We start from the raw sequence: 288,358 nt of genomic DNA, 5'->3' as shown, positions 1-288,358 counted from the left end.
TAAAATTAACTAGGCGTGCGTGATGGCCCACGCCTGCAGTTCCAGCTACTCAGGAGGCTGAGGTGGGAGGATTCCTTGAGCCCCGGAGGTCAAGGCTGCAGTAAGCAGTAATCACACCACTGCACTCTAGCCAGGAGACAGAGGGAGACCTTGTCTTTCAAAAAACAAATAAATAAATAAATCCCTAAACATACATTGACAAAAAACAAGCAAGTCTCTTAAGAAATACAAATAACTGAAAAAAATACAGTCTTGCAAATAAATGCAAATTAAAATCGAAGTACAAGGAATAGCGTTTTTACTCATAATATTAGCAAAAAAATTTTTAAAAAGCTTTTCATTATTAAGGGTTCTAATGTGTAGTGTTTGGCATAGCAGGACTGTACACTAGTGAAAAAGATTTTGTAACCATTATTTGACATGGAGACATAACTTCATACAGTAAAGCACACAGATTTTAAGTATACAGCTTGCAGAAAAGCAGATATTTGTTTGTATAACTACCACAAAGATCAAAACATAGACCATTTCATAGCCCTGAAGCTTCCCTCAAATGCCTCCCTAGGCATAACCTTCTTCTAAAGCTAATCACTATTTTGACTACTGTCATGGATGACTTATCTGTGCTTGGCTGTCATGTCAGTATAACTATACCACATGTATTCTTTAATGTCTAGCTTTAGCTCACCATGATGTTTGAAAATTCATCTGTATTGGTATATGTGCCAATAGTTTGTTCTTTTTTTATTACTATGTAATATTCAATTTCCCCTGTAAAGTTAAAAAAATCTCATATGGATTAACCGGAAGCAACATGAATCTTAATATTTAGGCATATTCACTGTGTTTTGCTATATCTTACAATTTCATATATGGCACTTCTGTTTGTAATTTTTTCAGGGGAGAAATTGAATAATTTAAGTGACTGACTCTTTTAGGTATGAAAGAAGGCTGGGAGAGGAGATCAACGGGTTTGACAACCCACAGCTTTTCTCATCCTATCCACAGCTTGTCCCACCCTACCCAATTATAACCATCTTGATTTTAACATCTAGTGCCAAGCCCACTTAAAAAGCTACACCTGGGTCTTTAGTAGCCTTCAACAATAAAAGTTTTTGTTTGTTTGTTTGAGACAGAGTCTTGCTCTGTGGCCCAGGCTGGAGTGTGGTGGCGTGATCTCGGCTCACTGTAACCTCCACCTCCCGGGTTCAAGCGATTCTTCTGCCTCGGTCTCCTGAGCAGCTGGGACTACAGGCGTGCACCACCATGCCTGGCTAATTTTTGGATTTTTAGTAGAGACGGGATTTCACCATGTTAGCCAGGATGGTCTCGATCTCCTGACCTCATGATTCACCCGCCTCGGACTCCCAAAGACAGGTGTGAGCCACCATGCCTGGCCTCAACAACAAACTTTGAATGTACTATTTCCTGGCCCAATTCTTGGTTCTAGGTAAAGAGATTTGCTAGTATAATCTAGTTGGAGGAAACTGATAGAAATCGTTTTTTGAAGGTCAGATCAAACAGTGGGTATTAAACCTGCATGTACATCTGAATTACTAGGGAAATTTTTTACAACACAGATTCTAGAGCCCACTGAATTAAGACTCTCAGGGATGGGGTTGGAGCTTGGGTTCTATATATTTTAAAAGCTTCTTGAGTAATTTAGCCTAGCTAACCCAGCACCAGTTTGAAGGAGGCATTTGGGAGCTATTGAAATAGAGAGTAAGTTGCAGAAAACCACATATTGATTAGTGCATTTATCAAATATGTAACTCTAATCCTGATTTTCCTCTTTAGATGTCAAAATACAGCTCTGTCTTTTATATTTGGCCTCTTAATTTAAGAGGCTAAGACCCAACTCATAGTGCCCTTTGAAAAATCTCTACATTCTAAGTTAGGAAGCATGGGTAACATTACTGGAATTTATATTTATTTTCACATTACCTACAGCTTGGGAGTCTTTGGCCTCATATTTCAAAGGAGAAACAGATCTAAGATAGTCCCGTATAAAATAGAGGATGTCACATTTTCTTCCACGTAAGAGTCATTGTAAAGTCTGCTTCTGGAGGAACTGTTTTTGACATCTCATTTGCCAGTACCCTCTGCTGATTCAAGGTTGTGTACTTTTATCAGAGCCGAGAGTGTGTGGAGCAGTTACAGCTGGAAGACCGGGTCCTCTGCCTGCACAGTAGGTGGCGAATCCTCTATGCGGGACTGGCAAATGGCACTGTGGTCACCTTCAACATAAAGGTTAGTGGTTGGGGAGAAAAGGCTTGCTTCCCATGCTACTTGAAAATAGTGTGAGCCTGTGTGGGAAGAAGTAGCAGGCAGGGATTTTCCTGTTTTCTTCTGTGGGGAAGCAGCAGAATCAGCTGCTACTCAAACACAGTTATCTTCTGATGTAAGTGAAACAAGATCCTCCATTCTCTCTGTTTCTACTCAAATGTGCCAGGACCAAAATGTAACTCCACTAAATTAAACCAAGCCTGAAGATTTGGGGCCAAATAATGAGTCATGGATTAAACTAGTCTGTCTCTACTTAAGAATGACATCATAAAAAATGAACTTAAGTGCTCACTTCGACAGCACATACACTAAATTTGGAATGATACAGAGAAGATTAGCATGGCCCCTGCGCAAGGATGACACGCAAATTCATGAAGCATTCCATATTAAAAAACAAATGAAGAAAAAGGAACTTAAATTCCATTGAGTATGACATTGGTGTGGTTTGGCACTGGTTTAGGGTTTCATGAGGGCGGTCCATCTGTGAGGTGAACTGAGAGGTTTGCTGTAATGTCCGAATGGCTTCATTCTTTCCTAACCCAGAGATAAATTCATTTGTTGACCTAGCCTTTATTGAGCATCTGTTATGTGCTAGGCCCCAGGATAAGGTTTAGTTTTTGATGGCCCTGTGTACTTTGATAAGGTAGTTGGACTTCATCTTACAGGCTTTAAAGTATGAGAAACATGATCCCATTATGTTTCAGGAAAAGTCACTGGAGTTGATAAGATTGGGAAAGATTGGTATTAGCGAAGGCAGGGAGACCATTTAGGAGGCTTTGTAGTGGAAGCTGACATGAAAAAGGTTAAACAGGATAAAGAGAAGGGAATGGAGGAAAGATATAATCTAAGAGGTAGAATTGATAGGTTTGATTGCTAATTAATTGTGGCAGCATATCCCCTGGTCATCTTGTAACCATGTGTTAGAATGGTACTATTACAGTGTCATTCATAGGCTACATGCTAGCTGGAACTAACAGAAGATGTGCATTAAAATATGTCATGGTTTCTGCCTACAGGAAACTTAAAAATCAAGTTAGAAGAATCTAGTGTGTATATAATCAAGTGCCAAGTGATTTGGTCTATTTGATATGATACATCACAGAAGGGCAATTAGTGAAGATTTTTGCATTCTAGATGCAGACAAGTTCTAAGTCTGATTAAATTGGATTAGGGCAATAGAAATGTAGAGGAAAGTAAATTTAAAATATTTTAAAGGCTAAAATGTGATAATTACCTGATTATCTTCTCTTTTGTGAGATTATCAGAAGTAGACAGAAGTGGCTGGATATGGTGGCTTATGCATATAATCCCAGCACTTTGGGAGACTGAGGTAGGAGGATTGCTTGAGCCCAGAAGTTCGAGACCAGCCTGAGCAACAAAGCAAGACTCCTGTTTCTCAAAAAAAAAAAAAAAAAAAAAAAAAAAAAAAAATTTTTTAACTATTAAAAAAAAAAAAGCTAAGTATGGTGGCACACGCCTGTATTCCCAGCTACTCAGGAAGCTGAGGCAGGAGGATTGCTTGGGCCAGGACTTCAAGGCTGCAGTGAGCTATAATCACACCACTATACTCAAGCCTGGGTGACAGAGTGAGACCCTGTCTCTCTCTCTTTTTTTTTTAAGTAGTAGACAGAAGTAAGGAGCAAGACAATCTTGAGGCTAAATGATGAGATGATGACAAGAAATTCAAATGGAGAAGTTCTTTGAAGGATTGAAAAGCCCTGGAGAAAGATGGTCCTAGAGACAGACATTTGAGAATCTCTGCATAGATGCGAATTTTGAAAATGAGGGCTGGGCTTTTTCCTAGTTTGTCCATACTCTTAGAATGTAGTACTTCTGGAGTCACAACAGAAAACCAGGACTGTTTACCAGGGCCGGTCCACCTTTGGGTCCTGAGCTCCATTCAGTCTGTCTCCCTAGCACTTCAAGATGGCTGAAATCATTGCTCAGCAATATAGGCTCCCAGCCTTTATTGAGCCTATCTGAGCAATGATCAGCTGCTTAGTTTTTAGAAGCCTTATTCCAGGCATGCACCTAAAGAACTTTTGTGGAATTGGGAGGCTTAATGAACAGGGTTGGTTGGGGGATGAAGGAAAGAATTGTAAAATCTGAGATAAAAGAATGTTTTGGGATTCAGGATGTGACCCTGCCACTCTGGTATAATTAGGCTTCTATAGTCTACTAAATGATGACAGAGATGACATGGAGCCAGGTGCCAGAAGAACATCATAATAAGGAGAATTTAGGCCAGGCATGATGGCTCACGCCTGTAATCCCATCACTTTGGGAGGCTGAGGCGGGCGGATCACCTGAGGTTAGGAATTCAAGACCATCCTGTCCAACATGGTGAAACCCTGTCTTTACAAAAATATAAAAGCTAGCCAGGTGTGGTGGCAGGCACCTGTAATCCTAGCTACTCGGGAGGCTGAGGCAGGAGAATCGCTTGAACCCAGGAGGCGGAGGTTGCAGTGAGCTGAGCTGGCGCCACCGCACTCCAGCCTGGGCGACAGAGCGAGACTCTGTCTCAAAAAAAAAAAAAAAAAAAAAAAAAAGTGGAGAATTTGAGACTTACTGAAATTGCCTAGGAAGGGAATTCTAAGTAGAGATTTTTGGAAACAGCATGACACATAGATTGCCTAAATTTTGGATGACAGAAATAGTTCCTGGGTCCGTGTCAGGGAAAATGCACTAGAGTTTGGAAAAAAAAAAAAAAAAGGTTCACCTTTCATTATTATTAACTCACAGGTGGTGAAAGAGAACCAGTTTCTAATTAGGATGGGGATGGTGTGGGTTGAAATTATAAGTGAGTTTATAATGTAAGGGTTTGCCCTCCTCAGATCAGGGGATAGGGGAGGTTCAGCAAAGAGGGTTGGAGTGGGAAATAGCAGAGATGGATACATGAAGGCTGCAGAGTAGGTATGAAAATTTGAGTACAGGTGACAGAAATGAGAGTTTGTACCAAAGTAATGATTTTGGTTAATTGGTTTTGAAGTTTTCCAGCTAAGTTGTTTTTAGCTGTAATCTTGGCTTATTTTCCAGAACAACAAACGACTTGAGATCTTTGAATGCCATGGCCCCCGGGCAGTCAGCTGTCTTGCCACAGCTCAGGAAGGTGCCCGAAAACTGCTGGTCGTGGGGTCTTATGACTGCACCATTAGTGTACGTGACGCCCGGAATGGACTGCTCCTCAGAACTCTGGAGGGCCATAGCAAAACCATTCTTTGCATGAAGGCAAGTACAGTGCAAGAGAATAGGAGTTGTCTGGCACAAATAGAAGGGTTTTGAGGCCAGGCGGGGTGACTCTCGTCTGTAGTCCCAGCACTTTGGGAGGGCGAGGCAGGGAGATTGCTTGAGCTCAGAAGTTCGAGACCAGCCAGGGCAGCATGGCAAAACTCCATCTCTCCAAAAAAATACAAAAGTTAGTGGGATGTTGTGGTGTGCACCTGTACTACTCACGAGGCTGAGGTGGGAGGATCACTTGAGCACAGAAGATCGAGGCTGCAGTGAGCCATGATTGTGCCACTGTACTCCAGCGCGGGCAACAGAGTGAGACCTTGACTCAAGCAAAGCAAAACAAAACAGAGAAAGGTTTTAAATGGCATTTCCCGTGTTGTCTCACGCATCATTTAGAAACACCACCTCAGAAAGAGCGAGGAGATTGCAAACCTTTTCTTCACACCAACATCACCAAGTGATGCACTTTCCTTTGAGAAGCAATGAGTGTATTTTGTTATAGAGTGGGTATACTCGAATGCCTTTCTAGGCTGCTTCATAGTCATTCTGGAAAGGTAACAAACCTAATAATACATTATCAGTTAATTAGCATGCTTGGTAGGGGGGCATAGGTTTCAGCTAAGAAAATTTGTCTGAGAAACTTTTATACCTAGTTCATCGTGCTCATCTCAAAATAGGATGGAAATTAGAATTTACCAATGTGTTTTACAAGTTGTAGAGAAAATTGAGAACCGTGTACAGAATCTGACATGTTGAATTTTTTTCTTTAAGGTGGTGAATGATCTCGTGTTCAGTGGCTCCAGTGATCAGTCAGTCCATGCCCACAACATTCATGTAAGCTATGTTGGTGTTGTGTAAAGAAACCTTGAATAAAATAATGGTTAAAGCTTGATGGTTTTCTTAAACGTCTTGCAATTTAAATTAAGCCCTTTATCCACCGAAGGGATTTGTCATCATCCCTATGCATGTGCTCTTGGATAATATTGTGTAACCTAGAAATTCTGCCTCATCAACGTTTTTAATGGTGGACAGACAGACTCAAAGTTTATGTAAGGTTTAGTTTGAATGCCCCATTTAAAATTGAAATAAACGGAACAGCTGAGGCTTTCAGAAAGTGGGTATGATATGTAGTTAAAATAGAACTAGTAAAAACAGCTGAGAGCTGGGCCCAATGGCTGTCACCGGTAATGCCAGCTACTCAGAAGGCTGAGGCGGGAGGATCACTTGAGGCCAGGAGTTTGAGATTAGCCTAGGCAAAATAGTGGCCCTGTCTCTTAAAAAAATTTTTTTTAATAAGCTGGGCATGGCAGTGTGTCCTGTAATTCTAGCTACTCAGGAGGCCGAGGTGGGAGGATTGTTTGGGCCCAGGAGTTCAAGGCTGCAGTGAGGTATGATCGCACCACCACACTCCAGCCTGGGTGACCAAGTGAGACCCCATTTCTTTTTCTTTTTATCTTTTTTTTTTTTTTTTTTTTTGAGATGGGGATCTCACTTTGTCACCCAGGCTGGAGTGCAGTGGTGCGTTCTTGACTCACTGCAGCCTCAACCTCCTAAGCTCAAGGGATCCTCCCACCTCAGCCCCCCAGGTAGCTGGGACTAAGGGTGTGAGCCTCCATGCCTGGCTAATTTTTTCATATTTTTTTGTAGAGATGGGGTCTTTTGCCCAGGCTGGTCTTGAACTCCTGAGCTCAAGTGATCTGCCCACCTCGGCCTCCCAAAGTGTTGGAATTATAGGCGTGAGCCACTGCACCCAGCCTGTGAGACCCTGTCTCTTAAAAAAATGAACAACAGAAATAGCTGAGAGAGTGTTCTCAGGTCATAGAGGCAGCTACGTTCCTGGTCTATAACCTCAGAATAATAATTTGAAGCTCAGTTCCTGGTCTGTAACCTCAGAATAATAATTCCCAACTGATAGACTTGCGGTCTAGATCCAGTGAAATGAAAAAAGTAAAAGTACTTGGAAGGCTGTAAATACAGGTAGAGTTTTGGCCGCTTTCTTTCCATGACATTAGAGTCTTTCCATCAGGATACAATCCATATATTTTGTATATGTAATAAATGATTGTGGAATACTTCTGCTGTTAAAGTTAATACTATTAATACTATTTGTACAGTTAATGCTATTAATTGTATTAATTGTACGTGTACAGTATTCTCAGAATTATGCCTCTTAGAATTACAGAATTATAACCAGGAAGGAGTCTCGAAAGTCAGTCTGGTGACGCTTACTTCTCTTCTGACAGACTGGTGAGCTCGTGCGGATCTATAAAGGTCACAATCACGCAGTGACTGTGGTGAATATCCTAGGAAAAGTGATGGTGACTGCTTGCCTGGATAAATTTGTTCGTGTCTATGAATTACAGGTAGAATTTAGATTGAGTATTTTGCTTGAATGATTTGGGGAGATTGTCTATTTGAGTTTAGTGTTGATTTTTGATACAGTAAGGTGGGATGGAACCCAGGAATCTGCGTTTTCATGAGCTTTCTAGATAATTATAAAGAAGCTGGCCTGTGGACTGCAACTTTCAGAAACTGCTCTGAGACACTTGATCTGGCTCATGGGTGTCAAAACTTAATTTCTAGTTCTAGTTAATTTATAGTTCTCCTTGTGTGCAATTTCAAGTTTGAAACTCTGATTCTAACAAAATTGATTTTATTACTTCTAATTACCAGCTCCCTCCTTGTATAGTAGAACGTAAAAGAAAAATTGTCATTAGGTTATATTTCTGTTAGAATGCTACTAGTGCTTCCACTTAGCACCTCAGGTGTGGTTTTAAACCTGCCAAAGGCCTTTAGGGACTGTACTTATTAAACGCAAGGTATAAATAACTTTAATTCTTTCTTTTTTTTTTTTCTTCTGCCTAAGTCTCATGATCGATTACAAGTTTATGGAGGACACAAAGACATGATTATGTGTATGACCATCCATAAAAGCATGGTAAGTGTTATTTGTCATGTCAGATATTTGCTTTTGAACGTGTTTGCTAAAAAATTCTTGTCACTTCCAAAAGTGACATCTGCTTCTGATATGCCTCATTGTTAAGTACCTTCCCATCTCTTGGCATAATAGGGAAGTAACCAGGGGACAGTGTTGAACATTCCATTGTCTATTAACAGCCAAAATTATTACAATAAAAATGGTAGTATCAACTACAGTTAAATAGAAGGTAAATTCAAGATGCTTCAAAAAACTGAGTGGTGCCTTTTCCAGAGACGTGATCTGAATAGAACACTGGAATGGAGTCAGGAGATTTGGCCAGTGTGGTATGGCTACAGCAGATCTAAAAGTAGAAACCAACTCACATAACCCTGCTAAGCCTTTTTTTTTTTTTACTTTTAAGTTATGGATGTTTTTCAGACTCTGAGTGGTAGAATCCTTTCTTTTCCAGTGAAATGCAGGTGCCTAACAGAGCACCCAATAGAAACCAGGGCTACCCCAGTTAAAGTAGAAAGGCCAAGTGGGTGCCTCTGAGGCCTGCCACTCCTCTCTGCCCTCGTCCCGAGTGGCTTTCTAAGGAGCACAGCTGCAAAATACCTAGACTGGAAGATCTGGAAACTACTTTCCCATTCTACTACTCTGGAGCTGGTTTTGATTTAGGTTTTTGTTTTCTTGTAGCTGCTTCAAGGAGCTTGTGACTTGTTTTGAGGGTGTTTTGTAGTTTGTATGTATTTTGGTCTGACACTATAAACCTGTCTTTCTCCAGATTTACACTGGCTGTTATGATGGCAGTATTCAGGCCGTGAGGCTTAATCTGATGCAGAATTACCGCTGTTGGGTAAGGAGTGAAACTCTTCTTGTCACTGGACTTGGAGAGGTTGCTTCACCCTAGACTAATTGATGTTCATTAGCATCAGTGTAGCATTTTATATTTTAGCATCTACTTTATGCCTTACACTGTAGATCACAGGCTGTCTCCTAGGTGGTGGTTTTGTTTATCATAAAATCAATACATGCTTAGAAAGCAACAGTACAGCAATATATGAAATAAAAAGTGGAAGTGCTTATTTTGGTAATGGTACTATCCCTTCTACTCCCGCTCATCAGAGATTACTAGTATTAACGGTTTGGTTTGTGTCCTCATTGGTTTTTGAGGAATAGGCAAAAAAAAACAGTTTAAGGTCTTGTAAGTTCCAAACCTTAGTTCATCAGGCTGAATTGTGTGATTTTTATTTTGGAGTGAGGGCTGATGATTAACCCTTAAAATTTTCACACTATTTCTTATAAGCCTTAATTTTTTTTGGTCAGTTCTAACAATGGTAGCTTTTCCCTAAAACCCTAAGATCCTTTTCAGCATTGATGGCATGAACTTGACACTCTCCATTTTAAAATTCGACTTTACACTTGTCCACAGCCTAGTGACTTTTCAGCTCTCTACACATTACTATCTTTGCTTTTTAATTTTCTCAGTGAAGGCAAGCAAAATCTAGTACAGTTCCTCTTAATCCAAGGGGGATATGGTCAATGTTTTTTTGATGTGGTAATCAAGAGGGCTAAGTGACTAACAGGCAGTAGCCAATATAGTGTAGATATGTTGGACAAAGGGACAATTCACAGCGTAGATATGTTGGACAAAGGGACAATTCACAGTGTAGATATGTTGGACAAAGGGGTGAGATGCAGTGGGATGGCGGGAGATTTCATCACACTGCTCAGAATAGTGTGTAATTTAAAACTCAAGAATCGTTTATTTTGGAAATTTTCCAATTAATATTTTTGAAGATCAGTTAACCACAGGTAACTAAAACCTCAGAAAGTAAAACCATGGATAAGGAGGCACTACTGAACGACAGGATGCAGAGTACACAAATAGAGTTAATCTATAGAGAGAAATGGGAAAGATACCTCTGACTTTATAGAGAGAAGGATGGAGTAGTACTGACAGAGGAGAAACTTAACTTTGCATTCCCCCTTTTTTTTTTTTTTTTTTTTTTTTTGAGACAGAATCTTCTGTTGCCAAGCTGGAATGCAGTGGCATGATCTCAGCTCACTGCAACCTCCACCTCCGGAGTTCAAGCGATTCTCCTGCCTCAGCCTCCCAAGTAGCTGGGAACACAGGCGCCCGCCACCACACCCAGCTAATTTTTGTATTTTTAGTACAGACAGGGTTTCACCATGTTGGCCAGGCTGGTCTTGAACTCGCGTCCAGCCCGTATTTTTTCTTTTTTTTTTCTGTAGGGACAGGGTCTCACTGTGTTGCCCAGGCTGGTCTTGAACTCCTGGGCTGAAGTAAACCACCCACCTCGGCCTCTCAAAGTGCCACCTCTCACTGAGCCACCACTTGGGAAGCATAAGACACTGGCTTGTGCTTTCTAATACATGAAATTAAGCTACATTTATAAGTAAAATTATAGCTTAAAAAAATAAGTAGGTAATCGTAAGATTGAGATTCAAGTGATAAAGGCTGTGAGTAAAGTCAGGCTTCCATGGCAAACACAGTATTCTGCAATAAATATTTCCACAAATGTAGTTTTCTTTATCAGACATTTTTATTTTCACGTTTACATTCAGTAGTTCTTAGAATTGTTAAAAATAGCCCTTTCGGGCCGGGCGTAGTGGCTCACGCCTATAATCCCAGCACTTTGGGAGGCCAAGGTGGGCAGATCACTTGAGGTTGGGAGTTTGAGACCAGCCTGACCAACATGGTGAAACCCTGTCTTTACTAAAAAAAAAAAAAAATACAAAATTAACTGGGTGTGGTGGTGCACACCTGTAATCCCAGCTACTTGGGAGGCTGAGGCAGGAGAACTGCTTGAACCTGGGGGGCAGAGGTTGCAGTGAGCCGAGATCGCGCCACCGCACTCTAGCCTGGGTGACAAGAGTGAAACTGCATCTCAAGAAAAAAAAAAAAAAGAAAAGCCCTTTTGGTACAATAGGAAAGGTATTTGTCTTTTGTGTTGAATAAACTAAGAAAGAAACTCAATTTTATGATGGCAACATAAAAAATACAGTTTCAACAGAATTTTATGGTAATTTATCCATAAATATTTGCTGACCTTTTTCTGATTTAAGAAGTTGTAATTGCTATGTTAGTGCTTTGCCCTCTCAAAATATCAAAATAGCAAAAGATTTTTCCAGTCTTTTCAAGGTTCCTCATTATGCTGATATTTTGGTCGCCTTGGCTTTGTTGTCTTTTCTAGCCAAGAATAAATTTAAAATAAGGGGCTGGCTTTTTGCTTCCATAGTGCCTATGGGATCCAGGTGGGGGCTGTTCTGATTCACGTTCACTGCACCCTTTTTCACCGAGTCCCCTCATTTTCTTTCTCTCCAGTGGCATGGCTGCTCTCTGATATTCGGCGTTGTAGATCATTTAAAACAACACTTGCTGACCGACCACACTAATCCCAACTTCCAGACTCTGAAATGTCGCTGGAAGAACTGCGATGCTTTTTTCACTGCTAGGAAAGGATCCAAACAGGTACATTAGTGGGACTTGAGGTTCGCCTGGGATTCAGTAGACTGCTCAGAGCAGGGGCTAGAAAACCTTTTTTGTTTTATTATTGAGAATTGCCATATATAGGGAGGGCCTATGGTTTTTCTTTTTATGATTCAGAGATTTGGGGGGTAGCTTAGTGAAGTTTCAAATGAAGAATTAGGTCATTTTTGAGAAAGGGCCTAGAGAACATTTTCAAATGTTTCAAATCCAGTAACTGAACCTGGAGATTTATTACAGTGCTCTTGTGCTGAGACAACAGCTCACCTTTAAGTACACGCTTTCATGTAAGTTAGCCAAGTGCTGGCTCCTGACTGCCTTTCCCGTCTGGATCCTAGGTGGAATGGACCCACGCGGCTTTCCTTGGCTTTGACTTTCTCCTGTCTTACTCTCAACTTCTCTCTCATGGGTCCTTTTCCCTTCATTCCTAGGATGCTGCAGGACATATTGAACGACATGCTGAAGATGACAGCAAAATTGATTCATGAAGTTGTTTGCCTCCCACGTTGGGAAGTTATTAGTTGAACTGTTTTCACATCAGCCCCCCACACAGGCCACTCTCTTCCCTTCCTTGGTGAAGCAAGGAAGGAGAAAGCGGTTACTAGCCAGGCCTCTAGCATAAGTCTGGGCAGCTCTTTGGGATGATAGATTACTCTTTAAGTTCGTGCTGGAGGTTTTAAATAGATTTAGACAGATGTTAGGGAACCACACTCCTCTGGGACAGCATGGCATATAGTGATTTATGCTACTTGCGTTCTCCAGGTGTTTATTAAAGATACAGATCCTAATTGGTTACCCAGTTTGACCCTAATCATATGTATATTTTATTGACTTCAGTTTGCAATGTTTAGTTTATGTTCTTATGATGGTTTAAACCTATAGTCAGGCTTTTAAGTACAAATTTGTTTAAGTGCTAGACGTTCGGGATCAGTTTTAATTTCTCTATTTGTAATAGCTGGGTATTCAAATTGGAAGCAAATAGTTTTCTTTCTTAACAATTATGTGCAGTGTGTGTCCCTGTTTTCTTGCTTCATAGATGGACAGAGCTGGCTTTAAGTGCTAAAGGACACAGTAGATTTTTGACAAACAGTGGCTGCTCTGCTGACCATATTTTAGGAATTCAGAAAGCAAATCACATGGTGACAAGTCCTTACAACACCACTTCCTAGCAAACCTCTGTAAATGTGGATAGAAAGCTCAGTGTGAGGCAGTGCGTAGACCTAATGTCTACCTTTACGTTTGCTGTTGAACTGGGCACTACCTGCCACAGATCCTGTCAGGCTGTTGCAGCTGGAGGTGTACCTTTATCTTCCTTTCTAGCGTCTGATCCTGCAAGCCTAATGTCGGTTTGAACCCTTTTTGGTTTGTTCAGTTGCCAGCCTCCATCTCTCCCACTATATGGCTGTGCCTAGACTGATGGCAGCCATCCAGTATTCCTCTGGGCTCATGGGTGTTTTCCACCCCTCTGCAGCACCCAAGATGGTGGGGGAGAAGGGGTTAGAATAAAGCATCTGAATACGGTTTTTAGGACCTCAAGCAGACTTCCTAGAGACTTGTTTCTGAGACAGTTCTTTGCCTTCACTTCCCTGCTAGGTGGGAAAGAAGAGTGGAGCAGAGACTCTGCCTGGCCACTGAGAACAGCCAAATTCACAAACCCTCAGTGGGGCTTTGTTTTTGGATTTTCTCCAGACTCATCAGTAAACCTGTAGAAGTGTTGCTTTCCAGCCTTTTGTTTCTGGATCCTCAAAACTCAGAAAGTGGCCAGGCGTGGTGGCTCATGCCTGTAATCCCAGCACTTTGGGAGGCTGAGGCAGGCAGATCACCTGAGGTTAGGAGTTGGAGACCAGCCTGGCCAACATGGCAAAACCCCATTTCTACTAAAAATACAAAAATAAGCTGGGCGTGGTGGTGTGTGCTTGTAATCCCAGCTGCTCAGGAGGCTGAGGCAGGAGAATCGCTTGAACCCGGGAGGCGGAGATTGTAGTGAGCCGAGATTGCGCTACTGCACTCCAGCCTGGGTGACAGAGTGAGACTCCATCTCAAAAAAAAAAAAAAAACAAAAAACCTCAGAAAGCTTCTTCAGAGAGAGAAAATAAGGGGGAGGAGCCCAGGGCCACATACCAAGCTTTGGGACATGCTCTCTGGGATTGCAGAGCATCCAGGTCTGTCTTCGCCCCTATTAGTGCACACACATCTACTCACATGTGTTCCCTCAGGCTATCGGGCAGGGGGACTTCACCAGGGGGTTCATGGATAGGCTTCAAGAGGGTCTGTGAACCCCCAGAAATTGTGTGTGAGACTGAGTATGTGTTCTTTTTTCCAGAAAAGGCTCCAGTGGTTCTTAGTTGATCCAAAAAATGTTAAGAATTAATCTAGAAGGCTGGGCTTGGTGGTTCATGCCTGTAATCCTAGCACTTTGGGAGGCCGAGGTGGGTGGATCACTCAAGGTCAGGCGTTTGAGACCAGCCTGGCCAACATGGTGAAACCCAGTCTCTACTAAAAATACAAAAGTTAGCTGGGTGTGGTGGCGTGTGCCTGTAGTCTCAGCTACTTGGGAGGCTGAGACAGGAGAATCACTTGAACCTGGGAGGTAGAAGTTGCAGTGAGCCAAGATCCTACCACTGCACTCCAGCCTGGGCAACAGAGTGAAACTCCACCTCAAAAAAGAAAAAAAGGTTAATCTAGGAGATAATGAATGGCCTAGTACTAGATAATAAATGCCCCCACAAGCTCTTGACTTCTGTCCTTGGGGAAAGCCATTTTGTTAACCACACTAGTGAAATTTATGTGATGCTTAATGGAGAACAGAGAAGATCTTGTTGCAAAAAATGTGTTAAATATTCGTGCTGTTTCTGTGTGAGATTAAGAAGCTTTTCCCACCTCTCACCCCTGTTTCCTATAAGGATATCCAGAGAAGCCAAGCTGTTCTGTGTGTTTGGGAATGGTCGTTTCCCGGGAAGATGCATTTGGATCGATGACTAAACCTGGCCCTTTTCTCTGGGCTGTAGTGAAGCCGCATTTTCATGCTGGCTGGCTGTGTGCTGAGAGAGCCTCGAATGCTCTGCGGCATAGTGCCCTTCTGCCCTGCCTGAGGATGTGTCGAAAAGATGAGAGTGGAGGAGCCTTTGTGCAGCAGGAAGAGGCTAGGTGAGGTGTCGGGCAGTTGTGGGGAACTTCTGAGAGTATTACAGACTGGTAGAATCAGTAAGAACTCCGATTTGGATTTCGCTTTGGTGGAACTGTGTGTCTGTATCTGCCTGTGTATGTGCAAGTGTGCAGGTTCCTTTGTGTGCATGTGTACGCGTGGGAACCTGTACTTGTCATATTTTTCTTCATTTCACGAAGGCTTTTTTTGAAGCAGTGGCAGTAATAATGATGTTTCAAGAACACATGAAATTCTTTTAACACCAGATTAGCATGTTACCCAAAATGAACCGTTCTAGCCCTCTGTTAAGAAATAAAGGGACCATAAGCATTTTGGCTGCTTATGGTTGTGTGTTACTACTTACAAGTGTCTTGAAAATTATGCAGAACTTTGCCTTCTTTTTTTAATGTCTTCCACAATGTCGTGACTTATTATAACCCTGTTTCCCCTCAGAGAAGAGCTGTGGCTCAGGGATCTTTGTTGACTCTGGCATTTAGTAGCTTTGTGAAGGAAGGAAACCATTAAGTGACCTGACAAAAACTGATTGATGTCTTTAAAGTAGTTGGAACCACTTTTAGAATGTTATTCTTGGTTGCTTTTGCCTACTTCTAATGGCTTAAAGCCAAGAAAACCATAGTATAAATCCTTTTGTGTACCTATGCTAGTGTTAAAATGGCAGTTTGTTCTGATGAAATATGTCACTTCAAGTTTTATGTGAGAGTTTTTAATTAGGTTAAAAATAATTTTGGCATACCTCTCTACTCAGTTTATAAAGCAATTCCACACAATGCAAACAAAACTCTTAACAGCAAAGGTTATCTTGACCTGATGTTACTTGAATTTGAGAGCAAGTCATTACTTACTACTGCACTCTTGCTTTTGTGGGAAAAACTTTTTTCTTCCCCAGAAGAGTTAACAGTTGAGTGTTCAGCTCCTGACTTACCTTTAATTTAGAGGCAATATTATTACTGTTTAAGTGATTATTTGCTTGCCACAGGTTTTATTTTGTCTTTTTTCTGGTAGATTATACAATGGACAACTTTAGTGATGAGGCATGTGAATGATTTGGTGGGAGTAGGTATATACTTAGTGGAATGGTGTATTTTATGGAAGAGAATTCATTGGAGGTGAGATTGAAGTATATTGTAAAGTGGGATTTGAACAGCACATATGCTCTGGTTTGCTCAAATAACTGCAGTTTATGCTTGCTTCTCAATTTTGTTTCTGTTACCTAAACGGGAGCTTCTAGAATTATGAAGGCCATACCTGCCACATTTATAAAATAATGGTTTTATTCCTGCCCCCAAATCATCAGGTTCCTCGGGTTTAAGAGAAGCGGTCTCACAGACGGGAATAGAAGTTGTGGTGGAGATGATTTGGGATAGACTGAGTTCCCTATGCAAGTGGATGTGAGCTCCTCATAGAAACCAGACCTACTGTGTTAGACAGTAACCTCTAACCTCACCTCCTCCAAGCCCAAGTGTACAGCCCTGCTGGGTTACCTGGTGACTAAATTTCCCAGATTCACTCTAAACTCAAGGTAGTGACCCAAATAAACTGGGAGAGGAGCGTGTCAAGGAGGAAAAGCTGTTGAAAATCTTTCTCCTATTTAAGAGAAATATATGCCCTAGAGCTGCTCCAGCACCCTTGGTTTCTGATTTTTTTAATATTGAATATGGATTACAAGAATGAAATCAGATGACTGCAAAAATGTTTATAAGCAAATAGCCTTCTTACATTTTGGTATAAAGCTGTGAACTTCATAACTTTGTAAAGCAAGATATAAAGCAAATACAAGAGGAAAATAAAGTACTTTTACTAACTGACAGTTTACTTTCGTTACCTTGTCTGCATATTCATGGTCAGCCCTTTCCACGTTGGCTTAGCGAGGAAGAAGGAAACTGGGTGGAAAACACAGGATGCCTGTAGATATGCCACAGGCCATGGTCCAGGTAAGTTTAGCAAACTGCTGCGTTCAGGGTTTTGTCCACGGTCACACGACAGGCCAGTTAGTGAACAGAGGAGCTAGGATAGCTCAATCTCCACTCCATTACATTCAGGTAACTGGCCCCTCCTGTTGTACATAACCCATTTATTCTTGATATCTTTTACAGTAACAACTATTCCTCTGCCTTCCTTTTATGTCTTGGAAAGTATCTGAGCAATTCCTATGCTCAAGAAATAGCAATAGGCATGATTAAAGGGGGGGTTCAAGATTTTTTGTGTATGTTTTTCATTGTTCTCTTCTAGGTCATAGGTGAGTGTAGAATTGGAAGCCATTCAGTCATGCTATGGCTGATATCTAAATGTGAGACAACAAAACACAAGGGGACCAGCCATACACATGCCTTTATTTAGATCAGCTTTTTTTAAAATGCAGCCAAACTTACGAGTCGGACAGCCCAAAGTAACCAGCCCTATTCCACTGAGTGAGTTTACCCCACAGCAGGCCTCTCCTGAAATAACCAGGCAGAACCCAGTGCTGGTTTGGTTCCTGGTCCATGGTGGGAGAGCGTGAAGATGATGGAGGGCTCTAGCACAAGGGGGTGCTGAGTGCCACCAGCAGGTGCTTCTGCAGACAGCCTGGAGCAAGGTTAGCAGGAGCACTCGCTTCAGAACCAAGGCGGCTCGGACCAGAGGCAGGCACTTTCCTCCACACGGCAGAGAGACAAGGGCTTGTTCTTCCTACCTCACTGCTTTACTAAAGGGCCAGGCTAGGCATGACTGGTCAGGGATGAGGAGGGGGTAAAATGGAGGAGGAACAGGACTGATGAGGTGCCTGGAGGACTGCAGGGGTGCAGCTGCTGGGTCCTTTGAGGTACGTGGCTTTGGAAATAGAGGGCGAGACAGAAATCCTGAGTGATCCTGCGTGGCTTTGGATGAGGCCAGCCTGGTTCAGGCATACATGGTGAGCTGCAGCCACTGAAAGAAGTCCCAAGATCAGAACATAGATCAGAAAAGAGTGACCCCGCGCCCCAGGAATCTTACGGGCAAGAGGAAAGGGAACAGTCCCAGTAGGTCAGACCTCTGGAAGATTTTCCAAGAAGCAGTGGCTTACTGTTTCCTTTCTCCTAGATCTTCCCTAAGAAGGTGCATGTTTTCCAGCATCGAGTGACTGGGGGGGCAGAGGTCCCTTTAGGCCTCAAGTGCATGTGTCCTGTGAGCCCGCTGAGCCTCCCTCCACGTTCTGTTCCTATCCCCTCCCTCCACCACTGTGTGGAAATGAGCACACCGTGGGTCCAGTCTGCCTTGCTGACCCTCACCTTGCGTTTTAATGTGCAGGGGGAATATGCTGTACCTATGCTTTACCTCCAGAACGTTGAGTTTGATGATACCGTCTCCATCCTTGTCAAATGCATGAAAAGCTCCTGTGAAAGAAGGCACAGGCCAGAGGCCAGTTACAGGTGCACTCTACCTGTACTACTGTAACTTCCCAAAGAGGACCATGTGCCCAGTGCTGTCCCTCATCAGCACAAAGATCTGCAGGCAGAGAATCACCAGCTTTGCCATCCCATTCTGGGCCTAAAGAGGGCCTTGGCCCTTGTTGCGCCTGGATGGGGCAGACTGGAGATTATCAGGGGAGATGCCTGTTGCCACAACTGCCCCTGCAAGAGAGCGGAGGGCAGCCCCTCTCCCCGACTTACTGAACATGCCCTCCAGCCTGACGAAGCAGCAGATGAAACTGTCGAAGTCGATGTTCATGTGTTTGTCCGCGTACCGCATGGTAATGATGTCATAGAGCTGGTTGTTGAGGTGGAATCCTGTGGAGGGGACCACGTTAAAGGGGGACATGGAGCTGGAGGCCTTGGGCCTGCCTTCTATTTTCCTTGCCTCTCGGCCACCCTGTGACCTGGGAAAGGAAAATGAGAAGCCCTTTCCCTCTCCTTTCTCTAGTGGGGTCCTAGTAGCCTAGTCCCCTCCCATTCCTGCTCCCACCGCCTCGGGTCCACATCCTTCCCACCCCTTCCTTCTTAGCACCTGCGTCATTGACTGCATTTCGCATCTCGTAGCTGTTAATGGTGCCAGACTGGTCTGTGTCATAGTGTTTGAAAATTTTCTGGCAATAGAAAATTTGAGGATGGAGGTCACACACTGAATCTCCAAATCAACCCCGTTCTTCACTCCCACACTTCATTTTCTCTTCCCACCTGCCAGGCCTTAATCTTGTTCCAGAGGTGGTGGAACTCTTGCAGGTTGAGCTTCCCAGAGCCATCTGTCTGGAGGAGGGAGGTCAGGGCTACACAGCACATAGCAAAATCCCCCTGGATTTGGAGGGAGGGTCTAGAAGACTCTGCCTGGGCTGTCCTAACCCTGTTGTGGTATTTAACCCTCCCCTCCACTCCGCCACCAGTCAGAGATTGCACCTACTCTGTAACCCAGGGAGCCGATCTCCTAAGGGCCACTTTTGCTTGGGCAGGATCCCAGGCCTGAGAGAAGCACAGGGGTTAGGGCAGTTACAACCCAACGTCCTCCCCTTCAGCCTCTAACAACCCCTTTCAGAGGAGTATCCAAGATGTTCTGAATCAGGTTCTGAATTAAGTGTTTTCCTGGGCACAAATTAGGGCCCTTTGCCTGACTGGGCACCCTGTATGGTGCCTTGGCCCCCGTGGGCTGATGACAGAGGGTCGGGAAGGGGCGGCAGGAAGGATACATCCATGAGCGCAATCATGCTACGGCAGGACTCCAGTGTGAACCCGTGTGTCTTCAGGTCCTTGTCTGGGGGGATGGAGAAGAGTGAGAAGGTGCTTCGAGACAATGGGACTCCCCACCCACCCCCTACATTTGGTTTGAGCAACTCACGTTTGTTCACGACTGTGTTAAGGACCTTCTTGAGCTCATCTGCACAGATTTCCATGTCCTGAGGAGGAAGGGAGAGGAGGGTCATGGTTCAGGAGTACAGCAGCTCCTGGCGCAGACGCTTTGTAAAACAAATTCCAGCTGGCCGTGTTTGTGAAATCCCTGTCGGTGCTGTTATGTCATGGGAAGCTAGGGTTTTTCTGAGGAAGACGGGGGCCAGATACTGCACCCCAGCTATCAGGACCACCGTGAGCAGAGCAAAAAGGCCTCTGAGCCCACCAGTGGATGTGGCAGTCCAAAACTCAAGGACTTGTGGATTTCTGTGCCACACACACATTCCCTGGCTCCACCGAAGTCCAAAATGACCCTACCAAACAGTAACAAAATAATTGGTAATCTGAGCAGTTAATCCAGGAGAGAAGCAGCACCTGTGGGCGTCCTGGGCTTGGAGGTACTCACGTCTCCTGCTATCTGCTTGAAAATGTTCCGGAATTGTTGCTGTTCCTCACTTTCCTGGTCAGAGCTGCCAGGCTGTGGCTGTGGAGGCACAAAGGAAAACTGGTTCACAGGGGTCAGAGGTGCACAGGCCTGAGGGACAAGCTCCTCTGGGCCAAGGGAGCCAAGTGTCTAAAACGGCCAGAGGTGACAGCAGGAGCTGGGACAGGGGCAAATGCAGACCGGTGAGCTGCAGTGAGATGCATCGAGGCCTCAGTGACACCTCACTCCACACCTCTCCAGCCCTGACGCCCCCAGCCAAAGGAGATGTGGCGGCCATGCAGACACAGACAGCCTCCTCCCCACCACCCCAGTCCCCACCCACAAGAGCCGCCTCCACCATCCCAGGCCCAACCATTCCAAACAAAGGTGCCCGCAGGTCAAAGGTCTGACTGTTCTGATTCCTCCAGCCACTCTGTCGTCAAGGCCAAGTCCTCAGAGAACCTCCCCTAGGCCCCAGTGCACGAGGCCATGGATAGAAGAGGGGCCTCGATTGGTCTGAAGACTTTTGCCTCTAAGGCTCACCTCCACTAAGCACCCCACTCCAATCTAACACCCTCCTGTGAGCCCTAGAGGACCCCATTTCTGATGTCAGCCCCACTTTCTGCTCCTATTCTTTATCCCCCTATTGTAAAATGCTCAAGGACACTAGGAGACAGGAGTTGTACCTCTGCTCTCAAGCTGGTTCTGTCTCAGCCTTTGCCTCCCCTTCTCTCTGTCCTGGCTAGATCTACTCTCAAACTGGTTCTGTCTCAGCCCTTGCCTCCCCTTCTCTCTGTCCTGGCTAGATCTACTCTCAAACTGGTTCTGTCTCAGCCCTTGCCTCCCCTTCTCTCTGTCCGGGCTGATTCTGTCTCAGCCTTTGCCTCCCCTTCTCTCTGTCCTGGCTGGATCAGCTCCATGGGAGGTTCAGCCTGCCAGTCCACTCCTAGAATGGAATCCCCATCCTGGGATATTCACCCAAGCAGCAGCCCGAATTTCAGGGGAACTTGCTGAGAGAAAAGGTCAGTGGGACGAATCAAAACCTCTAGATGTTCAAGACAACCCCCTGGGAAGCCTCCAGCCCGTGTATCCCAAGCGCATAGGAAGCCCCCGTAGTGCGCTGGCCGCCCCACCCATGCCACGTGCTCAGACACCTGTGGGGACTGCTCTTGCTTATCAGGGCTTGTTTTGCCTTTGCCCTCCTCTGACTCCTGGTCCACACCCAGCTCCTTGTTGCTGTTTGCTCTGTCTGAAACGAAGATGATGGGCTGGAGAGAGGAGGGAAGGAGGGAGCGGGCAGGAAGGAAGTGAGGATTACAGTCTGAACAGGCACACTGAGGCAGCTTCTCTCTTGGAGCAGCTTTATCCAGTGAGAAGAGGAAAAGAACAGGCGGGAGCTCTTCAACCTCAGTTCAAGCTCTATCTCTGCCACTGACAAGCCGTGTGACTTCAGTTCTTTATCTTTTCATACCCACTCCATCCCTCATGGTGGAGTACTGAGCTCAGCATGTGAAATGCTAAGAATGCTAAAAGTGCAGTGATTGTCAAGTATTTTGTGGACTTTTTTTTTTCCAGATGGAAACACTGTTCAAATTAAATTTCCTGCAGAAACACTGTGTATATAAAGTCATTAAAAAACAGAGCTGCTCTGATTAATGAGAACAGAGCTCTTTGCCCTCAGCACCCCACATCACCATGGCAGCTACTGAGGCACCTCCAAGGATCCTCTAGGACTCTGCAAAGTACAGACTGAAAAAGGACACGGATTAGCGGCATGGTCAGTGGGTGAGCCATCAGAACACTGGGCCGGAATCCCAGCCCTGCCCCTCATATAAGAACTCTCTCGGGCCTCAGTTTGCTCATCCTTTAATAGTAAAACCTGCTTTCCCTCCTCATCGGGCTCTTGTGGGGATCAAATGAGATACGGAATGCAAAATCATACTGCAAAACCATTTAAGATACTACACAAACAAGGGATATTTTCAAGACATGCTCGTGCAAGTGACAAGGATATGAAAAGGGTGGAGAGCGGCTGCTGCATGGCGCCAACACTGGTGGGTGCGGTGCACCTGTAGGGAAAGCCCAGGGAAGGCAAGGCTGTGGGGATTGAGGCTGCAATGAAGAGAACAACAGGGCAGGCAGAGCCTCTCAGAGCAGAAAAGCAGCCCGCCCGGGCTCAGGCGTCACTGCCCTTCCATGCGGCTCATCTAGGACAGCTCAAGCAGATAGACCCATGGAAACAGCTCCCCAGCTTTGGCTCCCAGCAGGCTCCAGAGGCCCTGGCTTGCTCTGCCTTCTAAGCAAAGTGTCTTGCTCAAGCAGCTGAAGCTTGTGGGGATCCCAGAGCAAATGGAGGTCACAGTCTGAGGGGGGATGTGTAGGATGGATATGATGTGGCCATGGAGCATCCCTGCCAGGCACACACCAGCAGGCCTGAGTGTGGGTCTGGACAATGCAGGCCTTGAAGTGTAGGGGCCTGGCACCAGAGACAGAGGGCAAGAAACACAGGTGTTGGAGTAAACAGACATGGTTTCCAGTTCCATTTTCCCCACTTATTAGTTCTGTTCCTTGGGCAAGTTCACTTCTCTGAGTCTATCTCACCTGTGAAAGGGGAAAAATAACAGTACCCTACTTTGTAGATATTGTTATAATTGGGGGAAAAAAACACAAAAAGAGAGTTTGACCCCAAGCACAGTGCCTGGAATGTGGTAGTGCCTGATGAGTGTCAGCTCTGGTCTGGGCCAGCACCAGTACCCGGAGGTCCCCTGTGATGGATCCATCACCACCAGGCACCACCAGAAATGCTAGCACCAAATCTGATGGTGTATGATGGCCTCTTGTGGTTCAGGACACAGACTCTGGACCCAGACTGCCTGGCTCTAAGTACTGGCTCTGCCCCTCCCTGGCTGTGTGGCCTTGGGTAAGTTAGTCAATCTGTCTGTACCTTTTCTCCCTGTGAAAATGGGGACAGGGCTGTTGTGAGGATGGAATTAATCATGGAAATCACCTAGAAGAGTGCTTGGCATGTAGCCTTCCCCCAGCAAATCTCAGCTGTCATTACTGCACTCTCAGCCCCAGCAGGAGCTCAGGGAAGGAGTGGGAGGAGGAGGCAACTCTGGTGCATGCATGCATATGAGCTCCAACACACATGCACACACACACACGCTTGCACACACATGCGTGAGTACACACACTTCGTGCTCTCTACCCACACACCTACCTTGGTTTTTTTCTTTTTCTGCACAAGAAAAGGAAACAGTAAATGCAGAATAAGTGAAAAGCAAGTTGCCAGAATGGCCAGTGGCTTTTGGCTTCCCTGTATCCTGGTCTTTAGCTTGGGGGTGAGGCTCCGGGGTCCAGAAATCTGAGTCACATGGAGCCAAAAAAGGGCATGGAGGGTGAAGGGAGAAAAGAATTCTTTCTCCCCCATGTCCAGACACCAGTGACTACTCTGCCATTGTTTTTGTAATTTACTCTTACTGCATATGGCAAGGAAAAGGATCTTCTGGCTAAGGCTTGCTTTCTTCCTTTTTTAAAAAAATGAAATTGGTGGCTGGGTGCGGTGGCTCACGCCTGTAATCCCAACACTTTGGGAGGCCGAGGTGGGTGGATCACCTGAGGTCAGGAGTTCAGGACCAGCCTGATCAACATAGTGAAACCCCGTCTCGACTAAAAAATACACAAATTAGCTAGGCGTGGTGGTGGGCACCTGTAATCTCAGCTACTCAGGAGGCTGAGGCAGGAGAATTGCTTGAACCGGGGAGCGGAGGTTGCAGTGAGCCGAGATCGCGCCACTGCACTCTAGCCTGGGCGACAAGAGCGAAACTCCATCTCAAAATAAATAAATAAATAGAAATAATAATAAAAATGAAATTGGTTACTAAAACACCAAAAACATGGCTCACTCAAACTGACCTGACAATGGATTTTGATTTATAGAATATTTTAAAAAAATCTTCGAGCAACCATTTACCATAGGGAGGTTTTCTTTGGTAAAAGCAGCAGCTCTGGCAAGCTGCCTGGGCCTGTAATCCCTGTGGCAACTATCCGCTGAGCCGAGGGCCGCTGCTCCCTGTGTCTTCCAGATTGCCCACGGCCCCAACATTCCTGTTGACCCTCCACACTGGAGCCAAATGTCAGGTGAGAACTGCAGACAACTGTGTCAGTGCAGGGACATCAAAACCCCTGCACCTGCCTACTCTACTCAGGTGACATGCCAGCTCCTGTAAGCTTTTGAGTTTGCAGGTCCTGATCAATACTGTACACCGATGACCAGCATCCAGATGACCAGAACAGACCCCCCCACACCTACCACTAAAATCAATTGCCTGTGGTCATTCAGAAGGCACTTAGAGACCTGGGTCAGGGTCAGGATTATGACCATGACTCACTGCCCAGAAGGCTGTTCAGAGGGGTATTTGTCCTCCCATTGACCTATGTCATCCCCACAGACTGCCAACTGACTACAGCCCAAAGCCCCAAGGCAGTCACAAGACTCAGCACAGAGAGCCCAACACACAGCACTCTGTGCTTCAGACTTTGGGCTTCGCACTGCCGGGGGCTGGCCTCAGCGTGGAGTCTGAATGTGAATTCCAACCCTGCCACTTACTGAGCTCTGTGAACTCCGAGCAGTCATTCAACCCCATTGAGCCCCTACTTCCTTTCTTGAACACCAGGGATTATAACCCCGTCTACCTCTCAGAAACCTCGCAAGTATTGCGATAACACATGTGAAAAGTACCTTGTAAAGTGTAAAATGTGAAAAACACCTCTGTTTGAGTGCCCATGCTGTGCCAGACACTTCACATACATCATCTCATTGATGAAACCTCCCAAAAGGCTTGTGAGGCACATTATTGTCCCCGTTTTACAGAGCAGGAAACTGAGTGAGAGCGACTATAGAAATTGTCCGGGTCACCCCACTGGTAGGTGGAGGATCCAGGTGTCGACACCAGGTCCGCACCAGCTTACTTTCTTTTCTCTAAGTGTGAAATCCAATGTTATCCAGGCTCAGAATCCAGTGTTCGCTGCGGCTCTTGTCATCCCTTCCTGTGGTCTTGTTCCCTCCCTCTGATTGTTCAAATTGCTTCTCCCTTCCAGGACCCTCTCCTGTACTTCCCAGCCCCTGAACTGCCTCAATGGCCCCCGGTGCATAAGGCCCATTACTTCCGGCCATGCCAAGCAGGATTTACAGTGCCATGGAGGGACTGCTCAGCACAGCCCAGACTCCCATTCCCTCTGCCACTGCCCACTGTCCCCTGCACCATCTGTCCCCTGCACCATCTGTCCCCTGCATGGTCAGAGAAGGGTACTCTCTGGACTTTCCACACAGAAGATCTAAACCACTCACCACTGGCCGATCCACGGAGATTGTATTTTCAACTTCCCTGTGAGAAACACAGACATGTGGGGTCTCAGTGTCACCAGAAGCAAGCAGGAAGCCCGTGGAGGGTTTGCTCTGGTGCACGGCTTCCCGCGGCCAAGCCGGGACCAGCCTCTAGAGAACCCCTGGAACTAACACCCCCAACCCCAGGAACCAGCCCATGTCAGCACCATCCCCAACAGCCAAGCTCAGGCACGCAGGTTCTTGTTGGCATTGCTCAGAGCCCCCCATGGCCAGCCACCTACCCATGTACCTGGTGCGTCTTCCAAGGACAGAGATCAGAGTGACAGGGGCTATGAGTTCGTCTGTGGTGACCAGGGACAGGATGTGGCTTTCCTGGCCATGCTAACCTAAAATTTCAAGCATCCCCAACACCTCCTATCCCTGTTCCGTACTTTATTTTTGCTCCATATCACCTCTCCAAATCTAACGTGCTACGTATATTTTTCCTATCCATTATTGTCTCATATTAGAATATTAAGCTCCATGAAGGCAGGGATTTCTTTCTGTTTACTTCAGTACTCTATGCCTAGTGCCTAGGAGAGTGCCTGGAACATAGTAGGTGCTCAATAAATATCTGCAGAACGGATGCGTGAATGAATGGGGGTAATGTGGCCAGTGGCTCAGGAGCAGAAGACGTTCAGCTGGTCAACACATGCCAGGACCTCTGGAGGAGACGTGACTAGCTGCCTCACGCCTTCCATCTCTGGAGTGGGCCACGTGAGCTTTTAGAAACAGGTGGGAAAGCTGGGCGGGCACTCACTCGGAGAGGTTCCTCTTTTCAGAGAAGACCCGGAGGATGAATTCCCCCTCCTGGTGGGGCTCGTAGGTGGAGGGCACGATGACATACTCGCTGGGAGGCAGGCGGAAGCGCTGGGACACCTCCCGCATGTTGATGTAGGTTTTGCTCCTGGCCCTGGAGGCGTTGTACAGGAAGAAGTCCTTCTGCAGGTGCTGCCTGTTCCCGTGCATCTGAGACATGGGAGAGCCCGCGGGACGTGAGCCGCTTGGGAGGGACGCCCTGTCCTGCCACAGCCACCTCCGAGGGTCCCTTCCCGACTCCCTGGTCACCCATGTCACAGTCTCAACCTCCCTACTTCAGACTCCCAACGCTTAAATAGCCTCCCTACCTCACTTCCTTTTCTGTTGTGATTCACAGTGAATGGCAACTGTGCCATCCCCACACTCAGGGACACTTACCAGAACAGCTGCTCCTCAGCTCCGGAGCCCCTCAGGCTGGAAGGACCCCCAAGAAGGCCTAGAGGACTTGGCTGGGTTCTGAGGGAAGTGATTCCTCCATCCCAACAGGGCGGCCACCCTCAGAATGCGTCTGTGTGACTGTGTGTGTGGCTGTGAGCATGGAGGGTGCGTGTGCAAAGGCGTGTGATGCGCAGTGTCTGGTGCGAGGGGGAAAGTACACATCTGGGGGTGGTAGTCACAGGTCATGCAATGCCCCGAGGCACCTGCTCTGCAGTGGAATTAACGCGGGCAAGGCCCTCTCCTATCACAGTCCTGCCCACACACCCCACCAGGAAGCTTCTCGATGAACCACAGACAGACTCGGGGCCCCCTGGGTAGTGCTGCACACAACTGCTGGCCGCTGCTGCTGCTATACCTCTTTGGGAACCTTGAGGAGAAATAGAAAGGAAGATGCTTCAGATCTGAATGGGGATGAGGAGCCTGCAGAAGGGAATGCCAGCAACTGCAGCCCGCATGTGGAAGCCTGATCCCCAGCACCCGTCCTGCCAGGCCCACCCCACTGCTGCTCCGATGCCCCCCTGGTATTTTTTGCTTATTACTAACACAAGTGGGCCTAATACCAGGAGCTCTGGGGGTCACTGAATATCGAGGAAGCCAGAGGACCCCTCTAGAAGCCCCTGGAAGCGTCCTCGCTGGGGAAGTATGTTTCCCGGGCTGGAGCCGATCAGGACTGCACACCTCGTAGATGGCGAAGCCGATGGTGAAGAGATTGGCCCCCAGCTTCCGGTCCTTGCGCCGGTTCTTCTGCATCAGCGCCACCAGGAAGCTGCAAATCACCTCCGAGTCGTCAGGGTCATCGTCCTCCTCCAGGAGCTTCAGACGGTACTGAGGGTTGGTCCAGAAAGTATCTGCCCCCCAGAAAGGAAACATGCATTCAGAGGGGCCTCTCAGAGGGCAGGAAGGAGATGAGACAGAGGGAACCTATTTATTTCTATGCCCTGCATCTAGGTGCTTAGAAAATATCAACAGAAAGCACGATTCGGGCATTTGTCTATTGGGGGGGCGGGGTGCTCCCTTTATACAGATAGAGCTGTACTGACCGGATGTGTGGCTCTTCCTTCCTCTGAGCTTTCGTTCTCAGTCTTTGCTGATGATTTTGTTTTCCTTACCTGCTCCTTAAACGCTGTTGGTGTCTGGAATCTGGTCTCGGCCTCTTCTCCTCTTACCTCACCCTTCCTGCCTCCCTAGGCAATCTTTCTTACTTCTGCTTTTTAACTGCCCCCTACACACTCATGATGCCTGAGCCATATATCCCAGCCTCAATCTCTCTCACCTTTTATTTTTTATTTTTTATTTTTTGAGACACAGTCTGGCTCTGTTGCCCAGGCTGGAGTGCAGTGGCACGATCTCGGCTTACTGCGGCCTCTGCCTCCTGGGTTCAAGCGATTCTTCTGACTCAGCCTCCCAAGTAGCAGGGATTATAGGCGCCCGCCACCATCCCCGGTTAATTTTTGTATTTTTAGTAGACACGGGGTTTCCCCGTGTTAGCCAAGCTGGTCTTGAACTCCTGACCACAGTGATCTGCCTGCCTCCACCTCCCAAAGTGCTGGGATTACAGGCATAAGCCACCATTTCTGGTCTTTTATTTTTTGAGTTCTTATCATATCACCAAGTGCCATCTAATATGCGCATCCAATACTCTATTACAAATCTTCACTGGGATATTCTACAGGAACCTCAACCTTTCCTTGTCCCAAGTTAAATTCCTTTCCCTATAACCCCACAGTCAACTCCACCAAAAACAACACGCTGATATTTTTCTCTTGTCTTTTTTATTTTTGTTGAGGCAGGGTCTTACTCTGTCACCCAGGCAGGAGTGCAATGGCACGATCATGGTTCATTGCAGCCTCAACCTCCTGAGCTCAAGCAATCCTCCTGCCTCATTTTTTTTATTTTTTGTAAAGATGAGATCTCACTATGTTGCCTGTGCTGGTCTTGAACTCCTGGGCTCAAGTGATCCTCCTGCTTCTGTCTCTCAAAGTGCTGGGATTATAGGCGTGAGCCACCCACCCAGTCTTCTTGTGTGTCTTATGTTGTAATGGGAATCTTGACATCATTCTTTATTCTTCCTTCCATACATCACCCAATATGCTCTCCCTAAATCTGCTCTCTTCCCTCCATCTCTGCTGCTACTGACTTGGTCTAGGTTTTCATCATCTCTGACTTAAACTATTGCAGCAGCTGCTAACTTGGTTCTCCAATACTGCCCTTACTGTTACTTACACAGTACTCACAGTCCCCAACTTAGGATGGTTCAGCTACAATTTTTTAACTTTACAATGTGAAAGTGATGCACATTCAATAGAAACTGGATTTCGAGTACTCATACAACCATTCTGTTTTTCACTTTTAGTGCAGTATTAAGTAAGTTACATGAGATATTCAACATTTTATTGTAAAATAGGCTTTGTGTTAGATGATTTTGCCCTAAGGTTAGGCTGAGGTTAGTTAGGCTAAGGTCAGTGTTCCGAGCATGTTTAAGGTGGGCCAGGCTAAGCTATGACGTTTGGTGGATTAGGCATATTAAATGCACTTTCGACTCAGGGTGTTTTCAAAGATGGACGGGTTTATCTAGACATAACCTCATCATAAGTCCAGCAACATCTGCATTGTTCCCACAATTTCCTGCTTCAAAGTCACTACCAGCTCCCTATTGCAAACTTCTCAGCATGGTGGTTTCCTTCTCAGTAAACTAGGGAGGGTTTAATAAGATAGTGGACATCTGGAACAGAAAGACTTCATAAGCGCTAGTTAGGCTTCTTCTGCCTGGAACTTGTTCTGCTTGGACCCTCCCCCCATCAAGAGCATCTCCCACCTGGGAAGTTGCGGCAGCCTCCGGCGGAGCAACCCCGCACCCAACGGCCCTCGTTCACAGACACTGTCCAGGTCTGAAGCTTGTCAGACTGCAGAGCGTCGGCCGTGAGGTTGCAGATCTCCAACTTTGTGAAATGGTAGATGAAATCCTCATAGGACATCCTGAGAGGTTGGAAGAAAAGAGAGACCCATACGGGAAAAGGTGAGGAGGGCTGGGAGTGGAAGACCCCAGGGCTAACAGCACAATAATAAAACAGTCACGGGAACTTGGCCAGGGTCCCAGAGGAGTCTCTGTTTCCTTTTCAGGGCAAACGCTGTCACTTCTGATGCATCTACTCCAAACCACCATCTTTCCTAACAATGATTCAAAAATGAGCCAGGCCCTGAAAGACAAATGTCGCATACTCTCATATGTGAAAGCTAAAACAAAGTGTATGTAATGGAAGAGGGAGTAGATGGTGGTTACCAGAGGCTGGGAAGGGAAGGAGAGGGGAGAATGAAAAGAGGGTGGCTAATGGATACAAAATACAGTTAAATAGAAGAAATAAGCTCTAGTGCTCACCCGGGCGCGGTGGCTCACGCCTGTAATCCCAGCACTTTGGGAGGCTGAGACGGGTGGATCACCTGAGGCTAGGAATTCGAGGCCAGCCTGGCCAACATGGTGAAACCCCATCTCTACTGAAAATACAAAATACAAAAATTAGCTGAGCGTCATGGCGGGCACCTGTAATCCCAGTTACTTGGGAGGCTGAGGCAGGAGAATCACTTGAACCCAGGAGGCAGAGGTTGCATTGAGCCGATATTGTGCCATTGCACTCCAGCCTGGGCAACAGAGTGAGACTCTGTCTCAAAAAAAAAAAAAAGCTCTAGTGCTCAGTAGCACAGTCAGTAAGGCAAACACAGCTAAACAAGAATTTATGGTATAGTGTGTGTGTGTATATATGTGTGTGTGTATACATATATATGTATTAAAATATATACATATTGTGTAAAATATATAAGTAAACTGTATACATATTATCATCATTGATTTGGAAAACTCAAATTTCCTTGTAATGAGAAAAGCTCTGCTACAAATTTACCTGTTGGTTTATGTCCAAACTTATATTCTACATATACCTCTTCAAGCTGAAAAATATGAAGGAATCTGAAGAAAAGGAAACTAAAATACTCAAACTGTCATGAGGCTTTGCTTTCATACTGTATATATACGTATATATACACACACACATTTAATACGTATATATACGTGTATACGTATATATGTATATACACACACACATGTCTGTATATATACGTGTGTGTGTGTGTGTGTGTGTGTGTATATATATATATTTTTTTTTTTTTCTTTTGAGACAGAGTCTCGCTCTGTTGCCCAGGCTGGAGTGCAGTGGTGTGATCTTGGCTCACTGCAACCTCCACTTCCTGAGGTCAAGTGATTCTCCTGCCTCAGCCTCCCAAGTAACTGGGATTACAGGTGCCTGCCATGACGCTCAGCTAATTTTTGTGTTTTGTATTTTCAGTAGAGATGGGGTTTCACCATGTTGGCCAGACTGGTCTCAAACTCCTAGCCTCAGGTGATCCACCCACCTCAGCCTCCCAAGGTGCTGGGATTACAGGCATGAGCCACCATGCCCAGCCTATATATCTTTCAAAATAGCTAGAGGAAAAGAATTGTAATGTTCCCAACACAAAGAAAAGATATATATTTGAGATGATGGTATCCCAATTACCCTAATTTGATGATTATACATTGTATATGTGTATCAAAATATCACATGTACCCCCAAAATATGGGTACATATGTACCCCCAAAATATATATAGCTATGATATATCCATAAAAAATAGAAGGCCAGGTGTGGTGGCTTACATCTGTAATCCCAGCACTTTTTTTTTAAGACAGGGTCTTGCTCTGTTGCCCAGGATGGACTGCAGTGGTACAATCATAGTTCACTGCAGCCTCAACCTCCTGGGCTCAAGTGACCCCCTGCTTCAGCCTCTCAAATAGCTGAGACTACAGGAACACACCACCACACCTGCCTAATTTTAAATTTTTCTGTAAAGTTGGGGTCCCATATGTTACCCAGGCCCACATCCCAGCATTTTGGGAGGCCAAGGTAGAAGGATCACTTGAGCCCAGGAGTTTGAGACCAGCCTGAGCAATATAGCGAGGCCCATCTCTATTGTAGTTTTTAAATAAATTAAAAAATAAAGTAATAAAAACACAAAAAACCTTTCACTTGACATTATACTAAGACGACTTTTTTTTTTTTTCCCCCAAGACAGAGTCTCACTCTGTCATCCAGGTTGGAGTGCAGTGGTGCAATCTGGGCTCACTGCAACCTCTGGCTCCCGGCTTCAAGTAATTCTCCTGCCTCAGCCTTCCAAGTAGCTGGAATTACAGGCCCACACTCATCATGCCCGGCTAAATTTTGTATTTCTAGTAGAGATGGGGTTTCACCATGTTGGCCAGGTTGGTCTCGAACTCCTGACCTCAAGTGATCTGCCCACCTTGGCCTTCCCAAGTGTAAGACAACATACTTAATGTCTGCCACAGTGTCAGACATTAAATACGTTGACAGAAAAATTCTTATTTTCCCAAAACGAACTAAGAAAAAGAGAACAATGTTTTTTTTTTTTTTTTTTTTTTTCCCCTAACATATTGGCCACAAGCCATGTTTCTCATTTTCTTTATTTTTTTTTGTTTTTATTTTTTAGGTATGGGGTCTCATGATGTTATTCCAGCTATACTTGAACTCCTGGGCTCAAGTGATCCTCCCACCTCAGTGTCCCAAGTAGCTGGGACTATGGCATATGCCACCATACCCGGCTTGCATCTCGTTTTCTAAGCGACTGCTCTTAGCTACTGCTTAAGCTTTATTATAATCATTGATTTGGAAAACTCAAATTTCCTAGTAATGAGAAAAGCTCTGCTACAAATTTGCCTGTTGGTTTATGTCCAAACTTATATTCTACATATACCTCTTCAAGCTGAAAAATATGAAGGAATCTGAAGAAAAGGAAACTAAAATACTCAATCTGTCATGAGGCTTTGCTTTCATATTGTATGAGGAATGTGATTTCCAACTCTAACACAACTCTCTTAATAAATACACCTAAAGGCTTTCTGCACCTCTGATCAGTTGTAATTGGAATACAAATAACATGGCTATAAAAATTAGAAACCCATAAAACCCATTTTCATTTTTTGTTCCTATCCATTCATTCTTCATTTACATACTTTTCCTTTTTAAGAAACTGAAGTATAACTTATGAACAATAAGGTGCAGAAATCTTAAAAAACAATGACTCCAACTCATGTATCTTTATGGGCGAGCTCAACAGAAATTCAGTTCTCCAAAAGGTTACCGTGTGTCCCACCACTGTGCACCAGGCGCCGTGCCAGGTGCACGGAAAGGAGAGATTGTTTGGGAAAGAACAGACAAGCAAACAGTTTTAAGGGTGATGAGCATCATAAATTAATCCCAGTCCTGGGGGAACTTAGGGGGCTCTCCTTAAGCTGAGACTTGAAGCCTGAGTAGAAGCAACCTGAGACGGTGAGGTTGACGTTGGAAGATCAGGGTAAGTGGAGCTTCCTAGGCTCAGAAAAGAACTGTGCTAAGGCCAAGGTGCATGTGGCTGGAATAGAGTATGTGGCAGAGGGGCACAGGGGAGGCAAGAGCCATGTCATGTTGGTCTGGTCCTGGGCTCAGTTGTCCCTGTGGCCTGGAAGGCTCCTCTCAGAACCTCATCCTTGCTGGGCCTTGGGCTGGAGGAGGAGAACACAGCCCACATCTCTCAAGGGCTGGAATCTGATAACCTCAGCTGGGGACTGATGTCTGAGATTCCCCTCTTTTCCCCATCCCTTACCCTTCTGGGTCTTCCTGGGTTCTGGACTCACCAGAACTCTCCATCCTCAGTGACCTGGTGCTGCAGACGGGCCTTCTCATCTTTGTCCACAAAGCTCCAGTCCTTCCAACTGGTGGGAAAACGGAGGAATTAAGGAAGGAGGAAGAAGGGAAGGCCTGATGTAGGTTGGGACAGGAGAAATACAAAGAGTTGCAGCCACTGTGAACCACCAAAATATTGACCTCATCTGTTACCCTCAGTGTGAAACCCAATAGCAGTGACTTCTCACATCAAGACTGAGCCTAAACTCCTTAAATGGGCCGGTGAGGGCTTGACCCTTCTCCTCATCATACTTTAAAGGTTAAGAATTGGGTTCTGGGCTGGTCGCAAAGGCTCACACCTGTAATCACAGCACTTTGGGAGGCCGAGGTGGGCGGATCATGAGGTCAGGAGTTCGAGACCAGCCTGGCCAATATGGTAAAACCCCGTCTCTATTAAAAATACAAAAATTAGCTGGGTGTGGTGGTGAGCGCCCATAGTCCCAGGTACTCAGGAGGCTGAGGCAGAAGAATCGCTTGAACCCAGGAGGCAGAGGTTGCAGTGAGCTGAGATCGCGCCACTGTACTCCAGCCTGGGTGGCAGAGCAAGACTCCGTCTCAAAAAAAAGAAGAATTCGGTTCTGGACGTAGACAAACTGGGAGTTCCATTTAATAATAGTGCTAGCTATGCAACCTTGGGCAGGTCACTTAACCTCTGTCAGATTCTGCTTCCTCAATTGCAAAAGGAAAATGATTATGTCACCTGTGTACAGGGCTGGGCTAGGCAGATGAAATAATGCACGCAAAGCTGTTAGTAGAGTGCCTGTCATATAATAAGAAACTCTGAGTTACTAAGAAAAAAAGGCGAAGCCTGTAAACATCTCCTTTCCTGTGCCGGGAAACAGCCCAGCATTGTGTTTCTAAAGGCTGGGCAGTTTTCACACTCTCTCTCTCCTCACAATGGGGCCAATAAAGTGCACATATGTTTCAGGCTCACTGAGGAGAATTCAACTAAACTAGGTGCTCCCTGGAAAGGTAAGGGGTTGAGGAGGTGCTTGGAGTCAGTGAGAGAGCCCTGCAGGGGACATGGAGATTCCTGAGACCAGGAGGAGGGATGCAGTAGAGGGAATCTCCTTGAGTGAACGGCGTTGGGTCCACTTGTCTCCAGCCCCTGTGATGGCAGTATCATGGCAAGCAGGGTGGGGCCGCACACCAAGCTCTGAGGCTGGAGAACACAGCAAGGGTCCCTGCAGGTGACCTGGGCCAGTGAAGTAGACAACTGAGGAGTCACTGAGGGCCTTCCCAGAGCAGAGAGTCACTCCCTCCAGGTAACCCTTCTCTACGCTTCCCCTCCCACCCAAACTAGGTGCGGAGGCCCCTCTTTGTGATCCTTACTGTGGCGCTGATCTCAATTATTGGTGTGTGCTTGCCTGTCCTTCCCCGGACCTTAAACCCACAGGCACAAGGCCCATGAGTCTGCGTTCATTTCTACATCCCCAGACGGTAGCCTAGGGCCTGGCAGAAGTCAGCACTGAGGAAGTAAGGATTTGTAGCGTGGATAAGTGAAGGAAGGCATGTGAATGTCTGCAGGAGGCAGTCAGGACACGAGGATCAGCCCCTAATCACAGTGTATCAAGGGAGGCTGTGGGTTCACAGAATATTCCCAGTGCCTTGACCTGTGCCTCCTATGTAGTAGGTGCCCAAGAAACATTTGCTAAACGAATGACTGAACAAACCAGTAATTACATGCTGGGCTAAGAGGTACCCAGCGGTACATAAGCACAGAAGCCAGGGGCCCAGGCTGCCTGGGGGTGGTCCTTCTCCTCTACTGAGTCCTGCCATCCCCCTCTTGAAATAAGAGGAGCTCATGGGCTCATTCAGTAGTGAATCACCTCCCATTCAGTAGAGGTCATCAGGAACCAGTGGGACCATGGTTTTGCAAATGTGCTGGAGCCGTCAAAATAACTTCCCATGTTTGTTATTTTTGTTGCCCCCAGTCTATTCCTTTCCGTGATAAGCAGTAAAATTCAAAGGGCTCTTGTGCCTTCATACAGGGATAGCACGGGTAAGGAAATCTTGGCAATGGCTCAGAACTTTCCAAAAACAGTCCCATTTACTCCTCATAACAGCCCACACGGTAAGTGCTAATAATACTGTTCTCATTTTACAGGTAAGGCAACACAAGACTCCAAGAAGGGAAGTCACTTGTCTAGCCCAGATCCCTGCATTCATACTCTTTTCCTGCCTGGACCTTCCCGACGCTTTCTGGAATCCTTCCTTTCCAGCCAATGGCTGTCAGTAACCTCTCTGGGTCCCCGGCACCCCGCTTCCGCTCCTGGCCCTTCCCTGGAGCCAACACTTGTGCCCCTCTTCTCTGTGGATCACTGGTTTTGAGGGTAATCTTATACCAAGCATCTTCAATACTCTCATGGCTCAGTTCCCAACACAGCCTTGTCCGGGGCCCTGTTGTCCCCCACTGCCAATCCCGTGGGGTCCCCTCACCTACCCATCACTCCAAGAGCCGTTCCACTCCACCTGGCCCCAGGGATTCCGCAGCCGCACCAGCTTCACTTTCTCACCTTTGAACAGGACCTTAAGACAGAGAAAGAGCTCTCATGCTCCGCAGCCTGTCTGGAAAGGGAATCTTCTGTCTTGCCCTGCGGGCTGGGAGGGGGCTGGGGGGCAAATCCCTTACGGGAGGGTGTTCTGCCTGACTCTGGCCAAGGAGACTCATCAGAAGTGTGCTGGGGAATGGAAGGGTCAGACCTTTCCTCCTGAGTCTGCCTGATTTAGGGCTTGGCCATCTCCTCTCTATCTTCTAAGAGGCAATTTTCTCAGGAACATCCTGCTGTTATGAGCTTCAGGGGAGGAGGCGGGGCATAAACAGTAGGGCCTGCTAGCACATCAGGTGTCTTCATATAAATGAGAAAAAAGGCCTCTGCTGGCCAGGTGTGGTGGCTCACGCCTGTAATCCTAGCACTTTGGGAGGCCGCAGCAGGCAGATCACAAGGTCAGGAGTTCGAGACCAGCCTGACCAACATGGAGAAACCCCCGTCTCTACTAAAAACACAAAAATTAGCTGGGCCTGGTGGCACGCGCCTGTAATCCCAGCTACTCAGGAGGCTGAAGCAGGAGAATTGCTTGAATCCAGAAGGTGGACGTTGCAGTGAGCCAAGATTGCGCCACTGCACTCCAGCCTGGGTGACAGAGTGAGACTCCATCTCAAAGGAAAGAAAGAAAAGAAGAAAGAAAAGAAAAGAGAAAAAGAGAGAAAGAGAGAGAGAGAGAGAAAGACAGACAGACAGACAGACAAAAGGCCCCTGCTGACTGAGGAACTACAAACAAGCAGACTTCCTCTGGTCTGCTGCAATGGGCCGATGCAGGCAACTGCCCCTCTCAGCCCATCCCTCTCTGTACAGGGCACAACCTGCCCAACTGTGTGCAACAGGCCTTACGATGTTCCTGTCTCAGGCATGGCCCAGGAAAGCCCAGAAGTCCCAGAAGGACCAAAACAGAACAGTCAGCCTCTCGTATCCATGGCTTTGGCATATAACCAATTGTGGATCAAAAATATTCCAAAAAACAAAGAAGAAACAATAGAAAGTAATACCAAAAAAACTCCAATGCAGTGTAACAACTATTTACATAGCATTTCCGTTGTGTTCAGTACCATAAGTAATCCAGAGATGATTGAAAGTATACAGGAGGATGTGCATAGGTTACATGCAAATACTACTCCATTTTATAGAAGGAACTTGAGCATCTGCAGATTTTGTTAACATTGGGGCTTCTGGAACCAGTCCCCGTGGCTACCCAGAGACAAATGTAGCTTTCTGAACATGAGAGAACAGGAAGCTCAAGAACACATGAAACCAACTTTGTAAAAGCAAAGTTAAGTGATATTTCAATTTATTCATTGGAAATGTTGGAAAAATTGCCATCTTTAGCTCGAAAAGCAAAGATAAACAAACTATGCATCAACTGTGGCAGGATCCACCTCTACCAGTTTCACAGGCCCCTCTGCATGGCTTGGACCTTGAACTGAATGTCCTGATCAGAGGCAAGCTCTGCAGACAGGGAAGGGGCCCCAACAGCTAAGTCCTGACTTCAGGAGGTTAACCCAGGAGGGTGCCCTTGCCCCCCCAAGCCCCACCAGGCTCACCTCATCCAGCCCCGTGACAGAGTAGGCGTGACCTCTGACCAGCCCGCAGGCCATTCTTGTCTCATACTGAACGGGAACGATTGTCTGTAAAGCAGTAACCAGAGAGCCCATTAGGGGCAGGGAAACAGAAGTTCTGCCGCTTGGAGGCAAAGTTCATACTAGTTCATTTTCCGGGCTCTGTGAAGACACAGGCCACTCTGCTCGCTGAAAGTGTGCCTCATGACCACGAACAGACCTTCACTGGCTCTTTAAGAGTATCAAGAGACACAGCTCCACACAAGCTGGTCTCCCTGAGAAGGCTCTGTCCTGACCATCAGAGAGCAATGTGGATGCTGGGATGTGGGGTGGGTAACAGCGTCCCTGCCCCTCCTTTCTGGATCCCTTAGTATCCTTCAAAGGAGGAAGGGGTAGAGTTGGAGGCTGCCCTGGGCTTCAGGATCCCCCTTCCCCTGAGGCCATCCAGGGTTGACTATTCCTGGAAGAGAAAGGGGTTGAGAAAAGGGGTTGGATGACACGTAAGTCTAGCTTTTTCTTTTTTCTTTCTCTTTTTGTTTTTTCAAGCCAGAGTCTCGCTCTGTCGGCCAGGCTGGAGTGCAGTGGTGCGATCTCAGCTCACCGCAGCCTCCGCCTCCTGGGTTCAAGCGATTTTCCTGCCTCCCTCCCGAGTAGCTGGGATTACAGTCACGTGCCACCATGCCCAGCTAATTTTTTGTATTTTTAGTAGAAACAGGGTTTCACCATGTTAGCCAGGCTGGTCTCGAACTCCTGACCTCAGGTGATCCACCCGCCTCAGCCTCCCAAAGTGCTGGGATTACAGGCATGAGCCACCATGCCCGGCCAAGTCTAGGCTTTTTCTTTACATCCCCTCACCTCCTCCACAGCCACCTAGAACATAATATTCAAGAAATCAAGAGTCCCAGTACCCAGGGAGAGAATTCTGAGGAGGCCCGAGGAGATCCCTGCTCAGACACGACCGTGCCTAAGGGGTAGCTCTTCCATTTGCAGAAATTTCCAAGCTGCAGCCATGGGGGATCCTTGGCAGAAGGGTAGGATCACTAAAGTCCCATGAGCCCTGGATAGGCTCTCTATGGCTTCCGTGTGCCAACTAACATAACAGCTTTAAAATGAGCTTCCCACAGCCTTGCTAGGCTGCAGAATTCCTAGAGCCTTTTTCAGGGTGAGGGGTATGGGTGGAGCCAGGGCTTTTGGCATCTCGGCCTCTCCCAGATCTCAGTCTCTTCCAGATCTCAGTCCTCATGATCCAGATCATGCTGAATGGACTGGGAGGGGGCGGGAGACTCATTAATCCTTAGTTGTAGACCTGGGAAGCTGCTTGAAATGAGTCTTCTGTCATTACCTAAGCATATCATTCAACCCAGCAATTCTACTGCTGGGAATCTGTCCTATGGAAGTCACCATGGATGTATACAAAGATGTATCTATCGGAACGTTCATTATAGCATTTTGGAATAGTAGCAAAACAAAACAAAGAAAAAAAAATCAGCTTTCCAATAATAGGGTATCGGGTAAATAAATTATAACATATCTGCGTGTTTGAATATTGTGTAGCTACTAAAAAATGTTACAGGAGAATACTTTGGGCACATTAAGAATATCAAACTAGGCTGGGCGCAGTGGTTCACACCTGTAATCCCAGCATTTTGGGAGGCTGGGGCAGGTGGATCACTTGAGGTCAGGAGTTCAAGACCATTCCAGCCAACATGGTGAAACCCCATCTCTACTAAAAATACAAAAATTAGCCAGGTGTGGTGGTGTGCACCTGTAATCCCAGCTATGTCAGGAGGCTGAGGCAGGAGAATTACTTTTACTTGGGCGGCAGAGGTTGCAGTGAGCCAAGATGGCACCACTGCGATCCAGACTAGGCAACAGAGCGAGACTTGGTCTCAAAAAAAAAAAAAAAAAAAAATCAAACTAACTGAAAAAAGCAGGCTGCAAAGAGGTACATACAATATGAAAACATATAAAAAATAAAAATATAGATTCAGTGTGTGCATAGAAAAATCCTGGAAGAACATACACTAGATGTTAAGAGCGGTTATCTTTTTTTTTTTTTTTTTTTTGAGACGGAGTCTTGCTCTGTCGCCCAGGCTGGAATGCAGTGGCCGGATCTCAGCTCACTGCAAGCTCCGCCTCCCGGGTTTACGCCATTCTCCTGCCTCAGCCTCCCGAGTAGCTGGGACTACAGGCGCCCGCCACCTCGCCCGGCTAGTTTTTTGTATTTTTTAGTAGAGACGGGGTTTCACCGTGTTAGCCAGGATGGTCTCGATCTCCTGACCTCGTGATCCGCCCGTCTCGGCCTCCCAAAGTGCTGGGATTACAGGCTTGAGCCACCGCGCCCGGCCGAGAGCGGTTATCTTTACATGGGGAAAAATATAAGTGAAATTTTCTTCTGTGTTTTTCTGTATGGCTCAGTATTCTCCAGTGAGCAGGTATAACTTATGAAAGTACTAGAATAGAAACTCTACAAGAGGGAGACCTTGCTTTTTCCACAAATACTGAAAAACAGGAGAGAATTTGCTTTGCTAGAGGAGTGCCTGGAGCATAGTAGGAGCTCAAAAATAAGTGCTGAATGAATAAATGAATACATTAGAGGAGGAAAAATATTTTAAAATAAATTAAGTCTCTCTGCTATTTCTGTCTGATAGTTCGTTATAAGAGGAACTGCCTGGACCATGGAATATGCAGAAACTCCAGCAGAGATTCCCTCCAAAATCCTGGTTCTTGTACGTTCTTCAGGAGCCTTGGCTGAGCAAGTTATTTCAACCCAGACCCTTAGGAGGAGGCAGGTAGGGGTGTGTGGGTAAGGCCCTGGCTGCTGAGGGGAGTCTGACACTGGCAGGGCTGGGTCATGTGGGTTGGAGGGATGGTCAGTCCTGATAATCGGAGGCATACACACCCGGGTCGGTCTTTCAACTGAGGCTCTGGGGTCGAGGTCTGAGTCCCGGAACAGCGAGTTATCCATATTCCTCACCATCCGTGCAATCAGCTCTCCCATGTTCAGACCAGAAGGAGAGGTTCCATAGGTCATGTTCGTGCCATCCTGAGGCCCAACAGAGAGAGCAGGGAACAACCCAGGAGAGGGAAAGAACAAATACAGAAGGGTGGAAAGGGAAGGAGAGAGGAGGAAGAGATGGGACAGACAAAGGGAGAGAGGAGAGATCAACAGAGCACGAATGGAGGAAAGATGGAGAAAAATGATACAGGAAAAAAAAGTTCATCCATGCTGTTGTGTGCTAACTGATCTTCCAAGCTCCACCGGGTGTGTTATGGAGAGAAAGGGACAGGAATTCAGCTTGGACCCCATCCTCCCCAATGGAAACCACTAAGCCTATCACAGCAATATACTGAGCAGCCCTCAGGGAAGACATGCCCCTTGAAGGAGGCCTGGCCACGGGTGGCCATCTCCCTACCCTTGGCTCCTGTCTCAGTTCACAGCATTTCTTTGCACTGAAAGGGGCTGCGGGTTTAGCTTCTCCCAGGTAACACCACAAAGCCCACGTCCCAAGTAGGGGGTGTGGTGAAAGTGCAGTGACTGGGAGGCTTTCTTAGGGAAATGGTGGGCTCAGGTCCACAGCCAAGTATGTGACCAGCTTAATGGGAGCGTGCTGAGACTGAGGAGCATCAGCAAGGGAGGCCTCCACTGACACAGGCCTCTGGACTGATTTCCACTGACATTCCAGAGCTTGAAATGTCCCTGACCAGTGTCTTTATTGAAAATCCCCAAGAACTGTTCTCCCTTGAGAAATTCCCAGACCTCAAAGTTGACAGCCAGTTCCTGCTTCCTCAAACGAAACATGCACTCTGTCCCACACAAAAGCTCTGTGCTGCCCTTCATTGGGTAAAAGGCTTCCTGACACTTGGAGCTCCCTGCCCTGTGCCCCATACCCCAGACTTACATCAATGGAGCAGCCCATGAGGGAGCCTCTCTCGATGGCTTTCTTCATGATCTTGTGCATGTCACTAGGAGCGTCCCTGATCTCAAAAAACTCTGTCACCCCTCCTGTGAAGTCCTCCATGGCCTCTGTGGTGTTCCCACCTTTCAGAGCTTCGTAGGAACCATGGAGCCTTAGAAAGAGGATGAAGACCAATTTGGGGTCACAGAGTTCCAGGAAACAAAGCCCAGGTACCACTGCCACCAGAACTTTGCCTCTTGGATGCCGTGATGTTCTTTCATCAATTCCACATTAACCCTGTGAGCTAACGGGGTGGAAACAACGATTCCCTTTCTTCATAAACGAAGAAACTGAGCTCAAGAGGCTAAGTGACCCACCCAAGACCACAGAGAGCCAGAGGCACTGGGATTGAAACCCAGCTATTCCCACTTCCTGAGAGCTATTTTCACTACATCCTGAACCTTGAGGAAGGGCTGCATTAAAGTCATGAGCAGCTGCCGGTGTGGTGGCTCACACCGGCAATCCCAGCACTTCGGGAGGCCGAGGCTGGTGGATTGCATGAGCCCAAGAGCTCGAGACCAGTCTGGGCAACATGGCAAAACCCTGTCTCTACAAAAATTAACTGGGCATGGTGATGCCCACATGTAGTCCCAGCTACTTGGGAAGCTGAGGTGGGAGGAGCACCTTGAACCCTGGAGGTCAATGCTGCAGTGAGCCGTGACTGCACCACTGCACTCCAGCCTGCGTTACGGAGTGAGACCTTGTTTCAAAAAAAATTTTTTAATCCATTATTAGCATCTGGGGTGAGCTTTTAAGTTGAGAGACAACATGGTTTTATAAATCTGCTATAAGCACGTGAGGTTGAGCCAAGCAAGACCCTAGGATCCGAGCTCCAGAGACACAATGCTCTGATCCAACACTTGCAACGCCACCATGGAGGCGCAATGAAAGAGCTTGCCTTGGTAAGCTAAAGCTAAAGGTCTTCTATGCAAATCTTCATTTCTACTCTCAAATGTAATGTTTTTAATTAGAGCTGTTGTTGCCTGGAACTGATCCCTAACTTTGGGTCACAGTTGGACACCAACACCCACACATATGCGTGTATAGAGGCACATACCTCTTCCTGTGAGTGAGGCCTTGGCTGGATTTTGCAACCCACTTTCTCACCTCTAGTCCCATCTCACATTCCAAAGCGTTGCTTACTTAGCATAAGCCTTCTCCAGCAGAGCGCTCCAGAACTCATTGCGGTGGTTGGACTTGGTGAAAACCAGTTGATTGTTGTACGTTGGCAGGCAGTCATCAATAACTACGTCCACCCACTCTCCATAGCGCCAGAACTGCATAGAAGCGTCAAGCACAGAGTCACATACTCAAATTACTGTTAGGAAATGTGTCCTTCCTCCACATTCCTCAGGGGGTTCTTGGATCCCAAAGCAGCATCATTTCCTAAACTCTGCATCTGGGTGCCTGTTCATCCTATTCTGGTTTGGGGTGTGTGAATCTGTCTCTAACTGGACTGTGTGCTTTTCGAGGGCTAGAAGTGAGTTACATACACTTCATGTCTTCCACAGAGTCCAGCCCTGTAATGGGTATAGCAGGTGCTCCATGAGTGTCTTAGGATGTAAGATTTTCATTCTCCTGCTCAGCAGGTCGGGGGCAGGGCCTGGCTGTCAGTGCTCTCAGGTGCCCTCAGCTGATTCAATGTGGCCAGGGTTGGGAACTATGCAGTGAAAGCACTGTACTGATTTAGGTTTTTTGTTTGTTTTTGACAGAGTCTCGCTCTGTTGCCCAGGCTGGAGTCCAGTGGCACAATCTCGGCTCACTGCAAGCTCCGTCTCCTGGGTTCACGCCATTCTCCAGCCTCAGCCTCCCGAGTAGCTGGGACTACAGGCGCCCGCCACTACGCCCGGCTAATTTTTTGTATTTTTTTAGTAAAGACGGGGTTTCATCGCATTAGCCAGGATTGTCTCGATCTCCTGACCTCGTGATCCACTTGCCTCGGCCTCCCGAAGTGCTGGAATTATAGGCGGGAGCCATCACTCCTAGCCTTGATTTAGGTATTTCTTGATGCCAAACTGAAGAACAAGGATTGAAATGGAGGAACAAAGTAACCCAGAATCTATTCTAGCTGTAGCAGGAACATTGTCCAATCATTTCAAGTTTGGATGTTGCTCTTTTCTGAATGAATCAGTTTGAACTGAAAAGGGCCAAATGCAGTTTAGTCTCCTTTTCAATGGCACTTTCTCCCTCATTGAAAAGAGAACAGAAATCTATCTGATATTTGTGTTTAAGGCCCTTTAGATCTAAGACCCTTTAAATGTGCCATGTTCCCAAGGCAGCAGGAGGGGGAGTCTGAGCCTGGGGATAGACCTTTTCTGAGGCCTTCCGTGCTAAGGTGCAAGATCAGCAGAGCAAGAACTGGTAACGTGGGTCATCCTGGGACATGAGGGAGCCTTTGAGGCTGGAGACAGGCTGACTCCCCAGCATCCCAGAACCTACGAGACCCTCACAGGTAGAACTCAGTTTGGTTCTGCTCTAGCACTAGCTCTATGCCAAGATGACTGGGACTCAGAAAACTTCCAATAACTGGATGGATTCTAGAACCATCGGACTCAGTTCTAGGGCAGACAAGAAGCCTGATCCGCAGGTTAAGCAGACTCTTCTTCCAGGGCTTGGAAGAGAGGAGTGATAGCCTTGGTACCGCCATGCCTTAGAGAGGAAGAAGTACACAGGAGCCCTGGACAGGGGTTCCTGTACAACCTGAAGGGTCCTGTGGTGTCCCAGTGCTAGTATCTTAGGGACCTACTTGAGAAGGGCTGCAGGCAGTAACGGCAGCCAGACAGCTGCAAAGACAAAAATAGACCCACAGTAAACAGGATGTCTTCCTGCCTTTCTGGGACATAGTGGAAGGTGGTGGGGGAGGGATTAGGGATCCAGAGATAAGCAACTGCTTCCTCACAGGCCTGAAGCCTTAAGGGGGTCCATGCCCACTGTTGCTGCTGGGGATAGATGGGTGGAAGGTTTCCTCCAGCTTCTGGGAAGTCAAGGCCAGGAGACCAGTGGTGGGTGGTCTGCAGCTGACCCTCTTAACTACACTCTCATTACCTCACCTGGAAGTGGAAGATCCCCGCGTAGTTTTCGATGAAACTTTGATCATGGGGTATGACTCGGAAAAGAAGGCGCTGGTTCAGGGTCAGGCAGGCGATGGCTGCAAGAAACCAGCAGTCCCCTGCAGGCAGACACAGGGCACAGATCGTGAGCAGTCCTGCTCCTCCTGGGAAGAAAAAGCCCCAATCCCACCAGCCACTCCACTTCCCTGAACAGGAACTCCCCTGGTGCCCACTGTCCTACTTCCAGATCTGACCTTACAGAGGTGTCAACCCAGGGAAGGAGAACTGGACAGGAATTCCTTGACAATATGATCAACAGGTAACTTACTCCCTGTGACTAGACATTTTCCTCAAGGCTGCAGGCAGTTCCTCCAACTGCAGTATAAAACTCACTTCCTTTTTAGGCCTCAATGGAGACAGAGCAGTAGGTGATCATAACCGGGCTGTTCTTCCTAACACCTGTAGGAAATCCGCCCTGCCCCGTGCCTTTGCAATGTGAGTCCAATTCCTCTTCCGACCTCAGCGAAGACTGAGCATCAGAGAACCATCCACCAAGATGATTTGTACTGGAAGGAAGGCCAGGTAGGCAGCTGCCCTGGAACCGGTCTCTAGGGGGCAGTGAGACATTGCCGGCAACGGAATGAGAGCGGGACATTTTTTTACTCTCTAAAGTTCTTTTCTGACAGAGTACTGTATGTAGTTGGAGGTAACACTTTGCGCTCTTGCTCTCTCTCTTTCTCTCTCTCTCTCTGTGTGTGTGTGTGTGTATGTGTAATAGGGGGTGTACCTGGTCATAGAGCTGCCTTCTAAGGAGGATGGGTTAAGTGAAATGCAACTGAGAGTGTGCAGGGGAGATGAGAGCTGCCTGCAGCCACCCTCCCCTACCCTCCTCGGAAGCAGCCAGTCTTTCCTTGGAAAGAGTGTATTGGTTTGAAGGTCCCAGAGTATTATGTCCAGGGCTCTGCAGGAAGCCTTCCCCCAGGTGCAGGAACCCAGATATTCATCTGATTTCTTCTCAGCCTCCCTTTCTGGAATGAAATAAGACAAATTCCTTTCATTTGGTCTTGGGTGCCCCTTTTCCTCAAATTTAAATTGTTTCTGTTGATGTTCTCTCCAATTTCACTTCACAGAGCTTGCTTATAGTCCACACCAAAGACAATACTTTCTGAACAAGAGGTCGAGAGAGAGGAAGATCAGATGGAGCAGCCAAGCTAACCAAAGAGAAAATTAGATGCTCATCTACATGGCAGATGCCATCTTTGTTGAAAGACTCCTTTAATACGGAGCTGTGCTGGGGCAATTTAAACATGGGTTCCAGTTACAAGTGCTTTCCTTCGCAATGCCTTTTGTGTGTATCTAGGGTCTCCATGCCCAAGGGGCATGCTTGGTGCACAGTCACAGAGCTGTCTTCCAAGAAAGACGGGTACAGGGAAAAGCAAGGCTTTTGTCATGCTGAGTGGGGTATGTAAGTGTCCTTGAGATGCTGGAGAGGAGGCCACAGGATGCAGATACCCACTGTGATGTATGGCAGAGTGCGAAAGAGGCATGTAGGAGGAAACGAAGCCATCGCCAACATGTAAACGACCATAAAGCAACTGTTATAAAAAATCTTCCAAAAAGTTACTAGAAGCAAGAACAGATTGTCCCTTTACCTCCTGGAAAGGGATCACACCTTGTAACCACCCCTTGATCATCTGGCAGGATCTGATCTGAGGCACTTTCCTACCTAGATCTCCTTGACAGATGTCAGTTCTGTTGGCTCCATCAATGATAAATCGGGGATTCTCGCAAATTTCCTGTGAAACAAAAAGGAAATGACCAGGTAATAATAATAGTGTGTGTATATATAGAATATTTATTTATTTATTTATTTATTTATTTATTTATTTATTTATTTTCAGACAGAGTCTCACTCTGTCACCAGGCTGGAGTGCAGTGGTGTGATCTTGGCTCACCACAACCTCTGCCTCTGGGGTTCAAGTGATTCTCCTGCCTCAGCCTCCCGAGTAGCTGGGACTACAGGCATGCACCACCATGCCCAGCTAATTTTTGTATCTTTAGTAGAGATGGGGTTTCACCATGTTGGCCAGGATGGTCTCCATCTCTTGACCTCGTGATCCGCCCGCCTCGGCCTCCCAAAGTGCTGGGATTACAGGTGTGAGCCACTGCGCCCGGCTTCAGCAGCTATTATTTATGGAGTTCCATTATGTAGTGTTCCTGATAGTATTCCATTCGGCCCTATGAAGGGGATACTATCATTCTTATTTTTCAGATAATGAAACTGAGGCCCAGCGAGGTTAAGAAACTCGTGCAAAGACACACAGCTAGTAAGTGGCAGAAGCCAGAAGCATGTCTCCTTTTTATATTGTCCCATGCTGCTTCCCACACTGTCATACTATCCGAGTAAGGATGCACCTTGAGAGTTAGGGCAGTGTCGGCCGGGCGCGGTGGCTCACGCCTGTAATCCCAGCACTTTGGGAGGCCAAGGCGGGTGGATCACTTGAGGTCAGGAGTTCGAGACCAACCTGGCCAACATAGTGAAACCCTGTCTCTACTAAAAATACACAAATCAGCCAGGCATGGTGACAGGTAATCTCAACTACTTGGGAGGCTGAGACAGGAGAATCAAAATAATAATAATAATACTAAATTAATTAAAATAAAATACAGATTCAGTGTTTTGTTTTGTTTTTGAGACAGAGTCTCACTGTGTCACCCAGGCTGGAGTGCAGTGGGCAACACAGGCTGGAGTGCAGTGGTGCCATCTCGGCTTACTGCAAACTCCGTCTCCCAGGTTCAAGCAATTCTCCTGCCTCAGCCTCCCGAGTAGCTGGGACTACAGATGTGTGCCACCACGCCTGGCTGGTTTTCGTATTCTTAGTAGAGACTTCTTTTTTTTACGCCAGAAGCAATTGGAGCAGTATATTTAAGATGCTCAAGGAAAGAAAATGTGAACCAAGGATTTATATACAACATGACTTCTTTTATTCATTTCAAGAATAAGGGATGTGGGCAAACTGTTTCTAATACATAAGAATTCAGGGAATATTGTTCCCAGAAGCTCTTCCTGAGGAATATACTAAAGAATAACTTTCAGACAACCAGAAGGTTTAGAAGGACATTAACATAAGGACTGGGAATAAGTAGTTAGTATATCGTTATTTGTAGATTTAAAACTACATGATGGCTGGGTGCAATGACTCACACCTGTAATCGCAGCAGTTTGGGAGGCCGAGGTGGGTGGATCATGAGGCCAGGAGTTCAAGACCAGCCTGGCCAACATGACGAAATCCCCTCTCTACTAAAAATACAAAAATTAGCCAGGCGTGGTGGCTCATGCCTGTAGTACCAGCTACTCAGGAAGCTGAGGCAGGAGAATTGCTTGAGCCTGGACGCAGAGGTTGCAGTGAGCCAAGATCGCATCATTGCACTCCAGCCTGGGCGACAGAGTGAGACTCTGTCAAAACAAACAAACAAAACAACAACAACAAAAAAGCCCAACAAAGTACATGCTGATTAAAGGGAGGATGTAAAGTATGTAATATATTGCCTATAGTGTTCAGGCAATGAACAACTATTTAAAACCATTTTAAATGAAAGGTGAAAGAAGAAAGCCTATGGAAAGACTACACTGTTTTCAGGAATTATTTTGGTAATGATATTATTAATATTGTTATTCTGCAGCTTGAAATCAGACAAACAAAAGTAGAGGAAATTCATTGCCAGCAGACTTGCCATAAAGAAATGTTGAAAGAAGTTATTTAGGGAGAAGAAAAATGATATAGATCAGAAACTTGGACCCACATAAAGAAAGGAAGAGCACTGGAGAGGAAATAAATGAAGATAAAATAAATTCTTAATCTAAAGGGTAACTTAGTTAAAATTATAACAAAAATAATGTGCTGGGCAATTATAGCATACAGATAAGTGAAACAAATGACAGTAATGTCATAAGCAAAGGAAGGAAGGAAATGGTGATACTTTGTTATAAAATACCCATACTACAAACTAAATGGTATAGAGTTATTTGAGGGTGGACTTAGTTGAAAACGTATATTGGAAACTCTAGCATGACCACTAGAATTGGAAAAAATAAATATAATTGATATACCAAGAGAGGAGGTAAGGCCAGGTGCTACGGGTTCACACCTGTAATCCCAGCACTTCGGGAGGCCAAGGTGGGCAGATTGCTTGAGCTCAGGAGTTTGAGACCAGCCTGGGCAACATGGCAAAACCCTGTCTTTAAAAAAAAATATATATATATATATATATATACACACACACACACACACACATACACACACACACACACACATATTAGTTGGTCATGGTGGCATGCACCTGTAGTCTCAGCTACTCAGGAGGCTGAGATGGGAGGATCGCTTGAGCCCAGGAGGCGGAAGTTGCAGTGAGCCAAGATCATGCCACTGCATTCCAGCCTGGGTGACAGAGCCAGACCCTGTCTCAAAAAAAACAAAAACCAAAAAAACAAACAAGATGACAAAAACGAGGAGGTAAAAGGATAAAATATAAAACTTTTAGCCGGGTGTGGTGGCTCAGGTCTGTTATCCCAGCACTTTGGGAGGCTGAGGCGGGTGGATCAGGAGGTCAGGAAATCAAGACCATCCTGGCTAACACGTTGAAACCCCATCTCTACTAAAAAATACAAAAAAAATTAGCCAGGCGTAGTGGCGGGTGCCTGTAATCCCAGCTACTCAGGAGGCTGAGGCAGGAGAATGGTGTGAACCCAGGAGGCAGAGCTCGCAGTGAGCCAAGATCACGCCACTGCGCTCTGGCCTGAGCAACAGAGCGAGACTCTGTCTCAAAAAAACCAAAAACAAAAAACAAAAAAAACCTTTCAGTTAAACCAGAGAAGCCCCAGAAAAAGGGGAGGAGACAAGAACAAATGCAATAAATAGAAATCAGTTACAAACATGTAGGTAGTAATCTAACTATATGATAATCACTTACATGTGAATGATCAAAATACACCAATTTAAAGACAAAGACTGTGAAAGTAGATAAAAACAAGACTCAACTATATGTTGTCTGCAAGAAACTCACTATTTATTTATTTTTTTGAGACAGAGTTTCGCTCTTGTCGCCCAGGCTGGAGTGCAATGGCACAGTCTCCGCCTCTCGGTTTCAAGCGATTCTCCTGCCTCAGCGTCCTGAGTAGCTGCGATTACAAGCATGTGCCACCATACTCGGCTAATTTTGTATTTTTAGTAGAGATGGGGTTTCACCATGTTGGTCAGGCTGGTCTCAAACTTCTGACCTCAGGTCATGCGCCCGCCTCAGCCTCCCAAAGTGCTGGGATTACAGGCGTGAGCCACCATGCCTGGCCAAGAAACCCATTTTAAATATAAAAACTCATACATAGGGAAGGATGTACCATGCTAACAATAATCAAAAGAAAGTTGGAGTAGTTGTATTAATTTCAGAAACAGCAGATTTCAGAACAAGGACAATTATCAGAGATAAGGAGAGCATTACATATAGATGAACAGATCAATTGGTCAATTTTCCAAGAAGACATACAATCCTAAATGTGTGTTCACCTAACAAGAGTGTCAAAATACATGAGGCAAAGAGTGATAGAACTGAAAGGAGAAATAGACAAATCCAATATTATAGTTGGTGACGTCAACACCCTCTTTCAGTAATTATAGATCAAGCAGGCAGGCAGAAAAGCAATACGGATATTGCTGACCTGAACAACACTATCAACCAACTGGGCAAATTGACATTAATAGACGTCTACATCCAACAATAGCGGAATAAACCATTTTCTCAAACTCATATGCAACAAGTCAGTAAGACAGACCACATTCTGAGCCATAAAACACAGCTTAACCAAATTTTTCTTTTTTGAGATAGTCTCTCTCTGCCACCCAGGCTGGAGTGCAGTGGTGTGATCTCAGCACTCACTGCAACCTCTGCCTCCCAGTTCAAGTGAGTTTCCTGCCTCAGCCTCCTGAGTAGCTGGGATTACAGATGCATGCCACCACGCCTGCCTAATTTTTGTATTTTTAGTAGAGACGGGGTTTCACCATGTTGGTCAGGCTGGTCTCAAACTCCTGACCTCATGATCCACCTGCCTTGGCCTCCCAAAGTGCTAGGATTACAGGGGTGCACCACTGCATCCAGCAACCAATTTAAAAGAATAGAAAGCATAAGTGTCTTCACAGACCACAGTAGAATGATACCTGAAATCAATAACAAAAAGATAGTTGAAAATCCCAAATTATTTGGAAACCAAACAACACAGTTCTAAATAACACATGGGCCAAAGAAGAAATGTCAAAAGAATTTACAAAATATTTTCAACTAAGTGAAAATAAAAATATAACATCAAAATTTGTGGGATGCAACAAAAGCAATGTTTAAAGAGAAAATTATAGCATTAAATGCGAAAGTTAGAAAAGAAAGAAAAGAAAAATCAATAAGCAATATTCCACCTTAGGACACTAAAGAAGAGATATTTAAGCCTAAAGCAAGCAGAAGAAAAGAAATAATAAAAAATCAGAGCAGAAATAAATGAAATAAAAAACAAGAAAACAATAGAAAGTCAATGAAAACAAAAATAGTTCTTTGGAAAGATCAATACAATTGATAAACCTCTAGCCATGCTAAACAAGAAAAACAGAAAACACAAATTACTAATATCAAAAATGAATGACAGGTTATCACTTGTGGGAGTTCAGTCAGGCTGGTGGGAAAAATTTTAAGATGAATTTATAGGATACAAACACAAACCCTCTGGGAAGGCCTAGAGGTTTGCATAGTGTTTGGCTGAAGGCAGCGAATTCACTTAATTACCCACAGGTATGTTGACTCAAAGCCTTTGTCATTAAAACTGTGCTAAATAAATGCCCATAGGGCCAGCTAGTCAGGGCCTTGGCTGCTGACTGTTTACAGCACCTTCCTTAGTGTCTGTGAGCGGCTTGGACCCCTGGCTGCTCTTTCACTAAATATCGGTGTCTTGGTATGTTATTCATCTGTCGTGGGAGCTGGGGTCTGCAGGACTCCTGCAATCATTACTGAACTTTTGGACATTAAAGGGATAATAAAGGAATATATGGACAGCTCCATGCCCACAAATTTGATAACAGGTGAAACTGACAAAGTTCTTGAATGATAAAAACTACCAAAATTCATTTGAGGAGGATTAGATAATCTGAATAGTGCTACACCTATCAAGAATATTGAGTCAATAATTAATAACCCTCCAAAAAACAAGGCACCAGAATCAGATGGTTTCACTAGTGAATTCTACCAAATATTCAAGGAAGAAATAATATGAATTTTCCACAATATGTTCCATAAAATAGAAACATAGGGAACACTTCCTAACTCATTCTATCAGGCCAGCATTATCCTAATATGCAAGCCAGAAAAAGATATTGTAATAAAGGAAAACTACAGACCAATATCTGTTATGAACATACAAGCAAAATCCTCAATGAAACATGAGCAACTCAAATATAACAATGTATAAACAGACACCATGACCAAGTGGGATTTATTTGAGGTACAAGATTTGTTCAACATTCAAAAATCAATTAATGTAATTTACCACATCAACAGGCTAAGAAGAGCAATCATATAACCATATTAATTGATGGAGAAAATGCCCTTGACAAAATCTGACACCCATTCATGATTTAAAAAAACCTCTCAGCTAACTAGGAAGAGAGGAGAATGTCCTCAACTTGGTAACGATCATCCGCTTTCAAAAATAATAACAGCTAACTTCATACTTAAGGGTGAGAAACTAGATGCTTTCCCCTTAAGATTGGGAACAAAGCAAGATGCCCCCTTGTACCTCTCCTATTCAGTGTCATACTGGAAGTCTTAGCTAATGCAACAAGATAAGAAAAAGAAATGAAAGATATAAATATTGGAAACAAAAAAAAAAAACTATCTTTATTTACAGATGACACGATTGTCTATGTAGAAAATTCCAAACAAATGACCCCAAAAAATCCACTGGGAACTAGTAAGTGAATATAACTCAGTTGCAAGATTCCAAGTTAGTATATAAATACCAATTAGTTTTCTATATACCAGCAATGAACAACTGGAATTCGAGATTTTAAAAATTCCTTTTATATTAACACACAAGGCCAAGAAATATTTAGATATGTCAGTGTGAACTCATGTTTAGCTTAGTATAGATACAAATGGCTTTATATAGAAATATTTTCAGATATGTGAGATGGTTATACATAGAAGTATTACAGATATGTGTAGATCGCTGGCTTAGTACACCCACATATCTCCTTTCTCCATCAGCTGAGAGGAACAGAAGCAATCACACTCTGGTAGCAATGAGCAGACTTAGCAACCACATCTTGATATCTAATACCTTTTGCAATAAAAGAAACCAGTGCTCCTTGGAGAAATGACTGATTCTAGGACTGGGGCAGGAGATACACATTATGAGCTGGTAGTGCCAGAAAGTAAGAAAGTGCTCAAGGAAAAAAAAAAACAACCCACAAGCAATTAGGGCATGTTAAATAGACACAGGAGCCAACTGAGAGCTCCCAATGCAGAAAGCTGGGACAAGCTGAGCACCTAAATAAAGCAGTATTGGAATACGACTTAAAAATCAAGATGCATGAATCCATATTGATATAAACAAGTGACTGAATAAATAAATGGGGAGAATAGTCAAAGCTCCCATACAGAATGATTCCCAATAATTGATGCAGATCCTCTGCCCTCAAGAGGGTGAAGCACAACTCCTCCTTGTTTAAATATGGGCTTATGCTTAGTGTCTTGCTTCCAGAGTATAGTATGGAAAGAGGGGAAGAAGTAACTTCACAGTAGAGAAGCCTGACAAGCACTACTTCAGCCACATGACCAAGGTCAACACCAACAATGAGAAGGCATGTTTATTGTCTGCATCCTTGATATATAATGTGACGAAAATGGCACTTTACCCTGTGGTCTTCCTCCCCCAAACCCTTAAGCCCATAAGGAGAAAAACAGCAGACAAATGCCAATTGAGGGTCATTATTTTACAGAATACCTGACCTGTGAAGGTCATAAAACACCAGGGAAGGCAGAGATACTGTCAGAGCCAAGAGAAGGCTAAGAAAATGTTACTACTAAACATAATGTCGTATATTGGGTGGGATCTTGGAACAGAAAAAGGACATCAGACAAAATACTAAGAAAAATTATGGACTTAAGCTAATAATAATATATTAACACTGGCTAATTAGTTGTAGCAAATGTACTATACTAATGCAAGATGTTGGTAATAGGAACAAATGACTGCAAGGTATATGAGAACTCTGTACCATCTTCACATTTTTTTTCCTGTAAATCTAAAACCATTCTGAAATTTATGGTTTATTTAAAAAATAGATATAAATACTTCCAACAGTTTTTTCATCCACTCCAACAGATCATCTTGCAGATCTACTGGGTTGTATACACCCTCCTCAGAGCCTACTGGTCTAGAGAGTTTCTCGCCTGCTCTAAATGCAGTGAACCCTTTTTGGAGCTCTAAGCCTCTCCAAGCAGGAAGAAGGGCCTTGTGCTACACACTCCCAGGCACTTTCATCTACTCAAGTTGACACGAGGGGCTTATCGGTTGCACCATAAGGTAGCCTGATGCAAACTGCTTCATCCCGTAAGGACTCTGGCTGCTCAGCACGGACCTTTCCACTTAAACAGAAGTGACAGCACATGAATGAACAAGCGTTAGGTGAAAGATTAAGAAGGCAGGTCTCCATCCTTCCATTTCTTTACTGTTCACCACTTTCCACAGAACTCTCCCTGAAACTGTGAGCCTTAGTACTTTTAACCACTCTACTCTCCCACCCCCAAAACACCTGCTCTGAAGAAGCGACATGAGGCCAGGTGAAATGGATCTTGCCTGTAGTCCCAGCACTTTGGGAGGCCTAGGTAGAAGGATTGTTTGAGACCAGCCTGGGCAACATAGTGAGGCCCTATCTCTATAAATAAATAAATAAATAAATTTATTTATTTAAACAAATAAAAAGGTGGTGGCACATGCCTGGGGTCCCAGCTACTCGGAAGGCTGAGGTGTGAAGTGGGATCATTGTTTGGGCCTGGGGGATTGAGGCTGCAGTGAGCTATAATCAAGCCACTGCACTCCAGCCTGGGTGACAGAGCAAGTCTCTCTCTCAAAAAAAAAAAGAAAAAAAGAAAAAAAGAAAAAAAGAGGTATGATATTCGACTACAGTGCATTAGCTCCCTAAAAATATTTATGATTTCAGGGACCCATAAAGAGTTATAATAATCTCTAGCTCAGGAATAGAAAATAACATCTCCAGTTTCAGGAGGAAGCAGAAAGGTATCTTGGATAAAGAGACCCTTGATAAGTCAATTGCCCAGAGGACAGATCCATGGCCTCTGGCTCTGGACCACTTGGCTTCTTGTTCCCCAAGAGCTGGCTCCTGAAGCCCCATCCCCTCCATCCCTACCTTTGGCTTTTTCCACGTGATGGCCTTAATCTTGGTTTTGTGGCTCAGCTCATGGGAGGCCAGGACCTGAAATCTGCTGGGAACACACGATCTTCAAAGAGGCACTTCTGGGCCAGACATCTTTGTTTGAGAACAACAAAATCCTGCTCCTCAAACTTGAGGGGCATTTTCTCCTGTCCCTCTCTCGGATCACACAGTCACAGAAGAATCCTGACAGCAGGTAGGGCATGACGAGTGCTCAGGGAGTGGAGCTGGGCCTTCCCTGCTGCCTCTTTCCCACTGCATCCTCAGCCCAGGCCTAATCCTCTTGGGAATGGCCTGGAGCCTATATAGCTCTTCCACCCTCAGCAACACCATGCAAATGAAAACAGACCAGAGAAAGGTCATGGTCAGAGTCAGCACCTTTGACTGGAGGCCCCTGAGCCTGTAGTCTAGGAGCAACACTGTGAGAGGGAGCCAAGGAGGGGAGAGAGAGTTCCAAGGACAGCCTCGGGATAGACTGCAATGGCCTGAGGACCCTTAGGGCACCTTCATCAGCCTTGCTGGGATTCTTCCTCTAAAAACAAAATATTAATATAGTTACAGAGAGGCTTACTTCGTCTCAGCAAAAGGTGTTCATGCCTTTGACACTGGTGATCAAAGGGCTATAGCATGGGGCCTTCTGATACACTAATCCTATACAGGTTACTGAACGCATAGGAGGAATCTGCTCCATGCCATTGTTTGGGGGTGATGACACCTTCACACTCCTGATGTCCCTGGCCCACCCCTCAAAGACCTTGACCAGTCATTTAGGGACTCTCTTATGTGAAAATGATGCAGAGGGTAGGTAACTTGACCGCAAATGGAAGTCCCTGTTAAGAGTAGGTCCCCGTGGCAGTGAGCAGACATCCGTTGTTGCAAATTCAGGACCTTTAGGGTGGAGAATGTGCTGGATGGGGAAAGTAGATGAATGTGTGTCGTGTGGGAATTATATTCATAAGAAAGCACAGCTTTTTCAACTTGCACTGTGCTTAAATAGGCAGCTCTAATGTAAGACCAGGGAGCTGACATGGGAGGAAACTCAGGCCTGGCGGCTTGCCTGCTAGGAGGACGCCCAGTCTCCCTGTCTGCTCATGAACGCCTAATGGCCTTTGTCTAATCTGTGCTTCTCGAAGTGCGATCTTTGAACTTCATGCATCAGAATCATCTGGTCTGCCAGTTGAAAATACAGATTCCCAGGGCCCATCCCAGGGACCATCCCTACCTGAGGATTTGGTAGGGGTCTGGGACTCTGCATTTTGAATAGGTTCACCAGGACAGTCTTGTGTTCACTAAAGTTTGAAACCAATGACTTTATTTATTTATTTATTTTTGAGATAGGGTCTTGCTCTGTCACCCAGGCTGGAGTGCAGTGGCGTGATCTCGGCTCACTGCAACCTCCACCTCCTGGGTTTGAGCAATTCTCCCGCCTCAGCCTCCCAAATATCTGGGATTACAGGCACACACCACCATGCCTGGCTAATTTTTGTATTTTTAATAGAGACAGGGTTTTGCCACGTTGGCTAGGCTGGTCTCGAACTCCTGATCTCAGGTGATCTGCCCGTCTCAGCCTCCCAAAGTGCTGGGATTGCAGGCATGAGCCACCGTGGCTGGACGAAACCATGACTTTGGCATTACAGGGTAAATCACAGCTTAAACTAATTTTTTTAATTTTTTTGAGATGGAGTCTCCATCTGTCACCCAAGCTGGAGGGCAGTGGCACAATCTCGGCTCACTGCAACCTCTGTCTCCTGCGTTCAACTGATTCTCCTGCCTCAGCCTCCCAAGTATTGGGATTACAGGCGCCCGCCATCATGCCTGGCTAATTTTTGTATTTTTAGTAGAGACGGGGTTTCACCATGTTGGCCAGGCTGGTCTTGAAGTCCTAACCTCAGGTGATCCTCCTGCTTTGGCCTCCTAAAGTGTTGGGGTTATAGGCGTGAGCCACTGCCTGGGTGACAGAATGAGACCCTGTCTCAAAAAATATATATATATTTTTATTCAGTTTATACATGAACAAAGTCTTTTTAAGAAACAAATAATAAGGCTGGGAGCAGTGGCTCACGCCTATCATCCCAGCACTGTGGGAGGCCGAGGCGGGCGGATCACGAGGTCAGGAGATCGAGACTGTCCTGGCAAACATGCTGAAACCCCATCTCCACTAAAATATACAAAACCTTAGCCAGGCATGGTGGCGGGCGCCTGTAGTCCCAGCTACTCGGGAAGCTGAGGCAGAAGAATGGCATGAACTCGGGAGGCGGAGCTTGCAGTGAGCTGAGATCACACCACTGCACTCCAGCCTGGGGGACAGAGTGAGACTCTGTCTCAAAAACAAACAAACAATCAAACAAAAAAACAAATAATACAAAAGACCATGTAAAGCAATGCAATAGCAGTTTCTTTCCTTTCCTCTTTCCATCTCCAAATCCCTCTCCTCAGAGGCAGCCACTTTTAATTCTTTTAGCTCTTTCACTGGTATTTACCCCATATTTTAAAATAATTAATATGCTTATTTTATTATTCTAATTTGTTATTTTTACAAAGTACCAGAACTTCTGTTTTGTGAATCAGATTTAGGCTTCTTGTACTATATTCTGCCCACCATTTTCCCAAAATAACTATGTCATAAATTTTGGTAAAATCAGGCTGGGCACAGTGGCTCATGCCTGTAATCCAAGCACTTTGTGAAGCTGAGGCGGGTGAATCACTTGAGGTCAGGAGTTTAAGACCAGCCTGGCCAACATGGTGAAACCCGGTCTCTACTAAAATTACAAAAATTAGCCGGGCGTGGTGGTGCATGCCTGTAACTGCAGCTACTCAGGAGGCTGAGGCAGGAAAATAGCTTGAACCTGGGAGGTGAAGATTGCAGAGAGCCAAGACTGTGCTATTGCACTCCACCCTGGGCAAAAGAGTGAGACTCCGTCTCAAGACAAAACAAAAAATTTTTGGTAAAATCAAAATTCATTATTTACTTTAGCATTATTAGGTAAATATTGTTTACTTCTTAGCTAAGTGATATGTTGTAATTATATTTCCTTTCTGTATAAATGTTCCTTTCTTCCTGTTACTGATAATTCTCTTCTTTTTCTATGTATTTACCATGCTTTTTAGCAGCAAGAGATCCTCCAAATACTTGAGCTCATCAGGCACAACATAGTGATACTGCAGAATGCCATAGATAAAGAGAAGTTCTCCAAGAGTCAGAGAAAAAGACAGATGGCCTGTGAAGGTACACTGATTAGAAAGACTGCTGCTTCTCAACAGCAATGTAAGCCAGAAGATAGTACTAGCATCAACCTAGGACTGATTATACAGGAAAACTTTTCAAGAGTGACAGCAAATTTCATACAAATAAAAATGCAGCGTTCTTACTTACTACAAATAGACCCTTACTGAGAGAACTTCTAAACATTGTACTTCAAGAAAAAGTAAAATTATTCTAGAAGGAAAAGTCTAAGACACAGGATAGAACAGTAAGTAAAGAAACTGGTAAACATACATGTAAATCTAAGCAAATATTGACTGGATTAAAAATGATAATTTCTCATTTTAAGGTTGAAAAATAAAGATAGGGCCTTTATCTTTAAAGGGTGTGGTAGCTCACGCCTGTAATCCCAGCACTTTGGGAAGCTGAGGCAGGCAGATGGCCTGAGGTCAGGAGTTTGAGACAAGCCTGGCCAACATGGCAAAACCCCGTCTCTACTAAATATACAAAAATTAGCCAGGCGTGGTAGTGGGTGCCTGTAATCCCAGCTACTAGGGAGGCTGAGGCAGAAGAATTACTTGAACCTGGGAGGCCGAGGTTGCAGTGTGCTGAGATGGCGCCACTGCACTTCAGCCTGGGTGACAGAGCAAGACTCCAGCTCAAAAAAACAGAAAAAGAAAGAACTAAAATTCTGAATAACAACAATGACATATTAGTTAGGAGAGGAGTATTTAGGGTTAAAATGTTCTATGGTTCTCATATTAAGAGAAAAATAAAATTATTGATTAATTTCAGACTTTGCTAAGATTAATATGTATGTTAACATTTTTGGGGCAATCAATGGAAAAACAAAAATTGTCTATATCTTTCAAATTAGTAGAAAGGAAAAAAAGAAAAAACCCTACTTATAATAAATTTAAAAGAAGGGTAGATTAAAGAAACAAAGAACATTTAAAAGGCAATACAAAGTATATGGTTAAGATAATGAAACGAACCCAAAATATATTAATACTCATCATCAATGTAAACAGACTAACATTTCCAGCTAAAAGACAAAGGTTTTCAGAATGTGTTTGCTTAAAAAGCCATAAGCAGTTTATAAGAGATACACCCATGATATTAGAACATAGAACTGCTGAAAGTAAAAGAAAGATAAAAATATATATAACACAAACCTTGCCCCAAAACTTGTGTACCTTCACTAATACTCAGCAAAACTGACTTTAAAGCCAAAAACAAACACCTTTGAGATAGGATCACTACAAATTCCTAGAAAAATAAATATTACCACTGACTCAAGAAGAAAAACAATTTCAAATGATCCCATGATTATTAAAGAGGTTGTAGATAGAAATCTTCCTTTAAAGAAAACATTGGCAAAATGCTACCAAATACGTAAGGAACATTTAGTTTTAATCTTATGCAGTCTCTTTCAGAACAAGGCACATCCTGCATTCATTTTTTCTTTTTGAGACAGAGTCTTGCTTTGTCGCCCAGGTTGGAGTGCAATGGTATGATCTTGGTTCACTGCAATGTTTGAGCTGAGCTCTGCCTGCTGGGTTCAAGCGTTTCTCGTGCGTCAGCCTCCTAAGTAGCTGGGATTACAGGCATGCACCATCATGTCTGGCTAATTTTTGTATTTTTGGTAGAGACAGGTTTTGCCATGTTGGGCAGGCTGGTCTCGAACTCCTGACCTCAAGTGAACTGCCCACCTCAGCCCCCCAAAGTGCTGGGATTACAAGCGTGAGCTACCATGACCGGCCTCTGAATTCATTTTATATTATCAAAATTGGACAGCACAAGAAAGATAAATAATAAGCCAATCTCATAAAGCTATGATCTATATATGAGCAGACAGTAAAAAACCTAAATAAAAGATTAGCAAACCAAAATTCAGTGATATGTAAGAATGCTAATATGGTCTAAACGTGCTTTTCTAAGAATGCCAGGTGTCAACATTAGAAAACTCAATTAATGTAATTTTGCATATTAACTTTTTAAAGGAGGATAATTACCTGATTTTCTCAACAGATGGGGAACAGTATTTTATAAAGTTCAACAACCATTTATGATTTCAAAAAATCTTTTAAGGCACAGCAAGACTAGTGGGGGACTTTCTTTTTTTTTTTTTTTGAGACGGAGTCTTGCACTGTCACCCAGGCTGGAGTGCAGTGGCCGGATCTCAGCTCACTGCAAGCTCCGCCTCCCGGGTTCACGCCATTCTCCGGCCTCAGCCTCCCGAGTAGCTGGGACTACAGGCGCTGCCACCTCGCCCGGCTATTTTTTGTATTTCTTAGTAGAGACGGGGTTTCACCGTGTTAGCCAGGATGGTCTCGATCTCCTGACCTCGTGATCCGCCCATCTCGGCCTCCCAAAGTGCTGGGATTACAGGCTTGAGCCACCGCACCCGGCCTAGTGGGGGACTTTCTTAATGATAAATGGTATCTATGAATCTATTCAACAGTGAAAAATTAAGAATATTCTCGGCCGGGTGCGGTGGCTCAAGCCTGTAATCCCAGCACTTTGGGAGGCCGAGGCGGGTGCATCACAAGGTCAGGAGATAGAGACCATCCTGGCTAACACGGTGAAACCCTGTCTCTACTAAAAAATACAAAAAAACTAGCCGGGCGAGGTGGCGGGCGCCTGTATTCCCAGCTACTTGGGAGGCTGAGGCAGGAGAATGGTGTAAACCCAGGAGGAGGAGCTTGCAGTGAGCTGAGATCTGGCCACTGCACTCCAGCCTGGGCAACAGAGCAAGACTCCGTCTCAAAAAAAAAAAAAAAAAAAAAAAAAAAATTCTCTTTAACATTGGGAACCAGAGAAGGATTCCTGTTATTTTCTTTACCTTTAACATTATGCTGAAGGGTTAGCCAGTGCTATAGAACAAGAATGAGGCTACTGCAAAAGGTACTTGGCAGCCCTGTCATTATTTCTAAATTATCTATCTACATAACAATATAGAATCTACAGATCTACAATCAAATTACTAGAATTACAGCTGGGAGTGATGGCTCATGCCTTTAATCCCAGCACTTTAGGAGGCCGAGGTGGGCAGATCACTTGAGGTCAGGAGTTCAAGACCAGCCTGGACAACATGGTGAAACCCTATCTCTACTAAAAAAACAAAAATTAGCCGGGTGTGGTGCCGGGCACCTGTAATCCCAGCTACTTAGGAGGTTGAGGCAGGAGAATAACTTGAACCTGGGAGGTGGAGGTTACAGTGAGCACTCCAGCCTGGGTGACACAGCAAGACTCCATCTCAAAAAAGAAAAAAAAGAAAAAAATTACTAGAATTACTATTAGTTTAGCAAATATATTGCATATAAGAGTCAAATGCATGTTTATACCTGAGCAACTGAGTACAATTTTAAGAAAGATGCCACTAACAAAAATGACTTTTATTTAACCATTTTTGTTAAAAGATGCCTAGGAATAAATTTGACAAAAGATGTTCAAGGCAGGCTGGGCGCGGTGGCTCATGCCCGTAATCCCAGCACTTTGGGAGGCCGAGGAGTAGGGGGTCACCTGAGGTCAGGAGTTTGAGACTAGCCTGACCAACATGGTGAAACCCCGTCTTTACTAAAAATACAAAAGTAGCCAGGCATGATAGTGCATGGCTGTAATCCCAGCTACTTGGGAGGCTGAGGCAGGAGAACTGCTTGAATCTGGAAGGTGATGTTTGCAGTGAGCCGAGATTGCACTATTGTACTCCAGCCTGGGCAACAAGAATGAAACTCCATCTCAAAAAAAAAAAAAAAAAAAAGATGTTCAAGATGTCATTGAGAAAATCATTTTTTTAATTTTTAAAAAAATTTTAAATTTTTTTAAGATGGAGTCTTGCTCTGTCACCCAGGCTGGAGTGCAGTGGCAGGATTTTGGCTCACTGCAACCTCCGTCTCCTGGGTTCAAGCGATTCTCCTGCCACAGCCTCCTGAGTAGCTGGGATTACAGGCCCCTGCCACTATGTCCAGCTAATTTTTGTATTTTTAGTAGAGATGAGGTTTTGGCATGTTGGCCAGGCTGGGCTTGAACTCCTGACCTCAGGTGATCTGCCTACCTCAGCCTTCCAAAGTGCTGGGATTACAGGCATGAGCCATTGCGCCCAGCCTAAGAAAAGTATTCTTAAGAGAGTGAAGAGGCAAGTCACAAGGTGGGGTAAGATATCTGTAATACATCTAACCAAGAAAGGATTAGTATCCAGGATATATAAAGAATGCCTGCGATTCAAATTGAAAAAGACAACTCAGTAGAAAAATGAGCAAAAGACATTAGCAGGTGTTTCATGTACAGTGAAATACAGATCAAGAAAAAGACAAGTGTACAAAAAAGATGTTTTGCCTTATTTATAATTGGGAAAATGCATCTTTTCTTGTATTTCTTGGCCATTTCTGTCCCAGCCCCTCTCACTGTAAGCATTAAACTGCTGAGTCACTTTAATTTGTTCACCATGATGTCTACAGCTCTGTCCCCATCATGACCCCCAGGAGGAGCTGCTGTCTTGTGGAATATAATAGAAGATGCTCCTAAAAGTTACTTATAGAACTGTCATTTTCACTGAAACATATGCACCTTCCCTATCCCCGCTACCCCCATAATGACATTATCATGATTCTCTGCTGAGTAGACAGAAGGCTGGCTCTCAACTGGGTACCTCATTTTGCCTTTCAGTTACTATCACCATTATTTATTGACTCATTGTATTAAGCATGTTATGTATAGAATCTCATTTAATCCTTACAATAACTCTATGAAAGTAGGAATTTTCATTTTCTAGTCACAGATGCAGAAACTGAGACCTTGGAATGGTCAATAATTTGCCCGAGGTCACATCGTTAATTGGTGGAGCTCGGATTTGAATGAAGTTTGCCCGACATCACAGCCTGTGCTCCTCATCACTGTGTTATGCTCCTGCCCTTTGCTGCCTATGCTAATAGTAATTGCTACCTTACTTTGCACACCTACTAGAACTTGCTGAATGCCACTCAAATCAGCCCTATGATGGGAATATCCTTATCCTCATTACAGAAGAGAAAAGCAAAACTTAAAAAACGTGATTTACTTATGTGACTTACTAGTGGCTGAGTCAGTGTTCAGACCGGGTCTGTTTGGTTCTAACTCTAGCTGTCTTATCCACTCTGCACAATGTCCCCAGTTCTTCCTCTCTGTGGCTAGGACAGTGATCTCACTTCTCTGTCAACTGTCTGAAAAAAGGTAACACTCTTAAAGCAGATCACAAGCAGACCACTCGTTGAGCCAGCTTCATTGGAAAGATAAATAATTTTCCTGGGAGAAGAAACAACTGGGTCCTAGGCCTAGCAGCAGAGACCTTCTTGCCACAGCCTAGGTTTTTCTGTAGTTCATCCCCCTCCCTCTCTTCTCACGCTGGCATGGAGTAACTTTTATTTTGTGCCAACCGAGGATTTCTTCTTTTTAGAACTGAGTAACACTGGTCAAGTGACTCCTGGCTGAGAAGATACACAGGAGTCAGTATTAATTTTAGAGGCAGTGGGGCACATGGAAGAGGTCATTAGAGCAAGAGACTGTCTGGTATGGACAGAAAGCTTCCAACTTGAAGGTGCTGATGCGAGGTTGGGCGTGGTGGCTCATGCCTGTAATCCCAGCACCTTGGGAGACTGAGGCGGGTGGATCATCTGAGGTCAGGAGTTCGAGACCAGCCTGGCTAACATGGTGAAACCCTGTCTCCACTAAAAATACAAAAATTAGCCACGCATGATGCCAGGCACCTGTAGTCCCAGCTACTGTCTCAAAAAAAAAAAAAGAAAAGAAAAAAAGAAAAATGAAACAAAGTGCTGATGCGATGGCCAAGTGCTGGGTCCTAGGAAGTTGCCATCTGTCCTCTCAATCTTATGCCCTTTCTTTCACTCCATTTCAGACCAAAGGAACCAGGTTTCTTGAAGAAATGATTCATTCTAGGTGTGGGGCAAGAAATGTACAAGATGGGCGTGGCACCTTTTGTTATGGCCAGAAAATAAGGCAAGGATAAAAGATTAATGGAGTAATGTGAAATGATACAGGCAACATACACAGGCTCCTACTGTCCAAAGATGGGACAATTTGAACATGAAAAAGAAGAATGACTGCAATGGATTAAAACACGCTGTGATACTTCATACTGATCACATTCTTCTTTTTTTCTTCTTCTTCTTTTTGAGACAGGGTCTCATTCTGTCACTCAGGCTGGAATGCAGTGCACAATTTTGGCTCACTGCAGCCTCAACCTCCCTAGCTCAAGTGATCCTCCCACCTCAGTCTCCCAAGTAGCTAGTGACAGAACAGGAGCATCATCTTGGACAAGCACCACCATTTTAAAGTGCACCTTGATCAAACACTGCCTAAATCCAACCCGAAGGGCATCGGCCTAATGGCTAATGTCAGCATGACCATAAACCACAAATGACATCTCCAACCAGAAACATTCCAATCCTACGATAAACCCCCTCCCTGACCAGAGACATGCCAGTCCCAAGATAACCTCTCCTCCGACCAGAGACATTCCAAACCCACAATGAACTTCTCCTCCACACAGAAACATTTCAAGCCTGTGATAGACTCTCTCACCCTGAACCCTTAAATACACTTAGTCTGTAAGAGAGAGTACTCCTGACCAAAATCGGCCAGAAGCCCCTCTCAGGTTTATTCTCCAAAATAAACCTGTCTTTGTTGAGCCATTTTTCATGTTTCTTTCCTCTTTCTTTTTAACTCTTACAGCTAGGACTATAGGCAGAAACCACCATACCTGGCTAATTTTTGTATTTTTAGTAGAGACAGGGTTTCGCCATGTTGCCCAGGCTGGTCTTGAACTCCTGGGCTCAAGTGATCCACCCACCTTGGCCTCCCAAAGTGCTGGAACTGCAGGCGTGAGCCACCATGCTTGGCCCACATTCTTAATAGAGTATTGTTTCAAGCTGTAATATTTAAGAATACAGAGAAAAAAGTACAGTCAATACTCATTATTCTTGGTAGTTATGTTTTGTAATGTTGCTGAGATTACTGTATTAGTAAATACTGAACCATTGCTCCTAGGGGACATACAGAGTTAGGGTCCTGTGAGTCTCTGGTCACATTTTCATCAACCAATCAATACAGAGCCTGATTTTATGTATGTTTCTGCTTAAAGACACCTTATTTAATATTGATTCATTAAATTATTGTTTGATTGATGATTCAATAACATTGAACTCACAGCCAACTGACTATAACTTGTGTGTGAACAAAGCTTATCTGACACATGCATTACCTCCATGAGGCAAACCACAGCCTCCTAGAATGCTAGACAGCATTTCAGCACTATGCTTGGAGGTCACCAATAAAAAGCACAGAAACGAGAAAAACATGGCACTAAAGACATCATGAAAAGGACACTCTCTACAGTATGAAAGCTGAAACAAGAAGACAGAGTGTTGCCTTGTTTGACCTGAGCTGAGAACATGCATGTGGGGTGACTCAGATTTTTCACAGTTCTGTGTATGCTCACAAATGACTGCAAAAACACCTCAAGTACTAATTTTGGGGAGACAAACTTTAGCGAGTAGGTGAATTTGCAAATATGGCATCTGCGAATAACAAGGATTGGCTGTGTAAGGTTTATAGCACTGACGTCCTCCATGTTGGAAAAGCCATGCCTATGGCGTAAAGTTGGAACAATTTTGTGACTGATCTGAAGTAACTAAAAGAGGGATGACATGATTCAAGAACAGGATATGCCTGTAGCCCCAGCTACTCAGAGTCTGAGGCAGGAGGATCACTTAAACCCAGGAGTTCAAGTCCAGTGTGGACAACATAGCGAGACCCTTATCTCTATAAAAAAAAAAAAAAAAAAGAATCGGGAGGATTTCCCATACAGGGAAAATCAGCTGACTCTATTTCACTGTCTTTTGGGTCACAACCAGAGAAAATATACTACATTTGTATCTGGAAATGTTCTAGTTAGAAATAAGGATGAATGTTCAGACTGTGAAAGTTACAAGCTGTAGGTTACTGAAGGAGATGGAGCCATCCTTTCCCCTTTAAAACCTTTGTATCAGGAAAGAAAGCCATCCATCTGGAAAGGCTGAAAGTAGTTCCCATTTTTTGGTCCTATGATCTCTGGGGTATTTTAAAAATAGCAGTTTTTATACTATATTCCTGGTGTTCTGGAGTATATAATACACTTCTGAAAGTTCTGATGGTGATTGTTTAAATTTGAAGGTTGAATGAAAATGGAAAAGTACGTGTCAGCTCCTCTCCAGCAGAATGCTTCCTGAGGCACCAGGCTTCCTTGTGAATTAGTCTTGACACCACTCCATAGCCTCTGAGAGGGCAGAGTCTCTCATTCCCACCACAGTTCAGCCAGTTCCTAGCAGCTCCCTTCTGTGTGCTTCTCTCTCCACACACTCTTGTGCTTTCCACACTCTGACTTCTGAATGTTGGCTCACCCCTGCTTGTGTAAACCAAAATAGGAACCTCCACCCTCTACCAAGTCACTTGCCTCAGAAGTTTCACAAGCACTCGGAAAGAATTCTGTGAGGGAGGCCGGGCGAAGTGCCTCATGCCTATAATCCTGGCACTTTGGGAGGCTGAGGCAGGTGGATCACTTGGAGTCAGGAGTTCGAGACCAGCCTGATCAATATGTGAAACCCCGTCTCTACTGAAAATACGAAAATTAGCCAGGCATGGTGGCACATGTCTGTAGTCCCAGTTACTAGGGAGGCTAAGGTGGGAGGATTGCTTGAACCCAGGAGGCAGAGGTTGCAGTGAGCCGAGGTGGAGCCACTGCACTCTAGCCTGGGCAACAGAGCAAGATTCTGTCTCCAAAAAAAAAAAAAAAAAAAAAAAAAGAATTCTGTGAGGGTCGGGTTGTGGAGAGGAAGAACACCGGGTGGGGGTTCGTCATGAGCCCCTCCTTCTCGTAAGTAAACGGGCAGGTGTTTTTCTTTGTTTTCTTCCTAGAAAACAATCATATTTAATTCTCCTTCCCCCACCCCAGAGATTATTGTAATTCTGTAATTACAATAATCTTTCTAATTTTTTTCTTACAGGTTTTCCTTGAGAAGAAAGAAGATGTTTCTGCCATGTTAAGGGTTCAGAAAGTGAGCACACTTCAAGAAATAAATTTAAAGACTCAACAATAATTCCATAGTAGTAAGAAGATCTACCCTGAAGAATATCATACTTTTTTTTTCTCCTGGTGTAACAGCCCTGGCACAAGGAAGAAGTTGGTTCTGCCTGGATGCCGAGGACGCTGGGAAGTGACAAGAGACCAGGTCATATAGAAAGCAGCAAAAACCAGCCAGTGTGGCTGGGTCCATGTTGACAGACAGCATGGAAGAAAGAAAGAGCCTGGGAAAAGGAATAGGTTGGGGATGGCAGGGCTGTGAGTTAGATGGGAAGGGACTCTTTGTCTTATTTTTTCCATTCTGAATGCTTTTCTCCCTCACATTTTACATTTCACAATTTCCCTCACATTTCTGAATTTATCTCACATCTCTGAAACTGTGATGCAACTTACATTAGAAAGCTTCCTTCTACTGCACCCAGCTGGGTGATGGTCATGACCTTCCATGGACACCCTCTGATAAGATCAAGAAAGTACTAGTATTGAGAATCTTCTAGACATGGGAAAATAAGGTTCATGATGAATTATAGCTTGGGAAACTTACTTAAACTCTATCCTTAAAATGAGCCTAATACAAGAGATTTTTGTGTACCAGAATACAAGGAATAAAGTCATCTGTTCAAAGGATTAAGGGGCTGCTGCTGTCTGTCTGGGAAAGAGGCTTCTACAGGTCCAGGTGTTGGCGGAGGGAACTACTGGCCCCAGGAGTGAGGAAGAGCAGGGCTAAGGGGGAGGTTGGACTACTGGGCAAAGCATGGCTGGATATGGGTATGATAGTAATACCTTGCAAGAAGAAAGGCAAACAGTAGAGAAATATGAGTGAAGTGGAGACCCAGCTCTGAGCTGGTAATGGGTGGGGCCCTGTAATGATAGAGAGGTGAGGACAGGAGTTGAGGGAAAGAGGTGGGTTAGGCAACCCATAGCTGGAGCTCCAGCCACCACCAGCAAATGAGAAGGCACTAGATCTTGAGTTAAGTGGGAAGGTGACGAGCTCCCCCAACTCCCAACAGCTAATAGAAGAGTTAAGCAGAAGGTTGCGATGAGAAACTGCAGGGCCCAGCTATCAGCCCCAGGAGCTTGGAGGACGGTGGAGGGAGAACGGGATTTCCTAGGGAAAGAGCTGGAGGTTAAGCTGGAGGTGGCTGTATATCAATGATGCAATTTTGACTCCAATTCAGGGCTGTGAACTGGAGACCCAACCAGAAATAACCTCTCCTAGCAGAGCCAAGAAACACTGAGACCATGCTGATGGTCTGTTTAACCTGAAGTCTGGGTTGTTTCAAGTTTAACCTGAAGTCTGGGTTAATCTAGCTCCTAAATAGGGTGGGCCCTTCCTTCTCCAAGCTCTAGGTTAGGGTGGGTCTGGAATAACATGGAATTTACAGAAAGGTGACTCCACCTAGCACCAGAGACAGGGGGAAGCCCAGGAACCTCACTGTTGTCAGGGTCCACTGCTGGAGGCCCTGGCCAGCTGAGCTGATGGTGCAGGGCAGGGCACTGTGGAGCAATTCTGGGATCCCACGTTACCAAGGGTGAGGAGGGGACCAGATACCTTTTCATCACAAGGTCCTGCAACTGGCCCTTCACTTCTCATCCCTCCAAAATAAGCAGGGATCTAGGTTGCCCCTGATTTGGGGATTGCAGGAGATCAGAGAGAAGTAGTTTAAGAACTCTCCACCTGGCATGACTGAGGTGCAAGCATGGGAAAAAGGAAGCCCTTGCTCACCATGTTGGTCTCGGTGGGGCTTCAAAGCTAATCATTGAGCAAGTGGCCAAGTTCCCAGCCAAGAGTGACCCTCTTTTGTCGTCGCCTTCCTGGCTCTATGATACACTCAGATTTTCACAACCAAACGTACATTTGATATTTGATGTAGACAACTGGAATTGCCCTAAAGGACAAGGAGTCCCCTGCCCATGAGGGGAGCATTCACACACACATGCTCATGCTGAGATGGATGGATGCATTTAGACCAGGCATGAAGTACTCAAATACATCACTGTGGTTAATATCTTTACTGGTCACAGGCACAAATTAAGCTGGAAAAATGTTTATGATGTTGCCACTTTTAAGAGACTGCACAGCTGCTTGTAGGCAGTAATAAGAGTAGTCTATGTTTACTGAGCACTCGCCCACGTGCTGGTCGTAAGCCTTTAGCCTGCATTAACTCATTTAATCCTCAATTATGAGATGGGTTCTTCTATTATGGTTGCTCTCCATTTTTCACATAGAGAACCTGTGGCAAAATTAGGGTATGTGACCAAGATTACCTAAGTGTTAGGTAGCAGGCCAAGACTTGAACATAGGTTATCTGACCTCAGAGCCTGGGCTCTTAGCCACTGTGCCATTCCATCTCCAACTTACAGAGGCTGCTGCTTTTAGGGGCTACCCCTGGGGTGTCACTCAATGCCTGTTGTGTCTTGAGGAGGCCCAATAAATGACATCTCATTTCCATGCCTGAGTTTTGAACCAATAAAGGAATGCTACAAAAGTGCAGGGCAGGTGGGAATCCAAAATCCTACATTTATTGTTTAATAAAAATGGGTATTGACAGCTAAATCTCAGAATTAGATAGATTGGGGGCTCTAGAGCCAGATTGTGTGGGTTTAAATCCCAGCTCCAACCTTCACTAACTGGGAGATCTGGAGAATCCCTCTGAGACTCAGTTCCCTCCTTTGTAAAGCGGGACAATAATGGTACTTCCTTACAGGATTGTTGTGAAGATTAAATTAACATATGGAAAGCACTTAGTTACTGGCATGTGGTGAGTTCTCACTCAAGACTAGCGATTATCTTTACTATTAACTATATATTACCAGGTGGCCCAGGGACTCCTGCATGACTCCCCATGGGGTCTTGCCTCCAGAAAACTTGCTGCAAGGAGGGCAGAAAGCAGAAGTCATGCTTCTTGCAGGCAGCTTGCTTCCCAGAGAAAGACGGAAGCCAAGAACTGGGCTTTACAGCTCAAGTTCTCTTTACAAACCCACCATGAGAAGAAGAGAGGCCAGGAGTGTGGTGCAATTGAACCTTCCACCCCATGGAATGAAACATGACCTGCCCTCCCACCCCCAACCTATCCCTAGTGTATTGGGCACCAGCATCCCAGAAGCCCTGTTCTAGAGGCCATTATATTCTGCCCTGGGATCTATCATCAAGAAAACTTGCCTTAACAGTTAGGAAGTATTGAATAATTTGTATGCTTTCTGATCCTAGAAATAGATCATATAAGGAAAGGCTAGAGGAATCAGATTGTTTGCCCTGGAAACTCAATGCATGATGCTCCCGAGTAGAGGAAGAAAGGCTGTGAGGTAGCTGTCAGGCCTCTGAGCCCAAGATAAGCCATCATATCCCCTGTGACCTGCACATATACATCCAGATGGCCTGAAGCAACTGAAGATCCACAAAAGAAGTGCAAATAGCCTTAACTGATGACATTCCACCATTGTGATTTGTTCCTGCCCCACCCTAACTAATAGGATATATTCTCCCTCGACCCTTAAGAAGGTACTTTGTAATATTCTCCTCCACCCTTAAGAAGGTACTTTGTAATATTCTCCCCGCCCTTGAGAATGTACTTTGTACATCTATCCCAAACCTATAAGAACTAATGATAATCTCACCACCCTTTGCTGACTCCTTTTTTGGACTCAGCCCGCCTGCACCCAGGTGAAATAAACAGCCTTGTTGCTCACACAAAGTCTGTTTGGTGGTCTCTTCACACAGATGTATGTGACAGTAGCACTGGTAAGTGAGAGAAGAGATTACAGCTGTGCTGGGAACAGTTGGCCAGAGCCTGTTTTTTTTTTTTTTTTTTTTTTTTTTTGAGACGGAGTCTCGCTCTGTCGCCCAGGCTGGAGTGTAGTGGCCAGATCTCAGCTCACTGCAAGCTCCGCCTCCCGGGTTCACGCCATTCTCCTGCCTCAGCCTCCCGAGTAGCTGGGACTACAGGCGCCTGCCACCTCGCCCGGCTAGTTTTTTGTATTTTTTTAGTAGAGACGGGGTTTCACCGTGTTAGCCAGGCTGGTCTCAAACTCCTGACCTGGTGATCCACCCGTCTCGGCCTCCCAAAGTGCTGGGATTACAGGCTTGAGCCACCGCGCCCGGCCGCCTGTTTTCTTTTAAGAGGGAAAGGCTGAAAGTTTAGCATGCTATTTTAACTAGAATTATAGTTGGCCAGGAATAATTCTCCCTTTATCATTATCATCATAATTATCACTGTAATTATAATAAATAATACTTGACGGTTGAAAAAAATTCAGATTGGTTTCCAAAGGTTCTATGCCTTAGTAAAAGCAGGAAGGCCTTTACTCACCTGTGTGGTGCTTTTCCTGATAGGACACAGTCTTTTCAGACTGCTCAGGGCTGGCAAAGGTCACTACATCTGAAGAAGTTAACGGAAAACTGATGTCTCCAAGAAGTGCTTCACAGTCAGAAAGTTCTGGAGTCATTTCAGTTTTTCAGTTTCAAGTCAACTTGTGTGGCTGTAGATAAGTCATTTGCCCTTTCTGGGCCTTAATCACTTCACCTATAAAGCAAGGACACTGGACCACCTCTCCAAGAATCATTTCAACTCTGACCATCTCTAATTTTATATTTCTTATTTATATTAGTGAACCCAATGGGCAGTGTTCCTGTGATCTTAACCCCAGGGGAACATGTGGGCATTTTATTGAAGAGTGGCCTTTGCTATCTGGTCCTTTAGTGACTCAAACAGTCGAAGATCCAGGATCTCTGTTGTTGGTGATGGTGGTGCTGGGGGCACAATTTAGAACAGACAGGTCTTCTGCACCCCTCATTTCAAATATGGACACTGCCCAATCTAGTACCTAGAGCATAACAGGCCCTTAAAGCATTTTTATTAATTTGTAAGTCTAGCTTGTGACTCAAGTTCACCAATGATTTCACTGAAAATAGTATTTGTAGGTTTTAATTTTACCCATTCTGAGAAAGGGCTTTTATTTTTTTAAACTTTTTTTATAGAGATAGGGTCTCACTATGTTGCCCAGGCTGGTCTCCAACTCCTGAGTTCAAGTGATGCTCCCACCTCTGCCTCCCAAAGTGCTGGGATTACAGGCATAAGCCACCATGTCTGGCCCAAGAAAGGGTTTTTAAGAACTCCCTGCCTGGGAATGCAGGACTATCCTGTCTCACCGGTCAAGGCCCTCGGGCATGGGTTTTCATTCACCAGCATCAGCTGAGTACCCACTATGGGACTGGCCTGAACTTGGTGAGCGGGCCTCAAAGATGAACAGAAAGAGTCTCTGCTCTCAGTGAGAGGAAAACAGTCATGAGAAAGATTGAAGGAAGTGACACCTGAGCAGAGTTTCAGACAGGAACAAAAAGGGCATGCCAGGCAGACAGACAGCATGAGCAAAGGCCTCCGGTGTGAGAAGACTTGGAACCACAGAGCAGCTAAATGTCCAAGCACTGCTGGTGTGTCAGGATCTGGGAAAAGAGGATGGAGATGGGCCTGGATAGGTAGGCAGGGACCAGCTGAGAAGGGCCTATGGCTTGGCTAAGGAGTTTGGATTTGTCCTGAAGGCAGTGGGGGATTTGTCCTGAAGGCAGTGGGGGATTTGTCCTGAAGGCAGCCGAGAGAGGGATGTCACTGAAGATATTTCAGCAGGGGGTTATGACGTGTCCAACTACTCTGATAGCAGAGCAGTGTTATCTTCTAAACTGAAGGCCTGCAGGACAGTTATGGGCCTTACCATAGAACCGAGAAGAGCACCTATGCAATACACGGGGTTGTGGAGTATTCCACCTCAGGTTTGTTGTTGTTGTTGTTGTTTGAGACTGGGTCTCAGTCCTGTCACCCAGCCTGGAGTGCAGTGGCGTGATCTCAGCTCACTGCTGCCTCGGACTTGGTGAGTTTAAGTGATCTTCCCACCTCAGCCTCCAAGTAGGTAGGACCACAGGCATGTGCCACCGTGCCTGGATAATTTTCTGAATTTTTAGTACAAAAGAGATAGATTTTTGCCCTGTTGCCCAGGCTGGTCTCAAACTCTTGGGCTTAAGCAATCCTCCAGCCTGGGCCTCCCAAAATGCTGGGATTACAGGCGTGAGCCACCACGCCTGGCCCATCTTAGGTTAAAGAAAAACATGACTAATGAATAGTATCAGGTCTCAGGTTGCCATCGTTTCCTCAGGAAGGGTTTCTCTCCCTGGACCAGGTTAGCTCTCCTTGCCACATGATCCCGTGGCACCCAGAACATCGTCTCCTGACAACGTCACTCTTGTTCAACGCCCATCTTCCCTTCAGGACCCTAGGTTCTGAGACAGCTTGGATTTTGGTTTTTCTTACTCACTGCTGTCCCCCCAGTTGCTTGTCCAGTGCTGGCACTAGTAGATGCTCAATAAATATTTCTTGAATTAAGAACAAAAGTCACACTAGAGGGATGATCAGAGAGGCGAGCCAGGGGAATGTGATTTCCCTCCTGGTGATCACTATAAATGAAACCCAGAGGCTGGGAGAGTTTCCTAAAAGAGAAAGTTTTAATCCAGGCTCTGTCATGTGCCCACTGGATATATTTCGCTCTGGTGTGCCTTGACTCCTCGCTTATGAGGTGAGGTAGGTGGACAAAAACGATTGCTAGGTCTCTCTCTCTAACCCCAACATTTTATGCATGAAAAAATATTCCTTGCCTATGACTCTCTTCTTTCTAGGGTTGCTATGTTTCAGAAAGATATGGCCACTGGTAAATTAAAGAAGAATAACATCATGATTTTAGCCAGAGAAACTAAAGTGATCTTACAAAGATGAAAGGTATTTAAAATGAAAGGGTAGATCTGGGCTGTCTGGAATTTGTTCTGAGAAAGGAATATTTTTACAGGATGAATTAAACTGAGTTCCAACCACTTTTATAAAAAGCAAGATTTTTTTTTTTTCAGAGAGAAAGAGTCAGAGCATGAGAATCAGCCCCACCTCCCCCGCTCTCCCTCTGGATTTTGCTGAGATTTGGTGAAATATCTGAGACCTGTTCCTCTCCTCCCTGCTTCACACTTAAGGACACAGCCCAGCAGAATTGCTGCCAGGATCCTTCCCCCATTGCCCATGTGCACAGCTGAGCTGCCGGAGGTGCTGAGTGGGAGGACTCCTCCGTGGGGGGAAAACCCAGCAAGTAAGCAGGAAGTTACTCACCGGAGGTCTCTTCCAGATGAACTGGATGGGGAACTTCTGGCTATAAAAGAGAGAGGTCTCATCCGGTGGGAACTCAGGGTCCACATAAAGAACTTTCTTTTCTAGACATTTCTTGTGAAGCTGCTCGAATGTCTTCTCTTTCACTCCGATAATAGGAAAATTGCGGCTGATGATGGCTGAATAGATGCCACTTGCGTTTCCACCCCCAGCCTCGGTGGCCTTGCTCTGAGCCGGGTGAGGAACTGGCCCTGGGGACCTTGGCTCAGCCGCTGTCCTTGGAGCCACAGATGCGCTAATGACGGTCGGCATGGCAAGTGGCTTTGGAAGAAAAAGCTTTTTAAAGAAAACAAGATACAGCTACCTTCAAGGAAAGGAAGCAACTGCAAAGGGGAAGTTAGAGTAATTCTGTCATCTGAGAGAAAAGTGTCCACATCCAGTTCGAAGTTGAAAGCCCATCAGAAGGTCGTACAGGTTATGTCCATCTTAAAAACCGAGCTGTGATTCTGAAGCCATAAGTTCTCCTGAGAAATGAGTGCTAAAGGATTTCTGAAGCAATGTTGACCTGGGGTCTCCTACCAGCAGCATGCATGCCAGAGGGAGAGAGAAAGAGAGTGAGGGTTGTGTTTCAGTGGCCTGAAGATGCTTGAGCCAGAAAAACTAAAAATAGATGTGAAGAAACACTGTGAGTATGAGAGCAAGAGAGAGGAGAACCTGGCTAGGGACATCTCTGTTGCCATGAAGTGCTGGTGTTGTCAGAAAATGAAAAGGGAGTATCTGAGTAAGGTGAACACTGGAAAGAAGCTGAGAACTGCTGACATGTTATTGAGTAGGCAGTTATACAGACCACCCAACTACTGGCCACCAAATGAATGGAAAACAGTATTGCAAAAAAGCTAGTTAGGGTGAACGAGAGGTACTGAATTCTAGGAAAATATTCTGTGAATTTTAGAGAACATGATTTTTAGTCCTACAATTTTAGGATATCAGAACATTATTCAATGTTAGATTTGGCATCTTTTCTAGAATGTTCTTGGGTCAGCGTTTATTGGAAATGTCTGCATGGAAATTGCTACTCAGCAGAGTCCTTGGTTGAGAAAACCCCTGCCTGTACCTGCAGACTTGACCTTGCCACCTCTTGTCTCTTCCCATCCCCAAAATAAACACTGGGACTGAATCTGCTATAAAAAGTGTACCTGCCAGGCGCGGGGGCTCACATCTGTAATCTCAGCACTTTGGGATGCTGAGGCGGGTGGATCACATGAGGTCAGGAGTTCGAGATCAGCCTGGCCAACAATAGTGAAACCAGTGAAAACACATAAATAAGACAGGCATGGTGGTGGGTGCCTGTAATCCCAGCTACTTGGGAGGCTGAGACAGAAGAATCGCTTGAACCCAGGAGGCAGAGGTTGGAGTGAACCCAGATTGCGCCATGTACTCCAGCCTGGGTGACAGAATGAGACTCCATCTTAAAAAAAAAAAGTGCACCTGAGCACAGTAAATCCCCAATGTCATCAATAGGTTCTAGTAAGCTTGTTTTGGTTAAAGTCACAGTTTACAAGAACCTATCAACGATGTTAAGTGAGGACTTACTGTATAGGTTACATGTTGACTCATTCAGCCATACCACATTAGGCATCTGAGACAGAAGCTGGAATTGGATACTGAACCAGACTGCCTGTCAAGCCCTGGGATGTCACACCTGGTTTCAGGGCTCTTAGATGAGAGCATAAGTGGCTCTGCGGAAGGGAAGTGCCTGCCTGGCGTCCACCTTGTCTTCTACCCACAACAGCTGCTCCCTGGGCTGTAAGGAGATGACCACATTTCAAGTATGGCAGAGTGGAGGCATGTCCTAGGCTGTAGTCATGCCTGTTCCTATGCGACTAGTCTCAATAATCGAAGATTAGAGGCTATGGAAGAAGGTGGGAAGTGACAGGTAAAATAGGGAGTACTATCAGCCTCCTGATCCCTGGGATTGCGGCATTGAAGAACTCTTATGTCTGGGCTTGCAGGAACCATCAGCCTAGCCCTCTGTTCCTCCAGGGCTCTTTACTAGTCTTGGAGAGGCAGAATAGAGGACAGCGGTCTCTGGTGGCTGACCACCTCGGTTCAAAGTCTAGGTTGGCCCTTTACTGGCTGTGCCTGTGTAACTTTAGGTGAGTTATTTCTTCCTTTCTGTCTCAGATTTCTCACCTATAAAATAGGTACAATTATAGTCATTCTGTTATTAGGTTTTTATAACAATTAAATAATTTATGTAATACATTTAACACAGTGCCAGGATTTTGTTAAGCACTCAATAAATGGTGTTTTTAGAGAAGACCTGAATTTAATATTACTTTGGAGTTAGATCAGGTTGAATGATAACATTCACTCACTGATGCAAATCAGCATTCACTCAGTGGGCATTAACTGAATATCTGCTATGTGGACAGCACAGGAATAGGTATAGTCTGCCCAGGCTGATGTGGTACGCAGCATCTCCAGTCAGCAGCTGGCCTATCTGCCTGCACTAAAAAGACTGACTTCCACCCTCAAAGTCACCAATGGCACAGACAGCAAAGGTGGGGTTTCCTTACCCTACTGTTGTACGTTTGGGTCCCAGGCTAGCATGCTATCCCATCCTGAAATTCACAGCACTGACCCACACTTTATTGTTTTTGCTTATTTAACTTCTCGTTTGCCCGTAAGACCGTGGAGCTGGGAAGTGGGTTCCCATTTCTCTCTCAGGTTTAGATATATTGAAGGCCCTTAATAAATACGTGTTATGTATCTGGTGAATGAAATTTTCCTATGCAAAGAGAAATGTCTTACACTTCTGGCTTTGCCAGTGCAATCAAAGTTTCTCTGCTGATCTGCTCCAGGCGAAGGAGCTATCCTGGGCCATATACCCACTGGGCTTTCTTTCCTCAGCTGTCTCAGCCAGCACCATCTGTGAGGAACTAACAGAAGCGTGTGACAGCAGCAAGCCTCTTGTCAGAGCCGGGTGGGCATGTCAAACACAGAAAGGGCAAGATGCCAATCATTTTGCTCTGTCAGTTGTTGTGGATACAACATTCTCTCAGATGAATAGGTCCAAACTCAAGGTTTATTCAATGGCACAGCTGTGGAAACCAATGCTATTAGGGAGAAATCCAACTCGAGCCCATGAACAAAGGGCAGATAATGAACACATAAACAGCTGCACATTTCAATTCCCAGAAGCCCCTTTAAGGATAAAGAACCAGTTTTTATAACATATTTCACTCACGGTCATGTAATATCTGTGGCTGGAATGGTTTCTGTTGCACAGCATTGCCAACTAATGGCTCTGTCTTTTCCACCAAGAAGCATTTCTTTGATTTCTAACACTATTGGAAGCAATGTTTTTGCTTATCATTATAATACCTCTCATTCATTAAGTGCCTACTGGGAGCCAGCCACTTCACAGAGACCTTTAAAAAACTTTTTATTTTAAGATAATTTTAGACTTACAAAAGAGTTGCAAAGATAGAACTCTTTAGTGTCCTCCAGTCTCTGATCATTCCACAGTCTTTGTCTCTCATGATCTTGACACTTTTGAAGAGTATTTGTCAGGTTTTTGTAGAATGACCCTAAGTTTGGGTTTCTCTGATATTTTTCACATGATTAGACTAAGGTTATGGATTTGGGGGAAGACTGTCACAGATGTGACATGGCCACCTCCTCAAACCATATTTGGGGGTACACGATATTGATAGGTTTTATTACAGGTGATGTCAACTTTGATCACTTGCCTAAAGTAATGTTTACCGAGTTTCTCCCTGGTAATGTTACTATTTTTCCCTTTCTGTACACATAAAATATTTCAAATTTGTAGAAACACTCTGCAAGTTTCACTAATTCCATTTTACATCTGAGGAAACTTGAGATATCTGCTGTATTTTGACAGTTAAGTATCAGAAAACATACAACATTTTAGAGATTATCTCTTTTTTTTTTTTTAGATGGAGTCTCTGTCACCAGGCTCCATATATAAAATGTTTATATATTTATATAAAAATATTATAAAATATTTTTAATATTGATTTTATATAATCCTGAAAGATTATACTTACATTTTTCTGTTGGGTAGTTTCTGTTTTTAAACTGATTTGTCAACTCATTCCTTGACATTTATATCTTGAAGGAAAGACACACTATGAATTCATTTTAGAGCTTTTTTAGGAACCCTGTTGAAATGAATAAAACTTCTTATATAAAATCCAGTTTCCTATGAAACTATATTAAGAATTAGCCACAAAACAGTAACTTATTACCTGTAGGCCAACTCAGCCCCATATTGCTCTCTGGTACACAAATTCAGAAATGGGAGGCAGGTAAAGTGTGAGAAGCAATAAGCGCAGAAAACCATTAAAAACACCCAGGTTATCTTTCTCTCCACTTGTCTCTAGCCAAATGTTTCAATATAGATTTCGGTCAAAACAGAGCAGCTCCTCATTAACTTATCTACTAGTTACTGTTCCATTCCTCCAACAATATTTTAAATGGAAGAACAGATGTGCAATAAATGTTGACCTAAAGAGAGTTCTGATTCAACTTTAAATGATATTAAAAACTATCATTTATATTAGGGAGGAGCACCCAGTCTTCTGGCTAAGTTTTAGTTTAGGTTGGCAAGGGAAATTTGAAGATAGGAACCGTGGCTTCAGCTAATATAAGGTTGCTCTTTTCTTCTCAACTGCAAAACTTACAGAAATAGGAGCAAAGAATCTGTGCAGGTCTCTGTGAGCTTACATATGGTGCAGAGCTCAAATCTCAACTTATACAAATGTACAATGCTGACTGCCTTTGGGAAGAATCTTGTATCAGAAAAGTAAATGAGATGGAAATACATTCAAATGTAATTTTTTAATCAATTAAATCCACCAGCTAACCAATCACAGCTAACAGTTACTGAAAGTCAGGTATAATAGTGCTGTGTCAGATAGAAGAGAAATAGAACATGCTCTTGAGGAACATACAATCTAGTGAGAACAGAGACACACTGAAAACATTAAGGTATGATCCCTGAGAATGGTAAGTAGAGCACAGTTATAAGTGGGATAGCATTACAGGGAAGGGCAAAATCACTGCTAATGGGTATGGGGGTAGGGGTGTTCGCGTAGTTAGGCTTAATGGGAAAGTGGGATTTGAGTTGGGCCTGGAAGGATGGTAAGGGCAGGAGGATATTGGTGCCCAGGGATGAGAAGGCACAGAGGTGGCCACTGGCAAGTTGCTAAGGGGAGGAAGCCTGATAAGAAGAGGTGTGTGCTGAGGAGTGCTGGGGAGTTGAGGCTGCCAAAACAGATGCTGAGGCAGGCAGCAGGGAGCCACTGGGGTCTGCAGAGCCTTGGGCATTATGATGCGACTGGTATATTGTAATGTTCTGCTCCATGCCAAGCCACATTAGAGCCTGGGACAAAAGGAAAACCCAGTAATACTAATCCTGTCTTTATTTTAAATTTTGATATTTTGTTCATCATGGTTTTTTTTTTTTTTGCATTAATTCTGATTTTTAAAAATAGTGGATTGAAATATTACTTATTTTGATTACTGTATTTTTTGGCATCCCTTACATTTTGTGCCCAAGGCCAGGGCCTCCCTTGCCTCATCCTAGTCCCAGTCATGAGTTCTACTTCGGAAATCCAGTGGTGGGTACATGGGTATTCATTTCGTTGTTATTAATCATAGCTTACTCACGTTACAAATATTCTTTGGTTAGCAGACAGCACTTAATTAAAAAACAATTTAAAAGACATGGATTTTAAGATTAATTAGAAACTACTGAGCCTGAGAAGCACGAAAGAGAAAAGAATCCTTCGTGCTGCCAAGTGGATCTCTAGGGGAGAATAACTCCCACTGCTGCAGCGTATGCAGTGCACACAGAAGAGGGCTGCTTTGCCCAGTCCATGTGGGTGGAAGATAACTGTGGGGACTATCAGAGGCTGCTGTCCACTTGGAGACTGGCCTTGAGCAACTCAGTTGCTGCAGCCACAACGCCAACACTGCATGGCCCGAGGCAAGCCCTGGCAAAGGGGCTGCCCAGGTAGGCTTGGCCCACATTAAAACAGAACCATGCAGCCTTGCTCAAGCAATGCAAGCAACAGAAGACTCTTGAACACTATAAATGTCTCAGGGCTATGTATCCGGGAGAAAAGGGGATGTTTGACACAAGGAATATTGCTAGTACATCTTAACATGTCAAATCTGAAAATTTAAAACATGAAATCTATTGTTCATTAGTATAATGGTGACGAATGAAAGATTATTTTGACTCAGGAAAGGCAAAGTAGATTGCTGCACAAATCTCAAAAAAGGCGAGGGGAAGGTTGAAAGGGACTGGCAGGTCCCTGCTCACATCACCAGGGGCAGTTCTTTGTCATATGATGCGGACCTCCCAGTCAGTGGCAATGTTGAGCGAGAGCTTCTCCAGGCTCAGGCTGGACGTTTTGGCACAATACGTAAAAGCCACAGGCTGATCTTTACCATCTAAATAGCAAGACAATAAAAGAGGGAAATTTTGATGCATCTCTAGAAGGGAAAAATCTTTTCTTCAAATCTGAAATGTTTTCTCACTCTATCATAAAACCTTATACCCCACTCCAAATTAATAGCACTTTTACCCATGAGCTTCCATGAAGTTTTAGAAACATGGAAAACTTCATTGTTTTGACCTCAAGACTGGTTGAAAAGAAACCATAAGGAACAAATAAATTTGTCCAAGAACTTTGGGAAGCAAGAAAGGATATAAGCCCCATCCTGCCCTTTCATAAACTCCAAACACATGGATAGGATTCTCCAAGTCTTCAGGCAGCTACAGTTTAAACAAATATTCAGAGAAGCCATGATATTATCTCAAGCCCCAAATAAGTTTCCTTAGAAAATCACTAAAAGTGAGGAGAAAGATCAATTCATGAAGAGAAGCAAGATGGCCTCATTTATTCTAGAAACTAGTAGATTTCACCTCTACCTGAAAGCACACAGTCCACTCAGGCTGAGCATATTATGTCAGTGTGGGGACTAACCATCTCCTCACTGCAGATACTTGCTTATAAAAAGAAATGGTGAGGTAAGAATGGACTGCTTTCTCACCAGATGAGTGGGTAGTCACAAAAGATGGCTCCTTCCTGAGGCCTAAGACCAAGATCTGCTCCACCACACACTTGCTGGGATAATGACCTCTCTGGTCGGCAGAACTGGAATAGATACAAACAGTATTAAAAGGAGAGTGATGGGGGTTTGAAGTGGCCACCAGCTCAACATCTCCAGCCTTGTGAGTTCCTCTCTCATCTGTCCCTTGGAGGCATAATCCATATAAGAGTCATATTTATCAGGATGAAGAGATAATAAAAGAAGATAAGCAAAGAGCCAGGCACAGTGGCTCATGCCTGTAATCCCAGCACATTGGGAGGCAGAGGTGGGCAGATCACTTGAGGCCAGGAGTTCAAGACCAGCCTGGGCAACATGGCAAAATCCTGTCTCCACGAAAAATACAAAAATTAGCCAGGAGTGGTGGTACGTACCTGTAGTCCCAGCTACTTGGGAGGCTGAGACATGAGAAACCCCTGAACCTGGGAGGTGGAGGTTGCAGTGAACTGAGATCACACCACTGTACTCCAGCCTGGGTGATAAAGTAAGACTCTGTCTCAAAAAAAAAAAAAAGAAAAAAAAAAAAAGATGACTCGGCCGGGCATGGTGGCTCACACCTGTAATCCCAGCACTTTAGGAGGCCAAGGTGGGTGGATCACCTGAGGTCAGGAGATCAAGACCAGCCTGCTCAATGTGACAAAATCCCATCTCTACTAAAAAATACAAAAAATTAGCCAGGCGTGGTGGTGGGCATCTGTAATCCCAGCTACTCGGGAGGCTGAGGCAGGAGAATTGCTTGAACCCAGGAGGCAGAGGTTGCAGTGAGCCGAGATTGAGCCACTGCACTCCAGCCTGGGCAACAAGAGTGAAACTCTGTCTCCAAAAAAAAAAAAAAAAGACGACTGTGTGTATCAAGGAAGAGTTAACTGGTGGCCAAATCAGGCTTTCTTTAACAAGTTATTTGAAGGAAAATCACTGAAGAACACAAAAGTTACACATGTGACTTGGATAATCAAATTGTAATAAATCATATACTTAGTGAATTGGTGAATGGATGAATGAATGGAATTAGTGGGAGCTTAAATTAAGTCCTTTTTTATTTTTTAGAAAGTCAGGGGGCTGGGCGCAGTGGCTCATACCTGTAATCTCAGCACTTTGGGAGGCCGAAGCGGGCAGATCACCTGAGGTCGGGAGTTCGAGACCAGCCTGACCAAATGGAAAAACCCTGTCTCTACTAAAAATACAAAATTAGCCGGGCGTGGTGGCACATGCCTATAATCTCAGCTACTCAGGAGGCTGAGGCAGGAGAATCGCTTGAACCTGGGAGGCGGAGGTTGCAGTGAGTCGAGGTTGTGCCACTGCTCTCCAGCCTGGGCAACAAGAGCGAAACTCCATCTGAAAAAAAAAAAACAACCAAAAAAAAAAAAAAAACAGAAAGTCGGGGAAAGGAAGGTAGAGACAATAAGGGAGGATCATTCATGGTAGAGTAGTTGAAAAATATTCCAGAAATGGGCTGGGCACGGTGGCTCACATCCGTAATCCCAGCACTCTGGGAGGCTGAGGTGGGTGGATCACCTGAGGTTAGGAGTTCGAGAACAGTCTAGCTAACATAGTGAAACCCTGTCTCTACTAAAAATACAAAAATTAGCCAGGTGTGCTGGTGCGTGACTGTACTTCCAGCTACTTGGGAGGTTGAGGCAGGAGAATCGCTTGAACCTGGGAGGTGGAGGTTGCAGTGAGCCAAGATCACACCACTGCACTCTAGCCTGAGCAACAGAGTGAGTGAGACTCAGTCTCAAAAAAAAAAAAGAAAAGAAAAGAAAAAGAAAAATACTCCAGAAATGACCTTCACCATTCATTTCTTAAATAGTACCTTAAAATGGCTGGGTGCGGTGGCTCACACCTGTAATCCCAGCACTTTGGGAGGCCGAGGCGGGTGGATCACGAGGTCAGGAGATTGAGTTCATCCTGGCTAACACAGTGAAACCCTGTCTCCACTAAAAAAAATACAAAAAAATTAGCCAGGCGTGGTGGTGGGCGCCTGTAGTCCCAGCTACTTACAAGGCTGAGGCAGGAGAATGGCGTAAACCCACGAGGCGGAGCTTGCCGTGAGCCGAGATTGCGCCACTGCACTCCAGCCTGGGCGACAGAGCAAGACTCCATCTCAATTAAAAAAAAAAAAAAATGTACCTTAAAACATACCTGTGCACTTGAGGATGCCGAACGGACAGTGTGATTTACTTAAGAAAACAAACAGTTTCTTTAGCTGCCATTACCTATTGATCAAAACGCTGGAACAGAATGAAAACTTCCTGTGCAAAAATTGCTTCTGGTGGAGGTATTGGAATGAATGGCCATCATCAAGATACAACTCACCCACTGAAGAACCCTGGAGAATGAATCACAGAGACAGAATGTACTTATATGATAGGTTTACAGGAAAAGCTCCTAAAGGGTAACAATAGAATTAAAAGTTTGTGAAAAATTCAAGCTATATAAAATAGCCGTACAAATACCTAACATATTCAATAACCAATCACTCCCGAGTAGATAGTAAAACAATAGGAAAGTCACATAAGAAGAACACAAAGAGTTAGGCTTTGTTGAAAGAATTTAAACTACGAAGTATGTTCAATGGTGTAAGTGGATTCCCTGAAAATACTCCACCAGAATGTGACAACAAGGTCAAGAAAGTTCATTGAATAATACTGATGTTAAAAAAAATTAATATATAATAGATGAGATCCACTATCTTTAGAAGGCCCTCCACTTAGAGAATGGTATCCTGGTTCCTTTTTCACGTGGAGTACATGGCAGTTTACTATTATTGACAATACTTGATATGCTATGCATCACTAGTCTTTTGCATTTATTCTGGGGCCTCGCATGGGTCTGGGGCCCATAGTTTGGCCCAAAAAGACATGCCTAAGTGAAAAAGATGGGGAAAAAACCCCTATAACTGAATCATTTTATAATACTGATATCAATGCAAGTAAGTATTAATATAGTAAGCGTAAGAGTTGGTGTGTGTTTGGCCCTGTACTATGTTTGAACAAATGGACAGGAGAGGAATCTGCTACAGGCCTCAATAGGCTCAAAAAATCTTCTCAAAAGGACACATCATTTCTGGGTCTTCCCAGGCTTTGCCCACGGGATTTTAGTTGTTGGGGCTGCCTGATGAGAAATCACTGGTTGGGATTGGGATCTCTGAAATGGTGCATAGACATGGGTACCATTTTATGGGAGACTGGGTTTCAGGGCTAATCCATGTGGGAAGGCTGTCTATGGCTCGAAAAGCATTCATTCCAGTAGTAATCAATGTCAAGTTGAAGAGCACCAACAATCACAGTGCCCAAGAGGAACATTTCTGTTATTCCTAGTTCAAGAGTTCCCTTAAGAACAATTCCAGGGAAGGCAGATAAGTGAACAATGATTCGGAAATGATTCAAACCTTGATTTCTAGATAAATGTCAGGAGCGCCTATCTCACAGACGGAGCTCATCACTTTTAAGTAGTGTCACACACTCAAAAGGCTAACACTGTAAAGAGAGAGTAGAAACAAAATGGGTAACAGATTTACCAAATACCTTAGTGCTTAGAGCAACCCGGAGTCCATAGGAGGATTCAGTCATCCAGCCTGTGGATTTTCCTACAGTTGTCTTTATTGGTACCACACTTCCACCTCGCTGAAACACTGGAATCTGTAACAGAGCAGCACGCTCAGGGAAGCAGTATTCATATAAGAACATTTCAGGGTAGAATTTTAAAATATTTCATTTTATAAGATTCACACTCTTTTCAAGTGCGGATTCATAGGCAAAATAAATTTTGGGGCACAGAGATGGCAAATATGGGGGTCCTGGCATTGAAAGGAAAAGAGCTCTAATGCTGAAGAATGGTCCATTTTTTAATTATTAGGGAAACTTCCCGCCCTTCATTGGTTTGTTATCTATATCTGTCTTTGCTGTTTTTTCCTCTTAAGTGATGAATTCTTTTCTGCCCATCCTATAAGTGGCCTTTCCTATTTTGTATTTTAAATTTTCCTATCAGTGTAGTATATACATGCTTATTTCTAGAGCCCTGCTAACGACTGAAGTTTTCTGTCTGTGTGAGTGGGCCCAGAAGTCTGTGTATGTGTGTGTATAACCGATGGTGGTTTCTTGGTTTGGGCAGATGACTTTTGTCCTCACTCACTGCAGCCTGTCCCCTCTTGCTCCCTGTTTCTATGGATCACCTGGATGACTGACTCAATTCTGAAGGTAAATCTGTGAAACTGCTGCTGTTACATTAGAGACCACCAAGGGTACTTTAAGAGACCCTAACAACAGGCCCATACCTATGAGTCTTCTGGAATGGCACTCCAGGCAGCACTGCCTGGGTAGGTCTCCTGCCTCCTGTAAGGAAGCTGCCTGTGTCACAGGAGGGCTTCTGCTTTGCTCTGACTCAAGAATGAGCACGCAGGAGAGTACAAGAACATACGTGAAGTTGAGGCTGAGGACCCAGTAGTTCAGATGTCCTACCTCTACTTAACTTGCCTTGGCAGCGAGAAGTAAAGCATTTCCATCTCCCCACACATGCCCCTCCCTCATTGGCCAATCTCTCTCTTCTTCTTTTTTTTTCAAAGAACAAGGCCATAAGTTAGAGTGAAATGGGTTCTAGAACGGGAGTCCAGCCCAAGGGAATGCACCTGGGGGCTTGTTTCAGTTCTGCCACAAGTCTGCTGTGTTCCTGGACAAATAATGTAACTTCTCTGAATCTCAGGGTTTTTTACCTGTGTGAGGGATTAGAGTAGATGATTGTTAAGTTCTCTTCTAGATCTGAAAGTTGACATCTGAAACTATTTTTTTAAATAATGGGGTTCATATTTCTGCTGATGGTTTACAAAATAATATCAGTATTTACTTATCAATCTTTACACTACTTAGGGCTGTGGTAGTGTGGCAGTGGTTGCAATTCAAGTGTAGAAAGAAAGTTCCCTTTAGAAACTCAAGATAGCCTGGATGGACCACTTTGATTTTAACATCATAACTGATGTCTTCCCCTGGGCCCAGGATTACAACTGAAAGTTCCTGTTTTTTGCCTTAGTCCTGCAGAATGACATTCCAGACAGCACGGATAGTGACTACCGTGTTTTCTCTGTTTTCAGTGTTTTTGTTCTTCTTAGACACACAAATGTAAACATACGGGGAAGAGCTATGTTTGTCTCTGACGTCTCAATCTGTGAAATCTGAGTAGATGTGATTCTTAACTCTTTTTTTTCTCACGTTTTACAGCTTTGATAGAATTCACATGCCATACAACTCACCAATTTAAAGTGTACAATTAAACAGTTTTCAGCATATTAAGAGTCAGGCAACCATCACTACAATCAATTTTAAAGCATTTTCATCACCCCAAAAAGAAACCCTGAACCAGTTAACAGTAATTCCTCATGACTCCTCAACCCTCCTCTGCCCCAGCACTAGGCACCCCCGGACCTACCTTCTGTCTCTATGCGTATGTGCTATTGTGTAAAACACTAACATCCTTGGTTCTTTTTAGAGAGGAACCTATTATGGACTGAATGTTTGTATCTCCCCCAAATTCATATGCTGAATCCCTAAGCCCAAGATATTTGGACATTGGGCCTTTACGGAGTTAACTAAAGTTAAAAATGTGGTTATAAGGATGGGGTCCTGAAACGATAGGAACAGTATCCTTGTAAGAAGAGAACTGAGACAGCACCCTCTGTTTATCTCTCTCTGCCATATGTAGGCACAGCAAGAAGGTAGCAGTCTACAGGCCAGGAAAAGGTCCCTCACCAGGAACAGAATCAGCTAGCGCCTTGATCTGGGACTTCCAGCCTCCAAAACTTCAAGAAAATAAGTTTCTGTTGTGTAAAACCACCCAGTCTATGGTATTTTGTCATGGCAGCCCTAGCCGACCAATAGAGCACGATAGGTAAAAATAGTAGTCTGAAAATAACTTACAGTGTCCAAGGCTACTGGGATCTTTACAGTACACCCTCCTTCCCAATGAGCAAATGTCTTATAGTCATACCAGACCTAGAAAGTAATGGAGTCCAGTGAAAAAAAAGTACATGAGCAATTCTGTTCACCATTTCATTATTCAGCAAAATATCCACTTACCTGGATTTCAAATAGACAGAAAGTTAAAATAAGTATAACTTTAAAAATATATTGGGTAGAAGTTAGGAAGAACATGTGCTTTTAAGAAGATCCCAGAGGACTATGGCTGATTAATTTAACTAAAAGGCCATTTGTTTTCTATTCATCCAAAAGCTACCTATTGAACAATCTACCATGTGCCCAGGACTGTGCCAGGTGCTGAGTATATATGACTGAACAGAAAAGGCATAGTTCCTGTCCTCATGGATCTTATAGTCCACTTGGCTTATAAAAACTGAATGCTTCTAGTAGTGAAAGAGGTGACGGAGAAAAGAAAAAGAACAGCAAAGAAGACAAACACATTGCAGGCAAATAAATTACAAAAGAGGCAGGAGAAAAGGAAGCATAAGGAAATGCTTCCTCCTCCTTCCTGGGAGGAAAACAAATGGAAACTTGAATTACTACTATAGTATCTTTTTTTTTTTTTTTTTAAACAAAGCATAATTCAAGGATAAGGTTCTTATCTATCAAGGGGGTTTAGTTGCTGAAGTACCAATAAGGTCTCAAATAAGTAATTTGATGGGATAAATTCTTAAGATATCATCAGAAGCACAATGAAAACAAACACCTTTTTCTTTCTTCTAGCTCAGAACGCTTCCTGGCAGCCCTGGAGTCTATTTTGCAAGTTCACCTCCTGGGATTACCACATCCTTTATATGGCAGGTTTGTGAAGCAGAGAAACAATCACACAACAGTCCAGGAAATAGTGCTGAAGGAACATAATACACACTCACAACAACGTGTTTGGAATGATGATAGATTATGAGTAAAACTCTGTGACTAAGTCAGAAAGGGAGCCAGTTCCTCTTAATGGGAACCCACCACTTTGCTGGAATCAACTTGAGAAACTCTCAGCAGAAGTATCTGGTAGGGCATTTATTCAGCAGTTGTTGCATTTAACCTTTTCCTCAGGTTTCTACTTGGCAGGGGAACCTTAGTAAAGAGCCCTCATCTTCAGAACTCCAAATAACTGGAGAAACCAAGAGGACAGACCATAGTTCATGAACATTCTGGAGAGAAGCCTGGTTATTGTTCTGTCAATAATGACAAGCATAGTAGGTGGAACGGTCCCCCCTCAAAAAGATGTATTCAAGTCACAATCCCTGGAAGGAATGAATATTACCTTCTATGGTCACAGGTTTGATTAAGTTAAAGATCCCGAGACAAGGAGGTTATCCCAGATTATCCAGGTGGGCCTTCAATGTGACCACAAGTGTCCTTATAAGAGACAGACAGAGACACACGGAGGAAAAGGCAACATGAAGATAGGCGAGATGTGGCTACAAACCAAGGAAGTGATGTGGCTACAAACCAAGGAAGGCCAGGGTTGCTGGCAACCTCCAGAAGCCAGGAGGGAGGCATGAACAGATTCTCCCTCAGAGCCTCCAGAAGAAACCGACCCTGACAACACCTTGATTTCAGATTTCAAGCCTCCAGAACTGTGAGAGAATAAAGTTTCGTTGTTTTAAGCCACTAGGTTTGTAGTTACTTGTTATAGAAGCCTTAAGAAACTAAAAGAACAACCACACACGTAAAGCTAGATTGAGGGAGAGGACGGCACTAGATGTGGTTTCATGGGGTTGCCAGCCCAGAGCCTAACAGCACTGAGCAGCAAGTGTGGCCTGGCTCAGCTACCTTGCCACTTGCCTTTACAGTCCATGACTATGTGGCCTGGCAGTCCCATATCAGCTCCATACCTGCGTGGCTCTTTCCCTGCCTGCTGAACCCTGTGGCATGCTCCAGTGCTCAAGGACGCTCTGTAGGGTCTGTCTCCTTCCTACTCTCCCTTCCACACCCTCTTCCCTTAGTGTGGTGCCCTGAGTTTTGCTCCAGTTCTTCTCCTGGCCCCTCTGGATTTATCTGTGGCCTGTCTCTAGAGGCTGCTCTTATTACCCATGGCTCTCCGCCTGCAGACCAACGGTATTCCCTCCTCTCCCCTGTGCCCTGCGTGGGTTCAGTGCCCTGGGCTGCAGCAGGTCCAGGATGATATTTTATACCTGGGACAGTAATTAGTGACAATAATAAAAGAGCAGAGGAATCTGGGAGAGGAGTCACTACTGTTACTTTTTGCCCACTTCGGTGAGTGTATTGAGACCAGCTTTTGGTACCCAAAACTCAGGTTTCAGATAGAGCTAGACCAAAGAGCAAAGTCACTTCATACTTGCTTTCCCCCAGAGTTTGCTGAAGATTTCTTCCTACCCCAAGTCTCGGTGTGTTTATCAGGACTCACTTTTACTAGTCAAAGTGTGAAGATTAAAAATCACTCTGATCCTCCTCGGAATCCTCACCAATTCAGCTTTCTCCCTTCTCTCCTCCGCTAAGTGTTTTGACCTCTGAGGACTGTGGTCATGACTTACTATAATCATTAATTTCTATAGTCATTTGGGGTATGTTCACAAACACATGAAGAAGAAATCTCTTTCCTAAAAGAAAAGAAGGGATGAGAGATACGAGACGTATCAGATTTGTGGCTGTTTGTTATTACTCTTACCTCATTTGATCCTGGAAGAAACACATCAACTGTGGTGGCTTTTGGTTCTGTGACTGGATGAACCAATAATGCACTCCCTAAGAGGAAATAAAGTTGAGTATCATTATAAGAGGTCTAAAAATCTCCTTTCTCTTTAATTGAGTGCTAGCTATCATGGGGTTACAGACCTCCCAACTGTGAACTTCGGAGAGTTGAACCAGTGATTTGTCAGAGAGATGCACTGATAGAAAGAGGACAGGTGCTCAAAGAGGTGAGCTCAAAAAGGTCATCACTTGTCATTAATGCACTTTGGGTATACTGCGATTATAGAAAGGGACTCTGACACAGTCCATCGGTCTCATTTTTTGTCTAAATGCTAGTGTGTCAGTAGTCAAAGCACCATTGCTCCTTTCCAAGTGCTTCACCATTTGCTGTGAGTGACACTGATGATGGGAAGCCCACAACTATTATCCAGAAGTGTGGTCAGCGTGGATGCTCAGCACCTCTTGCTTGGACGGTTATCATCAGAGAGGCTGTAGTTTTCTTTTTCTTTCTTTTTTTTTTTAGAGACAGGAGATGGGGTCTCACTCTGTTCCCCAAGCAGGAGTGCAGCAGTGTAATCACAGCTTATTGCAACCTTTAACTCCTATGCTCATGTAATCCTCCAGCCTCAGCCTCTGAGTAGACAGGACTACAGGTACACACCCACCGTGCCCAGCTAATTTTTAAATTTTTTGTAGAGACAGGGTCTTGCTATATTGCCCAGGCTAATGCTAATCTCAAACTCCTCAATTTAAGCGATCTCACACTCGGCCTCCTGCAGTGTTGGGATTACAGGCATGAGCCACCATGCCTGGCCTCTGGTTTTCTTAAAGGCAATCTGGATTATTAAATTTGCTTTGACCTTGGTACAACACATATGTAAAATTTACCCACTTACTAATTTGTTCTTTTATTCAATAAATAGTTCTTTTGAGTGCCTACTGCATGCTGGGCACCATGCGAGGCTCTGGGATGTAGTGGCCGATAAGACAAGCGTGGCTCCTGACCTTGTGAAGTTTACAGTTAGTGAAAACAAATAGTAAAAAATAATTACAAATGAATTAGAATTAAGACAAATACCAAAAGAGGCAAAATTACAAAATGGAATGAAAGTTACATAATAAGAGGGGCTGATTTTTACTAGGTAGAATTAGGTATAAGGAAACAAGAAGTGGTCAAGGAAGTGTCTCCAAGGCAGTGACGATTAAACTGAGACCTAATGATGAGTGGAGACTTAAATAACTCAGAAATGGGGCTGGCCGTGGTGGCTCACGCCTGTAATTCCAACACTTTGGAAGGCCAAGGTGGCTGGATCACCTGAGGTCAGGAGTTCGAGATCAGCCTGGGCAGCAAGACGAAACCCCATCTCTACTAAAAATAGAAAAAAATTAGCCAGACATAGTGGTGCATGCCTGTGGTCCCACCTACTCAGCAGGCTGAGGTGGGAGGATTGCTTGAGCCCGGGAGGCAGAGGTTGCAGTGAGTTGAGATTACACTACTGCACTCCAGCCTGGGTAACAGAGTGAGGCTCCATCTCAAAAAAAAAAAAGAACCCAGAAATGAGATTCACCCTTTGGGGAACAGTATATTTAGCCTGGCTTCTTGAGCCCTGTTACTAAGCTGATAAAATTCTATGTTCTGGATTTGATAGTTAATCTTTCTTAAAGAAGAGGTCAACCAAAAAAAATCCTATTATTGCATATGAAATAAGCTCTTCTGGTTCTTTCCTATCACCACCCGGGCTGTTTTTTTCTACTTCCCTTCCCTAAAGTGATCTCACAGGATTAGAAGAGTGAACCCAGAACAAGAATCCTAAAAGACATCCACCAAATAAGTCAGCAAGAACAATTTATGAGAAATGCTACATCACAACAGAATGGAGGTATGATCCTACTAATAATGCATTAGAAATCTTGGTGAAGGAATTTCCTTTATTTTTATTTTTTGGCTTTCTTGGAATTAGGATTTTTTTTTAGGGCTCTTATATTAGAAAATATAATAAAAACATAATTACACTTTTTAAAATGACTATAATTAACCAATAAATGCTTGGCCAGGCACAGTGGCTCACGCCTGTAATCCCAACACTTTGGGAGGCCAAAGTAGGTGGATCATGAGGTCAGGAGTTTAAGACCACCCAGCCAAGATGATGAAACCCTGTCTCTACTAAAAATACAAAAATTAGCCAGGCATGGTGGCAGGCACCTGTAATCTCAGCTGCTCAGGAGGCTGAGGCAGAGAATTGCTTGCAACCGGGAGGTGGAGGTTGCAGTGAGCTGAGATTGCACCACTGCACTCTAGCCTGGGTGACAGAGTGAGACTCTGTCTCAAAAAAAACAAAAAAACAACAACAAAAAAACCCAGAAATGCTCACCCAGCATGTATTCATCTTCCATATCAAAAGTCTTTAGTTCATCTGGGAACTCCACCCACAGAGGCCTGGGGAAAGAAAAAAAGTATTGTTTTACCATTATAGACATCTTATTGCAATCAATCACTTATATTTTTAGTGGTTTTTTTTTTTTTTTGAGATGGATCTTGCTCTGTTGCCCAGGCTGGAATGCAGTGGTGCTATCCTGGCTCACTGCAGTCTCTGCCTCTTGGGTTCAACCGATTCTCCTGCCTCGGCCTCCCAAGTAGCTGGGATTACAGGCACACACCACCACGCCTGGCCAATTTTTGCATTTTTTTTTCTTTTTTTTTTGAGATGGAGTCTCGCTCTGTCGCCCAGGCTGGAGTGCAGTGGCCGGATCTCAGCTCACTGCAAGCTCCGCCTCCCGGGTTTACACCATTCTCCTGCCTCAGCCTCCCGAATAGCTGGGACTACAGGCGCCTGCCACCTCGCCCGGCTAGTTTTTTGTAATTTTTTTTTAGTAGAGACAGGGTTTCACCATGTTAGCCAGGATGGTCTCGAGCTCCTGACCTCGTGAGCTGCCCGTCTCAGTCTCCTAAAGTGCTGGGATTACAGGCTTGAGTCACTGCGCCTGGCCCAATTTTTGTATTTTTAGAGACAGGGTTTCACCATGTTGGTCAGGCTGGTCTCGAACTCCTGACCTCAGGTAATCCTCCTACCTTGGCCTCCTAAAGTGCTGGGATTACAGGTGTGAGCCACCACGCCTCGCCTATTTTCAGTTTTATAACTATTCAAAGGAAATGGGAACATGCCAAAGAGCCCAGACTCTTTTTCATATGATTCAAGCCTAAGACTAGCAAAATAAGTTATTCTTCATGAGAAGATACTTATAGGTTAAATACTGAATGAATGTTACTACAAAGCCACTTCCATTTTCTCTGAAATATCTCTATTCTGTCTCCTATCAAATATTCACATTTTAATCAAAAAGCAGGAGACCTAGTTTTTATCTTCTGTGTCCCCAACAGCCAGCACCCTGTTCACTGCTGCTGCTCAATAAGCTTATTGAAATTTGATTAAGTATGTAGCATTTCTTCACCTTTCTCTTGAAATCACTATAATTACTGCATTCTTTAACGACTTGAGATCTTCTATTACAGACTGGTTGCTGGAGTCCCTGAATGGAGGAAGCTTTTTACCTCATGACAGGTTGGGAAGCCACGTGTGCATGGTAGAACAGAGAATACCAATATGGCAAGAGGCCATAGCGCTCTCTGATGGCTTCTCGGATGAGCTGGGTGTGTTCCTTCCCAAAGAGCCAGGGCTCCCGTCGCTTGGCGTTCATGGTGGCATGGCCACGGAAGAAGGGCTGGTAGGCTCCGGCCTGGTACCAACGCACTAGCAGCTCTGTCTCTGGATTCCCAATGAACCCGCCTATGTCAGCTGGAAGCAAAAGAAGGCCAAGTGAGGCAACCAAGCTTTGAATAAATCATGCACACAGGGAAATTAAGGTCTTGAAGACCAACAGGAGAAAAGCAGAGTATATGCACTCCAAAGGACAGGATAAAGCCGTGGCCTCAAACAGGTGACCCTTACTACATAATTCAGTCTGTTTGGGGATCTGACAATGGGTTCTTAGAATATTACTTTCTTGTCAAAAGGTCAGAAGCTTTATTTCAAGATCAATATTCCTGTATGTTCCCCAAAACCCAGACACTGAAAAATGTCTGCCTGATTAAATAACTCTGTGTGTATGTGTGTGTGTGTGTGTGTGTGTGTGTGTGTGTGTGTTGGAGGGGGGTGGTTGGCAACTGATTTCCTTTGGAAGCAACAGCTGAACTAAGATAAAAACAGAAAGAACTGAAGAGAAGCAGATAATCAGAAGTCGAGGTTGTGATTATCAGAATAGAATCCCATGCTGGGCCACTGAGCAGCATATATATTCCTTGTGTTGTACATAGACCAATGAAATAAAAACACATGCATCAAAAGAATGATAATAATTTGCTTCTACTCCTACAGGAAACAAGGAGCAGCTGGAACTGCAGCCATCTTGAGCCCCTTCCATATTGAGATCTCTCATCTACAGAGAATTCTTAGGATGCAGGGAAGCCAGTGCATCGGAAAATCTTATTTTAACTAAGTTTATCTTTCTCAAGAGCATATCTTTTGTTTTAGTACAGTTAAAATATGCCACAGAATTTTAAATCTGCTGAGTAAAAAGAATTTCTGTAAGGCTTTCTGATTTTCTAAATTCCTTGTAGTTCTATTTTTCTCACTTTCAAGAAGAAAAGACAGCTGTCAGGAAGAGAAACTTAGTTATCAAGACTGTCCAGGAAGGAAGTGATAAGAAGATGGCTCTGGCTCCCTTTCCGACAACTTGATTTCATGTCCTCAACACAGACCAGACAGAAATAGCTCTGAGGCAAGCCTTTCACTCTCCCCTCTAATCCGCTCCTCTTCACTTTCTCACAGTTTCTCTTTCCCACGTTTATGTCTGCCCACAACAGCTAATGAGAAGGGATTTGTAATCAGCTTTGACGAAAACACCCTCACTTTTTATTTTCTTGCACTTCAAGCCTCAAAGGACTCATCTTACCTCCACAAAAAGAGATCCCAGTAATGCTGAGAGTGAGTAACATCGGGATAGAAATTTTCAGGTAGCTCCATTCTGCTGTGTTGTCGCCTGTCCACACAGCACCTTTGGTCACAAGCAACAATGTATTAAAATCACAAATCAACCCATGCGTTCAATTTCCTATGTAGATTCCTTATTTGTAAAAGACAACTTAATGAAAAGGAAAACCGATTTCTTGCCTTAAAATAAATAACTTCTAATTTTCTACAATGAAAATTATCAATTTTCTAATGTGAAAAGTTATTAAAATCTACAAAACAAGCATTCTAGGAAAATATTCTGAAATTGCACTTATTTTTGAAGTATAGTTTAGGTCGGATAGAGGAGGAACCCTTTGAAAAATCAACTTTAAGATATAACTTGCATATAATACATACGGGTTTTTTGTTTTTTTTAGATGGAGTCATGTTCTCACTTGCCCAGGCTGGAGTGCAGTGCCGTGATCTCTGCTCACTGCAACCTCTGTCTCCCAGGGTTCAAGTGAGTCTCCTGCCTCAGCCTCCCAAGTAGCTGGGATTACAAGTGTGCACCATAACGCCTGGCTAAATTTTGTATTTTTAGCAGAGATGGGGTTTCACCACGTTGGCCAGGATGGTCTCGAACTCCTAGCCTCAAGTGATCCACCTGCCTTGGCTTCCCAAAGTGCTAAAACTAGAGGCCTGAGCCATCATGCCCAGCCTCTTCATGTATCCTCTTTTGTAAAGTGTCTACAGAAATCTTTTGCTCATTTTTTAAAAAATTTAAGTTCAGGGGTACATGCACAGGTGTGTTATGTCGGTAAACAGATTATTTTGTCATTTTGTCACCCTGATGTTAAGCCTAATACCCATTAGTTATTTTTCCTGATCCTCTTCCTCTTCCCACCCTCTATTCTCAGGCAGGCCCCAGTGTCTGTTGTTCCCCTCTATGTGTCCATGTGTTCTAATCATTTAGCTCCCACTCCTAAGTGAGAACATGTGGTATTTGGTTTTCTGTTTCTGCATTAGTTTGCTAAGGATAATGGCCTCCAACTCCACCTATGTTCCTGCAAAGGGCATGATCTTATTCACATATATATAAATAAATTTAATAAAAAAGAAAAACATCAAAGACTAGATCACAGGCAAGATAGCCCATTCTTTTTTATGGCTGCATAGTAGTCCATGGTGTATATGTACCACATTTTCTTTATCCAGTTTACCACTGATAGGCATTTAAGTTTACTCCATGTCTTTGCTATTGTGAATAGTGCTGCAGTGAACAGACACGCTCATGTGTCTTTATGACAGAATGATTTGTATTCCTTTAGGTATATACCTAGTAATGGGATTGCTGGGTCAAATGGTAGTTCTGTTCTTAATTATCTGAGGAAACACCACACTCCTTTCCACAATGGTTGAACTATTTTACACTCCTACCAGCAGTGTATAAGCATTCTCCTTTCTCTGCAACCTTGCCAGCATCTGTTACCTTTTCACTTTTTAATAATAGCCATTCTGAATGGTGTGAGGTGGTATTTCATTGTGGTTTTGATATGCTTTTTTCTATTGATCAGTGATGTTGAGCTTTTTTTCATATGCTTGTTGGCCACATGTATGTCTTCTTTTGAAAAGTGTCTGTTCATGTTCTTTGCCCACTTTTTAATGGGGCTGTTTGTTTTTTCTCGTAAATTTGCTTAAGTTCCTTATAGATGCTGGATATTAGACCTTTGTCAGATGCATAGTTTGTAAATATTTTCTCCCATTCTGTAGATTGTCTGTTTACTCTATTGATAGTTTCTTTTGCTCTGCAGAAGCTCTTTAGTTTAATTAGATCCTGTTTGTCAATTTTGCTTTTGTTGCAATTGTTTTTGGTGTCCTCATCATGAAATCTTTGCCTATTCCCATGTCCAGAATGGTAATGCTTAGGTTGTCTTCCAGGGTTTTTATATAGTTTTGGGTTTTACTTTTAAGTCTTTAATCCATCTTGAGTTAATTTTGTATATGGTATATGAAAGGAGTGCAGTTTCAATCTTCTGTATATGGCTTGCCAGTTGTCCCAGCACCACTTACTGAAGAGTGAGTCCTTTCCCCATTGCTTGTTTTTGTAGCTTTGTCAAAGATCAGATGATTGTAGGTGTGCAATCTTATTTCTGGGCTCTCTATTCTTTTCCATTGGTCTATACGCCTATTTTTGTGCCAGTATCATGTTGTTTTGGTTACTGCAGCCTTGTAGTAGTTTGAGGTTGGGTAGTATATTGCCTCCTGCTTTGTTCTTTTTGCTTAGGATTGCCTTGGCTATTCAGGCTTTTTTTTTTTTTTTTTTTTTTTGGTTCCATATGAATTTTAAAATAGTTTTTTTCTAGTTTTGTGAAGAATGTCATTGGTAGTTTGACAGGAATAGCACTGAATCTATCAATTGCTTTGGGCAGTATGGCCATTTCAACAATATTGATTCTTCCTATCCATGAGCATGGAATGTTTTTCCATTTGTTTGTGTCATATCTGATTTCTTTGAGCAGCATTTTGTAGTTTTCATTGTAGAGATCTTTCACCTTGCTGGTTAGCTGTATTCCTAGGTATTTTCTTCTTTTTGTGGCAACTGTGAATGGGACTATGTTCCTGATTTGGCTCTAGGCTTGACTGTTGTTGGTGTATAGAAATGCTAATGATTTTTATATGTTGATTTTGTATCCTGAGACTTTGCTGAAGTTGTTTATTAGCTTAAGGAGGTTTTGGGCTCAGACTGTGGGGTTTTCTAGATATAGAGTCATGTCATCTGCAAATAGGAATAGTTTGACTTCCTCTCTTTCTATCTGGATGCACTTTATTTCTTTCTCTTGCCTGACTGCTCTGGCCAGGACTTCTTTCAATACCATTTTGAATAGGAGTGGTGAGAGGGGGCATCCTTGTATTGTGCCAGTTTTCAAGGGGAATGCTTCCAGCTTTTGCCCATTTAGTATGATGTGGGCTGTGGATTTGTCAAATAATGGCTCTTATTTTGAGGTATGTTCCTTCAGTACCTAGTTTGCTGAGAGTTTTTAACAAGAAGGAATGCTGAATTTTATTGAAAGCTTTTTCTGCATCTATTGAGATGATAATGTGGTTTTCGTCTTCAGTTCTGTTTATGTGATGAATCACATTGACTTGGGTATGTTAAACCAACCTTGCATTCCAATGATAAAGCCTTCTTGATCATGGTGGATAAGCTTTCTGATGTGCTGCTGAATTCAGTCTGCCAGTATTTTTTTTGAGGATTTTTGCATCAATGTTCATCAAGGATATTGGCTTGAAATTTTCTCTTTTTTGTGTGTCTGCCAGGTTTTGGCATCAGGATGATGCTGGCATCATAGAGTGAGTTAGGGAGGAGTCCCTCCTCCTCAATTTTTTGAAATAGTGTCAGTAGAAATGGTATCAGCTCTCCTTTGTACATCTGGTAGAACTGGGCTGTGAATCTCTCTGGTCCTGGGCTATTTTTGGTTGGTAGGTTTTTTACTACTGATTCAATTTTGGAGCTTGTTATTGGTCTTTTCAGGGATTCAATTTGTTCTTGGTTCAGTCTTAGGAGGGTATATGTGTCCAGGAATTTATCCATTTCTCCTAGATTTTCTCTTTTGTAATTTCTAATTATGTTTATTTGGATCTTCTCTCTTTTCTTCTTTATTAGTCTAGCTAGCAGTCTATCTATTTTGTTATTTATTTTATTTTTTTTTTTCAGAAAACCAACTCTTAAAGTAGGTTGTTTTTTTTTTTTTTTTTTTTTTTTTTTTTTTTTTTTTTTTTTTTTTTTGAGACGGAGTCTCGCTCTGTCGCCCAAGCTGGAGTGCAGTGGCGCGATCCTGGCTCACTGCAAGCTCCGCCTCCTGGGTTCACGCCATTCTCCTGCCTCAGCCTCCCGAGTAGCTGGGACTACAGGCGCCCGCCACCGCGCCCGGCTCATTTTTTGTATTTTTAGTAGAGACGGGGTTTCACCGTGGTCTCGATCTCCTGACCTTGTGATCCGCCCGCCTCGGCCTCCCAAAGTGCTGGGATTACAGGCGTGAGCCACCGCGCCCGGCCTAAAGTAGGTTGTTTTTTAAAGTAGGTTGTCTTTCTTATTATTATTGACTAGTAAAAGTTTTTTGTATATTCTGGATACAAGCATTTTGGCTGATATACCTATATATGTATATTTCAAATATTTTTTTCCTCAGTCTGTGGTTTGCCATTTCATTTTCTTACCAATGTCTTTGAAAGGGCAGACATTTTAAAATTTTGATGAAGTCTAATTTGTCATTTTTTTCTTTTATGATTCATACTTTTTGTGTTCTTTCTAAGAAATTTTTGTCTGTTTCAAAGCCATAAAGATTTTCTCCTGGCCAGATGTGATGGCTCATGCCTGTAATCTCAGCACTTTGGGAAGCTGAGGAGCGCGGATCACTTGATGTCAAGAGTTTAAGACCGGACTGCCCAACATGGTGAAACCCTGTCTCTGCTAAAAATGTAAAAGTTAGCCAGGTGTGGTGGTGGGCACCTGTAATCCCAGCTACTCAGGAGGCTGAGGCAGGAGAATCACTTGAACCAGGGAGGTAGAGGTTGCAGTGATCTGAGATGATGCCACTGCATCCCAGCCTGGGCAACAGAGTGAGACTCCATCTAAAAAAAAAAAAAAGATTTTATTCTATGTTTTTTCCAGAAGTTAGTTTGTATTTTTAGCTTTTAAAATGAGTTGATTTTTTAGTTTAATTTTGAATATGATATGAGGCAGGGGTGTAGTTTCATTTTTTTTCCCCACACAGATATCCAGTTGTTTCAGAACCATTTGCTGAAGAAAAATTATAATCTCTCCATTAAATTGCCTTGGAAACTTTGTTGCAAAGCAATTGATCACATATGTGTTGGATACTCTGGATTCTCTACTCTGTTCCATTGATCTATGTACCTATTTCCTCCCACCTCCACCACCCCCTGCTCCCAAAGAAAACCCTAAAAAATTCGAGAGAACGGTTACAGGCCATAAAGCAGAGACATAATAACAGTAGCAATAACAATAATTAACATTGATTTAACCCATACTGATCCAGGTGTTGTGCTGAATAGTTTGCTAGTATTATCCTACTTAATAATCACAACAATCCTATCAGATAAACACTATTATAAACTCAATTTTGCAGAGGAGGGAAGTATAGCAAGCAATGGATACATAATCTACCCAGAGTTACAGTTATTAAGTGGTAGAGGCATGATTTGAGCCCAGGCACTCTGATGCCTAAGCCAGTGTTCTTGTTCTTATTTACTGAAGAGTTGCTAAGAGTTTGTGATGAGAGATTATATACCACCAAAGACAGCCATAAAAGGGAAAATCTTATTTTACTAAATATATACTACTCCTGATGCATTTTTGTCTATCTTCTACCAAAATAGTTTTGGTAGCTATTTTTGTTTTAATCTTTCATAGAAATTTTAGGCTGCCCTATGGCCAGTAAAAAATTTTTTTCTTTTCTTTTTTTTTTTTTGGGGATGGGGTTTCACTCTGTGGCCCAGGCTGGCATGCAGTGGTGCAATCTTGGCTGACTGCAACCTCCACCTCCCAGTTTCAAGCAATTCTCCTGCCTCAGCCTCCTGAATAGCTAGGACTACAGGCACGTGCCACTATGCCTGGCTCATTTTTGTATTTTTAGTAGAGACAGGGTTTCATCGTGTTGGCCAGGCTGGTCTCAAACTCCTAATCTCAAATGATCTGCCCACCTGCCTCAGAAAAGTGCTGGGATTACAGATATGAGCCACTGTTCCTGACCAAAAAAAATACTTTTTTTTTGTTTTTTGTTTTGCTCTTGTTGCCCAGGCTGGAGTGCAATGGTGCGATCTCTGCTCACTGCAACCTCTGCCTCCCAGGTTCAAGTGATTCTCCTGCCTCAGCCTCCCTAGTAGCTGGGAATACAGGTGCGCACTACCACACCCAGCTAATTTTTTTTTCTTTTTTTAGTAGAGACAGGGTTTCACCATGTTGATCAGGCTAGTCTCGAACTCCTTACCTCAGGTGATCCACCCACCTCGGCCTCCCAAAGTGCTGGGATTACAGGTGTGAGCCACTGCGCCTGGCCCAAAAAAATATTTTCCAGGGATTATTCTTTTAAAAAAGTATTCTAATTTCCTCTTGACTTCAAGTGAGATATGTACGTATCTACATAAAGATTTTGAAATCCATATGGAGACATTCTCATCAAGAAAGCTCACATAAACATGCAGATATTTTCATGTCTCATATCATTGTTTAGTCAGAAGGTCTCTATGGCTATTGATCATCGCATACGACTTAACAAAGTAGTGTTTCCTGTAATGTCTTGCTACACAATGAAGCAAAGCTGATAGCTTCACACAGAGTACTGCAGGCTAAGCAATGGAGCAACATAAGAGATCAACAATAACCTAATATTCAAATCTTCTGTTACCTTTTTTTTAACTGTTGCTGGTAAATATTTTCATTAAAAATACTTCTTTTGTGATTAAAAATGATACTTGTAGACAGTTTGTAAAATAAAGTTAGGTAAAAGAAAAAAATGAAAATCACTCAAAATCACCAAGGTATTTTTATCTTTTTATATTTTCTTTTTGATATTATCAAATATAGATATTTATATAAATTATATAAATGATATCTTTTCTTATATTTAACTGTCTGCCTCTCTACTTACATATTTATTTAAATTACTATCTTTCATTTATCTTTTATAAAATTGAGATAAGAAATGACTTGATGTTTGACAGATCAGTAAGGTGACTATAGTTAGCCTTGATTGTGCATTTTAAAAAAGCTAAAAGAGAATAATTTAAATGTTCCTAGCATAAAGAAAAGATACATATTTAAGGTGATATCCCAATTACTCTGATTTAATTATATGAACATATCAAATTATCACACATATCCTGAAAATATGTACATCTAATACATATCAATACAAAATTAGGATATTATAAACACCTAGGCATTCCTTTTTTAATTTATCATATCGCAAACATTTTCTCATGCAATTAAAGCTACCATTTAAAATAGCCTTGGCCGGGCGCGGTGGCTCAAGCCTGTAATCCCAGCACTTTGGGAGGCCGAGACGGGTGGATCATGAGGTCAGGAGATCGAGACCATCCTGGCTAACACGGTGAAACCCCGTCTCCACTAAAAACTACAAAAAACTAGCCGGGTGAGGTGGCGGGCGCCTGTAATCCCAGCTACTCGGGAGGCTGAGGCAGGAGAATGGCGTGAACGCGGGAGGCGGAGCTTGCAGTGAGCTGAGATCTGGCCACTGTACTCCAGCCTGGGCGACAGAGTGAGACTCCGTCTCAAAAAAAAAAAAAAAAAAATAGCCTTATGAAAATAAAAAAAGAAAAACATTTTTTTAAACATAAATAGCCTCACGATAATCTATCATGTTGCTATACCATACTTTTATAACTATTCTCTTATTGTTATGTATTTAGATTTTCTTTCTTACTTTTGTTTCAAGGACTGCTGCTGTGTTGAATACCTCTGTATATGAATCTTTGCCTGAGATTGTAATATTTTGGCCCTTTCCAGAATGCCACAGGGCCTGGTTTTCAGGGGTGGAGTGGGAGGCTTAATAATGTCCACAGCATAGTAAGGGCTGGATTCTTTAAACTAGGATCTAAGCTCTTTGTTGTTTATGCAAGGCCAGGGGACTTAAAATAGTCTTCCTGCCACAGGGTGGTTAAGTTGAACCAGATCTGCATTAGCTGATAAACTGCATCCAGTTATAGATGACCCTGACCACACGCAACAGCCAGGTCTATTTTAAGCCACATTGCTAAGTGGAACAGTTGGTTAACGGAATGTGTTAGAGGTGTATCTCCCTGGCTTTGATAAATCAAAGAGACGGGATCAAAGATGACTATCCCAACAAACTGAATACTTAGAAGTTACTCTCCCAACAATTAAGTGCCCATTTCTTCAGTGGGAAACAAGTATCAAAGGATTAAAATTTGTTTATTCTGCCTTACAGGACAAAATGCATACTTTAGGGCATACCACTGTCTACAATCAAAGGCCTGACCAATGGCTACAGAAAACGAAGGCATCAGCTGAGTGTGGTGGCTCACACCTATAATCCCAACACTTTGGGAGGCCAAGGTGGGCAGATCGCTTCAGTCCAGGAGTTCGAGACTAGCCTGGGCAACATGGTGAAACCTTGTCTCTACCAAAAAATACATATACATATATAAATTAACGGGGTGTGGTGGTGTGCACCTGTAATCCCAGCTACTCACGAGGCTTAGGTGGGAGGATTGCTTGAACCCAGGTGGTCAATGCTGCAGTGAGTCATGACTGTGCCACTGCACTCCAGCCTGGGGGACAAAGCAAGACTCCGTCTCAAACAAATGAATGAAAAAATGAAAAAAAAAAAAAAAAAAAAGAAAAGGAAGGTATCAACACAGTAATATCACATTCTATAAATGGTTAAAAAAAAGTTGCTAATGTGTTTTTAAGTCTGATATGAGCCATTCCTTACCATACTTTTGTGATCCAGCAAAGAAAGAACGTGTAAGAACAAAGGGTCTCTCCTTCCCTTTAGATCGCTGTATCAGTCCTTCTGCAGTGGCCATTTGCTATATCACCAAACAAGAAAAATTTCAAAGAGATGATTGGATTTGTATAGACATTCTCAATAAGCAATCTAAAATACAAAAAGCAAACAGTAAGCATGAGCATGAAATGGAAAATATTAAAATAAATCCATCAAATAAGTTTCATAGTATAATGAAACTACTCTAAATTCCCCTATTAAAAGAATGGAAAATTTTCTTTGGTTAACAATAGCAATGAAATAATAATAAACAATCATCTAGCATTTATTTGGTGCTTACTATTGCTAGGCACTTAATACAATTTTCTCATATAATCTACGTAACAACCTCTGAGAGACAGTTTTCATTGGCAGGAAAAACTGAGATTCAAAGAGGTTAAATGACTGGCCCTGACCTATATAAGAAAGCTCACTAACTAAAGCAGTCTACAGTTACTGCAACAGGCTGTTACAGAGGCAAAAACTAGGCTTATATTTAGCCAAAAGCTCCCATTGGAAAATACCAATAGGTGAGAGGGCCACAGGAATACAGTCACAATTTGAAAATAACAAAGAACCATGGGTATACATGAGGGCAAGTGTCTGCCATGTCTTTTGGATGTAGTTGGCAAATGAAAGATAATTTTACCACCTTTATTGAGGAAGCTAAGTACTTAAGGAAGGCTCTACATTTTTGAAGTATACTTATTGAAATTGTGTGTCTGTGTTCTAAATATTGCTCCTCCAGTGTGAATATAAGACTTGCTGTATGTAGATATTTGTGAAATCTTAAAACACTTGTTTTAATTACCTTCATTCACATATTTATACACTGCTTGCATCGATAAAAGTTTGAGGTGGTAGCCAGTGAGTGCCACTTATTAATGGCTCCTATCAAGGCAGAGGTTTTATGTTATAATTAATTTCATAATATTTAAAAGTTCATCATGAAAAGAAAAGAAGCAAAGGGAGAAATAATAAAAAGTCTTGTACTGGCTACTACCTAACACTCATTGCAACTGTCAGAAAAGACACAAAGAGAAATGAACAGTAGAGGATAGCCATTATATTACAAAGCAAATGACTTTCAGCCAAAAGGCAGGTCACACGAGCCCAATTTACTTCTTTTTGGATGTCTTACGTGATAAAAACCGTAGATGTTGTGGAGTTCTCTGTGCTCCCAATTGCCATGATGAATGGCATTCTTCTGCATGGTTTGCTCTGGCCCTCTAAAGACAGAGGGCTCATTCATGTCATTCCAAAGGAAGAGGATGTCCGTAGATCCCTAGGAAGTAAACCTTGGTCATGACACTCCTACATTGATGATGTCTATATAATAGCTCTCATCATTCCTCTTTCCTACCTCATTTTAAAAATTATGTTTATTATCTATGCTCTGTCCTCTGCTCCACTGCTAGAGTTTAAGTTCCACAGGGCATGACATTTTGTCTGTTTTGTTCATTAATAAATCCCAAACATCTAGAATAATACCTGGCCCACAGACAGATCTCAATAAATATTTGCTGATGAATAAAAGAGTGCTGCCCTGTGTTGTCTGTGAAATATATATTGCCTGGCAAATTCATTCCAAGACCTCCATGCAGGACTCCTATGGGAAAGGTTGTGAATGTTCACAATTGGGCTCTTTCTCATTCATCAGATGCTATAACTCTTAACTAAGGGCAGCTACAGCTGAACATGACAAGATTCTACCTTCTCTCTAATACTTTGAAAGACTTGACAGCCAATATACTTGTTTGTTAACATGATCTATAGTTTGTATTCTACACAGAACTGTTCAATTTAGGGACAGTTGAGTCATCTAGTTAACATGGTATTGCAGAATCCCTGGTCTTTTCTAGAATCCCTTATCTTTTGGCATTTGACTGAATAGCTAAAAAGACAGGGAGTCCCTCAGGCAGCTCATTCCATTATTTTCCAAAAATCCTGCTCTTTGTACATAACATTCCCCTTGCAGAGCCTACCTAGCTTACCTTCTGAGACCCCACAGAATACATCTGTCACCTCGCCCACATGGAAGTCTTTCAAATGCCTGGAGGTGGCTTACTTTTTTTTTTTTTTGTTTGTTTGTTTTTTAATCTTTATTTCTAAACGTGTACTTCTATGAATAAGGGTAAATGATTTCCAAATATTTAACTACCATATCTTTCCTTTAGAACCATCTAAGGCAGGGATTGGCAAACATTTTTGGTAAAGGTACAGATAGTAAATATTTTCAATTTTGCAGGCCATGAGGTCTCTTTTTCAATTATTCAACTCTGCATTGTAGTACGAAAGCAGCCACAAATAATAGGGAAATGAATAGGCATGGCCAGATTTGGCCCAAGGCTTGTCTATCCCTGTACTAAGTTGTTTACTAGTGCCCTAATACTTGATGCCAGAAACTAGAGTTCAGTGGTTAAAAGCTGGGCTTAGGGGACAAACAGACCTGAGTTCAAATTTTGGTTCCACCACTTACTAGATGCGTGACCTTGGCAAGTTTTTAAGCTTCTCTATGTCTCAGTTTCCTCATCTATGGGGTTAAATTTAGTTATAGTTCCAACTTCAGAGGGTTATTATGAAGACAAATGGTATGATGCACATAAAGTCCTTAGCACAGTGCTTGGCACACAGCAAGTACTCAATTTGCATTAGGTATCATCATCATCACTGCCATCATTAATATCATCATAATTGGTTGAAAACAGTTCTCCAGATGTGGCCTCTGCAGTTTTCTCTGTGGTCTTATCAGATTATTTAAAAATCACACTTCACTTTTAATGACAAATATGTTGTAAGATATTTTCACATGTATCATCGTATTTAAATAACAGTTATGGAATACAATTTTATATAAAAATATATATAGCAATTTGAAAATATAATAAACCTCTGCTATAAAGTACTTTGATATATCATAGAGTCTATTATAATAGAGGTCAAAATCACAGCTTTTGTGCATTTGGTTATGCATATGGCACCTCTCCCAGCACCCCCAGAGTCTGTAATGTGGTGGCCATACTTGCCTTTTAATAAAAGCATTATATATGAAAAGCTACTCAACGACAAAGAATAGTTTTATTCAATCACTTTTTCTGCTTCTTTCACTCTTTCAGGTAACTCGAAAAGAACAAAGGAATAAAAACCAACCTGATAAACAGGGAAAGCAAAAAGACTTGAATACCACTCTCTGACCTTGGGATTGGTGAAATCCAGGTAAGAGGAGAGACCTGTGGAGGCAGAACAGTAGGGAGCCTGTCAAGAACAGTGGTCCTCACAGTAAGATGCATTGTAAAGAAGATATCAGATATGAGAGCTGGGAAATGGGCACCTTACATAAACATGAAAGTTGGCTGACACAGGCATGGTCTGTTGAGAAGTGAATGAAGGCAATGCTGGGCTCTAGTGATAATCACTAGATCTTTCAATACCAGAGGCCCAGGGGAATGCCAATGCACAAGCATCATGATGGAGCCTGTCCCTTACTGATGGCCTAAGACAGCCCAAGTAAGGATGGTAAATATCCTGCAGTGATCTCTTGGTTCTTAAAGAGAACAGAGAATTGTGTTCAAGGGATGTAAAGGGAAAAAAAGAAAGGTACAGGGTTTCTCTACAGTGCATGGATTTATAAGAGATGGTGCTGACTCTTTATCTCTATTTCTAAACAATGTGGTGATTTTCCTTTTGTCCTTGGGGAGTTTCTACCAAGGCTTTAAATTAATAACTTTTAATAACTTTTGAAATGAACAATTCATAGTCACCAGGGTGGCTGAGGTCACTCATGAAAGCCTGGGAAGCCAAAACTATGGGCTAAAAGGGTGAAGAGCAATTACAAGGAGAGAGCTTGCAGAACCCCCTTTTTTCTTTCTCCTCCTCCGCTTGTCTTATTCCCCAACTTTTTACCACTGTTTGCTTAGAGAAACAGCATGCCACTGAGGTTTGCTTATTTTTCATTCATTCAATTATTGATTGATAAATACATACAAAGCATACAGTACCAAGTGTTATGAAAGATATAAAAGAAGGCAATACTATCTCTTCCTTAAATTATATGCTTAAAATGTAGCTAGAGGAGCAAAAGACATCTACAAGGGAGCACAATGAGCACCATGCAGCCTTTATTAATTGGGACAGAACAAGTGGAAATAATAAGTGTATAAAGTGATTTCAAACCTGGCCAGCACACTCCTTCAAAGTCTTCCCCTTCCTGATTCTTCACAAAGAAGCCCTGATCTTTGGCCTTCACATATACTGAGTAGTCAGGATCAATCTTGATGTGGGGATCACTGATGACCACAAGCTGTCAGGACATGAAGGTTTGGAGGTCTCATCAGTTTTATGTAAGACAAATGTTCATGTATGAAATGTTTCCACCATAGTTTGGGGGCTAAGTTTTTACAAACAACTACAACTAGTATTGAAATATTTCAGACACAAAACCAAAAACAAAACAAAATAAGTATTTCAGACACCAGTAAAACCCTATAACCTTTCATGTGCTTATGAGAATTTCAACTGATAGCAAAACTGGGTCAATGCTGGCCAGGCGCAGCGGCTCACACCTGCAATCCCAACACTTTGGGAGGTCAAGGTGGGAGGACTGCTTAAGGCCAGGAGTTTAAGACCAGCCTGGGCAACATAGTGGTACCCTGTCTCCACAAAAAAATTTAAAAATTAGCTGGGCGTGGTGGTGTCCACTTGTGGTCCCAGCTACTCAGGAGGCTGAGGCAAGAGGATTGTTTGAGCTGGGGAGGTTGCAGCTACAGTGAGCCATGATGATGACACTGCAATCCAGCTTGAGTGACAGAACAAGACCCCATCTCTAAAAAAGAAAAAAAACAAAAACAAAAACAAAAGCAAAATAGGCCAATGCTCTTTTATAATTATTGCTGCCTAACCAATAGATGTTCTTTAAATAGCATTAAGTGTCTATCTGTCCATGATGATGGGTGCTGTATACTATACATAGAGAACTAAGTAGGCAGGGTACGTGCTCCCTAGACATTTAGATGCTCAGATAACATTGATATGAGCAAACATTAAAGAAACTAAGAGAATAACATGTTAAAAACAAATGAAGTCCCCAAGCCCACTGGTGCAGGTATATTAGGAAGGAGATTTGAGAAAAGTTGTAAGCCACAGTGTCACGTCTCTAGCATCTCTCCGTGACTTTGTAATACCATCACTTCTACCAGTCTAGGGCCTCAATAACACTTTATTTGGCCAGAACACCATCTAATCCTCCTTCCTCATCTCTATTCTAATCAGTCCTGAATATTAAAGTTTAATTCTTCATTGCTCAAACTTTTTCTTAAATTTTGTTTGTTTGTTTGTTTTTTGAGACAGTCTTGCTCTGTCACTTAGGCTGGAGTGCAGTGGCACGATCTCGGCTCACTGCAACCTCCACCTCCTGGGTTCAAGCGATTCTCCTGCCTCAGCCTCCCAAGTAGCTAGGATTACAGGTGCCCGCCACCATGCTGGGCTAATTTTTTTTTTTTTTTGTATTTTTAGTAGAGATAGGGTTTCATCATATTGGCCAGGCTGATCTCGAACTCCTGACCTCAGATGATCCGCCCACCTCGGCCTCCCAAAGTGCTGGGATTACAGGTGTGAGCCACTGCACCCAGCCTAAATTTTTAAATTGTGGTAAAATACACGTAACATAAAATTTACCATCTTAACCTTTTTTAAGTGTGCAGTTTAGTACTGTTAAGTATGCACATTCACAATGTTGTGTAGTCAATCTCCAGAACTCTCTCATGTTGCAAAACTAAACCTTTATACCCATTAAATAATGATTTCTCATTCCCTCCTCCCAGCTCCAGCAACTACCATTCTATAATACTTTCTGTCTCTATGAATCTGACTACTCCAATTACTTCAAATTAGTGGAATCACGTGGTATTTGTCTTTTTGTAACTGGCTTATTTCACTTAGCATTTATCCTCAAGGTTCATCCATGCTTTAGTATCTATTAGAATTTCCTTCCTTTTAAAGGCTGAATAATATTCTGTTGTATGTATATACCACATTTTGTTTACATATTCATCTGTCAAGGGAGCTGCAACCCAAGCAGCTCGGGTTGCTTTGACCTTTTGACTACTGTGACTAATGCTGCGATAAACATGGGTGTATAAATATCTGTTCAGGTTCCTGCTTCCAATTCCTTTGGGTATATACTCATAAGTGGAATTGTTGGATCATACAGTAATTCCATTTTAAAATTTTTGAGGAACGATCATAGCATAACAGCTGTACCATTTTGCATTCCTACCAATGGTGCACAAGGATTCCAATTTCTCTACATCCTTGCCAACACTTGTTTTTTTTTTTTTTAAATAGTAGTCATCTTAATTACGTAAAATGGGATTTCACTATGGTCTTGGTTTGCATTTCCCTAATGATTAGTGGTGTTGAGCATCTTTTCTTGTGCTTGTTGGCTACTTGTGTATCTACTTTGGAGAGATGTCTATTCAAGTTCCTTGCCCACTTTTTAACTGTTTTTCTGTTGCTGAGTTGTAGGAGTTTGTTATATATTCTGGATATTAACCCCTTATTCAAAAACTTGTAATGTTTCCAAACGCATACAAAGCAGTTTACAAAAAGGTCCCAACCTTTCTGGTCAGATCCTCCACTATTAGAACCCTCACATGCCTTGCTGTCAGCCTTGCCTGTGCACTACTTTCCGAACACCCTTAATGCTCCTTCCTCTGGCTGCACTGCCCTCTTCCCTCTCCCTGCTTACCCATTAGTTAGGAACATCCTTCAGGGCTCATCTAAAATGCACTTCTAGGCCAGACATGGTGGCTCACGCCTGTAACCCCAGCACTTTGGGAGCCCCAGGCAGGCAGATCACCTGAGGTCAGGAGTTCAAGACCAGCCTGGCCAACATGGTGAAACCCCGTCTCTACTAAAAATACAAAAATTAGCTGGCCATAGTGGCACATGCCTGTAATTCTAGCTACTCAGAAAGCTGAGGCAGGAGAATTACATGAATCCAGGAGGTAGAGGACGCAGTAAGCCAAGATTGCAATATGGCACTCCAGCCTGGGTGACAGAGTGAGACTCTGTCCCGAAAAAAAAAATTAAATAAAAATAAATAAATAAAATAAAATGCACCTCTGAAACAAAGCCCTGCTTAAGTTTTGAGGATACAATCTTCTCTTTCTTGGCCTGTCTCCTACCCTGACCTTTCTTTGGCCCTTATGTTACTTCCCTGTATTGTGGCTGGATACTTGCCTTTTCTTCACTCCCTGTAAGACCGCAAGGAGCTCATCTCTGTATACTCTTCAGCACTAGTATAGCATCTTGAAGGTTCCTCGGTAAATAACTACTTATTAAGGACAGAAGATCTGGAGTCAGGCAGACCAGGGTTCAGATTCTTGTCTTGCTATTTATTCACCGTGTGCCTTTGCATAAATTTTGAAACCAGTCTAAGCCTTAGCTTCTTCATCTAAAATATGGGGTAACAAGACCTACCTTATAGTTTTGTCATCACTGGATGGAATAATGTGTTTTACTATATTGCCTAGCCCATAATAGCTTGATATATGGTAGCTATTTATTAATTAGGAAATTAGGAGTTAAATGGATTGGCTCTGGCCATCTGTGAAAAGCCTGGTGGGGAGGTCAAAGGAATGGGTTGAAAAGTCAACCTTACTTTCAAGGAGAGGGACTTTATTCATTTACATGATACACATAGGGTTTCACCCCACTTCTCTCTCCATTTTTTTCTCTCCTTCCATCTTTTCATTATCGCTATTACCACCACCACCACTCCTGGAACTGGAAAACAGCATTATACATGTTTCAGTGGCTTCTCTCCCTCCCCATTTTCTATTTCTATTCTTTTTTTGGCCAGATTGACAGCTGGAGTCCACCAAGGAAGCATGCATGAACAACAGTGTATTAAAGAATTTGATATTATATTTGATATTTGACTGTTAAGGGTTTTTCAAGCCCTGCTACTCCCCGCTTACCCTTCTGCCCGTATCTGGACAAGCCAACAAATAAAGCTCTAGTGCTCCCTCCTTTGGTGCCAGCAGGGTGTTCAAACTATCTAAGCTTCAGCCTGCGTGCAAGAGCCCTTGCCCTGTCCCCACCCGCTAACCACCATAAAAACTGAGTCAATCTGCTTTCTCAGTTCTCTCAAGCCATTTTCAAACCGGCTTGGGAGCCACCCCTGCTCTCCCCAGAAATTCTCATTATATGAGTAATAAACTTTTTAATTACCCTTGGTGCCTGGGTGGTGTCACCAACTGAGACACGGAAACCAAATTTTGAGTGGGGAGATCATATTACTGCAGGGTGGCCACAACAAATGGAACTGAAAATGCTAGACCCTTTCTTCATTATGGGGACCTAGATAACTAAGCCAGGAATGGATGGGGTCATCGCCTTTTCACCATTCATTTTCTCTCTTACCACAGTGACAATTATATTTGAATCTACTATTTTCACAGCCATTTTTTCTCAGATGTTTCTCTACCATTGACGTGCCAAGGCAAGTTTAAAACATTTTTTAAAACTCTGTAATTAAAAGGTTCAGAAATGTTGGCTTATTTTACCTTACGCTTTTTGCTCCTGAGCAGCTCTTGCATCCTCTTGGGGTTTGGGAATCTTTTTTTGTCCCAGGTGAAGTACCTCTTGCCCTCAGTGTGCTCTATGTCCAGCCACATGGCATCATAAGGAATGTCATGCTCATCAAACCCTGCATCCACTGCTTTTACGTCCTGCTCATCTTCATAGTTCCAGCGGCACTGGTGGTATCCCAAAGAGAAAAGAGGGGGCATGGCTTGTGTGCCTAAAAGAGGGGGATGACAACTGAGTCAACCGCCACCGCAATGAGCATTATTCATTTGATAAACATTTCCTGAACGTCTACAGAGTATTCAGCACTGAGCTCACGCTTAGAATATCAAGGAGAAGACAGCATAGTCCTTGCCTTTAAGGAAGTGACAACCTGGCTAATGAGGCAGGAATGTAAATAAAGTGCTCTGCCCTGAGGTATAACTACCAGGTTAACGTATCAGTCTAGCGCTACCAGAACACAGAGAGGTTAATACATTCTGCCTGCGGTGAAGTATAGGGTCTTGAAAGGCTTCACAGAGGAGATAAAACCTGGTTTGGACCTTGCAGACTAAGTAGGAATAGACCAGATAGGAAGAATAGATAGAGCATTCGGGGCACAGGGAATAGAAAAAACACAGAGGCAAAGAAGTACATGACAGGTTTACAGAAAAACAAATACTCCAGGGTGTCACAGTGTGAGAAAGACCAGTAGAAGATGAAACTGAATAGGGTCAGATTGTGAAGGGCTTTGTAATTGAGGTTAGGAATTCTGAATCTTGTCTTATGAGAAGCCATCAAAAGTCTGGCAAGATGTAATCTTAGCAGATCTATATTTAAGAAAAATTAAGTCAGGGTGCAGCATTCGGACTCACTTGAAGGTAAAGAGACTGAAGTTGGGAAGAAATTTCAGTAAATTATTATCAAAATGTTTACTGATAATGTGAAGGACTTCTGGTCAACCACTTGCATGTATCTCCTTCCCCTCCTAAAGTCACACTAAAATCTGAGTAAAGAAAAGAAAAAAGAAAGAAAGCCACAAAAACAAAGAGAATGGGAGTGGAGTAATTTCAACAAAAATTTGGCACGTGGCAGGCAGGAGTGGGGTGGTAACTGTTGGGCAAAGCCAGGGAAGCTCTCCCCAGAGTGCTATTGAGGAGGCTACTGATGGAAGAGCTCACCCTGGTCCCAAACACCAGTAGACACACCCACTCTCAAAACTAGAGTGGAAGCCTCATCTAGGCACACAGAGCCTCACCATGAAATATGAATGGAGGTGGGTGTAGGGGCTCATGTCTGTAATCCCAGCACTTTGGGAGGCTGGGGCGAGTGGATCACTTGAAGTCAGGAGTTCTAGACCAGCCTGGCCAACATGGTGAAATCCTGTCTCTACTAAAAATACAAAAATTATCCAGGTGTGGTGGCGGGCACCTGTAGTCCCAGCTACTCGGGAGGCTGAGGCAGGAGAATTGCTTGAACCCAGGAGGCAGAGGTTGCAGTGAGCCGAGATTGCACCACTGCACTCCAGTCTGGGCAATAGAGTGAGACTCCGTCTCAAAACTCACATTTGAGCAAAGTCTCCAAAATCAGAGAAAGTGACTCAAATAAGGAAACAGAATAAAAGGATCTCCAAGAAAACAGGGACAATGCAAGGAATCAAAGTAAATATCAAAACATTATCAGTATCTCTAGAGAGACGAAAAAAAGTATTGTACCCTTAAACAAGACAAGGATAGCATAAAACAAGTGTAGGTTGAGCCGGGCGCGGTGGCTCAAGCCTGTAATCCCAGCACTCTGGAAGGCCGAGAGGGGTGGATCACGAGGTCAGGAGATCGAGACCATCCTGGCTAACACGGTGAAACCCCGTCTCTACTAAAAAGTACAAAAAACTAGCCGGGCAAGGTGGCGGGCACCTGTAGTCCCAGCTATTCGGGAGGCTGAGGCAGGAGAATGACGTAAACCCAGGAAGTGGAGCTTGCAGTGAGCCGAGATTGCGCCACTGCACTCCAGCCTGGGTGACAGAGCGAGACTCCGCCTCAAAACAAAAACAAAAACAAAAACAACTGTAGCTTGAGTATCCCTAATTCAAAAATCCAAAATCTGAAGTACTCTAAAATCTGAATTTTTTTTTTTTTTTTTTTTTTTTAAGATGGAGTCTAGCTCTGTCACCCAGGCTAGAGTGCAGTGGTGCGATCTTGGCTCACTGCAACCTCTGCCTCTGGGTTCAAGCAATTCTCCTGCCTCAGCCTCCTGAGTAGCTGGGACTACAGGTGCGTGCCACCATGCCCAGCTAATTTTTGTACTTTTTAGTAGAGACGGGGTTTCACCATGTTGACTAGGCTGGTCTCAAACTCCTGACCTTAGGTGATCACCCACCTTGGCCCCCCAAAGTGCTCGGATTACAGTCATGAGCCACCACACCTGGCCTCTAAAATCTGAAACTTTTTGAACACCAACATGACACTCAAAGGAAATGCTCATTGGAGCATTTTGGGTTTTGGATTTTCAGATTGGAATGTTCAACCAGTAAGTTTAATGAAAATATTCAAAAATTCAAAATAATCCCAAATCTGAAACACTCTAGAGTCCCAAGCATGGAATACTCAACCTGTATACAATTTATAAAACAATAAATGTCATTTAATGCGGTGTGCTATTTTGAATTCCTCATCAAGTTTTAGAAGTGGGGTAAAAATACTTAGAAGATCTCAGTGCTTTGGAAAGATGAGGCAAGAGGATTGATTGAGACCAGGAGTTCAAGACTAACCTGGGCAACATAGCAAGACCCCATCTCAACAAAAAAATTAAAGTACATAAATAAAAAGAATTAGCTGGGCATGTGGCACATGCCCACAGCCACAGCTACTTAGGAGGCTAAACTGGAAGGATCGCTTGAGCCCAGGAGCTAGAGGCTGCAGTGAGCCATGGTCACGCCACTGCACTCCAGCCTGGGCAACAGAGTGAGACCCTGTCTCCTAAAAACAAAAAAACAAAAAACTTATCATCAGACTTGAAATTATACAGAGCAGCAATGATCATGAGTCTGTCCAACTGAAACAGGTTAAATAAATTACATCACCAACAAATTTGCTACTTGAAAAAAAATAGGATGTACACATTTCAGGATAATAAATGTTTTGCCATTGCTTTGCATAACATGAAAACAAAAACCAAGGAACCATCAGAGGATAAGAAAGAGCTCCTAGAAAGCAGAAACATGATAGCATAAATGGAAGGCCTAGAAGATAAAATTGAGAAAATTGCTCAAAAACTAGGCAAAAAAAGGAAAAGGAGATTATAAAATCCGTAGAGTAGAAAGAAGGAAGGGAAAAATTAATCTAAGGAATAATACAAAACAGTTTCTCAGAACTGAAGGACACAATTCTCAGGATTGAAGGGGTCCACATCTAACATCCAGAACAATGATTATTTTAAAAGACCTAGGGCCAGTCACAGTGGCTCACACCTGTAATCCCTGCAGAGCACTTTGGGAGGCCAAGGTGGGCGGATCCCTTGAGCCTAGGGTTTTAAGACTAGCCTAGGTAACCTAGGGAAACCCTGCCTATACAAAAAATGAAAAAATTAGTTGGGCATGGTGGCACATGCCTGTAAGTCCCATCTACTCAGGATTCTGAGGTGTGATGATCACTTGAGCCCAGGAGTTTGATGCTGCAGTGAACCATGATGACACCACTGCACTCCAACCTGGGCATAGAGCAAAATCCTGACTCAAACAAACAAACAAAAGATCTCCATCAAGGGATTTTATTATAAAATTTCAGAATACTGGAAATTTGGAATGTTAATGATAAAGAGAAGGTATTTCAGAGAGAAAAGATAGATTACACACAGAGGAACAAAGGAATAGAATTAAGAATGGTTTTGGAGGGAGGGATTGCATTGGGAGTTATACCTGATGCAAATGACGAGTTGATGGGTGCAGCAGACCAACATGGCACAAGTATACATATGTAACAAACCTGCACGTTATGCACATGTACCCTACAACTTAAAGTATAATAATAAATAAATTTAAAAAAAAAATAAAAAAAAAAATAAAATAAAGAATGGTTTTGGAGCAAGAAGGTAGAAGACAATAAAAGAAATGCCTTCAAATTCTTTTTTTTTAATGTTGTTCAAGTCTATCTTTTCTTTTTTAATACTTTATGTTCTAGGGTATGTGTGCACAATGTGCAGGTTTGTTACATATGTATACATGTGCCATGTGGGTGTGCTGTACCCATTAACTCGTCATTTACATTAGGTATATCTCCTAATGCTATCCCTCCCCCGTCCCCCCACCCCACAACAGGCCCCGGTGTGTGATGTTCCCCACCCTGTGTCCAGGTGTTCTAATTGTTCAGTTCCCATCTATGAGTGAGAACATGCGGTGTTTGGTTTTCTGTTCTTGCGATAGTTTGCTGAGAATGATGGTTTCCAACTGCATCCATGTCCCTACAAAGGACATGAACTCATCCTTTTTTATAGCTGCATAGTATTCCCAGGGCCCAGCTATAAAACTCATCCTTTTTTATAGCTGCATAGATTACCTGGGGCCCAGCTGTATAGGTGTATATGTGCCACATTTTCTTTTTTTTTTTTTTTTTAAGACAGAGTCTCGCTCTGTAGCCCAGGCTGGAGTGCAGTGGCACGATCTCGGCTCACTGCAAGCTCCGCCTCCTAGGTTCATGGCATTCTCCTGCCTGAGCCTCCCGAGTAGCTGGGACTACAGGCGCCCGCCACCACGCCTGGCTGATTTTTTGTATTTTTAGTAGAGACAGGGTTTCACCATGTTGGCCAGGATGGTGCCACATTTTCTTAATCCAGTCTGTCACTGATGGACATCTGGGTTGGTTCCAAGTCTTTGCTATTGTGAATAGTGCCGCAATAAACACACGTGTGCATGTGTCTTTATAGCAGCATGATTTATAATCCTTTGGGTATATACACAGTAATGGGATGGCTGGGTCAAATGGTATTTCTAGTTCTAGGTCCCTGAGGAATTGCCACACTGTCTTCCACAATGGTTGATCTAGTTTACAGTACCACCAACAGTGTAAAAGTGTTCCTATTTCTCCACATCCTCTCCAGCACCTGTTGTTTCTTGACTTTTTAATGATTGCCATTCTAACTGGTGTGAGATGGTATCTCGTTGTGGTTTTGATTTTCATTTCTCTGATGGCCAGTGATGATAAACATTTTTTCATGTGTCTGTTGGCTGAATAAATGTCTTCTTTTGAGAAGTGTCTGTTCATATCCTTTGCCCACTTTTTGATGGGGTTGTTTTTTCTTGTAAATTTGTTTGAGTTCTTTGTAGGTTCTGGATATTAGCCCTTTGTCAGATGAGTAGATTGCAGGAATTTTCTCCCATTCTGCAGGTTGCCTGTTCACTCTGATGGCAGTTTCTTTTGCTGTGCAAAAGCTCTTTAGTTTAATTAGATCCCATTTGTCAATGTTGGCTTTTGTTGCCGTTGCTTTTGGTGTTTTAGACATGAAGTCCTTGCCCATGCCTATGTCCTGAATGGTATTGCCTAGGTTTTCTTCTAGGGTTTTTATGATTTTAGGTCTGACATTTAAGTCTCTAATCCATCTTGAATTAATTTTTGTATAAAGTGTAAGGAAAGGATCCAATTTCAGCTTTCTACTTACGGCTAGCCAGTTTTCCCAGCACCATTTATTAAATACGGAATCCTTTCCTCATTTCTTTTTTTTTTTTTTTGTCAGGTTTGTCAAAGATCAGATGGTTGTAGATGTGTGTGATATTATTTCTGAGGAGAAATGCCTTCAAATTCTCAGAGAAAGAATATTCAGCCCTGATAGGCAAATTATCAACCAAGGGTAAAGGTAGGAAAAAAGATGGTTTCATACCTGCAAGGAGGCAAAAAGAGTACCTCCAATGCAAACGTTCTTGGGAAACTACCAGAAGATGCTACAAACAAATAAACACAACAAGGGAATACATCAGAAAAGAGAAAAACAAGGAACTGAAGAAAGGAGGGATACAACACCAGAAAACAGTGAAGGTAAGTTCTGAGATGAAAGCTTTGCAGGGAACCTAGAGAGCAATGGTCCAGATGGGAGGAGAAAGATGAAGAGCTCTGGTAGGGAAGATAGTCTCCAGGGAAAGAAGTAGACTGGATAAAGTATCAGACACCCTTGAGCATGTGAAAAATGTAAACACTGAATATTGATTTAACCAAAAATTGTGATATAACTAGATTGGGTGGGAGACGGAGGTGGGTATGGTGTATGATTGAGCTAAACCCTCAGTAGGAGTCCACAAATAATCTTTACCGTCTTTGAACATGGTGGGAGATCCAGTATTTTTGAAGAGCTTTATCATAAACCAGCATTCTCACTAATAACAATGTGGAATGTAGCTGCAGGTGGGCTTTGATAGCACTTATTCCTGCATGGGTACCCATATCCATAAATTGTCATTCCTCCCGTCGCAATTGGAATTGAACACCCTTGAACATGGGCTAGACTTAGCTTGCTTTTATCAACTGAATGCAGCAGAAATGATGCTGCAACACTTTTATTTTTAACAGCTTTACTGAATTCACATACCATGCAATTCACCCATCTAAAATGCACAATTCAATGTGGGTTTTTATGGCATATTACATTACTGATTCTTAAAAATTGTGGTAAAACATGTATAGCAAAATTTGCCATTTTAATCATTTCCAAGTATCCAATTCAGTGGCATTAATCACATTCACCATGTAGGACAAGCATTACCACTATTTCTAAAAACTTTACATCACCCCAAGCAGAAACTCTGTAATCAGTAAGCAGTAAATCCCCGTCACTCACACCTGTCAGCCCCCTCTAATCTCTGTCTTGACAAATTTGCATATTGTAGCTACTTCATATAAGTGGATTGTATAGCACTTGTCCTTTCATGACTGTCTTATTTCATTTTCCATATTTTCAAGGTTCATTCATGTTGCAGCATGTATCAGAACTTCATTTCTTTTTATAGCTGAATAATATTCTGTTATATGTATATACCACATTTTATTTGTTAATCTTTGATGGGCACTTGGATTGTTTCTACCTTTTGGTTATCATGTGTGGGTGAAGGATTACCCAGGTGCCAAGGCAAGAGACTGAAGGCACAAACTGTAGCAGTATAATAAAGAAAATAGTTAGAATAAAGAATAGTTACAATACAAATTAGATATAGAGATGATCATGGATAGTTATCAAACATTAGTATAAACATTATTAATCATTAGCTTTTAATATTACTCTTTGTTGCATTACTAATATAACCTAGGAATAACTGGTGGGTATAGGGTCAGGTACAGAAGGGACATTGTGAGAAGTGACCTAGAAGGCAAGAGGTGAGCCCTCTGTCACACCTGCATAAGGGCCGCCTGAGGGCTCCTTGGTCAAGCGGTAACGCCAGTGACTGGGAAGGCACCCGTTACTTAGCAGACCACGAAAGGGAGTCTCTCTTTCCTTGGAGGAGTCAGAGAACACTCTGCTCCACCAGCTTCTTGTGGGAGGCTGGATATCATTCAGGCCTGCCCACAGTCATCTGGAGGCTTAAACCCCTCCCTGCGGTGCTGTGCTTCAGTGGTCACGCTCCTTGTCCACTCTCATGTTCCTCCCATACTCCTGGTTCCTCTTTGAAGTTCGTAGTAGGTAGTGGTAGAAGAAATAGTGAAAGTCTTAAAGTCTTTGATCTTCTTACAAGTGCACAGAAGAAAACACTGATGTATGCTGCCTTTCCTCTCTGCTTTGACTACCTAAAAGGGAAGGGCCCCCTGTCCCATGATCACGACTTGCTTGACCTTATCAATCACTAGGACAACTCACCTTCCTTACCCTGCCCCCCTTGTCTTGTACGCAATAAATATCAGCGTGCCCAGTCATTCAGGGCCACTACCGGTCTCCGCGTCTTGGTGGTAGTGGTCCCCGGGGCCCAGCTGTTTTCTCTTTATCTCTTTGTCTTGTATCTTTATTTCTTACAATCTCTCGTCTCTACACATGGGGAGAACACCCACTAAGCTCCGTAAGGCTGGATCCTACAGTCATGAATAATGCTACAGTGATCATTGGCATACATGTATCTGTTGAGTCCCTGCTTTCAATTCCCTTGTGCATATTCCTAGGAGTAGAATTGCTGGGTGTATCAGTTAGGGTTCTTCAGAGAACACAGGGTTTTTCAGAGAAACAGAATTAATAGGATTTATATTGAATATATTTATATATTTATAAATTATGTATACACACAGAGAGAGACATACAAATACTGATTTACTTAAAGTAACTGGCTCATGTGATTGTAGGGGCTGGCAAGTCTGAGTTTTGCAGGAGATACTGGCATACTAGAGAACCAGGGAAGAGTTGATGCTGCAGCTTGAGCCTGAAGGCAAGCTGGAAATATTCTGTTTTCCCCAGGGACCTTAGTCTTTTTCTCCAAGGCCTTCAACTACTGGATGAGGCCCACTCTCATTATGGAGAGTAATCTGCTTTCTTCAAAGTCTACTGACTTAAATGTTAATCTCATTAAAAAATACCTTCACAGAGACATCTAAACTAGACAAATTGACACATAAAATTAACCATCACACTGGTTCATATGGTAATTCTATGTTTAACGTTTTGAGGAAATGCCAAACTGTTTTCTGCAATGGCTGAACCATTTTACATTTCCACCGGCAATGTTCCAATTTCTCTACATCCTCGTAAACACTTATGTTTTTCCATTTTTTGGATTTAGCCATCCTAGTGGGTGCGAAGTGATATTTTACTGTGGTTTTGACTTGCATTTTCCTAATGACTAACAATGTTGAGTATATTTTCATGTGCTTGTTGTTCATTTATTTATCTTCTTTGGAGAAATATCTCTTTAAACCCTTTGCTCATTTTAGAGTTGGGTTGTCTTTTTTTTTTTTTAAGGATTTGGTAAAGATTTATCTATCTATTTTCCATTTCTAGTCTTTTAAAGTATGGTTTCTTTTCTTTTTTTAAAGGATATGGAAAATATTTATATTTTTTTCCATTTCCAGTCTTTTAAAGTAGACACAGATACGCTTAGGTTAAAGCTGATTTTAACAGCACAAAAAAGTTGAGCACAAAGGATAGGATTAAATTCAGCAATCCAGAGTGATAAAAAGGAAAAGACACTAAGTAGGTGCCTTCAACAGACACATTATCCAAGTTGATTACCTAATAGTTGGACATTAAAGTCCTTATGCTGCAAAAGTGAGAATAATCTGGTGTATGAAGTGTATGGTGGCATTTGTAGCTGTAACTTGTTTTCTGTTTATTAAGCCCAATTAGCATAGTTAAGTGTAGTCTTTAGTATACAACCTGCATCCATTTAAATTAAACATAATATTTTCCACAGTAGTGTAAGTAAGGCCACAATATTTATTTTGGGCAAACCCTTTAATGTAGTGATTTTAATATCACTGTCATTCATTCTTTTGGAATATAAAGTGTTTTAACTGAATTAAGGTTACAGATAATTTTTAAAATACTATATCATGACTAACATATTAAAACTATACTTACATATTTATATCTAATACCCAAAGAAAATTCACTGCCAAATTGTTAACAGTAGATATTAAACAGTCTGACTCCCTTATTAACTGATTCTATAGGTATAAGTATAGGTCAGTATGATTTTAGTGTCTATTCTTTCATTTACTAAATTAGGAAAGCAGTATTTGCAGAACAAATAAAAACAAGTGAAGCAGCCACCCAAGGACCATAACAGCTTCTGAGTTAGCTGTGTCACAAGCTCAGATAGAAATCCCCACTATATGCACAAAGCTGGATTCAAATTATTCATCAAAAGGTGCTGGTAGAAGTTGTCGGATGCCTTCCAATATAGATCCCCAATCCCATGGCCACCAGATGAGACAGCAGCAAAACTCTTTAGAAATTCTGCTGAGAAAAAGCCCCCTTTCCTCATCAGGCTTTAAATTCCATGCTGGGTAGCTGTGTGCTTCAGATGCTTCAAAGAGGAACTCCTTGTGGGGAATATTTTCTGGCCAACTTGACCAATCCCATATCCAATCTGAGCTTTTCTTCAAGATGCTTTCAACGTCTTTCTTTCTCTCGGTATCTTCCTCAGACTGAGAGCTATTTTTCTCCAATGTCTGTGAAAGAGGTAGGCTGTCATAGAACTTTTGGAGCTACTCTGTCCAAATTCAAATTCATTTTAAGCATCCAGCTGTATTTTTTCCATGTCACTATTACATTAATTTTTTTTTTTTTTTTTTTTTTTTTTTTTAGAGATAGGGTCTCGCTCTGTTGCCTAGGCTGGAGAGCAGTAGTATGAACATTGCTCACTGCAGCCTTCCTTTGGGAAGCAAAGCAGAGGATTACTTGAATTCAAAGAAGTACTTTGGAGGCTTCCCAAAGCACTGGGATTACAGGCGTGAGCCACTGTGTCCAGCCCATGTCACCATTATAAACAGAAACTGATATTGGAGCATTATTCCCCTTCCTATCATTGCTAAAGTGCAGTTCTATCCAGGAGCCCTGCAAGCTCTTTCTCTGCAGCCTGGGGCCCCTGCTCTGTGATATGGTGCCAGAAGGTGGCTGTAGCAGTCTGGGTCACTGTTTGGTTGTGGTCTAGGGGTTGCATGTGCCCTCAGTGGCAGACAGTATAGCAGGCGAGCATGAAGGGTATGGGCCCAGTGCTCAGCCTGTCTTTTTGTTGTTGAGTTGTAGAAAGTTCTGCATGTATTCTAGATAAAAGACCCATATCAGATACACAATCTGCAAACATTTTCTCCCATTCTGTAGGTTGCTTTTTCACTTTCTTATGTTCTTTGATGCAAAAAAGTTTTTAATCTTAGTGAATTCTAACACGTATTTGTTGTCATTGTTGCTCACGATTTTGTTGTCATATCTAAGAATCCATTGCCAAATCCAAGTTCATGGAGATTGACCCGTTTTCTTCTGAGAGTTTTATGGTTTTAGCTCTTACATAGTTGATCTATTTTGAGTTAGTTTTTTGCATATGATATACATATAACATATTTTGAATATAGGAGTCTAACTTCATTCTTTTGCAAGCAAATATCCAACTGTCTCACACCATATGCTCAAGAGACTATTTCTTCTTCATCGAATGGTCATGAACCTTTACTGAAATTATAATGGTGACATGGACAAAGTACTGTGGCTTGTGCCTGTAATCCCAGTGTTTGGGTGGCTATAAATGTATGGGTTTATTTCTAGATTCTCAATTCTATTTCACTGGTCTATATGTCTATCCTTATTCTAGTAGCACGTTCTTTTTTTTTTTTTTTTTTTTTGAGACAGAGTCTTGTTTTGTCACCCAGGCTGGAGTGCAGTGGCACAATCTTGGCTCACTGCAACCTCCACCTCGCCTCATGAGTTCAATCGATTCTCCTGCCTCAGCCTCCCGAGTAGCTGGGATTATAGGTGCCCACCACGGCGCCTGGCTAATTTTTGTATTTTTAGTAGAGACAGGTTTTCACCATGTTGGTCAGGCTGGTCTCAAATTCCTGACCTCAAGTGATCCACCCACCTCAGCCTCCCAAAGTGCTGGGATTACAGGCATGGGCCACTGTGCCTGGGCAGTGGCATGTTCTTTTGATTGCCATAGCTTTGAAGTAAGTTTGAAATTGAGAAGCTGTATTCCATTTTCAATCTGCTTAAGACATACCTGAGACTGGACAATCTACAAAAGAAATAAGTTTAATTGGACTTACAGTTCCACATGAAGCCTCACAATCGTGGCTGAAGGCAAGAAGGAGCATGTCACATCATACGTGAATGGCAGTAGACAAAGAGAGTGCTTGTGCAGGGAAACTCCCCTTTTTATAACCATCAGGTCTCATGAGACAGACTTACTATCAACAGAACAGTACGGGAAAGATCTGCCCCCATGATTCGATTACCTCCCATTGGGTCTCTCCCACAACATGGGAATTCGTGATGAGATTTGAGTGGGGACACAGCTAAATCCTATCAGAAGTGTAAATTTTCCAACTTTGTTTCTCTTTTTTAAGATTGTTTTGGCTATTCAGGTCCCTTTGCAATTCTATGGAAGATCAGCTTTTCCACTACTGCAAAACAAGCTATTGCAATTTTGATAGGGACTGCAGTGAATCTGTAAATCACTTTCTGTATTACTGCCATCTTAACATTGCCTTCCAACCTATGAACATGGGATATCTTTCCATTGATTTAGGCATTCTTTAATTTCTTTCAGGAATGTTTTATAGTTTTCAGTGTACAAGTCTTTCGCCTCCTTCATTAAGTGCATTCCTAGGTATTTTATTCTTTTGGATGTTATTGTAAATGGAACTGTTTTCTTAATTTTTTTTGGATTGTTCATTGAGGGTACATAGAAACAGAACTAATTTTTTTTTGTTATTGATTGATATGGTTTGGATTTGTGTTCCCACCCAAATCTCATGTCGAATTGTAATCCCCAATGTTGGAAGAGGAGCCTGGTGGGAGGTGACTGGATCATGGGGGCGGATTTCTCCCTTGCTGTTCTTGTGATAGTGATTTCTCACAAGATCTGGTTGTTTAAAAGTGTGTGGCACCTCCTCCCTCTATTCCTCCTGCTCCGACCAGGTTAGATGTGCCTGCTTCCCCTTCGCCTTCCATCATAATTGTTAAGTTTCCTGAGGCCTCCCCAGTCATGCTTCCTGTACAGCCTGCAGAACCATAAGCCAATTAAACCTATTTTCTTTATAAATTGCCCAGTTTCAGGTATTTCTTCATAGCAGTGCAAGAGCGGATTAATATACTGATCTTGTACCCTGCAACTTTGCTGAATTTACTACCTCTAGTAATTTTTTTGTGGATTATTTGGGATTTTCTATATATAGGATCATATCATCTCCTATAATCTTATTTATTCTTTCCCAATTTTGATGTCTTCTATTTAGTTTTCTTGCCTAATTTCTCTGGCTAGAAATTCCAGTACAATGTTGAATAACAGTGGTAAAAATGCAATGCCTTGTCTTGTTTCTGATCTTAGAGAAAAGCTTGCATTCTTTTAAAATAAAATGCTCTCATGCTAAAGCCAGTTGCATATTTTAATGAAGAAGAAAACAGAAAAGTTGAAGTTGGGATACTGGTCATCTGAGATAAAGGTAGAGATAGCCCAGGGGCTAAAAGCTCCAAGGAAAGCAGATGGTAAGTATTAGGAATTAGACAGTGGAGCATTCTAGACGCAGTGCAATGTTTTACTTAACTGAATGGGATGAGGATGGGAATAGAAATGCTTGCTAATTAAAATGTTTGGGTAAGTTATAAATTCTACACAGTGTGCAACAAATATTAACTTACAGTGATAACACATGGGATATAGGATGTATAATAGAACAAGAAACTGGCACTTCTCCATGCAAATACCTGTAAGGTGTGAGTACTGTTTGAAGACATCAGAAGGTGTAGGTCCTGTCAGCAGAAAAACATCAATGATTCCACTTTCTGACATCCAGTGCACATGAGTTCGAGATCTGACCTTTTGTTTAGCAGCAACTGGGCCCATCTGGGACAGTGTATACTGGAAAAAGAACAGAATAAAAATTTGAGAAATTTCCCTTTAACCTGCAACATCCAGCCATATATAAGTAACAGTCTGTTCCTTTAGTAGATACTACTGATATTCACTGATTATACTGTAAAGCTTTTGGTGGCAGAGAAGTGCCACTACAAAGATAATAGCTATGACTCCACTGCAGTGGTTTTGCTTCTTCTTTAAGTATGACACGTAGCCATGATCCATAGCTCACCTCTACTGCAGGCTCTGTATTGATCTCCACTAGTGTTTCTGAGGCATTCAGCCAGAAAATGCCTATAGTTCTGCCCAGTTTGTGGGCCAGGAGATAAGGTACTGAACCATAAATGCCCATTTTATCATATATTTGGTATCCATAGACATCCAGGTTATAAAGACGGTAAGCATCTTCATCACTGAAACACAAAGATTATCATCAATTACCATCACAAATATATTATTAATATTAATAAACAGAATAGCTCTACTCTTCTCTGAAAACACTTAGGTCCCATGCATCTTTGAAGGCTCAAGTCTTGCCACTTCCCTAAAGATTTCCTGACCCAACTTGGGTGAATGTGGTCCTCTTCCCTTGACTCCTTTGGCACCACTTCCTGTGACATTAGCACATGCGATTACATCTTACACATCTTTTCTAAATATCTTTTTCTTTTTTCCAGACAGGGCCTCACTCTGTCACCCAGGCTGGAGTGCAGTGGCACGATCTTAGCTCACTGCAACCTCCACTTTCCAGGTTCAGCAGTTCTCCCACCTCAGCCTCCCGAGTAGCTGGGATACAGATGCGCACCACTACATCCAGCTAATTTTTGTATTTTTTGGTAGAGATGAGGTTTCACCATGTTGGCCAGACTGGTCTCAAACTCCTGACCTCAAGTGATCTACCCACCTCGGCCTCCCAAAGTGCTGGGATTACAGCTGTGAGCCACTGTGCCCGGCCTAAATATCCTTTGAGTGGAGGACTCTCTCCAGTGAATACTCCACAATAGCAAGCACACAGTAAGTATCCACTGATGAATTCTGTGAGTACTTCTCCGCAGTTAAAAGAATTGTGTCCAACAGGCTTCCACAGTGTTTAGCAGGGGAAGATGGGGAACTGAATTGGGGGAGGCAGCACAGAGCTCAGATCAGTGTGAGCGCAGCACAGTTTCTGCTGGACTTGTCACTGTGCCTACCTGAAAGTCAACAGCACCTGAACCTGGCAACCTTATCAGACTCTGTTTCTCTTTGATTTTGTTTCCTCTTAGTCTGATGCCTCTGGCATCTATTTGTCAATAGTGTTAGTCTGACATGATATCCCTGAGGCAACTAAAGGTGATCAGATGCCACATTATTCCACTCTCTGGCTCACTCTCCCATTTTGGTAAAAGACTTTTTCTGGGTCAGTGATTTTTCACAATATGTTCTCCTAGGGTTCCACAAAAGGCCTTGAGAGGTAGAAGTGAAACCTGGGGATAAAGATCTTCCCTCTACTCTGATCACAGCAGCTCCATAATTTTACTCCTTCTGTATTTCTAGGTTCAGTACTATAGTTTTTACAGTTATCTAATTTTACCATAGAAAAAATAAATAAAAATGGAAAACCGGCCAGGCACGGTGGCTCACAGCTGTAATACCAGCACTTTGGGAGGCCAAGGTGGGCGAATCACAAGGTCGGGAGTTCGAGACCAGACTGGCCAATATGGTGAAACCCCACCTCTACTAAAAATACAAAATAAATTAGCCAGGCGTGGTGACAGGTACCTGTAGTCCTAGCTACTCAGGAGGCTGAGGCAGGAGAATTGCTTGAACCCAGGAGGTGGAGGTTGAAGTGAGCCAAGATCGTGCCACTGCACTCCAGCCTGGCCAACAGAGCAAGACTCCGTCTCAAAAAAAAAGGAAAACCACTGCTCTGAGTGATCATTCAAGGAGGGTTCTTAAATATCCACAAGCAATATAAAGGAGGAAAAGGCCTGGCACGTATTAGTACTGGCTCAGACAGCTAACAAATGTTTTCAAATCATCTCAATACAGAAACCAGAGCCTCCCATAAGAATTCTTATTTTCACTTACCCAGTATTTTTAAGTTGGTGTGATTCTGCATGTTGTGGGATCCCATAGAGATGCTCAAATCCATGCAAGGAGAAATCCAAACCAATGGAAGAAGGACCTGTAGAAACCAGGACACCAAGTTTTGTTTTTGAAAGGACACTCATGTAAGGAGATTCAGTTAATTTTGAGTGCAGAGAGATGACTAGACTAGAGGCTGAGAGACCTGGGCTCAGCTAGATCAATCAGCAAATGCTGTGTACTGACCCTCTGTGAGATATTATATTCAGGTGTTGGGGGGATACAAAAATGTTTAACTCAAAGTTCTAGTCATGTATTAGTTCTGTTGCCTTAGCTGTGTGATGAAGCTCTCTGTTTCCTCTTTCCAGTAAATCTCTTTTCTCTCTATAAAACATGATAACAAAGTTTTAGAGTTTTTTCCTAATCGAAATTTTCCTTATCACATATTTGTTTGCTTTAGGAAGCAAAGGATATTGTGCATTTTCAGTCTTCACTAGATGAAATGACTGAATGTCTTGTGCCTGGTCACTCATTCTCACTGCCAGCCTCATCTATGACTGCCTATAGAGAATGCAAACGTCAAGGGCACCAGGAGGGCCATAACTGGTTCCTCAAAATATTCCTCCTCTGTGATTGTGATTATATAAACTTCCTTTAACCAAAGACAAAGTCCTTTATTTAGCAATCATTTTAGAGCTACGGGGAAAATGTAAATGACTAGGAGGTATAACGTGGACTTTATGCTAGGTTAAAGTATTTGACATCAAATGGTCCTTATTTGTAGGAGCTTGTGGAAAAGAGATGCTACAGAGAAGATAAAAAATATTATGACATGGACGGGTATGGTGGCTTACTCCTGTAATCCCAGCACTTTGGGAGGCTGAGGCAGGTGCATCACTTGAGGCCAGGAGTTCAAGGGTGCAGTAAGCCATGATCACGCCACTGCACTCCAGCCTGGGTGACAGAGTGAGAACCTGGCTCAAACAAACAAAAAGATTAAAAGATTATGATGTTATAGAAAGGAAGGCCTGAGAACCCATGCCCCCACTTTTAATTTGGGGCATTCTGTCAGCCCTGATCATTATACTATGTTGTGGATAATAACGGCTAGAATGGGAATTTTAAAGGTGTTAGAAAGGGTTTGTTATTCTACAGAGTAGGGAGGAGGAAAGAGGAAAATGAGTACTTTTCTGACTGCATAAGTCCCTAGTACCTGAAAGACACCTCCTAAAGAGACAAACTTGCCCCCCATCCCAATTCCATCACTAAGCCTGGTAAGAAATGTAACAGATGGGAATGTGATACTCATGCGAATGATGGGCCTGGAAAAGGTTGAGAACCATTGGCTTGAAATGTTGCAACTGAGGGGCTCTAGAACTTGGGTTTCTCATCACTTGACTCTCATAAAAATTGAATGTGGAATTTGTAGCTGTCTTATCTAATGAACAGTGCAAGCAGTGTGCTGACCTAGGCCCCTCCACGAGACCATAAGCTCCATGTGGCCTATATTTCTTTTACACTTCCCACAAAAGGCATATAATTGCTATTTCTCTGTTGCAATGCATTATTGAAGGATGGCGAATCTGATCTGAGATTTCTGTTCTTCTGTTAAAGTAACCTGTTTTAGGTGCCAGAGATCAAGGGGCTTTTAGATAGAATCATGCAGCCATTTTTGGAATGATCTGTTTTAATACTATACCAGTTTCAATTTTACCATTAGCTTTGATATCCACAAATTTTCCAAATTTCTCTTCCCACAGGCCCAGATCCTCTTGATTTTCCTGTTGGTACAAAAAAGGGAGCAAAGTGAGTTTACAAATTGTAACAAATGTGTTCACCACAATAGCACATTTTATTTGGATTTTTTTCCTAAAAGACTGAGAAAGTGAGTTCATCTTTTAGAAGAACACTGTGTGATGTCAGTACACTTAACAAATCAAATCTGTGTTCTATATACATGTCAATAACCATCTTTATGAGTCACAGCTGACATGACTATATATTTTTTATTGTGGTAAAATATACACAACATAAAATTTACCATTTCAACTACTTTTAAGTATAAAGTTCAGGTTCAGTGGCTTTAAGTACATTCACATTGCTGTGCAACTATTGAAACCGTACCCCAAAGAGTTAAATAAGCCAGTGATTAACAGAAATTCTTGAGCTTATAAGATGGCAGATAAGAAAAAAAAAACAAGTTGCTGAAATGCTAAAACCCTCTGCTTGTGAGATTAAAAAACTGGCTGAAATCAGTTGGAACCAATATGGCCAATTAGAGTCTGCAGAACAAGCTTGCTGGCAACATAGCCTGAACTGCCACCACATATTTCATACTAATTCCCTCTGAATTTGCATAGGCAACCTATGAGGAAGCATGAAGAGATAACTGCACATGCCCGACGACTCTTCAGACTTCCCTTTCCTTCCACCAACCACCTGCTATAATATAATCCCAGAATCTACTCCCTAAAACTTTCTAATAAATTACTGCCTTAAGGCCAGCACAGAGACAAATTTGAGCTGGACTCCTATCTCCTTGTTGGTCAATCTAAAATAAAAACCTTTTCTGTTCTCAAAGACCTGGTGTCATAGTATTGGTTTCTAGTGCATCAGGCAGCAAGCCCCTTTGCTCAGTAACACTGTCACCATCCATCTCCAGAATTTTTTTTTTTTTTTTTGAGACGGAGTCTCGCTCTGTTGCCAGGCTGTAATGCAGTGGTGTGATCTCGGCTCACTGCAACCTCCAACTCCCGGGTTCAAGCGATTCTCCTGCCTCAGGCACCCAAGTAGCTGGGATTACAGGCGTGCATCACCACATCCAGCTAATTTTTGTATTTTTAGTAGAGACAGGGTTTCACCATGTTGGCAAGGATGGTCTTGATCTCCTGACCTCGTGATCCATTTGCCTTGGCCTCCCAAAGTGCTGGAATTACAGGTGTGAGCCACCATGGCCAGCCTCCAGAACATTTTTTTTTTCCTGGGCAGTGCCCAGGGGTGTGGAGGGAGTCTCTGTGGAAACCCCTGAGCACTGCCCATCTGCAGAACTTTTTCATTGTCCCAAACTGAACCTCCTTGACCATTAAAGAGCAACACCCCGTTTCCCCCCCGTCAGTCCCTGGCAGCCACCATTCTACTTTCTGTCTTTATGAATTTGACTACTCTAGGTACCTCCTACAAGTAGAATGATATATAATTTGTCCTTTTGTAACTGGCTTATTTCACTTAGGATAACAACTTCAGGTTTCATCCATGTTGCAGTATGTATCAGAATTTCCTTCCTTTTTAAGACTAAATAATATTCCATTGCATGTATTTATCACATTTTGTTTGGGCATTCATCCATCAATGGACACACTTCGGTTGCCTCCACCTTTTGGCTATTGTGAATAATTAAAATTATTTTCTTTAAGAATGTTGAATATTGGCCCCCACTCTCTTCTGGCTTGTAGGGCTTCTGCAGAGAGATCTGGTGTTAGTCTGATGGGCTTCCCTTTGTGGGTAACCCGACCTTTCTCTATGGCTGCCCTTAACATTTTTTCCTTCATTTCAACCTTGGTCTGACGATTATGTGTCTTAGGGTTGCTCTTCTCAAGTAGTATCTTTGTGGTGTTCTCTGTATTTCTTGAATTTGAATGTTGGTCTGTCTTGCCATGTTGGGGAAGTTCTCCTGGATAATATCCTGAAGAGTGTTTTCCAACTTGGTTCCATTCTCCCTGTCACTTTCAGGTATACCAATCATAGGTAGGTTTGGCCTTTTCACATAGTCCCATGTATCTTGGAGGCTTTGTTCGTTCCTTTTCATTTTTTTTCCCTCTAATCTTGTCTTCACTCGTTATTCCATTAAGTTGATCTTCAATCTCTGATATTTTTTCTTCCACTTGATCAATTTGGCTATTGATACTTGTGTATGCCTCATGAGGTTCTCATGCTGTGTTTTTCACCTCCATCAGGTCATTTACACTCTTCTCTAAACTGGTTATTCTAGTTAGCAATTCCTCTAACCTTTTTTCAAGGTTCTTAGCTTCCTTGCATTGGGTTAGAACATGCTCCTTTAGCTTGGAGGAGTTTGTTATTACCCACCTTCTGAAGCCTACTTCTGTCAATTCATTAAACTCATTCGCCATCCAATTTTGTTCCCTCACTGGTAAGCTGTGATCTTTTGAAGGAGAACAGGCATTCTGGTTTTTGGAATTTTCAGCCTTTTGGGCTGGTTTTTCCTCACCTTCACAGATTTATCTACTTTGGTCTTTGATGTTGGTGACCTTCGGATGGGGTTTTTGTGTGGATGTCCTTTTTGTTGATGTTGATACTATTCCTTTCTGTTTGTTAGTTTTCCTTCTAACAGTCAGGCCCCTCTGCTGCAGGTCTGCTGGAGTTTGCTGGAGGTCCATACCAGACCCTGTTTGACTGGGTATCACCAGCAGAGGCTGCAGAACAGCACAGATTGCTACCTGTTCCTTCCTCTAGAAGCCTCATCCCAGAGAGGCACCTGGAACATGCCAGCCGGAGCTCTCCTGTATGAGGTGTCTGTTGACCCTTGCTGGGAGGTATCTCCCAGTCAGGAGGCATGAGGGTCAGGGACCCACTTGAGGAGGCAGTCTGTCCCTTAGCAGAGCTCGAGCGCTGTGCTGGGAGACCCACTGATCTCTTCAGAGCTGGCAGGCAGAAATGTTTAAGTCTGCTGAAGTTGTACCCACAGTTGCCCCTTCCCCCCAGATGCTCTGTCCCAGAGAGATGGGAGTTTTATCTATAAGCCCCTGACTGGGGCTGCTGCCTTTCTTTCAGAGATGCCCTGCCCAGGCAGCAGGAATCTAGAAAAGCAGTCTGGCTACAGCAGCTTTGCGAAGCTGCAGTGGGCTCCACCCATTTCAAACTTCCAGATGGCTCTGTTTAGACTGTGAGGGGAAAACTGCCTACTCAAGCCTCAGTAATGGCGGACGCCACTCGTCCCACCAAGCTTGAGTGTCCCAGGTCAACTTCAGACTGCTGTGCTGGCAGTGAGAATTTCAAGTTAGTGGATCTTAATTTGCTGGGTTCCGTGGCATTGGGATCTGCTGAGCTAGACCACTTGGCTCCCTGACTTCAGCCCCCTTTCCAGGGGAGTGAACAGTTCTGTCTCGCTGGTGTTCCAGGCGATACTGGGGTATTTAAAACAAACCATGCAGCTAGCTTGGTGTCTGCCCAAACAGCCACCCAGTTTTGTGCTTGAAAACCAGGGCCCTGGTGGTGTAGGCACCTGAGGGAATCTCCTGGTCTGTGGGTTACCAAGACAATGGGAAAAGTGTAGTATCTGGGCCAGAACGCACCATTTCTCACAGCACAGTCTCTCATGGTTTCTCTTGGCTAGGGGAGGGAGTTTCCCGATCCCTTGTGCTTCCCGGGTGAGGCAATGCCCCACCCTGCTTCGGCTCACCCTCCGTGGGCTGCACCCACTCTCTAACCAGTCCCAATGAGATGAGTCGGACACTTCAGTTGGATATTCAGAGATCATCTGCCTTCTGCGTTGATCTTGCTGGGAGCTGCAGACCAGAGCTGTGCGGCCATCTTGCCAGCGTACCACATTTTCTTTTTTTCTTTTTTTGAGATGGAGTTTCGCTCTTGTTGCCCAGGCTGGAGTGCAATGGCGCAATCTTGGCTCACGGCAACCTCCACCTCCCAGGTTCATGTGATTCTCCTGCTTCAGCCTCCCTAGTGGCTGGGATTACAGGTGTGCACTACCATGCCCAGTTAATTTTGTATTTTTAGTACAGACACGGTTTCTCCACGTTGATCAGGCTGGTCTCGAACTCCCAACCTCAGGTGATCCGCTTGCCTCGGCCTCCCAAAGTGCTGGGATTACAGGCATGAGCCACACACCCAGTCCCACATTTTCTTTATCCAGTCTATCATTGATGGGCACTTGGGTTGGTTCCATGTCTTTGCTATTGTAAATAGTGCTGCAATAAACATACATGTGCATGTGTCTTTATAGTAGAATGATTTATATTCCTTTGGGTATATACCCAGTAATGGGACTGCTGGGTCAAATGGTATTTCTGGTTCTAGATCCTTGAGGAATCACTATACTGTCTTCCACAATGAACTAATTTACATTTCCACCAAGAGTGTAAAAGCGTTCCTATTTCTCCAGAGCCTCGCCAGCATCTATTGTTTTTTGACTTTTTAATAATCATCGTTCTGACTGGTGTGAGATGGTATCTCATTGTGGTTTTGATTTGCATTTCTCTGATGATCAGTGATGATGAGCTTTTTTTCATATGTTTGTTGGCCATGTAAATGTCTTCTTTTGAGAAGTGTCTGTTCATATCCTTTGCCTACATTTTGATGGGGTTGTTTTTTCTTGTAAATTTGCTTAGGTTCCTTGTAAATTCTGGATATTAGCACTTTGTCAGATGGGTAGATTGCAAAAATTTTCTCACATTCTGTAAGTTGCCTGTTTACTCTGATGATCATTTCTTTTGCTGTGCAGAAGCTCTTTAGTTTAATTAGATCCCATTTGTCAATTTTGGTTTTTATTGCATTTGCTTTTGGCATTTTCATCATGAAGTCTTTGCCCATGCCCATGTCCTGAATGGTATTGTCTAGGTTTTCTTCTAGGGTTTTTATGGTTTTGGGTTTTACATTTAAGTCTTTAATTCATCTTGAGTTAATTTTTGTATAATGTGTATGGAAGGGATCCAGTTTCAGTTTTCTGCATATGGCTAGTCAGTTTTCCCAGCACCATTTATTCAATAGGAGATCCTTTCCCCATTGCTTGTTTTTGTCAGGTGTCTCGAAGATCAAATGGTTGTGCATGTGTGGTGTTATTTGGTTATTTCTGAGGTCTCTGTTCTGTTCCACTGGTCTATATGTGTGTTCTGGTATCAGTACCATGCTGTTTTGCTTACTGTAGCCTTGTAGTATAGTCTGAAGTCAGGTAATGTGATGGCTCCAGATTTGTTCTTTTTGCTTAGGATTGTCTTGGCTATATGGGATCTTCTTTGATTCCATACGAAATTTAAGATAGTTGTTTCTAATTCTGTGAAGAATGTCAATGGTAGTTTGATAGGAATAGCATTGACTCTATAAATTATTTTGGGCAGTAAGAAAACTTCAGGCCAATATCCCTGATAAATATCAATGTGAAAATCCTCAATAAAATACTGGCAAACCGAATCCAGCAGCACATCAAAAAATTTATCCAACGTGATCAAGTCAGCTTCATCTCTGGAGCAAGGCTGGTTCAACATACGCAAATCAATAAACATAATCCATCACATAAACAGAACCAAAGACAAAAATCACATGATTATCTCAACAGATGCAGAAAAGGCCTTTGATAAAATTCAACATCCTTCATGTTAAAAACTCTCAATGAACTACATATTGATGGAATATATCTCAAAATAATAAGAGTTACTTATGACAAACCCACAGCCAATATCATATTGAATGGGCAAAAGCTGGAAGCATTCCCTTTGAAAACCGGCACAGGACAAGGATGCCCTCTCTCACCACTCCTATTCAACATAGTAATTGGAAGTTCTGGCCAAGACAATCAGGCAAGAGGAAGAAATAAAGAGTATTCAAATAGGAAGAGAGGAAGTCAAATTGTCTGCTTGTAGATGACATGATTTTATATTTAGAAAATACCATCATCTCAGCCCCCAAAAATCCTTAAACTGATAAGCAACTTCAGCGAAGTCTGAGGATACAAAATCAATGTGCAAAAATCACAAGCATGCCTTTACATCCACACTAGACAATCAGACAGTCAAATCCTGAATGAACTCCCATTCACAATTGCTACAAAGGGAATAAAATACCTAGGAATACAGCTAACAAGGGATGTGAAGGGCCTCTTCAAGGAGAAGGAACAAGTGAGGACACAAATGATAAAACATTCCATCCTCACGGATAGGAAGAATCAATGTTGTGAAAAGTGCTCTTTTGAAGATACATCTGACTGGGAATGAAGAGAGAGATGATTTCTGGAGTGTCCATTCTTCACAATTCAGCAAAATAATCTTTTTAAAATAGAATAAGACCATGCATCTCTGCTACTTAGAACTGTTCCAAAGTTTTCCTTTGCTCTTATGACAAACTCAGAAAGGTTAATATGGCTTGGAAGAAGGTAAGCTCCATGATAAATGGGGGACTTATATTTTTCAATGATGTCTCACCAATTCCATGAAAAGAGACTGGGATATAGGAGGCACTTAACAAATAATTGTTAGATAAAAGAATTATTACAAATCTGCCACAGCACTGCCCTGCCTATCTCTCTAGCCTCGTTACATACCACCCTTCCCTTTGCTTTCCTTTCTCCAGCTAAAATAAATATATATTGCATACATATTCCATTTCTTCAAATGGAATATGCTCCGTCCTACCTCCAGATCTTTGAATATGCAGTTCCCTCTACCTGGAATGTTCTTTTCCCCACTTTTTGACTTGTGTATACTAACACATCAGTTTCAGCTTTAACATTATTTCCCTCAGAAGGTCTTTCTTGACCCTCATCTTGGCCAGATCTCTTGTATTCTTCTGTAGCACAATTTTGTAACACTCCTCATGCTTGTAATTACTTACTTAATGTCTATCTTTCCCAGTAGATTCTAATTTCCATGAGAACAGGTTTGGGATTTGTTTTATTCAAGGCTGATTCTCCTTGCCTAGCAATAATGCCTGGCAAAAGGCAGGCACTCAGGAAGCATCTGTTTTTATGAATGAATGAGTGAACGAATGAATGAGATGACCAGGTGAGCCAAAGAAACAGGTGGTCCTATTTATATGCAGTAGATCATTTAACAAGCACCCTTCCGTAGAAGGAAGAAAGATAATTCCTTATATGCCCTATCATTATGATGATGGTGAAAAAGATAACAATAAATAGATCAATCTAGATTACCTGAGAGGTGTCCACTGATGCCTCCTCCTCATTTTCTTTAGCAGCTCTGTTTTAACATAAATAAAGTTGTTTCACTCAATGGCAAGACTGATAGAATTTTGTTCAATGATAAAGATTTTCATTTCCAACTTTTGAGACCCCATAAGTTATATCTTTAATGTATTAAATATAACATCATTATAAAAATAAAAATGAAGCCAGGTGCAGTGGTGCCTGCCTGTAATCCCAGCTACTTGGGAGGCTGAGGCTACAGTGTCACTTAAACCCAGGAGTTCGATGTCAGCCTGGGTAACATAGTGAGCTCTCATCTTTAAACAATAAAAAAAAATTTTAAAATGAGTTTATAAAATTGGACAGTAATGATGAACATTCATCTAATAACTTCATTTCTTAATGTAGAAGTATTTTAATTTTGTTAACTCTTTAAAAAATGCTTTTATCATTTTTTATTATAAATGTTAAACATGCTCATAATATTTCAACAAAACCTAAGTAAGCAAGGTAGAACATAGCTCCCTTCACTCAGTGTGACTCTCCTTACTCCCAGAACACAGCACCATAATGTACAGTCTTTTGGAATGACTGTGACAATTTAGTCTTCCACCTAGAGTTGTATTTGAGCGCTCATTTCCCCACATTCTTAACAATGTTGGATTTTATCAATCTTTCAGTTTTTGCCAAATCTAAAATTGTAGAAAAAATAAATGTATTTCAGTTTGTATTTCTATGAGCATGAATGATGTAGGCTAACTTTTATACATGTAATGGGCAACATAGTGAGACCCTGTCTTCCAAAAAAAAAAAGAAATGGAAAAAGAAAAAAAATTTGAGTGAAAAATATATTACAAAAGGATATATACAGCATACTTTTATTACATAAAAGTTTTTTTAGAAAAGGCAAATCCAAATAATATGTTGTTTGGAAATTCATACATATGTGGGAATGCAATTAAAAACCCCCAAGGAGGCCGGGTGCAGCAGCTCATACCTATAATCTGGGCACTTTGGGAGGCCGATGTGGGTAGATTACCTGAGGTCAGGAGTTCAAGACGAGCCTTGAACCCCTGGTGAAACCTTGTCTCTACTAAAAATACAAAAATTAGCTGGAATATGGTAGTGGGAGCCTGTAATCCCAGCTACTTGGGAGGCTGAGGCAGAAGAATCGCTTGAACCTGGGAAGCGGAGGTTGCAGTGAGCCAAGATCGCATCCCTGCACTCCAGCCTGAGCAACAACAGTGAAACTCCGTCTTAAAACCAAACCAAACCCAAGGAAGTGATTAACACAAAATTTAGTAAACTGGTTACCTCTGAAGGTAAGATATACTATGCTAACACCAATCAAAAGAGAATAAGAGTAGATGTATTAATTTCAGACAGAACAGATTTCAAAGCAAGGAAAATTTGAGGGGATAAAGAAGGATATTACATAATGATAAAGGGATTAATACTCCAAGCAGACATAACAATCTTTTTTTTTTTTTTGAGACGGAATTTCACTCTTGTCGCCCAGCCTGGAGTGCAATAGCGTGATCTCGGCTCACTGCAACCTCCACCTCCCGGGTTCAAGCGATTCTTCTGCCTCAACCTCCTAATTAGCTGGAACTACAGGTACATGCCACCACACCTGGCTAATTTTTCATATTTTTAGTAGAGATAGAGTTTCGGCATGTTGGCCAGGCTGGTCTTGAACTCCTGACCTCAGAAGAACTGCCTGCCTCGGCCTCCCAAAGTGCTGGGATTACAGCCATAAGCCATTGTGCCCAGCCCAACATAACAATCCTTAATGTGTGTATGAGTCTAACAGAACATCAAACTATATAAGGCAAAAACTGATTTGTTGAGCTTTTTAGCCATTGTTAGGATGGAGTAGTGCCTTCTAACCTCCTTACATGCCAGATGGGAAACTGGAAGTCCTTGACTCTTAATTTTGTTCATGCTGTGTGTGTGTGTGTGTCTATAATAAAGCTTATTTTTTTTTCTTGTGTTGCTTTCTGAGTAGAATCAAAGCTTAAAATGTGTAAGTAACCAAATGCATCAATCTTTTCCTATGGCTCTTCAGTTTATGTCACACTATCACAATTACAAAAATATTGTTCTATATTTTCTTCTATTTTTGTCTTGTTATGTTTAATTTTCATTCATCTGCAATTTATTTTTGTTAATGTTATGAGGTTAAAATCTAACTTAAAATTTTTTCCAGTTAGATCATCTGATTTTTCTAACACAAATATAATTATAAATATAAATGTAAATCATGGAACTATAACTACCAGTACAACCTCTATGGAAGGCAATTTGGCCATACCTATGAAAAATATAGGCCGGGCTCGGTGGCTCACGCCTTTAATCACAGCACTTTGGGAGGCTGAGGGTGGATCACGAGGTCAGGAGATCGAGATCATCCTAACACAGTGAAACCCCCTCTCTACTAAAAATACAAAAAGAAAATTAGCCGGGCATGGTGGCGGGCACCTGTAGTCCCAGCTACTTGGCAGGCTAAGGCAGGAGAATGGCATGAACCCAGGAGGCGGAGCTTGCAGTGAGCCGAGATCATGCCGCTGCACTACAGCCTGGGCGACAGAGCGAGACTCCATCTCAAAAAAAAAGAAAAAACTACAAATGCACAAACCATCTGATCAACAACTATCTTTTTATGACTCTATACTATAAATACACTTGTATATCTGCACAATGACACATATTCAAGGTTATTAGTAAACTAGTTGTAAAACAAGATTAGAAACAACTTTAAATTCCTCAATAGAGAATTTACTCAGTGAATCACAGTACAGCCATAAAACAGAAATTATGTAGCTGCTTTAAAGAAATTAAGAATTATCATACTGTTAAGAGAAAAAAAGCAAGGTGTAGAATAATGTGTAAAGGTGGCGCCATTTGTGTCAGGAAAGGAAAAGTCAAAGAATATATATATAAAATGTATATACATAAATTGTTTCTGAAAGGATACACAAAAAAACTGGAAACACATTACTTTCTTTTTTTTCTTTTTCTTTGAGACAAAGTCTTGCTCTGTTGCCCAGGCTGGAGTGCAGTGGCGTGTTCTCAGCTCACTGCAACCTCCGCCTCCCGGGTTCAAGTGATTCTCCTGCCTCAGCCTCTTGAGTAGCTGGGACTACAGGTACGCGCTACTACACCTGGCTAAATTTTTGTATTTTTAGTTAGAGATAGTGTTTCACCATGTTGGCCAGGCTGGTCTCGAACTCCTGACCTCAGGTGATCCGCCTGCCTCGGCCTCCCAAAGTGCTGGGATTGCAGGCATGAGCCACCGTGCCCGGCCAGAACACATTACTTTCAAGGATGGAAAGTGGGTCGCTAGAGGACAAAGGGGGAAGGAGATTCTTTACTACTATTATATAGAAATGTGTATTAATATATACTCCTTTGTACCATGTGCCTCTTCTACATAAGTAAGTAAAAGGATCAACTTAGATAGGAAAGGAGCAACGTTTAAAAGAAAACAGAACAAAATCATGGGCGTTTACAAAAGAAAAAAAAGCGGTTTTTGTTTGTTTGTTTTGAGACAGAATCTCGCTTTGTTGCCCAGGCTGGAGTGCAGTGGCACAATCACAGCTCACTGCAGTCTTGACCTCCTGGGCTCAAGTGATCCTCCCACCTCAGCCTCCCAAGTAGTTGGGACTACAGGTGCATGCTATTACACTCAGCTAATTTTTTTGTAGTTTTTGTAGGACAGGGTTTCACCATGTTGCCCAGGCTGACCTCAAATTCTTGGGCTCAACTGATTTGCCCAACTCGGCCTCCCAAAGTATTATGATTACAGGCGTGAGCCACTGCACCTGGCTAGAAAAAAGGCTTTAAATATAAAGAACATGGGTACTGGGTACACAGATATTTGTTATGCTATTATTAGTATTTTTCAGTTAAACAAGTACTTGGATATTCATAAGAAACTAACAGAGTAGGTGGAGAGATTATAGGGATTTTAAATTTTCTTCTTTTCAATATTTTCTAATTTGCCTATGATGAACAAGTATTAGTTCTGAGATGAGAAGATGATATTTTTAATATCAAAATTTTAAAATACAAATGAGTTGAAACTCAGAGAAATCACTATGTTGGAATAAGGAATGTTGAATGTTTTCTGCAGACCATATGATATGTTTATTATTGTGATAAAAATAGAAAGAACTATAGACTATAAGATTTTAAAACAGTATTGGTAAGAATGGAAGAAGAATCTTTTCCTTACCACCACCTCCTAATTCATGTGAGCGCCCACACAAACAGTTTTGATCAAGCAGATGGTCTCAGAAAATTCCTGGACAACTATTCAAGTCTAGGGTCATCTGTGTTATTGTAAGGCAGTGAAGTGAAATTACGAAGGTATGCTAGTTCACATTAACATTTGTCGGGTCAACAGGGTGCTTTTATAGAAGGGTGTGTAGGGTAGAGAATGCCATCAGTCACACACAGGACATGTTAAGAGTGTAACATTTACAAAAGTTTGGGAATTATTTTTGTCATAAAGCCTGTATTCACCTTCACAGGTGAAAAGATAAAATTTCTCAAAAACAATACTAGAGTAAATAAGGCAAATCAATTTTCTATGGTGATATGTTATCTGTTTAGGCAACTGATATTCATTAATCAGGTTATGTTAAGGTCTTTATGTGTCAAGTAATGCATAAGAATACCTTTGCTTGTGAAGAATCTGTAAATGCTCAAAGTATAATTGGCCCAGGGAATTTATGCTAATCACAACCTCTTCTTCAGACACCAAGTCTACCTTGAATGGGTTTGCTGTGATATGGCACTTCAGGCCTCCTTTTCCATCTGCCAATATCAGACTCCCTGTGTCCCCTGAGCATGAAATCAGCCTAGAAAACAAAGCAGGAAGAGAAAAACAAGCCGCTATAGGTTTACATGGCCTTATGTGATTTGTACTGCCAAGTAATTAATTAGTAAATCACTATTCATGTGACATAGCCATAGATAAGGCAATAGAGAAACGTTAACGAGAGCATTGGCTTTGGTGCCAAAGAACTTAAATTGAGCATAACTCTACATATACTTTATAACTTTGGATAACAAAGTTATCCAACCTTTCTAGGTTTTGGTTTCCTTATCTGTAAGGTGAAAATAACAAAAGGAACAACAAAATTTCTGCAGAGAATTAAATAAGATCACATGTGTAAAGCTCTTGACACAGTGCCAGACACATTTAAAAAAAAAACAATAAATGTTAGCTATCATCATCGTCGTCATCATTACCTTGGTCTGGAATGCCTAGTAACTTTCTAGATTTTGGTGTGCAAAATCTAAATATTGTTTTTCTTTCTCATTCCAATCACATACTCAGAAACCGAGGAAATAACACAGATTGGGTCCACAGTGAGATGGAACTGGGTCAAATTTTTATTTACCTATTTATTGCCTGATTCCCACCAGCCTCCAATTTCACAGGTACACTGTTAGGATGTTTTAGATCCACAAGAATTATGTAAGCTCAGACACAGCACTTAAAATCCCTCAAAGCTAGATAATTCCCTTTCTCCAGTGCACAGTGTGCCTAGTAAATGTTCACAGGACTCTTTAAGGAAGGTAAAAAGAGACAGTTTAGGTTCTTATTACGTCTTTTCAGTCCTTCTCCATGGATTCTATGTCTCCTCTTCAAGCAAGATGCTTCGGATCTGGAAATTAACTCTGGAGAAGGCTGAGAGGCTGTCTCTCACTGTTCAATGAACCTAGACAGAGTTCTTTTGATTATTCCATTAAGTAGGACTGTGGTTCGTATTTGTCAGTCTAATGTACCCTGCCATAAATTGCTTACTGCCCCAAGCGTTAAACCATTTTGAGTACTACATGGGCCCTACCACACATAATGGAATTATGTTCACCTTGTCTCTGACAACTAAATGTTTCTACTCTGCCTCTGCTACCTGGAGTCTCATTATCTCCACTGAAATCAGGGAGACCATTTTAACGGCATCATTTCCCACCATCATCTCCAGCCCACAAAAGGGAGACGTTCACTACAGTGCTTTCCAAGTACTCCCTCATCAGTTTCTCAGTGAAGGGGGTATGTTCTGGATCTCGTGGGGAACAGAATCCAGAGGGGCTAGATGAGCTGGTTGCATGAAACAAATCCACTCCAACATCTTTATCTGTCTAAGTCTATGGATCATTTCCTCTATACCATGCCAAGGAATTCCTGATATCTCAGCTTCACTCAAAAGAATCCATAGCTGAGTTCAGATGATAATTAACCAACTAAGCCATCAATCAGAGCCATTCTCAGCTGCCCAAGCTAGCATATCAAATCTACATTCTCTGGTACGTGTTCCTGTGTCAATAAATTTAGCCTGATCTACAATTAAGTTCCTTCTGGTCTAGGAATTCCTCGGAAACCATTTCCATGCATATTTCCCAGTTTTTTTTTTTTTTTTTTTTTGCCATTATGTAGTCTTACAATTTTTCAGGCATGCAAGCCTTCTCCCCCTGGGTTTGTCTGTAATTGGCTCTCTGGGCATGTCAGGATCTGACTTTGATGGTGGGTCTGGAGGCAGTGAAGGGTGGTAGGGGTTGGGCACAAGGAGCACTGGAATCCCTGTGCATGTATATTTTAGGTGAAGTCAATACAGGGTATCCAAGCAAGGCAGGATCAGTTTCACCTGCCTTCATAGGAGGGATTGCTTCTGCTGAAATGGGAGGGCCAGTGAAATTTTGAGGTTTGGCTATTTAGAATTATCCAACTCTTCCCAAATATTGTTATTCAATTTTTTAAAACTTGATTTTTTTTTTAGAGACAGGGTCTTGCTCCATCACCCAGGCTGGAGTGCAGTGGTGTGATCATAGTTCACTGCGGCCTTGAACCACGGGGCTCAAGTGATCCTTCTACCACAGCCTCCTGAGTAGCTAGGACTACAGGTGTGTGCTACCATGCCTGGTTAATTTTTAAATTTTTTGTAGAGACGCAGTCTCACTTTGTTGTCCAGTCTGGTTTACAACCCTTGACCTCAAGCAATCATCCTGCCTTGGCCTCCCAAACTATTGGGATTATAGGTGTGAGCTGCTGTACTCAGCCTGCTATTCAATTTTGAAGAGTTCTAGGTTTTCCCAGTTAATGCCTGAAATTCACAGACCTGATGAGGCTATGAATTCAACTTATGGCCTAATTCAGAGCCTGCAATATCAAACTCTGCCTCTGATTTTCAGCTACATGTACCTGCAGCTACAGTAGATAAGAGGACTTTTAGGATTGTCACAGAAAATTATCAATCTTCTGACAATACCTTGAGCTAAGAATTTAAAGCCCTGAGACTACAGTTTTCTTTCTTTAAACTCTTCAGTGAAGTTGAAGCAGCCAAGCCACCCTAGAGCTCTGAATTCTGCATGATAATCATGATGCAGTATGGCCCTACCTCTTGGTCTGCTTTCAATGGGCCACTTTATTTTAGTTGACCACCAGTAGTCATTTAAGTAACGTTGCCACAGAATTTTGTGGTCTATTATTAGTTGTATTAGTTTGGCAGGGCTACCATAAGAAAATATGACAAACTGGGTAGCTTGAACAACAGAAATTTATTTTTCTTAATTCTGGAGGCTAGAATTCCAAGATCAAGGTGTCCGAAAGTTGGGTTTCTTGTGAGGCCTATTTCCTGGGCTTGCAGGTGGCTGCCTTCTCACTGTATCTTCACGTGGTTGTCCCTCTGTGCCTACGTCTGTGTCCTAATCTCCGCTTCTCACAAGGGCACCAGGTTTAACGGATTAGGGCCTACCCTAATCACCCCGTTTTAACTTATTTACTGCTTTAAAGGCCCTATCTCAAAATACAGTCACATTCTGAGTACTAGAGGTTAGGGCTCAACACCTGAAATTTTGGGGGAACACAATTCAGCCTGTAACAATAGTATCCCATCCTCTATTGGTAAATACATCCTCACTGCCTCCAAATCCAGCTAGGTCAGCCAGTCAATCTCATATTCCCATCCTTGAGGGGCTATTGCTTATATTCATTTCTAACAGCAACTGCTATATCAACCAAGGCTCTATTGTAGAAAACAAAAACAACTCTGGCTATTTTAAGCAGAAAATAAATGACTTCATATGGATAATCTGTTGCTTATGACATCATGGGAAGGGTTGAGGTAGTAGGTTCCAGGCTGCATGTCCAGGAATGACCCCTAGAACAATACTGTGTAACTGTATGGCCAATTGACCTTCTACCTTAGCTAGAATCAGGAAGTTGAGTTATCAGAAGTCACTATGATAACTGCTGGGCTCTGGGATCATGCCACCTTAGCTATAATTCAGAGATGAGTAAATCATGGCCTTAACTAATGGCCTTAAGAGTCACTCTACAGGTACAAAATCCATATAAGCAAAAAGAGGAACTCAGTTCTGAAATCCAGGTTTTTTTAAGTGCATCTGACTGGTGGAAACTGAATTACATCAGAACCTATAGCAAAAGGGAGTCTGGGAAATGAAGAAATGTAGTTTTTAGCTTTCCAGTTACTACAGTAGCCAAAGGCCCTCCAGAAAGAAGTCAGAACAGAAGCAGAACTAATACCATATTTACCATACCAAATGAATTATCACCTGGACCCTAAATCATGGCAAAGACAGCATGGAAAGAGAAAATTACACATTAACTTACTTATGATCACAAGTGTAAAAATTGTGAAGGCTGTATATTCTTCAGGATAACAGAAAATAACATATTGTGGCCAGGTTATATGTATGCATTGATTCAATTGCCAAACTGCAAAAGACTTCAGAAACAGTCTCTTTTAAGTTCTTATTCAGGGCAGGCATTGTGGCTCATGCCGATAACCCCAACACTTTGGGAGGAAGAGGAGGGAGAATCATTTGAGACCAGGAGTTTGAAATCAGCTGGGGCAACACAGCAAGACTCTGTCTCTATCAAAGAATAAAATTTTTAAAAATTATGTTTACTAAGTTATTGGCACATAGTGTGGCTCAGTGAATAGATGTATTTTAAACTTTTGATGGTTCTATCATAAATGAATTAATTTCTCATTATAATGTACTGACTTTTTTTATTATACTTTAAGTTCTAGGGTACATGTGCACAACGTGCAGGTTTGTTACATATGTATACATGTGCCATGTTGGTGTGCTGCACCCATTAACTTGTCATTTACATAAAGTATTTCTCCTAATGCTATCCCTCCCCCCTCCCCCCACCCTACAACAGGCCCTGGTGTGTGATGTTCCCCTTCCTGTGTCCAAGTGTTCTAATTGTTCAATTCCCACCTATGAGTGAGAACATGCAGTGTTTGATTTTCTGTTCTTGTGACAGTTTACTGAGAATGATGGTATCCAGCTGCATCCATTTCCCTACAAAGGACATGAACTCATCCTTTTTTATGACTGCATAGTATTCCATAGTGTATATGTGCCGCATTTTCTTAATCCAATCTGTCACTGATGGACATTTGGGTTGGTTCCAAGTCTTTGCTATTGTGAATAGTGCCACAATAAACATATGTGTGCATGTGTCTTTATAGCAGCATGATTTATAATCCTTTGGGTATATACCCAGTAATGGGATGGCTGGGTCAAATGGTATTTCTAGTTCAAGATCCTTGAGGAATTGCCACACTGTCTTCCACAATGGTTGAACTAGATTACAGTCTGACCAACAGTGTAAAAGTGTTCCTATTTCTCCACATCCTCCCAGCACCTGTTGTTTCCCAACTTTTTAATGATCACCATTATAACTGGTGTGAGGCAGTACCTCACTGTGGTTTTGATTTGCATTTTTCTGATGGCAAGTGACGATGAGCACTTTTTCATGTGTCTGTTGGCTGCATAAATGTCTTCTTTTGAGAAGTGTCTTCATATCCTTCACCCACTTTTTGATGGGGTTGTTTTTTTCTTGTAAATTTGTTTGAGTTCTTTGTAGGTTCTGGATATTAGCCCTTTGTCAGATGCATAGATTGCAAAAATTTTCTCCCGTTCTATAGGTTGCCTGTTCACTCTGATGGTAGTTTCTTTTGCTGTGCAGAAGCTCTTTAGTTTGATTAGATCCCATTTGTCAATTTTGGCTTTTGTTGACATTGCTTTTGGTGTTTTAGATATGAAGTCCTTGCCCATGCCTATGTCCTGAACAGTATTGCCTAGGTTTTCTTCTAGGATTTTTATGGTTTTAGGTCTGACATTTGAGTCTCTAATCCATCTTTAATTAATTTTTGTATAAGGTGTAAAGAAGGGATCCAATTTCAGCTTTCTACATATGGCTAGCCAGTTTTCCCAGCACCATTTATTAAATAGGGAATCCTTTCCCCATTTCTTGTTTTTGTCAGGTTTGTCTAAGATCAGATAGTTATAGATATGTGGTATTATTTCTGAGGGCTCTGTTCTGTTCCATTGGTCTATATCTCTGTTTTGGTACCAGTACCATGCTGTTTTGCTTACTGTAGCCTTATAGTATAGTTAGAAGTCAGGTAGTGTGATGCCTTCAGCTTTGTTCTTTTGGCTCAGGATTGTCTCGGCAATGTGGGCTCTTTTTTGGTTCCATATGAACTTTAAAGTATTTTTTTCCAATTCTGTGAAGAAAGTCATTGGTAGCTTACTGGGGATGGCATTGAATCTATAAATCACCTTGGGCAGTATGACCATTTTCACGATATTGATTCTGCCTATCCATGAGCATGGAATGTTCTTCCATTTGTTTGTGTCCTCTTTTATTTCATTGAGCGGCAGTTTGTAGTTCTCCTTGAAGAGGTCCTTCACATTCCTTGTAAGTTGGATTCCTAGGTATTTTATTCTATTTGAAGCAATTGTGAATACGAGTTCCCTCATGATTTGGCTGTTTGTCTGTTATTGGTGTGTAGGAATGCTTGTGATTTCTGCACATTGATTTTGTATCCTGAGACTTTGCTGAAGTTGCTTATCAACTTAAGGGAGATTTTGGGCTGAGACGATGGGGTTTTCTAAATATACAATCATGTCATCTGCAAACAGAGACAATTTGAATTCCTCTTTTCCTAATTGAATTGAATACCCTTTATTTCTTTCTTCTGCCTGATTGCCCTGGCCAGAACTTCCAACACTATGTTGAATAGGAGTGGTGAGAGAGGGCATCCCTGTCTTGTGCCAGTTTTCAAAGTGAATGCTTCCAGTTTTTGCCCATTCAGTATGGTATTGGCTGTGAGTTTGTCATAAATAGCTCTTATCATTTTGAAATACGTTCCATCAATACAGAATTTATTGACAGTTTTTAGCATAAAGGGCTACTGAATTTTGTCAAAGGCCTTTTCTGCATCTATTGAGATAATCAAGTGGTTTTTGTCTTTGGTTCTGTTTATATGCTGGATTACATTTATTGATTTGTGTATGTTGAACCAGCCTTGCATCCTAGGGATGAAGCCCACTTGATCATGGTGGATAAGCTTTTTGATGTGCTGCTGGATTCAGTTTGCCAGTATTTTACTGAGGAGTTTTGCATCAATGTTCATCAGGGATATTGGTCTAAAATTCTCTTTTTTGGTTGTGTCTCTGCCAGGCTTTGGTATCAAGATGATGTTGGCCTCATAAAATGAGTTAGGGAGGATTCCCTCTTTTTCTGTTGATTGGAATACTTTCAGAAGGAATGGTACCAGCTCCTCCTTGTACCTCTGGTAGAGTTCGGCTATGAGTCTGTCTGGTCCTGGACTTTTTTTAGTTGGTAGGCTATTAATTATTGCCTCAATTTCAGAGCCTGTTATTGGTCTATTCAGGGATTCAACGTCTTTCTGGTTTAGTCTTTGGAGAGTGTACGTGTACAGGAATTTATCAATTTCTTTTAGGTTTTCTAGTTTATTTGCATAGAGGTGTTTATAGTATTCTCTGATGGTAGCTTGTATTTCTGTGGGGTCGGTGGTGATATCCACTTTGTCATTTTTTATTGCGTCTATTTGATTCTTCTCTCTTTTCTTCTTTATTAGTCTTGCTAGCAGTCTATCAAGTTTGTTGATCTCTTCAAAAAAAAACAAGATCCTGGATTCATTGATTTTTTGAAGGGTTTTTTGTGTCTCTACCTCCTTTAGTTCTGCTCTGATCTTAGTTACTTCTTGCCTTCTGCTAGCTTTTGAATGTGCTTGCTCTTGCTTCTCTAGTTCTTTTAATTGTGATGTTAGGGAGTCAATTTTAGATCTTTCCTGCTTTCTCTTGTGGGTGTTTAGTGCTGTAAATTTCCCTCTACATACTGTTTTAAATGTGTCCCAGAGATTCTGATACATTGTATCTTTATTCTCACTGGTTTCAAAGAACATCTTTATTTCTGACTTCATTTCATTATGTACCCAGTAGTAATTCAGGAGAGGGTTGTTCAGTTTCCATGTAGTTGAGTGGTTTTGAGTGAGTTTCTTAATCCTGAGTTCTAGTTTGATTGCACTGTGGTCTGAGAGACAGTTTGTTACAATTTCTGTTCTTTTAATTCCCTGAGGAGTGCTTTACTTCCAACTCTGTGGTCAATTTTGGAATAAGTGCAATGTGGTGCTGAGAAGAATGTATATTCTGTTGATTTGGGGTGGAGAGTTCTGTAGATGTCTATTAGGTCCGCTTGGTGCAGAGCTGAGTTCAATTTCTGGATATCCTTGTTAACTTTCTGTCTTGTTGATTTGTCTAATGTTGACAGTGGGGTGTTAAAGTCTCCCACTATTACTGTGTGGGAGTCTAAGTCCCTTTATAAGTCTCTAAGGACTTGCTTTATGAATCTGGGTGCTCCTGTATTGGGTACATAAATATTTAGGATAGTTAGCTCTTCTTGTTGAATTTTGTTGAATTGATTCCCTTACCATTATGTAGTGGCCTTCTTTGTCTCTTTTGATCTTTGTTGGTTTAAAGTCTGTGTTGTCAGAGACTAGGATTGCAACCCCTGCCTTTTTTGGTTTTCCATTTGCTTGGCAGATCTTCCTCCATTCCCTTTATTTTGAGCCTATGTGTGTCTCTGCATGTGAGATGGGTGTCTTGAATACAGCACACTGATGGGTCTTGACTCTTTATCCAATTTGTCAGTCTGTGTTTTTTAATTGGAGCATTTAGCCCATTTACATTCAAGGTTAATATTGTTATGTGTGAATCTGATCCTGTCTTTATGATGTTAGCTGGTTATTTTGCTAGTTAGTTGATGCAGTTTCTTCCTAACATCGATAGTCTTTACATTTTGGCATGTCTTTGCAGTGGCTGGTACCGGTTGTTCCTTTCCATGTTTAGTGCTTCCTTCAGGAGCTCTTGTAGGGCAGGCCTGGTGGTGACAAAATCTCTCAGGATTTGCTTGCCTGTAAAGGATTTTATTTCTCCTTTACTTATGAAACTTAGTTTGGCTGGATATGAAATTCTGGGTTGAAAATTCTTTTCTTTAAGAAGGTTGAATATTGGCCCCCACTCTCTTCTGGCTTTTAGAGTTTCTGCCAAGAGATCCGCTGTTAGTCTGATGGACTTCCCTTTGTGGGTAACCCGACCTTTCTCTATGGCTGCCCTTAACGTTTTTTTCTTCATTTCAACTTTGGTGAATCTGACAATTATGTGTCTTGGAGTTGCTCTTCTTGAGGATTATCTTTGTGGTGTTCTCTGTATTTCCTGAATTTGAATGTTGGCCTGCCTTGCTAGGTTGGGGAAGTTCTCCTGGATAATATTCTGCAGAGTATTTTCCAACTTGGTTCCATTCTCTCTGTCACTTTCAGGTACAGCAATCAGACGTAGATTTGGTCTTTCACATAGTCCCATATTTCTTGGAGGCTTTGTTTATTTCTTTTTACTCTCTTCCCTCTAAACTTCTCTTCTCGCTTCATTTCATTCATGTGATCTTCAACTACTAATACCCCTTCTTCCAGTTGATTGAATCGGTTACTGAAGCTTGTGTATTTGTCACATAGTTCTCGTGCCATGGTTTTCAGTTCTATCAGGTCATTTAAGGACTTCTCTACATTGGTTATTCTAGTCTGCCATTCGTCTAATCTTTTTTCAAGTTTTTTAGCTTCTTTGCGATGGGTTTGAACTTCCTCCTTTAGCTGGGAGAAGTTTGATCATCTGAAGCCTTCTTCTCTCAATTCATCAATGTCACTCTCTGTCCAGCTTTGTTCCGTTGCTGGAGAGGAGCTGCGTTCCTTTGGAGGGGGAGAGACGCTCTGATTTTTAGAATTTTCAGCTTTTGTGCTCTGTTTTTTCCCCATCTTTGTGGTTTTATCTACCTTTGGTCTTTGATGATGGTGACGTACAGATGGGGTTTTGGTGTGGATGTCCTTTCTGTTTGTTAGTTTTCCTTCTAACAGTCAGGAACCTCAGCTGCAGGTCTTTTGCTGGAGGTCCACTCCAGACCCTGTTTGCCTGGGTATCAGCAGCAGAGACTGCAGAAGAGTGAATACTGCTGAACAGCAAATGTTGCTGCCTGATCATTCCTCTGGAAGCTTTGTCTCAGATGGGCACCCGGCTGTGTGAGGTGTCAGTACGCCCCTGCTGGGGGTTGCCTCCCAGTTAGGCTACTTGGGGTCAGGGACCCACTTGAGGAGGCAGTCTATCCGTTCTCAGATCTCAAACTCCGTGCTAGGAGAACCACTACTCTCTTCAAAGCTGTCAGACAAGGACATTTAAATCTGCAGAGGTTTCTGCTGCCTTTTGTTTGGCTATGCCCTGTCCCCAGAGGTGGAGTCTACAGAGGCAGGCAGGCCTCCTTGAGCTGTGGTGGGCTCCACCCAGTTTGAGCTTCCCAGACACTTTGTTTACCTACTCAAGCCTCAGCAATGGCGGGCGCCCCTCCCACAGCCTCGCTGCCGCCTTACCGTTAGATCTCAGACTGCTGGGCTAGCAATGAGGGAGGCCCTGTGTGTGTGGGACCCTCCGAGCCAGGTGCGGGATATAATCTCCTGGTGTGCTGTTTGCTAAGACCCTTGGAAAAGCGCAGTATTAGGGTGGGAGTGACCTGATTTTCCAGGTGCTGTGTGTCATGGTTTCCCTTGGCTAAGAAAGGGAATTTCCTTAGCTCTTGTGCTTCCTGGGTGAGGTGATGCCTCGCCCTGCTTCGGCTCTCGCTCAGTGGGCTGCACTCACTGTCCTGCACCCACTGTCCGACATGCCCCAGTGAGATGAACCCGGTACCCTCAGTTGGAAATGCAGAAATCACCCGTCTTCTGTGTCACTCATACTGCGAGCTGTAGCCTGGAGCTGTTCCTATTCAGCCATCTTGGTGACCCCCCTGTATTGATCTTTTATAAGGTTTTCATGGAAAAAATAATTTACATAAAACTACAGTGATGATATAGTAAAAATGAAAGCATCTGGCATAATCTTATATTCCTTTGGTAAAATAATATGAAAATATAATGGAAACCAACCAGCAAAACAGAGTTGAAATATCACTGGAAAGTGTTATGAAAACAGATGAAGGTTTTGCAGGTACTTGAAAATGCTTTAGTCCCCAAAGATTGTTTTTCACCTAGACACTGATTATTAATTTACCTTGACTCTAAGTAAAATTACATGTTAGACTTCTGAGAATAACTTTAATTAAAAGTGAGTGTGTCCAACTGTACAAATTACTGTAAGCATGGGAGTTTGGCTAGTGTATTAGATCTCTGGAGCCCTGCTGCTAATCTGAGTGAGTAAATTAAGTAGCTTTCCTTCTACTTGCTCCCATAGTCTGGCTAATAAAACCACTTTCTTTGTGAGAAGGAGAGCAGGGATCAAAGTTCTGCTTCTCCCCGTTAAATAAGTCCTGACAAATCAAATGGTGGATGAAGAAAAAACAGAATGGATAAGGAAAATGGATAGACTTATCCCCAAATAACTGAATACATTAAAAGTAATGGCAAAAACCACAATTACTTTTGCACCAACCTATAACTCTGTAAATGACTGTAGTTTTGAACAGTCAAAATAAGAGGTGCACATAACAAAATTTACTACTCAAGATATGATAAAAGAATATATCAGGCGCATCTCTAAGATACCTCACTCCTTGGCTTACCTTACAGTGCTTGGCTTGCTTGTGAGGACATCAGGAACTTCAAACCTGGGTTTTAGAGGAGTCTCTTCATTAATTTTAAGCCTGAAAATGTTTCCTTCTATACCATACATTTCAGCCAGGAGAGTAACCTGGAAACAGATTCAAGAGATTACCTTCAACAGGTTACCCAAGTGATGGCCAATTTTGCACAAATTACAATAATTAGAAAAGTATTTGTTTAAATTACAATAGGCCAAGCAAATTGGAGAACAATGGTAATTTAAAAGAAAAGCTCCCAGTTCATGTATGTATTTGCTTGGATATAGCTGTATAGCAGCAAGAAATATCTTCTATGTGTTCTGTGGCTGGTGAACACATAGTTGTCCAAACCAGGATCTTCAGAGTGAAAGGAGTCTCTATTAATAATTACACGGAAAGACAGGCATAAACTGAAACTTGCCTTGGAAGATTGGGACATGTGGCTACTGTATCTATGATAAACTACAGATATGTTAAGAATCAGACTTTGGGTGTTATAAGCAGAGTAACTAGATTCCAGCTGGATGAAAGATGAAGGGTGGCAGGCTACAGAAAAGAGTAGAAAATAAAATGATTATTGGAGTTCTCTAGTGGTGGATGAAATGAGGCTTGCTGCTCTAAAACTGGAATTGATTTGCTCACAGCTGGGAATAGACCCAGGGAACTTTTACAAGAGACTGGGGAACGTAGGTAAAATTCTGCCTACAATGGGACACAGAAACAATGTAGAACCCTGAAGATAATACAGAACTTGAAAAATAAAACACAGAAGAAGAAGCTCTAGGAGAATAGAAATGACTGGATTCAGGTTACAAAATGAGGCACCTAGATCAGAAAAATATTTTAAGACCATGGTTTTCAACTGGTGGGCCATGCTGCACTAGTCAATTGCAATTTCTTCATGAAGTACCATGCCAAATTTTGGTTACAAATGGGTGCCTGTGCTGTTACTGTTATTATGTCTGTTAAACGACAGCTAAACTGGGTAAGTTGTGTGACACAGCTTAGAATGGATACAATGTGGTGCAAGTAAAAGATAAGAAGTATGGAGACTATCAGGCCGGCACCAAAAAGGTGATGTTACTGGAACTTTGCCTCTTGCGAATACAGGGAAGCAATCAGGGCAGTTAAACTGTAACATGATACTGAACAGTGACCGAGTAAACAGTGCTATGGCTGTGGATCCTTTTCTTGATATTCCAAGGCAGGGTTATGATGCAATAGTGATCCATTACTGCTTGCATGTTTAATGTTCTTTTATATATTTAAGCTACTTTCAGTGTACTATCAGAATTTTCACATTTGGAAATATGTCCAAGTACAAAGTTCAAATTGTTAGATTATGTATTGTCTCACTATTTAAACATATATTTCCATTGCTCTCTCAAATTCCATTCAATTAACATTTATTTGGCATCTATTATTGCAATGATTGAACTTTTGAGGAGGCTGCAATTTGGAGGAGATAAAAGAGATGCAAAGCTAACACAGAGCATTCTGCGATGTTTTAAAGCAGAAAGGCGAGAGATTAAGGGGGTTATTAATGATGACTGTAGGGTGAGAAGTTCTGGACGTTTCTCTGGAGGAGTAGACATTTAAGCAGGGCCTTTAGGAATTAGTAAGACTTTGAGTAGGCAAAAATGGGCAAGAACATCCTAAGCAGGGGGCTTAGACAACCAATAATCAGGTTGTCTGCCTATATATGATTAACAATTTACATCTAGTTATTCACTCGAGATTGTCCCATTTTTAGTAAAATAGCTTTCTCTATAAAAAAACACAACTAATTTTTGTTTAAACCAAAGACTTATCTGTAATTCTGTTCTTGAGGCTGCAGCCCAGGGGGAAAAAAAGAGAGCAATAACCCTGTTTTCGCTATAATGACTTCATGTATAAATCAGATTCATCCTCATTTTAATTTTAATTTAGCAAACTTATTTTAGCAAAAATCACTCTGAAATTTAGCAATATTTAGAGTCATTCTTTCTTTAAATTTATCTATTTATTTATTTTGAGATGGATCTTGTTCTGTCGCCCAGGCTGGAGTGCAGTGGCACAATTTTGGCTCACTGCAAACTCCACCGCCTGGGTTTAAGCAATTCTTGTGCCTCAGCCTCCTGAGTAGCTGGAATTACAGGTGTACGCCACCACACCAGGCTAATTTTTGTATTTTTAATAGAGACAGGGTTTCACCCTGTTGACCAGGCTGGCTCAAACTCCTGACCTCAAGTGATCCTCCTGCCTCAGCCTCCCAAAGTGCTGGGATTACAGATATGAGCCACCATGCCTGGCCTTCTTTTTTTCTCATCCTTTTAATCAATGAACAGATTCATTCTTATCTCTCATTATCATCAACATGGTTTTGTTGGTCCAGGCACTACTTATCTTAGACCTTAGTATGCACTTCCTCCTATGATCTAGGCTCATGTGTTTTTTTTTTTTTTTATCAGATTTTTTTTTCTTTTAATATCACCAGACTCCCAGAAGTCCAATAAGTAAAGCCTCTTGGGTTAAAGACAGTAGGGAATGGCTCAGTGTCCCACCTTAGGGTCCCCTGCCTTCCCAGTATTGAGTCCTAAGGCACCTCTGTCAAAACCTCAGGGCTCTGTGGATGACAGTTCAAAAGCCACTTCCCTGAGGCTTAACTGCCAGTTCTTTCCCAATCCTTCCACCACATCCTTGCTCTTTCAAAAAGTCTGGACATGACTGTTATTATATTCTTCTACCTAAAATAGTAAACATTTGTAGATACTCCTTTCCTATTTGCTGGGACCTGCTGGATATTTATAAATGTAAATAATATACAAATAAACTACCAAATCTCTTCCTCTTGTTAGTGATGATTGGAAATGACAATGAAAAACTCCATTAAGAAGTTACAGATGTTGGACTGCTTAAATTGAGAATTTACTATGAATCCTTAGATAGTATAAGTAGTTACACACAATTCCAGCCAGATCAATTTATGTAAAATAATAATTTTAAATGGATAGTTACAATGAGGTGAGAAAGCATGGGTTTTGCTCCCTTAGAAATATTTAAGATGTGCCAGTGGGTGCTGCATGCATATAGCCCCAGCTGCTCAGTGGGGCTGAGGCAACAGGATTGCTTAAGCCTAGCAGTTTGAGGTTACAGTGTGCCTTAACTGCACCTGTGAGTAACCACTGCACTCCACCCTGAAAAACACAGTGAGACCCCATCTCTTAAAAAAATTTAAGATGTGTTAATGTCCAATTACACAGAGAAGCTGAGATACATCCTCAGAGAAAAGAATACATTTTGGAGGTTCATTTTAATACTACAAGCCTCTACTCAGTTTTTCATATATCTTTACTTAGAAGCCCACCTCTCAGTCTGGGAAAAAGAGTATTAATTCTCTTTTCCTGTCTTATTTCTCTCTTACTAAATAAAAACAATTAAAACTTGGTGGTTTGTTATCCACGAATCTAGTTTTTTTATGGCTATATAGGCAAAAATATCAGATATTTTGTAAACATCATGGTGGTAGAAATAGCTTTGTCTATGTCTTCAAGCATAGGGTTGATCACAATTACATTAAAACAAAAACTTTTCATTCACCCAGAACTGGGAATCACAATTAGTAAAGACTGTAATAGAGTTAACAGAACAGCCCTAGAACACATATTTAAATTTGAAGTGGGTGTTAAGTAGGAAAATTATGACTCCATCAACTCCTCCTTGGTAGGTTGATCTTGCTTTTCCTAAGGCACCAGGACTCTTCACTATTACATAAAGAACTGTTAACCTAAAAGACCTAGAACAGTGAGCGATCACCTCTACCAGCTGTGATCAAGACCTCCCGGGATCCAGAGAATGGTCTAATAGTTCACCAAATTGCTGTAGGGCACTAATCGTCCCTTCCACAGTGGCAGCCAGTTGGTTTATTGCAAGCACTGATTTTCTATGAAGAATACTGGCAACCTCACGCTGGGTACTGGCCTGTTCCCCAAGGACAATTAGCCTGTCCAGGTGTGCTTCTGATTGTCTGGCCAGTTCCCAAATTAGCTGCCTCTTCCTGGCCATTTCTGCAGACACAGTACTGGCTAACAAGTGGCAGTCGTGCCTCATCTGCTGAGAAGGTGGCTGGTTGGGCAAAGCCTCATTTTCATTAGGCTCAGATGAAGAGGCAAGGGGTAACTTCACAGAGATGCTCGGAGATATTCCTGCATCCTTGGAGAAGCTGTTGGAAGTGCTGTCTCTGGTGAAACCTTGCAAACTGGCTGCAAAAGAAAATAAACATGTTGCCAAATGGTCACTTATATCGTCAGAAAGCATCATAATTAGCAATATAAAGTAGATTCCTCCAGACATCCTTGCTAGCAATGCTTTTTAAGCTAGACTCACAAGACAGCATACATTTTCCTCTGCCTAGATCACAAGACTAGATGTCTCTTTCTCAATCCAAACCAAATTTTCACTGAAGATAGAAAACTGAGAGTAGTAGGAAAAAAAAGAAAACAACTGAGTTCTACAAAAGCAGTCAACACTTTCCTGATCACTTTCTTTTTATTTTCTGGAAGCTTCTTTACTAAATATCTACCTGATTATTCTGTCATCAGGAATAAGCACAACACTATATTAGGACCCCATGTGAGAAAACTTACGCATGTGAACCTGCAACCAGTTTTTCTCCAAAGCCTGGATGTTCTGACCTTGTGACAACACACAGGTCAACATTCCAGCTTGTTTTGTAACAGATATATGTCCTAGGAACATCACGTTTGCTATGGACTGGTGTCTTCCCAAAATTTGCTATTAAAGCCCCAACCTACAATATGATGGTATTCAGAGATGAAGCCCTTGGGAGGTAATTAGGTTTAGATGAGGTCACGAGGTTGAGGAAGTCCTCAGGAACGGATTAGTGCCCTCATAAGAAAAGACCAGAGCTGGGCGCAGTGGCTCACGCCTGTAATCCCAGCACTTTTGGGAGGCTGAGGCGGGTGGATCACGAGGTCAGGAGATCGAGACCCATCCTGGCTAACACAGTGAAACCCCATCTCTACTAAAAATACAAAACATTAGCTGGGCGTGGTGGCAGGTGCCTGTAGTCCAGCTACTCGGGAGGCTGAGGCAGGAGAATGGTGTGAACCCGGGAGGCGGAGCTTACAGTGAACTGAGATCGCGCCACTGCACTCCAGCCTGGGCGACAGAGCAAGACTCCGTCTCAAAAAAAAAAAAAAAGAAAAAAGAAAAGACCAGAGAGCCTGTGTACACACTCTCTCTCCACTATGTGAGGGCACAAGAAGGGAGCCATCTACAAAGCAAGAAGAGAGCCCTCACCAGACAGTGAAGCTGCTGGCACTTTGATCTTGGAATTTACAGCCTTCAAAACTGCAAGAAATAAACATCTGTTGTTTAAGTTGCCCAGCCTGTGGTATTTAGCTATGGCAGCCTAACACAATGTTGAATGAAGCTTGGTTCTGCTTCCTGGTTGTTTATTAAGGAGCAGATTGGGGAAGGGAATTGAGAGGGAGAAATTCAACAATTAACAAATCTTGACAACTCTAAAGTTACTGCTTTAAGGGTTTTAAAGGTGTAGCGACAGGCAGGCACCAAGAGTGTTGGATTTGTCAGAATCCGCCTGATCAGTGCAATTTGAGAACTGCAGCTGTGAGCTGAATACGATCCTCTTAGACTCTGGGCTGTCCCCCTCAACCTGAAATAAAAAGCTATCATTCTGAATAAATGGATGTATGCAGCTTATTTTAAAACTTCAGATCATACGCATACCATATCTTAATGTGCAATCGCCTTGAAATACCCATCTCATCCCAGAAACCATTTTTAACAGAAGTTATTTGTTATTTAAAAAAAAAATTTTTTTTGGAGACAGAGTCTCACTGTGTTGCCCAGGCTGCAGTACAGTGGCATAATCTTGGCTCAATACAACCTCTGACTCCCAGGTTCAAGCAATTCTCCTGCCTCAGCCTCCTGAGTAGCTGGGACTACAGGCATGTGCCATCATATCCAGCTAATTTTTGTATTTTTGTTTTTGGTTTTTTTTTTTTTGTGAGAAGTGATTCTCCTGCCTCAGTCTCCTGAGTAGCTGGGACTACGGGCACACGCCACCATGCCTGGCTAATTTTTGTATTTTTTAGTAGAGATGGGTCTTACCATGTTGGTCAGGCTGGTCTTGAACTCCTGACCTCGTGATCTGCCCACCCTGGCCTTCCACAGTGCTGGGATCACAGGTGTGAGCCACTGCACTTGGCCTAATTTTTTCTTTTTTCATGCTGTCTTTGCCATATTTTAGGTCAACTTCTTTTGGACAGTGTCTCACTGTGTTGCCCAGGCTGCAGTGCAGTGGCACAATCTTGGCTCACTGCAACCTCTGCCTCCCAGGGTCAAGCGATTCTCATGTCTCAGCCTTTGGAGTAGCTGAGATTACAGGCATGCATCACCATGCCTGGCTAATTTGTGTATTTTTAGTAGAGACGGGGTTTTGCCACGTTGGCCATAGCTGGTGTTGAACTCCTGGCCTCAAGCAATCTGCCTGCTTTGGCCTCCCAAAGTGCTGAGATTATAGGCGTGAGACACCACACCTGGTGTAAAAGAGGCTCTTTCACTATGCAATGAGTTGCATACAAGATGCAGGCAACATTAGCGATCACCATCACCGCTATTGTCCCTAACAGACTGACAGAGGGCATGAAACCTTATGTACCTACTAGTCATCTCAACACCACATGACAAGGAGGACATTAAAATGGAGTTCAGTGCAGAATTTCAGGGTGATCTCCCGAAATATACATTTGCATACATTTGCCTGAGATCAGTGCATGCAGATTCCTCATGTGGTTCCAAAATTTCTAATACCTGAGCATGGAGCCTGTTCCAAGAGGTCCTCAAAGTTCTCAGTCTTGGGAGCTACGTTGCTGATGTCCCAGGTAATTTGTCCTTGTTTATCAGGCTCCTCAGCTTCCTTTTGAGCCAGGTGCTGTCTTGTGCTGAGATCCTGTGGCTCCTCCTGGACTGTGGTTTCTTTGCCTTTGAAGGCATCCAGAGTTGCTGGGCTCTGGTCCCGGCACCTGACCTGAACAGCATTGTCCCTCACTTTTTCAGGATCCAAAAAGAGAAACTGATCTACAGTAATGTAAAATGGCATATGTGGGTGTCCACTGCAAACTGGTATCACGCTGTGTTGAGAATTTTCATTTTGGCTCACCACTGATATTCAGGGTGATTTTGCCTCATTTACTTTACCTCAGCATGTCTTCATGACCAGGTGCTCAACATACTAAGCATCCTCAAGGATGGATAGGGATTCTTGCTCTGACTATGGACAGCTACAACTCTCTCAAGTTAGACACAATAGAAACAGGAAAGAGAATGAGACGATGACAAGAAAAATGCAACAGGAAATTCTTGACATCTGGTTAAGGCCTAAAGACTCCTGGAAGGCCTCTGGTGGACTTGATGCATTTCCTGGAGCCGATTGCTTCTGCTGACCCTGAATAGAGTGGTTTGGCCAGGTGTCAGGCTATTAGACCACACGCAAACAGTGGTTGGCTCTCCAAGACGGAAATTACTGCTGTCCCATTTTTTTTCCCCATGAACGGCTATCAAACTAGGCTACAAAAGGATATATAAACAACATGTATAAATAAGAACATAAAGGGAGACCTGAATCAGCATTAGAGGACCTATGGCTTTGGGGGTTCCACAAGCTGAGAACTCGAATGTATCAAAGATACTAGGCAAGGAGGAAAATTACTCCAGAAAGATGGGTGGTGTAAGAATTAACACTAGGGGCCGGGCGCGGTGGCTCAAGCCTGTAATCCCAGCACTTTGGGAGGCCGAGACGGGTGGATCACGAGGTCAGGAGATCGAGACCATCCTGGCTAGCACGGTGAAACCCCGTCTCTACTAAAAAATACAAAAAACTAGCCGGGCGAGGTGGCGGGCGCCTGTAGTCCCAGCTACTCGGGAGGCTGAGGCAGGAGAATGGCATGAACCCGGGAGGCGGAGCTTGCAGTGAGCTGAGATCCGGCCACTGCACTCCAGCCTGGGCGACAGAGCGAGACTCCGTCTCAGAAAAAAAAAAAAAAAAAAAAAAAAAAAAAAAAAGAATTAACACTAGGTTTTGGAGAAAGGCTAACTGCCCCATCTGTGCAGCTAAGAGAGATGGGCTACAAGTACTGCCATAACAACTATGTTGTGGAAGTTGAGGACAGGGTATGGGGATAGAGAACACAGAACTATTGATATGATTCTAGCTCATATTTTGAATTTGGGCAAGAAGGTTATGAAAGAAGACTCCATATGACTAAAATCTCTAAAACTCCATAATGAAGGTAGTTTTCCTCACTGTACAATTGTTCTTTCTGTTTGGGAATAAAGTTTGGACCCATTTCTAAATTAAAGGCCTTACAGTTATTATGGAGAACCCACTAACGTCAGCAGAGCGCTGCAGGGCAGGAACTACGGTAGTCACATGGTTCACAGCTTTGCCATGAACATCAGCTTCCCAGAACCAGGACTTGTTAGTGAGCTGGTGCAGTTATTATCCAAGCAGTTAGGGGACCCACACCTAATGGCCTTAACTGTCTTTCAGTGATATGAATTACCAGTTAAGTCAGATAGGTCTCAGAGGACTTAGAAACCTAGGATGCCTTTAGAATGCAGGGCGGATCTGAAAGTGAGGGTCAGGTTGAGGGCATCAGGTAGTAGTGAACAGTCACACGTCCTAGCACAGTCCATAGTGCTTCCTCTATGACTGGCCCATCTAAAGTAACATGACAACTTCATGGGTGAGAGAAAGCACTTAAGATATACTTCCCTAACCCTCTCACTAGGCAAACACTATGGTAACCTCTAGTGAAGCAGCTCAGGTAAGGGAACACTTGTTACTTGGGTTTTCAACTGCATAGTCCTTTTGCCTGTCCCCTGTTCCCCCTGGCCCACCTGCATTTTGAGATTTGGACATACCCTAAATTTGTACCTTGCTCAGGCTACACATGCAACTGGGCATTGTGTAATAGTGTTAGAAAGCACATGGGTGATAGCGTCTGACAGATGTAGGAGAAAATTTTGGTTACTAAATGTGAGACTCTGGGCAAGGGATTTTCTAGACTTCATTTTCCTTATCTGAAAACTGGGAAAATATAATGTACCTCTTAGATGTGTTATGAAGACTAATAAAAAGGAAATAACATTTGTAAGACATTTAGGAAAACATCTGATATACAGGCAATCCACATACTGATACTAATATAACTATTACAATATTATTACTATAGATATGAAAAGATGACATTCATTTTTTCTTTCTTTTTTGAGGGAGGGTCTCGCTGTGTCACCCAGGCTGAAGTGCAGCAGCACTCTCATGGCTCACTGCAGCCTCTACCTCCCAGGCTCAAGAGATCCTCCCATCTCAGCCTCCTGAGTAGCTGGGACTATAGGCATGCACGACTGTGCCTGGCTAATTTTTTGTACTTTTTGTAGAGATGGGTTTTCACCATGTTACCCAGGCTGGTCTTGAACTCCTGGGCTCAAGCAATCTGCCCGCCTCTGCCTCCCAGAATGCTGGGATTACAGGCATGAGCCACTAATCACTAAAAGGCCAATATTCCTTTTCTAATGAGGTTTATTTTTGAAGCTACATAGCTTTAATTGGCTTTTGTGGAAATTTACTTCAGCCCCAATAAATACAGAAATAAATTATTCTCTGTAGAAAATACTTCCATCTCACCTTACTTGCTTCATTGATGATTTGGAACCTGGTGCTGTCTTCATCTGTTGTGACTGAGTCCAGTAATGCCTGATAGGCGGACTTCTTGGAAAGCCACTGTTTCTGACGCCTATAGATAAGGAGTATGCAGATGCTTGATAATTATTTGTGATTGCCAGTATCCAACAGACTATATTATCATGTGGAAGTCATTAAAATTCACTATGATATTCAGGGAATTTCAGGGCACAAACAGCATTAGTACTATAATAAAGTGCTAATCAAGAACTTTATTATTAGAGTGCTAATGAGTATTAGTAAGAACACTAATAAAATTGATTAATATAATGCTGCTCAAAGGATGACATCTTGTCTCCTTTCTTGAGATGGTGGGATAATTTTCATAGATGACATTTGTGAGCTTGTTAATTTCCCTCCCTCTTTCCATAAAATGGACTTTAATAGTAACTAAATAATTTCTAGTGGAAATTCAATAGAATCTAGTCGTTTAACAAGGTTACCAGGCATTCACTGTAGACTTCCCTCTAGATACCTGTTCAGAATTAAAATAATACGCTTTTCTTCCTATTGAACAGAGAGTGAATACGTTAGAAATCTATACTGTATAATACAATTTTTGATAATTTCAGTTTCAAGATCACATAAAGACTTTTTTTTAAAATGAAGATTCAGCCGGGCGTGGTGGCTCATGCCTATAATCCCAGTACTTTGGGAGGCTGAGGTGGGTGGATCATCTGAGGTCAGGAGTTCAAGACCAGCCTGACCAACATGGTGAAACCCCCTCTCTACTAAAAATACAAAAAATTAGCCAGGCGTGGTGGCGCATGTCTGTAATCCCAGCTACTCGGGAGGCTGAGGCAGGAGAATCACTTGAACCCAGGTGGTGGAGGTTGCAGTGGGCAGTGATTGTGCCACTGCACTCCAGCCTGGGCAACAAGAGTGAAACTCCGTCTCAAAGAAAAAAAAAAAAGATTGCCTGTTTCTCCAGAGCTACAAAAAATATGCCTTTAAAATCTTCATTTTATTTTATTTATTTATTTTTTGAGGTATGCGCCACCATGTCTGGCTAATTTTGTATTTTTAGTAGAGACGGGGTTTCTCCATGTTGGTCAGGCTGGTCTCGAACTCCCGACCTCAGGTGATCTGCCTGCCTTGGCCTCCCAAAGTGCTGGGATTACAGGTGTGAGCCACCTCGCCCGACCAGGCAATCTTATATAATGGTGGTAGGAGTACAAATGGTATAATTCCTATGGAGGGAAATTTGGCAATACTTAACACATTTCAAATGCCTCTACTCTTTGACCCAGTAATCCTACTCCTAGAAATGTATCCTATAAATACACATGCATGCGTAGAAAATGACGTATGTATAGTTCTTCATTGTGGTAGTGCTAATTTAGCAAAAGATTAAAAGCAACCCAAGGGTCTAGCAATAAGAGACAGACTGAATACATTATATTAATAGTATATCTACTCCATGGAATATCATGCAGCTGTAAAAAGGGGAAGCAATCTCCATGCACTCACATGAATTCCTCCTCAGAACAAACTATAAAACAGGAAAAAAAAACCTATTTGGTATAAGAAAGGGGTGATAACAAAAGAGAAAGCGACTAATATAAAAATACATGTATTTACAAAAAGAAATACTAGAAGGATAAATAAGAAATGATGAAATTTGGTTATTTGGGACAAGATGAGGAATGGGTAGAATGGGACAGGAGTGAAAGTAACATTTTTCAATGTATACCTCTTTATATTATTTTTGAACCATGTAAAAGTGTATCTATTCAAAGCATCAAAATTTAAAAACTAGTTTAAAAATATTTTGCTTTTAAAATAGAATAGCTGTTTACTGAAAAATTTAAATACTTCAGGAGTAAATGTATAAAGTTAAAGTGAGTCTCCTGTCTGGCGATTTCCTTAATTATTAAATTATCCTTTCCTTGGAAAGTCTAACAGTTCTCAAAAATTTAACAAGTATCAATTTTGAAATTACTGTCAAGAAATGTTTTGATCTAGTTACTATATTTACCTTCCTTACCTGTAAAATGCGATCTTGTTGCAGTCTCTGAAAATGTTTTTATCCACAGCTTCATCTTCAACGCTAAATAAAAAGACATTTTGAGAAATTTATTTTACACAGGGCTTGTGAGTCCAATTTTTGTACCTTCTCTAACTACAGTATGAACATGCAAAATAAACCTTTGGAGTCTATTCTGCAATGCAAAATTGTGTCACGGCCATAGTATAACATAATAGCACATTATGCTGCAGAACAATAGCCTTTTGCAAATGCTCTGAGGTAAACAACAAAAGATCAGGTTCTGGGATTACTCCGAAAGTAATGGGAAAAGATCACTGTCACTTAAGAGGACATATTCTTTGGAAATAATGACTGAAGGTTATGACTGCAAAAGTAAAATCTGAAGGAGCAAAACCAAAACAGCATCCCAAAACGAACAAACCAAAACCAACAAACCAGACAAACTAACAACCATAACCCACCCACAGATTTATTCAACAAAATATTTTCAGAACATTCTTCCTGCGTGCTGGGCTCTGAGGAAGATACGGACTGTGTTCAAGCTGTCAGTAAGGGTTTTACCAACAATCACAATACAAGCTGACAAATGCTTTAATAGAGGTGCAAGGTGCTAGAATAAGAACAGAACAGACATAGAAGGGGAATTTCTTGCTTTTTAAGATGAGGTGACAATCTAGGGGCCATGTTTTTTAAAACCAAGTTTTCAGAAGAGCTCTCTCTGGAATAAAACATGAATGAGATATATGTGTATACTGCAGTTTGAGTATATGTATTTAAACTAGCCTCCATCTGATTAAAACAACTACAGATTATAATGAGAAGAAAAAATAACACTGGCTTTCATGCACCGGTGTGGCTGAATGCATCTGTAGTCAGCATGTCCATGATTACGTAGAAAGCTATGACTGAACACAAATGTCCAAATATTATGAAAACAAGCCCAGGCATATATACTCGGCCATACTAAAAAACTGTTTGTCCTCCACTGAACTCAGTCTTTGTCTGTTTATTGTAATTTATTAAAAAAATTTTTTTGAGACAGGATCTCGCTCTGCTGCCTTGGTTGGGGCGAAGTGGCATGATCTTGGCTCGCTGCAACCACCGCCTCCTGGGCTCAAGCTATCCTCCTGCCGCAGCCTCTTGAGTAGCTGAGACTACAGGCCCACATCACCATGTCTGGCTAACTTTAAAATTTTTTGTAGAGACAGGGATTCACCATGTTGCCCAGGCTGGTCTTGAACTCCTGGGTTCAAGCAATCTGCCCACCTACAGGCCTCCCAAAGTGCTGGGATTACAGGCATGAGCGACCCGGCCCAGTTTATTTTAATCAAGTGTACAAAGATTGGAGAATCTTTTGTTTCCTTTTTATAGCTTTGAAGAATTAACTCTGGGATGACATAGGAAGGGAGTGGTTATAGTTGAACTTGGAAAGCAACATGCCTGAAATTCATGTGTTACAGTCCTGATTGCAACTTTTCCACTGTCAATGTTATTTAACCATCCCTTTTTTTGGAGACAGGGTCTCACTTTGTTGCCCAAGCAGTGGCAAGATCACAGCTCACTGTAGCCTCCAAATCCATCCCCCCACTGGTCTCCCAAGTAGCTGGGACTCCAAGGGGGCGGGGAGGGGGTCTCGAACTCCTGGACTCAAGCGATCCTCCCGCCTTGGCCTCCCAAAGTGCTGTGGGATTACCTGCTTAAGCCACTGCACCCGGCCTATTTAACCATCCTGAAAGTATTTTACAAGATGCTATTAATATCAACTAACTCCCCGTGAATTGAGAGAAAAGATAAAGATGAGCAAATACCAAATACGCAAATAAGAAGCGCAATTAAAAAAAATCAATGAAATCTTCAAAGCCAAAATGTTTTCAGGAACTTTCAGGTACTATTCCCTGTTTCTAGGGACCCTGGGGTCACTCGCCACAGAAGCACTTGGCCTTTACCTTATTTCCTCTTTCTCAGCTGCTTCCATGGCTTCTCTGTCACTCCGACCAGCTCCCAGCTCTCAGGACAAGGGCCCTGGGCGATCTTTTAAAAAGGACGATTGGATGTCTTTCTAAAATTACAACCAGCACTTCACCGTCAAGTTTCTGGAAAGGGAGTTCCCTCCAGATCCTCATGGAGTGACAAATCTTGACTCTTGCTCCTGGAATTTTTCAGGCCCAAACTAGCGTTTCTACAATGATTTATTTGGCAAATGTGTCTTGATTATGGGTGGCTGAGGAGGAACATGCTTTTGTTAGGAACCGAAACTGGGCGGCGGTGAGGGCGTGTACGCAATGAGTCCTAGAGGGTAAAAATCAAGAGCGTGTGAACCGGAAAATGCCGAGACGGCCTCCCCGACTGGGACCGAAGCATCTGCAGATCTACCTCAGTGGAGGGGTCACGCCACAGATTTTGAAAACTGACCCTCTCTGTCTCCGTTTTCGGTTAAGAGTGGGAAGTGCCGGCCGGGTCTTTGCTGGAGCTTAGGTCTCCGGCCAGATTCTACTGCAGCATCGTACTCTTCAGGGCTAGAAGGGGCCTTTGAAGGTTGTTACACTACCCAGTCTAGGAATCGCGTGTACTCCACCACCGCCGAATTCCAGTCTGTGCTTAAATACCACCCAAACCAGAGAACTCACTAGTAGACGCCAATTGGGCAGCCAGACTTAGGGCTTTTCCAGACTTTCTGGCCCCAATGTCTGACACTGACTTATAAGGTATGAGGGGCTGGGGCGAGCGGGAGAAGTAAAGAGCCAAATCCTGCACAGGGTGCCTGCCTGGTCCCAAAACCTTTAAGGGCTGGGAGAGAGAAAAGACTCAGGCCGGGTTGGCATGCAGCGATCTCCCTAACCCAGTTGACCAGGTTCCAACAGAGTGACGCTTGCGCAGTAGGTCCAAAGTCTCAAGGCGCAACGATGACTGTCTGAGGGAGGGGCCGCTACGTCGCACAGCAAACAAGCCCCGCGACGGTTCCAGGACCCGGATAATCCCGCCCCCAGAGGAGAGCCGGAAGAAGGCGGGACGAACCGGAAGAGGGTGAAATGCTTTCGGTAGGCACTCCACGGCTGTGAAGATGGCGGCGGCTGCGTGGCTTCAGGTGTTACCTGTCGTTGTTCTGCTTCTGGGAGCTCAGCCGTCACCACTGTCGCTTTTCAGTGTGGGACCGGCACCCGTAGCTGCTGCCGACCGGTCCAAGTGGCACATTCCAATACCGTCGGTGAGTATTCACTAGCGTCTGAACCTAGAGGAGCAAGAGGTGGGGCTACGGCGGCCCAAGGGGTCCATGAAGGTTCCGCAAAAGTCTCTTCAAAAGGGGTGGGGTTGCCGGGATGGTCTGTGTGGCTGGCCAACTGGGACCCACCTCCCCCTGAAGGGGAAAGCCGCGCACTGATTAGGCTAGCGGGAATGTCAGGGCCACTTCAGCAACAGACAGGAGTGGTGGAGCGGCTTCTCATCAGAAAAACAGAACTTTCAGTGCCTGACTTGAGATGTAAACTTGATGTACAAACGGAGAGTTGTTTATGTTTCAGATTATGTTTCACAGAATCCAGTGCCCCCGGGTTGGATAAGAAAGATATGTAAATAGAGTCTTCATTTCTTTCTTTCTTTTTTTTTCCTCTGCACTTCTTGGTCCCTGAGTAATCCTGCTTACGAGATGGTTCGACTTCGCTTCAACTTTGAAATGGCTATTCTAAGCTTTACTGTGTAACTAGAAAGTATAGAGATTTTTAAAATGTGTTTTAACATGAGAGTGGTTAAAATGGAAGAAATAGTACTTAAAATTTAATGTGGTAAGGCTAATCTTTCATTTGGATAATTAACTACATGGGTTGACCCTTTCTGCCCCTTACCCATTTTAAACCTTATTTCAGTAACAGGTATAGTCCTGTGAGCAGACAAAAACCAGATGCAGGGAGGAAGTGCTGAAAAGCATTAGCCCCGTTAAACCTATGTTGGCCTTTTTGTTTCATTCTGCACTGCTCACTGATTGTAATGTCCAAATCTTATTTGGACTTTTGTGTATGGCAAACATTATACCTTTTGTTCAATGGTGAAGATTTTCAGGTGTTCAGTTAGGTGTTTGCTTGTTACTAAAGTGGTTAATACTTAAGTCTTTAGATTTGAAAATAAAACTCTGGTTATCTGCACACAGAATAGTTCATTTGAAAAAATGATTGGTTATTCTGAGCAGTGATTGGTGAGTAAAGGGAATGAACTGATTAAGGGGTACATTCCATAAAGATTTTAAGTTAAGTTGGAATTTCTAGCAGCCTTAGATAGTTATATGATGCTTTGGTAATTGAAGCCATCTGAGGCTAATTATCTTTGCTTTATCTTTTCAGGGGAAAAATTATTTTAGTTTTGGAAAGATCCTCTTCAGAAATACCACTATCTTCCTGAAGTGTGAGTTTTTGAATTCCATGAAGTTTTAATTTGAATTTTAAAAATTCATAGGTAATGTTTTAAATTACCTATTTTTAAAGTTCTGAAATCTAATAGTCTGGCATTATTTAGGTATAAATATTTTTAGGATTACTAAGGTCCTTTGACTGAATCATCTTCAAAGTACTCGTGTGAACTTTATTTTCTTCTTTTGTTTTTTTGGCGTTTACATTGCGTGTATACACTATGTATACATTATATATTAACATATAATGTATATATTAATATATGTGCTATATATACTACGTTGTATATACTACGTTGAATAGTCAGTCACATCTCAGTCGAATTACATTTACAGTTGATATGTTCTGAGAAAAGCATCCTCAGGTGATTTTGTCATTATGCAAACATCATAGAGTATACTTAAAACTGGATGGCATACTTAAAACTGGATGGCACTACACGCCTAGTCTGTATGGAACAGCCTATTGCTCCTAGGCTATAAGCCTGTATAACATGTTATTGTCTGAATACTATAGGTGGTTGTGACACAATGGTAAGTTTTTGTATATCTCAACATAGGAAAGTAGAGTACAAATACGATATTACAGTGGGACCCCCTTTGTATATGTAGTCTTTCATTTACTGAAATGTTACATAGTGCATGACTGTGATTATGTTGGGGTTGATTCCCTGCATGGTTGTTTTAATCTGTTTTGTGTAGATTAAAGAGGTTTTACTCTTGTGTGCTTGTTAAATGTTTACTGAAAACATGACCTAGGTTTGTCAGGCCATTGGCTGTGAAGGAATATATTAAGTAGATCTTTTATTTACAAAAGGAGTATTTTACTGCCTTGGAAGAGGAAGCTCAGATATGATCAAGAAATAGGGACAATGTAGAACAAAACTAGTTTGTCTAGTGGAAAAATGACTGTGTCTGAATCTAAAGTATCCCATTGTGTGTTAAATAAAGGTTCCTTTTAGTTCTGAAACTGGCTTTAATTTAGCGAATAATTGATTGTGGGCAGCTTTATTTCTAGATGAGGGATAAAAATCCTGATGATAGATGTGTGATTCTATGCATACTGTCTTCACGAAAGTGCAAAATTGTAAGTCATAGTTGGATGATTTTATTCTTTTCAGTTGTTTAATAAGTAACTATTACTTATTGCATAGACTGCGGGGAAGTGATAGAAAAATGTTCTTCCCTCATCGAGCTTACATTCTAGCGGGAGTGAAAGCAGCAGGTAGAATTTCTCTGAAGGGTATATGCTATGTCCATGAATATATAATCAGTCTCCTGACCAATGACTTACATTTGATTTAGATCAAATCTACTCTGACACTGGCCTTGTGAGATTGGTTTACTAGGTAACCTAATAACCCTTGTCTTTTGGAATAGTCTGACAGCCTGTTTGCTGTTCTATTCTTTTATTAGGTCCAGTCTTTTTTTCACTTGTAGTTTGATCTAGTGGTGTTTTGCCAAGTTAAACCAACTGCATTTTTTTTTTTTTTTTTTTTTTTAAATAGTGTCTCGCTCTGTCACCCAGACTGGAGTGCAGTGGCGTGATCTTGGCTCGCTGCAACCTCTGCCTCCCAGGTTCAAGTGATTCTCCTGCCTCGGCCTCCCGAGTAACTGGGATTACAGGCATGAGTCTCTATGCCTGGCCCCAACTACATATTTTGAAGTGTTTATATTTCATTGTTTTTGGAGGATTTCAGGCACTTTATTTTTTGTTGTTGTTTTTTGAGACGGAGTTTCACTGTGACGCCCAGGATGGAATGCAATGGCGCGATCTCTGCTCACTGTAACCTCTGCTTCCCGGGTTCAAGCGATTCTCCTGCCCCAGCCTCCCGAGTACCTGGGACTATAGGCGTGTGCCACCATGCCGGCTAATTTTTATATTTTTAATAGAGATGGGGTTTCACCATATTGGCCAGGCTGGTCTTGAACTCGTGACCTCAAGTTATCTGCCTGCCTTGGCCTCCCAAAGTTCTGGGATTACAGGTATGAGCTACCATGCCCGGCCTGAGACACTTTAACATTTACATTATCTTTTTCTTAGTTATTCCTGTGCTTTCTCATATTTACCAGTTGTCTTTGATTTTGTACTTTTTGGGGAATGGTATATAGCTTTCCATGGAATAGCTGGAACCATTTTTATTGTCTCTTAAAACCTTTCATTTAAGGTTCTAAATGTTGTCTTTTAACATAAACAGCAGTATTTTTGCTGCCAAATTTCCTTACAAGTCTCCTGTTTGGGGGATGTGTTCTTAGTGGCTTTTTACTAGTTAATTTTATCTCTGTATGGATTCTTTTGAATAGTTCATAGCCTGATTGCTTTTTACCATTTCCATAAATTCTATCCAACGGGTTAGATTTTTGAACATTCTAGTAGAGTCCTTTGAAAATGTGTTGGTCATTTAAAAATTAGTTTGAGAAAACAGTTTAAAAGAAAGAAAAAAAGGAAGCTTATAATTAGGTTACATCTTTTATTATGAACCAAAAGTAGATTCCTAAATGCAGTCATGTTTATTTTTGTCACATTTATATGAAGTAGGGAGTCTTTAGTGTATTTTTCCTTTCACAGCTAGAATCAGAGATAAAAGCGAATACTGACTTCCTCTAGCTAATCAGTCATATAGTCAGATTTACCCTCCCAAGTCTTCAGAATAATGTTTTGATTCATTAGAATACTGTGTTTCAAACTGTGTTTAATGAGTTTTATGAGGCTTCCATGATAACATGAGCTTCCTTGAGGCCTCTTTTAAGGTAGGCTTTGAAAAAAAAATCTGATACGCTTATCTTTGCTTTTGCTATTTCTACCTTCCACAGCCATGTTTGCTTTTCGTTCATTGCTCTTTCTGTTCTATCTTGATATCTTTCAAGGTCCAAGATATGAATTATGCTCTCAGTGGAACTATTATCCACTATTATGTATATCATCATTTAACACCATTTAACAGTTACGAATATTGCCCTGTGACATGCATTCCTAATTTTGTTATTCCTTGTCTCAACTAGCCTTTTGAAGGGTCTTAATAATTTGTTTCCATTCATTTCCCTTTTTGGCCTAACAGTGTGCCATTTTTATTTATTTATGTTTTTCGAGACAGAGTCTCGCTCTGTCACCCAGGCTAGAGTGCAGTGGTACCATCATGGCTCACTGCAGACTGGACTTCCTGGGCTCAAGTGATCCTCCTGCCTCCCTCACCTGAGTAGCTGGGGCTACAAGCAAGTACTACTACGCCTAGCTTTTTAAACATTTTTTGTAGAGATGAGTTCTCACTATGTTGCCTAAGGTGGTCTTGAACTCCTGGGCTCAAGTGATCCCCCTGCCTTGGCCTCCCAAACTTCTGGGGTTATAGGTGTGAGCTACTGCACCTAGCCCGCTCAAGAAATACTTAAATAATAGAAGACTGGCTTTAATTTAGGACTGCTTTATCACTCCCAGGTTTTTCCCAATAGAGATCTAGAAGTTAGGACTTTATGGCATAAAAATAGATCCACAGTTTCAAGAGGTTAAAAACTGCCTACCTGCTATTTTTCTATGAACAACAATACTTTTATCTTAATATCCAGCTTTTTTTGCTATATTATTTCAATACCTTATGTTTGGAGAAAGGATAGTCTTTGAGTATCTCAGTTTAGGGTAGGAAATAAATAGGATGCAGGTTAACAGTTTAGGAAAAATGCTTTTTTGGGGAATTATCTTTTGTTAACAAAGATTTTTTCTTTTATAGTTGATGGAGAACCTTGTGACCTGTCTTTGAATATAACCTGGTATCTGAAAAGTGCTGATTGTTACAATGAAATCTACAACTTCAAGGTAATGAACGTAAAATTATAGACTTTTCTTGGACCTTAGTGATTATCTGGTTCCAGTCTCTTGATTTCATGGAGGAAAGAGTATCATGTAGCTATGGAGGAGGAGAGCTGAAACTAGAACACATGCTTCCCAATTTGCAGACCATCAATTCTCAAACTTTTTAGTTTCAGAACTTTTATATTTGTAAAAATTATTGCAGACTCCAGAAAGCCTTTATGCTATTAGAAATTACAACAGAAAATATAGAAATATTTATTAATTTTAAAGTAGCAGTAATAAACTTATTACATGTTAATATAAATAACTGTTTTTCCAAGAAAACTACATAAAAGAGTACTATTGTTTCGTATTTTTTAAAATTTGTTTACTATCTGGCATAACAAGATCACTGGATTCTTATATTCCCTTCTTCACTCAGCCTGTTGCAATAATTTGATTTAAGTACATGTAGAAAATAATGACCTCATACAGATATATAGTTGGGAAAAGGAATGGTATTTTAATGGCCTTTTCAGATAACTGAGGATATTCTTTTTTGATTCTGTATGAAAACTCAAGTGGAAGTTTTTAAAGGTTAGTTGCAATGTGGAATCTGAAATATTAGTGAACTTTTTTTGTACTCTGATAAAAAAAAATCCACTGCTATGAATGTATCTTTCACCTGTGTGTGATCTTATAGCATCATTTATTGGTCATTTAGAAAATAGTAGTTGACTGAATTATATACATTTTCTAAATATTAACTCATTTCACATTTAGCTAAAACTTACATTGTTTGTAACTATCCCCTGCCCTCTTCATCTCATCAGTAGGTTCTTAAGTTTTGGAAGGAGTTAAATTCAGTGTAGCAGATACAGGTTCTTCACAATTCCAGTTTTTGCTTGAAATCTCAAATTTTATTTGGCAGTGAATACTGTCAGTTGTCTTCCTTGAGGTGACAGCCTCCATTGCCTATTTCCAGAGAAATATCTCTCAAATAACCACATCTGAGTAATGGTAGTTTTTCAGTCATTCTTTCAAGTAAATGTGTTTCATGAAAAAAATGATTAGTTTAACTCACAAGTCAAAGCAGTTGCAGAGTGCTTTATCTCAGGACAATAATTTATTGTATTTTGCATACTTCCATTTTGTCACCTAGATTATTTAAAAAGTCAGGTACTCAAAATGTCCAGATTTAATAACATTAATAATTTTTACTGTTTTATCAAGGATATTCTTACATAAAACTGGCATTTTTAAGAACTGCCAGTTTGTGACTGTGAAGAATATGATTGCTAGTACAATTAAGTGCCATTGCCTTAGTTCCTGATAAGGGGCAGCAGTTTTCCCCACTGTTGCTTTCGTAGTATCATTGTGAGTCAAATAGCATACTATTTTTTTTTTTTTTTTTTTGAGACGAAGTCTCACTCTGTCGCCCAGGCTGGAGTGCAGTGGCGTGATCTCGACTCACCACAATCTCTGCCTCCCGGTTTAAGTGATTCTCTGGCCTCAGCCTCCCAAGTGGCTGGGATTACAGGTGTCTGCCACCACACCTGGCTAATTTTTGTATTTTTAGTAAAAATGTTGGCCAGGCTGGTCTTGAACTCCTGACCTCAGGTGAACCACCTGCCTCAGCCTCCCAAAGTGCTGGGATTATAGGTGTGAACCACCATGCCTGGCCATGAAAATAGTTTTGACCATCTAGACTTTGTGAAAGGGTTCAGCGACCACACTTTTGAGAATTGCCATAATCCGGAATACTTGAGCACTGAAAATATATTGCTCAAAGAACAAAGCTGGAAGCATCACATTACCTGACTTCAAACTATGCTACAGGGCTACAGTAACCAAAACAGACACAAAGACCAGGGGAACAGAAAAGAGAGCCCAGAAATAAGGCCGCACACCTACAACCATCTGACATTTAACAAAGCTGACAAAAACAAGCAATGGGGAAAGGACTCCCTATTTAGTAAATAGTGTTGCATTAGCGTGCTGGCCATATGCAGAAGATTGAAACTGGAGCCCTTGCTCACACCATATTCAAAAATCAACTCAAGATAGATTAAAAACTTAAATGTAAAACCAAAACTATAAAAACCCTGGAAGACAACCTAGGCAATACCATTCTGGACATGGTAAGTGGCAAAGATTTCATGATGATGCCAAAAGCAATTGCAACAAGAGCAAAAATTGACAAATGGGATTTAATTAAACTTAAGAGCCTCTGCACAGCAAAAGAAACTATCAACAAAGTAAACAGACAACCTACAGAATGGGAAAAAATATTTATAAACTATGCATCCAACAAAGATTTAATATCCAGCCTCTATAAGGAAGTTAAACAAATTTATATGCAAAAAACAACCCCATAGAAAAGCGGGTAAAGGACATGAACAGACACTTTTCAAAAGAAGACATACATACAGCTAACAAGCATATGAAAAAAACAGCTCTGTGTCACTGATTATTAGAGAAATGCAAATCAAAATCACAATGAGATACCATCTCACATCAGAATGGCTATTATTAAAAAGTCGAAGGATAATATATGCTGGCAAGGTTGTGGAGGAAAAGGAATGCATATACATTGTTAGTGGGAGTGTAAATTAGTTCAGCCACTGTGGAAAGCAGTGTGGCAGTTCCTCAAAGAGATAAAAACAGAATTACCATTTGACCCAGCAGTCCCATTACTAGTTATATATACAAAGTAATATAAATCATTCTGCCGTAAAGACACATGCACACGTATGTTCACTGCAACACTATTCACGATAGCAAAGACATGGAATCAACCTAAATGCTCATCAATGGTAAACTGGATAAATAAAATGTACATATGCAGCCATAAAAAAGAATGCAGTACATATGCAGCCATAAACAAGAATGAGAGATCATTTCCTTTGTGAGAACGCAGAAGGAGCTGGAGGCCATTATCCTTAGCAACCTAACACAGGAACAGAAAGCGAAATATCACGTTTTCACTTATAAGATGGAGCTGAATGATGAGAACACATGGTCACAAAGAGGGGAATGACAGATACTGGGCCTACTTCAGGGTGGAGGGAGAGGATCAGAAAAAATAACTCTTGAATACTAGGCGGTACCTGGGTGATGAAATAATCTGTGAAACAATCCCCTGTGAGTTGAGATTACCTGTGTAACAAAGTTGCATGTGTCTACCTGAACCTAAAGTAAAAATTTTTTAAAAGGTATATATATAGAGTTCTGAGTTGAATTGTTCAGACCTTTTCCATTCTGTTTCTATCTCCCTATTTGCATTTTTTTAAAAAGATTGTCCTTCTTTTGTGCTTGCAGCAATTTTGTGCTCTATCTTAGTTTATGAGCATGAATATCTTTTTGTTGATGATGTTAATTTGGTCAAGTAAACTCTTTTAAGTATATTTTAATGTAACAAAACCCTCTACACTTTGGCAGTTTCCCAGTCTACTCAGAATTGTTAGTAGAACTATGCCTTGTGAGCCAAGACTAGAATTATGCCCTTGAGTCTAATAGTGTTCGATTCTTAGATACTTTCATATGGAGCCTTTATCTGATGCTGTTCATTTTTAAAATAGCAAACTCAAAATTATATTTGTACTACAGGTGAACTATTTGTTGTGCTCTTAGTATCTTATTTTTTGAAAGGTGAATTAACTACTCTGTATTATCTCTTTTTTCAGGCAGAAGAAGTAGAGATGTATTTGGAAAAACTTAAGGAAAAAAGAGGCTTGTCTGGGAGATATCAAACGTCATCAAAATTGTTCCAAAACTGCAGTGAACTCTTTAAAACACAGGTAATCTTTGCAAGTGGTTGGAGGTAAATAGAATAGGTAAAAAATGGAATGTCTGTATTTTTGGCTGTATCCTCTCCCACTCCTCAAGTATTTCTTTTGGTAGAAGTAAGTGGAAGCATGTTCTGATAGGTACATAGTAAGCCACTTACATACTCAACTCATCAAAGAGAGATTGTATTTTCCTTTGTGTGTAAAAAGCAAACCCCCATTTTTTTTTATGTGGTAAAATATACACTACATAAAATTTACCATTTTAACCATTTCTAAGTGTATAATACAGTGGCATTAAGTATATTCACATTGCTGTGCAGCCATCAACCCATCTCCATATCTCCAGTACTTTTTTTTTTTTCCCAAGGCAGAGTCTCGCTCTGTCCCCCAGGCTGGAGTGCAGTGGCGCAATCTTGGCTCACTGCAGTCTCCACCTCCGTCCAGGGTCCAAGCAATTCTTTCGCCTCAGCCTCCCAAGTGGCTAGGGCTATAGGTTCACACCATTACACCTGGCTAATTCTTTTTGTATTTTCAGTAGAGACAGGATTTCACCATGTTAGCCAGGCTGGTCTTGAACTCTTGACCTCAAGTGATCTACCCACCTTAGCCTCCTGAAATGCTGGGATTACAGTTGTGAGCCACTGGGCTGAGCCCCATGTCTAGTACTTTTATCATCCCAAACTAAAACAGCATACCTATTAAACAAAAATTCCCCACCCTCCAACCCCAAGTCCACAGTAACCACTCTTCTACTTTCCATGAATTTGACTATTCTAGATACCTCATATAAATAGAATCATACAACTTTTGTGTTTTTTTTTTTTTGTCTGACTTCTTTCACTTAGCATAATGTTTTTAAGGTTCATCCATGTTGTAGCATTATCAGAATTTCATTCCTTTTTAAGGCTAAATGATGATTTATGGTATGTATGTACCACATTTTGTTTTTCCATTCATCTGTTGATAGACATTTAAAACCTCACATTTTTAATTCTCTGGTCTCCTCATCTCGTTAATATGTTCCTAGAAAAATCAGGTCTTTAAAATTTTACTGCTATAGATCTGAAATCAGAAGGGTATCATCGTCTTAGAGTTCAATTTCACACCTTAATTTTGTAGAAAGAGGGAGATGTGAATAATCATATATTTTTCACGCTACATATATGTAATGTAAGTGGGATTCTGATATGAAATTTTGTCTTAGAAATAGTAATCTAATACCAATTTTTTTGATAGAAAAGTTTTATATGTGTTAAAAATAGTTATAGTAATTATCATCTATACTTGTCCTTACTATATTTAAAAATCGTTTTGGAATATTTAGCAGCTTGCCTTGAACTGTTAAATTACTGGAAGTAAAGTTTATTATTAAGAAGACAAATTTAATCATTGAATTGTAATTGAGCCTGGACATGGTGGCTCAGGCTTGTAATCCCATCACTTTGAGAGGCTGAGGTGGGCGGATCACCTGAGGTCAGGAGTTCAAGACCAACCTGGCCAACATGGTGAAACCCTGTCTCTACTAAAAATACAAAAAAAATTATCCGGGCGTGTAATCCCAGCTACTCGGGAGGCTGAGGTGGGAGAATCACTTGAATCCAGAAGGCTGAGATCGTGCCACTGCACTCCAGCCTGGGTAACAAGAGTGAAACTTGGTCTCAAAAAAAAAAAAAATTGATAGTTGATGAGCAGATGAAGTAATTGGTAATTGAAGGAAGAGTTCAGCTTTTATTATAACTTAGGTTTTATGATCTTGAAGGGAGAAGAAAATAGCTTTAAGATGGTGAAAGAATGGTAGAGAAAGCTAGAAACAATGTGATGTTGTGTAGTTGTATGTTTTCTGTTGGTTTTCCAAATTTATCCCTTAGACTAGGAGGATTGGTTGGTCTTTCCTGGATTTGATTATGGAAAGCTGCCTGTTGCCTCTGGTTGCCTGAGGCTGACTACTTTCAGATGTGCTATAATCTTTCCAGGGTCTTGGCTTATTGGTAAGATTTCCTCTCCTCCTCCAGTCTAATGTAACAGGTTGAATTACACAGTCTCATTACTCAGGAAGGAGAATGCCTCATCTACCGATAATTGGTAAGAAAGATAATTAGTGTAGTTTTTTTACAGGCATGAAATGTAGTGCGGTGGAAGGGAGAGCAGACCTAAGTGTCAAGAATATTAGGTTTAGGCCGGGCGCGGTGGTTCACGCCTGTAATCCCAGCACTTTGGGAGGCCGAGGCAGGTGGATCACAAAGTCAAGAGATCGAGACCATCCTGGCTAACATGGTGAAACCCCGGCTCTACTAAAAATACAAAAAAAATTAGCCGGGCATGGTAGCAGGCACCTGTAGTCCCAGCTACTCGGGAGGCTGAGGCAGGAGAATGGCGTGAACCTGGGAGGCGGAGCTTGCAGTGAGCCAAGATCGTACTACTGCGCTCCAGCCTGAGCAACAGAGCAAGACTCCGTCTCAAAAAAAAAAAAAAAAAGAATATTAGGTTTAAATCCTATTTCTTTGTCTAAAGCTTTGTAGTTTTGAGCCACATTTTACTCACCTGTAAAATGAGGGGAAGTGATCTAAGATTCTTCTATCCTAAGTATACATCCTATATCTAAGACTTTGTCATTCTTAAATGTTTATTATTCTCTTTTTTTTTTTTTTTTTTGAGACGGAGTCTCACTGTGTCTCCCAGGCTGGAGTGCAGTGGCGCGATCTCGGCTCACTGCAAGCTCCGCCCCCCGGGTTCACGCCATTCTCCCGCCTCAGCCTCCCGAGTAGCTGGGACTACAGGCGCCCGCTACCGCGCCCGGCTAGGTTTTTGTATTTTTAGTAGAGACGGGGTTTCACCATGTTAGCCAGGATAGTCTCGATCTCCTGACCTTGTGATCCACCCGCCTCGGCCTCCCAAAGTGCTGGGATTACAGGCTTGAGCCACCGCGCCCGGCCTAATGTTTATTATTCTCATAGAAAAATTGAATGGCCGTTTTGGTTTGATACTATTTTCTAGTTCCCAGCAGGGTTTTATTCACTTGTTTGTGGTTAATTGGAAATGTTTTGTCTACTGATGCTGTGTTATTATATTTACTAGTTAGGGTGTGGTGTTTTGTTTTAACCATTTCTTTGTATTTTCAGCTACACTTTTCTTCTAGTATTTATACACCTTTAATTTTTTTAGTTTTGTGTTTCTTTTATAGAGCTTTTCTGGAGATTTTATGCATCGACTGCCTCTTTTAGGAGAAAAACAGGAGGTAATTGTTTTCATTATGTATTTCTGAGAGTGCAGTAAAAACTTTGGTGGTGCAGGAGACACCCATGCTCGCTACATCTCCAGGGAGGGAGTGCTGCACCTGGGGAGCAGGCTCAGACAGAGGCTACAGGAATTTGGGCAGCTAAAAACAAGAAGTTCTGAATTAATTATTATTATTTTTTAATATTTAAAGGCTAAGGAGAATGGAACAAACCTTACCTTTATTGGAGACAAAACTGTAAGTATATTTGGGGATTTGGGGCATTGAACACATATTTTAGTTTTCTTATATTCATATATTTTTGAATTGTTCTCGCATATGATGCTAACATTTGAAGAGAAAGTTAAGTCTGGAAGCTGTAGACCAAAATCTTAAAAATGGTTGGATCTCTGGATGATAACCATGAGTGATTTTTAGTTTCTTCTTTGTGTTTTCTGTATATTTTCTCCTGTATACCTGTACTGCTTTTATAATTATCCCTCGATACATATCTGTAAACAGGAAGAAACTTATTAGAAATAAGAACTCTTAAACTTCATCTAAAATTATCTGTGATAAAATATAATTGAAAGAGAGTTTGGAAAATTGAAATAAGGTGTAAAACTGTAAATATGCCTTAAGTTTTCATAAATATGCATTGTATGGATACTATTTTCAAATTCATAATAACTAATCCCTCAAAACATCACCAGTTAAAAATTTAGAGGAAGGATGACAGCTATCAATGTTGGATTATGGTTTTTATAAGGCTGATTAAAGTTTTTAATTTTATAACCTTATGAAGGTATAGTATACATATGACAGAAGTTATGTTTTGTTTTGTTTTGTTTTTTGAGACAAGCTCTCACTCTTGCCCATGCTGAAGAACAGTGGTGTGAACATGGCTCCCTGCTGCCTTGACCTCCTGGGCTCAAGTGATCCTCCTGCCTCAGACTCCCAAGTAACTGGGACTACAGGCACATACCGCCATGCCTGGCTAATTTTTAAAAATTTTTTGTAGAGATTGGGTCTCACCATGTTTCCCAGGCTGGTATGGAACTCCTAAGCTCAAGTAATCATCTCACTTCAGCCTCCCAAAGTGCTGGGATTATAGGTGTGAGCCACTGCGCCCAGCCTAAAAGTTATTGTTAAAGTTATTATATTAAAGCATATAATTTAGTGGTTTTTAGTATTCTCAAGTTGTGCAAGCACCACTCAAAGTCTAGTTCCAGAATTGTTCATCGTCCCCAAAAGTAGCCCCATACTCATTGTCAGTCACTCCCCATTTTTCCTGCCCCCAGCCTCTGACAATCAGTAATCTATTTTCTGTCTCTGTATTTGCCTTTTCTGGACATTTTATATAACTGAAATCATATAATACGTGGCCTTGTGTCTGGCCTCTTTCACAGTTTCCACTTTGTCTTAACTTTTACTTCCTGCTTGCACAGAGCCTTAAGATCAGCCAGCGAGTGATTAGGGCCTTCTCAGGTCTCTCCTGGACCTATGCACAGCCCTGGGCATATGGCCTTCTAGATTTCCAGGAATATTTTGGAGCTTTCCAAAGTCCCTGTGGACATCCCATTCTTCAGTTTTTCCTTTTAAGTTTCCGATCAGCCTCTTAGTAGCCCCGGTTGGTAATGTCACCTCAGGCAGCTGTGATCTTGAAGGATTGCTATTCAGTGTGTTTGGCAAATGCTTTGAGTACAGGGCTGTTGACACTAGGTGATCTCTGAGTCAGGTCAGATAAAGACAAGCCCTGAGAATGGAGCTTTTCAGCAATTTGCCAGACAGCTCAGGTGATCAAGTCTTTTAGGGACCTCCAAATTTGTTGTTTCCTTTGGGAGGCCTACGTGAGCAGATCACTTGAGGCCAGGAGTTTGACACCAGCCTGACCAACATGGTGAAACTTGTCTCTGCCAAAAATACAAAAATTAGGCAGGCATGGTGGTGCACACCTGTAATCCCAGCTACTTGGGAGGCTGAAGCAGGAGAATCACTTGAACCCAGAAAGTGGAGGCTGCAGTGAGCTGAGATCACACCACTGCACTCCAGCCTAGGCAACAGAGTGAAACTCTGTGTTCCCTTCCCCTGTCCCCTTTGCCCAGTGGCTGCTAAGCTGTTGTTTTTCTCAGCTGTTAACGGTTTCAGCGACTTTGGTTTTAAGGAACTTGAGAGAGAGGGATGGGATTAGGGTGAACACAGACATCTCAAGCTTGCTTTTCTTTCCTAGATTCAGTTGCCTTTCTCGAAGAAACATTTCTTGTATTGTTGAAAGACTTTAATTAATTTCCAAAGTTCCAAAAGTTGATTTTGATAGTTTTTGCCAGTGTTTTTGTTGCTTTTATAGATGAGTAGATTTTCAGAGTTTCTTATTCTGCCATTCTGAAAGTATTCTCACTACCCAAACCCCAGTTTTATTTATACAGAATTTTAACTGAAAGTAGGTTAGGCATGACAATCTTTGTCAATTTTTTTAAACAAAAGATAGCCGTTAGGACTGGGTGCAGTGGCTCACGCCTATAATGCCAACACTTTGGGAGGCCAAGGTGGGCAGATCACTTGAGGTTGGGAGTTTGAGACCAGCCTGGCCAATGTGGTGAAACTTTGTCTTCAATAAAAATACAAAAATTAGTTGGTCATGGTGGCAGGCACCTGTAATCCAAGCAACTCGGGAGGCTGCAGGAGAATCACTTGAACGTGGGAGGTGGAGGTTGCAGTGAGCTGAGATCACGCTACTGCACTCCAGTCTGGGTGACCAGTGAGATTCCATCTCAAAAAAAAAAAAAAGAAAAAAGATATTCATTGGATTTTCTCTTACTAGTAGGCATATATTCACTGTGAAAATGGAGACGAAATGAATGAAAAGAAGAAAGTAGTAATCTATAGTACCATGCAGTGATGTATTTATTTTCCTAGTCTTTTGTATATGGGCATGTTGATATTTATTTTAAAAAGGGGATCTTATAGTATGTATTATATGACTTTTTTTGTAGCTTAGCAATATAACATGGACATCTCTTCAGTTTGGTAAATATTGTATTACATTGTTACTTAAATGCTTGTGTAGTGTCTTATTGTATGAGTACATTGCAATTTGTTCAATTCTCTATTCTTGAACATTTATGAGTTTCATTATCTTGGAATTTTATGCAGTGTTGTGATTAATATTTTAAGTACATTTGCTTTTAAGTCGTTATTTTCTGATCTCTGAAGAATTGTATATTGGGATAAGTTTTTAATTCTATAACTTAAAAGTAAAAATCCTTTGTAATTTTATGTTCTAATAGTTTGCGTTTGGTGTGATTACACAGAGCACATGCATATTAACCAAAATAAGATCATATTAGACACCGTTGTATAATTTTTTATTTTTACTACCAAATTGGTACATTGAATACTACTTCACCTTTTCATGGCTGCTTAGTGTTCCATTTTATTATGATTTTAATAATTAACTCCCAATTGATGAATATTTGGGTTGTTCCCAAATTTTCCCTATTATGGATAAGGTCATGTTCATAATGTGTAGCTGTATCTCTATGTACATTTATAATCTGTAGGCTAAATTCCTGGAGGTAGAATTGCTAGGTCCACATGTATGCACAGTTTAAACCTCTTTTTCGTAGCAATTTATGGCCCCAAGAAAGTGAGAGTGTCTTAGTTTGTTTATGTTGCTATGGAAGGACACCTGGAGCTGGGTAATTTATTAAAAAAAAAGAGGTTTATTTGGCTCACTGTTCTGTGGGCTATGAAAGAAGCATGGAGCCGGCATCTGTTTCTAGTGAAGGGTGAAACATGGTGGGAGGTGAAGGGGAGTCTGTGTGTGCAGATCACATGGCAAGGGAGGAAGAAGGAAAGAGGGAAGAGGAGGAGAGGACGTAGTGGACTCTTTTTTAATAATCAAGGAAGCAATAGAGGGAAAAGTCATTACTGAAAGGACAGTGGCACCAAGCCATTCATTAGGGATTGGCTCCGTGACCCAAACACCTCTTTCTAGATTTCACCTCCAACACTGGGGATCAAATTTCAATACGAAATTTGGGAGGACAGATATCTAAACCATAGCAGTGAGTTTCCATCTTTCCTCACAAAAACAATGGCTGTCATTTAAAATAGATTTTATGCAGTTTGTCTAGTTAAGCAATAATTTGTTGTTGTAAATTATATTTAAAAAATTATTGTTAAGCCAGGCGCTGTGGCTCACGCCTATAACCCCAGCACGTTGGAAGGCCACAGCAGGCGGATCACTTGAGCTCATGAGTTTAAGACCAGCCTGGGCAATATGGTGAAACCTTGTCTCTACAAAAAATGATGGAAAAATTAGCCAGAAGGTGGCACGTGCGCCTGTAGTCCCAGCTACTTGGGTGACTGATGTGGGAGGATGGCTTGAGCCTGGGAGGCAGAGATTGCAGTGAGCCAAGATCACACCACTTCACTCTAGGCAATAGAGCCATACCTTGTCTCAAAAACAAAAACAACAACAAAAAAATTATTGTTGAAGGTGAACATTCATTTATATGGATATTGGCTCTTGTGCTTTCTTCATTTGTCTTCTGTGCATAGCATACTTTGAGTTCTATTCAAGGCTTCAGTCTTGTTACAGTGATTAAAACTGGCTGAAAGGTGACCCTGTTGAATACCACAAGTAATATTTAGGAATACTTAGTCAAAATATAGTCAAAAGAAATGAAAGAATTAACTATCTTTTGATCTTTCTTCCTGAAAATTTGGTCCAAGGCAAATACCTTATAATCCTATTTAAAGGATATTCACAGGCTGGGTTCAATGGTAATCTCCGCATTTTTGAGGCCCAAAGTGGGTGGATCACTTAAAGCCAGGGTTTGAGACCAGTCTGGTCAACATGGCAAAACCCTGTCTCTACTAAAAATGCAAAAATTAGCTTGGTGTGGTGGGGTGCATCTGTAACCCTAGCTACTTGAGTGCTTGAGGCCTGAGAATCACTTGAGCCCAAAAGGCACAGGTTGTAGTGAGCTATGATTGCACCACTGCACTCCAGCCTGAGTGACAAAATGAGACTCTGTCTCAAAAAAACAAAAAGGATACTCACAAATTCAGTACCTCCTTCCTATTTCATTAAAGCTCTGATTAAATATATATGTTTATGGGCCGGGTGTAGTGGCTCACACCTGTGATCCCAGCACTTTGGGAGGCCAAGGTGGGTGGATCACCTGATGTCAGGAGTTCAAGGTCAGCCTGGCCAACGTGGTGAAACCGCATCTCTACTAAAAATACAAAAAAAAAAAAAAAAAAAGGAAAATTAACTAGGCGTGGTGGCGCACGCCTGTAATCCCAGCTACGTGGGAGGCTGAGGTGGGAGAATTGCCTAAACCCAGGAGGCGGAGATTACATTGAGCCGAGATTGTTCCACTGCACTCCAGCCTGAGCAACAGAGCAAGACTCCATCTAAAGAAAAAAAAACCTATATGTTTATGGAAGAAAGGTCCTCTGCATGTCCCTTCTTCTAAGGAAAGAATGATAAAAGAGAACACTTTAATATTTTGATTAACTCAGTTGTTTTGGATTTAAGCAATAATGTGATACATTTAACATTACAATTTAAAAAAAATTAATAGAGTTTATTGTTTAGAGCAGTTTTAGGTTCACAACAGAATTGAATAAAAGGTACAGAGAGGCCAGTGCAGTGGCTTACGCCCTTTGGGAGGCCAAGGTGGGAGGATCACTTGAACCCAGGAGTTCAAGAGCAGCCTGGAAAACATTGAGACCCTATCTCTACAAAAAGCAAACGTTGGCTGGGTACAGTGGCTCATGTCTGTAATCCCAGCACTTTGGGAGGCCCAGGCAGACAGATTACCTGAGGTCGGGAGTTTGAGACCAACCTGACCAACATGGAGAAACCCGTCTCTACTAAAAATATAAAATTAGCTAGGCGTGGTGGCGTATGCCTGTAATCTCAGCTACTTGGGAGGCTGAGGCAGGAGAATAACTTGAACCTGGGAGGCGGAGTTTGCGGTGAGCCAAGATCGCACCATTGCACTCCAGCCTGGGCGACAAGAGCAAAACTCCGTCTTAAAAACAAACAAAACCCAAATTACCCAGCATGGTTGTGCATGCCTATAGTCACAGCTACAAGGGAGGCTGAAGTGGGAGGGTCACTTAAGCCCAGGAGTTCAAGGCTGCAGTGAGCCATGATCATGCCACTGTACTCTAGTCTAAGCAATAAAGCAACACTCTGTCTCAAAAAAAAAAAAAAGGAGTGGTCCCGCATGCCCTGTCTATACCTGTACACTTAGCCTCCCCCGTCATCAACATACTGCGCCACTGTGGCACACAGTTATAATTGATGAACCATGTTGACATGTCATTATCAACCAAAGTCTGTAGTTTACATTAAGGTTCACTCTGCATTGTACATTGTATGAATTTTGATAAATGTGTAAAGACATCTTCACCTTTGTAGTATCATACAGAATAGGTTCAGTGCCTAAAAATCCTCTGGGCTCTGCCTGTTCGTCTCTCCTTTCGCCTTGAACTGGCAATCACTGATCTTTTTACCATCTTCATAGTTTTGCCTTTTCCAGAATGTCATCTAGTTGGAGTTGTACAAATATGTGACCTTTTTAGATTGGCTTCGTTCACTTAGTAATATGCATTTAAGGTTCCTCCATGTCTTCTGGTGGCTTGATAGTTCATTTCCTTTTAGTGCTGAATCATATTCCATTGTTTGGATATATCACAGTTTATCCATTCATCTATTGAAGGACATCTTGATTGCTTTCAGATTATAACAATTATAGATAAAGCTGTTGTAAACATTTGTGTCCAGGGTTTTATGTGGACGTAAGTTTTCAACTCATCTGGGTAACTATCAAGGGCATGATTGCTAGATTGTATGGTAAGAGTATGTTTAGTTTTGTAACCATTGCAATTTTGACAACGCAGTGCTTAATCAAAAATAGCATGTTCTGGCAACAAAACTACTCTTGTAGGCTGTCTATCTGACAGCATCAATAATGGATTGTCACTTGTAGCTTTAATTACCTTACTCATGGGGTTAAAAAGTTCTGTTGAAGGGCACTTAAAATTTTGAGATCATACCATGAAGACAGTGCTTTAAAAATAATTCTGTTCACAAGCTAGTGGTAGACTGTGAAAAAGGGAAAAAAAGAAAAAAATAGTTCTGTTATGGAGAACAAAATAATTAATAGTTGAGATGGTAGTTAAGAGCCCAGGCTCTGGGGTCAGGTGTCCTAGATTTTGAAATCCCAACTTCATAACTTAATATTTCCCTTGGAAATGTTATTGTGCTTCAGTTTCTTACATAATAAAATGGAGCTAATAAGAATGATATTACCAAGAATTGTCGAGTAGCGAAGTCCAGGTCTCCATGCTTCCACAAAAACAACTAGTAAACTGATGAAAACTGTCACATGCAACTTTCACACAACTTTGAAATCGAGCCAAAACTTAAATAAGGAAAAAGTTCAAGAAAGAAAGAAGCTGCTACATTACATTAAGAAAGTGCTGTGATATTGTAATTTGTTTACCATACCCTCCTTCCCAGTTCAGAGGCAGGAAGATGGCAACCCACAGTCATGGTGCAGGTCACTAGTGCCAGGGGAACTAATACAGACCTTTTTCTTAAAGACTTGCCATTGTGTGTTTTCACCTGTCTGGAGGCTCCCTGAAGGACCCGTGCAAGGACTTGCCTCTGTTTTCCCCAATTTAGAGTGTTCCCAGGGCTGGAGTGGCTTCCTGGGTTGTGTTTGCCAAAAGCATTTGAAGACAGAAGTATTGTGTACATAGGGAAGGGGATAACAGTGGGGATAAGCAATAGAGAGACTGTCAAGCATGAGAAGGAAAGGGTCCAGAAAGGAGATTTGTGGAAGAACAAGGCTTTTTAAAGCTTCTGTGTATATTGAGGTATGAAGAAAGCCATGTATATTCTCACGACTGGACATATGATCAGAAAAGACCTTAGATGACCTTAAGCTTTCATTCTGGCTAACCTTCAGGCTCTGTACAAGCAAAAAGTGAAGACTAAGGAACAGCTTTAATTGGCCCAGCTAAGCATTGAAGGATTGCCCCAGGGTGCAAAGACTGGGAGAATATTCTGTTCTTTTTTGTCTTTGGCTCCTGGTGTTTAAGAAATCTTTGTCAAAACACTAGCTGACCGCTAAGCTAAAGGAATATAGATTCCAGTAGCCACACAGGTCTAAGAATGCAGACTTTAAAAAAATGGTTTAGAAAAGTTACGGAGTAAAAGAGACAACCCATATTATTACCAGCTAACAAACCCCAAGGAAGGGGCAGATTGTGGTTTCCAGAGTTGTCACTTTATAACATTTAGTTTTCAGTGGAGAATTATGAGGCATCCATATAAACAAAGTATGGCATATTTACAGGATTAAAAAAGTATACATGCTTCGAAGAGGAAGCCTCAGCATTAGACTCACCAGACCAAAGATTTTAAATGAACTGTCTTAAATATGCTTAAAGAGCTAAAAATAAAAAAAACCATGGATGAAGAACCTAAAGGAAACCAGGAGAACATAGAGATAAAAATGATAAAAAGAATGAAGGTGAGCCTGAGAGACCTATGGGACACCCTTAAGTGTATCAACATCCACATAGTAGGAATTCATCAGAGGGAGAAGAGAGAGAGAAAGGTATGGAAAGAATATTTGAAGGAATAATGCCCAGCAACTTCCTAAATTTGATGAAATTATGAATTTCAGAAAAATTGAGAATCTCACAGATCTCAAACTACAACCAGGAATGAAAAAGTAAAATGTTTTATGTCCATAAAATGGAATATCATTCATCTATAAAAATGAATGGGAGCTGGATTCCAAGATGGCCGAATAGGAACAGCTCTGTCTGCAGCTCCCAGCATGATTGACACAGAAGATGGGTGATTTCTGCATTTCCACCTGAGATACCTGGTTCATCTCACTGGGACTGGTTGGATAGTGGGTGCAGCCCACGGAGGGCAAGCCAAAGCAGGGCGGGGCATCGCCTCACCCGGGAAGTGCAAGGGGTCAGGGATATCCCTTTCCTAGCCAAGGGAAGCCGTGATAGACTGTACCGGGAAAATCGGGACCCTCCCACCTTAACACTGCACTTTTCCAATGGTCTTAGCAAAGGGCACACCAGGAGATTATATACCGCACCTGGCTCAGCGGGTCCCACACCCACGGAGCCTTGCTCACTGCTAGCGCAGCAGTCCCAAATAGAACTGTGAAGTGGTAGCCTGGCTGGGGAAGGGGCGTCGCCATTGCTGAGGCTTGAGTAGGTAAAGCGGCCAGGAAGTTCACATTGGGTGGAGCCCACCACAGCTCAGCGAGGCCTGCCTTCCTCTGTAGACTCCAGCTCTGGGGGCAGGGCATAGCTGAACAAAAGGCAGCAGAAACTTCTGCAGACTTAAACATCCCTGTCTGACAGCTCTGAAGAGAGCAGTGGTTCTCCCAGCACAGTGTTTGAGCTCTGAGAATGGACAGACTGCCTCCTGAAGTGGGTCCCTGACCCCCGTGTTGCCTGACTGGGAGACACATCCCAATAGGGGCCAGCTGATGCTTCATACAGCCAGGTGCTCCTCTGAGACGAAGCTTCCAGAGGAAGGATCAGGCAGCAACATTTACTGTTCTGCAGCCTCCGCTGGTGATAACCAGGCAAACGGTGTGGAGTGGACCTCCAGCAAACTCCAACAGACCTGCAGCTGAGGGACCTGACTCTTAGAAGGAAAACTAACAAACAGAAAGGAATAGTATCAACATCAACAAAAAGGACATCCACACCAAAACCCCATCTGTAGGTCACCAACATCAAAGATCAAAGGTAGATAAAACCAGAAAGATGGGGAGAAACCAGAGCAGAAAAGCTGAAAATTCTCAAAACCAGAGCACCTCTTCTCCAAAGGCTCGCAGCTCCTCGCCAGCAACGGAACAAAGCTGGACAAAGAATGAATTTGACGAGTTGACAGAAGTAGGCTTCAGAAGGTCAGTAATAACAAACCTCTCCAAGCTAAAGAAGGATGTTCGAACCCATTGCAAGGAAGCTAAAAACCTTGAAAAAAGATTAGACAAATGAATAAACAGCGTAGAGAAGACCTTAAATGACCTGATGGAGCTGAAAACCATGGCACGAGAACTACGTGACGCATGCACAAGCTTCAGTAGCCAATTTGATCAACTGGAAGAAGGGGTATCAGTGATTGAAAATCAAATGAATGAAATGAAGCAAGAAGAGAACTTTAGAGAAAAAAGAGTAAAAAGAAATGAACAAAGCCTCCAAGAAGTACGGGACTGTGTGAAAAAAGAGCAAATCTACAACTGATTGGTGTACCTGAAAGTGACGGGGAGAATGGAACCAAGTTGGAAAACACTTTTCAGGATATTATCTAGGAGAACTTCCCCAACCTAGCAAGGCAGGCCAACATTCAGATTCAGGAAATACAGAGAATGCCACAAAGATACTCCTTGAGAAGAGTAACCCAAAGACACATAATTGTCAGATTCACCAAGATTGAAATGAAAGAAAAAAATTAACTGTTAAGGGCAGCCAGACAGAAAGGTCGGGTTGCCCACAAAGGGAAGGCCATCAGACAAACAGCGGATCTCTCGGCAGAAACTCTACAAGCCAGAAGAGAGTGGGGGCCAATATTCAACATTCTTAAAGAATTTTCAACCCAGAATTTCATACCCAGCCAAACTAAGCTTCATAAGCAAAGGAGAAATAAAATCCTTTACAGGCAAGCAAATGCTGAGAGATTTTGTCACCACCAGGCCTGCCTTACAAGAGCTCCTGAAGGAAGCACTAAACGTGGAAAGGAACAACTGGTACCAGCCACTGCAAAAACATGCCAAATTGTAAAGACCATCGATGCTAGGAAGAAACTACATTAACTAATGGGCAAAATAAGCAGCTAGTATCATAATGACAGAATCAAATTCACACATAACAATATTAACCTTAAATGTAGACGGGCTCAATGCCCCAATTAAAAGACAAGACTGGCAAATTGGATAAAGAGTCAGGACCCATCAGTGTGCTGTATTCAGTAGACCCATCTCACGTGCAGAGACACACATAGGTTCAAAATAAAGGGATGGAGGAAGATCTACCAAGCAAAGGGAAAGCAAAAAAAAAAAAAAAAAAAAAAAGCAGAGGTTGCAATCCTAGTCTCTGATAAAACAGACTTTAAACCAACAAAGATCAAAAGAGACAAGGCCACTACATAATGGTAAAGGGGTCAATTCAACAAGAAGAGCTAACTATCCTAAATATATATGTACCTGATATAGGAACACCCAGATTAATAAAGCAAGTCCTTAGAGACCTAGAAAGAGACTTAGACTCCCACACAATAATAATGGGAGACTTTAACACCCCACTGTCAGATCAACGGGACAAAGTTATCAAGGATATCCAGGACTTGAACTCAGCTCTGCACCAAGCAGACCTAATAGACGTCTACAGAACTCTCCACCCCAAATAAACAGAATGTGCATTCTACTCAGCACCACATCACACTTATTCCAAAATTGACCACAGAGTTGGAAGTAAAGCACTCATTGACAAATGTGAAAGAACAGAAGTCACAACAGACAGTCTCTCAGACCACAGTGCAATCAAATTAGAACTCAGGATTAAGAAACCCACTCAAAACTGCACAACTATTTGGAAACTGAACAACCTGCTTCTGAATGACTGCTGGGTAAATAACAAAATGAATCTCAGGATCAATATCGTGAAAATGGCCATACTGCCCAAGGTAATTTACAGATTCAATGCCATCCCCATCAAGCTACCAATGACTTTCTTCACAGAATTGGAAAAATAAAGTTCATATGGAACCAAAAAAGAGCCCACATTGCCAAGACAATCCTAAACATAAAGAACAAAGCTGGAGGCATCACGCTGCCTGACTTCAAACTATACTACAAGGCTACAGTAACCAAACATCATGGTGCTGGTACCAAAACAGACATATAAACCAATCGAACAGAACAGAGGGCACAGAAATAACACCACACATCTACAACCATCTGATCTTTGACAAACCTGACAAAAACAAGAAATGGGGAAAGGATTCCCTATATAATAAATGGTGCTGGGAAAACTGGCTATCCATATGTAGAAAGCTGAAACTGGATCCCTTCCTTACACCTTATACAAAAATTAATTCAAGATGGATTAAAGACTTAAATGTGTGACCTAAAACCATAAAAACCCTGGAAGATAACTTAGGCAATACCATTCAGGACAGAGGCATGGGCAAGGACTTCATAACTAAAACCCCAAAAGCAATGGCAACAAAAGCCAAAATAGATAAATCGGATCTAATTAAACTAACGAACTTCTGCACAACAAAAGAAACTGCCATCAGAGTGAACAGGCAACCTACAGAATAGGAGAAAATTTTTGCAATCTACCCATCTGACCAAGGGCTAATATCCAGAATCTACAAAGAACTCAAATTTACACGAAAAAATCAACCCCATCAAAAAGTGGGCAAAGGATATGAACAGACACTTTTCAAAAGAAGACATTTATGCAGCCAACAGACACATGAAAAAATGCTCATCATCACTGGTCATCAGAGAAATGCAAATCAAAACCACAGTGTAATACCATCTCACACCAGTTAGAATGGTGATCATTGAAAAGTCAGGAAACAACAGATGCTGGAGAGGAAGTGGAGAAATAGGAACACTTTTACACTGTTGGTGGTAGTGTAAACTAGTTCAACCATTGTGGAAGACAATGTGGCGATTCCTCAAGGATCTAGAACTAGAAATACCATTTGACCCAGCCATCCCATTACTGGGTATATACCCAAAGAATTATAAATCATGCTGCTATAAAGACACATGCACATGTATGTTTATTGTGACGCTATTCACAATAGCAAAGACTAGGAACCAACCCAAATGTCCATCAGTGAGAGACTGGATTAAGAAAATGTGGCACATATACATCATGGAATACTATGCAGCCATAAAAAAGGATGAGCTTGTGTCCTTTGTAGGGACATGGATGAAGCTGGAAACCATCATTCTGAGCAAACTATCACAAGGACAGAAAACCAGATACCGCATGTTGTCATTCATAGGTGGGAACTGAACAGTGAGAATACTTGGACACAGGGCGGGGAACATCACACACTGGGGCCTGTCGTCGGGTGGAGGAATGGGGGAGGGATTGCATTAGGAGAAATAACTAATATAAATGATGAGTCAATGGGTGCAGCAAACCAACATGGTACATGTATACATATGTAACAAACCTGCACTTTGTGCACTCGTACCCTAGAATTTAAACTATAATAACAAACAACAACAGCAACAACTTGGGTCTCAGTACTTAGAAAACAGCCATGATCAATAAAATATTTGCCAATTCCTTCAACTCAAAAAAAAAAAAAAAAAAGAATGACGCACTGATACATACAACAATATAGATGAACCCTGAAAACATGTTAAGTGGGAGAAGCCGGACACATTTATATGAAATGACCGTAATAGATGACTCCATGGAGACAGGAGGTAAATAAGTGAGAAGAGGAAGAAATGGGGAGCTACCTGCTTAATGAATACAGGGTCTCCTTTTCGGTTGATGAAAATGTTTTAGAACTAGATAGAGGTGATATTTGCACATCATTGTGCTTCTACCACATATCACTGATTTATACACATTAAAATTGTGAATTTTATGTAAAATTTAGTTTACAAAGGAGTTAATAATAATACCTATCTGATAGGGCTGCTTTGAGGATTTAAAAAGGTAATAAATGGGCCGGGCACAGTGGCTCACACCTTAATCCCAGCACTTAGGGAGGGCAAGGTGGTGGATCACCTGAGGTCAAGAGTTCGAGACCAGGCTGGCCAACATGGCAAAACCCCATGTCTACCAAAAATACAAAAAAAAAAAAAAAAAAAAAAATTAGCCTGGTGTGGTGTCATGCGCCTGTAATCCCAGCTACTTGCGAGGCTGAGGCAGGAGAATTCTAGAACCCGGGAGGTGGAGGTCACAGTGAGCCAAGATCGCACTGCTGTACTCCAGCCTGGGCAATGGAGCGAGACTCTGCCTCAAAAAAAAAAAAAAAAAAGTAATGTCAGATGCTTAACAGAGTTATCTGGCATATAAATGTTATTTTTACAGGGTCAGAATGTCTGCATTCCAGAGTTAAATGTAAACTTTCTCAAATTCTGGAATATGAGAATTGATCAATTTATTTTGGAATTTGTAAAAGGTGGTTTATAGACATATATGATTAATAGAGCAGGTTATTACACCAGCGTTTTATAGGCTGATGAGTAAGTTCAGGAAAAGTTCTGTAATTATGGCTAATCAGACATGTATTACCCATAACTTTGAAACTGTAAAGTTTTCTCACAAATTGGTCCTGAGTCTCATCGGAGACTAGTAGGTGGGGATAAATCAAGGTATGATTAGGAAGGCATTTATGTTCTTATGTTTTACTAAGATAACCTAGTAAATAGATAATCTGGAGAATTGTTTAGTCGTCTTTGTTTGACGTGGATGTTTTTCATGGAATATAATTTTTGAACTATGTTAGCCTTTTCTTGGTTGTAGGGTATTTTAACCATTTGAGAACTGTGGCTCCAAAGGAAAATGCATAAACATACAAAACCAGCTATTCGTTTTGAGGGGTTTGCAGATCATAGAAGCTTACCCAGAGATCTCTGGGTAAACGTTTCTCCTTTTAAGACCAGGTGGTAATAAATTGCAATTCCAAGGAAGAAGAAACCAGTTATTTTCTGTGTTCATCTTTATCATTATATCTTAGTCTTCTGTTTGTGAAGACTCTAGTCTATGTGGAAAGCAAGAGTCACTACCCCTCAAAGTCAATGACTTGGACACTGTTAATTTGTCTTCTTTGACTTTGAGGGGTAGTGACTCTTGCTTACCACATAGACTAGCCCAAGGTTGAATTTCGGTATAAATGTGAGACCGTGTCAGCAGAAATTCTGATATTCTTGGGAAGCATATTGAACAAAGGGAATTATTCAGGAATTGGCGATTAGAATTCATTTTACTGATACCATCATTAATTTTTGTTTAAGGTGATTTAAATAATTCTTTATTTAAATTCCTTTGTAATGTCTGCATAAAACACAAACTAGTATCCTACTATGGCTTAGTTAAACAAAGATTAAATTTAGTGATTTTAGTTGGGGTTTTCCTCGTTAAAAAAATACCTTAAATGTGATTTTTGTGTACAAGACTTGCGGTATCTTGCCTTTTAGTAATTCATAATCTAGCCTACTTTATGCAGTATTCATAATCCAGCCTACTTTATGCAGTATTCATAATCCAGCCTACTTTATGCAGTATTATTCATAATCTAGCCTATTTTATGTAGTATTCATAATCCAGCCTATTTTATGCAGTGTGCATAATCTAGCCTACTTTATGCAGTATTCATAATCCAGCCTACTTTATGCAGTATCATTCATAATCTAGCCTACTTTATGTAGTATTCATAATCTAGCCTACTTTATGTGGTATTCATAATCTAGCCTACTTTATGCAGTATTATTCATAATCTAGCCTACTTTATGTAGTATTCATAATCTAGCCTACTTTATGCAGTATTATTCATAATCTAGCCTACTTTATGTAGTATTCATAATCTAGCCTACTTTAGGCTTGTTTGGTTTGTTGTGCCTATTGTTTCAATGAATGAAAGAGAAGGACTTTATCATATTTCCGGGCACATTCTGGAGCAAAATTTGCATATTGTATTATTAATTTGTGCTCTTAATTCTTAAGATTTACAGATGTGATGCCCTTTTCCCTCTCTAGGCAATGCATGAACCATTGCAAACTTGGCAAGATGCACCATACATTTTTATTGTACATATTGGCATTTCATCCTCAAAGGAATCATCAAAAGAAAATTCACTGAGTAATCTTTTTACCAGTAAGTTCAGTGTTTGTTTGTTTTTTAATGGTTATGTTATTATCTGGTTATGTCATTCATGAACTTTACATATGCTTTTTTATTAGGTATTACAGATATCAGATTTCTTTTTCCTTCATTTGGTACTCCTGCTTTTAAAATTTTTAGTTAGTAACATGTTTTCAGTATTCTGAACTAGAATTATCAAAACTTGGTCACCAAGCTAGAGATCAGGAAATTTTAAATTAATGTTGGCCAGGTGCGGTGGCTCATGCCTGTAATCCCAGCACTTTGGGAGGCCGAGGCAGGCAGATCACGTGAGGTCGGGAGTTCAAGACCAGCCTGACCAACATGGAGAAACCCCGTCTCTACTAAAAATACAAAATTAGCTGGGTGTGGTGGCACATGCCTGTAATCCCAGCTACTCAGGAGGCTGTGGCAGGAGAATTGCTTGAACCCGGGAGATGGAAGTTGCGGGAGCTGAGATCGCACCATTGCACTCCAGCCTGGGCAACAAGAATGAAACTCCGTCTCAAAAAAAAAAAAAAAGAAAAAATTAACATTGATAGTTTTTAGTGTCTCAAGAATTTAAGTGTTCTCCTTTCCAGGGTTGCTGCCTAGTTTCATAGAGTCATCATCTCTTACCTGGAATTTGCAAGAACTTCCTAACTGGTCTTATTTCCTGTGGTTTCCCCTTTGTTTCATCATTGTATTTTTGCAATTTCCTTTCCTACCCTGCTTTCTTAAGCAGAATATGGAATACAAACAATGATGGCAGCCACCATTACTTCGCTCCTGACTTTACTGGCTGTATTGGTATATTTCATCTTTAAGTACTAAGTTTACTGTAGAACTTTTGAAATATTCTTTATTTGGTTAAGGATGTTCCTTTCTATTCCTAGTTTAATGAGAGTAGTTTGTTAAAAAAAAAGTTAAGAATGAATATTTAGCTTTATCAAATAGTTTAATTGTACTGATTTAAATGATCATATGGGCTTTCTCATTTAATAAGGTAATGTCATACATTAAATTAACTGATATTCTAACATTAAATCATTGTTGAACTTCTGGGATACCACTACTTGGTTTTGACACACACACACACACATATTCTCTCTGTCTCTCTCTTTCTCTTCCTCCCTCCCTCCCTCTTCCTCTCTCCCTGCCCCTCTCCCCCTCACTCATACATGTGTATCCTCCTGTCTCTTTAGGCCTATGACTTAATGGATTATAGTCTCAAGGCACAGTTACTAGTGTTCATTTTCAACCTTCTTTCTTTGAAAATGTTGGAAGAGAAGCTGTATTCCACCCTACTTCAGCTTCTTCATGCATCCAGCCTGGCTCTGGTCCCTCTTCTTTTTCTTTGAAACCTGCTAGCTTCAGTGATCCCATAGGAACTCTACTTCCAACTACCATAGATCCCATAGGGACAGCACTTCCAACTACCATAGCCTGCTTTTGGTCCAAGAGCCCAGCATGATCACGGAGTCAGCCTCATGCACTGTTCTGAGTTTTTGTTTTGATTCTTGGAAATGTCTGTCTTGTTTTTGAGCTTATATCCTTTTTTGTTTTGTTTCTTTTTCTTTCTTTTTTCTTTTTCTTTTTTTTTTTTGAGATAGAGTCTCACTCTGTCACCTAGGCTGGAGTGCAGTGGTGTGATCTCATTTCAATGCAACCTCTGCCTCCTGGGTTCAAGTGATTCTGCTGCCTCAGCCTCCCAAGTAGCTGGGATTACAGGCCTGCACCATCACACCTAGCTAATTTTTATATTTTTAGTAGATTGTATTTTTACAACCTACTAAATTATTTATCTGCTAAATTATTAAATATACTAAATTTTTATTTAGTAGATTGTATTTTTAGTTTCACCATGTTGGCCAGACTGGTCTTGAACTCCTGACTTCGAGTGATCTGCCCGCCTTGGCCTCACAATGTGCTGGGATTACAGGCGTGAGCCACCGTGATACCTGGCCTTGTTTTCTCATTTCAAAAATATCTTACCCTTCTTTTTTTGGAAGGGAGAAGCTACATTATCGCTAATACAGTTTTATCATTTTTCTTGCCTTCATCGAAACCTTTAATGGCTCCCCATTGCCTATAGAATGTCTACGTTTTGCAGCAAGGTTTATAACACTCTTTACAACTTGCCCCAGTTTACCTCTTGCTGCCTTATGCCAAAATACTACTACTATATGGTATTATGTGCAGTCTCAGACTATATTTGTTCTTTAAATATACCACACATTTTCACAGCTGTTTTGTTCATGTTATTTCCTCTACCTAGAAGGCTTTTTACTTTGTTCTGGAAAATATATACTTATCCTTCTAGTCTGGCTGAGAGGGACAGTTCTCTATGTAACTTTTCAACTCCCTCTCCCCTGCAAGGCGGTTACCCATTTAATGGTAGAAAACATCTTACTTACATTTTATCTGCTATGTTTTCCATAGGCCTGTGAAATAATAAGTGCTTAGTAAATGTATATTTTAGCATAGAGCAGGGGATGGCAGATTTTTTTCTTAAAGAGCCAGATATTAAATATTTTCTTTATTATAACTACCCAACTCTGCGATGGTGGTGCAGAGGCAACTGTAGACAATATGTAAGTGAGTGGATGTGGCTGTATTCCAATAAAACTTTACTAACAGAAAAAGCTGATGGCCAGATTTGGCACATGTGCTGTATTTTGCTGACCAAGGCATAGAGTAGGCAAAGAATATGATGCAAATATTTACTGAATATTTTGTTTACTCTTTTATTGAATTAGGAAGGTATAGATTTAATAATCAGTTTTGCTCTGAAATTTTTATAATTGCTTTTATGGAGTGCTTTTTTTTCATGTAAGTATTGGATATGGTTTACTTTAAATAATGGTATATCAGAAGCTAGTAGGGAATTTTTGTTGAATGAACAGTTACTAGTCTGCCTCTAGGGATGATCACTGCTCAAATAAGTCAGATTTTTATTTGTTAATTATACCTAGAATGTATCCAAATTATTTTATCAATACAGTAATAAAATAGTCCATCTTGAAATCGTTTTTTAAATTACAGATAATCTTAGAATTAGTCAATAAGTTTGCTTTACTAAGGCAAATACGTCTTTCAGATTTATGTTATTACTATTCCTTTTTCTGTCTCATTAAACACTTTGTTATTAACAAATTCTTTGAAAAATGTTAACTAGCAGGTTTTGGGGAAGTTCAATTCTATGTTTATTGGATGGAGCTTTGCTTCAAAGCATCTGAACTTTTGAGTTATTTTTACTTTTGAGTGAGAATCTAGGGTACATGATTGTGAAGCTAGATTTCAATCTTATTGTATCAAGGATGGTATTTTTTTTGTGTAAGTTGATTTAAATTTTTAAGTTTTTTTCCATTGCCTTCATTCTGAAAATGATACATGAATGTAGCAAGATCACATAAAATTGGAGTCCATGAAAAAATAGTAAAGCAATAGGAAAATACAGATGAGGAAAGATAGAAAACAAAGAAGATGGCAGTATGTAAAAAGGAAGTCCTGTAAGGCATATTTTACTGATGTGTAGTAAGGAAAAGTATATGTGAAATATGTTTAGAATTTAGAGTATGTATAGAGTTGTTCCAGATGGGCAGCCAGAGAAGGCTGAGTGGAGGAAATATTCATTCTAGTCTTTTTAAAGATGTGAGTATGGAAGCAAAAGAGCCTTCCCACTTCAGACTATGGTGGAGGCATGGAAACCTGTGCAGGACACAGCATGAACTATGAGAACACTTAATGACTTTCCAAGTGCTGTACAAATATAATGTAATATTGACCAGGATTGAAGTGCCTAAAAGTAAATGACCCAATGAAATTCTTACTGATTTCATGAAACAAATGTTAGGCAATATTTTTGTTTAATTTCTGCGTCCTGTAAATTAATTCTGAGGACTGTGTTTTGGCAGTGACTGTTGAAGTGAAGGGTCCCTATGAATACCTCACACTTGAAGACTATCCCTTGATGATTGTAAGTGACTTTATATTATTTAACCTCAGTATTGAATGGTTTCGGGTTCGAAGATTGTCCCATATTTTGTGGCAGTATTCTTTTTAATGAATTGTTCCTATGCAATTCAGAAAATGTTGCTTGTAGTCCTGGATTTATTTCTTATTAGACTGGGACTTTGAGAGAGTCAGTATACCCTTGTGTGCCTCATTTTCTTATCCATATAATGAAGGGGTCAGTGACCTGTGGAAATACCTCAAAGGTCATCTCACATTCTCTCTAGGATCCATAGTGGGGCACTTTTTACTACAACTCTCGTTTCTGATCCCACTTACATTAACTAAATGAGGCTGGGTACCCTGCCTCATGTCTGTAATCCCAACACTTTGGGAGGCTGAGGCAGGCAGATCACTTGAGGTGAGGAGTTCGAGACCAGCCTGGCCAACGTGGTGAAACCCCATCTGTACTAAAAATACAAAAACTAGCTGGGTGTGGTGGCAGGTGTCTGTAGTCTTAGCTACTCGGGAGTTTGAAGCAGGAGAATTGCTTGAACCCAGGAGGCAGAGGCTGCTGTGAGCCAAGATCGTGCCGCTGTACTCCAGCCTGGGCGACAGAGTGAGACTGTCTCAACAACAAAAAATTAGCTAAATGATGAAGCTCCCTTCTCTTCATTTTGTGTGTGTACGTGTGCACATACATGTATGTGTCCATACGTCTGTGTCTCAGAATATCCTTTTCTTTTTTTTGTTTTGTTTTTTGTTTGTTTGAGACGGAGTCTCGCTTTGTTGCCTAGGCTGGAGTAGTGCAATGGCGCGATCTCGGCTCACTGCAACCTCTGCCTCCTGGGTTCACGCCATTCTCCTGCCTCAGCCTCCCAAGTAGCTGGGACTACAGGTGCCCGCCACCACACCCGGCTAATTTTTTGTATTTTTAGTAGAGACGGGGTTTCACCGTGTTAACCAGGATGGTCTCGATCCCCTGACCTCATGATCCCCCTGCCTCAGCCTCCCAAAGTGCTGGGATTACAGGCATGAGCCACCGCGCCCGGCCTCAGAATATCCTTAATATGTTTGTGCTTTCCTTTGTTCATGATTATTCTCTTCTTCCTTTCCCTTTAATCGTTTTCTTATTTTGTTGTGTTTCCTTGCCTCTAGATGTATCCTAATCATGCCATTTTTCTTCTTCAGTGTTGTCTTCATCTACGTAATTTAGATCGTGAGCTGAAATAGCTCCTTCTTTTAAAAAAAAAAAAGAAAGAGAGTCTCACTCTGTCTCCCAGGCTGGAGTGCAGTGGCATGATAATGGATAATGGCTCACTGCAGCCTTAAACTCCAGGCTCAAGCTACCCTCCACCTTAGCCTCTCGAGCAGCTAGGACAACAGGCGTGTGCCACTATGCCTGGCTAATTTTTATTTTATTTTATTATTTTTTATCTTGAAACGTAGTCTCACTCTGTCACCCAGACTGGAGTGGAATGACACGATCTCGGCTCACTGCAACCTCCAGCTCCCGGGTTCAAGCGATTCTCCTGCCTCAGCCTCCTGAGTAGCTGGGGGACTACAGGTGTGAGCCACCATGCCCAGCTAATTTTCATATTTTTAGTAGAGACAGGGTTTCACCATGTTTTGGCCAGGCTGGTATTGAACTCCTAACCTTATGTGATCTGCCCACCTCTGCCTCCCAAAGTGCTGGGATTATAGGTGTGAGCCACCATGCCTGGCCTAATTTTTATTTTTTGTAGGGACAGAGTCTTGCTATGTTGCCCAGACTGGCCTTGAACTCATGACCTCAAGCAATCCTCCTGCCTCAGCTTCCCAAGGCACTATTACAGGTGTGAATTACCACGCCTGACCAGAAAAAGCTCTTTTACTATAGGAGAGCAGGCTGAGTGCTCTCTATATATACCGTACATGTGTGTATGTGTATAATAGCACCTTTTATATGGTATGCATGTGTGATACATATATATATACACACACACGTATATGAGAGCATTCGCTCTCGAGGACAAGTTCCTATGTAGTCTTCTCTGCTCAAGACAAGATAATTTTTCATATTAGTTAGTGTTAAGCTCCAAAGGAATAATTATTTTTTAACTAGAAGGTAGAATATGTGTATTTTTATAACTTGTTAAGACTGTATATTGATTCAGGACAGGCACTGTGGCTTATGCCTGTAATCCTAACACTCTGGGAGGCAGAGATGGGAGGATTGCTTGAGCCCAGAAGTTCAAGACCATCCTGGGCAACATAGCAAAACCCCATCTCTTTAAAAAATATATATATATAGTATATATACAGACTTGACTCTTGGTTCTAATTCTCCTTTTTATGTTTTACCCAATTTGATAACAGTTTTTCATGGTGATGTGCATTGTATATGTCCTGTTTGGTGTTCTGTGGCTGGCATGGTCTGCCTGCTACTGGAGAGATCTCCTGAGAATTCAGTTTTGGATTGGTGCTGTCATATTCCTGGGAATGCTTGAGAAAGCTGTCTTCTATGCAGAATTTCAGAATATCCGATACAAAGGAGAATCTGGTAAGTAACCAAAAAATCTTTGCCGGTTCGAGTGGTTGGAAGCTGAGATGTGTGAAAATATTCCTAAGGTCAGCAGTCACTAAACAGGCTTAACTTTTCAATTACTTAATTATTGCAATAACTTAAGCAGAATCACTATGATTCTGACTTTTGTTTTTAATCTTATGAGTTCAGTGATGTAAGAGTAATTTTACTGAAATATGCTCACAAAAGTCACAACAGTAGTGGCCACTTTGGGAGTAATTATTAACATCATCAAATCTCAATTTCCATTGATTTCTAAGGCACCATTATCCATCTGAGAAAGTAAACGGTGTCAATTTAATTGTAAAATGTCATTGATTGTAAGACACACCTTGATTTAAAAAACCTCAAAATGTGGTGGGAAAGTGCATCTAATTGATAAAATATAGTCATCTCAAGAAAATAGGAGGGTGCTTATGGTTTAGTAAGGTGAACTGGTAATGACAGAAGTTGTTTTATACTGTAGTTTTTTGTGATTGCTTTGGTTTTTTTCTTGTCAGACCATTTAATTTAGTCATAATCATTATTGTGAGATAAACTGATAAGATTTTCCCTGGTCCTTGAAAGGTCTTAAAAATAGTAGATCTGAAAATGAGTTAAACTATACATGCCAACAAGTGTGTACACGAGTGTGTTTTATGCTTTTCTATGTGTAGCTGTATTTCACAGTTTTTAAAAATGGGGGAAGTTGTCTTGATGCTACAAACTCTCCATATAGGGTGAGATATTCTGTTAAAGTTTTAGTGAATTTGGGGGCAGGTGGGGGAGGGAGCTGAGTTGAGCATACTCGGATTGCCATACATACACATGAGTAAGATTGTGAGTGGTATCAGCTTGTATACTGTAAAAGCTGCAGAAGAGGTATTCTATTTTAGCAGGACTAATATCAATGCTTACTCTGAAGAGTGTAGAAATCAGCAGTCTAGTATTGGCATCTTGCCTGTTGCCAAACTTAGGTTATGGTGCCATTTCTCCCCTTCTTTTTCATAGTCCAGGGTGCTTTGATCCTTGCAGAGCTGCTTTCAGCAGTGAAACGCTCACTGGCTCGAACCCTGGTCATCATAGTCAGTCTGGGATATGGCATCGTCAAGTAAGTATTAACTTCCTGTATGGAAGAGCAAATTTAAATGCTGATTAAATTAAAACAGTACTGCATGTTCCCGATGTAGTAGTTCTGAAATAGTTGATAAAAGAAATAATTCTGGCCGGGTGCGGTGGTTCACGCCTGTAATGCCAGCACTTTGGGAGGCCGAATCACGAGGTCAGGAGATCGAGATCATCCTGGCTAACACGATGAAACCCGGTCTCTACTAAAAATACAAAAAATTAGCTGGGCGTGGTGGCAGGCGCCTGTAGTCCCAGCTACTCCGGAGGCTGAGGCAGGAGAATGGCGTGAACCCGGAAGGCGGAGCTTGCAGTGAGCCAGGATCGTGCCACTGCACTCCAGCCTGGGCAACACAGCGAGACTCCGACTCAAAAAAAAAAAAAAAAAGAATTCTGAAACAAGAAAGGTATCTGAAATTTTGTAGCCTTGTAAATGTTGGGAAAATGTTAGTGTTTCATTTCACTTCCTAAGAGGAGCATCTGCAGGAAAACTTAGAACAAATAAGATTGAAACACCAGGCTTTTATAGTAAACTTACAGTGACTTTATACTTCCAAAATATTTTTTGCAAATTAGATTTTTTATGAGAAACTCATTCTTGCTGTAACTGAAAATATTTTTCTATCCAAAAAATTTTATTTGTATTGAGTGTCTTCTCTAGGCATTCTTCGAGGCATTGTTCCAGGCCCTGGGGATATAGCAAGTAAACAGAAGATTTTGAGCTTACATTTGTGGAGGGAGGGGACAAAGACAAAATTTAAGTGAGTAAAGTATTTTAATATGTCAGTGAAAAGTGCAGTGGAGCAGGTAATGCCGGAGCTAGAGCTTGCAGTTGTGTATAGGGTGATCAAGGAGGGCTTCACTTAGTAACATTTAAGCAGAGACTTCAAGGAGGTGAGGATGCTATATGTATACCCAAGGGAAGAGATGCTGAGTAGAGATCAGATTCTATATATATTTTTGAAGGTGGAACCAGTGGAATTTGCTGATGGATCAGATGTGTGATGTGAAAGAGAAGAGGAATTAAGGATGATGCCAACTGTTTTGATCTGATCACATGGCAGGATGGAATTGAAGATTTACTGAGTTCAGGAAGACCTTAGGTGAAATAAGTGTGGAGCAGGGGCAAGATTGGAGTTCAGTTAGGTAACTAGGTAGGGGAAACAAAGGGGAGAGGTTGGGGCAGAGATAAAAGTTTGGGAGTCATGAAGATACAGATGTTATTTAAAGTCACGAGGGCCAGGCATGGTGGCTCATGCCTGTAATCCTAACACTTTGGGAGGCCAAGGCAGGCAGATTGCCTGAGGTCAGGGGTTCAAGACCAGCCTGGACAACACAGTGAAACCCTGTGTCTACTAAAATACAAAAAATTAGCTGGATATGGTGGCATGCACCTATAGTCCCAGCTACTTGGGAGGCTGAGGCAAGAGAATCGCTTGAATCCTGGAGGTGGAGATTGCAGTGAGCCAAGATCACGCCACTACACTCTAGCCTGGGTAACAGAGCGAGACTCTGTCTCCAAAAATAAATAAATAAATAAATAAATAAATAAATAAATAAATAAGGTCATGAGACTGGATTTGGTCACCAAGTAAGTGAGTATATATAGAGAAGAGGTCCAAGGGCTGGGCCCTTGAATATTTAATATTATTTAGAAGTCTGTAAGATGAAGTAGTTAGCAGAAGAAATTGAGGAGTGACCAGTGAGGTGGGTAGAAAACTGAAGAATGTGTTTCAAGGAGGATGTGATTGTGTCAAGCGATCCTGATAGGTCAAGTGAGAATTGGCCATTGAGTTTACCTACATGGAGGGTCGTAGTGACCATCACAGGAATAGTTTTGGTGAAGTGATAGGTACAAAAGCCCAACTGGGGAGAGTTCCAGAGAGAATAGGAGGAGAGGAATTAGAATAATTGTATAGACAATTATTTAAAGGAATTTTGCTTTAAGTGGGATTAAGTGATGCTATAGCTATAGCATCACTTTATAGTGCTTAAGTAGGATTAAGGTTAGTTGTTTTAAGTTTGTTTATTCATTTAGAGGAGTTTTGCTTTAAATGGGATTAGAGATATGGGGAATTTTAATTCTTAAAACTTATTTATTTGACAATTATTTGAGTGCCCCCTATATGCCAGGAAGTATTCTAGGTTTCCAAGATGAATGGGGAGAAAATTCCCTGCTCCTACGGAGTTTTCCCCAATGTATAACAAAAAATATAAGAACAAATATTGGTAAGGCCTATGCAGACATGATTTAAGGCAGCGCATCTTAAACTATACTACACTAAGGAATCACCTAAGGATTTTGTTAACATGTGGATTCTGGTTGTGTAGGATTTTGAATCTCAAGGATGTAAGATTTTTTCTCCTTCAGACAGAAGTTCCTCAGAAGACTTTTCATATATTAGGTTTCAAGCTTGCAAATATACTGTTTAGTGAACTGTAATCGGATATTTGATTACATTAAGGAATTGTTAGAATTTTTAGATTTGATAGTGGTATTTTGGTGGTGTTTTTTAACAGTTTCTTTTGTGGGCCGGGCACAGTGGCTCATGCCTGTAATCCCAGCCCTTGGGGAGGCCAATGCAGGAGAATCACTTCATCTTAGGAGTTCTAGACCAGCCTGAACAACACAGTGAGACCTTGTCTCTACAAAACATTTAAAAAAATAAAAAATTAGCCGGGTGTAGTGGGACTTCCCTGTAGTCCTCAGCTACTCAGGAGGCTGAGGTGGGAGGGTTGCTTGAGCCCAGGAGTTCACGGCTGCAGTGAGCTGTGACTGTGCTGCTGTACTTCAGCGTGGGTGACAGAGTCAGACTCTGTTTCTTTTTTTTTTTTTTTTTTTTTTTTTTTTTGAGACGGAGTCTCGCGCTGTGTCACCCAGCCTGGAGTGCAGTGGCGCGATCTCGGCTCACTGCAAGCTCCGCCTCCCAGGTTCACGCCATTCTCCTGCCTCAGCCTCCAAGTAGCTGGGACTACAGGCGCCCGCCACCACGCCCGGCTAGTTTTTTGTATTTTTAGTAGAGACGGGGTTTCACCATGTTAGCCAGGATGGTCTCGATCTCCTGACCTCGTGATCCACCCGCCTCGGCCTCCCAAAGTGCTGGGATTACAGGCTTGAGCCACCGCGCCCGGCCCAGACTCTGTTTCTTTAGGAGAAAAAAAAGAAAGGCCCTTTTATAGCCATTGAAATACCAAAGAAAAATAAAGTCCTCATTTATTAAAAACATACTGAAATATATCGAAGATATACTGTCTAGGATTTGCATCAAGAGAATATGAAAGGGTGGAAAGTGGATGGGGTATGCATGGGACAGAATTAACCATAGGTTGGTGGTGGTTGGACCTCAGTGAAGGGTTTATAAGGGTGCATTATACTACTTGTGAATATGCTTCAAAACTTTCCAAGGAAACATTTTATAAAACGTGGTAACCAGACACCAGATCTTAAGTTGTAGTGTTCCCTGTCTTGTTTTAAGACCATAAGTTCTTAGTTTTTTTCTCTTAGGTGATTCAAATGTATATTGTTTATTGCTTTAAATTGTTGGTCTATATTAGTTAACACAAGTTCCTGTTACTTAGCTTGTTTTGGGATTTGTCCCATATGTACTCAAATATCTCTTTGCTTCCTCTTTAGGCCACGCCTTGGAGTCACTCTTCATAAGGTTGTAGTAGCAGGAGCCCTCTATCTTTTGTTCTCTGGCATGGAAGGGGTCCTCAGAGTTACTGGGGTTAGTACTGCTTAATCTCATTTTCTGTGGTCAGTTCAATTATATTGTTTACATCTTGACAGTGTGAGTCGGAAATGTCTGTGGTCTTCTTTCTGTTTGCTTTATGTCACTTTTGGGCTCTGATTCTCAAAATATATGTATAGTTCATGTTTTCTTTTTAATCTATTAGAGCTTTGTAAATTTAATGTGTGCCCGGGATGAATGCTTTTCCACCTGTCTCCAAATTGGTAATTGTTTTAGTTCCTCCTCCCAAGCAGTGGACTTGCATTTTTTTTTTCTAATCGATGGAATCTAGACTGAAATTCTTGTATAAATGGCAGACTTTGGAGTCATGCATTTACTAGTTAATCTAATGTAAAGTAACTGTTGTTTCTTAATCAACATTGGAGTTTCAAAAACTTCCTTAAAATGCAGCTGATGAGGCCTGGTGTGTGGCTCACGCCTGTAATCCCAGCACTTTGGGAGGCCAAGGCGGGAGGATCACGAGGTCAGGAGATCAAGACCATCCTGGCTAAGAAGGTGAAACCCTGTCTCTACTAAAAAAAAATACAAAAAATCAGCCGGGCGTGGTGGTGGGCACCTGTAGTCCCAGCTACTTGGGAGGCTGAGGCAGGAGAGTGGCGTGAACCTGGGAGGCGGAGCTTGCAGTGAGCCGAGATCATGCTGCTTGCTGCACTCCAGCCTGGGCGACGGAGCAAGTCTCCATCTCAAAAAAAAAAATGTAGCTAATGAAGTTTCACACCATTTTTGAGAATTGTAAAATTATTCCCTTTGCCAGGGAAGGAAACCAAAGCACTGAGATACAAGTGATAAAGAAATTTATGGCTGGGAGCGGTGGTGGGCGCCTGTAGTCCTGGCTTCTTAGGAGGCCGAGGTGGAAGGATTGATTGAGTTCAGGCTGCAGTGAGCCATGATTGTGCCATTACACTCCAGCAACAGAGTGTTACCTCTTCCTTAAAAAAGAGAAGAAATTTATGTTACCACTGGATTAATACGAAGAAGTAGGGTTCTCTAGGCCATTTTAATTAATTTTCTTTTTTTTTTTTTTTTGAGACGGAGTCTCGCTCTGTCAACCAGGCTGGAGTGCAGTGGCCGGATCTCAGCTCACTGCAAGCTCCGCCTCCCGGGTTCACTCCATTCTCCTGCCTCAGCCTCCTGAGTAGCTGGGACTACAAGTGCCCGCCACGACGCCCGGCTAATTTTTTGTATTTTTAGTAGAGACGGGGTTTCACCGTGTTAGCCAGGATGGTCTTGATCTCCTGACCTCGTGATCCGCCCACCTCGGCCTCCCAAAGTGCTGGGATTACAGGCGTGAGCCACCATACCCGGCAATTTTCTTATTTTTTAAAAAAGATCAGACTCCGCAGCAACCTATTAGATTCAATATTGCAAATACTATAAACTTGGCTTTGCCCACAAGAAAAGTGGGCTCCATGGCCGGGCGCGGTGGCTCAAGCCTGTAATCCCAGCACTTTGGGAGGCCGAGACGGGCGGATCACGAGGTCAGGAGATCGAGACCATCCTGGCTAACACGGTGAAACCCTGTCTCTACTAAAAATACAAGAAAATTAGCCGGGCGAGGTGGTGGGCGCCTGTAGTCCCAGCTACTTGGGAGGCTGAGGCAGGAGAATGGCGTGAACCCGGGGGGGGGCGGAGCTTGCAGTGAGCCAAGATCGCGCCACTGCACTCCAGCCTGGGGCACAGAGCAAGACTCCGTCTCAAAAAAAAAAAAAAAAAGAAAAGTGGGCTCCATATGTTTTGCAATAAATTGCCTCTTAAATAAAACACTTTGTGGATGCAAATTTACTTTTCAAATCACACTGTCCTCTGTGTGTAATTTTCTTAGACTTTTAGCAACTTTAACCCTCTGTTAATTTCATTTTCTTTCTTCTGCTGTTGCTATAGTATTTTTCTTATCCCTTGACTCTGATAGTAAACCTGGCCCTCTCAGCAATTGATGCCTGTGTTATTTTATGGATATCCTTTCAATAATGCCTGTTGATCGGGTAATTAGGGTTATATAAAAAACATACTCTATATAAACTCCTGGAAACATGCAGCGTAGTTTTTCAGACAGATAATTGCCTTACATTTTATTTTGGGGTGAGCTCTTATTTGTAAAATCTTGTATTACAGTTTTGGAAATTAATAATTCTTTGTATATGATGCAGCAATATTTTGTAAATATGAGAAAAGTCTTTTCAGACTTGTAGCCAAAATCACAATGATAGGAAATGATAGGTTAAGGATGGGACTTACAAACATTAGGACTTTTTTGGAGTATGGTCACTTGTTAACATGGATCTTTATATATGAAAAACTCGTAGTTAGCAGTATGTTTCAAGATTGTAACTGACAATTTATGTGAAATGCTAATAGCCGTATATTCTACGTGATGGTTTATAAGAAGGGAAGAATGATTAGGTGTCAAGTGTTCTTTTTATTTTCTTTATGCAAAAACATTCCGGTGATTATGTAAATGCAGAATCATGTGGTGGTTCTTCTCTGTGCCTCTCTAGACATCTGTTTTTCACCACTTCTTTTTCTTTGTCTGCAGGCCCAGACTGATCTTGCTTCCTTGGCCTTTATCCCCTTGGCTTTCCTAGACACTGCCTTGTGCTGGTGGATATCCTTCTCATTGGCTTGTTTGATGACGGTCCATTTTCTCCCCTTGGAGATGGGTTTCCGTTGATCTTTCTGCAAAGAGTTTTTATCAGTTCTGTTGATTACTCCTTAGCGTGGGGAATAGTGCATGCTAAGTCTTAACAACTTGAGGGTTCAGGTAAGCAGTTTTTTTGTTTTTATTTTTTTAATTTTAAAAATCAAATTGGAAATTGGTGACTGTGGACCGAGCTCAAGATAAAAGCTTTTGGCTTTTTTCTTTTAAATGAGCATTTCATCTTGATTTTGCACTTGTTATTTGTATACCTAATCATTTAGTGTTAGAATCACTGGCTGTGCTGGTCCTGCTCTGCCTTTTAGTCTCTAGCAATTCTTAAATGCTTTGAAACTTATAAAATGATTTTGATCCTTAAAATTTGATTTCAGGAACTATGTGACGTGCTTTGACTCTTCTGAAACTCTGTGTAGGTTCAGTAGGTTTTAACCCTCATGGAGTGAGTGTTTTGTTGCCTCATTCAAAAGCTGACTTGGAATTGTTTGAAGATTTCCACCCTTTAGAATAAATAATTGGTTCATTTACAGGCAGAGTCAACCAGCAGATAACAAACAAGCTTCTATTTGAGCAATCTTATTCTCCTGCTCTTTAAAATTAAATTTATTTATTAGGGACTTGGCTTGATGGCTAAAGGATTCAAGTTTTTGGACTTTATCTTATATTGAATTTGTTTTGGTTATTATATATTTGGTCCTATTTGCAGTTTTCATTATTACTGACCTGATAGATTGTGATTGTTGAAAAACTGTGAATGTAAACAAAATTGTTTTGTGAATTTGAGTGGGTTGCCATATAAGAGTTTTCAAAAGTGTCCTCAGTCTAAATAGCCAAAGCTTTTCTAGATTAATATCTTTCCAAGTGTTTTGTGAACCTCTACAAGCATTGAGAGAAGAGGGAGGTGGGAATGGATTGTGCAGTAAGATAACCCAATGACTAGGTAACAGCTAAGGCTCTGTAAGAGCAGAGCAAATGTCAAATCTCTTATTTTTGTATCTGCTTCTCATTCTGAAAATTGAGCCAGGTGCAGTGGCTCATGCCTGTAATCGCAGGACTTTGGGAGGCTGAGGTGGGCAGATTGCTTTAAGCTCAGGAGTTTGAGACCAGCCTGGACAACATGGCAAAGCCCTATCTCTACAAAAAATACAAAAATTAGTCGAGCATGGGGGCTTGCACCTGTAGTCCCAGCTGCTGGGGAGGCTGAAGCAGGAGAATTGCTTGAGCCCTGGAAGCGGAGGTTGCAGTGAGCCAAGATCACACCACTGCACTCCAGCCTGAGTGACAGAGTGAGACCCTGAGACCCTGTCTCAAAAATAAAAGAAAATTGAACCTGAGAGCAGATACCATTTTTAGTACTCACCAATTCCCCTCCTGTTTTTCTCTGGCAACTTACTACTTGAGAATAATGTTCTGAAAATGGAGAGTCATTGCTTTTGGAAGCAAACCATATGAGCTTCTCAACCAGTTGTAAGGTCCTTTTAATTCAGGATAGTGCAGGCAACTGATGGCAAGTTCCTTAAGATGGCATGAGGGGACTGAGTATAGATCTCTGGGATATTATAGGCATGAGTGTAATGATGACCCTCGACTAGATTTGCTGGACAGATGAGAACAGAGCTACCCACCTTAAAGGGAGAGAGAAGATAATGTTAACTCTCTGTCCCTTGCCTATTACTCATGTTCACTTTATCTTCTGCCATTTCCCTTTCTATTTATTTTCTTTTTTTGTTTCTCTAGAAAGCCTCTTCCTGTCTTTCTCTTTTTTATATTTTTTTCTCTTGTGATTTTGTACGTTCTTACTTTATCCTGGTCTGTCTCCTCTTTAATGTCTCATTGAAAATGATGACTTTCGGCCAGATATGGTGGCTCATGCCTGTAATGCCAGCGCTTTGGGAGGCCAAGGCAGGAGGATCAGTTGAGGCCAGGAGTTTAAGACCAGCCTGAGCCACATAGCGAGACCTTATCTCTACAAAAAAAATTAAAAATTAGCCAGGCGTGGTGGCGCATGCCTGTAGTCCCAGCTGCTCGGGAGGCTGAGGTGGGAGGATTGCTTGAGCCTCAGTGGTGGGCGAGGCTACAGTGAGCCGTGATTGTGCCACTGCACTCTAGCCTGGGCTAGACCCTGCCTCACAAAAAAAAAAAAAGGAAAAGAAAAGAAAATGATGACTTTCTTATTAATCTTGAGGTGTTTGTGAGATTAAGTGAGAATAAGAGAGCTATAAGGCCTCTGAGAGATCTATAAGTTTATTAGCATGACCCCAGATCCTCAAAGAAACCTGAAAACTACTTGGCTAGCTTACTGTTTTTTCCTGAATGTTGAATTCCTTGACCTGCAAACACATATTTATTAGCCTGACTCAAACAATGAAGCTATTAAAACTTCGGAGGAACATTGTAAAACTCTCTTTGTATCGGCATTTCACCAACACGCTTATTTTGGCAGTGGCAGGTAAGTCTGGGACTTTCTTCTTGGAGTTCAAATGTGATCTGTTTAGAATGGAGATTCTTAACCTGAAGGCCATGGGTAGGCATAGAAAGTTTTGTATATTTCACTTGGAAAAGGATTCTTAGCTCTTGTCAAATTCTCAGAAGGATCTGTGGTTTTAAAGAAGTTGAGAACTATTTTTTCATACAGTAGCTGGAAATCAACCTCATATTTCAGCTCTTCATTTATCCCTCTTCTATTTGCATTCTTTCTTGAGGCATTCTTTGTCTTGAGGTTAGTTAGCTTAAGTGCCAGAGAGTGCTCCTTTTAGAAGACATTACCACATGTTTGTTTAGTTTTATTAAGTAGTTGTAGAATTTTAGATTAGGGTACATTGCTATTATAGTGCTTTTCCATATGTCAGCAAGCCTATGTAAGAAATTGAGATTAGGTGGACTGTAACCAAACTAGGCTAATTTGCCTACCTCATTACCCTTGTACCAGGAATAGTGAGGTCTGATTTATGATTGGAACTAGCTCTTCTGCTTGTGTTACAGTCGTTTTATCAGCCTTTTTTTTTTTTTCATCTGACCAGCCAAAGAAAAATTAGCATTACTATACTAGGGATAAAAGGAGAAAAAAATGATGTTGATAATGCTGGAAGGAGCTATATTTCCAATACCTTATTTTCCAACCACGATGGTTACTGATGTAGTAGATGGCAAATAAAATTATTACCAAATTATCCTTTAAATACAGAAAGGATTGGCCAGAGTATGTATCATGAGCCTTGCTGATAGCAGGTATACAGTACATTTGTATTGAATACACTTGTTAAAATAACTCATAGAATTGTGATGTATTTGGTAGTTTGGGGTGTGTGGGATTCCACTTAACCAGAAATGGGGGAATGTAACTGGGGATGTAAACCAGCATTCATACTCTGACCTGGTTTTTCATTTACCGTTAGCATCTATTGTGTTTATCATCTGGACAACCATGAAGTTCAGAATAGTGACATGTCAGTCGGTGAGTTATAAGCACATTTATGAATAATGTACTGTCTTATAAACAACTGATGATGTTGATGACAGTAGTAAGGTTCTTCTGAGTTACATACCTTATAAAAAACTAGGTCTCTACTCTGAGGGTTGTAATACTTCCCTCCTCCTAAGTATTCTGTACTATCATGGTGCTTGGTATAGTAGATAGTTTTTTGTTTATCTGACTGTATTCTCCCAGTTTTGGGAGAGAATTTTTTAAGTTATAACTACAGTATGCTACAACCCAGTCTTACTTTAACTAAAAATCTTAAGAAGTCCAGAGTACTAAATATTAAGTACCATATATGTAAATAATACTAACCTGAATAGAAGCCACGTCCTTAAGATCTGAGCTCAAAGACTGTGGCCAATAGGATTTCTTTAGAAGCAGCTAAGGCTCTATTTTGTTAAAAATAAATAAATAAATGAAAACGAAAATTATAAAGTATACCAACCTAATGTAACTTTCCCTTACCCTGTATAAGGTAACTTTCTCTTACCCTGTATAAAACCCTTTCTTAAAGCTTCTCAGAGGGATGATGAAGCTTTGACAAATACTCTGTTCTGTTGATGCATTTTCTTTAACAACAGTAAGCACTACAAGGGCAAAAACTACATTCATTCACTTTGTTTCCCCACCCTTACCACAGTATTAAGCACATAGCAGGCTCTTAGTAAACATAACTTGAATGAACAAATACGTGATTTTTGTTCTGTGCCAAAGGCTTTATGAACAAGGGGTTAAGATAAGGGTTATAAATGTTGTACTTCTCCCCCGTATTGTAGGACTGGCGGGAGCTGTGGGTAGACGATGCCATCTGGCGCTTGCTGTTCTCCATGATCCTCTTTGTCATCATGGTTCTCTGGCGACCGTCTGCAAACAACCAGAGGTTCTTGGACTCTTCTGTTTACTCTGCTAACATGAGATGACCATGTCATCAACTAGGGGTGGTGCATTGGGAGACAGTATCAGGGCTGTGTCATATAGTGGAAGGAACACTGGGCCTGGAATCAGAAGAACTGGGTTCCTATCTCAGCTCTCCTCTTAACTTCACGATTTTTGGCATGTGGCCCCTCCACCTCTCTGGCCTTAGTTCCCTTTCTATATAATGAGGGGGAATTAAACCCAGCAACATGAAGTTCCTTTCAGCTCTGACATTTTGTGATAAATACACAGGCATGCTATGGAGATAAATTGCAAGTTTGGTTTCAGACCATCACAAAGCAGATACTGAGTTACATGCATTTTTTGTTTTTTCCAGGGCATATCAAAGTTATGTTTACACTATTCTGTAGTCTACTATGTATGCAATAGCATTATGTCTAAAAAATGTACACACCTTAATTTAAAAACACTTTATTGTTAAAAAAAAAAAAGAAAGAAAGAAAATGCTGACACAGGGGCTGGGCGTGCTGGCTCACGCCTGTAATTCCAGCACTTTGGGAGGCCGAGGCAGTCGGATCACCTGAGGTCAGGAGTTCGAGATCAGCCTGACAACTGTGGTGGAACCCTGTCTCTACTAAAAATACAAACATTAGCTGGGTGTGGAGGTGGACGCCTGTAATGCCAGCTACTTGGGCACCTGAGGCAGGAGAATCGCTTAAACCTGGGAGGCAGAGGTTGCAGTGAGCCGAGATCATGCCACTGCACAGCATAAGTGACAGAGCGAGAGTCCATCTCAAAAAAAAAAAAAAAATGCTGACACACAAAGTGAGCACATTACTGTTAGAAAATGGCACCAGTGGACTTCCTTGATGCAGGATTGCCACAAAATCTGGGAAGCACAATAAAATGAAACACCATAAAACCGAGTATGCCTGTAAGTATTTGTATAGTAAACAAGGGAGATAGATATATCATCTGTTGTGTCAGCTGGACACGGTGGCTCATGCCTGTAATCGCAGCACTTTGGGAGGCCAAGGTGTCAAATCACATGAATCCAGGAGTTTGAGACCAGCTTGACCAACATGGCAAAACCCCACCTCTAGTAAAACTACAAAAATTAACCGAGCATGGCAGTGCATACCTCTAATCCCAGCTACTCCGGAAGCCGAGGCACAAGAATCGCTTGAACCCGGAAGAGGAGGTTGCAGTGAGGCGAGATGGCGCCACTGCACTCCAGCCTGGGTGACAGAGTGAGACTCTGTCTCAACGAAAAAAAAAGATATAATTGTGTCACTTATACTGAGTCTCTCCTGTCTAGTGTCTAGAAGGAAAGAAAACTTCTGTAACCAGCAGCCCAGCTCACTTTGTAATGATAGAAAGGGTAAAATTAAAACTTACATAACCAGCTTTGAAATTAAAAATCTATGTGTAAATTTGATTTGTCCAACTATAGGCAAATTTCAGACATTTAGGAACTGACTATCTTTATTTTGTGAATATGCCTTTTTTCCCTCTTTTCCCCCCTTATTTGCATTTAGACGGTTAAGAGCTTATATTAAACACCCATACCACCAAAGAAGGAAAGGGTAACATGGTATAAACGACTAATTTTATAACCAGACTTACCAATGAAAGATTGAGATAGAAAATAGGTGAAATCCTTTTACCCGATGAAAATGGCCTTGCTGTCATTTCAAACTATGCACTTTATATGTGTTTATCAAAAAAAAGTCAAAGAATAGAGAAAAGTCATGAAAGAAAATAAAGAAGATCTGAAATCACACTATTGAGAAAGAACTTTTACATTCTGGAGACGCTTCTTTTATATCCGTCTGTTGATCTACTGGTTACTCACTAGCTATATTTGTATTTAAATATTTTCCCTTCCTCAGTCATTAAAAAATTTTTGCATTACCTTTTATTTTTTCTCCCCTTTTCTTTTAAAACATTGCCCCCTTTCTCCGTGACTTCAGTGTTAACTGTATGTTATAATGTGTCTTTTCCCTGTTCACTTATGGAATCTTCCATTACTTTTGTAACAGTACATTGTGGAGATTCCTTCCAGTGTAACAGGTTTAATTGAACTCATTCATTTTCATGGATAGCATAAATATGGTACGTGTAGTACAGTTACATTAACATATTCTCTTATTAATGGGCATTTGGGATATTTCCAGTTTGAGGTGTGTCAGGGTCCTCAAGACCATCCTAATGTTCAGCGATTTACTGGAAGGCCTCATGGGACGCAGCATACAGTTATGCTTACAGTTAAGGTGTATTACGACAAAATGGTGATAGCAGGTCTGTCTGGGGAAATCTGTATTTTCTTTCCTTGTGTTCTGTCTCTCTTCTGAGGAAGTACATCAAGTCAGTTCTTTTCCCCAGCAACAAAAATGTAGTAATACATTGTTTCTGTCCAGGAAAGCCCATTGATGTTCAGCACTCAAGATTTTTATTGGAATGTATTACCTCTTCCCAGCCAAATATGTGACAGTATGCACAGACTACTGCCAACAAGGGAAACTGATTTGAGCTTTCAATGTCCAGAGTTTTTACTGGGGCTCAATCACATACTGTCTCTGTTGCTGACTTTTAGTTTCCAACCCCTCCTGGCAGTCAGGCTGATACCATTTCCTCTGGAGGTCAAAACTGATATGGCATGGCCCAAAGCCCCTATCATAAACCATACTGTAAGACTGTCGGCCAAAGTCCCCAGGCAAATAAAGACAGGACATTTTATGGGTGTAGAGATAACCTCACATTAGTCAATGAAGGTTAATTTCTCACTACACACTGGCACATACTCAAGAAATACTTAATGAGTGGGCTTGGATTTGCTAGATTGAAGGATATGTGTATTTGTAATTTTTAAAGTATTTTCAGATTATGTTCCCGAAAGAAACCTGAAAGAAATTTCATATTTAATAACAATGGTATGAAAGGGTTTTTTTCTTCCCTCTTTTTATGTCCTATCATTTTATTTAATTTTTGCAGATTTGGTGGATAAGAATTAATATTGTTACTTTTTGCATTTAAGGTTGGATCTTTAGCTTATTTTTTATTGACTTATTGATCATTGTCTCTGTCCATTTTCTGCTGCTATAACAAAATACCACAGACTGTTTATAATGAACAGAAATTTGTTGGCTAGCAGTGTCAGCATCTGGTGAGGGCCTTTTTACTGGGTCGTCACATGACAGAAGGTGGAAGGGCAAAAGGGAGAGCCCACTCCAGAAAACCCTTTATATGACAGCATTAATTCATTCATGAGAGTGGAGCCCTCATGACCTAAATGCTTTCCATTAGGCCCAACTCCCAACACTGTCACACTGGGAATTAGGTTTCAACATGAGTTTTGGAGGGGACAGACATTCAGACTGTAACAATCACTTATGTATTGATTCGTAGGAATTTATTTATTTTGAGATGGGGTCTCGCTCTGAAGCCAAGGCTGGAGTGTAGTGGAGCAACCTTGGCTCACTACAGCCTCCACCTCCTGGGCTCAAATGATCCTCCCACCTCAGCCTCCCAAGTAGCTGGGACCACAGGTGTGCACCACCACACTGGGCTAATCTTTCTATTTTTTGTAGAGATGGGGTTTTACCATGTGCCCAGGCTTGTTTCAAACTCCTGAGCTCCAGCGATCCACCCACCTTGGCCTCCCAAAACGCTGGGATTACAGGCGTGAGCCACCATACCAGGCCCAATTTGTAGGAATTTCTAATATATTTTGTATGCCAATATTTTGTTTGTTCTAAGTATTGCGTATATTTTCTGCCAGTTAATTATCTTTTGATTTTTTAATGCTGTTTTCAATCATACAAAGTCTCAGAAATATAGAGTTAGTTTTTCCCTTCAAGGATTGTACATTTTGCATCTTATTTTGGCAAATTCTTATCTAGCCTAAGGTGAGGTCAAAAAATTATTCTCTAATGACTTTTTTAAAATTTCACAATCAGGCTGGGCACGGTGGCTCATGCCTGTAATCCCAGCACTTTGGGAGGCTGAGGCGGCGGGTGGATAACCTGAGGTCAGGAGTTTGAGACCAGCCTGATCAACATGATGAAACCTCATCTCTACTAAAAATGACAAAAATTAGCTGGACGTGGTGGTGGGCACCTGTCATACCAGCTACTTGGGAGGCTGAGACAGCAGAGTCGCTTGAACCCAGAAGGCAGAGGTTGCAGTGAGCTGAAATTGTGCCATTGCACTCTAGCCTGGGCAACACGAGCAAAACTTCGTCTCAAAAAAAAAAAAAAAAAAAAAATCACAATCAAGATGTTCATGCACAAAGAGTTACTTGATTCTAGGCTCTCTACTCTCTTGTGTTCTGGTCCTGCATCAGTAGCACACTGTCTGAATTACCCTAGGCTTCTGATAAATCGTGGTATCTGGAGGGCCTGAACCTCTAATCATATTTATAAGTGTAGGCTTAGCTGCATACTATCTGGCTCTTTTAAAAATAGCTTTTGGGCTGGGCGCAGTGGCTCACGCCTATAATCCCAGCACTTTGGGAGGCCGAAGTGGGAGGATCACCTGAGGTCGGGAGTTCGAGACCAGTCTGACCAACTAGAGAAACCCCGTCTCTACTAAAAATACCAAATTAGTTGGGTGTGATGGCGCATGCCTGTAATCCCACCTATTTGGGAGACTGAGGCGGGAGAGTTGCTTGAACCCGGGAAGGGGAGGTTGCAGTGAACTGAGATCACACCATTGCACTCTAGCCTGGGCAACAAGAGTGAAACTCCTTCTCAAAAAAAAAAAAAAAAAAAGCCTTTGGCCAGGTGTGATGGCTCACACCTGTCATTCCAGCACTTTGGGAGGCCTGGCTGGGAGGATTGCTTGAACCCAGGAGTTTGAGACCAGCCCTGGCAATATAGCAAGATCCCATTTCTACCAAAAAAAAAAAATTGTTTTAGGTTAGCTGGGCATGGTAGTGCGTACCTGTAATCCCAGCTACTAAGGAGGCTGAGTTGGGAGGATTACTGGAACCTAGGATGTTGAGGCTGCAATGAGCCATGGTCATACCATTGCACTCCAGCCTGGGCAATGGAGCGAGACCCTGTCTCAAAAAAATTTTTGAAAAGCCTTTGGTGTTAAATTTTTGCCCTTTATTTTAAAAATGTTTTTATTTTAGATGGGGTCTTGCTATGTTGCCTAGGCTAGACTCAAACTTCTGGGCTCAAGGGATCCTCCTACCTCAGCCTCCTCAGTAGCTGAGACTAATGGTACATGTCACTACACTCAGCTTTTGTTTTTTAATAAAAAAAATTTAGATTGTTTAATTCTAGGAAAACCTATTAAGATTTTGATTGGAACTTAATTGAATTAATGAATTAGGGAGATTATATTTTTTTGATTATTCCTTGACTGTGGCATCTCTCCATTTTTTAGTCCTTCAATTATGTTTTGTAACTTCTGATTTAAATTTTTGTGGGCTCTTACGAATGCAACCTTTAAAAATATATACAGCTTTTCCAAATATGTGGGAATGCTGTTGCCTCCCCCCCGCGCCGCCCCGTCTCTCTCTGTCTCTGTCTCCTTTCTTTCTTTTCTTGACGGAGTCTTGCTCTGTCACCCAGGCTGGAGTGCAGTGGTGCAGTCTTGGCTCACTGCAACTTCTGCTCCTCGGGGTCGAGGGATTCTCCTGCTTCAGCCTCCTGAGTAGCTGGGATTATAGGCACCTGCCACCGTGCCCAGCTAATTTTTGTACTTTTAGTAGAGATGGGGATTCACCATGTAGGCCAGGCTGGTCTCAAACTCCTGACCTCAAGTGATCCATCCTCCTCAGCCTCCCAAAGTGCTGGGATTACAGGCGTGAGCCACCATGTCTGGTTCGCTTTTTTAATGTATATCACACCCAGCAACCCTCCTGTTACATTGTTAGTTCTGATAATTTCCACATTTTCTTTTCAGATAGATTTTTGTCTAAAGTAATCATTATAAGCTGCTTTCTTGCCAAATAATCTTCTGCCTCAATTTTGATTCTTACATTATTAGCTTGGCTAAGCCCTCCTGTATAATATTGAATAGAGTCAATGCCAATGGGCCCTCTTATCTTACTCTGACATTAAATGCTTCTCAAATATCATCAACTATGATATTTACCATGGAATTTGTTACCCATTAACAAGTTATAGATGTTCCCTTCTATTCCTAGTTTATTAAGAATTTGTATCATGAAAGGGAGTTTTAAAAGCAAGGTAGAATGAAAGTGGTAACAATAAAATGGGAAGTATAGAGTGAGGTCAAAGCTAAAGCATTCAGCCGGGTGCAGTGGCTCATGCCTGTAATCCCAGCACTTTGGGAGACTGAGGCAGGCAGATCATGAGGTCAGGAGATCGAGACCATCCTGGCTAACACGGTGAAACCCCGTCTCTACTAAAAATACAAAAAAATTAGCCAGGTGTGGTGGCGGGCGCCTGTAGTCCCATCTCCTCAGGAAGCTGAGGCAGGAGAATGACGTGAACCCAGGAGACGGGACTTGCAGTGAGCCAAGATCATGTCACTGCACTCCAGCCTGGGCAACGGAGCAAGACTCCATCTAAAAAATAATAATAATAAATAAATAAATAAAAGCTAAAACATTCCAGGAATTACGTGTCTGGGAGCTGCTTTGCTGAATCTCTTGGAAGTTGTTAAGGAAAGGCATCTGAGATATACCAGATCAGACCTTCATCTTCTGAGCTTCCCACTTGTAGGCTGAAATTTTAAATTACCTGGAATAGGCCTCCCTTCTCTTAACTCCCAATTTGAAGGCTGTGATTTTAAATTAGATGAGAATTTACCTAATTCTATTTGATACATATCCTTATGAATGAACATTTGTTGACTGCCTACTAAATGACACAGGTATTGTTCTAAGCACCTTATTTGTAATGACTTACTTTTACAAAACACCCCTATTAGTAGTGTTCTATTATCCCCTTATTTACAGATGAGGAAACTGGGTATAGAGAGATTAAGTAACTAGTCTAATGTCACAGGTAGTATTCAGCAGAGCCTGCACTCATAAATATGATACTGTCCTGCTTCTCCCTTGCTATTATAGGCAATTAAGAGCTTTCTGAAAGGGAAGAAGTTTTATTATTAAACTGATTTAATGAGTTACTATAATTGCAGTTTCAATAATTAGTTTTGTAAAATGCAACTGGTATAGCAGTTTTTGAAGTTTTCTAATTTTTTTCCTTGTGTTAGGTTTGCCTTTTCACCATTGTCTGAGGAAGAGGAGGAAGATGAACAAAAGGAACCTATGCTGAAAGAAAGTTTTGGTAGTCATAAAATTCACGTCTCATTAGTACTTTAAATATTTTTTTTCTATAAGTACATTGTTTATCATTTTGTAACTATGTTGTTCCTATATTTGGTATGGGATGAAGTTAGGGTAAAGAAAATAAGGGTGTGACTCTTAAGATGAAGCCATGGTAAATTCAGTAAGTAATTGCACATTAAGTATCCATTTTACTTGCTAGAAGTGAGCTAAAAATTTTGCTTTGAACTTCCCAGCATACATGTAAAGATGGAGAAACAGCTGTTGTATACTTCACAACTATTAGAAAGCTTAAACTAACCTTGGGGCTTTTAATTTAAAAAAAGAAAAAAAAAAGTTCTGAATCCATTTTGCCATCATTGTCAGTCTGTTCACAAAGTTAACCAGTGTACGTTTATTTTCTTTTACAGAGGGAATGAAAATGAGAAGTACCAAACAAGAACCCAATGGAAATAGTAAAGTTAACAAAGCAGTAAGTATGACTTTTCCACTCGTCTTTGTTCTTTGCCCCATCTTCCAATCCTCAGTAGAACTACTAGAAGAAAACAGGAGGCAAGTTCATGACATTGGTCTTGGCAGTGATTTTTTTTCTATATGACCCCAAAAGCACAGGGAACAAAGCAAAAATAGAGAAGTGAGAGTACATCAAACTATAAAGCTTCTGCACAGCAAAGGAAACAGTTAACAAAGTGAAAAGGCAACCTACAGAATGGGAGAAAACATTTGCAAACATTGCATCTGTTAAGGGGTTAATATCCAATTTATATAAGGAACTCAGTAGCAAGAAAACGAATAGCCCAGTTTAAAAATGGGCAGTGAACCTGAATATACATTTCTTAACATAAGACCTACAAATGGCCAACAAGTATATGAAAAAATTTTCGTCATTACTAATCCTGAGGGAAATGCAAATGAAAACTACAATGAGATAACACCTCACAACTGTTTGAATGGCATTTATCAAAATGAAGAAATAACAAGTGTTGGCAAGGACATGGAAAAAAGGGAACCCTTGCACACTGTTGATAGGAATGTGAGTTAGTATAGCCATTATGGAAAATAGTATGGAGGTTCCTCAAAATTAAAAATAGAACTACCTTATGATCCAGCATTCATATCACTGGGTATATACTGAAATGAAATGAAATCAGTAAGTCAAAGAGATACTTGCACTGTCATGTTCATTGCAGCATTAATCACAGTAGCCAAGATACAGAATCAACCTGCATGTCCATCAATAGATGAATGGATAAGGAAAAGGTGGTGTATTTCAGTATACAGTGGAATACTATTTAGACTCAGAAGAGAAGGAAATCTTGTCATTCGCAACAGTGTGAAGAAGGCTGGAAGATATTACATGAAATAAAATAAGCCAGGCACAGAAAGACAAATACCACATGATCTCACTTACGTCGAATCTAAAAAAGTTGAATTCCTAGAAGCAGAGGGTTGAGTGGTGGTTACCAAGGGCTGTGGGAGAACTGGGGAGATGTTGGTCAAAGGGATTTTTAAAAATGTTTTTAAAAATTAAAATATTTGACTTTTCTGTCAGCAGTCCCATTTGTGAATGTACTGCTACAGAATTAAGAAAGACAAGGTTTAAGGCCTTTATATCCTTACTTGAGATGTATTATGTGGTGCATTTTAGTAACGAGTGGTATTTGTATGTTCCCAGCAGGAAGATGATTTGAAGTGGGTAGAAGAGAATGTTCCTTCTTCTGTGACAGATGTGTAAGTTTTTGAATGATTATCACAAGAATCCTGTTTCAAAGTTAGTACTATGTTGTTATTTTAAATGAGCAAGTTATGCTCATGAAAATACAAGATACTGAAAAATAATTAAAAGAATAGGAATAATCTGCAAACAAAATTAATTGGGTTTATTCATTTAGATGACATTTCTGCTTAGAAAGATTTAGCTATGTAGTAGATCTTAAAATGAATGGGATACTCTTTTTGAAATTTTTTAGTTCCTTTCCAGGGCTATAATTTTAATGAAACATTGGTCCTGTCGCGTTGCAAAATATGTTTTTTTTTCTGTACAATTTCTGTAACTGTTGCTTATTGTATTTGCTGTTTATTTTCCCTACAAGGGCCATTAATAAAATGCATATCTTAGATAATTATAAAAAAGCTTTAAATTGCATTATTCCAATGTCTTTTATGAACCATTTATGGCTTTATTTTACATTGTTCAATTCAGTGTTTCTCTCTCTTTGCAGAGCACTTCCAGCCCTTCTGGATTCAGATGAGGTTGGTACTCAATTCACATGCATAAATTGTGTATATGGTGACTAAATAGAAAGTCATGAATCCTCTGTTCATGGAGATTCTCTTTATTTGACTCAGTAGTGGCCTGAAAACTGTAGTTTATATAGTTGAAAAGGATAAGGATAGAAATACTAATAGAGTTCAAACATTCAAGAATCTTTCCTTTCTTTGCATCTGTCTATGCATGTTTCACTTTTCAAAGTTACACGGTCAGACTTGAGAATGTTTTTGTTTAAATTGGATAGTAAGTACAGTACTCTCCACCATCTAGTTCTTTTGTCTGTAAGAAATGCAAATTTAACCCTAATCTAATATTGGCAAAAATAATAAGGAAAAATATTGAGAAAGGAATATAGTAGACCAAAACAAAATCTAAATTTTTACCTACTATTTCATAATATTTATGTCACTACCTTCTTCAGATAGTAAGGATTGTAATTAGTACCTCTAATATTTATGTTTTTAATCTTTTACTTGGCCTCCATACAGTTAATCTAGAAGGCTTCACATGAAGTCTTATATTAGGATTGTGGGCCAGGTATAGTGGCTCATGCCTGTAATCCCAGCACTTTGGGAGGCCGAGGCAGGAGGATCACTTTAGGTCAGGAGCTTGCCTGGGCAACATGGTGAAACCTCATCTCTACAAAACATACAAAAATTAGCCAGAGATGGTGGCATACACCTGTAGTCTCAGCTACTTGGGAGGTGAAGTGGGAGGATCACTTGAGTCCTGGAGGCAGAAGTTGCAGTGAGCTGAGATCATGCCACTCCAGCCTGGACAAAAGAGTGAGACCCCATCTCAAAGAAAAAAAAAAAGAATTGCGGCCTGAGTTCATGGAAACTAGTTCTGGACATGTTCTGAATATTAGGTCATTATAGAATTTTTGTTTGTTTGTTTTTGTTTTTTTTTCAGGAAGCCTTTTGGAAGCATCTTGTCTGATTCTGATTCATTGTGTTGAATTGGCTGCTAAAAATGATTTGTTCATTTCTCACTGACATGATATTTGACACAGCATGTACAGTATCAAATTCCTTAGCTGTTCTATGCATTGAAATAATTGAGAACTCTACCATTCAGATTTGAACCTATCTGCCAAACACTTTGCTTTCTGCAGTATATTCTACTGTTCCCACATCTCCCTCTTGAGGTCTTCCTCTGCTAATTATTTGCCTTTAGGGCTTCCCTTTGACTTCAGCTCTCCATGAGCTGCTATAAGCAGAGAAGGCTGATTAAGTGAAACCTGATTGTGCCCTTCATGGGAATGCAAGTTTGCTATAGTAATTTGGTGGCACTGAGTTCAGCCATCTGTTCATATTTTCCTCTGTGAAAACACTGTGCAAGAGTTTGCAAGTATACATAAGGCTTTCTTGTGGCAAGAAAACATAATGATATCTACCCTCTTAACAATTCCTTTAGTGTACATTACAGTATTGTTAGGTATGAGCACAATGTTGTACAGCAGATCTCTAGAACATTTTCATCTCGTTTAACTGAAATTTTATGCCTGTTGAATAGCAACTCTTCCTTTCTCCCTCCCTCAGCCCCTGGCATCTACCGTTCTTCTTTCTGCCTTTGAGTTCTATTTTAGATAACTCATAGAAGTGGAATCATGCAGTATTTGTCCTCCTGTGGCTTGCTTATTTCACTTAGCATAATGTCTTCAAGATTTATCTAAGTTGTAGCACGTGTCAGAATTTCCTTCCTTTTTAAGGGTGACAAGTGTTCCATTGTATATATGTAACATGTTATCGTCATCCATTTATCTGTCAGTGGACACTTAGGTTATTTCTATACCTTGGCTATTGTGAATAATGTTGCAGTGAACATGGGAGTGCACATTTCTCTTTTTGAGATCCTGCTTCATTTCTTTTAGGTATATATGCAGAAGTGGGATTACTGGATTATATGGTAGTTGTTTTTTTTTTAATTTTTTGAGTAGCTTTCATACTGTTTTCCATAGTGATTGCACCATTTTACATTTCCACCAGCGAGGCACAGGGGTTCCAATTTCTTTCTTTGCCAATATTTGTTATTTTTTGTTTTTGATAATGGCCATCCTAACAGGTGTGAGGTGACACCTTGTGGTTTTGGTTTGTATTCTCTGATGATTAGTTATGATGAGCATTTTTTAATATACCTGTCAGCCATTTGGAAGCCCTCTTTTGAGAAATGTCTCTTCCAGTCCCTGTCCCAGTTTTTAATCAGGTTAATTGATTTTTTTTGCTGTTGAATTGTAGGGGTTTCTTATATATTTTGGATATTAATCCTTATCAGAAACAGTCCTATGCCACATTTCAGTCAGCAACAGACCACATATATGACAGTGGTCCCATAAAATAATAGTGTATTTTTACTGTACCTTTTCAATGTTTGGATATCTTTAGGTACCCAAATACTTACCATTGTATTCCAGTTGCCTTTGGTATTCAGTATAGTAACATGCTGTATAGGTTTTTAGCCTAGAGCAATAGGTTTATACCATATAGCCAAGGTATGTAGTAGGCTATATGACATCTAGATTTGTGTAAGTATATTCTGTGAAGTTCACACAACTATGAAATTGCCTAATGACACAGTTCTTAGAATGTATCCCTGTCATTAAGTGATACATGACTGTATGTGGTATGCAAATATTTTCTCCAATTCTGTAGGTTGCCTTTCGTTCTGTTGTGTACTTCCCTTGCTCTGCAGAAGCTTTTTAGTTTGATGTAGTCCCATTGGTCTGTTTTGCTCTTGTTGTTTTGTGCTTTTGGTGTCATAGCCAAGAAATCACTGCCAAGACCAATTTCAAGAAACTTAGGTTGTCTTCTAGGAGTTTTGTGGTTTACAGATCTTATGTCTAATTCTTTCATCTATTTTGACTTGGCTAAGTCTTTAATCTATTTTGAATTGATTTTTGTGTATCGTGAAGACGAGTTACTTTCATTCTTTCTCATGTGAATATCTAGTTTTTCCAGCACCATTTGTTGAGGAAACTATCAGTTTCCCCACTGTGCAGTGTTGTCTGTCTTTTTGAAGATCAGTTGACCATATATGTGTAGTTTTATTTCTGGGCTTTCTATTTTGTTCCACTTGGTCATAGTGTATGATTCTTTTAATGTGCCGTTGAATTCTGTTTTCCAGTGTTTTGTTGAAGATTTTTGCGTCTGTGCTCATCAGGGATATTGGCCTGTCGTTTTCTCTTCTTGTCATGTCTTTGGCTTTGGCATTAGGGTAATGCTGGCCTCATAGAATAAGTTTGGAAGATCCTTCCAAATACATTTTTTCCTCTTGAATTTTTTTGAAAGAGTTTAAGAAGGATTAGTGTTACTTTGTCTTTAAATACTTGGTAGGACTCAACTAAAGAAGCCATCTGGTCCTGGGCTGCTTTTTTGTTGGGGTGTTTTTGATTACTGATGGAATCTTCTTTCTTGTTGTAGGTCTTACCAGGTTGTGTTTTTTCTTCCCCCCCCACCCCCCCGATTTTCTATTCTTTGATGATTCAGTCTTGGTAGGTTGTATACTTCTAGGAACTATATATTTTGCTCTAGGTTATCCAATTTGTTGGCATACTTTTTAAAATGTTTTGTATATTTTTGTTGAAATTCTTACTTTCTTCATGCATTGTTCTCCTGAGTTTGTTGAAATCTTCATGATAGTTATTTTGCATTCTCTTTCAAATAATTCCTATACTTCTGTTTCATCGGGGTTGGTTTCCAGAGATTTATCTTCCTTTGTTTGGGCCATGTTTCTCTGATTCTCCATTTTCCTTAATTCCTTGTGTTGGTTTCAGTGCATTAGAAAAAAACAGTTACCTTTCCAGTGTTCATGGACTGGCATTGTACAGGAGAACACCCTCACCAAACATCCTGCATGGAGATTCTGAGGACCTCTCTAACCCACTCTGTATTATATCTTTTCTGGACTTCTGCATATATATTCCCAATCAGAGGGATTTGCTGGGTTTTTCCCTCCCCAGGAATTTATAATCTCTTGCTCCCTTTTGTGTTCATCTGCTGTATCATGGGTCTCCTGGAGCCAGTGGCATAGCCCAGCTCTTTTTTATTTATACTGACCCCAGGCACCTAAAGTATACTGGTCCCATCTGTGCTTCAAACCATTCCCTACAGAAAGTATTCCCTCAGGTAACCTCTTACAAAGTTGGAACATTTTCACAGTCCAACTCTCCTCCCTAGGGAAAAGCTGGGATTTGGGGATGTTGGGGATTCTACCTGCTTACTCTGCACTGAGCTGGGGGAGGGGCTGTGGTGAGCTCATACTTGCTAGTCCAAACTTCCACTTTTGATTTCAGCAACTTCCAACCTGGGCCCTTTGTTGTTAGCTCTCGGATTCAGGCAAGACAGAAAACAGTCTCTTGTGCAGGTTCCAGAAAAGTCAGAATGTTGGGTGTACATTCCAGTCATTTCCTTCCCTCTCCAAAAAGAAGCTGGGAGCTGAGGGTTTCCACCCTATCATGTGGTACTGTACTGGGTCCATGGGAAGGGAAGAATTATGGCAAGAGGGTGCCTCAGACTCTTCTGCTGACTTTGCTACAGCTGGTTTCATGCTCTCCGATAGTGCAGAAGACTCTCAGCTGGTTTCTGGATTTCTCACAAAGGGAGTTTTTCCATGTGTTACTGAATCAGTGTGTCTGTAGGGGGAAGGAGGGTCCAGGACTTCCTGTTCTGTCATCTTGCTGACATCACTTTCTCCAAGGCCTTTTTTTCACTTAAAACTGAAAAAGAACTTAAATGAATTACAGGAGAAACAATATACATGATGGACCAGGAATCAAAATGGCATAAGGCTCTTCAATAACATCTTTGGAAGCCAGAACAAAGCCTTTGAATTATTTTCAACCTAGAATTCTGTACTCAACTAAACTGTCCTTATGAGGGTAAAATAAAGATGTTTCCAGCCACACAAGAAGTAAAATAATTGATGTCCTATATGCAGTTTCTGAGGAAAGCAGTAGAAAATGTTCTCCACAAAAATGAGGAAGCTAAGAAAAAGACTTGGGATCTAGGAAATAAAGGGTCCAACACAGACAAGAAAAATTCCCAGTATGATGTAAGAAATTCTCAGGTTGGCAGCTGGGCAACAGGCTTGGATGGAGTAGAGAACAGAGAGCATTGGAAAGGATATTTTTAAGAAAAAGGGAAACATCTATAGATTATCTGATGTGATTGATTATATTCAAAAAGGATTTGTAGTTCTGTCGGTTTGTGATACAACAGTGAGAGGTACTTAGCAAATGAAGCAGAAGAAAAATAAAAATTAACTCTAAGGTATAAAATTGCCTAAGAAGGGAAATTTAATGGTAGTGCATTAATTATTTTAATTGAAATGGGATACTGTAAATACTATATTAAATTAAATGTAATTTTATTTTTTACATGATTTATTAAAATTGTAGTAAAAAACATAAGAAATCTACCCTCCTAACCATTCTAAAGTGCAAAGTGTTAACTATGTGCACATCTTTGCCCTCATCCTTCACTGGGTCTTCAAGTTAAATTCCTGAATTAGAGGAAGTACACATTTTTATTAAAGCCTAATCTTATGTAAATATTTGTTTAGTCATCTTAACTGACTCTATACATTTCCTTCTGAGTGCTGATTTGCTGTCCAGAAGCCTAGAGCTTTTTTGATTTAGTTGTTCTTGGGTGAGGTCTGGACATCTGTAGGTTCAAAATCTTCATAAATGTTTAGGAACCATTTCTCTAAACATTTAAATAACATAAACAAGTACTTGTGGAAGATGTTTGCTTGGATAGCCTATATAGAAGATATTTGGAATATAGATCAGTTTAACCTAGTATACTTAAACCTTTTTTGTCCCTAGGAACGAATGATCACACACTTTGAAAGGTCCAAAATGGAGTAAGGAATGGGAAGATTTGCAGTTAAAGATGGCTCCTATCAGGGAAGAGATCAGCATCTGTGTCAGTCTTCTGTACGGCTCCATGGGATTAAAGGAAGCAATGACATCCTGATCTGTTCCTTGATCTTTGGGCATTGGAGTTGGCAAGAGGTGTCAGAACAAAGAGAACATCTTACTGAAAACAAGTTCATAAGATGAGAAAAATCTGCAAGCTTCATATTTACAACACTGATGCCCCCTTTCCTCCCAGACTCTGACTGGATGTTCATGCAACTTAAATGTGTTGTTCCTGAACTTTCTGTAATGTTTCATTTTTTTAATCTGACAAACTAAAAAGTTTAACGTCTTCTAAAGGACTGTCATCAACACCATAATATGTAATCTCCAGGAGCAACTGCCTGTAATTTTTATTTATTTAGGGAGTTGCATAGGTGATGGGGGAAATTGTTAACTACCTTTAATTTTCCTGGGAAGTCAAGGTTACATCTCGCAGAGGTTGTTTTGAGAAAAAAGGCCCTTCTGAGTTAAGGAGCCATAATTCTGTGAGTGATCAAAAGAAAGAAAAAAGAAACTGTTACAGTATGATTCAGATCATTTAAAAAAGCAAAATCAAGTGCAATTTTGTTTACAAATGGTGTATATTAAAGATTTTTCTATTTCAGATGTACTTTAAAGAGAAATATTAGCTTAACTCTTTTGACATCTGCTATTGTGACACATCCCATTGCTGGCAATGTGGTGCACACTCCGAAACTTTTAACTACTGTTTTGTAAGCCTCCAAGGGTGGCATTGCAGGGTCCTAGGCAATGTTTTGCTTGCCTTTATGCAGAGAGGTGCTCCAAGTGCTGTGATTGAGCACCATGCTAGAGGAACTGTAATGCTTCAGAAGTGGTAGCTTATACAAAGGAAACAGGTCCTGCTGGCTTAATTTAAACAGTTATTGCATGAAGTAATGTGGAGGCCCTGGACTGCTGCTCATTCTTTAGGATGGACTGTTCTGGTATCTGGTATTGGTTTAGAGCCTGTTTATAAGGGACATCACAAGGTGATGGGATTCATTTGAAGCACTCTATTTCTGTTTTAATGGTTTTATCCAATTTTGCCTTCCCAAGATTTTTGTTCTACATAAAAAGTTCATGCCACTTTTTAATATAAAAAAATTTAACAAAATTAATGTATTTTTCTCATTTTTTTCAAACTTTTTCTGAAGACCCTTTCTCTCAAACTCATGAAACATTTCTTTCCATGGCTTTTATTCTAGATTATCTTGTTTTCTGTTAAAACCAATGACCACATGACCACAATCTTCACTAACTCATACTGCAGTGAAAGTGTTAACCCTTAGGTAGTTTCTCTACAACTCTTTGCTATGGTGATTTTAAAAAAAGTTTCCTGGCAAGTATCTCTGAGGAACTGCAGTCTGAAGAACTGACTATATTCTCATGCTAATTCATTAGCCAAAGGCTGGTGGTATTGTTGCATGCTGCTATTGCATATTAAAACTTAGCAGATGAATAATAGTTGTAATGCAGCAAGATAGTTGGTCAAATTATTTTTTTAGGCTGGTTTGATGTTGACTTGAGACTAGGAAAAAAAAAAAAAAAACCCTTGTGTTAAGCAGGAGTGTATAGTACAAATTCTATAGCTTGGGCCCTGATAATTCTGCTTACAGCTCTCCGTATTACTGGGAGTGGATATAGTGTGTCATTTCTTAGGACAGGTTCAGAAGAAATTTATAGCTTTACACTAATCTGTAAAACAATATAAACCTTAGGGTTTTGGGCCTGAATGAAAAGGTACTAGACCTTCTTCCAGCACAACAGCTGGTAATTCTAAATTTTTAAGAAGGTGATCAGCTTCTATGGTGAAAATCAGCTGTAACACAGGATTTGTTTAGCAATTTTTGTGTTTATGACTACTTGAAAGTGTACTTTCACTTGATTATCAGAACAGCATTTGTTAAGATGGGACAAGTATTCCTAGTTTACATATGAAGAAATTGATATTGTGTAAAAATAAAATGACCAGGACCAGTTTTTTTGGCTTCATATCATAGACTTACCCTTTTTCTTTTACATTTTTGCTTTAAACCCAAATGCTTAATTTTTTGACCTATCTGATGTTTTCCTAGGGGGAAATTACCAGATATAGATCATTCTTGCAGCTCAAACTAAGTTTTGTTGTTTTTTAAGTCTTCGAGGGGAATACTAAGGTAACCTCAGACAGTACAGGTCCCGGGTCCTGTAGGAGGAAGAGCCATGACACCTTCCTAAAAGGAATATTAGGATGTAAGACACAACTTGGGAAAGTTGAATTGGTAGGAATGTGATCATCAAATTAAAAGGAGGCTTATTTCACTCACTTCCAAGAGTTAGTGAATCATCTGTTGCCTAAACTCTTGCTACTCAAAATGTGATCCAGGGACGAGCAACATCTGGGAGATTTTTGATGCTCAATTGAGGGTCTTACTCTGGTCCTACTGAATCAAAAGAGGCATTTTAACACTGTCTCTAGGTGATTTGTATGCACATTAAATTTGAAAAGCATTGGCCTCAAATGGTTCTCAGGGTGATTTTGCCTTCCAGAGGACATACAGCAAAGAGACATTTTTATACCTCTGTAGGGAAGATGCTGGCATCTGGTGGGTGGAGGTTAAGGATACTGTTAAACACCTTACATTGCACAGAACATGCCCCCTCCCCCAACAAGAAATTATCCTGTCCTAAAGGTGGGTAGTGCTACCACTGAACAACCGTAGCCTAAGATGGTGGTTCTCAAGCTTTTAAATGCATGGACTCACCTTGGGGTTTATTAAAACATAGATTACTGTTCCTTCCAGAGTTTCAGATTCAGTAGAACTGGAATGGGCCTGAAACTTTGCATTTCTAACAAGTTCACAGGTGCTGCTGCTACTGCTGTTGTTGCTGGTCTAGAACAACCATGAAAGCATAAAGGTAAGGTGCTTGTACTAATTGGGATATAATGGTAATACTAAAGCTACCATTTATTGAGAGCTTAGTGTGTGTCAGGTGTTGCTAAGCGCTCACGATACTGGATCACAGTTATTTACACAAATCATTTTGCAGATTAGGAAAGTATGGCATCGAAATATTAAATTTTCTAAATCACAGCTAATTTCCTAATTGGTAGATCTCCGTCTGAGGTCTGACGCCAAAGGCCGAGTTTTTAACCATCACACCCATTGCCTAAAACAGTTCTAAGATTAACAGTTTGTTCCTTCTATGGTAAGCCCATGGCTACTCGGGACAGAGTGGCTCTGGGTCCAGAGTGACAATAGCAACTCGGCAACAAGTCAATTCCTTGAGAGTACACCGGGAGGAAGGGGCGGGACTTCGGCTGCGGAAGGGGCGGGCCTAACCAGCAGGAAGTCCGGGGTTGACGATGGCTGTGTTGTTGAAGGGCCTGTAGCTGGGGGGCATCCTGGCCGAATCCCGGTCTACTCTTAGCCCAGCCTCGTTCCGGACCCCAACCCGGCCCGGAACACTGTGGGCGAGACGGCGGTGGCGACTCTCCCCTTGCCGCCATGCACGACGCTTTCGAGCCAGTGCCGATCCTAGAAAAGCTGCCTCTGCAAATCGACTGTCTCGCTGCCTGGGGTGAGTCGAGGGGCCGCGGGGCCGAGGCGGAGTCGGCACGGGAGCGGCCCGGATCTTTTCTGAGGCCGGGGAAGTGGACAGGCGTTCATCCGTGTGGGCTTCGGTTGGATGCTACCCGAGAGGGGCTTGGGATGAGAGAAAGCAGAGAGATGACCACCGGCTGTAGACATCGATGTCTATGGGGCTGCTTGGGTGATCCCAGTGATCCAGTCATTTAGGGGAGTTCCCCTTGCTCTTGCTTCCTGTGCAGAGTGAGAGGATGAGCTTTCCTTTTTAATTGTGCTCAGCTTTAGCCCATTTTGATTCCCAAGAAGTCTTCATTTTAGAGGGCCAAAGCAGTAAGAAGTTCTCAGCCTGCCAGGGGCTTGAAGTTGTCCAGATGTTTGTGCTGTTTTCTAGATGAAAGTCAACCCTGGTTTTGGGGGCATAGAACAAGTTAACACCATATGCTATTTTTTCCCTATAGTGATCACTCGTTCACTTCTCATTCCTGTAGGGAACTCATGTAGTTAGCTAACCTTTGAGTCTAGCCAAGTGGTTGATTACCTTATGTCCCAAGTGTCCAAGTTACCTAACTCTGTAGGCGGAAGAGTTTCCAGACTGTCATGAAACCTAATCCATAAAAACTAGCATAGTCCTTTTGGGATTGACTAGTGCAGAAGGCAGGGACAGACATCTCTTGTGTGCTCTGAAATACAAGTGAAGGTTTCAGGGATAACGGTGAACATTGTGCTCTTATCTATGAGTGACTGGTTTGATACCAGCCCCCAAAGACCAAGGAGATCATTTCTAACTTTCCTCCTAATGTTTAGGTCCTAGAAATCAAGGACCATAAAAAGATGATTCAGATCCCTTAATCAGATCTTATACTGGGCTACATAGATAACCATGATGGGCCTCATGGAATCTTGGTGTGTCTGATATTATGTGCATCAGCTGTTCACAGTGTCACCGAGTCATCCTTGCAGAGTTCTTCATGACTTCTTCTGTAGGGTCCTTTCACGAAGAATTTTCATGTTAATGTGCACCCTTCCTCCTTTAGCAGCTCTGGGTCTCTTTAAAATCACACCTCCACAATAAGCAGTTCTAGTCCTTTGGGTTAAGAGGAGAATCCTATTTCCTCCAGACATCTCAAGAAAACTAATTTCTGTCATTAAATGCTCTCATTAAACATTTAAATAGAGGAGGAGAAAGTTTTTAAATGAAAGACGTGACGCTGCATGAAGGGATTAATTCCCCCATTGCTTCATCATATATATGTATTAGGTGCCTACATGGGCCATTCTCTTTGCTAGGGACAGTAATACAATGATGAATAAGAAACGGTGCCTGTGCTCCTAGGACACACATTGGGGGGACAAAGACATGTGAACAGATTATGATACTAGAGACATATGCTGCCTATTATTGCAACATGGATGAGGGGGTACCCAACTCAGCTAAGGACATGTTTCTGAAAGGGATTAAGGATTAATGCAGCTGTTGCCACACTTGACTTAGCCCGTCAGAATCCTTGACTCCGATCTCCTGTTGGACCATTAGCACATAGTACTCCTAGACTCTCAGTAACTCCACTTTGTCACAGTAAAAATTCCTTGCACCTGTGGTTTTCAGGAACACAGTTTTGAAACGATAGATAGCTTTTGGCCTTCCTTGATCACCCACCAAACAGGAGAAATGCTCTTTGCTTCCTAAGGTGCTTTGGTACACATTAGGTTACAAGAGGCCATTAACTGCCTCCTGCTTCAAAAGTGCTTTATTTCCAGATTTGAGCAGCAGTAATTATTGCTGTTTCTAGTCATTACCCCTTTTTAACTACATTGTGCCTTTGGATGCAAAGTTCGTCCAGGAATTTCCAGAGGCAGGTCACACAGGGCCAAATAATATTTAAGGTGTAAATGTCTTAGAGACAACATACTGTGTCTCCTAGGAAATAGAAATCAGGGGGGCTGGGCGTGGTGGCGCATGCCTGTAATCCCAGCACTTTGGGAGGCCGAGGCGGGCGGATCACGAGGTCAGGAGATCGAGACCATCCTGGCTAACATGGTGAAACCCTGTCTCTACTAAAAATACAAAAAATTAGCCGGGCGTGGTGGCAGATGCCTGTAGTCCCAGCTACTTGGGAGGCTGAGGCAGGAGAATGGTGTGAACCCAGGAGGCAGAGCTTGCAGTGAGCTGAGATCACACCACTGCACTCCAGCCTGGGCAACAGAGCGAGACTCCGTCTCAAAAAAAAAAAAGGGAAATCAGGGGAACATGATGAGGGTGATTTCTTTCTAAACTTCAAATATGTATAATCCTGCTGCCTTTTCAGCATCTTCATTTGGATGTCTCATAGCATAACCAAAACAGTTCTTGATTCCTCTCCCCTCAAACATGCCTGTCCTCCTGTATCTTACATCTCAGCAAGTGGCATTTCTATTTACCTCTTTGACTAAGGCCTAAAGCTTTGGAATCGTTCCTGACTTCTTTCATTCTGTTTTACACTATATCCCATCTATCAGCAAATCTTGTGTGTTCTACCCCTAGAATAAATCTGAAATCCAGTCATTTCTGTCTTGATAATTACTACTCTTGAAGGCACCATCATCTGTCACCTGAATTACTGTAGTAGTCTTCTCATTGACCACCCTATATTTGCCATTGTGCCATTTTCAGTTTTTTATCTACCAGGTAGAGTGAAACTTTGAAAACCTAAATCTGATTCCATCCTCGGCTCAAAACCCTCCCATGGTATTACGTCACAACTAGAATAAGTTCCAAAGTCTTTACCCTGTCTGGCAACATCTGACATGCTGAGGCCCTGGTAACTTCCCTGTTTCCTGTGCACTTACCTCTCACGCCTTTCTGGTACCAGTCCCACACAGCCTTCCTTGTTCCATCAATGCACAAAGCACATACTCACCTCAGGGCCTTTACACTTGCTGCTTCCTCGGCCTGCCACTCACTTGCCTTTGTATATATGGTTCATTCCTCATTTCACTCAGTTCTCTGCTGAAATGTCACCCAAGTCAGCAGAACCTTCCCTATGTATCCTATATGAAAGAGATTGCCACATCCACCAATGTGCTGTTTTCTTAGCCTTATCTTCTAATCATGGGTCACCATCTACTGTTGTTTTATGTATTTAATTATTATCGCATCTCTCACTCCACATTAGAATATAAGTTCCCTCAGGACAGGAACTTTGTTTTCTACATTGCTATATCCGGAGTACCTAAAACGTTTCCTGACTCATGTTGATATGAATAGTAATAGCTTGCAGTTGTTAAATGCTAATCTGTATTAGGCTTTTATAAAATAAGATTCCATTTTACAGAAGAAGGACCTGAGGCTTAGATAATGTAAGAAATTTTTCCAAGGTCACATGTCCTGTAAATCATGTCTGCTTCTAGAGCCTGGTTCCCAAACTTGAATGTATATTCAAAGCCTGTAAAAAAAATGCAGACTTCATGTGTATATATGAGTATCTGTATGTCCATATATATGTACATACCTGTATTTTCCAGAGAAACAATGGAAAGATAACTCAAAAATTACTAAAATGATGCTCATAGCAGAAGGGAGAGGAGAGGATAAGATGGACAATGATAGAAATTAGACTTTTCATCGTTTTAGCTTTGGAACTACAAAAATGTTTCATAAAAACAAATAATAAAATTTTATTTTATTTTATTTTATTTTATTGTTATTATTTTTTGAGACCGAGTCTCGCTGTGTCGCCCAGGCTGGAGTCCAGCAGTACAATCTCAGCTCACTGCAACCTCCGCCTCCCAGGCGTGTACCTGTACAAGCCATTGTTGTGCCTCAGCCTCCTGAGTAGCTGGGATTACAGGCGCCTACCACCATGCCTGGCTATTTTTTGTACTTTTAGTAGAGACGGGATTTCGCCACGTTGGCCAGGCTGGTCTCAAACTCCTGACCTCAGGTGATCCGCCCACCTCGGCCTCCCAAAGAGCTGGGATTACAGGCGTGAGCCACTGTGCCCAGCCAACAAAATTAAATTTTAAAATGTAGATTTCAGAGTACCACCTCAAAGCCATTGAATCTGAATCTCCATGTGCAGGGCCATTTTTAATTAAGTCCAGGTGATTCTAATGCAGCTGACTGGGGGCTTATGCCCAGATGAGAAGTACTGTTATTTGCCATGTTACCCAACGAAGGGAAGTGACTACTATCTTATTCATCTTTGTGTTCCCTGCAGTGGCCAGCATTGGGCCAGAAATGGAATTTATTACATGAAGCTGGACTGCATTGCACTGTTGGAAGGAGTTCCATTAGGGTAATTATGAGCAACAGGGCCTAGCCCTCCTTCCCAGGAGGAATTAAGTCAACCTGTGGCTCAGGGTTAGGCCGTCAGCAGTTTTCCAGGGCTGATACTGCTTTGCTTGTGTGTGCGTTATGTGTTTGCGTAATATGTCTCGCTTTCTGTTGTGTGTTACTGTCTTGAGTCTCAGAAGGGTCTGTCCACCCCATGCTGCACGTGCTCTGCAGGCTTGTCGTTCTCTGTGTTGTGCATGCACAGCTGTGTTAAATAACGTGTCTTAGAGCGTGGAGGACCCAACATGGGACAGGTCCTCTGGCTGATGGCACATTTAATCAATCAGGTTGATTTAAAAGTTTTCAGTGAATTTAATACATCAGAATGATTCCCTTTTATGACCAGTAGAATAGACATTTGATTTTTTTTTTTTTTTTTTTTGAGGTGGAGTTTCACACTTGTCACCTAGGCTGGAGTGCAGTGGCGCAACCTCTGCCTCCTGGGTTCAAGTGATTCTCCTGGCTCAGCCTCCCGAGTACCTGGGATTACAGGTGCTCGCCACCACACCTGGCTAATTTTTTTTTTTTTTTTTTTTGAGACAGGAGTCCTGCCCTGTCACCCAGGCTGGAGTACAGTGGTGCGATCTCAGCTCACTGCAACCTCTCCCTCCGGGGTTGACACGATTCTCTTGCCTCAGTCTCCTGAGTAGCTGGGATTACAGGCACACACACCATGCCCAGCTAATTGTTTTTGTATTTTTAGTAGAGACAGGGTTCCACTATATTGAACTGGTCCTGAACTCCTGACTTCAGGTGATCTGCTGCCTTGGCCTCCCAAAGTGCTGGGATTACAAGCGTGAGCCACCACACCTGGCCTAATTTTTGTATTTTTTACTAGAGTTGGGGTTTCACTATATTGGCCAGGCTGGTGTTAAACTCCTGACCTCCGGTGATTCGCCCACCTCGGCCTCCCAAACTGCTGGGATTACAGGTGTGAGCCACCATGCCCGGCCCCTAGACATTTGATTTTTAAAAATGTTTTGACATGTCTTAGTTTGAGTTCACAAGAAAAAAAAGTAAATTAATCTAAAAATCTATTGGCAACAAACATTTCAATAAAAATGGAAAATAGACTCTTGAATGTCATGTTTAGGAATTTGACTTCATATTTTGGTAGTGTAGCTTCCTAAGATTTTTTAAGCCCCAGTGTGACAGCTTCAGAGATCTGCTCTAAGGTAACTGACAGCAAATGTGAGAGAATGCATGGAGTGAATGAGACCAGTTGAAGCTGTCACAGGGGTCCCTGGAGAGACTCTACAGGAGGAGGCTGTCATGAGGAACCATTAGAGGTAAAATTGATAGACCCTGGCCAACTTGGGAGGAAGCTGAGGCTATTAAAATAGATAAAGAAAAACAGGAACTGGCGGGGACTTGGGGGACAGAGTGGAGAGAGAAGGATGGGGAAGATGGTGAACATTATGTTGGCCTTTTGGTTACAGATTTTTATGCATGAGGGGATTTTTAAAAAATTTCCACTTCATTTTATTTATATCTTAAATATCAGTGGGTGGCCTAAAAATCAACTTTAGTATTGCCAAATTGCCTGATATCATGATATCTATAAATAAAATTCCAAAGATAATATATTTTACAAAGCAAGCATTGCAAAATGAATTCTTTTACTTTTTCATGTTCTGTCCCAGCATAAATCTCCAGCCTTCATTAGAGCTGCTGTTATTTCTGATTTCAACTTAATGTTATTAAGAGCACACAGTGTTACTTTTTGTGACCTGCCTTTCCTTTAAGACCACAAATCAAAAAAAGTAGAATCACTCTGTTTTTCTGGATGCCTAAGAACATCATCCTGGAGAAGTATTACTGATCCTTTAGATAAAGAATGTAGATGCTGACCTGTTTTAATAAATATAACTACTGTGTTTCAGACAACCTTTGGCTGACACCCATTCTTTTGACATGGGTGCCTTAGTAAGTACATCACAGCATGTGGTTGGGAATCAGACAAATTGGGGTTGGGATCCCAACTCTGCTGCTTGCCACATGTGTGACTCTGGAAAAGTTATGTATTCCCTAGGCCTCAACTTCCTCATCTATAAAATGGGGATTGGAAAAAAGGACTTACTTCAAGGGATAGTTGTGAGGATTAGTGAACTAACAGATGTGCTTAGCATTTCCTGGAACACAATACATGTGCAATAAAAGTTATCTATTTGTCCCATTATGCAAGATTTTATTTTGCAGAGATCCAGAATCAACAGAGTTTATGAAAGGAATGAGGGACCTTTATGTTATCAAAAAGCGAAGGAAGTATCTGTACATGCTTACCTTCCTCGAATGACGTAATTTGGGTCTGTCAGGGTAGTTATTTAAACTCTTTCGGAGCCTCTTTTTACCTAGACCAGTGCCTCCCACAACGTGGTCCTTCAACCACCAGCATCAGCATCATCTGGGAAGTCGTTAGAAATGAAAATTCCTGGGCCTACTTTTAGACCTACTGAATCAGAAGCTCTGGGGTAGAGCCTAGCATTCTGTTTTAACAAACTCTCAAATAATTGTGACACACTAAAGTTTAAGAACCACTAGCCTAGACCATCTTTTAAAATGTACAATTTGCCTGGGCACAGTGGCTCACCCCTATAATCCCAACACTTTGGGAAGCTGAAGGGGCATTGCTTGAGGTCAAGAGTTGGAGACCAGATTGGGCAATATTGTGAGCCCTCATCTCTATAAAAATTTTTTAAAAAATAACTGAGCGTGGTTGTGCATGCCTGCAGTTGTTGCCACTCGGGAGGCTGAGGTGGGCATATCACTTGAGCCCAGGAGGCACAGGCTGCAGTGAGCCATGATCACACTCAGGAGGCTGAGGTGGGAGGATCACTTGAGCCAGGGAGGTGGAGGCTGCAGTGAGCCATGATCACGCCACTGCTATCTAGCCTGGGCGACAGTGTGGAACCCTATCTTAAAAAAATAAAAGTTAAAAAAAAGTGTACAATTAAATGGTTTTTAGTACATTCACAGAGTTGTGCAACTATCACCACAATTAATTTTAGAACATATTCATCACTTTCAGAAGAAACTCGGTACCCATTAGTATTTACTTTCCATTTTCCCCCAAGCCCACCAACCCTGGGCAACCACTAATCTTTCTACCTCTGTGGATTTGCCTACTCTGGACATTTGATATAAATGGAATCACGTGGCCTTTTGTGGTCTGGCTTCCTTCAGTAAGCATCATGTTTTCAGGTGCATCTATGTTGCAGCATCTATCCATACTTCCTTTCTTTTCATTGTTAGCTAATATTCCATTATATAGACATGCCACATTTTGTTTATTCATTCATCAGTTGGTGGACATTTGGTTTGTTTCCATCTTTTAGCTATTACAAATAATACTGCTGTGAACATTTGTGTACAAGTTTTTGTGTAGAATATGTTTTCATTTCTGTTGGGTGTGTACCCAGGAGTGGAATTGCTGGTTCCCAGGGTAGCTATGTTTAGCCTTTTGAGGAACTGCGAGACTTTTCCAAAGTGGCTGTCCCATTTTACATTCCTGCCAGCAGTGTATGAGGGTTCTAATGTCTTTATATTCTCATCAACACTTGTTATTAAACATTTTCTACTAGACTATCTTTTGAGATAATGAATTCTGTAAGCCTATTACGCTATATCATTTATTTTCCTGAAAGTAAAAGCATTTAAAGGATGCCTCTTAGCTATTATTTCTGAGGTTGGATACCTGGTTTCACATTTGTACTTCCATTTTGTGATTTTATAAACTTTCATCATATTCTTTTTAGCTGAATTAAAAAATATAGATCTAAAGATATATATCTTAATATAAGTATATATAAAATAAAAAATAAAAATCAATCATTTAATCTTAAACATACAAAGCCCTTCTGTCTTTTTTATTAGTTTAATATTAATTGAGCCAGTGACATTTTTATCCTCTGATATGTCTAGCCTAGTAATTATTCAATAAATGTATTTTTAATTGGTTGATTCTCAAACAGGAGTATAAACATTCCTTAGCTTTGCAAAACACCTGCTATCAAAAGCAACTCATTTTCTTGACACATTGATTTCTGGTTACAAGCCCCAGCTAAAGAAATAGGGTTATACTCAAGCTGACTGACCTTTCTCAAAGCTGTTTTTTTTCCAGAGGAATGGCTTCTTGTGGGAACCAAACAAGGACATCTTCTTCTCTATAGGATTCGGAAGGACGTTGGTAAGTGCGTATTGCTCATGAAAAATAATAATAATAATAATGTTTTAATAGTCAGCTAGTATACAATGGTGAAATCACTTATTCCTGGACCATTGAAAGAGAGTGAAGGTTAGAGGGAGCACGGTGGGAAAATGGGGAGAAGACTTGAGAATGCCTAGGGCTTTTCTCCTTCAAACTGTATTGCCCTGCCTACATCTGGGAGGTGAGGATGAGTTGCTGGTTTACTTATTACTGAATTACTTATTACCGGTAGTGAGTCTCTAAGAAAAGAGGAGGTGGTGGTTTTCCTCCTCTTTTCTTAGAGACTCACTACCAGTAATAAGAAATACTATTAATGGGAATAAGACTCCTGTATATATGGTGTGGTGGTAGGAAAAAAAATTAGGAAACATTGGTTTAAAATATCTTGTTAGCTTATGAGGGGTAGACCAGGAAGAGAGGACCAGGGTTTGTGTTCATGTGCACTTCCCCCAGCTGCGTGACTGTGAGCAGGTTCTTTCCAACATCGGTTTTCTATAAACTCTCTGTCTCACGAAGTTCTTGGGGCAGATGCAATAATAGGCTTGAAGAAACTGTGAAAACTAAAGTTCTAATCAAATGTGACTGTCAGTAACGTAGAGTAATAACTAAAGTATTTGAAATGTATTCTGTTAAAGAGTGTTTTTTAATTGGGGCAGAAAGTACCTCACTGCCCTTCCCTGTTTTCATTTTTGTGCTCTCTTTATGGAGAATAGATGTGTTTAGGTATTATGCCCTGAAGCCACTCTACAGAAATCTGCAGTTAATTTCATACCTTTCAATCTACTATATATTTCTCTGATAAATAGCTTAAGAGACAGCTTAAGATAAATAGAGCTCTCTTTTGGAACCTGGAGCAAGGGTAACATTGGGGGAAAAAGCACCTTACCAGTGCACCCGGCAAAGAGGAAGATATCCTGGTCAGTTTCTGCAGCAGGGTAAGAAAATAAACCAGAGAACAAAATAGAGAATTTATTTCATTTCCAAGTTTTTCAACTGTCCTCTAAATCAGGGGTCAGCAAACTTGTTCTGAAAAGGTCCAAAGAATAAATATTTTAGGCTTTGCAGTGTTGTAAGTACTTAACTCTGCCATTGTAACATGAAAGCAGCTGTAAGCAATATATAATGAATAGGTGTGGTTATGTTCCAATAAAACTTTATTTACAAAAACATGCAAAGGCCTCAATTTGGCCCTTGGGCAGTACATTGTTGATCTTTGTTTTAATGTTTCAAATTTTTAATTCTTGGCCAGGCGAAGTGGCTCATGCCTATAATCTGAGCACTTTGGGAGACTGAAGTAGGAGGAATGATTGAGGCCAAGAGTTCGAGACCAGCCTGGGCAACATAGCGACACCCTCTCTACTAAAAATTAGCTGGCTGTGGTGGCACGTGCTTATAATTCCAGCTGCTCTGGAGGCTAAGCTGAGAGGATCGCTTGAGCCCAGGAGGTTGAGGCTGCAGTGAGCTGTGATCACACCATTGCTCTCCAGCCTTAGCAACAGATCTTGTCTCGAAAAAAATTTTTTTTTTTAGTTCTCAGAGCCAAAATATTTGCATTCTGTGATATTTGCCTGGTCTATAATTTTAAAATTAAGCTCACATTTTAATTTTAAAGCTAAAAATGCTTATCTTATTCAGCATTCAACAACTGTTTTTTGACTCTCTACTTTCAGATGTAAGTGGTGATCAGAAATTGAAAACAAGACTTTACAAATGAAGTCTTTCAACACAGTATAGACCTAAACTGGTAATATGAGCGTTAATCTGGCTTGGAACCTTGGTGGCGACTATTCCTTGCTCTGTGATCATTTTATCATGTCAACTTTGACAAATTAGTTAATGTTCCTGGGCCTCAGTTTCTCCATAGGTAGCTTAAATATAGACAATTAGGAAATCAAACTCTGATTTGAAACTTTTTCTTCAAGAAATGTCATTTTTCCCTGTACTCTTGGTGAACAGTGTAGTTCTGGCCCAGCTCTGGCCTGGTGTGGGCCAGAAATAGACCTGGGCCTGTGTAAATTAGTTCTAGGGTTAGTTTGGTTTCTAGATTTGAGATATTTCAAGCCTAAATAGATCTATGGGTAGACTGTCTTTCTGAGGAAAGGGAGGGGATAATAGGGTTAAGAAAAGACTAGGGCTAGGGATCGTGGGCTCTGATCTGATCTGAGTCATTTCCCTGGAGCTCAGTTGAGCCAGTGACATTTTTATCCTCTGATATGTCTAGCCTAGTAATTATTCAATAAATGTGTTTTGAATTGGTTAATTCTCAAACATGAATATAAACATTTCTCAACAGACATCTCTAGGCTTCATTTTACTCCTTTATTTTTTGAGACAGGGTCTTGCTCTGTTGCCTAGGCTGGAGTGTAGTGGCGCTATCCTGGCTCACTAGCCTCAACCTCCTGGGTTCAAACCATCCTCCCACCTCAGCCTCCCAGGTAGCTGGGACCACAGGCACACACCAACATGTCCAACCCATTTTTGTATCTTTTGTAGAGATGGGGTTTCGCCAGATTGCCCAGGCTGGACTTGAATTCCTGGGCTCAAGTAATCTGCCCACCTCAGCCTCCCAAAGTTCTGGGACTACAGATGCGTGCCACAATGCCCAGCTAATTTTTATATTTTTTTAGAGACAGGGTTTCACCATCTTGGCCAGGCTAGTCTGGAATTCCTGACCTCAAGTGATCCGCCCACCTCAGCCTCCCAAAGTGCTGGGATTACAGGCGTGAACCACTGTGCCCAGCCCAGTCTACTCTTATATTGAACTGAGAGGGGTTAGATTAGTTCATGTCTGAGGCCTTTACAACTCTAGGTTTATTTCAGTCGTGCTGAGCAGCGTTCTCAAAGTGTGGTCTCTAGACCCCTGGGGATCCCCAAGATCCTTTCAGAGGACCTACAAGGACAAAACCAAGTTTGCAAAAACACTGAAACATTTCATTTTTTTTTCCCCACTGTATTGACATTTACAATGATGATGCAAAAGGAATGGTGATTAAAACTGGTGGGCACCTGAACACAAATCAGAACAGTAGCACCTAACTTCAAATAGAGACTTGAAAAAAACAAGAAAAAAAAAGTGGTACCAAGCTGTACTAATAGTCATTGTGTAATTCTCACCATGTGCTCACCGTGGGTTTTTGTTTGTGTTTGTTTGAGATGGGCTCACTCTGTCACTCAGACTAGAGTGCAGTGGCACAATCGTGACTCACTGCAACCTGTAACTCCTAGGCTCAGGCGATCCTCCTGCCTCAGCCTCTCAAGCAGCTAGGACCACCAGCACACACCAGCATGCCCAGATAGGTTTTACTCCTCATAAAGGTGAGGTGTCTCTTGTTGCCCAGGGTGGCCTCAAACTCCTTGCCTCAAGTGATGGGTTGTTGTTGTTTTTTCTTTTTTTTTTTTTTTTTGAGACGAAATTTCACTCTTGTCACCTAAGCTGGAATGCAATGGCGCAATCTCGGCTCACTGCCACCTCCCCCTCCCAGGTTCAAGCAATTCTCGTGCCTCAGCCTCCTGAGTAACTGGAATTACAGGCGCTCACCACCACACATGGCTAATTTTTGTATTTTTATTAGAGACAGTATTTCTCCATGTTGGCCAGGCTGTTCTTGAACTCCTGACCTCAGGTGACCTACCTGTCTCGGCCTCCCAAAGTGCGGGGATTATAGACATGAGCCATCACGCCCGGCCAGTTGTGTGTGTGTGTGTGTGTGTGTGAGAAAGCTAGTTTCACTTAAGAATGTTCTTGGTTAGGCAGTAAAAGTTGTTATTTTTATTGTATTTTGACTTTTGGCAACACATCTTTTTAGTAATCTCTTGTGATATAATGAGAAGTACACATACAGTACTTCTGCTGTGTGCTAAGGTGTGAAGTCCGATGGCTGTCTTGAGGGAAAAATGCTTGTGTGATTGAGTTATGAGCTAAACTGGCTGCTTTTTTCATGGAGTATTGTTTTTGTTTGAAAGAGTGACAGGTTGTGGTTTTTTCAGACCATTTGGATATTTGGAAGGTTTGTTTTGTTTTGTTTTGTTTTGTTTTTAATGAGCAAAGGGAATCTGTTACTTTAAGGTAAAGGAACTGGCAGTATTTGTTGTGAACAATAAAGTTAGAGCTTTCAAGAAAAAAAATAGAATTGTGGAAAACTTGTGTTCACCCCACTGAGTGTGACAGCTTCTCCATAATTAAAGATTTTTTCTGATGAGATTGGGGGTGATAATAATGAATGTCATTTTTTAACATCCTATAATGAAATGTAGGTCTGGATTGGAAAATCTGCATAACTCAGTAAACCAACATTTTCCAGATGACGAATGCATGAAGTTTTAAAATCATGTGTGAGTAAAAGATACATTCAAAGTGTAAGGTAGACCAATGTTTTTTGACGTGACAGAAAATGAAAAGTTCATTGACAAGTATGAGATTTCACTTTACGAGAAATTACATTTGTTAAGTGTTGGTATAGTGTCAAAGAACAATCTGAAAAATCTATTAAAGTACTTTTCCCTTTTCAACTGTATATCTACATGAGGACAGATTTTTTGTCATATACTTCAATCAAAACAAATTAAATTATCAAAACAGATTAAATGCAGAAGCAGATGTGGGTTCTTATGGGGTTATTGTTATTTTTAAATACATACATGTTTTTAAATGTATTTAAATTTCTAATGTAAATATTCATGTATATAATCCCCAAAAGAGTTCTTTGAAGTCCTCAGTAATTTTTAAGATTATCAAGATTTGGAGAAAAAAAAGTTTAAGAATCTCTGCCTTAGAAAATTCTATTTGTAAAGAGAATTATAGGCCTGGAGCAGTGGCTCATACCTGTAATCCCAGCACTTTGGGAGGCCGAGGTGGGTGGATCACCTGAGGTCAAGAGTTCAAGACCAGCCTGGCCAACATGGTGAAACCCTGTCTCTACTAAAAATATAAAAATGAGCTGGGCGTGGTGGCACATGCCTATAATCCCAGCTGCTCCAGAGGCTAAGGGCACAAGAATTGCTTGAACCCAGGAGGTGGAAGTTGCAGTAAGCTGAGATCGCACCACTGCACTCTGGTCTGGGCAACAGAATGATACTCTGTCTCAAAAAAAAAAAAAAAAGGAGAATTATTAAGTGCAATAATAAGGCGCTTTGAAGTGTAGGAAGTGTCTGAATTGTTTTTTTTCCTCATGAAATGTAACAGCAGAATACCAGGGCACACTCCCTGCAACTTTAGGGCCCTTTCTTCATCCCCTCTACTGAGGGACACATGGAAGAAGTGAGACCAGCTTTGGTGACATGAGTTCTTATGGCTGCCCCAAAGAGTCTTCCTGATTCCCAGAGGGCAAGGGCAGAGCTAGCTGTGGGGAACAATTCAGGTCAGCAGTACGAGCATCCTGTCCATGAACTAGAAGGCAGGTAGCAGGGCGTGGGCTCAGGGCACAGGCTTTAGAGTCAGCCTGGGTTTGCTTGTAGGCTCCCTCACTGGCTGTTACCTAACTGCTTTACCCCTCAGGGCCCTCAGATATGAGCTTAGAATAATAATACCTACTTCTTGGGAGCTGTGAGTTTACAGAAAAAAAAAAGTATAAATTTTTAAACCCAGAACCCAGTATGTAGTTATTGCTTAATGATAGCTGCTCTGATGATGATGATGATGATGATACTTACTCTCTTTTTGACTCATTGGTGACTTCTGAGGCTGAATATTTTTGTCATCCCCAGCAAGGCTGAATTCACATGTTTTTATGGTATATAACTTTCTTCCCCTTTTTTGTAACAGTGCCAGCAGCTGTAGCATCACCTGAAAGTGGCAGTAAGTGTAGACGCATTGAATTGCCTTAGCTCTGGAGATGGGTTTGAGTGTTTGCTCTGTCTCCATGACACAGGACTTAGAGTAGCTGCTGGAAATTAGTTGGTCTAGATCTGAGGATGCTTTGGGCTGGGTTTCATGGCTTGGGCTCTTATATTTGACTGTTACTTTTTACACTCTTCCTTGTGGAACACTTTGCCAAGGTACTGATTTTGCAAGATAAGATCTTCAGACTCACAAGTACCTTGCAGCTTCAGTAAACTTTGTGTGATCCTTTCTGCTGATGCTGAGTGAAGGTGCATGAAACGCTCTGCTCTAAAATTGGAGTTGAAAGCATCTTACAGTGCTCGTAAGACAGCTGGCTATTTAGATCTCTGATTTTTAGTCTTTCAGGAACTTCTAAAGATTTATGTAGGAGAGCAGTATGGAACAGTATTTTTCTAGTAGTGGTTTTTATATGTATCCCTGTATTTGGAACTTCCAATGTTTATTTCTTTTCCATAGGTTGCAACAGATTTGAAGTGACACTAGAGAAATCCAATAAGAACTTCTCCAAAAAAATTCAGCAGGTAAGCAGTGATGGCAGTCCTTACAAGAATATTTGACTTATATGAGACCCTGTCAGACTAGAATTTTGGTAATGTTATTTATGTATTTATGTATGTATGTTTTGTTTGTTTGTTTGTTTTTTGAGGCGGAGTCTCGCTCTGTCACGCAGGCTGGAGTGCAGTGGCGTGATCTTGGCTCATTGCAAGCTCTGTCTCCTGGGTTCACGCCATTCTCCTGCCTCAGCCTCCCGAGTAGCTGGGACTACAGGCGCCCGCCACCACACCCAGCCAATTTTTTTTATTTTTAGTAGAGACGGGGTTTCACCCTGTTAGCCAGGATGGTCTTGATCTCTTGACCTCGTGATCCACCCGCCTCGGCCTCCCAAAGTGCTGGGATTACAGGCGTGAGCCACCACGCCCGGCCGGTAATGTTATTTATTAACTCCGAATCCTCTTCTCTTTGACCTTCCATTTATCCAGGGGTCTCTGCCCATATATCATGTGCCTGAGATCCTCTCTCACAAGCAGAAATGATAATCACAGAAATTATAATGCCCAGAAAAATAAGTGAGAGCCCTGTAACTGGATAGGCTCCGTGGTCCCTTTTTAATACTGTTATTGAATGAACATTTGCTAAACCTTGTCAGAAATGTTTAATTGAGCCTCATGATTTGCTGTTTTCCAGATCCATGTGGTTTCCCAGTTTAAGATTCTGGTCAGCTTGTTAGGTAAGAAAAGGAGTTGCATTTGTATCCTGTGTTTAAAAAGAAAAGAGATAACTAATTAACCCTTTCATGGTTAATTTGATAGTGGTTACTTAACAATGAACAGACGTGTTCCAAACCTGGTATAACAGGGTACATGGGTAATAAAGGCAGCAGCATCCTCCATAAACTCGAACTCTGCTCTCCAAGGAGTCTCACTTTATTCATTCATTCATTCATTGATCAAATATTTAGCCTATTCTATGCAAAGTCTGGACTAGACATTGGAGATACCAAGTTCAGTGAGACATCGTTGCTATCTTTGAGATTTACGTTCTGATTACAAAGACTAAATGACAGGAAGTAATCACGATACAATGTGGTAAGTTACAGTGGCATGATCTCAGCTCACAGCAGCCTCTGCCTCCTGGGTTCAAGCAATTCTCGTGCTTCAGCCTCCCGAGTAGCTGGGATTACAGGCACCCACCACCATGCCCAGCTAATTTTTGTATTTTTAGTAGAGACAGGGTTTCACCATGTTACCCAGACTGGTCTCAAACTCCTGACCTCAAGTGATCTGCCTGTCTCGGCCTCCCAAAGTGCTGGGATGACAGGCATGAGCCACTGTGCCTGGCCAAGCTCAAATGTTTAAGGAAGAAAATATCCAAGTTTAGAAGACCAGGTGACCTCTTAAATGTTTTGTGCTGGTTATAGGTGAGAATGAGTCATCTTAGTGAAACTGAAGGTACATCTTCAGCCAACATCTGCCATTTGCTTCTTCTAGATGTTAACACAGTTACTTTTTTTGCCTCGATAGTGGCTATACTAGAGAATTATTATCATTGATTCTGATGTTATACCTCCTCCCAAACAGAAAATAACATTTATGTCCATGACCTATTGACATTTCAACAAATCACTACGGTTTCAAAGGCAAAGGGAGCATCACTGTTTACGTGTGACCTCCAGGTAAGTTTACCCGAGATAAAATTTAGCTTTATGCTTTAATCAATACAATCTTTCCTACATCATTCCTACCATTAGATGGGAAGAATGACATTGATGATCCATACCCAACGGAGAGTCCAAAGATAATTTTTATTTTTTTTCCTGAGATAGAGTCTTGTTCTGTTGCCCAGGCTAGAGTGTAGTGGCATGATCTCAGCTCACTGCAACCCCTACCTCTTGGGCTCAAGTGATTCTCTTGCCTCAGCGTCCTCTGTAGCTGGGACTACAGGCATGCACCACCATGTCCAGCTATTTTTTGTATTTTTTAAATTAGAGATGGGGTTTCACCATGTTGGCCAGGCTGGTCTCGAACTCCTGACCTCAGGTGATCGGCCTGCCTTGGCCTCCCAAAGTGCTGGGATTACAGGTGTGAGCCACCGCGTCTGGCCCAAAGAGAATATTTAATTGTGTCAGAGAAATTTCTCTATTGGTGCGTAGCGTGAAGTTGAAGCGTTTGCATTTCCTGTGTGTAGGTTAATGAGAATCTAGTGCTATTGGCAAGAGACAACTAACCACGGACAAAAAGCTTGTCCTGGACAAGCCATTATTGGGAAAGCAAGACTGTAACAATATCATGAAGATAATTATAAGACATTAAATGGACTCTTGTTCTAAACAGATCACTGAGGTCTTTGTCATTAGGGACTTTTCATTGTTCGGAAAAGACATCTCTCTTTATTTTTGCCAATTTATCATTTTTGCATTCTTCAGAATCTGCCTCACCCCTCTACTCAACTTACCATTTTTTAGCATTTATGTTCTACAATGACACTGCATCGTTTTATGCCTAGGAATATTCTTTTCCTTGCTCTTTAAAGGCTTAAAAGTGGGCTTGATGTCACTAGCACATGGTCACGCCTGACCCAGCATGCGTTGATGGCCAGGAGCAAGAAACATTTAAGAGAAAAAAAGGGGGGAGGAGTTATATAGGGGAAGGACTGCCCCAGGATTTTCTTCTCTGAATTGTGAATGTCCATGTGATTTGCTGGTGCTGTGGTCTTTGGCTGGCAGCCCTTCCGGAGGAAGTGTTCCTCAGTCACTTGTTTCTTAGTGCATCTTAGAGAATGGTGTTCTGCTCAGCTTTCCTGGCAGGATGACTGTGTCACAGGGAATTTTCAGACTAGTAGCCATTTCAAGGTAGACAGTCTCTAATTTAGTCATCACTCAGTTAGGGAGAGTCATTGTATTCTCATTTGCTCTGCGTGTCTCCTCCCAGCACACAGAGACCGGTGAGGAGGTGTTACGGATGTGTGTGGCAGTAAAAAAGAAGCTGCAGCTCTATTTCTGGAAGGACAGGGAATTTCATGAATTGCAGGTGAGTCCTCTGTTCCTTGGCCCATGGGTTGAGTAGGAACTGCTGCACTAGCTCAGTTCTAATGAAGTTCAGGATTCCAGTCTTGTCGTTCTACACAGATGAATACTCTGGTATGAAGTGCATGAGAGCTTGTTGATGCTTACTTGTAATATGATTCTACAGTGTTTCTACAGATCGGTTTATTTCAAAGTGGGTTTTCACCGTTTCCAAATGTACTTTGTCCAGTTCGTGGACTTGTATTTTTGTTAAGGGTAGTTTCCCGGCCTTGTGCCCATAGAATTGTGCCTGGTGAGGGCGAGGGTTGTTTTGCAGTATGGAGGTTGCAGAATAACAGGAAAATCATGATTTTTTAAAAAAATATTTATTTCATTCAGATCCTTGCTCTCTTTTTTCAGGGGGACTTTAGTGTACCAGATGTGCCCAAGTCCATGGCGTGGTGTGAAAATTCTATCTGTGTGGGTTTCAAGAGAGACTACTACCTAATACGGGTAAAACCTTATTATTTTGCAAATATCATTAGTTTGTCTTGGGAAAGATGATTATGTGCTCCGAACTCCAGGTCAAGAGACCACTTTAAGTAGAGCTTTTGGCATAACAGGATTTGTTATTTGTATGTGTAGTTATCATTCATGCTCAGCACTTTTCACAAATAAGATGTCTTATTCAGGACTATTGGGACAAATGATGAAGGCTGTTTACCTCTGTCCAGTGGATCATCATGGACTGCTGTCCTAAGGCTTCGGTGCTCAGGAATTATAAACTAATTTTAGTATAAACTTAAGTATTTTTAAGACTTTGAGTTTCATCTCCTGCCCTCCTATCTTTTTGTATATTTGTATTAAAAGTGATTTTCAAATTTCAAAAGCCACAAGTGTTTATTACAGAAAATATAGATAAGGAGATAAAGGAAGTACAAATCAACCATAGTCCCCCCACTCAGAAATAGTCACTGCCAACTTTTTGGTATATGAGCTTCCATCCTATTTGTAAAAATACCACGTTATACAATTGTTTTATAACCTGTGTTTTCTCTTAACATAAGTTGTAAATATCCATGATGTTGTTTTTCTCCAATATGCATACTATATGTAGAAAAGATTGATACACTGTTCGTTTCATTGAATAACCTAAATCTCTTAGCTTCACACCCCTTTCGTAGTTCAGACATGGCAATTCTAGAAACTTTTCTCTCTGTCTTCCACTGGGTGAGCTCTTCATTGTTTTTTGTTTGTTTGTTTGTTTGTTTGTTTTAGACAGGGTTTCCCTGTGTCACCAGGCTAGAGTGCAGTGGCAGGATCTTGGCTCACTGCAACCTCTGCCTCCTGGGCTCAAGCAATCCTCCCACCTCAGCCTCCCAGGTAGCTGGAATCACACACGCCTACCACCGTGCCCAGCTAATTTTTGTATTTTTTGTAGAGATGGGGTCGCAATATGTTGCATAGGCTGGTCTTAAACTCCTGGGCTGAAGCAGCCCTCCTGCCTCAGCCTTCCAAAGTGCTGGGATTACAGCCACCATGCCTGGCCCCATTGTTACTTTGTTAATATATTTGTGCCATCTTTGTATCATTTGAATATCCTAATTTTATCAGCATCAGAGTTGCACACTCCAGGAGGAGTCACTGCTGTGCAACTGACTAAATAGCAATTAGGTCTATAGATGGTGAGAGAGCTCACAAGGAGTAAGGGAACTCAGCAAAAGCTGGAGTTAAGGCTCTCAGTTCTCTGACTACCTTGGATGCTGACATCACCTGCAGGGTGGGAAATCTTGCCTTAGGACCAGGTTATTCAGAAATTACTTATTTACATACAGTAAAATGTATTCTTTTTGGTGTACAGTTCTGTGTTTTGACAAATGCTTAGATTTATGTGACTAATGCCACACTCAAGATTCACAACACTACCATCACCCCCCAACATTCCCTCATATTGCCCCTTTGAAGTCACCTCCTTCTGTTCTCAGACCTGTGGTAACCACTCATCTGCTCTTCATCTCCTATAGCTTTGCCTTTTCCAGAACGTCATATGAATTGAATCACACAGTATGTCACCTTTTGAGTCTGGCTTCTTTCCCTTAGCAGAATGCATTGGAGATTCATCCATGTCGTTGTGCGTGTTAATAGTTTATTCTTTTTCATAGCTGAGTAGTAGTCTATGGCATGGATGTTTGTTTATCCATTCATCAGTTGATGGACAAAGTTGTTTTCCACTGGCGCAGTGGCTCACGTCTGTAATCCCAGCACTTTGGGAGGCCAAGACGGGCGGATCACGAGGTCAGGAGATCGAGACCATTCTGGCTAACATGGTGGAACCCCATCTCTACTAAAAATACAAAAAAAAAATAGCCTGGTGTGGTGGTGGGCGCCTATAGTTCCAGCTACTTGGGAGGCTGAGGCAGGAGAATTGCTTGAACCCAGGAGGCGGAGGTTGCAGTGAGCCGAGATCGCGCCACTGCACTCCAGCCTGGGTGTCAGAGCAAGACTCTGTCTCAATTAAAAAAAAAAAAAAAAGTTGTTTTCAGTTTTTAGCAATTTTGAATAAAGCTGCTAAGACATTTGCATACAAGTGTTTGTGTAAACATACATTTTCATTCCTGGGCAAATGCCTGGAAATGGGATTGCTGGGGCATATGATAAGTGTATCTTTAAGGGGCATATGGTAAGTGTATCTTAAACTTTATAAGAAACCAACAAACAAAAAGGCTGCCCCATTTTGCATTCCCACCAGCAGTGAATGCGAGTTCTAGTTGCTCTGCATTCTCGCCAGCACCTGGCATTGTCAGTTGCCAGGCTAGATGCTTTTCTTTGCATTAGAGAACAAAAGAACGGGTTTTACATTGTGATAACAAAGCTTATTATAATGAACTCCGTAACATTTTCTTATGTCAAACAAGGAATATTATTGGCTTCTCTAGGTTTCGGGTTCTATCTGGATTTTTCCAGCCTGTATTCCTGCCTCTAGCTGGGGAATGCTAGGGACTCACTCTGTTTCTTCCTATAGGTGGATGGAAAGGGGTCCATCAAAGAGCTCTTTCCAACAGGAAAACAGCTGGAGCCCTTAGTTGCACCTCTGGCAGATGGAAAAGTGGCTGTGGGCCAGGATGATCTCACCGTGGTACTCAATGAGGAAGGGATCTGCACACAGAAGTGTGCCCTGAACTGGACGGACATACCCGTGGCCATGGGTGAGACCAACAGTAGCTGCTGTTTCCCACTTTGGGTTGGGGTTGTGTGCCATTCCTGCAAGAACGGAGTCCCATTCATAGCTTTGGCAGACTGCTTCACATTGTGTCATTCACTTTCCGTTCCCCTTCTTATAAGTAGATGACATTTTAGGGTCATTAAAAATGGGATAGTCTAGTTCTTGCAGGAAGCTGAGGGGGAAAACATATAAACAAATGTTTATTTTAGGAAGTGATTATCTACTGCTATTTTTTTACTTCTTAGTTTTTTTTTTTCTTCCTCCTTTTTTTAAGAGTTTTGATTGTGACCTCTGGCAAATAGACTACATTTGGAAATGAGTGGAAATTCGTTGTATGTGCCTACAGTATGAGTAATTCCATATTGAAGGGTTTTTAATGTCATAATTCCATGTTGAAGGGTTTTTCTATTGTTGCTATTTTATTGTTGTTGCTTAGAGGCACAGACAACATTTAGGTGATTTAGGTGTCAGTCTCTATTCTACGCATTAGGTGCTTTTGTTCTTATATTTGCTTCCGGTTCCCAGCTCTCCACAGTGGAATTGCTTGGAAGCATATAACCACTCTTGCCTCATTTTATTTTCAGTCAGAAGAGTGAGTATTACTAAAATAGTTGCTGCTGTGAAGTGGGACATGCTGACGTGCTTTCTGTCTTTAAAGACCCCTGTCTCTGCAGACAAGAGTTACAGTCTTGGATAAAAAGATAAAACAAGGCACTGCTTAAGGTGTTAAATTGGATGAGTTAAAATTCGGTAGTTCAGAGAAAGGGAAGATTGTTGTTTAATTAGTCAGGAAGAAGTTTCATTACATAGGTAAGATTGGACTACGTCAGGCAGGGAGTTTGGAACCTGGCTTGAAGAAAAATTTCCATTCAATCTAGGCAGAAAGCAGTTTGATAAACGAGTAGAAGTCCAAAGACGTGCCGATTTGGGAGAGGGCATTACAGAGCCTGACTTAACACAGGTGGTCTGAATTACAGAGCAGTGAAATAGGGCTGGTTGTTACATGTCCGTGAGAAGGTCTGGGAGGCCAGTAGATTCCTAAATGGCAGAATATCTTGATAAAAGCATCATGTTCTGGCTGGGCGTGGTGGCTCACACCTGTAATCCCAGCACTTTGGGAGGGTGAGGCAGGCAGATCGCCTGAGCTCAGGAGTTCATGACCAGCCTGCGTAACACGTTGAAACCCTGTCTCTACTAAAATATGAAAAAAAAAAAAAAAAAAAAGCTAGCCAGGCATGGTGGTGTGTGCCTGTGGTGCCAGCTACTTGGGAGTCTGAGGCAGGAGAATTGCTTGAAGGGAGGCGGAAGTTGTGGTGAGCCGAGATTGCGCCACTGCACTCCAGCCTGGGCAACAGAGCGAGACTCCATCTCAAAAAAAAGCATCATGTTCTAGGGTGATTATTCTGCTTGTTGTTAGAGATGAGTAGACCAGAAGGAAGAGAAATCAAAAGGTCAGTATTTTAGAAGGTCCAGGATTATGGATAGTAACAAGTTTGAGGGGCTTACGGGGCTTTATGAGAGGCTTCCTGATGTTCTAGGGGACCTTGTTTTCCCTTCAGAAGAGGAACGTTGGTAGATGAGTTTAAGAGGCATGTAATATAATGGTCAAGTGTGTTTCTGATTTTCCAGTGTGAGAGTTCCTGTTTTCCAACCTTCGTTAGTGCCTGGGGCCTTCATCGGTGCTTCTCAAAACCATGTCTGTGTCTTACTGCTGAAGTACATTTTGAGGCACTTGCCCTGTGAGGTCTCCTTTGACCCACAGGCAGGATTAGTCACTTCTTCGTGCTTCCGTAACCCTTTCCGATATCTCTGTCATGGCAACTTGTCACACGTGAGCAATCTGTCTCCTCTGTTCCTGTAGGAGCTCTGTGAGGTCTGAATGCATGTCTTGATCTACTTTGAGTCATTACTGCATAGTACAGTGCCTGAAACATCAGAGCAACTTAGAAAATGCTTGCTGAATAATTGCAGCATTATCCTTGTCAGTCATTATTTATATGCCTGCTGTACACCAGCCAGTCTCCCAAGTTTTGGAGACATAAAGAGATCCAGACCATCTCTATTGTCAACAAAAGATATGACCACCAAAGGGGTTTCTGTTATAGATTACCTTTTTAATTAAATGAGAACGTATTCAAGTGGGCCAGATTTTAAAAGGAGAAAGAAATTTTACGTATGTTTTACAAGTTAGCACTAAAGAGAATTGTACTAACTTTTCAAAATGAGGCCAGCATAAAAAGAAAAGAAAAAATTCAATATAAAACAATACGCTTTTAATTTTATTTTTCTGGTAGGATGAAAAATATCAGCCTAATAATAGCAGTAGCATTCAAAATGATAGAACTACAACTTAGTTCTCAGGTTACTCATTTCTGAGTTCCCTCCTAGCTTTGAAATTTTATTGTACTGTTCATTGATAGTATAAATTGCAAATATAATAGGAAAAACTTTTTATCAGAAAATGGATAATTAAACCAGTGCAGCAGCTCATGCCTGTAGTCCCAGCACAATGGGAGGCTGAGGCAGGAGGACTACTTGAGCCCAGGAGTTTGAGACCAGCCTGGACAACATAGTGAGACCCTGTCCCTACAAAAAATAAATTTAAGAAATTAGCTGAGGGCCGGGCGCGGTGGCTCAAGCCTGTAATCCCAGCACTTTGGGAGGCCGAGACGGGCGGATCACGAGTTCAGGAGATCGAGACCATCCTGGCTAACACAGTGAACCCCGTCTCTACTAAAAAATACAAAAAAACTAGCCGGGCGAGGTGGCGGGCGCCTGTAGTCCCAGCTACTCAGGAGGCTGAGGCAGGAGAATGGCGTAAATCCGGGAGGCGGAGCTTGCAGTGAGCCGAGATCCGGCCACTGCACTCCAGCCTGGGCGACAGAGCGAGACTCCGCCTCAAAAAAAAAAAAAACAAAAAAAAAAAAAAAAAAAGAAATTAGCTGGGCATTGTGCTCCCAGGACTTTGGTGGCTGAGGTGGGAGGACTGCTTGAGCCTGGGAGATGGAGGCGGCAGTATGCCGTGATCACACCACTCACTGCATTCCAGCCGGGCCTGCAGAGGGAGACTCTGTCTCAAAAAAAAAAAAAAAAAAAAAAGGATAATTAGGAATATAAATTCATAGCAGATTAGACACACTAATAAATTATTTTTATGAATATATTCTTTGAAGTTAAACTTCTATGTGGTAATTATGCATGTAGTGGTTTGCTTTTTACTAATTTTTTTACTTTTAAAAACATTTTTATTTTTAAATGTAAAAAACACATAACATACAATTTACCACCTGAGCCATTTTTAAGTGTATGGTTAAGTGGTATTAAGTATGTTAACATTGTTGTACAATAGATCTTCAGAACTTTTTTATGTTTCAAAACTGAAACTCTATACCCATTAACAACTCCTCAGTTCTCCCTCCAGCCCCTGAAGCCGCCATTCTCCTTTCTGCTTCTATGAATTTGACATCTTCTAGATACCTCGTATAAGGGGAATCATACAGTATTTGTCTTCCTGTGACTGCCTTATTTAATTTAGCATAATGTCTTCAAGGTTATGCTTTCCTTTTTCAGGCTGAACCTTAAAAGGGTAATATGTATTCCACTTAAAATTTAGGTAATAAAATAATTACTTAAAAAGGTACTATTCCACTGTATGTATACACCACATTTTTTTTATCCGTCCATCTGTTCATGGATGGTTGGGTTACTTTCACCATTTGGCTACTGTGAATAATGCTGCTATGAACATGTGTGTGCAAATATCTCCTTGAAATCCTGATTTTCAATTGTTTTGAATATATACCCAGAAATGGGATTCCTGGACCATATGGTGATTCTATTTTTAATTTTTTGAGGAACCACCATACTGTTTTCCATAGCAGCTGCACCATTTTACAGTCCCACCAATAGTGCACAAGGGTTCCAGTTTTTCCATATTCTCGTCAACACTTGTTATTTTCGTTTTTTGTTTTTTTTTTTTTTTTTTTAATAGTAGCCATCCTAAAGGCTGATAAGGTGATATCTCACTGTGGTTTTTTACTAATTCTTGAGATAGTACAGCATATAGTCATAGAAAGTACTTCTATTATCTCTAAGTTAGAGAAATTATGTTTCATATAGTATACAAACAATAAATTTATTTTACAGTTCATTGTAAGGTAAAGCAGATCCTTATTCAATCTTGTTCTGAGATTTGTGTTTTTAAAGATATGCTTTGTGTTGCTTATTTTCTAAGTTCCCTCCATTTATGTTAAATCTCCTTCACCATACAACTTCTCAAATATTGGAAGACTTGATTTGCAATGATTTTATGGTTTTGTCAGCTCTGCTTTTTGCATACTGACTTCGTTAGCACTGTGTGGAATTGTTTTGCTTCATCCAGCATGTTAAGCTTTGGACTGCCACATGCTTGTCAAAAAGTATAGAAAAAATAGTGGATTTATTAAAAGTTATTTTCAAAAGAGAGAGGAAGAGTGAAGAAAAGGAGTATAACCCAATAATTTGTACTGGATCAGAAGGGTAAATTTGATGTTATGGATAGATGAATCAAAGGTGTTTTTTTAGATATAATAGAGGAAAACAATTGTTAAGACTTAACAGCAAGTATCAAATAGAAATGCCTACACTGAGAATTCTGTCCAGCCACCTTCTCTGTGTACCATTAAGCTTTTGTCTTAGTTCATTTGTGCAGCTATAAGAGGATACCACAGGCTAGGTAATTTATAAAAAACAGAAATTTGTTTCCTCACAGTTTTGGAGACTTGGAAGTCCCAGGTCAGGGTGCCAGCATCTGGTGTCTGGTAAGGGCCTTCTTGATGCTCCTTCACATGGTGGAAGGAGAAGGGTAAGAGAAAGATAAGCTCTGTGTTCTCACATGGCAGAAGAGAGAGAACCCACTCCCACAAGCCCTTTTCATAGCACATTAATCTGTTGATGAGGCTGGAGCCTCACCACCCAAACACCTCCCATTAGGCCCCAACTCCCAACACTTTTGCACTGGGGATTAGGTGTCCAATGCATAAGTTGGGGAGGGAATAAAAACAGTCAAACCATAGCAGCCATCAGGTGGAGCATCACACCTTTTCTCCGTGGAAATCTCTAGCAGAAACAACATTGGCTGGAAATGTGGAACTCTTCCCTTAGAATAATTTTAGGGAGAATAGAATTTGCCTTCCCTGCCCCCCTTCCTTTTTATTTATTTATTTATTATTTTTATTTTATTTATTCATTTTTTGAGACAGGGTCTCGCTCTGTCACCCAGGCTGGAGTGCAGTGGCACAATCTCGGCTCACTGCAAGCTCTGCCTCCCGAGTTCACACCATTCTCCTGCCTCAGCCTCCCGAGTGGCCGGGACTGTAGGCACCCGCCACCATGCCCGGCTAACTTTTTTGTATTTTTAGTAGAGATGGGGTTTCACCGTGTTAGCCAGGATGGTCTCTATCTCCTGACCTCGTGATCCTCCCGCCTTGGCCTCCCAAAGTGCTGGGATTACAGGCATAAGCCACTGCGCCCGGCCTCTTTTCCCCCCTTTCTAAGAGAATGAAGGAAGAGGTTCTGTTACCTGGTTCTCCCACTGATGCATTGTTACGGGCAGCTGCAACTGGCCTTTGTCTGGCCTGGCTTTGTGACTGATGAAAAGGGAGCAAGTGAAACTTTTATACAGTTCTTTGGGGAATAAGGCAGGAGTGGGATCAGGCGACTGTCAGCACAGCTGATGTGTCTTTTTTGTGCAAAAGATTTCTCTTATCATAACTCAAGCAAAGCAATTTTTTTTCTTTTTCTTTTTTTAGAGCCAGGATCTCACTGTGTCACCCATGCTGGAGTGCAGTGGTGCAGTTATGGCTCATTGCAGCCTCAAACTCCTGGTCTCAAATGATCTTCGCACCTCAGCCTCCTGAGTAGCTGGGACTACAGGTGTGTGCCACCACACCTGACTAATTAAAAAAAAAATGTTTTTGTCGAGACAGTGTCTCACTAAGTTGCCTAGGTTGGTCTCAAACTCCCGGCCTACACGACCTTCCCACCTCAAACTCCCAAGTTGCTGGGATTACATGCCAGTTCTTTTTTCTTTCTTTCTGAATCACAGTGTAAGATCCTGGCTTGATACTTGACTAGGGGACTTTTTGGAGATCCGTTTAAATGTATCTTAGAATGGGCAGCTGAAACACTCCATAAACCCAAAGCCTTAGACCGGAACAGCTGCTTTATATGTTCTCCTTCACAGAGCACCAGCCTCCCTACATCATTGCAGTGTTGCCTCGATACGTGGAGATCCGAACATTTGAACCGAGGCTTCTGGTCCAGAGCATTGAATTGCAAAGGCCCCGTTTCATTACCTCAGGAGGGTAAAGAATTTCTTTTTTTACTGTGGCTATATATTATCCCAAAATTGTAAAGTCACCTGTGTCATCACAAAGTCTGTGATCTTTTGCTAATATTCTTACTCTTGCCTCCAGATCAAACATTATCTATGTGGCCAGCAATCATTTTGTTTGGAGACTCATCCCTGTCCCGATGGCAACCCAAATCCAACAACTTCTCCAGGACAAGCAGTTTGAATTGGCTCTGCAGCTCGCAGTAAGTCTCTTTCGTGACTAGTCTGCCTTCCTTATTGTTCTTGAAAGTAGGTGATTTGGGTGTCAATGTTCATATTTGTTTTGGATTAGTAGACTAAGCACATAGCTGAAAGTCCGGGGCCTTGGATACTAGGTCTGACTCCACCATAAAATATCTGTGTAACTCTAAGTGATTTTATTTTTTCACTTTATCTGTCCAATGTAGAATGAATATCAGTTATAGTAATAGTACCTTGTAGAATTAATGTGAGAGGCCAGAAGCGGTGGCTCATGCCTGTAATCCCAGCATTTTGGGAGGCCAAGGCAAGCAGATCACCTGAGATCAGGAGTTCAAGACCAGCTTGGCCAACATGGCAAAACCCCATCTCCACTAAAAACACAAAAATTAGCTGGGCATGGTGGCAGGCACCTGTAATCCCAGCTACTCAGGAAGCTGAGGCAGAAGAATTGCTTGAACCCAGGAGGTAGAGGTTGCGGTGAGCCGAGGTCATGCCACTGCACTCCAGCCTGGGTGACAGAGCGAGACTTTGTCTCAAAAAACAAAAAAAAATTAATGGGAGAATAAAATAATTTAATAGATATTGTATGGTCATGAAAAATTAAAGATAATGCAGACATTAAACTCTGGTAACAATCATAAATATGCTGTTATAGTCAAGTTGAATGCAACAACTAGAGGACCCCTCAAAATTCCTTTCCACAGTAGACGCCTATGTTTGGATAAGTAGGCTTTCTCTTGGTATTCTGAAACTACTTCAAGTTGTTGTATTCAGCCAGGCTGCGGTCTTATATTTATGATACTTGCTGTAATGTTTGCAAGGGATCTTGTTCACAGCAAAATAGTGACCACCTCTTGTTCCAGTGTTGATGTCAGAGTCTGTGTCTTGTTCTTTTAAACATCCTCAGTGATGATTATTGTCATCTGTAGGGGGTGGATTTGCTTTTAGGAAGCAACCAAAAGACATTCTGAGCCTAACCTAGTTGTTAAACCAGATATCGCTACTTTATGTATTTGGGGGTTTTTTGAGTTGTTTTGTTTTGTTTTGTTTTGTTTTTGTTTTTTTTTGAGACAGGGCCTCATTCTGTCACCCAGGCTGGAGTGCAGTGATACAGTCTTGGCTCACTGCAGCCTCAACCTCCTGGTCTCAAGTGATCAGCCCACCTCAGTCTCCTGTATTGCTGGGACCACAAACATGTACCACCACACCCAGCTAATTTTTTTTATTTTTTGTGGAGATAGGGTCTCACTTTGTTGCCCAGGCTGGCCTTGAACTCCTGAGCTCAAGTGATCCTCCCGTCTCAGCCTCCCAAAGTGCTGGGGTTATAGATGTGAACCACCATGCCCAGCCTCAGATAGTGATACTTTAAAGAAGAGATTTTTATGAAGATGATTGTAATAAAACTGAATTTCTAGGGTATCCTGTAAACAATTTCTGAAAGGAAAGCAATTTTTTAGAATGCAGATACTTTTAGTTATCTATGGTAGCTACTCATGAAGAATATTTACTTTGGATATATATGTTCTGGATTTAAAGTAAAAATCTGATAGTCTAATAGTGTGACATAGTTAATATTCCATAAAGATGATTGCTTTCTTGGAGCACTGAATTTCAGCATCTTACTGTTTTTTTTCTACTCATGCATTGTCCTGTACTATTTTATTTTCATTTTTAAAAATAATACAATTGAATGCCTATGAATGCACCATCCTACCCAAGAACCATAACTTTTATAACTTTTTATAGTCCTTCCCATCCTATCCCTCTGCCTCTCCTCCAGATGTAATCATTATCCTAAATTTTGTATTTATCATGACCTTACTCTTTTACATATACATTTAAAATATATATTTAATATATAAATACATGTTTACATGTAAAATATGTATTTAATGATTAAACACATATGTTTAATCTTTTACATATATTTAATATATGGAAGTATGTATTTAGTTTTTGAACTTTATAGAAAGGTTATGCAGTAGGAAACTCTTTTTTTTTTTTTTTTTTTTTTTTTTTTTTTTTTTTTTTTTTTTTTTTGAGACGGAGTCTCGCTCTGTTCCCCTGGCTGGAGTGCAGTGGCGCGATCTCGGCTCACTGCAAGCTCCGCCTGCCGGGTTCCTGGCATTCTCCTGCCTCAGCCTCCCAAGTAGCTGGGACTACAGGCGCCCGCCACTGCGCCCGGCTAATTTATTTGTATTTTTAGTAGAGACGGGGTTTCACCGTGGTCTCGAACTCCTGACCTTGTGATCCGCCCGCCTCGGCCTCCCAAAGTGTTGGGATTACAGGCGTGAGCCACCGCGCCCGGCCGGAAACTCTTTAGTCTATTTTTCTCAGCAGGAAGGTCTCAGAGTCTTCTCAGTGATCTTCCTAGTTCAGGTTGTTTAATCTCAGGTAAAGAAAATGGAAGTGGGTTCCTATTTTTCCTTCTCTTTTCTAGGCTCATACTTATTTTGTGTTCTGCCCTTTTTATGACAAAAAAGGTTTGATTGACATCATCTTAGTCCAGGAAGAACCTGTCTTTTATTTGAATAGATAAGCAAACATAATAGAACTTTCAGAGGGAAATTACAAACTAAACTTTGGCATTGATAAGTCCTGGAGCCAAGTGTCAGAGAGGGACAGTTCACTGTGGGCTGGAAAAGGCATCCTATGGCTAGACACTTGAGTTGACCCTTTAAGAATATGTTAGATTAGGATCAAGAGCAGGAAATGGAGCATTCCATTCCAGATGGAGAGGAAGTTAAAGAAGTGAAAAGTGTGGCCTATGTCTATCACATTTGGAGCCTGTCCTGACTGGAGAAGAAGGTGTGGCATAAGTGTTCGAGACTCAGCTAGATAAGGAGGCTGGCACCAGGTTTTGGAAGCCTTTGAAGCACCAAGCAGGAGAGTTGAGACCAGGGACAGCCACATGTTGATGATGGCTTGGACTAGTGTGGTGGTAATAGGAAAAGAAAGGAAGGGGGGAAATTAAGAGACATTTTGAAAGGAAAAACTAAATTTGATAAAGATTGGCTAAAGAGGTATAAGGAGAAAATAAGTTATGAGGAAGAAGCAAAGTTCATAGCAGCTGCATTTGTTTAGCTTTTACTGAGACTAGGACCTTTCCCAACTGTGCCAGCTATGCCAGATGGCTTTTTTTTTTTTTTTTTCCCCAAGACAGAGTTCAGAGTCTTCCTCTATCGCGAGGCTGGAGTGCAGTGGTGCAATCTTGGCTCACTGCAACCTCCACCTCCTGAGTTCAAGCAGTTCTCCTGCCTCGGCCTCCTGAGTAGCTGGGATTACAGGCATATGCCACCACACCCAGCTAATTTTTGTGTTTTTAGTAGAGACGGGTTTCACCATGTTAGCCAGGCTGGGTCTCGAACTCCTGACCTGAGGTGATCCACTCACCTTGGTCTCCCAAAGTGCTGGGATTACAGGCGTGAGCCACCGTGCCTGGCCCAACCCATCCTTTATGTCTCAGATTAGGTCCCTCTTGGAATCCATGCTGGACCCCTGACTCAGACTGGATTCAGGACCCCTACCACATGCTTGTCATCACTCTTACCCTATTTTGTTTTGATTTTGTGTTTTTAAACTAAACTAGGTTTTATTCAGATTTGACCAGTTTTTCTATTAGTGTCCTTTTTTCTGTTCCAGGATCAAATCCAGAAATCAGATTGCATTTAGTTGTCATGTGTCCTTAGTGTCCTCTGGTCTGTGACATTTTATCTTTCCTTGTTTTTCATGACCATGACAATTTTCAGGATTACCAGTTAGGCATCTTGTAGAAACCCTGTTGTGTTTTAATTGCGTACTTAGCAGTCTTACAGTTAGATTGTAAGGGCAGGCTGCAAGGCAGATACCATGTGGCTGTCTCGTACACTTTGTTTTATTTTTTATTTATTTATTTATTTATTTTGAGATGGAGTCTCACTCTGTCACCCAGGCTGGAGTGCAGTGGCACGATCTTGACTCACTGCAGCCTCTACCTCCCGGGTTCAGGTGATTCTCCTGCCTCAGCCTCTCGAGTAGCTGGGACTACAGGCACTTGCCACCACGCCCGGCTACTTTTTTGTATTTTTAGTAGAGACGGGGTTTTACCATGTTAGCCAGAATGACCTCGATCTCTTGACCTCATGATCTTCCCGCCTCGGCCTCCCAAAGTGCTGGGATTACAGGCGTGAGCCATCGCGCCCGGCCTTGTCTTGTATGCTTTGGCGTCTGTAGCTCCTAGCATCTTCTCTAACATCAAGAACATACTGAACAGTATTTGTTGAGTGAGTGAGCTCTTACCTATTCTACTCCGTTATTAGGAAATGAAAGATGATTCCGACAGTGAAAAGCAACAACAAATTCATCACATCAAGAACTTGTATGCTTTCAACCTCTTCTGCCAGAAGCGTTTTGATGAGTCCATGCAGGTCTTTGCTAAACTTGGCACAGGTAACAAGTGGTGAGGCCTTCATATAAGGAACTGGTGGAGGAGTATGGGAAGAAATGATAGTAGACTTCTGAAAATGGAGAAAGTTTAGGCTCATCTAAATTGATCCTCATACCCAGCAAGATCCTGTGGGGTGGCCATAGTGGTTACCTGTCTATACTCCTAATCCTGTGAATCTGGTCTTCTCAATAAATGTGGACTCCCAGTTTTCCAGTATGATATGCCCTTGCCATTAAAAAAAGGTAGCAGCAGGTCATTCAGTTCAACAGATGGGTATTTGATCAGCTAGTGTTCATTGAATGCTGTTCTAGACCAAATTCCTTGAATTAAACTGCAAATCATTTTTGAGAGCCAACACAGGGCAGTGCCATGAAGCCCTTCCTTTTCTTAGTGTCCTGAAACCTCTCGACCTGAGTGTAGTGGCAAGGAGCAGGTGCCCTGGGGTCTGCCTCAGATCCGGCAGAGTACTGGACCTCTCTGTGTTTCTGCTTTCTCCTCTGCAAAAAAGGGATGATCATACTACTGCTTACCTTAGAGTGTTGCTGTAAGGATTATATGAAGTGCTTTGAACAGTGTGTGGCACTTAACAAGTGCTCTGTAAGTGTTTGATGTTATTAGTATTCAGTATCATTACTGTATATTCAAAACTGTATATTCCAGTTTTGCTTAATTTGGATCAATCTATATATATACTTGGTTTGACTCTGTATCATACTAGTATCTCCTCTTCTCCTCTTCATTGCTTTGCCTTTTTTCTACCATTCCTCAACCTTGGCCAGTAATGAACTGTGGTAACTCCCTGTATCAGTCAAGATTCTTGGTTGTGAGCAATGGAGACCAACTCTGGATCATTTAAGTAGAATCTGGATAAATTAAGCAAAGTTTATTGGAATGTTAGGGTAATGACAGTTGGAAGAACCCATAAAATTGATGGGAGATTAGGTGGGGAATAGATGGAAATGAAGGGAGCTCTGGAGGCCCTCCCAGCTGGAAACAGGAAGCCAGAGAATGATCAGTTTGCAGCTAGGACAGGCTGGGCCATCCTGCACTAGCATAGCCACCTCCTTAGCCGTTGCCACTGCCACTTCCCCTGTTGTTGCATCCCTGATAAAAATTGCCACCTACAGTGTATTAGCTATCTAATGCTATGTCACAAATCTCCCCAAAACTGTATGGCTTAAAGTAACCGTAGTCATCCATCTCTGTTAGTACTTGTTGGTCAGGAATTTGAGAAGGGGTCAGCTGCGCTGTCCTTGCTTCACGTCTCTCAGGCAGTTGTAGTCTTATGTCAACTGGGCTACCATCATTTGAAATCTGGACCGAGCTAGAAGATCCACTTCCAAGCTGGCTCACTCATATGGCTGACAAGGTGGTGCTAGCTGGAGCTGGGGGCCTCAGTTCTTATCCAAGTGGGTCTCTCTTCAGAGCTGCTTGAGTGTCCTCATGCGTAACAGCTGGCTCTTTCTGGAAGGACTGTCTAAGGGACCTAGGCAGAAGCCTCAGTGGTCTTTTGTGACTCTCACTCCTGCTATATTCTGTTGGTTTATAAGGGTCCTGCCATGTTCAAGGCAAGGAAGTTCAGACTTCGCCTCTTGATGGAGGAGTGTCATGTTATCTAAGAGGAGCACATAGGGTGGGATGTATGATATATGTTGGTGTGTACCACACTGCTTGTATCCTTGCATCATTTTCTCCAGATCAGGGGATCTGATTAGCCAGGATTAGGTCATGGTCTGACCCCCAGACTCTACCAGGGGTGGAGAAAGAGGTTTGGCTCCCCTCTGCTTCTGAAGGCAAAGGTAGGTCCCTAGAGCTATCCTCCCACCAAGACTCCACATAGCCTGGAAGAGAGAACTTGCCCTTATCTGAAGTACCTAGAGTAGGCAGATTCATGGAGACCACAAGTAAAATAGAGGTTCCCAGGGGCTGGAATGGAGGGACAATAGGGAGTAATTGTTTATTATTGGGCAGTTTCAATTTGAGATGATGGAAGAGTCCTGGAGATGGATGGTCCTGATGGTTGCACAACAGTGTGAATGTATTTAATGCCGCTGAATTGTAGGCTTACAAATAGTTAAAAGGATAAATATTGTAGCATGTGTATTTTACCACATATAGACACACAGATTGTTGGATGAGTTGTAGTAGCAGAAGACAGGGGTCTACTACTGGACATGGATATGGGCATATCCCTGTGACCCAGAGGTCAGCAAGTTGCTGCTGCTTCCACTGCCTAAGGCCTGCAGTGACCTCCGTTCCCACAGAGCTGGCGACTGGGTGTGGGCTGCTGTATCCAGGCAGGTGCCTCTACGGAGTGGCAGAGCTGTAACCAGACACTGGCAGTGCCGTGTCTGGCGGCACACACGCATGAGCTGGAAGAAGGAGGCTTCCGTCTCACTTTCATTTCCACATCTCATAGCCTGTGTCTGGTGGAACCAGATTTTCACTTAGAACCCTGACTGCTAGGGAGTTTGAGAAAAGTCGTTTTCAGTTTTATAGCCCCTGTGGACTAGAAAGGAGTAGAAAGGAGTAGAAATGGATGGGAAGTGCCAGTTGACCAATAAACAATAGCATTCCACACTATTATAAATTATAATAAATGTAAATTATAGTAAGTTATATAACCAGTTAACCAGCCCCCAGTGGCAGTGATGGGATATGTTGGCTACTTACAGCATTTTCCTGTTACAATCTGGGAGTGGCCAGGTACAGTGGCTCATGCCTATAATCCCAGCTTTTTGAGAGACCAAAGAGAGAGGATTGCTTGAGCCCAGGAGTTCAAGACCAGCGTAGGCAACATCGTGAACATCATCTTTACAAAAAATTTAAAAGTAATTAGTTGGCAGGGTAGTAATGCCTGTAGTCTCAGCTACTTGGGAGGGTGAGGCAGGAGGATCACTTGAGCCAAGAGGTCAAGACTACAAGAAGCCAAGATTGTGCCACTGTACTCCAGCCTGGGAGACAGAGCAAAACCCTGTCTAAAAAAAAAAAATCTGTGCGCATCTGTGAGAACATAAATTCTAAGGCAGAAGGAAAATGTCACCTCTTTAATATTGTTAATGTGTACCATTTTGATTCTTAAAGTAGCAGAACATTTTCCCACTTATTTATACTCTCTTATCAGTTGGTCTTGTCTTTTGGTCATTTATCAAATGAAGTCTTACATTTTATTACCAATTTATGTGAATTTGTTTATCTAATCAACATATTACCCTCTTTTTAAAATTTTTTTTGAGACAGGGTCTCCACTCTTGCCCATGCTGGAGTATAGTGGCATGATCCACAGCTCACTGCAGCCTCGACCTCCTGGGCTCAAGCGATCCTCCCACCTCAGCCTCCCAAGTAGCTGGATACAGGCACGTGCCACCATGCCCAGCAAATTTAAAATTTTTTTGTAGACATGGGGTCTCACTATGCTGCCCAGTCTTGTAATCAACAAATTAGTCTCTTGCCATGTGTATTACAAATATATTCCCTAGCCTGTTGTTTGCTTTTTTTTTTAGTAATGTCTCTTTTTTTGACACAAATTTTTTATTGTTAAGTTTCTTGATCTCTTCTACTTCAACATCAGCATTTTTCCTTAAAAACTTTTTATTCTCTACTTTCAGATGCTTGATAAATATTCAATTCTAATTCTGTGTGTGTATTTGAATATAGTCATGCCATTTTTGTGATGTTTTAGTGAATTTTAACATATGTATAAAGAATGCTCAAATCATAAGTCTACAGCTCATTGAATGTTTTTGAACTGAGAGTCTGTTTTTAAAAAATCAGTCTGGAACTTATTTTGCTATAGTAATAGTCTTGTTTTATTTTATCCCTAAATTGTTGGGCTCCTTTCCAGAGGAATCATGTTTACCTTCCATATAGATCCCACCCATGTGATGGGCCTGTACCCGGACCTGCTGCCCACAGACTACAGGAAGCAGTTGCAGTATCCCAACCCACTGCCTGTGCTCTCCGGGGCTGAACTGGAGAAGGCTCACTTAGCTCTGATTGACTACCTGACACAGGTAGGTGTAATACAGAGTGCGTGAAAGAGTTTGCCTGGGAGTTTCAGTACTTGTTTCTCTATGGCAAGGAATTTAAGGCCTTCTCTAATGCTAAGGCATTCTATAAATTAATGCTCTAGGAAGTCTGCCTGGGGTAAAGTTTCTTTCTGCTACTTCTTCTAACTTAACAGTACCATTGAAGTGGGGTTTTCTGCCAAATCTTGATAATAATAAACACACCCAATTCCTAGTAAATTCACACTAAGCTGTTATAGAAACTAAAAAAGGTAAATTTTAGTTGATAGAAGCATACAAGTTTTTTTTAAAACAAACTTTTTGTAACATACATAGTTTTGGGGAAAATGCCTCCTGTATGTGGAACCACTTGGAAAACACACAAAAAAAGTACAAAACAGAAACACAAATTACCTATAACTCTACCACCAGAATATAAGAAACTAACATTTTAGTGTTGCCCTTCTAGACATTTATGTCTGTGAATTAGCTTTTGTTTATTTACTTCTTGGTTTATTTATTGCAAATGGATATCAAATTATAGATTGTTTTATAGCTTACTTTTAAAAAATGTAGCCATATACTGAGAAAGTACTTCCTTGTCAATAAATATCCTTCTATAACATGTTTTTAAGGGAGGTATTTAGATTTAAAATTTTTTATGATTTACTATTATAGACATGTATATTTTAAGTCAGCACTAAAACCAGCGTCTCCATTAGTCCCTTAATCCTAGATTTCTGTCACAGAAGGCTGCTGTTTATTTCCTGTGTACCCATTCAGAATCAGAGGCCTTATTGATATTTTTTCCTCTTAAGTGTTCTGCAGACCTTTGTAGGGGGTCTCCAGAACGCTCCAGGGTGGGCACTGAGAAGTATTGCCGTTGGCTGGGGCGGTGGCTCCTGCCCGTAATCCCAGCACTTTGGGAGGCCGAGACAGGAAGATCACCTGAGGTCAGGAGTTTGAAACCAGCCTGGCCAACATGGTGAAACCCTTCTCTACTAAAAATACAAAAATTAGCTGGGTGTGGTGGCCCACGCCTGTAATCCCAGCTACTCAGGAGGCTTAGGCAGGAGAATTGCGTGAACCCAGGAGGCAGAGCTGGCAGTGAGCTGAGATTGCACCACTGCACTCCAGCCTGAGCGACAGAGTGAGACTCTGTCTCAAAAAAAAAAAGAAGAAGTATTGCTGGAAAAATTGTCATGCTGCTTTCCACTCCCTGCCTCTGGGTCAGTGAGTTCCCGCAGGTCTGATCAGGCATGGGTGGCCTTGGCCCTTCCTTGACACGGGGCTCCAAGGGTACCCTCCTGGGGCTGGCAGCCTGCAAGGAGCACACAAACTTGCCACTGCCTACACACTGCACACACTGTGCTAAGTAAAAAAGATTCCTGGGCATAGTATCTCCCAAAGCCTGTGGCACTGTGGAAGGCCCTCCACTGCCAGTGTCTTAGCCGTAGGAAGGTGAGCACATGTCCTTCCCTGGCCTTCTCCACTGACACTGGGAATGCATGAAGTAACTGACACTAATATTGTGCCAGAGAGATGGCAGAGCAAGACCATGGGCTCTGCCAGACTCAAGAGAATACCTACTGGATGAAGTTCTAGGATAGGCAGAAACTCATCTCCAGGGATCGAAAGCAGATCAGTGGATGGGATTGTTTGGGAACAGCACGAGGAACTTTCTGGAGTGATAGAAATGTTATCTTCCTTCACTGAGGTGGTGGTTACATGCATGTATACATCTGTCAAAATGTATCTGATGGTACACTTTAAAAGATTAGATTTTATTGTAAGTTATACCTCAATAAGGTTGATTTTAAAAAAAAATAAAAGAACATGGGCTTTGGAGTCAGACCCCACTTTGAATCCTGCCTTACCCCTTACGTAGCAGCTGACATCTGTGCCTTGGGTTCCTCACCTGTAAAATAAGGATAATGTTATCGGCATTTGTTTTAGGATTAAGACGGTATATATAAAGTGCTCGGCATGGTGCCTGGTCTGTAGTAAATAGTCAATAAATAATTGTTGTTGCCTCCGTGGCAGTTTGGCAGTACTAAAAATCGAATGCTAATGTGAGATCAGGCCAGTGGGCATGAGCTGATTTGGAGGTATTCAGAATTACTCAGTAGCTCAGGTGACAAAGGAAGACTTAGTCCTGGCCTTAACCCCACATTTTGACCTTTGCAGAAACGAAGTCAATTGGTAAAGAAGCTGAACGACTCTGATCACCAGTCAAGCACCTCCCCACTCATGGAAGGCACTCCCACCATCAAATCCAAGAAGAAGCTGCTACAAATCATCGACACCACCCTGCTCAAGTGCTATCTCCATGTGAGTTACCTGAGCGCTCGGGTGCCGCAATTCCCAGTTACCCTGACAGTCTGAGAAAGTAAAAGGGAATGCTAGACCCTGGGGGACCTGCCACTAGTAAGAGTGAAGTCTTTGATTCTGGAAACCATATAGACTTTCCTGATGCCTGTGAGTCTCTTGGAATTAAGAGGATAAGGCAAGATATCAATGCACAATTGTACAGTGGGTTCATCTTCTCTGGTCGGACTACAGTTCGTGCTACAAAGTCAGCTGGGACAGTATTTCCTTCAAGAAGTTCTGTCCCTCTTCTCCCCCACAGAACATTAAAACACATTGTGCGAAGGTCCATAAATGCTCTAAAAGCCTCTACCTGCTGTCCTGAAAGACAGGAAGCTGTCTGCTTCCTCTTGCTTGTGCAACATTCCTGGCCTTTCAGCCTAGAGCACGCCTGGGCTAGGGAAGCAGTTTCCACTGAACTCCTGCTCTTTCTGCAGACGAATGTGGCCCTGGTGGCCCCCTTGCTACGCCTGGAGAACAATCACTGCCACATTGAGGAGAGCGAGCACGTGCTGAAGAAGGCTCACAAGTACAGTGAGCTTATCATCCTGTATGAGAAGAAGGGGCTCCACGAGAAAGGTGTGGGGCTGGTTCCTTGTATCTGGGAGGGGCTCTTGTACATGGCAGGGGAAACCTACTGGGATGTGACAAATCTCCCGTGGGGAAAAGGCTCATGACCTTGTTCTTGGGCTTGGTGGCCAGCTCTGCAGGTGCTCGTGGACCAGTCCAAGAAAGCCAACTCCCCTCTGAAAGGCCACGAGAGGACAGTGCAGTATCTGCAGCGTCTGGGTAAGTCCACCTTTTGAAAGGGAGGGGAAAGCGCTCCTGTTCAAACGACCTGGTCTCTCTCCATTTCGGTTTCTGCTTGGTTGCTCCCCTCCCTTCCATGCTTGTGTTCACTCAATTTCATTCCTCCAGATGGCATAAAAATCCCTCAGTGGTTGACCTATGACAGCCCCCTGGTATGGAGCCAGCCCAGTAGGACTAACAGCCCCGAGTAGCTCATGCTTGAGCTATCTTTTCAGGAAAATGGATTCTGGGGCAACCTGCCCACCTGCCTTCCCAGTGCCACGGGCAAGATGGGCCTCAACTGCTGACAAGTCCTGCTTTCCCCTCTAGGCACAGAAAACCTGCATTTGATTTTCTCCTACTCCGTGTGGGTGCTGAGAGACTTCCCAGAAGATGGCCTGAAGGTGAGCCACGGGAGTCCCTTGGATTTGTCTGGTACCGCACTTGGTCCTGACTGCACTCGGGACAGCAGTGGATGGAGAGGAGGGTGGATTCATGCATCCGTCCTCATTGGTGCTAGAAAGGGTGGACTGGGAAGCGTGAGCCAGCGCTGAAGTTGGTAGAGAGAGCCTTGCACAGGCTTGAGGAGGCCTGTGCCTCGTCTGACACGCTGACTGCCTGCAGATGCCTTCTCGTACCCTTCCCCTCCTAAAGCCTGTTTGATCGCTGCGCTCACATGCATGTGTGTTTGGTGGAACTGCAGTCAGATGGTTCTGCTGCTGGAACTCGGGTTCATTCTGACAGATATTTACTGAAGATCTCCCAGAAGTGGAGTCTCTGCCACGTGATCGAGTCCTCGGCTTCTTAGTAGAGAATTTTAAGGGTCTGGCTGTTCCTTATCTGGTAAGGTATTTTTTGGTCTGCACTAAAAAGCTTTAAACCCAGGATCCAGGACTGCATGGTTCTGTTATCCAGCTGTTCAGATTTGGGATTTATGTCACTTGCGGATTGGAAGGATGAGGGTTAGTTCAGCTTCCTCTGAAGAAAAAGATCCCGGTAGACCAAGCTGGAAATGCTACCTAGCAAATCTAGGTAAAGTACAGAGGGATGAAAGAATGATGTTTTAGAAAAAAAAATTCCAGGCCGGGCGTGGTGGCTCAAGCCTGTAATCCCAGCACTTTGGGAGGCCGAGGCGGGTGGATCACGAGGTCAGGAGATCGAGACTATCCTGGCTAACATGGTGAAACCCCGTCTCTACTAAAAATACAAAAAAAACTAGGCGGGCGTGGTGGCGGGCGCCTGTAGTCTCAGCTACTTGGGAGGCTGAGGCGGGAGAATGGCGTGAACCCGGGAGGCGGAGCTTGCAGTGAGCCGAGATCACGCCACTACACTCCAGCCTGGGAGACACAGCGAGACTCCGTCTCAAAAAAAAAAAAAAAAAAAAATTCCAAAGCCACATTTGTACAGCCAAACTCAAAAGTGACCACAGGACAATCAAATAGGCTTCAGTACCAGGATGCAGATATTTAACCATAATTACACGGGTCGATGTGAGAGTTTAGAGGATTATGGGACCAAATTTGTAAAAAGGAGTTTAGAAATTGAGAAGACGGCTCCTCACGTTACTGGGTCGCATTGTGAAACTTCTGGTGAAGCTTCCCAGTGGCTTTAGATGAGCTGTCTCTCGGTCGTCTTTGCAGCCTGATTAGGGGATAATCTGGATGGGACCTCTTGGGCCTTAAAAATGTGCGAGAGGCTGGGAGACCAGGTCACAGCCTGGAGAATACCAGTGACAAAGACGTCCATCTTGCCTCAGGAACACATCATCCACGTTTGGGAGGAGACAGGCACTCGGTTCCACAACTGCCTGATCCAGCTGTACTGTGAAAAGGTGCAAGGTCTGATGAAGGAGTACCTCCTGTCCTTCCCCGCAGGTACCAGTTCTCTTAGGAAGTCGGTTGGCCCCAGGCCTTAGAGGACCCAGACCCAGGTGCCACCTGTGGTGGGGGTATGCAGGCCACCCTGTTCTCTGCCCAGGTGGGCAGAAGTTCTGAAGAGGAGCCAGGGGAGCTGAGTGACACGGGCCTGGCACATGAGACTCAGGAGCCCTTGTCTGGGTCCTGGCATGTCTGAGTGTCTCAGATTCATCGCTGGGGGAGGGTGGAAGGAACAGATCTGTCTGCCAGATGGCAGCTATACTGATAAACAGGTTTGCCCACAGAGTATTTCTCTACTCAGCTTATTTGTTTTTAACTTTAAGCTGATGTTTTGGGGCCACATAGAGACTGTGAACTAAAAGAAACGAGCATGGAAGCCACCCTCGAGGCCTTTCTGGTCATGTGGTGACATCCTTGAACCCCATTCCCTTCATTTTTCTTGACCCCACATTGCCATCTGGCAGCATACTTTCATGTTGAGCTTGGTTTCCCTTAAAGGCAAGACCCCAGTCCCAGCTGGAGAGGAAGAGGGCGAACTGGGAGAATACCGGCAAAAGCTCCTCATGTTCTTGGAGATTTCCAGCTACTATGATCCGGGCCGGCTCATCTGTGATTTTCCCTTTGATGGTGAGTGTCTGGCTTATGGCCAGAAGCCACTTCAGCTGAAGGTCGTGCAAAGACTAGTCCACCCCTTTCATTGTTCCCTAACTCTCCACAAAAGTTGGGCCTGGAAAAACCAGGCGTTTCAGGCCAGTGCTCCTGTTTGTCCCCTCTGAAGACTCACTTTTATACGGTGACTGAGAAAAGTCTCCTTCCTGGGTGTGAACCACATGCTAATTGATAGCCAGGTTGCAACCTGTTTTTTGCTTCAGAACATGTTCTTGGCCAAGTTCATTGCTCAGCAGTTTTTGTAATCTGGCATGATTTGTCTTTATGAGAGCTGAGAGCAAGCACTTGCTCATCTTACCTGAACCACCTGGCTTGTTGTAGGTGGTTGTTAAGTACTTGGCTGCTGAATGAATGTTCTTACCCAGTTTATATGTGATCTCAAAAGAGATGGGACAACGTACTTCCCAAAATAGCTCCTTCCTCCTCTTTTGAACTTCAGTCATTTTCTCCTTGAAGAAAAACCCAAGCAGTAAGAATCCTATCTTCTTCCCTTTTATATTGCCGCGTGTCCACTCCTCTGGACAGCTTGGTCCTCACCTTGTGCTTGCCTGATTGGTGGCAGTGGTTCCTCATATTCCTTTTCCTCCTAGGCCTCTTAGAAGAACGAGCTCTCCTGTTGGGGCGCATGGGGAAACACGAACAAGCTCTTTTCATTTATGTCCACATCTTGAAGGATACAAGGATGGCTGAGGAGTAAGTTTGCCCCACCATCCTACCTCCTAAGCAGTCTACAGGCCCCGCAGAGAGATGAGAGCTAAGAAGTCCCTCTCCCCATACTCTGCTGCGGGAGCAAGAATCACCTCCATCCCGGCCCCCAGTTTTGGCTATGGTTAGGCTGCTCCAACAGGCTGCACGCACAGCCTCTCATTTAAATGTGCCCCCCTCACACCACCTCCTCTCACCGCTCTCTCCCTTACAGGTACTGCCACAAACACTATGACCAAAACAAAGATGGCAACAAAGATGTGAGTAGTGGCCCTGACCCAGGGAGCACGTGTGCATACCTCGCCCCATTGGTTTGACCAGAGGTGGCAATAATATGAGTGGCAGAATGAGACGGGGTATGGGTCAGGGCTCTGATTGATCTTGCATGTGTGTACTGAGGGAGAGCATGGGACCATTCGTCCTGGTGTGCTTGGGGTAGTTCCGGTGTACATCTTTGTCATCCCTGTGATTATTAATAGCACTCCTGTCTCTTTACTCTCAGGAGTCTTGATTTGTGTCATAAATTATGCGGTCCGCCTGTCAAGCGGGAACCTGTCATGGTTCTGATGTACTACATCTCGAATACACGTTGACTTGTCAATATCTGGAGACATTTTTGATTGTTGTGACTGAGGACAGGGGTGCTGCTAGAATCCAGGGGGTAGAGGCCAGAGATGCTGCTAAACAACACACAGGACAGCCGCCAAACCAAGAATCATCTGGCCCCGAATGTGCACTGAGGTTGCGAGACCCTGTGGTACTGGCACCAGTAGGAAATGCAGCGTCTCACTTGCTATCCCCACCTGCAAAAGTGTGGACAGGGTATCAGCTTTTAAAGCCAAAGGAAATGAGGAATCTTTTTGAATTATTTTACAGTGGTAGCATTTTGTAAATGGTATAATGGTAAACAAATACAAGGCATTTTTTCTTTCTCTCAGGGAAAAAGCAATCCTTAATTAACATCTTCCGTTGCCTGTTTGACCTTACCAATTTAAAAGGTGAAAATGACGAGTTTTACATGCTCAGGGATAGCTGTTACTGTAGGCGAGCCCCTCACATCTTTAGGCACGCTCCGTGCTGGGGGTTCTGGGCGGGTTGCTGCCAGCCTGACGTGGCTCCTTTCTCTCTGAGACAGGTGTATCTGTCCCTGCTTCGGATGTACCTGTCGCCCCCCAGCATTCACTGCCTGGGGCCAATCAAACTGGAACTGCTGGAGCCAAAAGCCAACCTCCAGGCTGCCCTGCAGGTCCTGGAGCTGCACCACAGCAAACTGGACACCACCAAGGTCAGGAGTTGTTCCCAGGGAGATGGAGGGTGTTTGCAGGGAGCATCGAGTGAGAAGAGGAAATGCAGAAAGGGACTAGGGCCCAAGAGCTCCATGGCTGCATTCTCACTCCTGTTCCGCCTCACCCAGTCGCTATCTCTGTTCCTGTCCCTAGGCCCTCAACCTTCTGCCAGCAAACACTCAGATCAATGACATACGCATCTTCCTGGAAAAGGTCTTGGAAGAAAATGCACAAAAGAAACGGTTCAATCAAGTGCTCAAGAACCTTCTCCATGCAGAGTTCCTGAGGGTAGGTATGGGCCTTCCAAACTCGGGTGGGCTTTTAACTTCCAGTATCAGACAGTGTCCACATGTTCCCTTCCGACCAAGGCAGAGCCTGTACAGTGCAGCTCAAGCTGATCCAGTAGCCAGCTTGACATTGAATTGCCAGTGTTCTAAGCAGAAGAATCTGTGACAGCTGAAAGAGGAAACAGTGCCGGCCTCTGCCTCCTGTTTCTGGGTGCCACACTGTGGAACTTCTTCCTCAATCCCCCTGTTCTTCCAGGTCCAGGAAGAGCGGATTTTACACCAGCAGGTGAAGTGCATCATCACAGAGGAGAAGGTGTGCATGGTGTGTAAGAAGAAGATTGGGAACAGGTGAGCCTCCTTCACACCTGTGCAGCATCTGAGCTCTGTGGAGGTGCCCGGGGGTGGAGAACGCTCAGGATGGATTTCTGCCCTTTACCAGAGGAGGAGAACATGGCCGCTGGCTGTCCTGACAACTTTTAGTTCTTGAGCCTTCAAAGAGCAGCCTGTTCTATCTGTTCGGGGTGGGCCTTGAGAATTTAAAGACCCGCAATATATGGTATGGAGCTGTTGGATTCTTGTCCGTAAAACTCTTCCCCTCTCGAAGCTAGAAACTGATATAGTGGGTGCCAGAGAGATACAGGTCAGCAGAAAGTTGTTATATTTTAAGGAAGATCTAGTGAAGGAAGAAAAAGATCTTTCGAGTTACTGCAGTGTGACTGGAGTAGGACGGTGAGCCAGCCTCATACTGTGTTGAGACACATCCTCCAGTTAGCCCCTTTCTTCAGAGGAGAGGGACTTGTCCCTTTTCTTATGTAGCTGGAAAAATATTTTTCTTTAGAAAGACAAACTCGCTGTCCTTTTTAGAATTAGCCTGAAACCTGTTCTGATGGACATTGTCGGCTCTGAGGAAGCCAGTGCTGAGTTTTGGGCTAGTGCACTGCCCATCTTTATTATGCCGTGTGTTTTGCATAGTAAAAAAATACCCCATGCACTCTTAACTGTGTGCACCTCATCCTCTGGTTATTTGACAGAGATGATGGCTACAGAAATCCAGAGCCCCTCAAGGCAGGCTGTTCTTTCTGTTCTTTGATGTTTGGGTGGGCTGCTTCTTGGGATGGCCCCCAGCAATGTGCCTCTTCTGTAGGAGGTGCCGCTGCCAGAGAAGTGGTCACTTAGAGGCAGTCCTCACTCCCAAGCCATTTTCTTCCCTGCAGTGCATTTGCAAGATACCCCAATGGAGTGGTCGTGCACTACTTCTGTTCCAAAGAGGTAAACCCAGCTGACACTTGAGCCCAGCATCTTGGGGATCCAGCAGATGGACAGCTTGGCTCTCCCAGAGAGGTGAAGGAGCACCTGGCCTTAGGAATCCTGGCTGCCACCACCACAAGGCTCCCTATTTGGACACTACTGGCTATCTTGTGCCCTGGAACAACTCTGAATTAATTAGACTCATGGTCTGGCATTGCCAGCTTTTTAATGGGAAAAGAGATTAGTTATACCTTATACCATTATACTGTGGGCAATTCCAGAGAATTCAGTACCTGCTTGGTCAGGAGGAGGTGCACCATCTTGCCTTTGCATACCAGTCACCTGAACAAGGAAACTTGTCACAAGTGTTTGTAACCATGGGGTTGTTCATCAAGGGCTTTTCTATTAAGATAAGTATACGACTTCACAAGGACCCCTCAGCATGGCTCGCTGGAGAGTTCCATGAGAGAACAGCGCTCAAGCTTCTGGCCACATGGACCCGATGGCTCACGTTCTGCGTAGCGTTTTACGTCCCCGTGGTAGCCATGCCCTGCACCCCTCAGTAGCCGCCCTATTAGTTTTCAGTCTCCTTTTCTTTCTCACCATTTATCACTTCCCTCACTGCCCTACCCAGGCTTTCTCTCCCACTTCCCTGACTCTGGGAATAACTAATATTTATGCAAGATAAGATGAGAAGCAAGGGGAAGTCTCAGTTCCTAGGATTACAGTGCTAGTTGATTATCGGGTATGTTGTAAATAGACCCTCTTTGGCCACACACTCCATGCCTAGATGCCTTGGAGAGCACCACTCTCTGCCTAGGCCGGGCCCTGCGTCCCTCGCCTCAGGCTGGGCCGAGTGTGACCGCAGCTCCTACGGATGAGCCTGCCCTGTCTGGGGTATGCGTGATCCCTAGACAGATGTTCCCACAGAGGTCCCCGCTCCATTTTCGCTCACCAGACACTCAGGCGAGCTGGCTTAGTCTTTGCGAGTGGCGATGTTGTGCTCTGGGCCCTTCCTCTTTTTCCAGCCAGTTTCCATTCACTTGCCTTACAGCCTGCCCTGGCTCCCCAGCTTTGTTCGGCAGTGGTGTGGTTGGAGGGTTGTGCTGGGATAGCGCAGGAAGGTGGGTCCCGGCAAGACGCAGGGGATGAGCGGACCTGGAACTGACAATGGCATGCTGCCAAGTGTTCCTGAGAGGTGTTCAGGCACGGCAGAGAGGACGTGGGGGGCAAGAACAGCAGCACGCCAGTTTAAAAATAGCTCACAGCCACACCTGTGGAGCAGTGTGGAGGATCCTGCCACAGGTGCACAGGCTGGAGTTTCAGGCACTGCAGGCTGAGGACACACAGGGAGAGTGGCCCTGTCTCCTGTCCTCCCTGGGGTTTTTATAGACTCGAAGTCTCACTGCACCAGTGTCTTCGATGGTATTGGGGTGGGTGATGGTGCCCAACACTAACAGTTTTAGTGGCCTGTCCTTGACATGCCATGGTCCTTTGGAAACCATGGCTTCATGCTGTGTGACAGATCAACGTGCTGATGGTAAGTAGACTAGGCGCCCCCAGGCATGCCGTCCGTGGGGGGCCTGAAAAGACAGTGAGTGCCGTTGGCCCCATTCACAGACGTGGGAGACTCTGCTCAGGCCTGTAAGGCTGGACAGGCCTTCACCAGAGTTCAGAGGAGCAGAGGAGCAGTGTGTGGCGCCACCTCCCAGCTGGCCATACCCACACAGAAGCAGTGCTGCCTGTGGCCTCGTCCAGGCCAGCTTGGACTCTGCTTCCTCCAGGAGCAGCAGGGAAGCCTGGGCTGCCTCCCTGGATAGCAGGAACTTGCCCTGCCACATGTTCCCTGCCTTCCTGGCTAGCTGTGCTTGTTATCTTCCATTATCACGAACTGTTTGAAGCAATAGATTAAAGAACGTGTGTTTTCTTTCCTGGTATACATACATGACCCCATCTGCCAAACTCCATTCTTCCTTCCCTCAACTCTGCTCTCCACAGAGCTATGGAGAAGGCTGGAGATGAAAGCTTTGTAGTGAAGACTGATAAAGGTCTCATCACTGCTCCTCATAATAAACCTAATGAAGCAAGAAACCAAGCCTGTCTGGGTCTCTTTATTTCCCCCTCCCGTGGAGTTTGATGAAAATAACAATGAAAAGGTAGTAATTTAGCAAAGAACTTAGATGAATAAGCCAATTAGTGACCAAGAAAAAATGAATATAATACTTGCATTACAAATGTTGCCCCCTGCCACTTCGTACAGCCAGTGTGGTCATGGCTGATAAGTCGTCAGCACAGATCCGGAACATGTCCATCATTACAGAATTCTACCGGACACACTGGNTCGTCAGCACAGATCCGGAACATGTCCATCATTACAGAATTCTACCGGACACACTGGCGCTCTGGAAGATCCGGAACATGTCCATCATTACAGAATTCTACCGGACACACTGGTGCTCTGGAAGATCCAAGTGTTTTCCCCCTTCATGTGGTAGCACCTGGTGCCTCTTCCTGCAGCCCATGATGAAGGAAGTGGGATGGAGGGACACGGGTGTTTGGGAAGTGGAGAAGTGTTGGTTCACTTTGGCCAACTCCAGAGAGAAAATGTAGCCCTTGTTGTCTCTGTCACATCTGGCACTAGGGGCAATGACTTTATTGTGTGGTGGGGTCGATGACTTCCAGAAGAGGGTGGTACAGCCAGAAAGACTCACATCAGTCGGGAGCTAGGGCCCCAGCCTGTTTCCACCCCCAGCTAGCTCTGTGCCCTCTCCTCTTGTGTGGATCCACGGGTCCCCTGCACACATTCACAGCGATCACCAAGGTGCCGGACTCTCATTTCTTAGAGCCCAGGCCAGGTCTTTGCTTCACAATCCAAATAAAGCAGAAACAGGCCCTTCTTTGGGGTCTGGTCACTGGCAGTCACACCTTCCTTTTTGGGGGAAGTTTCTGGTCTGAACTTGCCTATTTGGTTCATTTTGGAGTTGAATCACATCATTTTTGGATGTATTTTTCAGCCTGCGACTCTAGGCCTTGGGAAGAGGAGATGACTGAATCTTAGTTGAGGGACAGAAATTCTGTCCCTCCCACAGTTCACAGCCCCAGAGATCCTCACTCTTCCTGGAGACTGTGCCTGTCTCAGCCACTCTGATGGTTGTGGTCCACAGAAGAGCGGACATCACATCCATCTGCAGCCTAAGGCCTACGGTGGCCAAAGAGAACGCTAAAGCCTGTATGTCTAGTGGCTGAAGGACAGGCAGACTTTTGTTTGGCCTGTCCTTATTTATAACCCCTGCCCATATGCCTGTCTGTACCTAGACACCGTACACTGACCCAGGAAGCGAGCCTGGGCCAAAGCCACAGGGAGTCACGGACTGAATTTCTCCAGGATGTGGATGGGCCCACCTCACCTTTGTCACCTTTGCGTTTCTAGGCCTAGCACAGGTCTGGCACCCACCAGGCTCTTGGTGTTTGGAGAATTAATGAGGGTGGTCAGGAGAGATTAGAAATATCTTTGATGAGTTCATGTCCTTTGTAGGGACATGCATGAAGCTGGAAACCATCATTCTGAGCAAACTATTGCAAGGACAGAAAACCAAACACCACATGTTCTCACTCATAGGTGGGAACTGAACAATGAGAACACTTGGACACAGGAAGGGGAACATCACACACCAGGGCCTGTCGTGGGGTGGGGGCAGCGGGGAGGGATAGCATTAGGAGATATATCTAATGTAAATGATGAGTTAATGGGTGCAGCAAACCAACATGGCACATCTATACCTATGTAACAAACCTGCACGTTGTGCACATGTACCCTAGAACTTAAAGTATAATTTTCAAAAATACATACACACACACACACACATATATATATATATAGAAACATCTTTGAGCCCAGATGAAATGCTTCAGCTCAAGAGCCGCAGGGAAGGAGGGACTTGAAGCGTGGCTAGTTTCAGGCCTTTTCCACAGTTGGAGGAGACTAGTCACTGATTTGTACTTGCCAGCTGGTCTCTGGGCCAGCTGTGCCAGCATCACCCAGAGGGGTCTGTTTTTCACAAACGGCCCAGTGATAACCAGGGGGCTGGGTTTGGAAACAAGAGTGCTAACCAGAGACTCCAAGAGTCTCATGGAGACAGACTGAGCTGCCTCCTGCCAGGGAAAAGTAAGCTCCAGTCACTTCCTGGAACATGTCAAACTCCACCTCCAGCAGGCCATCCAGCCTGAGTCCTCTGCAGGGCAGGCAGCTCCACCCTCCCAACTCAGTGCTACCTGTCACACCTGAGCCAGCAGTTTGTGCAGCCAGAGGAGCGCTGGCAGGGCTCCCTGCTGGGGCCCAGGCTGCCCAGCCATGCTCTGGGCACTCTGGCCAAGGTGGCTGGCAGGCAAGATGCTGCCCCTCCTGGGGGCGGTGCTGCTTCAGAAGAGAGAGAACAGGGGCCCTCTGTGGAGGCACTGGCGGGTAACGTACCTGAGATTACCTGGGAAACCCGGACTGGGGGAGTCCTGGGAGCTACAGTGCCCTGTGAGGACTGAGACCAGCCCCAGCCCTGGGTTTTGAGTTGGAGTGGGACCTGTTTATTCTAGAAGACCTGGCAGAGCTTAAATTAAACCTTGAAAATAGCTCCCTCTGATTAGGAAATGGAGGGTTAGTTCACCTGACACTTGTCTGGGGTGGGTTGGCTTTCGCGAAGGATGCGTGAGCCTGGCTGTAGAGTCTCCGGCGCTGGTGGGGTTGTGAGGGGAGAGGTTCCCTCCCAGAAGGCAGCATGCTGATGCTCTGTCTCCTGAGCCCAGCTGTAATCTGCTCGGTGACTCATGAGACGGGTACCGGCCGGTGACTCTCGGCTCCCGCTCACCTGCTCGCTGCCTCCTAGGCGGTCTTTGAGCCTCTGTCAGGGAGCAAGCGAGGGAGGGGTGTCGCAGTTTTCTCTTTTAATATTTAATCGCCTCAAGCACAACATTAGCGCAGCTCTCACAGCCACTCCCAAGCTAGGGTGGGGGCGCAAGGGTCTGAGGGGGGCCGCAGGTGTGTGGTGCACGACAGCCATCGATAGTTCAGCGAGTCCGTGCTGGATTCAGATTTGAACCCAGACCGGTTGGGTTCCAGGATCCAGACGCATCACGAAGGTGTTGAATTCCCAATGCCCGGGCCCCGCCAAGGTCTCCCTGCTCCCCCGCACAGAGACATCAGTGACCCTATGCCAGGTTGCTGCTCCGTGATGGGACGAGGGGAACAATGGGGGGAGGGACCAGGCTCACACTAGCTAACTGAGTCCCTGGAGTTCTGTTATTGCAGCGGGAAACCCACCCATACTATGACCTCCAGGTGAAGGTGCTGAGGGCCACAAACATCCGGGATACAGACCTGCGTGAGTGACCCCATCTCCACCCTTCTCCCTGTCCTTTCCCTGCGGCCTCCTCAGAGCTCAGCTCAGCCTGGCAAAGACAGAGAGAGAGAGACTGTGTGTGTATGTGTAAGAGAGTATATACATGGGTGAGTACAAGTGAGAGTGTATGTGTGTATACATGTGTGCAAGTGTGTGTATATGTGTGTGTATGTGTATACGTGAGTGTACATGTGTGTGTATACGTGAGTGTACATGTGTGTGTATGCGTGTGTGCAAGTATGTGTGAGTGCAAGTGTGAGTACATGTGTATATGTGTGTGTGAGTGTATGTGTGTAATGTAAACGTGTGAGTGCGAGTGTGGGAGCACAAGTGTGTGTATACATGTGTGCAAGTGTGTGCAAGTATGTAAGTGCAAGTGTGTGTGAGTGTGTGAAAGTGAGTGCGTGTGTGTATACATGTGTGTGCATGTTGTATATGTGTGTGCATACATGACACTGAGTGCCAGTGTGGCTGAGTGCATGTGTATGTGAGTGCCAATGTGAGAGTACGTACACACATGTGTGCGTGTGTGAGTGCAAGAGTGTGTGTGAGCGTGTGTGTGGAGTAGGTGGAGGGACTGGTGCTGACCATGGAGGTGAGGGCAGGCAGGGCTGGAGGGGACAGCTGTGCAGACTCGGCCTCCTCCCTGTGCCTGGGAGTGCCGCCCTGGGTGAGAGCGTGAGGCCCGCTGTGGCTACAAGTCAGCACGTGCTCTCAGGGAGCTTTCCATGCCAGCGCTCACACAGGGAGGGGATTTTACTGCCTGAATCATGCAGTAGCTGGAGTTAATGGTCTGTGCTACCATGGGATCTTTCCAACTGGCTGCTGCAGGATTTCTGTTCAGGTGAATGGGAGGTGTGCGGAATCAAGGTGGAGTGAAAGATATCAAAGCTCTCCCTCCACCTCCTCACCCCACCATGCCACATGGGCAGCTTCCCCTCCTCGCCACTCTGCTCCTTCCCCTTCCGCCCTAGCCTCCCCCAGGAAACCTTTTCAGCAATGAGAGCTTGAGGCCCCGGCCCATCCCCTGTCCTACCTGCAGTGTCCAAAGCTGACTGCTACGTGCAACTGTGGCTGCCCACGGCGTCCCCCAGCCCTGCCCAGACTAGGACAGTGGCCAACTGCAGTGACCCCGAGTGGAATGAGACTTTCCACTACCAGATCCATGATGCTGTGAAGGTGAGGGCCAGCCAGGGGCCAGGCTGCAGAAGGAAGGGTAATCTTCAGGCAGCTGCCCTCCTCTCCTACCTCAGGCTCCGACCTCCTGCTTGCCCTGTCCCCAGAATGTTTTGGAGCTCACTCTGTATGACAAGGACATCCTGGTCAGCGACCAGCATTCCCAGCTCCTGTTTGACCTGAGGAGCCTCAAGTGTGGCCAACCTCACAGACACACCTTCCCACTCAACCAGCAGGTGAGCCCACCAGTGCTGGCGGAGAGCCCAGCTGGAGGAGGGGAGGCCCAGCACAGGGCCACCGAAGAGGGGGCTCTGGTCAGCACAGGCCAAGCCTCCAAGGCAGACCTTCCTCCATCCCGCAGCCCTGACCCTATAAAGGTTTCCCTCCAACACATCTTCCTTGCATGAAACCAAAATATGAGCTCCTTGAGGGCTGTGTGTTGCCTCAGTCACAGCTGGATTCTCAATGTCTAGAACAGCGCCTGACACACATTTTGGAATAAATGAGGCTCTCCATGGAGATACCACTGCCCCTCCTATGTCCATGACAAGCCACAATGCCAGTCTCCCCTTCTAGTTCCTGGTGCCGAGCAGGGCTGGCAGGCAGGAACAGCTCTGGAGGCTTTTGGAGCCTTGAAAAAACTGGTGCTCCCTCCCCCTCCATTTAGGATTCTCAAGAGCTGCAGGTGGAATTTGTTCTGGAGAAGAGGTGAGTTCTGGCAGAGCCAACGCCCTCGGAGACTCAGAGATTTGAGTCACGGCAGCTCCTAGGTGCCAGTCACCATGTCTTGCACTGGCCTTGCAGGCCTGGCCTGGAGGCGATGGCCTGGTCTTGACGCCCATCTGCATGTTGGACGGCAGGCTCGCCCCAGCCCAAACCCTGCTGTGCTCCCCAGGCTCTGCCCGCTGCTTCACTCACATTATGATTGTAGAGGCATCATGATGGGGCCAGATGCATTCCCCCTGTATTCCTCATCCTTTGCAGCCAGGTGCCTGCATCTGAAATCATCACCAACGGGGTTCTGGTGGTGAGTGGGGAAGGCGAGCTTGGCGGCATTCTGGGCGGGGGGCAGTGAGGAGCCTGTGATGGGGCCCATCAGGCCCACTTGTCTCTGAAGGACACCCAATCCCTCCTCAGAGGGGAGGCATGCTAGGGAGGCACCTCCATAGGGGAAGGACAAGAAGCTGCCAGGCACTTGGTGGACAGCCCAGGACCCCAGCCTCCTACTTCCACACAGCATGTCACTCACTTGGGCCTCTGGCTGCTAAGATCACTGGAGCAGCCACTCTCATGGTCCCTCAACTCCTCCCCCTTTCCCACCAGCGCCCACTTCCTCTGAGTCTGGGGAGAGGGGCTGGGGATAACCTTGGGCTGCTGCAAAAGACTCCTACCCATGAGGCCCAGGTCCTGGGAGGTCTGTTTCCTAGACCCTGCCCCAGGCACTCCTCCCTCCCTCCATCCTGGCTGGGGCCGTGGGCTGTCTGGCTCCCACAGGCCTCTGCTTTCCTCAGGCTCACCCCTGTCTGAGAATCCAGGGCACACTCCGGGGAGATGGGACCGCCCCACGGGAAGAGTACGGTGAGTCTGCTCAGCGGCCTTGGTTCTTTTGCCTTCTCTCCTGGGGTTGGGACTACTGATGTCAAGGAGGTGGGTCTGGGTCAGGAAGCTCTTCAAGTTTTCATTGCTCAAAGCCGACTAACTAACATGGGATGGATGGCCCCAGGAGGCAGTGAACGACCTGTCCCTGGAAGTATTCAAGCAAAGAGGTTGTATCCGCCCAACTATTGCTCTACCACAAACACCCACATGATCTCAGTGGCATACAAGCAGCATTTATTCGGCTCACACACCCGGTGGTCAGCCGGCCGGGCTGGGCTGGGCTTGGCGGGGGGTGGCCCAGCCCTGTGCTATGTGTCTCTCCTCTGCCTCCTGTGACAAGCCCATTAGCCTGGGCATGTTCTCAAGGCATCAGCAGAGGCACAAGAGAGCAAGCCCAACTGAACAAACACTTGTTAAGCCTGGTCACATCCTGGCTGCTACCTAACATGTTATTGGCCCAAACAGGGTTGAACTCAAAGCTGGAGGGTAGGGAATATAGTTGACCTCTTTAGTGGGAGGAGCTGAAATCACATGGCAGTGAGAATACAGGGGAAATGAAGAACGGGGGTTGTCAAACCCAGTACCACAGAGGGCAGCCACCCAGCCAGGGGAGTCCAGATGTGGGACAGCAGTGGTGGCTGTGTGACAGTGCTGACGGCCTGAGCCTGCAAGATGAGTCCTGCCCAGGGAACCCTGAGCGCTCACTCTGAGGCAGGCCCTGGGCTAAGCATTTTAATGTGTCTTATAATCCTCCTAACAACCTTGTAAAGCAGGCACAATTAGAATATCCTCTAATTCATGAGGCTGAGGCCCAAAGAAGACATTTGCTCACGGGCACACAGCCAGTAAGTAGTAGAGCCAGGGTCAAACCCAGGTCGGTGACACTCCGGTTCTCTCAACCACGGATTATATGGCTTCTTCTTATGAATAGCACGTCTCCATCTCAGTCCATAGGCCTTGGCATGAATAAAATATCACTTTCCTTATATTCTTGAATTCCCTTCCCACACTTGGTCATGTCGAGTCTCTGAGCCTCGTCAAGTGCAAGGAGGGGCTGCAGGGCAGGGTCTCCTCTGATCCCTCGGTGTCTGCTGTCCTCGTAAACTTTATGTCTCTGGTTCTTCCACGTTGTGTTAGGGGCTGGGAGGCTGTCTGTGGCCCCCTCTGCCTGGATGTCATGTGCAGTCATTTCTCTCTGGGGTCTGGCCTCCTCCCCAGAAAGCTGCTGGGAAGCTGGGCAGGGAGCTCTGAAGCCCACAAGCCTGCCCCCTCACTCCTCCCAGCCTGGGCCTCACCTTCCAGCCTGGGCCTCACCTTCCAGTCTGGGCCTCACCTTCCAGCCTGGGCCTCACCTTCCAGTCTGGGCCTCACCTTCCAGCCTGGGCCTCACCTTCCAGTCTGGGCTTGCCCTCTGCCTCTTCTCCAGGACGTGCATCTCTCTGTATCCACGCATCCCATTCTTCCTCCTCCCGCCTCTACA

The 288,358-nt window shown here is 42.5% G+C and overlaps 6 protein-coding genes and 1 non-coding gene across 21 annotated transcripts in view; 5 read left to right on the top strand and 2 right to left on the bottom strand.

Moving 5' to 3' along the window:
- The window catches only part of ZNF106 (zinc finger protein 106), an 81,666-nt gene extending 64,745 nt beyond the window's left edge, over positions 1-16,921 (top strand). For 2 of the 4 annotated variants that reach the window (XM_025389683.1, XM_025389682.1), the window contains exons 15-22: positions 2,134-2,250; positions 5,323-5,514; positions 6,289-6,351; positions 7,761-7,880; positions 8,384-8,455; positions 9,222-9,293; positions 11,787-11,933; positions 12,380-16,921. In XM_025389683.1, coding sequence (XP_025245468.1) covers positions 2,134-2,250; positions 5,323-5,514; positions 6,289-6,351; positions 7,761-7,880; positions 8,384-8,455; positions 9,222-9,293; positions 11,787-11,933; positions 12,380-12,436 — 840 coding nt within the window. In that variant the 3' untranslated portion in view covers positions 12,437-16,921. The remainder of the gene's footprint in view (positions 1-2,133; positions 2,251-5,322; positions 5,515-6,288; positions 6,352-7,760; positions 7,881-8,383; positions 8,456-9,221; positions 9,294-11,786; positions 11,934-12,379) is intronic. The other 2 variants (XM_025389684.1, XM_025389685.1) reach the window with 1 other exon arrangement.
- Positions 2,571-2,677, top strand: LOC112628221. Its single transcript, XR_003120383.1, has one exon. It is a non-coding gene; the product is annotated as a U6 spliceosomal RNA (small nuclear RNA).
- Positions 16,922-17,423: 502 nt separating the features above from the next.
- CAPN3 (calpain 3) lies at positions 17,424-75,587 on the bottom strand. Of its 6 annotated transcripts, XM_025389693.1 has the most exons (24): positions 74,843-75,456; positions 46,626-46,695; positions 44,900-45,018; positions 42,993-43,126; positions 41,793-41,961; positions 40,793-40,936; positions 37,876-37,959; positions 36,220-36,305; positions 33,728-33,805; positions 29,826-29,986; positions 27,689-27,858; positions 27,366-27,377; positions 26,514-26,722; positions 25,718-25,754; positions 23,588-23,605; positions 21,522-21,635; positions 20,350-20,427; positions 19,894-19,951; positions 19,745-19,809; positions 19,242-19,310; positions 19,072-19,150; positions 18,738-18,854; positions 18,403-18,461; positions 17,425-18,015 (listed from the first exon to the last, which is right to left on the bottom strand). In XM_025389693.1, the coding sequence occupies exons 1-24, from the start codon at positions 75,149-75,151 to the stop codon at positions 17,989-17,991; spliced, it is 2,466 nt and encodes an 821-aa protein (XP_025245478.1). In that variant the 5' UTR covers positions 75,152-75,456; the 3' UTR covers positions 17,425-17,988. The 6 variants fall into 6 exon arrangements, with proteins under 6 accessions (XP_025245479.1, XP_025245480.1, XP_025245482.1 ...); XM_025389694.1 differs by lacking the exon at positions 23,588-23,605 and having other exon boundaries at positions 17,424-18,015; XM_025389695.1 differs by lacking the exons at positions 21,522-21,635; positions 23,588-23,605; positions 40,793-40,936 and having other exon boundaries at positions 17,424-18,015; positions 74,843-75,587.
- Positions 75,588-79,689: 4,102 nt separating this feature from the next.
- GANC (glucosidase alpha, neutral C) lies at positions 79,690-168,123 on the bottom strand. Of its 2 annotated transcripts, XM_025389686.1 has the most exons (25): positions 167,902-168,123; positions 166,833-167,175; positions 164,884-164,946; positions 162,840-162,948; positions 153,110-153,237; positions 141,834-142,016; positions 137,161-137,206; positions 129,982-130,048; positions 128,271-128,367; positions 126,436-126,616; positions 126,053-126,206; positions 112,678-112,913; positions 108,284-108,410; positions 107,261-107,340; positions 105,252-105,395; positions 104,057-104,153; positions 95,560-95,661; positions 94,160-94,403; positions 92,982-93,046; positions 90,587-90,663; positions 87,898-87,972; positions 85,516-85,629; positions 84,205-84,317; positions 81,932-82,035; positions 79,690-81,328 (listed from the first exon to the last, which is right to left on the bottom strand). In XM_025389686.1, the coding sequence occupies exons 2-25, from the start codon at positions 166,859-166,861 to the stop codon at positions 81,219-81,221; spliced, it is 2,745 nt and encodes a 914-aa protein (XP_025245471.1). In that variant the 5' UTR covers positions 166,862-167,175; positions 167,902-168,123; the 3' UTR covers positions 79,690-81,218. The 2 variants fall into 2 exon arrangements, with proteins under 2 accessions (XP_025245471.1, XP_025245473.1); XM_025389688.1 differs by lacking the exons at positions 79,690-81,328; positions 81,932-82,035; positions 84,205-84,317; ... (10 more) ...; positions 112,678-112,913; positions 167,902-168,123 and adding exons at positions 121,984-122,805; positions 167,299-167,688.
- Positions 167,762-230,940, top strand: TMEM87A (transmembrane protein 87A). Of its 4 annotated transcripts, none has more exons than XM_025389701.1 (20): positions 167,762-168,091; positions 169,218-169,278; positions 173,005-173,090; positions 176,753-176,866; positions 180,039-180,092; positions 180,285-180,329; positions 195,882-195,999; positions 199,902-199,963; positions 202,297-202,480; positions 203,495-203,594; positions 207,243-207,336; positions 209,894-209,962; positions 212,351-212,459; positions 213,406-213,464; positions 214,265-214,368; positions 221,562-221,635; positions 222,045-222,106; positions 223,310-223,365; positions 223,857-223,887; positions 229,731-230,940. In XM_025389701.1, exons 1-20 carry the CDS (start codon positions 167,948-167,950, stop codon positions 229,770-229,772), a joined length of 1,668 nt encoding a protein of 555 aa, XP_025245486.1. In that variant the 5' UTR covers positions 167,762-167,947; the 3' UTR covers positions 229,773-230,940. The 4 variants fall into 4 exon arrangements, with proteins under 4 accessions (XP_025245486.1, XP_025245487.1, XP_025245488.1 ...); XM_025389700.1 differs by lacking the exon at positions 209,894-209,962 and adding an exon at positions 209,242-209,313 and having other exon boundaries at positions 167,792-168,091; XM_025389702.1 differs by lacking the exon at positions 169,218-169,278.
- Positions 230,941-233,140: 2,200 nt separating this feature from the next.
- On the top strand, positions 233,141-280,808 carry VPS39 (VPS39, HOPS complex subunit). Of its 2 annotated transcripts, XM_025389689.1 has the most exons (26): positions 233,141-233,387; positions 241,828-241,893; positions 247,676-247,708; positions 248,210-248,274; positions 248,939-248,981; positions 249,832-249,926; positions 251,182-251,280; positions 251,676-251,768; positions 254,278-254,461; positions 260,702-260,822; positions 260,934-261,054; positions 265,351-265,480; positions 269,349-269,491; positions 271,673-271,816; positions 272,290-272,431; positions 272,555-272,641; positions 272,972-273,045; positions 273,386-273,484; positions 274,398-274,515; positions 275,017-275,145; positions 275,778-275,880; positions 276,107-276,152; positions 277,028-277,177; positions 277,332-277,466; positions 277,722-277,813; positions 278,680-280,808. In XM_025389689.1, exons 1-26 carry the CDS (start codon positions 233,315-233,317, stop codon positions 278,753-278,755), a joined length of 2,661 nt encoding a protein of 886 aa, XP_025245474.1. In that variant the 5' UTR covers positions 233,141-233,314; the 3' UTR covers positions 278,756-280,808. The 2 variants fall into 2 exon arrangements, with proteins under 2 accessions (XP_025245474.1, XP_025245475.1); XM_025389690.1 differs by lacking the exon at positions 247,676-247,708.
- A 2,164-nt stretch (positions 280,809-282,972) lies between these two features.
- Positions 282,973-288,358, top strand: part of PLA2G4F (phospholipase A2 group IVF) — a 16,002-nt gene continuing 10,616 nt past the window's right edge. Inside the window, exons 1-7 of one of the 2 annotated variants that reach the window (XM_025389691.1) lie at positions 282,973-283,175; positions 284,013-284,085; positions 285,146-285,282; positions 285,387-285,515; positions 285,947-285,987; positions 286,264-286,306; positions 286,791-286,857. In XM_025389691.1, coding sequence (XP_025245476.1) covers positions 283,065-283,175; positions 284,013-284,085; positions 285,146-285,282; positions 285,387-285,515; positions 285,947-285,987; positions 286,264-286,306; positions 286,791-286,857 — 601 coding nt within the window. In that variant the 5' untranslated portion in view covers positions 282,973-283,064. The remainder of the gene's footprint in view (positions 283,176-284,012; positions 284,086-285,145; positions 285,283-285,386; positions 285,516-285,946; positions 285,988-286,263; positions 286,307-286,790; positions 286,858-288,358) is intronic. The other variant, XM_025389692.1, reaches the window with a different exon arrangement.

The sequence above is a fragment of the Theropithecus gelada genome, chromosome 7a (genome assembly GCF_003255815.1).
Source record: "Theropithecus gelada isolate Dixy chromosome 7a, Tgel_1.0, whole genome shotgun sequence".
NCBI lineage: Eukaryota > Metazoa > Chordata > Mammalia > Primates > Cercopithecidae > Theropithecus > Theropithecus gelada.
This window is presented reverse-complemented; position numbering and strand designations above follow the sequence as displayed.

What these genes read in the sequence shown, in the direction of transcription:
- CAPN3 (XM_025389693.1), bottom strand. Translation starts at nt 75,151, where the DNA reads ATGCCGACCGTCATTAGCGCATCTGTGGCTCCAAGGACAGCGGCTGAG. An exon ending in GCATGATTGCGCTCATGGAT is followed by an intron (nt 19,311 to 19,744) that starts GTATCCTTCCTG and finishes TCCCTCCTCCAG; the next exon opens with ACAGATGGCTCTGGGAAGCT. An exon ending in ACAAGATTAAGGCCTGGCAG is followed by an intron (nt 19,151 to 19,241) that starts GTGGGAAGAGAA and finishes TTCTATTGCCAG; the next exon opens with AAAATTTTCAAACACTATGA.
- GANC (XM_025389686.1), bottom strand. Translation starts at nt 166,861, where the DNA reads ATGGAAGCAGCTGAGAAAGAGGAAATAAG. An exon ending in AGCAAGCCAAGCACTGTAAG is followed by an intron (nt 142,017 to 153,109) that starts GTAAGCCAAGGA and finishes TTTGTTTTCTAG; the next exon opens with GCTGATTTCATGCTCAGGGG. An exon ending in TCCCAGTAGCCTTGGACACT is followed by an intron (nt 85,630 to 87,897) that starts GTAAGTTATTTT and finishes GCTCTGTTACAG; the next exon opens with ATTCCAGTGTTTCAGCGAGG.
- TMEM87A (XM_025389700.1), top strand. Translation starts at nt 167,948, where the DNA reads ATGGCGGCGGCTGCGTGGCTTCAGGTGTTACCTGTCGTTGTTCTGCTT. An exon ending in TATGCTGAAAGAAAGTTTTG is followed by an intron (nt 221,636 to 222,044) that starts GTAGTCATAAAA and finishes TTTCTTTTACAG; the next exon opens with AGGGAATGAAAATGAGAAGT. An exon ending in ATAGTAAAGTTAACAAAGCA is followed by an intron (nt 222,107 to 223,309) that starts GTAAGTATGACT and finishes GTATGTTCCCAG; the next exon opens with CAGGAAGATGATTTGAAGTG.
- VPS39 (XM_025389689.1), top strand. Translation starts at nt 233,315, where the DNA reads ATGCACGACGCTTTCGAGCCAGTGCCGATCCTAGAAAAGCTGCCTCTG. An exon ending in CTTTGCTAAACTTGGCACAG is followed by an intron (nt 265,481 to 269,348) that starts GTAACAAGTGGT and finishes CCTTCCATATAG; the next exon opens with ATCCCACCCATGTGATGGGC. An exon ending in AAGAAGAAGATTGGGAACAG is followed by an intron (nt 277,814 to 278,679) that starts GTGAGCCTCCTT and finishes TCTTCCCTGCAG; the next exon opens with TGCATTTGCAAGATACCCCA.